Genomic DNA, 288358 nt, shown 5'->3' on the forward strand with positions numbered 1-288358 from the left:
AAATTCACTGTGGGCAGGGGAATGTGTCCGTTTATGGTTACGTTGTACTCTCCCAAGCGCTTAGTACAGTGCTCTGCACACAGAAAGTGCTCAATAAATGGGATTGGATGAATGAATGAGGTCTTCCCTGCCTAAAACCCTCCTCTCCCCTCCTTGCCCTCTCCTCTGCATGACCTGTGCACTTGGCTGTGTCCCCTGTGGGAACCTTTGATACTCCCCGCCCCCCCACCCAATCCCACAGTATTTATGGAAAGCGGTACTTATTTACAGTAAGTGCTCTGTAAATACTAATGGTCGATTGAGAAACCGCGAGGCCTGGTGGATAGAACACGGACCTGGGAGGCGGAGGATGTGGGTTCTAATCCCGGCTCCACTGCCTGTCTGCTGTGTGACCCTGGGCAAGTTATTTCACCTCTCCGGGCCTCAGTTCCCTCATCTGGAAAACGGGGATTGAGGCTGCCACGCGGGACGGGGACTGTGTTCAACCTAATTTGCCTGCATCTACCCCAGCGCTTAGTACAGTGCCTGGCACCCGCTAAACGCTTAACAAATGCCGGTTATCGTTATTATTACTGTTACCTGATTGATCATTCTCGTTCAACCCCCCTTCCTCTGCACAAGACTGCACTCAAACACTCCCTTTTGGTCAGTCAGTGGAGAGCCCGGGGCAAACGTCAAATAAATTGAGCGTGAAGAAAGGAGTTTTCTGAAGGAAACTCTAACTTCCTCCTTTCTCCAGTTAAAGTTGCTGCCGTAATTTCAACTCGACCCAAATCTGGATTAATATCCTAAGCTAGATTGAAGCCCTGCCCTTCTCGCTTAGTGGTTTTCATTTGCCCATCTTCTTCTGATTACCGTTTTTTGCCCTTCTCGGCGGACTTGGTAGTTTACAGGCCGCAATTTGGGTCCCTCCGCTCTAAAGACCTGTCCTCGTTCACACACACGTGCTCTCTCCCTCTTAAAATAGGTTCCCATTTCGTGCGTTTCCTTCTCTCGCGTTTGGAAAATATTATAGGGAGATTTCACCGGGCTCCAGAACATAAAACTCTGAAGGCTGGCTACGGTTCTCCCCAGTGCACCGTCTTTAAGTGTCTGAAGCGGCATTGTGATCGAAAAACTGTAGCCGCGGGACTCTCAGAAGCCGTGAATGTTCTGAAACCCACCGAAAGGACAGATGTTTCCCAATCCAATACCAACTACGTTGGCCAGTTTGGATCACGATGAATTTCCCTTCTGCAAGTGGTATGGAAAAAAAATTCGAATTCCTTTCCGAAGAGACGCAAGTCCACCTCTCCACGTCCCCCGCTTCTTATTCCCACTGACCCCTCTGGACTGTGAGCTCTTGGTGGGCAGGGAACGTGTCTACCGACCCTCCCAAGCGCTTAGTACAGTGCTCAGCACACAGTAGGCTCTCAATAATTGCGATTGACTGGTTGACTATTCTCTGACTTTTGCCTGCATCTCTGGTGCCTCTCCCAGCAAAGAAAATGCCCATTTTTAGCTATTATCATTATTATTGTGGTATTTGGTAAGCACCTACTAGGTGCCAGGCACAGTTCGATGTGGTAGGGTAGGTAAAAGCAGAGTGGCTCAGTGGAAAAAGCGGGGGCTTAGAAGTCAGAGGTCATGGGTTCTAATCCCGCTCTGCCACCTGTCAGCTGTGTGATTTTGGGCAAGTCACTTCACTTCTCGGTGCCTCACTGACCTCATCTGTAAAATGGGGATTAAGACTGTGAGCCTCATGTGGGACAACCTGATTACCCTGTATCTACCCCAGCGATTAGAACAGTGCTTGGCACAGAGTAAGCCCTTAACAGATAGCAACATTACTATTCTAATTAAAAGGTAATTGCGTTGGACACGGTACCAGTCCCACATAGGGCTCACAGTCTTCTTTCTCATTTTACAGATGAGGTAAGTGAGGCCCAGAGAAGTGAAGTGACTCGCCCCAAGTCACGCAGCTGACAAGCGGCAGAGCCGGGATTAGAACCCATGACCTCTGACTCCCAAGCCCGGCCTCTTTCCACTGAGCCACGCTGCTTCCATGCTGCTTTCACTTCTCTGAGCCTCAGTTACCTCATCTGTAACATAGGGATTGAGCCCGTGAGCCCCACGTGGGACAACCTGATTAGCTGGTATTTACCCCAGCTCTTAGTTCAGCGCTTGGCACATAGTAAGCGCTCAACAAATACCACCATTATTAATAATTATTATTGGCAATAATAATTATTAAGTCACTTCATTTCTCTGCACCTCAGTGCCTCTTCTGTAAAATGGGGTTTAAGACTGCGAGCCCCATATGGGACAGGGACTGTGTCCGACCTGATTAATAATAATAATAATAATAATAGTGTTGGTATTTGTTAAGCGCTTACTATGTGCAGAGCACTGTTCTAAGCGCTGGGGGAGATACAGGGTCATCAGGTTGTCCCACGTGAGGCTCACGGTCTTCATCCCCATTTTACAGATGAGGTAACCGAGGCACCGAGAAGCGAAGTGACTTGCCCACGGTCACACAGCTGACACCTACCCCAGTCGATCGCGAATACGGTGCTTGGCACGTAGTAAGAGTTTAACAAACACCATTAAAGAAAGGAGAGGAGGGCCAGACTCCATTTCCAAGGGCTCCTCACCCAAGGCCTTGCACCTCGATCCGGTGAGCGCGAAGAGGCGCCCGGCGGTGGGGGTGTCTTGGCCCGGGGGAAGTGGAAGCAGGGTCCCCCCGAAATCCTCACCTAAGCCCTGGAATTTGTGCCGGGAATTTCTGTAAGAGCGCGCTTGGCCCAAGCCATCAGTAGACCGTAAGCCCCTCAAAGGGCGGGGACTGTCTCTATCTGTTGCCGACTTGTCCATTCCAAGCGCTTAGTACAGTGCTCTGCACGTGGTGAGCGCTCAGTAAATACTCTTGAACGAACGACTCCTAAGGTGGTCCTCTCCCGCTCCCCCGCTTCAAAGCCCTACTGAAAGCTCACCTCCTCCAGGAGGCCTTCCCAGACTAAGCCCCTCTTTTCCTCTGCTCCTCCTTCCCTCCCTCTGCTCTACCCCCCCTCCCCGCTCCACAGCACTTGTGTGTATATGTGGATGTTTACTATTCTATTTATTTTATTAATGACGTGTATATATCTATAATTCTATTTATTTATATTGATGCTATATATGCTACCGATGCCCGTTAACCTGTTTCGCTTAGACTGTGAGCCCGCTGTGGGCAGGGATTGTCTCTATTTGGTGCTGAATTGTACTTTGCAAGTGCTTAGTACAGTGCCCCGCACACGGTAAGCGCTCAATAGATAGGATTGAATGAATGAATGAATGAATGGTGCCCCGCACGCGGAAAGGCCTCAGTAAATGCGACCGATCGACCGACTGAACCAGGGGTCCGGAGAAAGGGAGGGCCGGGATTGCTAAACGGAGGATGTCTGACGAGCAGGAGCGGGTCGTGAGTCCCGATCTGGGCAAGGCCAAAAGCAAAGAGGCTACTGTCGGCCCTGGGGTGCTATCTCGAGCCCGAGAGAAAGATGGGGGCTTGGAGGGGGCTGATCAGGGAATGATGGAGACCAGGAGGATGGAAGGAAGGGCAGGTGCTAGTAATAATAATGATAATGATGACGATAATTGTGGTATTTGTTATGTGCTTACTATGTGCCAGGTACTGTACTAAGAACTGGGGTGGTTACGAGTCCAACAGGTGGGACACAGTCCCAGTCCCACGTGGGACTCACAATCTCGATCCCCGTCTTACAGATGATGTAACTGAGGCACAGAGAAGCCAAGTGACTTCCCCAAGGTCTCGCAGCGGACGAGCGGCGGAGCCGGGATTAGAACCCACATCCTCTGACTCCCAAGCCCGGGCTCTTGCCACTGTGCCACACTGCTTCTCACTAAGCCATGTGGCTTCTCAGTAAGCCAGGCCGCTTCTCAAATGTGTATCTGTCAAATCTATCACTGCATAAATCGGGGCAATTCAGAATCAACCGATATTTTAAATGTCCCAAACCCCCTTCTGAACAATCGTTATTCCATTTTCTTATTTTTATTATGCCCAAATGGCCTCTATTAAAATTGGCACTTTTAACAGACGGCTTGGTCTCCCCGACCGCTGTGTGTTTTAGTCGCTTTATTGTGACTAAGAGCTCTTCTTAACCTCTTGGCCCCCTCTCGCAGACCATCAGTGGACAATTTGTACGGTGAGAGGTTGCTCGGCCTTTATCCTCTAACGGCTCATAAATAATGAGACCTACCCTTGATTAGCTGGAGAGTTGCTGGAGCCGATTTCAAAAGCCAGAATCAAGGTGGCCATAGGTGATATACGGCATTCGAGCTGTTTTCCTTTGGGTTTTCCTTCCCTTAAATATCACCCTTCTTGGTGGTCTTTAAAAAGTCCTAGTAGCCGCACATCCCCAGTTAAGAGTTTCTTTAATATCGGTAATTCCTGGGAATATTCATAATCGTGTTATTTATTGACTGCTTACTGTGTGTCAAGAACGGTATCGAGCACTGGGGTAGATACGAGACAAATTGAACGGGCCCATTCCCTTTCTTAAAAAAAAATTGTATTTGTTAAGCGCTTACTATGTGTTAAGCGGCAGGTGTGGCTCAGTGGAAAGACCTCGGGCTTGGGAGTCAGAGGTCATGGGTCCGAATCCCAGCTCTGCCACTTGTCAGCTGGGTGACTGCGGGCAAGTCACTTCACTTCTCTGTGCCTCAGTGACCTCATCTGGAAAATGAGGTTTAAGACTGTGAACCTCACCTGGGACAACCTGATGACCCTGTATCTCCCCTAGCGCTTAGAACAGTGCTCTGCACGTAGTAAGCGCTTAACAAATACCAACATTATTATTACCAACTCTTTCGTTTCGTATTTTTCATTCAATTCAGTCGTATTTATTGAGCACCTACTGTGTGCAGAGCACTTCGCTAAGCACTTGGGAGAGTACAATACAACAAGAAACGACGGTTCCCTGCCCACAACGAGCTTAGGGGGGGGGAGACGGACCTTAATAGAAATGAAGAAATGACAGATACGTGCACAAGTGCTGTGGGGCTGGAGCGGGGAAGAGCGAAGGGAGCAAGTCAGGGCGACGCGGAAGGGAACAGGAGTGCTCTGCACACAGTAAAGCTCTCAATAAATTGAATTGCTACGACATGAGAAGCAGCGTGGCGTAGTGGGCAGAGCACACGTCTGGGAGTCGGAAGGTCACGGGTTTGAATTCCACCTCCGTCACTTGTCTGCTGTGTGACCTCGGGCAAGTCACTTTACTTCTCTGGGCCTCAGTTCCCTCATCTGTAAAATGGCGTTTGAGACTGTGGGCCCCATGTGGGACGGGGACTGGGTCCAACCCGATTTGCTTGTATCCGACCCAGCCTTTAGTACGGTGCTCGGCACACAGTAAGCCCTTAACAAATACCTTTATTATTATTATTATTACATAGTGACCCCCCCCGGGCCCCTAGAGGGGTATGGGTAGACCCTTTCGGGGATATTCCCGTGGGTATTCCACACGCCGACAGCCGCTGCTCTCTAAAAACGAATGGATCGACAAAAAGATCCTGGGCTCATTGCCGGTTACCACTGCCAACCGTCCCGGATTGACCGCTCTTAACTGGAAACGAACTCCCGCCTTTTGGAGGAAAACCAAAGAGGTCGGAAATACTCGGAGGCTCCCTCTCCTCAGCTCTGGGATCCCAGAACGGAGAGCTGGCGGCTGCCCCGGGCGGCCGGGCAGACCGCGATCTCAGCACGTGTCACCGATAAACTCTGCGACGGGGATTTCGACGACAGTTTTGGAGAAAAGCTTCAGCCCCAGAAGAATGCTGCTTGGGCAGGGTTTCAAGCCTACCATATGTGAATTCCCTGAATGGGAAAATCAGTCACTCTTCTCAATCAGTCACTCTTCTTATCTCAAAGCATCCCACCGCTTTGAAATCCCCGGAACGATGAGCAGGTACCCTCCAAGGTGGCCTCCGAGAAACTTTCTGGACCGCCGTGTTCGGCTGGGGATGCATCTCCCTCCCTCTGTGAAAAAGACCAGTGGTCGGTCAGTCCTGTGGGTCCTGAGCCTTGAGGAAAAACGGGACTTTTCCCTGATCCAGCTAAAATTGAAAGTGTGTCACGGGGAAGCCAGCAGTCGAAAGAGCGCACAGCGTTACGCAGCTTCGATGATAGCAGCGAGGCCCAGTGGATAGAGCCCGGGCCTGGGGGCCAGAGGGCCTGGGTTCTAATCCCCGCTCTAATAATACTAACGAGGGTATTTGTTAAGCACTTACTCTGTGCCAAGCACTGTTCTAAACACAGGAGTAGATACAAGCTGATCAGGTTGTCTCACGTGGGACTCATGGACTGTGAGCCCCACGCGGGACAACCTGATTCCCCTGTGTCTACCCCAGCGCTTAGAACAGTGCTCGGCACATAGTAAGCGCTTAACAAATACCAACATTATTATTATTATTATTAATCCCCATTTGGCAGATGAGGTAACTGAGGCACAGAGAAGTGAAGTGACTCGCCCAAAGTCACATAGCTGACAGGTGATGGAGCTGCGATTAGAACCCACGACCTCTGACTCCCAAGCCCACGCTCTTCTCAATAGGCCACACTGCGCTCTGCCACTTGCCTGCTGTCTGACCTTGGGGAAGTCATTTCACTTCTCTGGGCTTCAGCTCCCTCGTCTGTACAATGGGGATGAAAACTATGAGCTACGTGGCTCAGTGGAAAGAGCCCGGGGGGCTTTGGAGTCAGAGTTCATGGGTTCGAATCCCGGCTCGGCCACTTGTCAGCTGTGTGACCGTGGGCGAGTCACTTCACTTCTCTGGGCCTCGGTGACCTCATCTGTAAAATGGGGATTAAGACTGCGAGCCCCACGTGGGACAACCCGATTCCCCTGTGTCCACCCCAGCGCTTAGAACAGTGCTCTGCACATAGTAAGCGCTTAACAAATAGCAACATTATCATTACGTGTGGGACGTGGATCGTGTCCGACTTGATCAGCTTTCAACTCCCCCGGCATTTAGCGCAGCATCCCACGCTTAGTAAGCTCGGAGGTGGACTGGGGGGTAGGGCCCACCCCGGCTGACCCTCGGGCCGGCGTGGACGGTCAGCCTGCCCCCGGGCAAAGCCACCCTCCGTGACGGACTCTGTCTCCCTCCGCGATGAGCCGCTGGGCTGAGGCCTTCCCTGACTAATCCCCCCTTTCCTCCTCCCCCACTCCCTTCCGCGTCCCCCTGACTTGCTCCTTTCGTTCTTCCCCCGTCCCAGCCCCACAGCACGTATGTACATAGCGGTCATTTATTTTTCATATATTATTGTCCGTCTCCCCCCACCTAGTCCCCGCCTAGACTGTAAGGTCAGTATGGGCAGGGGATGTGCCTGTTTATTGTCATATTGTACTCTCCCAAGTGCCTAGTACCGTGCTCTGCACACAGCAAGTGCTCAGTAAATACGATCGAACGAATGAACAAATATCATAAAATGAACCACCGCGGCTTCACTGTTGCCGAACTAATTCCGAGACTTCATGGCCTCTCGCCTTTCCTTGCCATTTGCTCCATCGGCCGATGGGTCGGTGGGATTTAGCGCTCTGCACACGGTAAGCGCTCAGTAAATACGATCGAATGAATTTATTGAACGCCTCTGGTTGCAGAGCACCGTACTGAGCGGTTGGGAGAGTAGAGCAGGGTGAGCGGTGACCTTTCTTACTCTCAAGGGGTTTGTAATCTAGCAAAGGAAACGGGCCCTGGACGAACAAGAGGACGGAGAGAAGAGGGAAAAGTGTAGACGGACGTGAGCGGCCTGGCCTCGCGGAAAGAGTACGGCCCTGGAAGTCAGAAGACGTGGGTTCTAATCCCAACTCCGCCCCACGTCTGCTGTGTGACCTCGGGCAAGTCACTTAACTTTTCTGTGTCTCTGTTACCTTATCTGTAAAGTGGGGATTAAGAGCGCCAGGCGCATGGGACAGGGACCGTGGCCCACCTGATTAGCTTGTATCTAAGCCAGCGCTGAGAACAGTCCTTGGCACCTAGTAAGCGCTTATCACCTACCACAATTATTATTATTTGAGATATGTATGTAAATGTTGCAGGTGGATGTGAGGAGACACACAGGCCCTGAGGTGATCCTGAGTGCTGACCTGGCAGCTGTGGGGGTAAAACGTGGAGGATTAGAGATCGATTGGGAAGGTCATTTGTAGATACGATTTCAGAAGGGCTTTGAAGAAGGGCAGAGCTCTGATCTGCCAGATGTGAAAGGGGGAAGAGTGAGAGCAAGAAGTTGGCTTAGATTGGAACCAAGTGTGTGAGCTGGTATTTAGTGGGAGAGGACAAGGGACGAGTAATGAGGAGAGTTAAAATAAAATAACGATAATAATAATGATGGTATTCGTTAAGCATTTACTATGAGCCAGGCACTGTTCTAAGCGCTAAGGTAGATGCAAGCTAATCGGGGTTGGACACGGTCCCTGGCCCGCATGGGGCTCACAGTCATAATCCCCATTTTACAGATGACTTCTAAGGCACACAGAAGTTCAGCGAACTGCCCAGGTTCACACTGCAGACAGGTGGCAGAGCCAGGATTGGAATTCAGGTCCTCTGACTCCCAGACCAGTGCTTCATCCATTAGGCCACGCTGCTTCCCCGGAGTCGGGAGTTTCTGCCTGATGTAGAGAAGAATAGGTAACTATTGGAGGTTTTTGAGGAATGCCAGGGGGAATGCAGAGGGTGGTTTTAGAAAAATGACCTCGGGAGCAGAGCAAAGTGTGGAATGGAGAAGGCAGAGCCCGGAGGTAGGGAGGTCAGTGAGGAGGCTGAGGGAGTACTTAAGATGGGGTACGATAAAAGATAGACCGGTGGGGCGGCTGCTTGTATGGAAGGGACGAGGCAAATCTGTGGCCTGGTGGCAAGAGTTAAGAAGCAGCGTGGCTCAGTGGAAACAGCACGGGCTTTGGCGTCAGAGGTCATGAGTTCGAATCCCGGCCCTGCCATTTGTCAGCTGTGTGACTGTGGGCGGGTCACTTCACTTCTCTGTGCCTCAGTTCCCTCATCTGTAAAATGGGGTTTAAGACTGCGAGCCCCACGTGGGACAACCTATTACCCTATTTATTTTGTTAATGAAACGTACATCGCCTCGATTCTATTGAGTCGCCACTGTTTTTACGAGATGTTCTTCCCCTCGACTCCATTTATCGCCATCGTTCTCGTCTGTCCGTCTCCCCCGATCAGACCGTGAGCCCGTCGAACGGCAGGGACCGTCTCTATCTGTTGCCGACTTGTTCATTCCAAGCGCTTAGTACAGTGCTCTGCACATAGTAAGCGCTCAATAAATACTATTGAATGAATGAATGAATGAACAACCTGATTCCCCTGTGTCTACCCCAGCGCTTAGAACAGCGTTCTGCACGTAGTAAGCGCTTAACAAATACCAACATTATTATTATTGCGAAGAGGAGCAGGATGGCACGGGGGCTAGAGCGTGGGCCTGGGAGTGAGAAGGTCATGGGTTACGGTGGTATTTGTTAAGCGCTTACTATGTGCAAAGCACTGTTCCGAGCCCTGGGGGGCTCACAGTTTTAAACCCCATTTTACAGATGAGGTATCCGAGGCCCAGAGAAGTTAAGTGACTTGCCCAAAGTCACACAGCTAGCAAGCGGCAGAGCCGGGATTAGAACCCATGACCTCTGACTCCCAAGCCCGGGCTCTTTCCACTGAGCCACGCTGCTTCTCAATCCCGGGTTTTAATCCCGGCTCCGCCACTTGTCTTCTGTGTGGCCTTGGGTAAGCCCCTTCACTTCTCTGGGCCTCAGTTACCTCGCTTGCAAAATGGGGTGGAAGACCGTGAGCCCCGTGTGGGACAGGGACTGTGTCCAACTCAATTTGCTTGTATTCATGCATTCATTGTCATATTTACTGAGCGCTAACTGTGCGCAGAACACTGTACTAAGTGCTTGGAAAGTACAGTTCAGCAACAAAGAGAGACAATCCCTGCCCACAACGGGCTCGCAGTCTAGAAGTGGGGAGAAAGACATCAGAACAAGTAAACGGACATCGATGTCAATATGAATAGAATTAGAGATCTATGAACACATGAGAACAAGTAAAACAGACATTGACATAAATAAATAGAATTATACATATGTACGTATATGCATTAGTAACTTCTCTGTGCCTCAGTTCTCCCTTCTACTTGGACTGTGAGACCTATACGGGACAGGGATTGGGTCCAACCTAATTAACTTGTATCCATCAGTGTCGGACATAATAAAAGTGCTTAACGAATACCGTTAAAAAAAAAAAAAAGGAGATCTATGACCCGGCCTTCCTTCCAGCACCTCATTTCCGACCATCGGTCTGTTCCTTGGGAATCATTTACTGAAGCTGAATTTCACAGAAAAAAACGACAGAGGCGGAGAAACAAAGGAGACCGAACGAAGTCCTAGTTGATGCCTGGTCTTGAAATCGGAGGATAAATGTGGTGTGGCAGTTATGTTCAGAAACCCTGTTTGGCCTGCAAAATCATTCCCAGCCCACCCAGTTTTCTCCAGCTGTGTCCACATTTTGTCATCCTGAGCCTGTTGCTGATGATGGCACCGGGGCTGGAGGTTGGTTTTTTTTTTTTTTTTTTCTGGAAACTTTTTGGAAACCACTGGCCCACGCTGCCAGAAGAGATTGGGAAATCTCTTTCTTGGAGGAGTGTCTGTGAGAAGGTTGTTGCTCAGGAGGCAGGGGGATGATCAGATGACCTTTCTGGAGCTCTTCCATCCAGAGGATTGAATTTTCTGTGGGTCAAGAGTCAAAAGCACAGTGGATTTTCCCACTTACGGTGTACTCACTGAGATGAATGTGAATCATCTCCCGACTCTCGACCCTCTGTCTGGAGCTCCGGTGGGGGTAACGAGGGACAGTATAATCTCTAAAAGACCCCTTCTAACTGCTCCAAAACTCATCCACCTGGGCAGTCTTTTCACCACTCTGCACACACATACCCTGTGCTTCACTCAGCATAACGATGATATTTGTTTCATTCATTCAGTTGTATTTACAGAGATCTTACTGTGCGCAGAGCTCTGTATTAAGCGCTTGGAAAGTGCTGTCCAGCAACAAATGGAGACAATCCCCGCCCAGCAACGGGCTCACGGTCTAAAAGGGGGGAGACAGACGTCAAACACGTAAACAGGCATGTTTCTAGCATTGTTCTAAGCACTGGGAGAGATGTAATGTTATCCGGTGGGGGTTCATAGTTTACGTAGGAGGGAGTAGGATTAAATCCCCATTGTACAGATGAGGAAACTGAAGTGCAGAGAAGTTATATAATTATGGTATTTATTAAGCGCTTACTATGTGCCAAGCACTGTTTGAAGCCCTTGACTTGTGCAAGGTCGCAAAGCAGTCATGTGGAAGAGCTAGGATTAAAACAAAGGTCCCAGCAGCCTGATGCAGTGGATAGGCCACAGACCCGGGAGTCAGAAGGTCATGGGTTCTTCTGTGTGACCTTAGGCAAGTCACTTCACTTCTCTGTGCCTCGGTTGCCTCGTCTGTTAAACAGGGGTTGAGACTGTGAGCCCCACGTGGGACGGGGACTGTGTCCAACCCGATTTGCTTGTATCCACCCCGGTGCTCAGGACGGTGCCTGGGACATAGTAAGTGCTTAATACATACCGTAATTATTATTATTAGGTTGTCTGACTCCCGGACCCGTGCTCCTTCCACTAGACCACACTGTTTCTCCTGTCTCTGCTCCTCGAGATATTCAGTGAGGTTGTCTGAAATGGCCTGGGGAAGAATTTCACTTTAAAGAGCCAGCAGATGATCGAGCTGGCCTACATGGAAGAGAGCTGAGCAAAGCTTTGCTAACACATTAGGTGCCAGGACTTTCTTTAGATTGCATCAAGACAAACCCTCGAGCTGAGAACAGTGAGCTGAAAGGATTCATTGTTTAAAGACTGAAGGTTTGGAGAACTGGTTAATTAACATGGGTTTACTGTTTTTGCATAATAATAATAATAACTATTATAATTATGGCAATAATAATAATGGTGGTATTTGTTAAGCGCTTACTATGTGCAGAGCACTGTTCTAAGCGCTGGGGGAGATAGAGGGTCATCAGGTTGTCCCACGAAAGGCTCACAGTCTTCATCCCCAATTTCCAGATGAGGTAACTGAGGCCCAGAGAAGTGAAGTGACTTGCCCACGGTCACACAGCTGACAAGTGGCAGAGCGGGATTCGAACCCATGACCTCTGACTCCCAAGCCCGGGCTCTTTCCACTGAGCCACGCTCTGTTAAGTACTCACTGTGTGCCAAGCACTGTTCTAAGCACTGCGGTAGATACAAAGCGAAGCAGCGTGGCTCAGTGGAAAAAGCCCGGGCTAGGGAGTCAGGGGTCGTGTGTTCTCATCCCGGCTCTGCCACTTATCAGATGGGTGACTTTGGGCAAGTCACTTCACTTCTCTGTGCCTCAGTTCTCTCATCTGCAAAATGGGGATTAAGACTGTGAGCCCCTTGTGGGACAACCTGATTACCTTCTATCTACCCAGCGCTTAGAACAGTCCTTGGCCCATAGTAAGCACTTAACAAATACCAACATTATTATTATTATCTATACAAATTAATCAGGTTGGACATAGTCTCTGTCCCCTCTTAATCCCCATTTTACAGATGAGGTAACTGAGGCTCAGAAAAGTGAAGTGATTTGCCCCAAGGTCAAACAGCAGACATAAGGCTGCAGGTTTAAGTAAATTACCCTATAGTTTTTTTTTATGGCATGTCAAGAGCTTACCGTATGCCATGAACCGTAATAAGTACTGAGGTAGCTATAAATGAGGTTGGACAGTCTCCGTCCCGCAAAGAGGTCACACTCTTAATCCCCATTTTACAGATGAGGTAACCGAGGCACAGAGTAGTGAATCATCATAATCATAATAGTAATAAAATAATAATTATGGTATTTGTTAAGCACTTACTATGTGCCAAACACCGTTCTAAGCACTGGGGTAGATACGAGATGAACAGGTTGTCCCACATGGGGCTACAGTCTCAATCCCCATTTAAAGATGAGGTAACTGAGGCACAGAGAAGTTAAGTGACTTGCCCGAGGTCACACAGAAGGCAAGCGGCAAGAGCCAGGATGAGAACTCAGGTCTCTGACTCCCGGGTCTGTGTTCTATCCACTAGGTCACACTGCTTCACAACTCTCCTTTGGGAGGTCAGATCAGCTGCCAGTGTCTTTCCACCCTGAAGCGGAGACTTTACTTGTCGATGGGATGCAAATCGATCGATCGATCAGTCGTCGACGAACACGCCATGCCAGCAAAGAGCCGAGCATAAGCCGTAGCCCAGATGGACGGCTGTCCATTCCAAAATGCCTCCGAGCTGCAGATCTCCTTGTGATCCAACGCCATCTAATGATGCTCATTCGGATCAAGGTTGGATGGGGAAGTAGAAGCTGGAATGTGGGAGATAAGCTCACTGTGGTCAGGGAATGAGTCTGTTTATTGTTGTATCGAACTCTCCCAAGCACTTAATTCAGTGCTCTGTACATAGTAAGTGCTCAATAAATACGATTGAATGAATTTATTACTTTTAATGATGTTGGTATTTGTTAAGAGCTTACTACGTGCAGAGCACCGTTCTAAGCCCTGGGGTAGACACAAGGGAATCAGATTGTCCCACGTGGGGCTCACAGTCTTAATCCCCATTTTACAGATGAGGTAACTGAGGCCCAGAGAAGTGAAGTGACTTGCCCACGGTCACACAGCTGACAAGTGGTGGAGCCGGGATTCGAACCCATGACCTCCGACTCCGAAGCCCGTGCCTCTTTCCACTGAGCCACTATTGCATGCCAAACACTGTACCGTCAGGGAGAATAGAAGGCAATCAGGGCAGACACATGGGGCTCACAGTCTAAGTAGGAGGGAGAATAGGTATCGAAACCCCATTTTACAGAGAAGTGAAGTGATTTGCCCAAGGCCGGACAACAGGCAAGTGGCAAGATCCAGGATTAGAATCCAGGTCCTCTTACTGCCAGGCCCGGGCTCATTCCACATGGGCCACGCCGACCACCTCAGAGGGGCCGTGCGGTTGGGGGTCCTCCGACCCCAAGATTGGCCATTCGATTGGAGTGGGTTTTCAGCGCGACGGCGAATTGCAGAGTCGCCGAGAACGGCGTGTCAGTTGGTCGAGGCTATTTATTGAGCACTTCATTTAATTTCATTCAATGAGCCCTTACTGCGTGCAGAGCGCCGTACCGAGAGCTCGGGGGAGTACGCTATATCATCGGACACGCTCCCTGCCCACAGCGAGCCCACAGTCTTGAGCACTGTACTAAGCGCTTGGGAGAGGACAATATAATGATAAACAGACACGTTCCCCGGCCACAGCGAGCTTACTGTTTAGACCACAAGTGCTGGCTCAAGTGGCACTGAGTGAGTTTGGGGGAGGGTGGCCTATGGTGCCTTCAACCTCCTCCCTGTTTATTTCAATTCCTTAGAGAAACCCAGCGTGGGAAGAGAATGAAAGTCTCGCCCCGTGGCATAGTTTAGGATTCTCTATGCGGCCATACGTTTATACATATTTATACATCTAGGTTGAATGTGGCCCAGTGCGGAGATATTTATTCAACTATATATCAATCGAACACATTTATGGGGCACTTCCTTTGCACAGAGCACTGTACTGGAGAGAGTACGATGTAACAGTCCAACTGAGTTGGTACAGGTGTTCCCTACGCACAACGAGCTTACGATCGGTCAGTCAGTCGGTCGTATTTGCTGAGGGTTTACTGTGCGCAGAGCCTTGTACTAAGCACTGGGGAGAGTACGATGGAACAGTGCAACAGGGTCGGTACAGGTGTTCCCTATCTACAACCATCTTACAACCAGTGAGTCAATCGTATTTGCTGAGAGCTGACTGTGTGCACAGCACTGTACTAAGCGTTTGGGAGAGTACAATATGACAATAACAGACCCATTCCCTGTCCACAATGAGTTTACATTCTAGAGGGGAAATAAATTATGGATATGTACACTGGTACCTGTCTTTATAGCACAGTGGGGCTTCATGCTTGCATTCCTACCTCCACCACTTTGAAGTGATGTGAACAGTAGATCAAGTACGAGTAATTCAAATAGAGATTGCTATTTGTATGGCAATCTTCCCATTCGCAGAACTGGATGTGGATAATCTTTAAGGCCCTCTAGGAAACTGTTATTATGAAGAAAAGCCGGGCCGTCCCCCCAGCATCGCAGTTCTTTGTTCCAGTCCCCTGCCGCGGTCACCACATTTCTTTTGGTCCGAGTCCAAACAGTTGTGAGGGAAGCCACCACGGCCACAGTGATTTCCTTCCTTGCCTCCCTGGGAGAGGGCGGATATTTGGGAGGACAGAAGAGTGGCTTTAGAAGCAGTAGAGACTCATTTTCTGCCCAGTGTGAGCGCCTGCCTGCTGAATGCGAAAAGCTAGTACACCACCCAAGAACAATTTTTTTTTTTAATGGCACTTCTTGAGCGCTTACGATGGGTCAAACACCGTTCTGAGCACTGAGGTAGATACAACTTCATTAGGTGGGTCCCTGTCCCTCAAAGTCTAAGTAGGAGGGAGAACAGTTATCCCATTTTATAGTTGAGGAAACTGAGGTACAAAGAAGAGAAGTGACTCGCCCGAGGTCACACAACAAGCGGTTGGCGGGGCCGGGATTAGAATTCAGGACATTCTGACTCCCAGACCCGTGCTCTTTCTACTTTGCCACACTGCTTCTAGGACTTTTAAGCGGAGGTGGAGTGGATGAGTTCCCCAGATTCTAACTTCTCTCCTGGTTACTGGGCTGGTCGGACCAGTTAAACGTTGGAAACCAAACCCAAGTCTTCCCTGGTCTCACCTTCTTTGGGTTTGAGGGTAGGTCACGAGGTTCTGGTAGGGAAGGAGCAAAACCCACCAAGTATTGGGTATTTCTCGATTCCTTTTCCACTGCGAGGCAGAACCGAATGGAGTACGGTGTCTGGCATGTAGTAAACGCTTAACCAATACCATAAAAGCAAAAAAACAACAACCAGGAATTGAATTCCCAATTTACAAATGAGGGAAGCAGGGTCCAGAGAAGCTAAGTGACTTGCGCAAGGACACACAGCAGGTAAATGGTAGAGCCAGGATTAGAACCTGGATCTGCTAGATGATTTCCGGCCAAGCGTCTCCTTCCAGGCTTGGGAAGTTTCCCTCAGCGGAAAGGAGTCTGGCCTTTTCAGATGAGTCTCAGTAATTTAATTTTACAGCTCCGCAACCGAGGCTGTGGTTGGTCTATTGTGTTCTTCAACATCCTGGCGGAAGCTCGTTAACTGGGCCTCGAGCTCGTCCCGCAATCAGCGGCTCTCGCTCTGAGGAAGACTCACGTTATCCAAGAGGGCGAATGAGTGCCAAGAGGGGATATTTAATTCCCCGGATGGGGAACTTTCAGAATTTCCCAAGGGCCCGTGTAGCTTTTGATGCCATTCAATCAATTTATTGAGTGCTTACTGAGAGCTGAGCACTGTACTAAACCCTTGGGAGAGCAGAGTTGGTAGACACATTCCCTGTCGACAATGAGCTTGCAGTCTAGAGGGGAAGACAGACATTACTATAAACGAATACATTATGGATGTGTACGTAAGTGCTGCGGGGCTGAGGGAGGGGTGAAGAATAATAATAATAATAATATCTATGGCATTTATTAAGCACGTACTATGTGCCAGGCACTGTAACTAAGCGCTGGGATGGATCTGTAAAATGGGGATTAACTGTGAGCCTCACGTGGGACAACCTGATTACTCTGTATCTACCCCAGCTCTTAGAACAGTGCTCTGCACATAGTAAGCGCTTAACAAATAGCAACATTATTATTACAAGCGAATCAGGTTGGACACAGTCCCTTGTCCCACGTGGGGTTCACAGTCTTAATCCCCATTTTCCAGATGAAGAAACTGAGGCCCCGAGAAGTGAAGTGACTTGCCCAAGGTCACGCAGCAGACAAGTGGCAGAGCCTGAATTAGAACTCATGAGCTTCTGCGCTCCTAGGCCTTGCTCTACACCATCCAAGTGAAAGTGTGACACAGACTCAATCCATCTGTGCTATTTATTGAGTGCTTATTGTGTGCAGAGCACTGTACTAAGTGCTTGGGAGAGTATAATAGGACAGAATTAGCAGACGTGTTCCCTATCCATAATGAGCTTACAGTCTAGAGGGAGTGAAACATTCACGTGAAACAGATGGGACACGGGTGGAGGCGGAAAGAGGCCAGGGCCGGTGTGGGTCCAGAGAGAAACAGATACGAGGAAGGGGACAGAAAAAACGGAAAGAGGGAGAAGTAACAAGGGGAAATGAAGCCAGGGAGAAAGGAGAGGAGCGAGGGAGAAGCAGCATGGCCTAGTGGATAGAGCGCGGGCCTGGGCATCAGAAGGACCTGGGTTCTAATCGTGGCTCTGTCACTTGTCTGCTGTGTGACCTTGGGCAAGTCACAGCAGAAGCAGCGTGGCACAGTGGAAAGAGCCCGGGCTTGGGAGTCAGAGGTCGTGGGCTCTAATCCTGGCTCTGCCCCTTGTCGGCTGGGTGACCTTGGGCAAGTTACTTCACTTCTCTGGGCCTCAGTGACCTCATCTGTAAAATGGGGATGAAGATTATGAGTCCCAAGGTGGACAACCTGATGACCTTGTATCTCTCCCAGCGCTTAGAACAGAGCTCGGCACATAGTAAGTGCTTAACAGATACCAACATTGTTGTTATTACTTCACTTCTCTGCATCTCAGTTGCCTCTTCTGTCAAATGGGGATTAAAACTGTGAGCCCCATGTGCGACAGGGCTCTAGCCAACCTAACTTCTATCTACCTTAGCGCTTAGAAAGAGCTAAACACTTAACAAATGCTATTTAAGAAAAAAAATGGGGGAGAAAGAGGAGAGGAAAGTCACCTTCTCAAACCAGCCGCTGCCATGGCCGTTGTAACCACCCAGACGGCCCCGCTGATCTGGGGCAGCTACCCCTCGGGTGGTGGGAGCGGCCGAGGCTTCTTCACATCGAGTTGGCCTGGGTCCCTGGCTCCTGATGCCACGGCGTGGCCACAAGTTGGGCACGGGGGGCAACTGCTTCCTACAGATAGTAACCCAATCACCTTGCCCCCTCCTACCTCACCTCGCTGCTCTCCTACTACAATCCAGCCTGCACATTTTGCACTTCTGGTGTCCTCAACTCCCGCTCCCTTCCGTCACCTTTGCTCTTCTCCCTCCCTCCATGCCCCGCAGCACTTACATATATATATATAATTCTATCTATATTGATGCCTGTTTACTTGTTTTGATGTCTATGTCCCCCGCCCCTCCCCAGACTGTAAGCCCGTTTGCGGGCAGGGTTGTCTTTCTTTATTGCTGTACCGTGATTTCCAAGCAGGATTAGTACGGTGCTCTGCACATTGTAAGCGCTCAATACGTTTGAATGAATGACTGCATTGCCTTCCCTTGGTACTCCTCCCGCCTTCCACTTTTTTAAAAAAAAGTGACAACTTCCCGGCAAGATTTAGTTTCTCAGGGGATAAACACATTGAAAAACGCAAAGCAGCAGAGGGGGAAGACCCTCAAATTTCAGGATCGAGCCACTGAATTTGGGATAACTGGTCTCCTTAGAAAATGTAGGCTGGCTCATGAGGAGATGGGAACAATTAAGGCGATACAAAGTGAGAATGAAGATAAGCTTAACCCCTTCCCACCCCAATTCTTCATATCTCCCCATTCCCCTTCCTATATCTTTTTTTAAATATTTCTTATGTGCAAGGCACTGTACTAAGTGCTGGGGTAGATATAAGCTGATCAGGTTGGACACAGTCCGTGTCCCCCAAGGGGCTCACAGTCTTAATCCCCACATTACAGATGAGGTAACCGAGGCACAGAGAAGTGAAGTGACTTGCCCAAGGTCACACAGCAGACAAGCGGCAGAGCCGGATTAGAACCCGGGTCGTCGTGACTTTCATTTTCTATCCACCAGGCCCTGCAGCTTCTCATTCTTGCTCTATTTCTCCCTCCCGCCACCACCTGTGGTCAGGGCTGTACCACGGCCCCGGGAAGCTCGTTTCCTTCCTGGCACTCTGCACCCAGGCTCTGGAGGAAAAGTTCATCCCACGGCCTGGGCTTGAGCCCCTGAGGTGCTTTTAAGTGGATGGGTGGGTGAGTGCAGCTGTTTTGCTCAGAGGATTCATATTCGCAGTTCACCAGCCGGCCATTTCCCGACGCATTCCTCACCTCCTCCATTACCGTCTCACCAGACAGCCCCTACTCCCAGACTGTCCTCATTGCTTGAATGTGGACGGTAGTTGGGCAGCCCCATGAAGAAAGGGGAAGCAGAAAACCAAACATTTAACACCGTGCTGATGACCACGGTGCCCCGATTTACCTTGAGGAGCTGGAAAAGGCACTATACATGTATCTGTCGACAATAATGGCAAATGAAAGTTTTAGACACTTGATATTCACCCCACCCTCAGCCCCCAGCACCGATGGGCTTGCCTGTAATTTATTTATTTATACTAATTTAATTATGGATGCTAATATATGTCTCCCCTTCTTCCTGTGAGCTCCCTGTGGGCAGGGAAGGGATGACCAACTCTCCCAAGTGTATAGTACAATGCTCTGTGCAGAGTTAGAGCTCAGTAAATACTACTGATTGATTGTCTGATTAAAAAGTAGAGTCCTCTGTCATTTCCAAGTCCCAGACAAGCTCAAATGAAGTAACCTCAAGTTATTCTGAGCGTTTTTTTCTTTTAAACCAGAGCATAGGCTCCTAATCTACCAGAAGTACAATCTCTTGATTGTGTGTGCTCTGTGCTCTGCACACAGTAAGTGCTCAATAAATATGATTGAATGAATTTCAACTTGACAGACTAGGATCATGCTGGAGAGCTAAAATGGATTTTTGACACCAGCACTTTCTCCATCAGGATAGATATCATTCAGATTTGAATGTTTAAAAACAACAGCTGTTCCATTTCCCTTCTCTCTCTCTCTTCCCCTCCCCTTTCACCTTCTTTCTCCCCTTCTTTTCTTTCTTCCCAGAAACCTTGATCATTCACAGTGACGTCTGGGAACTGGGACCTTCCTGTTCATCGGTGGTATTTATTGAGCACTTACTGTGTGCACGGCACTGAACTAAACGCTTGGAGGACTACAATACAACAGAGTTGGCAGGTACTTTCCCTGCCCACATATTAATCACAAATTAATATGGTTGTGAACTTACCAGGTAGGTGAATGGGTAACTTCCTTGCAGGCTTCATCCCTAGGTGCTATTTGTAAATGATCATGGGAGAAGGTTTCGGGAAATGTCCTTCGACTGGTGTGAACAGAAAAATCTGGCACTTAAAATTCAGTTTGTTAAATAGTTTTAATATCTAATGATTTTATGAAAGAGCAAATGGGAACTTCCCTCCCTCTTGGAGCAAATTATTGTTCCCCTAAAATAACATTCTGGAGTTCTATTGTCAATCGAGAAGAATTTATCCCGAGTGAGAGAATGTTTGCAGAAGTCAATAGTAAATCACTTCCGTATCTTTACCAAGAAAACTCTATGGCTACACATACCAGAATGACTTTATGGCAGAATAGAATATGGGACATGCTGGAGGAAGTGAGTCCATGGAGTCACTATGGATTGGAAATGATTCGATGGCATCTGAAGAAGAAGAAGAAGAAGGGATGCTTATTGGATTAATTTTATTACTTGTATATGTCTTGGGAGGCGAGAGGACCGTGATTTTTTTTTTAATGAATGCGTAAGGCTATACCGAAGCTCCGCTGTTTGTGTCTGTGGGCTCCTTCCCCAGTTCTCTCAGTTTGAAACATCACGTGTCATCTTTCATTCCAGAGACAGTTAAATCTGGAGCCGTTCCAGGCAGCCAACTGCATCCTGAACTATCACTTCTGCCTGGCTCTTCACCCTGCTCGGATCCAGGGCCGTGCTGATTGCAGTTTTGCCTTCGGGCCTGATCCCAAATTTAGGGCTGGGATCCTGGTAGGTCCTCCAACCTTCCCGGGCCCTAGACAAGACAGGATTCCACCACTTCCTTGCTGGGTGACGTTAGACAAATCATCTAAATTCCCTGTGCCTCAGTTTCCTCAACTGCAGAATGGGGATTCAATACATGTTCTCTCCTATTAAAGTCGTGAACCCCATGTGGGACAGGGACTGCATCCAGCCAGATTAACTTGTATTTACCCCAGCACTCTGAACAGTGCTTGACACGTAGTAAGTATCCCGGCTCTGCCACTTGTCAACCGTGTGACTGTGGGCAAGTCACTTCACTTCTCTGTGCCTCAGTTCCCTCATCTGTAAAATGGGGATGAAGACTGTGAGCCTCACGTGGGACAAGCTGATGATCTACCCCAGCGCTTAGAACAGTGTTCTGCACATAATAAGCACTTAACAAATATCAACATTATTATTACTATAGTAAGTGCTTAACAAATGTCATAAAAAAAATTTCCACTTACCATGTGCAGGAGCCCCAGGCGATGAACAAGTTGCAGCTGGGCAGACCCAGGAGGTGTGAGAGTGTGGAAATGCAGGACAGCTGGGTTTACAGGACTCTGGCATTTTACCTCAGTGAGGTGAGCTAAATTCATGATTAGGAAGCTCTTTGTAACCTGATTATATATTATTTATGGTGTTTATTTAGCACTTATGAACTGAGTGCTAGAATAATAATAAGTGTGGTATTTGTTAAGTGCTTACTATGTGCCAAGCGCTGGGGTGGATACAAGCAAATCAGGTTGGACACAGTCCCTGTCCCAGGCGGGGCTCACAGTTTCAATCCCCATTTTACAGATGAGGTAACTGAGTCTCAGAGAAGTCACTTGACTTTCCCAAGATCACAGAGCGGACAAGTGGCAGAGCTGGGATTAGGATCCATGACCTTCTGACTACAGGCCCGGGCTCTATCCACTACGCCATGCTGCTTCTCAAACACAATACATGCGGTGCAGGCACGTCCCTGTCTCACACAGGTCTCGAAATCGAAGAGGAAAGAAGAGCAGATATCTTATTCCCATTTTACAGATCGGGAAACAGAGACACGGAAAGCTTAAGGGACCTGCCCGAGGTCACACAACAGACCAGTGGCGAGACAGGGACTAGAACCCAGGTCTTCTGACTCCCAAGCCCACACTCTTTCCACTGGTCCCTGAGGTCATGACCTATACAATGGGGCTCAATGTGCCAAGATTAATGTTTGTATCTGTTAAGCGCTTATTATGTGCAGAGCACTGTTCTAAGCGGTAGGGTAGACACAGGGGAATCAGCTTGTCCCACGTGGGGCTCACAGTCTTCATCCCCATTTTACAGATGAGGTAACTGAGGCACAGAGAAGTGAAGTGACTCGCCCACAGTCACCCAGCTGACAAGTGGCAGAGCCGGGAGTCGAACCCATGACCTCTGACTCCGAAGCCCGGGCTCTTTCCACTGAGCCACGCTGCTTCCGCAGACAGTGACAAAAAGCCCGACAGGTAGCCGAGAGTCGGATTCATTCATTCATTCATTCATTCATTCAATCGTATTTATTGAGCGATTGCTGTGTGCAAAGTACCGTACTACGCGCTCGGGAGAGTACAAAGTAGGAATCTGGAAGGACAGGCCAAGGACAGTTCTCCATGACCGCCCACTCCAGGGAGGCCACGTTGAGCCGTTGGATTAGGAAATGAACCAACGATCCGCGTGGGTGGGTTTGAGAATGGAGCAACGAATCTGGCAGTCGTCTCTCACCGAGGCTGTTAAAGTCATCGGGGTGGTCTCCGTCTCACAGCCCCACTCACGTCTGATCAACACTGGGAGCCCGGAAGGAGGCGGGGGTCAGGGTCCTGGCTATAATTCGTGCGCAGACTTTGTCCGCCCACCTCGGCGGATGGCTTGAAAGTGAAAACCTTTCCCTCCGTTTGGTCCTGCTTAGCTGGCCGATGGAGGGAAATGGAGGGTCCTTTGATGTCTGTTTTCTTCCGCCTAAACTGATCTTTGTATAGAGCCAAAGAGGAGAGGGGAGGAAGAGGCAGAATGTTCTTTGGATGGCTGCGTTATGAATGATTTAATAAATACAGTGCCAGGGTATTAGGAAAATTTTTCTGGGAGCAAGAACGGTAATGTTGCACAATGCAAACAGCAACTTGAATAAAAAGACTTAGGGAAGTCAATTTGTACTTCTGAAGGGAGGGTGTTAAGTTTGCCTGTGGGGAAAGAAATGTCTCATTCTTCTGCCATTAGGTAAAGATTGCTGGCTTCCTCACCGGCCATGGAGTAACGGGTTTGTAAGGAGAATGGATCCGCTCCAACGAGTGAATTCAGTCTCTTTATTAGTTTCCTGCTTTTTCTCTGTTCTCCCCGGAAATTGTGACGCCCCCCTTCTTCCCCGCTGAGGTACAGGGTTCATGTCTAATTCCCACCTGAAAATCCGGTCCCAGTACGCAGAACAGTGGTGTGCACATAGTAAGCACTTACTAAATACTATTACAGTACTATACTACTACGAAATACTCACCAGCACGCTGCTCCTGGCAATGCAGCTTCTCCCACTTCCCCTGCTCCTCCTCTCTATCTCTTCTTTCCCCTCAGTGGGCACTTCCTGTCTGCCCTCTTCTTCCTGAACGCTCAACTTTTAAGCTCTTGTCGGCCAGCCTACACCAACCTCCTCCTCTCAGCCCTTCAAAATCCACTGCTTCCAGGGAGTCTTTCCTTACTCAATCAAATATATGGAGCGCTTCCTGTGTGCGTAGCGCTGTACTCCACTATCAAATGTCCCTTTTTAGATGACTATTGATGGCTATTTGGTTTTTTTTTGGTGGCCATTTGAGTTTTGCCAGAGTGACATCCCATCCTTTCTTGAGACAGCCCTCTCTTCAGCACCTGCCTGTCCATTGTACGCTGATGAGCACAATGGCCTTGGAAAACCATCTGCGATATCTCCGCTCTTCTAAGGTCTCTGGCACACAATTCGTGTTTCATCATTTTGAGTTATTCCAAATACTGCGTCACGTAGAAAGAATACTGGAGATGGAGAAGCCTTATGTGGACTCTTGTAGAACTTGGGACCAAAGCCCAATTTTTTACAGCTTGCTAAGTTTTTCTGCACAGGGGGCTACGATTATTCTTATCTATCTATACATATATATTTCTGTCACATATCACCTATATTTTTATTTAGTTCATTTGTCTTCCTCAAGATGCGCTTACTATGTGCAGAGCACTGTTCTAAGCGCTGGGGTTGATACAGGGTAATCAAGTTGTCCCACGTGAGGCTCAGAGTTAATCCCCATTTTACAGATGAGGTAACTGAGGCACAGAGAAGTTAAGCGACTTGCTCACAGTCCCACAGCTGACAAGTGGCAGAGCTGGGATTCGAACCCATGATCTCTGACTCCCAAGCCCTGGCTCTTTCCACTGAGCCCTGCTGCTGAATATCCTATTTCTTCTGCCAAGACTCCCCACAGGGCCTTTCTCTGTCCTCCCAGAGGAAGGGTATTTAGGGGAAAAGTTTTCTGATGGAGATGGAAGATCAGGCTAAGGAGCATGGAAATGAGGCCTGAGGAAATGGCCTAATGAGTGCTATAATTAGTGGGGGGAATTAAAGGCTTTTGATCAATTCAATTTGATTTCTAAACCCCCACCCACAGTAATAGAAGCAGCGTGGCTCAGTGGAAAGAGCCCGGGCTTGGGAGTCAGAGGTCATGGGTTTGAATCCCAGCTCTGCCACTTGTCAGCTGTGTGACTGTGGGCAAATCACTTAACTTCTCTGTGCCTCAATTACCTCATCTGTAAAATGGGGATTAACTGTGAGCCTCACGTGGGACGACCTGATTGCCCTAGATCTCCCCCAGCGCTTAGAACAGTGCTTTGCACATAGTAAGTGCTTAATAAATACCAACATTATTATTATTATTATTAATAATATGAAAAAATGTAATTTCAATACAAAATTTTGTTGGGTTTGCCTATCCAAATGGATTTGTCGATTTACAAATTCTTCCCGATTCAGCTTTAGTTGACAAGTTAATTTGGTGTTTTTGTTTGATGAATCATCATTAACTCCATAGTCATCAGTAGAATTGGCATGTATTTTGGAATGTAATCTATGGAAGGTTTGGTGATTTTTTAATACGTCTGACTTTCTTCTGGGGGATTTCCCTCCCCTTCTAAGAAACCTTCTAGGGTAACTGTCATCCATGTTTGCTTATCTCTTGTGTTTCATCATTTTTCTTGTTCCAATATATAGGCCTCACCTCAAATCCAAAATGAGGACTTTGTTCAGTTTGGGATAGTTGCCTTTGCCCAACCCCCCCAATCAAGGAAGATTGCCTTAACATTGCCTCAGTTTCCCAAGGTAGCTGCCATGGTCAATATCTGCTTAATCATACTCTGAATTCACAGCTACCAAATAGTGTAGCCATGGTATAGAGGAATCATAAAATTACAAACTCAGCCTCCAAATTCAACAGATTTCAACCTGAATTTTTAAAAAATGATTTGCCGAATGACCTACTTTTTATATCTAAAATCCATATGCCAAGAATAAGTAATAAAGACTTCCCTTTCCACAAAGACCCGCTGTGATTTATACATTCCTTGGTTTGCTCAGAAATTTCCGCCCTGAGGGAACAGCCACTGCTTGCTGCCTGTTTTAGCTTAAACTCCAACTGCTCCCAATGGAGAGGCTGGACAAGACCGAGGATCGCGGAGAAGACAGGGATGGTTTCAATAAAGCATGTTTCCATTCTTCCCTTCCGGACCGTAAGCTCGTTGTGGGCAGGGAATATGTCTGTATATTGTTATATGGTATTCTCCATTTACAGTGTTGTGCACACGGTAATCACTCAGTAAATATGATTGATTGACTGACTGATATTCTCTGAGGCACCCCCTCATGAAGCTCATTTCCTCTTCTCTCAGCAAGTGACAGGTCAGGAATCTAAAGATTTTTCTCATTTCTGCTCAAATTAACTCCACACGGTGTGCCTAAAACCCCGTTCATGCTGCCATTGGCTATTACGTGTCCAGTGACTTATTATCGTGTCCCAAACGATCTCTTTTCGTTCAAACACACGATTCAAATCATCCTTTGCTCCCAGAGTAAAACTGGAACATTTTCTGCTTTTAAGAAAAACAGTGCCTGAGAGATGGATAGTCTTCCTAACTGCTTTTCCTTTCTGATTTATGCATCACGAGTTCCATGGTTAGTTTTCCCTCCAATAACTTTACTAGACAAATCATAACTGCTGGAAAAAAAAATGAGGAAAAATGTTTGGAGGCAGGTGGAATTCAGCTTGGGAAGTTCTTGAGCTGAAAAGGTTTCAACTTTTAATAGGCTGCACTGCAGAGCAAAACACAGAGGAAAACTTGGAAAACCCAGGGCCGGGAGCTCTGCGTCCTCCAACCGAGCTGGGGTGGGAGAGTGGAATCTTCTCAGCTGGTCCGGGCTGGAATCGGATCCAGAAGACATCCAGTCGGGGCTGGCAGGTGTCAGAGATGAAGGAGGAGATGCCAAGGTGAACACAAACCACAAGTTTTCTGGGGGTTTTAAGTTGAATTATGAGTTTATTCTTTAAAAATTGTATAGACAGCAGCACACTGTCGAGCCAGCTCCTTGGGAGCAGGAGAGAAGGGGCTCTGGAAGTGGGGATTGCTTTCTTGAGCTCCACCCGATGCCAGTTTCGACACACATCATCCCTTAGGGATCCAGGAGTGGGGAGAGGATAGGGTGGGAAGGGATCAGGGCATTAGGGCAGTTCATCAATCAAGTAATCAATCAATTAGTCATTTGCAAGAAATGGTTTTAGTGGCCTTTGGTTTGGTCTGGTGTTCCGGAATACCCGGGTTCCGGTACCACATGTGGGGAATCCAGATACAAAATCTCTTTCTGGGAATCCTGGGTTTTATTTCCATCTCCCTAAGTGACACTTTGGTTTGAGTCAATCTCTCAGCTCCCCTCAGCGTTGTGGTCCTGGGAGACCAAACTTTTCCTGCCCTCGCAAATACCACCAGGGCATTCAGAGAGCCAGTGATTCAGGCCTAGTCTGTTTCCAGTCAACTTTCCCATCTCTCCCCCACCCGAAAATAGGAGAAAGGGAAAATGGCACATAGTTGCCACCTCTGAACCCAGTCCACGATGCACCCAGGTGTCCTCGGGCCCTGAGAGGCTATTTCAGGCCGAGTCTCCTCCTCCTCCTCCTCCTCTCCTTCCCGCTCTTTTTCCTCTCTCTCCTCCTCCGCTGCGTCTTCCTTCCTCTCCTGATCTTCCTTCTCCTCCTCTTCCTCCTTCTCCTTCCCAGCTTTTTCCTCTCAAACTCAGACCTGCACAAAATCCCAGAACCATCACTGACAAGATGAGCAAAGGTATTTCACTTGAGCAACTTCCTTGGAGAATGATATATATATATATATATATATGTATGTATATGTATACATACATATATATATATATACACGTGTACACATATACATATATACATATATGTATATATATATATTTAATTTGAAAAACATTTCCTACCTCTGGGTAGAGCTAAACCTGACAAGAAACTCTATGAGTTGTTGTTAGTATCATTACTGCTTTCTTTGGCTCCAAGTACTATATTGGTAAAATGACAACTACAAAAGAGAAAAAAAATCGTATAAAGCAAATATTTTGTACAAAAATATGAAGTTTTAAAAGCTCTTAAAAGTATATTCCATATTATCAGTAAGAGATGGACTATATATATATATTTATATACGTATATCTGAATAATCTTCCTACATTTGGGATTTTAGCAAACGAAGTGTACTGTTTAAACAGTAGGTGGATAAGCTTTTCCTAGAGCTGAGTGGCCAGCAGTCTAAACAAGACTGGAATATTCCATATTTCTGAAGTTAGAACTTGCATACTTGTGCAGTTACTCATAGAGAAAAGTGTATTTGGTCCAGTCCATCGGCACTCTCCAATCGCAGGCTCTGAGAACAGGAAAAGATCCCAAGTCTTTGACGACGGTGGAAGGACAGAGAGATTCGCTGTCGAATTTTCCTCGGAACCAGTGTTCAGTGCTTTCTTTCTCAATGTGAAGGGAAAGTGATCCAATCAGCAAAAAGTATCCTCTGCTTTGGGGAACCTCCAAGACTTGTGCTTGTCTGTATTTCACAGCTATTATGACACAGAAAACTGGGCTAAAGGAAAGCAAAAGAAAGACCCGTGTTTTCATTTGGAATGACGTTAATGGAAATAATTTGATTAGGGTTAGTTTCTGGGTCCAAGCGACACGCCGTCTGAATGACAGTGCTTGGGAAATCCCAGGCTAACAAGAAGTGTTCTTACATCTCGGGGAAAATTAATGTCAAATATTTGAGCCCTTTTCTAAGTAAACGCCTGATGCTCGTTTCCTTACAGCTCACCCTTCCTTTTCCAGTTGGCCAAACTTAGCCCACATCCACAACGAAGCTTAGGTTCTTTTAAGTGAGTTGTCACCAGCAAGAAAATCTCCAGGACACAAGGAACATGTTCAGTTGAGAGGAGAGTTTAAACTAAAGGTGTGTGCGGGGGTAAGTCAGGAGAGTCCATAAAGAAGTTTTAAGGGTCAGAGAGATCATCTGGCACTTGTCTTTTCCCCTAAGGGCACTAGGAAAACCCTAGGAGATGAGATCCCCTCTTCAGCTGGCCTGTCTCCGGTGCAGATATGACACTGGGCATCTTTATGTCCTTTACTTTTCAGTGTCCAACCAATCGTTTATATTTATTGTTCGCCTATTCAGTGCAGAGCGGTATACTAAGTGCTCTGGAGAGCACGACAGAGAAACAGTGTGGCCTAGTGGATAGAGCACAGGCCTGGGAGTCAGAAGGACCTGGGTTCTAGGCCCGGCTCTGCCACTTGTCTGTTTTGTGACCTTGAGCAAGTCATTTCACTTCTCCGTGTCTCGGCTCCCTCCTCTGTAAAACGGGGATTAAGACCGAGAGCCCCGTGTGGGACATGCTCTGTGTCCAAGCTGATTACCTCGTATCTAGCCCGGTGCTTAGTACGGAGTCTGGCACATAGTAGACACATACCGGATGCCATTCAAAATAATAGTAAATAGACACGATCCCTGCCCTCAAAAAGTTTACCTCCCTCTTCCTCTGCCCCGGCCACTGAGTTTCGCAGGCAGGAAGTGGATTCTTATTCCGGAGGGACCTGAGCTGGGAGGGGCAAAAGGCAAATGGGAGGTCGGGAGAAAAGCTCCTTATTCAGATGGGCTCTGACGAGCCTCTGCAAAATGATGCCTATGATGTCACTAAATCACACTGTGGCATAACACACGTGACGTATTCATATTAAGGTCGGTCTCCCCCCCCCCGGACCTAAGCTCGTTAAGGGGCAGGAACGGATCTGCTAATTCTGTTGAACTGTACCTTCCCAAGCACTCAGTACAGTGCTCTGCACGTAACAAGTGCTCCTTAAATGATGGATCGATCGATAGATTGACATCACGTGCCTGTACTAGACGTGGTAAGCTCGTTACGGGACCGGAACGGGTCTGTTTATTCCGTTGGACCGTTCTCTCCCAAGCATTTAGTACAGTGCTCTGCACATAGTATATGGTCAATACCCCCGATGGCTCGATTGATCGATAGACATCATGCACCTGGCCCGTAGCTGCACAGGCCACCGGTGGCCACCTTAGGCACTAGCCGCCTACACATTCCGCTGCTCAAACTGGAGTCTTTGCACAATTTTCTTCTGCCACACGACAAAAAACGATGGAAGTGACTGGGATAAATACGCGATCGTAATGTCAACGCTAAACAATGATAAAACATCTTAGCGTTACATCAAAACCACCGAACTCGACATCCAAAGCTTACCTGTCTCCCTATCTTTTTCGCAAATGAAGCTGTTAATGTCCTCACACTGGAAGTCATTCCAGAGGCCGGCGTAGATTAATCCTGCACAGTCTTCCCCGGGCCCATGGCCCCGGCCCCAGTTATCCGGCTGCCCGTTTTTCCAGTTCCTTTCAACAAAAGAAAGGTGGGGGTTACAGGCACAGATCTCCGAATTCAGGATTGGAGAAGAAAACCCGTCTGGAACGGAAAGAAAACTGGGCGCGTTCTTGACGTGGCATAGTGGAGAAAGCATGGGCCTGAGAGTCAGAGGGCCTGGGTTCTAATCCCAGTTCTGGGTGACCTTGGGCAAGTCACTTAACTTCTCTGTGCCTCTATTCCCTCATCTGTAAAATGGGGATTAAGACTGTGAGTCTCATGTGGGACGGGGACTGTGTCCAACCCGATTAGCTTGTATCTACCCCGGTCCTTAGTACAGTGCCCGGCAGATAGAAAGGGCTGCACAGATGCTTCAGAAACATACTGGCTAGAGGTGTGATGCGGAAGGTGAGTTAGACATATATCTGGGGTAGAATAAATTGCAGTCATAACCCGGTGGTCTTTACAGAAACTCTTATCTACACAGAGAGTAGCACAGTATCAGTGTTGTCTTCAAAACCAGAAACACAACACCTGTCGATGTAGGTAGATAAAACTACACAAAACACACACGAACACAAACACACACAGATACAAATCATTCCTTCGGAACCCCCAAAGTTATAACAGATACTCCCTCCCTCTTCATATCCATCAGACCGCTACTCGCCCCATTTTCAGAGCCTTTTGGAATCAATCTATTAATGGTATTTAATTACTGTGTGCCGAGCACTATACCAACCGCTTGGGAGGGTCCAATACAACAGTCGGTAGACATGTTTCCCACTCATGAGGAGCTTAGAGTCTAGCGGGGGGCAGAAGCTAAAATAAATTATTAATATAGAGAAGCAGCACGGCTTAGTGGAAAGAGCACGGATCAGGGAGTCAGAGGACGTGGGTTCTAACCCTGCTCTGCCCGTGTCTGCTGGGTGACCGTGGACAAGCCACTTCACTTCTCGGTGCTTCAGTTACCTCATCTGTAAAATGGGGATGGAGACTGGGAGCCCCATGTGGGGCAACCTGATTACCTTGTATCTACCCCGGCTCTTAGAATAGTGCTTGGCACACAGTAAGTGCTTAACAAATTCATAATTATTATTATTATTGTAAGTGCTGCGGCGCTGACGGTGGGATGAAAAGAAGCAAGGATAGATCATGGGTTCTAATCCCGGCTCCACCGCATGTCTGCTGTGTGGCCTTGGGCAAGTCGCTTAACAGCTACTATTGTTATTATTATTATTATTAAGTACAGATCCAAATGCATTTGGGGACGCAGAAGGGAAAGGAAGTAGGGGAATTAAAGTACATCTCCTCTCGGAAGCCTTCCTTAGCTGATTTCTCATGTCTCCAGCCTATTTCTCTCCCTCCTGCATCACCTATGCATTTGAATTCTCACCCTCTAAACTCTTAGAAATTCACCTCCGCCTTCTCCCCCAACAATAATTATGATAAATTTTGGTGTCTGTTAATCTCTGACTGTGTTATAATAATAACAGTGTTGGAATTTGTTAAGCGCTTACTATGTGCCGAACACTGTTCTAAACGCCGGGGTAGATACAGGGTAATCGGGTTGTCCCACGTGAGGCTCACAGTTAATCCCCATTTTACAGATGAGGTAACTGAGGCACGGAGAAGTTAAGTGACTTGCCCACAGTCACCCAACTGACATGTGGCACAGTCGGGATTCGAACCCATGACCTCTGACTCCCAAGCCCGGGCTCTTTTCCACTGAGCCACGCTGCTTCTCATCAGAGCTGTTCTAAGCCACGGATAAGAGTTAATCAGGACCGGCACAATCCCTGTCCCACACAGGGCTCAAGGTCAAAGCAAGAGAGAGAGCAGGTGTTGAACCCCATTTCATAGATGAGGACGATGAGGCACAAAGAAGTTAGGTGACTTGCCCAAGGTCACACAGCGGACGAGTGACAAAGCGGGGTTAGAACCCAGGTCCTCTGACTTCCAGGCTTGTACTTTTTCCACGAAGGCATGATTATGGACCCCTTTAAACTCAGTTGCGTTTAAGAAGCAGCATGGCTCAGTGGATAGAGGACGGGCCTGGGAGTCAGAAGGACCTGGGTTCTAATCCCAGCTCTGCCACCTGTCTGCTTTGTGACCTTGGGCAAGTCACTTCACTTCTCAGTGCTTCGGTCACCTCACCTGTAAAATAAGGATTAAGACTATGAGCCTCACGTGGGACATGGATTGGGTCTCCAAATGGATGAGTCTGGATCTACCCCAGCGCTTGATACAGTGCCTGGTACATAGTAAGTACCTAACAAATACCGTTGAAAAAAAGTTGCTTCCTCTATCTCTCATTTATTTAATGTCTGTCTCCTCCGCTAGACTGTAAGCTTCTTGAAGGCAGGGGTCACGTCTCTTAGCTCCAATGTGACTCTCCCTAGCTTTTAGTCCAGTGCTCTGCTCACAGTAAGTGCTCAATAAATACTACTAATTGATTGATTCCTGAGCTCCACTGACCATCTCTCCCTATCACCCAAACATGTCTTGGAGATTCCTCTCCGGTTTATATTATGCACATTTTTTCTACTCTACATCGGTGTGGAGAATGGAAAGTTGACTAAATTATTCACGTCTCCTGTCCGTTCCGAGTGTACGTCCATTAATAGTCATATTAATAATAATAATCGTGATTCTTGTTAAGTGCTTACTGTGTGCCAGGCACTGAACTAAGCGATGGGGTGGATACAAGCAAATTGGGTTGGACACAGTCCCCGTCCCATATGGGGCTCCTAGTCTCAATTCCCATTTTCCCAGTGAGGTAACTGAGCACAGAGAAGTGAAGTGACTTGCCCAAGGCCACACAGCAGACAAGTGGCAGAAGCGGAATTAGAATCCATGACTTTCTCACTTCCAGACCTCTTGCTCTATTCACTATGCAATGCTGCTTCTCTAGGTACATTAGAAGAAGCAGCGTGGCTCAGTGGAAAGAGCCTGGGCCTCGGAGTCAGAGGTCATGGGTTCGACTCCCGGCTCTGCCACTCGTCAGCTGTGTGACTGTGGGCAAGTCCCTTAACTTCTCTGTGCCTCAGTTCCCTCATCTGTAAAATGGGGGATTAACGGTGAGCCTCACGTGGGACAACCTGATGACCCCGTATCTCCCCCAGCGCTTAGAAAAGTGCTCGGCACATAGTAAGCGCTTTACAAATACCAACATTATTAATTATGATTTTTCCAGAGGAAGATACTATGAGGCAATTCCAGAATGTACACTGAGTTCTTAATTTTTTCTACAGGTTTAATGGAATTTGCCCTATTTTTATGGTATCTGTTAAACCCTTACTATGCGGCAAGCACTGTACTAAGCGCTGGGGTAGATACAAGAGAATTGGGTTGGGACAAATTCCCAGCCCACTTAGGGTTCACCGTCTCAAACCCCATTTTACAAGTGGGGTAGACTGAGACGTAGAGAAACTGAGTGACTCGCCCAAGGTGACAGAGCAGACAGGTGGCGGGGCCGGGATCAGATCCCGGAGCCTCCGACTCCCAGACCTGTACTCTTTCCACTAGGCCAGGCTGCTTCTCATTTTGTATCTCATATTCAGGGTTGCGACTGCCAAATTATATACTGTTAAATTGAGTTAGCTTTCCGCCATAGGGACTACACAGCTCATCTCTGTTACTATAATTCACAATTTGATCCCCAGGAGTTCCTCGTTTATCCCTTTTGTTGCAAAACGAGCGGCAGAATATGCGTCCCGTGGCTGGGACGCAAAGCAACGGCTCTCCGGAGAGCCCTAAACGGGGCTAAATGAGCCCTCCGTGTTAGGGGGGGGTCGAGTTCCTTCAAGTGAACTTGCCGTGGAAACAACTGCCCGCTGCCAGATGCCCCCCGTCATTCTCTCTTCCTAAATCACACCGTCTCCCTCGAGTCTGGAGGAGGGGAGAAAAGTTCTATCTCGGGGGAACTGGCTCGCTCGGACCTGTTCTCACTCAACACATTCCACCCGTGCCGGGAGCGCGCTTTCGTGGAAGAGGGGATTAGTATGCGATTTTCCGGGAGTCCAAAACCGCGGCGTTCTTCCATCTGGAGCAGTGGGTGGCGGGGTAGAAATGTGGCCTGGGCCATGCCTCTTCTTTGTAAAACCATCTTTCCGTCCATCGAGGGAGGACGCTTACTCTCCCTTTTCTCTTCTCATCTGAATCTGAGAAAGTCCATCTCTCTCTCAGCCCACAGGGGTCCTGAAAGAAGGCGGAACTGGGGGAGCTGAGGGAGCTTCAACTCTGCCCCTGAGGGTCCGGCTCTGCCCGACTCCCTCGGGATTGGGTCACGACTGGACTCGAAGCAGTCGGGCCTGGTGGAAAGAGCACGGGCCTGGGAGTCAGAAGGACCTGGGTTCTAATCCCGGCTCTCCTACTTGTCTGCTGCGTGACCTTGGGCAAAATCACTTCACTTCTCGGTATCTTAGTTCCCTCATCTGTAAAATGGAGATTACAGACTGTGAGCCCTAAATAGGCAGGGGCTGTGTCCGACCTGATTACCTTGTATCCACCCCAGTGCTGAGAACAGTGCGTGGCACGTAGTAAGCGTTTAAAAATACCACAGTTATTATTATCCTTCATCCATTCAATCGTACTTAATAATAATAATGATTACAGTATTTGTTAAGCATTTACTATGTGCCGAGCACTGTTCTAAGCACTGGGGTAGATACAAGGTCAACAGGCTGTCCCACGTGGGGCTCATGGTCTTAAAACCCATCTTACAGACGGGGTAACTGAGGGCACAGAGAGGTTAAGTGACTTGCCCAAGGTCACACAGCAGACAAAAGGTGGAGCCGGAATTAGAACCCACATCCGCTGACTCCCAAGCCTGCGCTCTTGCCACTAGGCCCTGATGCTTTTGAGTGCTTACTGTGTGCAAAGCCCAGTACTAAGCGCTCGAGACCGTAGAATATAACAATAAACAGACACATTCCTGGTCCACAGTGAGCTTACAGTCTATTATGATCGTCCAGATCTGGGCCCCGGGAGACGGGGAGCCATATTTCTGCGGGGCCTATGGGCTGCCTCACTTAGGGATGCTCAGGTCACGCTAGGCCCCAGATTGGGATGAGGGGCAATACTGGAAACTACCCCCAGACTACCCAAGGTTCAGGTCACGGTGAAAGTGGACTCCTCTCCCCTGCAGACCGGATCAGAGAAGCAGCGTGGCTCGGTGGAAAGAGCCCGGGCTTGGGAGTCAGAGGTCATGGGTTCGAATCCCGGCTCCGCCGCTCGCCAGCTGTGTGACCTTGGGTAAGTCACTTAACTTCTCTGTGCCTCAGTTACCCTCATCTGTGAAATGGGGATTAAAACTGGGAGCCCCACGTGGGACAACCTGATCACCTTGTATCCCCCGGTGCTTAGAACAGTGCTTTTGCACATAGTAAGCGCTTAATAAATACCACCGTTTTAATTTAACTACACTCGGTTCTCACCAAAGGACACGTTTTCACTAGACATTTTGGGTAGAACAGATGTCAAAATTAGGGAATATTCTTCCAACGAGTGTCTGTCTGGGTCTGGATGTAGACCAATGTGGCACTGTATGCGTCCATGTGCCATAAGATGTCAAGTGAGTACTGAAGTGAAAATATTTGCTCACAAGAGGTTCTGTCAGAGCACGGTCTCTGTGTTATGCAGCTGAAGCCGCACGGCCTAGAGGAAAGGGCATGGGCCTGGTAGTCAGGGGACCTGGATTCTAATCCCAGGTCTTCTACTTGCCTACTGCATTATTTAGGGCAAGTCACCTAACTTCTCTGGGCCTCGTTTCCTGAGACTGTACAGTGAGGCTGCAGTACCCGTTCTCCCCCATGATGGAATATAAATTCCACGGCTTAGTGCCAAGAGCTTGGTCTTGGGAGTCAGAAGTCATGGGTTCTAACCCTGGCTCCACTACTTGTCTCCTGTGTGACCTTGGGCAAGTCACTTCACTTCCTCTGTGCCTCAGTTCCCTCATCTATAAGATGGGGATGAAGACTGTGAGCCCCACCTGGGACAACCTGATCACCTTGTAACTCCCCCACTGCTTAGAACACTGCTCGGTACACAGTCAGCGCTTAACAGATACCTACATTATTAAACTCCATGTAGGACAGGAATTGCGTCTGACCTGACTGTCTTGAATCTAACCCAGCACTTGGTAGAGTGCTTGGCACATAGTAAGTGCTTAAAATGTACCACAAATATTATTACTGGGAGAGGTCATCAAACTTTTATCTGGGCATCACAGGCCCAATTAGCCTTCTTCTCTCCCTTCCAATTACTGCATTGCTCCTACTCTCCCCCTTTGGCCCATCTATCAGCAATATTGACTGAGCACTGACGGCGTGCAGAGCACTGTACTAACATTTGGAAGAGTACGACAGAAGCGGAAGGCCCAATCCTGCCTTCGAGGAGTTTACAATCTTCCACATATCTCCTCTAGCTTTCCTTGTCCCCCTAGTCCTCCGTACCCCACGGCAATTGACCTCGGTCTCTTATTCTTCACTACGCAGGGGCCCATTCTGTCGGAAAGTTCTGGGCTTTGCCGCTGCCTGCAAAATGCAGAGAATGTGCTGCCATCGGAACCTTCAAAGCCTAGAGGTTGGTGGTTCTAGCACCGCTGATAATGATAATAATTGTGGTATTAAGCGCTTACTATGCGCCAGGCATCGTACTAAACACAGAGGTGGATATAAGCAAATCGGGTTGCACACAGAGGGCTCAGATGCTTAATCCCTGTTTTCCAGATGAAGTTACTGAGGCACAGAGAAGTGAAGTGACTGGCCCAAGGTCATAAAGTAGGTAAGTGGTGGAGCTTGGACCTTCTGACTCCCAGGCCCGTGCTCTAGCCACTAGGACACACTGCCTGGAACAGGGGACCAGAGTCCTCGCTTCTAGGGTGGGGACCCAGGGCATGGAGCGTCTGGAGTCGGCAGGCGACAAGTGCCAGGTTGTTGGGAGGGGTCTATTAAGGTGCCGGGCTTCCGAGGGAGGGGGATAAGAAGGGATAACAGGGAAGGGCTAGCAGACCCTCTCAGCGAGCCCTTGGTCTCCTCCTGAGTTGACAGTAGTGGAGGCGACAGCCGGCAGCCCAACTGAGAGGCCTAAGAGGAGAGAGCCCGGGCCTGGGAGTCAGAGGACCCGGGTTCTAATCCCGGTTCTGCCACAGGCCTGTTGTGTGACCTTGGGCAAGTCACTTCACTTCTCCAGGCCTCAGTTACCTCATCTTTCAAATGGGGATTCAAAACCCGGTCTCCTTCCTATTTAGATTGTGAGCCCAGGGAGGTATAAGCGAGTGGGTCTGAGATATCTTCCCAGCGCTTAGAACAGTGCTTGACACATGATAAATGTTTCATAAATACCCCACTTATTATTATTAAGTGGGCAGTCAAATGTCTGCCTTTCTCCTCCTCTAGATTGTAAGCTCAGGGTGAGCAGAAAGAGAGTTACCAACTCTGTTGTTTAAAACTCTTCCAAGCATTTAGTACAGTGTCCTGCACTCCGTAAATGCTCAATAAATGTGATTGATTAATTGTATTGTACTCCCCCAAACACTCAGTATAGTGCTCTGCCCACAGTAAGTGCTCAATAAATACCAATATCAATAAATAGAATGATTGATTCTATCCACCCAGATTCAAAATGGAAAGACTGTCCTCAGTCCAGGAGCCATTTGGCTAAACCAGTGCTTGTCACATAGTAAGCACTTAACAAGGCTTAGAGGGATTAAAACTTCACTGGAGTAGCCTGATGCGATCCTACTTGCTTGGCCCCACAAAGCAGAGCCTCCATCACAATTTCTCCAGTGGAAATATCTATTCTAATAATAACAATAGTAATAATTATAAAAACTGTGGCATTCATTAAGTGCTTACTGAGTGCCAGGCACTGTAGCAAATCGGGATGGACACTGTCCCCGTCCCATGTGGGGCTCACGGTCTCATTTCCCATTTTACAGATGAAGTAACTGAGGCCCACAGAAGTGAAGCTCAAGGTCACACAGCAGACAAGTGGTGGAGCTGCGATTAGAACTCATGACCCTCTGACTCCCAGGCCCATGCTCTTTTCACTATGCCATGCTGCTTCTCAAGAGGACTGTGTCCCAGCCTACCATTTCTGCCTCTCTCTGCAGATCCTCTAGACTGAAAGCTCCTTGTGGATGTGTCTGCTAATTCTGTGGTACTGCACTCTCCCAAGCGCTTAGTACAGTGCTTTGCACATAGTAAGCATTCAACAAATACCATTGTTGACGATGATCATCTGCTATTTACCTACAAATCTGAACTAACTCCGTGAACTGTAACTTTCCCTTTTCATTCATTCTTTCATTCAATCACATTTATTGAGCACTCTCTTTCCCCTCTCTTTCCCATCTTCTGGGCGTGGGAATTCACTGACTGGATGCCATGAAATTTCATTCCTGTTTCTTCAGTGAATGCTGAGCACTGCACTTGCTGGCCAGAACACCTAGATTCTCCCCGGCTGGGTCTTCCCATCTCCACAGACCTTCATTTGTTCACGGACCGGTAAGCCCATCTGCCTCGGCCTCTACGGAGAGAGAGGTCCGTACTATGGACTTGTTCATTCCAAGCGCTTAGTACAGTGCTCTGCACATAGTAAGCGCTCAATAAATACTATTGAATGAATGAATGAAAGGTCAAAGGGCGAGAGGGGCGGGGGAAGCCCGCGGGGGCGAGGGAAGGGGGGGAATGGGGAGTAGCACGGCCCAGACTCACGTGAATTCCGGAGCGCTCCCGTCCAGCCACTTCCACTCTCCTTCTCGGTCTGAATCCGTGAGGCCTATCCAGAGGCTGTCTCTCCCAACCATTTGCTTTTTGATCCATTGCTGCAAAATAAATTAGGCTCCGGGGTATTAGGGCAGAATTCTCATCAGAAGAGAGGGTGAGGGAAGATGAAAATAAAGGACAAGGAAGTCAGTCAATCGATCGTATTTATTGAACGCTTTATAGTGTGCAGAGCACTGTACTGAGGGCTTGGGAGAGTATCCCACAGTGAGCTCATGGCTTTTAGGAATCTGACTTCAATCATTCAATCGTATTTATTGAACGCTTGCCGCATGCAGAGCACTCTACTAAGCGCTTGGGAGGGTCCAATATTAAAATAAACAGACACATTCCCCGTCCTCAACAGGCTTGGTTGCAAATCAGATAAGGCCAGCCCCACCTCTCCCTCTTTCCCCTTGTTAGTTGTCCATTCTGTTTTCCCAGTTTCAGAGCCAATCTTTCTTTTCTTGGGAGCAGGGATACGATTCATTAATTGATTGATTCCCTCACCCTCGCTTCGGAGGAGATCGACCTGGTGATTGGGGCGATGCCATAAATCCCGCCAGGTTGTACCCCTGGTAGCTCAGCCTTCCGGCCCTGCCCTTGTTCTGTGATCAACCCATGGCCAGCTGCTTTGGGAGGCTCAGGGACCGATACGTGTGAAACTCCCTGCACTTCTCCCAGGAAACGGCGTTTTCCATCTCCTTTTGACCCCGTATCCCACATCCCTTTCATGGCCTAGTGGATAGAGCACGGGCCTGGAAGTCAGAGGAGCTGGGGTCTAATCCAGGCTCTGCCATTTGTCTGCTTTGATGAGGTGCCTCAGGTACCTCATCTGTAAAATGGGGATTAAGACGGTGAGCCCCATGAGGGACTGGGTTCAGACTGATAAGTTTATATCTACCCTAGTTCAGTGCCTCACACAGAGTAAGTGCTTAACAATACCACAAAAAAACCCTAAACCGGTCCCTCCTTTCCTCATTCCCAAGGGGAACTAACAGAGAGAAAACTCTCAGTTGCCCAGCCTTCCTATGGCTTTCGTGGCCAAGGTTTACTCATGATCCTCCAGTCGCGATGCGTGATCCTCTCACATCCTTTGCCTCAGCATCCCCAAAACTCTAATTTGGGGCAACTGGAAAGGATTCTTGTGTTTTCCAGGTAATAAGGGCTTGGTGGACCCGAGCTCATCCCCTTTCCCAGAGAAGGAAAATCCCCGCAATCCCCTGACTGTCTTAGAGAGCGATATTGCAAATGTTCACTCCATTTCACTTCCCTCACAGGGCTGTTTCAACCTAAAGCAGAAGCCTGCAGTCGCAATTGTGCAGTGACCCCAGCTTTCTTAGATCTCTTCTGTTCCTTGGCTCGGCTCTTGTTTCCAACACTTCCACCCTGCAATTCCTCTCCTCATAAGCCCTCTCTAGATCTCATCTTTCTTCTCCAGTTATTGAGGAAGCAGATGGGTGATTTTATACCTTCCCCAAGGCCCGAAAAGACCCCAGTTCTCCAGACTCCTTTTCTGTCTCTAGGACTGGCCCCCCTTCCAAAACTTCAAGGGATATATTGAGTCCACCGCTGCCCCACTCAAGCTATTCACACCCAATTCAAGGGGAATAATAATAATAATGATATTAATAGTTATGGTACTTGTTGAGCACTTCCTAGGTGCCAAACGCTGTTCTAAACCTGGGGTAGATACAAGTTAATCAGGTCTCTGTCCCACATGGGGCTCACACGCTTAATCCCCATTTTACAGATGAGGTGACTGAGGCCCAGAGAAGTTAAATGATTTGCCCAAGGTCACAGAGCAGACATCTAGCCGAGCTGGGATTAGAACCCAGGTCCTTCTGACCTGCTCTATCCACCAAGCCATGCTGCTTCTCATTTAACTGTGCAATATTTATTTTCTTTCTTAGGTAGAGCTCTTGTTGGCGAAGGATTTTTAAAGATACTCTTTTCAGTTCCTCTAAGTTGATACTGACCAGAATTAAAATATCCTATTTACCGTCACCGAGAGAGCCAGCCTGTGGGTGTTTTTAAACAGGCAGGGAAGCAAATCAGCAGGTACCTTAGGGATATTGGCTGGAACTTTATTAGCTGCAGTCAGTCATCCACTACAGGCAGCTTGAAAGTCCAATGCATAATAAACAACCCACCCAACCCAGGGGACCGAGGGAAAAAGGGAGACTTCCCCATCATCGGCGAGTCAGAAGATGTGAAAGATTCAAAAAAGATTTGAGATTCATGAGAAACAGTGTGGCCTACTGGATAGAGCAGGGCCTCTGGAGTCAGAAGGACCTAGGTTCTAATCCCAGCTCTACCACTTATCTGTGGATTTACCTTGGGTAAGCCACTTAACTTTTCTGTGTCTCAGTTATCTCGACTGTAAAATGGGGATTAAGATTGTGAGACATGTGGGACATGGACCGTGTCTCATCTGATTAGCTTGTATCTACCTCAGTGCTTAGTACAGTGTCTGGCACATTGAAAGCTCTTAAAAAATACGAGAGAGAGAGCGAGCAGCAGGATGAGGAAGAGGGGGAAGCAGGAGGAGGAGGAAGAGGAGGGGAAGGAGATCCTTAAGGGAGAGTCTCCCATCATCGGTGAGTCAGAAGATGGGAAAGATTCAAAAGAGAAGTAGGAGGAAGAAGAGGGGAGGGGGAAGAAGTGGGAGAAAGGAGATCCTTAGGGAGCGAATTTATCAATTCTGTTGTACTGTACTCTCTTAAGTGCTTAGCAAAGTGCTCTGCGCACAGTAAGCATTCAATAAATACTACTGATTGATTTAGGAGGAGGAGGATGAGCAAGAGGAGGAGGAAGGAGAGGCGGAGGAGGAAAAGGAAAAAGAGGCGGAGGAGGAAAAGGAAAAAGAGGAGGAGGAGGAAAAGGAAAAAAGGAGGAGAAGGAAAAGGAAAAAGAGGAGAAGGAGGAGGAGATCACTGTGAGAACTAGAGAAACAGAGGAAGCCTGAGGCAGAGAACTTGGAGAAGACTGTTTTCCCAGAAGCCTTGAATCCAAAACCATAACCACAAATGTCTCTGGCTGGTTCCTCTCCTCCAAACCAATCATAAGCAGCTGCAGTTTTCTGCTTCATTATAGCATTACAGGGTTATATTATATCACGTGAGATTATATTAGCCTTGCAAATGTTTTTTTTAAAAAAATCATTAGTTTCCAGAATATTTAATTCTGTCTGCAAAATCTGCCCTGGCCCACTCCGTATTTACCAACGTTAAACCAGTAAGCATACTACAGTTTATCAAGGGTCAATTAGCCACGTTTGTTAGAAACCCTCTTCATTTAGCTGATACATTAATTTTGTCTACCTTTTTTGCCTCAGCAGTCTAGTCACTATCCCTTCACTCCCAACACCAGTGTTTTCCATTCTCCAATAATCAAGCCCTTTCCAGCTCCCAAATATCATTCAGTCATGACGTTTTCCCAATCAAGGATGAGATTCCATACCTGCTCCTCTCTTGTGTTTATGAAAACCAGATGTGAAGACCTCTCTTCACAGAATAGTTTTGCATCATCAAAAATCTCTTTTTCGGTTGCAAAATAATAGCATTTGTCTGTGAAATTCTTCCAGTGAGGAGGACACCCTGAAAGAAAGAACATTTTCTGTTAAGCACTAATTTGAAAATAAGCTGCAATGAACATTTCCTTTTATACCATCAACATTGTGTTTCGGAAGCGCAAAGCAGAGATTCATGGACTCTTCTGAGGCCCGAGTGGCCAAATCCATCGTGAAATACATAGTGCGGAATGTACTCGGGTTCTTAATGCAGGGCCAAAGCCCAGAGCGGGAGATATCTGTGGTTGGCTACATTGGACCCAAATGAAAATAATAACTGTGGGATTTAAGTGCTTATTATGTACCGGCTTCCATACTAAGAGCTGGGGTGGATACAAGCAAATCGGGTTGGGCATAGTCCCTGTCCCACATGGGGCTCACAATCTGATTTCCCATTTTACAGATGAGGTTCCTGAAGCCCAGAGAAGTGAAGTGATTTGCCGAAGGGGTCACCCAGCAGATGAGCGGCGGAGCGGGGATTAGAACCCAGGTCCTTCTGACTCCCAGGCCCTTGCTCTACTCACTAGGCCAAATCTACATCTGATGGAGTGTGGGGCCAGAACAACCAGGAAAGCCCAGATGTGACTCTGGGCCTGGTCTCCACATGAAGTCTGAACCCAACAGTATTGTACTCTCCCAAGCGCTTAGTACAGTGCTCTGCACACAGTAAGCGCAAAACAAATACGATTGAATGAATGAATGAATGTAAAGAACTAGGATTGTAAGTCGCCCGAAACGGCAAGAGTGAGAAGAACTCGGTGGTGGAACTGGGCTCGGGCAGAAGGCCCGGGTGCCAGCCCAACAGAGGCGCTCGGGGCAAGTTCTGCCGGAATTAACAGTGGGACCCCGACACGAGCCCGTGTCATCACGAGGTGAACTAAAGCCCCACTGAGGGACCAGAGGGTTCAGACTGAATGCTGCCGGAGGGATCTGAGGGAATTCTTCGACACCCGGAGCAAAGAGAACCAAATGACAGGGAGAATTACGCATCTGCCGGTTTCACCGTTTAACGACGGAAGCACAAGCCGTCGGAGGGCTGGACCCAGCTAAAAAAACAAAATCTAGGCCACCTCATCACATTTAGAGAGAGTAACACATGTGCCCGAGCGACACCGCGCCGTAGTGGGGTCCGTGGGAGCAGCAGGGGCCTCCTGTTTTCCCTGTGTGATGCTTTAGTTGCGGTTGGAGTGCGGGCAGCTGGAGCGATAGAGCTTTCTGTCCTAACCCCCGGAGGCAAAAGGTCACAAAATTCTTCATTCTCCATTTCTCCAAAATGGAGAAGCAGCCTGGCGCAGTGGAAAGAGCATGGGCTTTAGAGTCAGGGCTCATGAGTTCGAATCCCAGCTCTGCCACTTGGCGGCTGTGTGACTGTGGGCAAGTCACTTAACTTCTCTGGGCCTCAGTTCCCTCATCTGTAAAATGGGGATTAAGACTGTGAGCCCCACGTGGGACAACCTGATTCCCCTATGTCTACCCCAGCGCTTAGAACAGTGCTCGGCACATAGTAAGCGCTTAACAAATACCAACATTATTATTATTATTATTATTATGTCACGGGAGGCCAGGCACCAGAGCCCGGCAGTGGCCCGCTCATCGCCTCCCCGGGGCCCCGACTCACCATTGTCCTCCGGCGCCGCGGTCGGTTCTCTCTGCAAGGCTTGAGGGACTACGACTCCAGCCGGGCCAGGGGGACCGGGAGGGCCCTTGAGCCCAGGTAGGCCCGGTACCCCTGGCAGGCCGGGCAGGCCCCGGGGTCCAGGCACGCCGGGCTCTCCCACAGTTCCCTGCAGTCCTTGGAATCCCGGTGGGCCCTGAGGGCCGGGAGGACCATCCTTGCCGGCGGGGCCCGGTGGGCCGGGGTCTCCGCTGGGCCCCGGTAGGCCCGTCTTCCCGGTGGATCCTTTCTGGCCTTTGGAGCCCGGGGAGCCTCTGGAGCCCTTCCCGCCTTTTTCCCCGGGAGGCCCAATGGGCCCGACCGGGCCTTTCTCGCCGACGGGCCCCGGAGGCCCGGCCTCTCCCTTCTCTCCCTTCTGTCCTTTGTTTCCGGTGGGACCCAGCGGCCCTTGGGGGCCCCTGTCACCTTTGGGTCCCCGTGGACCGGGAGGGCCTGAAACGTTGCGAAAACAGAGAGAAACAAGAGACGACAGAGTTGGTTCAATCGCACTCAAGGGTAAACACATTGAACGACTGCCCTATACGGAAATGAATCATCACGGGGATCCCACCTTCTCGGAGAGTCAGAATACGGAAACGAGAATAAACCCAGGTCGAGAAGGCGGTTCACGGTACCTAGCGCTCTCTGCCCTCTCCTGCATTTTAGGCGGAGGCAGACTGCTCCACCCACTCGACCTCAAGGCCGCTCTAGACCGTAAGTTCACCGTGGGCAGGGAATGTGCCTGTTTATAGTTGTACTGTATGTTCCCAAGCGCTCAGTAGAGTCAACAAGTGCTCAATAAGTACGACTGAATGACTGCGATGAATGGAGCGGGGAACGAGGTGAATATTAGGCAGCCTTGCAGGTTGTCTTCTGCCAGGACTCATTCGATCGATCAATGGTATTCATTGAGTGTGTTCTGTGTGCCGAATACTATACTAAGCAATACGACAGAATTGGTGGACACGTTCCTTGCCCTTACCGAGTTTACAGTCTAGAGGGATTAGAGCCGTACCGCTTACTAAGAGGGGCCAGGAGCCTTTCCTTGGAGGGGTGGATGTTCTGTATTCATTCATTCAGTCGTATTTATTGAGCACTTACTGTGTGCAGAGCACTGTAATAATAATAATGATTATGATATTTATTAAATGCTTACTATGTGCCAAGCACAGTACTAAGCGCTTGGGAGAGAACAATACAACAATAATGAGACACATTCCCTGCCCACAATAAGGGGTACTCCTGGCTGGGAGGGGGTGACCCCATGTTCAGATGAAGCCAGGGTGACTGAGAACACTGGAATTACAGTGTGAATTGGAAGAGGTTGAGGGCCTTACCCAGAGCAGAAATGAAGATCTGGGGAAAAAAAGAGATTTCAATTTATGGCTAGCTTCCTCCAAATCCCTTCTTTTTCTTAACATCTCTGCTAACAGCTGTGACTCCAATCACTTCCTTGAACGGGTAGGCAGATTCTTCTGATGCCAAGTGGTAAAAAAACACAATCCGAGGCTTTAGCCTATTAGATATCAGATTTCGCAAAATGACCTTGAGACAAGGATGATGGCAGAAGTCTTAATTTTTAGGACAGGCTTTAAAGCTCGGGTTTCGATAATAGCTAAGGTAGCTTGTATAAAGTGACAAATGTCATCAGCAGTAAGGATTTAGTGAACACCTATCCGCAGGTGCATTGAAAAGCACAGCAATTGGTGCTGGATAGAAATATTTGTTTTATTAATGCATCGGGAAAAACAAAGATAAATTATTTCCCTCTTTCCACACTCTTTTTCCCTTCACTTGAGTTGCTTTCTTCTAGTTAAAATGGAGGGTTCAGTGCCTCGTTGAGGTGTCCCATAATATTTCTGTTGCTGCATTAAGCACTTTAAGAATTTATCAGCACTATCATCACGCAAAGCTTTAACGGGGTAGTTTCGTGAGCATTATATACTAATGATACGTATTAATACTAGCAATAATATAATACAATGACAGTAACAAATATAATAATGAACAACAGATAGCATTAATACCCACGGCACCCTTAAACATTTGATACCACACCCCATCCCCATGGCACTTAATGTACATATCCTTATTTTCGTCGATTTTAATGTCTGTCTTATCCACTAGACTGTTAGCTCCTTGTGGGAAGGGATCGTGCCTAATGATTTTACTGTAATGTACTCTCCCAAGCTCTCAGCACCGTGCTCTACACATAGTAAGAGCTTAATAAATACCATTAATCGATTGATTGATAATCATTCATCAGTAAATACAGTGACGGAGTGGTTAGCTCAATTGGTTTGGGTGTGATGCTAATAACCAACTCTCAAATTATGCTCTTCTCCCCTTTTCAGTTATTTAGGAATTCAATAATAGGAAGCCATTCTCCTTTTGGTTACATATTTCATATCCCTCCCGGGTCCCGCCCTCAGGAGACGTCCCCCACAGAGGGGGCAATGGGGGACGGAGTCTGTGCTACGTGGTTTCCTCTCCGGGATATGGGTGGAATGTAGGGGTGTGGGCAGTACCTGGCGGCGGGGGGGGAGGGAGGCGAGGGGCAACTTGGAGACCTTCATCAGGAGCTGACTGGGAAGTGGACTGGGGGGGTGGGGGAAGCCAGACCAGCATCAGATTAAGTCCAATCAATTAATCAATCAATGCTATTTATTGAGCACTTAAGTGCAGAATAATAATAATAATAATGGTACCTGCTAAGGGTATACTCCGTGCCAAGCTCTGTCCTAAGCGCTGGGGTTGATGCAGGGTAATCAGGTTGGACACAGTCTCTATCCCACAAGGGGCTCACACTCTTAATCCTCATTTTACAGATGAGGTAACTGAGGCCCAGAGAAGTTTAGTGACTTGCCCTAGGTCACACAGCAGACATGAGACGGAGCCAGGATTGGCACCCAGGTTCTTCTGATTCCCAGGCCCGTGCGCAGGCACTTGGAGAGTATAATGCAGCAGAATTAGTGGACCCGTTCCCTGGCCATACTGATCATGATTAGCAGATGTTAATTGTAGGGAATGCAGGGCCATTGGGTTGAGAGTCAATGCTTCTGCTATGGATTGGTAAATCTGACTGGAAGCCATGATGCAATCAAACATCTCTTATGCAAATCACACCCCCATCTGTCTGGCATACCCCCTTCTGCCTGCCTATCTAGCGATCTATCAATTTATTATCTATCTAGCTTGCTAGCTAATCTACCTACCTACCTGTATTATCAAAGTCCCAAAATACAGAAAGGACTTAAAAATTTCACTGCTTCAGGCCTCGAAACCCCTATTTCCACTGACATAGTGGAACTCAAAATGTAAGCCCGTCAAAGGGCAGGGACTGTCTCTGTCTGTTACCCATTTGCACATTCCAAGCGCTTAGTACAGTGCTCTGCACATAGTAAGCGCTCAATAAATACTATTGAATGAATTCTTCGGACTTAGATATCTGAATAATTTGTGAGTGCATACCACTGGGCCCTTATCCAGAATAGCACCTCGGTATCTATTTCTGTTTAGGAAAGGAAAGTTTCCTAAGATTTTCTTCTTAGCTGGGAGTGATTCCCAAACTTCTCTATCCAGGCCACATTTCAGAGTTAATTTACCCCCTCTACTGTACTATAACAGTAATAACTGTGGTATTCGTTAAGCGCTTACTATGTGCCAGGCAGTGTACTAAGTGCTAGGGTGGTTACAGTGAAATCAGGTTGGCCACAGTCCCTGTCCCAAGTGGGGCTCACGGTCTCAATCTCCATTTTACAGATGAGAAAACCGAGGCACAGAGAAGTGAAGTGACTTGCCCAAGGTCACGCAGCAGACAAGTGGCAGAGGTGGGGTTAGAACCCATGACCTTCTGAGTACCAGACCCGTGCTCTAGCCGTCCCGCCACTCACCCAGACATTACTGTACAGAGTAAATCCCCAGTAATTACCACTGATTGATTGATGTACAGATCAACATCAACCGCGGATTAATAATGTTGGTATTTGTTAAGCGCTTACTATGTGCAGAGCACTGTTCTAAGCGCTGGGGTAGATACAGGGTTATCAGGTTGTCCCACGTGAGGCTCACAGTTAATCCCCATTTTACAGATGAGGTAACTGAGGCCCAGAGAAGTGAAGTGACCTGCCCACAGTCACACAGCTGACAAGTGGCAGAGCCGGGATTCGAACCCATGACCTCGGACTCCCAAGCCCGGGCTCTTTCCACTGAGCCGCGCTGCTTCTCCTCAGCTGAACTTGGGAATAGAAACTGTTCTCTCGGCTTATTCCAAAAGTGGGGGAATAATGAGATACCCTCGTTAAAACACAATTATGCTCAGTTTAGGGAATGTCAGGAATAATTACATTTCTGGGCCACATCTATTGTTAGGGTCGATCCTTCACCTAACTTACAACCTGAGGTACATTTCAATCAATCAATCAATCAATCATATTTATTGGGCACCTACTGTATGCTCAGCACTCAGTGCTTGGGAAAGCACAATGGAATTAATAAACGTAACCTCTGTCCTCATAGAGTTTGCCATCTAGAAGCAGCACGGCGAAGCGGAAAGATCACGGGTCCCAGAGTCAAAAGGTCATGGGTTCTAATTCCAGCTCCGCCACTTGTCTGCTGTGTGACCTTGGGCAAGTCACTTTGCTTCTCTGGGCCTCAGTTACCTCACCTGTAAAATGGGGATTGAGACTGCGAGCCTCACAAGGGACAGAGACTGTATCCAGCTTGATTGGCTTTTATCTACCCCAGTGCTTAGTTCAGTGCCTGGTACACAGTAAGCGCTTAACAGGTACCATCGTTATTATCATCATTATACTAAAATAAACTAAAGATAGGAGGAATAAAGTATACGGCATATGTGCTTTATAAATACCGTGGGGTTTTGAGTACTTAAAACGCTTAGGTGGTGTGAAAGTGCTGACGTGGCAGAGATTAGAAATGAATTGAGGAAGGCCTTCTAGAGGAGATAGTATCTTAGAAGGGGTTTGAATCTGGGGAGATCCGTGGCCTGTCAGATGTACAGGGACCACAGAGGATATCTTAGTCTGGAGAGATAAGAATGAGGCCCAGCGAGTAAATTAGCTTGAGAGGAATGAAGGGAAGGGGAAGGGGAAGAGTTCCTGCCCTCTAGGACCAAGAAGGGATTAATAATGGAAGCTTTAAACCCACGCATGACCACAGACTTTTGCTGAGAAAGTAGATTCAGGGATCTTTCTTTATTGAGTCCCTTCACAATCCAAGCCTGACTCAGTGCTCCGCAGCGAATCCTTCGATTCCTTCAGTGCAGAAAACGCAGTGGGAAGACAAATTTCACATTATACTTCCTTTTTCATCTACAGCCTAATGAATTTGCTATTCTCTTCCCAACTTGAATCATAAGGAGAACATCTAAAAACTGGGGAAAGAGCATGGCCTAGTGGAGAGACCATGGGTCAGGGAGGCAGAAGGACCTCGGTTCTAATTCTCAGTTACCGTTTTGCTGCTGCGTGAACTTGGGGAAGTCACTTCACTTCCCGGGGCCTCAGTTAACTCATCTGTAAAATGGGGATTAAGACTGTGAGCCCCATGTAGGACGGGGACTGTGTCCAACCTGGTTAACCTGTATCTATCCCTGGCACGTAGTAAGCTATTAACAAATACCATAAAAAATATTTCTAAACTATCGGCACCGGTGCCTCGAAAAACAATAAGCGACGTCAGGCAGTGGATTTCTTCCCTGAGAAATAGTTTCGTTGGCATGATTTGTGTTAGCATGGGGTGCGACATTCAGCACTGACCGACATTGTCATGTCGACTCTTCTGCTGGCTAGCAAACAAAATAAAAGATGAAATAAATTAAGAGTAAACTAGAGAAAAGTCCATTAAATCCAAATAATTCTGGTAATTTTGCTTATTAGGGCATCATGAGAAGCAGAATGGCTCAGTGGAAAGAGCCCGGGCTTGGAAGTCAGAGGTCATGGGTTCTAATCCGCTTGTCAGCTGTGTGACCTTGGGCAAGTCACTTAACTTCTCTGTGCCTCAGTTACCTCATCTGTAAAATGGGGATGAAGACTGTAAGCCCTATTTGGGACAATGTGATTACCTTGCATCTACCCCAGCGCTTAGAACAGTGCTTGGCACATATTAAGCACTTAACAAATACCAACATTATTATTATTAATATAAGAAACGATAATGGTAACTGTGATATTTGTTTGGCCCTTACTACGTGCCAAGCGCTGTACTAAGCGCAAGGGTAAATACAAGATAACCAAGTCAGACACAGCCGTGTGGGCTCACAGTCTAAATAGAAGGGAGAGAGAACGGGTACTGAATCCGCATCGTACAAGGAGGAAACTGAGGCCCAGCAAAGTTAAGCGACTTGCCCAAGGTCACATGGGGGGAAAATGTCGGAACAGGGATTAGAACCCAGGTTCCCTGCCTTTTAATTCCTTCCTGCCACTGAAATATATTGACCCCACGTGTGGAGAGACCAGTGATGGTATAGACAGGGTTTGAGGCTCATCTCTAATCCAATCCCAAGTGGACTGAATGACTTATTCAATATCTAGGCCAGCGGGTGGTTCCTTGGCAGAGGGTGGTCCAGACGGTGGCAAAAGCAATCATGAGCTTCACGAAGGTCTTACCCAAACAATGACAGAACTGTAGGCAGCACTGGATTTGACTGCCGGAAAATTATCTTCTCCAGGTTCCCCGGTTTGAGCAATTCCAGAGTCCTAAAATTCCACATCCTCTGTTCAGTTCAAGGGAGAGGAAAGAACTACATCTTTTTGCCATTTTTGCTCTGGCAGTGTAAATTCAAGTCAGGAAGTGCCTAGACTCATGTCCAACGGCTGAGATAAGGTTTCAAAGTTTGCATTCCAGGGTGGCTACTGGAAATGCAGACATCTCTTTCATTATTCCAAATCCTCTACACAGCTCAAAAAATCGGAGGAACTACCAAACATAAGTGTCTAGATTTCCAAAGTGACTAGGGTTACTTAAAGAAGGCAGATGTGAGAAACACTATTTCAATCAAGTGTGTCCTCTACCCATCTTACACTATTGTTGTGAACAATTTGAGTTCTAATGCTTTTGTGAAAGTAGTTTTCATATGGACTTTCATTAAAAAACAAAACAGTGAGGCAATGATTGTAAGCTCCTCGTGAGCAGGGAATGAACTTTAATCAGCTCTTTCCTAAATATCTAGTACAGTGCTCTGCGCATAGTCGCTTAGAGAAGCAGCATGGCTCAGTGGAAAGAGCACGGGCTTTGGAGTCAGAGGTCATGGGTTCGAATCCCGGCTCGGCCACTTGTCAGCTGTGTGACTTTGGGCAAGTCACTTCACTTCTCGGGGCCTCAGTTGCCCCATCTGTAAAATGGGGATTAAGACTGTGAGCCCCACGTGGGACAACCTGATTCCCCTGTGTCTACCCCAGCGCTTAGAACAGTGCTCGGCACATAGCAAGCGCTTAACAAATGCCAACATTATTATTATTATTATTAGTCTCTACTGCTGCTAAATAGACTGAAATTGCTACTACAGAGACTGAAATTGACCCTTTTCTCCCCTTCTCGCTCTAGAAAACACCTCAACTCACTCTCCAGAACCAGGACTGAAAGAAAACCCTCTTACTTTCACACAGATTCAGTCAATCACATTTATTGAGCGCTTACTGTATGCAGAGCCCTGTCCTAAACGCCTGGGAGAGTACAATATAACTGACACTTTCCCTGCCCACAACGAGCTTACAGTCTAGATGGGGGGGGGGGGCAGCCATTAATAGAAATAAATATAAACATAATATAAATAAGATTCCAACAGCAATGAAGCTTTCCGGGCAGTGGTAGCTTCTGTGCCCCAGGCAGAATTCCTAGAAGCAGCGTGGCTCAGTGGAAAGAGCCCGGGCTTGGGAGTCAGAGGTCATGGGTTCGAATCCCGGCTCTGCCGCTTGTCAGCTGGGTGACCGTGGGCAAGTCACTTCACTTCTCTGTGCCTCAGTTACCTCATCTGTAAAATGGGGATTAAAACTGTGAGCCCCATGTGGGACAACCTAATCACCCTGTATCTACCCCAGCGCTTAGAACAGTGCTCTGCACATAGTAAGCACTTAACAAATACCAACATTAATTAATTAGGAGGGCTTGGCTGCCTTTCGCTCTGGATCGTAAACTCGCCGTAAGCGGAGAAGATGTCTTTTATATTGTCGCGTTATATTCCCGCAGGCATTTAGTATAATAATAACAATAATAATTGGGGGACTTGTTAAGCGCTTAGAGTGCACCAGCCACTGTACTAAGTGCTGGAGTGGAGACAAGCAAATTGGGTTGAACACGGTCCCTGTCCCACATGGGGCTCACATTCTCAATCCCCATTTTAAAGATGAGGTAACTGAGGCACCGAGAAGCAAGTGATTGCCCAAGGACACAGAGCAGGTACGTGGCAGAGTGCTCTGGATACAGTACGCGCTCGATAAATACAATTGATTGATTGATCCGCTCCAGTCTCTGGAGACACCCCGAAATGGCAGGTCCCAACAGTCCCGGGAAAACCTCCCGGCCATCCTACACAACGAAGCAGGAAGTCAGAGCCCGGCTAGTCTGTACCGACACCCTGGCTAAAATTCTGGGCCGTCATTTCTTCCCTTTAGACTGTAAGCTGTCTCTAAACCGTAAGCTTCCTGTGAGCTGGGAACGTGTCTACCAACTCCATTACACTGTACTCTTCCAAATGCTCAAATTTGGCGCTCTACATCCAGTAAGCCCTCAATAAATACCATTGATTGATTAATAGGATATGTAAGCCCGTCAGTGGGCAGGGATTGTCTCCATCTGTTGCCGAACTGTACATTCCAAGTGCTTAGTACAGTGCTCTGCACGTAGTAAGCGCTCAATAAATACTATTGAATGAATATGTGTTTTTACTCTGTTTTTTGGAAAAAAAAATGGCTACAGCAGAATAAGGGAAAGTCCTTTCGACAGTGTCGTCAGCCTGGATACAGATGGGGAAACGGAGTGAGGTGAAAAGTTTGTTTTAAGTGTTTGAGCATGTGATTGGACAACCTGAAAACAGAACTCACAACCTCCTGGTCTCCTCACTTCTAGCTTAGCTCGGAGTCAAACCTGCTGCAACCTGAAACTCTCCCGCTCCTGACTTAGGGATGACACTAGGCCCCACTGCTTCTCGAGATAAAAGATGTGAAAGATTTTTGACCATATTAATGACTTTGGTGCTATCAAAAATATACTCTAATATCTGAGGTTTTCATTTTACCCAGCAAGACTCTCTTTTGTATGGATTTGTATAATGGGCAGGGATCGTGAGTACTAACTCTGTTATATTGTAGTACTAACTCTATTATATTGTACTCTCTAAACAGCTCAGTATAGTGCTCTGCACACAATAAGTGCACAATAAATATGCTTGATTGGTTGATTGAATAATAGTAATAATAATAATGATATTTGTTATGTTCTTACTCTGTGTCAAGCACTCTTCTAAGAGCTGGGAAAGATGCAGGTTGATCAGGTCAGACACAGTCCCCTTCCCTCACAGGACTCACAGTCTAATTAGGAGGGTGAACAAGTATTGAATCCCCATTTCACAGATGAGATAGCTGAGGCCCAGAGAAGTGAAGTGACTTGCCCAAGGTAACACAGCAGGCTTGTGGAGGAACTGGAATTAGAACTCAGATCCTCTGACTCCCAGGTCTGTGCTCTTTCCACTAAACCTTGCTGCTCCTCCTAAACCACGCGGTTCCTCAGCCATGTTGCCCCTCAGAGCTTCTCTAAAAGATCTCGGCGAGTTCATTACTAATATTTGAAGACATATTTTTTTCCTCTCCATGTAGGTCCCTGATTTTATTTGCAGGAACCCTATGACTCACCCCTCCCCGCCCCCCGAAAATCTTCCTGCATTCATCTACCTCAGCGCTTAGAACAGCGCTTGGCACATGCTAAGCGTTTAACAAATACCATCATAATGATAGCTCTAATAATTCATTTGGTCTCTTGGGACAGGCCGGAGATCTGAGAGCAGAGCGTGGGGAACCTAGTCAGGCTACCATGTGTTTCAGCAGGGTGGTTTAGTGGAAAGAGCACAAACCTGGGGGTCGGAGGACCTGGGTTCTAGTCCTGCCTCTGCCACTTACCCACTGTGTGACGTTGGGTTAGCCACTTAACTTCTCAGTGCTTAACAAAAGCCAAGATTATTATTATTCAGCAACAGGAAGCTGATTATATACTAGTTCTCCAGAGGATCGATTATCAGAGCAGAACATTGAAATAATTTTTTTTTTGAGTGGTTTTTCAAAGAATAATTGTAGAATTCAGTTTACAGTAAAATAGGACTTTTTTCTGGTCATCGTTGCCGTAATTTAAAATGTAAGCTGTGTTGAAAAAGCAACCGCAAAAATATATTGTATGTTTTGCTGTAACGAACTGTATGATGTAAACCTAATAATTTTGCCATGGTTTTTCAATTTTGCATATTTGCTTTACATTTATGCTGCTGATCTTTTTTTACCGACTTCGTAAGATTGGTTTCATCAAAGCAATTATGTGGTGACTTGCCCCTATCGTGACTTACTGAAGATTTTTATAGGTTTTCTGATTCCAAAAAAATGGGGGCATGACTCATGCAGAGCAGAGATTCTCAAACCCAATTTGGTTCAGTTTTTCAGGATTTTCATGAACTGAGCCAGTCTCAGTGTCAGCGAGCTTTCGTCATCGATGTTTCTTGAATGTAGCTAGCACACCGAAGTGGCAATTTATTAAACTGTTCCCTAGTGGCCTCAAACAGGTAGGGTAGCTTTGCGAAAAGTGCCCGATTTACTACCGTATTAAGGAATAGCTTATTCCTTGGATGAAACTGAATTAACATGTTTATAAATCTTTCCTTTTCCCACCTTACCGTCTTGCACCGGGGCGGAGGTGCTAAGCTTCTTGATTCTGGATTCCAGTGTCCCAATTAGTACAAGAGATGCCACTTACCTTGCAGAATTGTAAAATTCTTGATGAGCTGACCGTGCTTGGAGTCCACCAGTTTCATCTCTTCCATGATCACCGAGAGATTGGCCACTTCGACGTCCAACCTCGACCTCATCACGTCCTGCTGCATCCTGAGAGAGGTGGAGTCCAAACGGATGTTGGCCAGCGAATTGTTCAGCACCGTGAGGTCGTCGGTGTGCTTCGTCAGGGTGTCCGTGCAAGTGGTCCTGACGTCATTCAGATTGCTGGTCAGTGTCCTCAGGTGGTGAGCGGTGTAGCTGATATTGCTAATGATGTTGACTATGTCGGACTCAAAGAACTGGAAGCGCTCCTCCAGTTGGTTGAACTTAGTGGCCGTCCTGTTCTCGGAATCCCGGTGGAAGTCCTGAAGGTCCTTCAGGTTCTGCTCGTTGGCCTGGGAGACGGTCGTGATGTTGTCCATCTGGCCGCCGAACGAGTTCAGCTGGCTGTTCATGTCCTCCAGGGTGTCGTTGTTGGCTTTGGCCAGGGCAGAGTTGTTGGCGGCCAGAGCCTGCAGGTTCTGCACCTTCTCCTTGAACCAGTCGGTGTCCTTCCTCGCTTGGAGGAAGACCTGCTGCAGGTTCTGAAAGTCGTTCTTGATTCGCTGGATGGCCTGGCTGGTGTCATCCACTGACCTCTGCAGGATGCCGATGAGGTTTCTCTGCTGCACCTGGGTCAGGTTCAGGTTGTTGAGATTCATGACGACCACGTTGTGAGAATGCATCTGGCTCTGCAGGTTGGCCTGGAGGTTGCTGGTGTCTTGCTGCAGGTTGTTGACGTAACCATTGTAGGCCTGGAGGGTCTTGTTGACCGTGGTGATCAGGAAGGAGTTGTTCTCCAGGGTTTCCTTCATTTGGCTCTGCCGGTCGTCCAGCGCGACCCCACTCTCCTGTAACTTCTCCAAGGTGTCTTTGTTCCTGGCGGTCTTCTCCGTCACCTCGCGGAGCTGCTGGCGCAGGTCCAGGATGTCGGACCTGAAGCCGGAGAGTTCCGAGTTGGTGCTCACGGCCTTCTGTCCGGTCTGGTCCCCTGGAGGAAGGAGACGACGTTTAGTTCGACTGGCGGCGGGGAAAACGATTCAACTGAAACTGGCGTGGCCTAGCGAAAAGAACACGAGTCTAGGAGTCCGAGGGCCTGAGCGCTAATCCCGGCTCCGCCGCTCGCCGTGCCACCTTGGGTAGGTCGCTTGACTGCTCTGGGCCTCGCTTTTCTCGTCTGCAAAATGGGATCGAAAGCCTGTTCTCCCTCCCTGTAGGATGTGAGCCCCACGTGGACCTGATCCAATTGTACTGTACCTATCCCGGTGCTTAGCATCGAGTAAGAGCTCAAAAAATACCACCTGGACTCCAGCCGTCTCCAGGGTGGTCTCTGGGGGATGAGGCAGGATGCCTGCAACCATCCAACTGGAGACCCAAAGAATCAGGAGAAAACATGCAGGGATTCATTCCTTCATTCAAATGTATTTATTGAGCGCTTACTGTGTGCAGCTCACTGTACTAAGAGCTTGGGAGAGTATCTGGGGGTCACCCCAGGGAGAACAAAATGCTCAGCAGCTGCCTCTGCCAATAACAATAATAACCACAGTGGCATTTGTTAAGTGATTACTATGTGCCAAGCACGGTACTAGAGGCCAGGGTAGATATCACACTGTCAGATCAGACACAGCCCAGCTCCCACATGGGCCTCAAAGTCTGAGTAAAAGGAAGAACAGGTACTGAATCCCCATTTTACAGGCGGGGTACCTGAAGCACAGTGAAGTTAAGTGACTCGACCAAGGTCACGCAGCACGTAAGTGGCAGAGCCAGGGCTAGGACCCAGCTCCTGTGACTCCCGGCCCCCGCTCGTTGCACCAAGCCCCGCTGTTGCTCTCTGGCCCACCCCTGAGGACCACCGACCCAGGCTACGCGTGCTCTGTCCTCATATTTTTCTGATATAATTTGAAATATCCTCGACCGTGAGCCCGCATGGCAGCGGGCTTGGAGCGCAGGGCATGAGGAGCCCTCTTACAACGGATGGTCTTTAGATTTTACTGTTCCTAGTAAAGTTTTATTGGGCTCCGCTCCCCGACCAGCCCGTAAATGTAAAACGCCCAACAGAAACACAAAATATTTCCCCTGCTATGGCTGAGTTTACCGAAATGATGCTGCTATAAAAAAAGCTTTTACTCATTTTAGCAAAGTAGAAGCAGGTGGGAAACCTGGAAGTTGCCCGTGCCGCCCCCGTCTTGAATTTTTCCCCATACCTAATTTCTTGAGGCCGCTCTCCACCTCTGTGAGTTTCTCGGTGTATCGCAGGTGTGACGTCTCCATGCCGCCTGTAACGCTGTCCATTTTCTCCACAACTGAAATGTGAAAAACAAGGAGGGGTTAGCAGGAAGCCACTCTGGCCATGGTTTGGGAAGAAAAAAGGGATTCGGTGACTGGAATCTGGAAAAGTCCGGGAAATAATTGGGGTCCATGGAGAAAAACCCCCGTTTTTTCTGGATGCAAATATTCTGCTTTCCTCCAAACCCAGGGGCGATGATTTGGTGGAACTTCAACTTGAGAAAGGAATGTTCTTTCCTGTACCCCCGACTTTGGACTGGGTATGAGAAGCAGCGTGGCTCAGTGGCAAGAGACCGGGCTTGGGACTCAGAGATCATGGGTTCGAATCCCGGCTCTGCCACTTGTCAGCTGTGTGACTGTGGGCAAGTCACTTCACTTCTCTGTGCCTCAGTTACCTCATCTGTAAAATGGGGATTAAGACTGGGAGCCTCATGTGGGACAACCTGTTTACCCTGTATCTACCCCGGCGCTTAGAACAGTGCTCTGCACATAGTAAGCGCTTAACAAATACCAACATTATTAGTATTATTTTGGATGGTTTGCAATTCCCCTACAGTTGACTTTTTTCTTCAGTCTATCAGGACAGACCTACATGGCACATCGCCATCTATAATAACCTGTGGTATTTGTTAAGTGCTTTCTCTGTGAGAGGACTGTACAAAATGCTGGGGTAGATACTAGATAAACAGGTCCCACATGGGGTTCCAAGTCTAAGTAGGAGGAAGAGCAGATATTGGATACCCGTTTGGTCGAGGAGGGAACTGAGACACAGAGAAGTGAAATGACTTGCCCAAGGTCACACAGCAGACGAGCGGTGGAACCGGGATTAGCACCCGGTCCTCTGACTCCCAGGCCCGTGCTCTACCCACTAGGTCGTGCCGCTTCTCTCTAGCTCACTCTGCTTCCATATCCTTAAGCCCCTTGCTAACTCTGTGTAGACAAACACATCGGAGAGGCAACGGGGGAGCTTCGAGCTAGAAGTTCCACATTGTTGGACGATCCTTGTTTTGGGGAGGCACATCCTTCCCAGAACTTACCTACGGCATGTAGGACTGTGCAGTCCTTACCCTGCGTTTCCCATGTGCCCCAGGGACCGGCTCTGATCTGATTGTATTGCATCTGCCCCAGTGTTCAGCACAGTGCTTGGTGTGGCTTAAAGGTTAGAGCCCGGGCCTGGAAGTCAGAAGGCCCTGGGTTCTAATACTGACTCTGTCACACGTCTGCTACTTAAAACTCACCTCCTCCAAGAGGCCTTCCCAGACTGAGCTCCTCTTCTCCCTCTACTCCCTCTGCCACCCCCCCTTCACCTCTCCGCAGCTAAACCCTCTTTTTCCCCTTTTCCCTCTGCTCCTCCACCTCTCCCTTCCCATCCCCACAGCACTGTACTCGTCCGCTCGACTGTATATATTTTCGTCACCCTATTTATTTTGTTAATGAATTGTACATCGCCTCGATTCTATTTAGTCGCCACTGTTTTTACGAGATGTTCTTCCCCTCGACTCTATTTATTGCCATTGTTCTCGTCTGTCCGTCTCCCCCGATTAGACCGTAAGCCCGTCAAACGGCAGGGACTGTATCTGTTGCCGACTTGTTCATCCCAAGCGCTTAGTACAGTGCTCTGCACATAGTAAGCGCTCAATAAATACTATTGAATGAATGAATGAACATTGGGCAAGTCACTTAACTTCTCTGTGCCTCGGTTACCTCATCTGTAAAATGAGGATTGAGAGTGTGAGCCCCACGTGGGACAGGGACTGTGTCCAACCTGATTAACTTGTATCTACCCCGGCACTTAGAAAAGTGCTTGGTACAGAGTAAGAGTTTAACAAGTACCATAAGATTATTATTATTATGGTATATTATTATTAACAGATTCCACAGTTATACTTATCATTTTTTTTCTCAGCATTGGAAACATTAATCAATCTCCCAAACGGCAGGTATCACTGGGTGTACGGCGGGCAATAATCGATGATGGGGTGATGGTAAAGGATGCTTATTATTTCTTTTATTTGAATTGAGGGCCAGATCCCCATCAGGCCTAAATGATCAAGACACGTTCAGACCAAAAAAACCTTTTCCTCATCATCGTCAAAGGTATTTATTGAGCGCTTACTCTGTGTGCTGAGCACTACAGTAAGCACTTGGGAGAGTACAATACATCATAGTGGGTAGACACGATCCCTGCCCACAATGAGCTTACAGTCTAGATGGGGAGACAGATGTTAATATAAATAATTTCTAATATATAAGTTAATTCTTTTCAATTGTTTTCAACGGAACCAGCCAGACAACTGCTGCCAAAATGTATCTGTCGGCCTTAGTTACTTGAAACACTTACTGGTTAGACATGGCCAGTGTTGGGAGAGGATAATAATAAGAACTGTGGTATTTGCTAAGCACTTACTAAGCACTGAACTAAGCACTGGGGTAGATATTATCAAGTTGGACACATTCTCTGTCCCACAAAGGGCTCACAGTCTTAATCTCCATTTTACAGATGAAGGAACTGAGGCACAGAGAAGTTAGGTGACTTGCCCAAGGTCACGTAGCAGACAAGTGGAGGAGCCGGGATTAGAACCCAAATCCTTCTGAATTCCAGGCCGGTGCTCTATTCTCTAGGCCACACTGCTTCTCCCCTGGGAAAACATTTTCAACTGTATGGAAAATTTTGTTGTGCTTATCTTTGGGTCTTTAATGATAAGCAGCTTCAGCGGTTTTGCTCTAGCTGAATAACCAGGGAACACACAGTAAATGGTGGTTTAAAAGGAGTTCGCTGTTATTTTGAAGATATTTTCGGCGGAACTCCAGCTGTTCTTCTACATCTTTCATTGAAAAACATTTTAAAAAACCCCACATTTCAAACAAACAAAAGCAAGGAGAGAAAGGGAAGGGGAAACAACGGAGGGGAAGGAATGAGGTCAGTGGATGGAATTTCCTAACTTCCTTCCGAATAGTTCTCTGAGATTCAAGATCCACTTCTCTCAGAACAAATAAACAGGGTATCAGAATGATTCTTTGAGCTATCCGGCTAAACAATTTTCCTGTGTGAACTGGTCTTTTCTCAGCGTGTTTTTGTTTTTCCAGTGAGAAGAGGCTCAACACGTGGGCTCGGAGGTGAGCAGAATCACCTGCTGAATCAAACAGGGAAGGAAATGAATCCAATCTAAATAAAAAACACGTGTTTGGGAACACATGGCAAAATGGAAAGTTGAAGGAGCTAGGGCAGTCGAAAGAAGGTGTTAAACAGGTGACAGAAGAAACAGGAATTCATAGGCAAGGCCAAAGGGAAATCCTCATCATTTCTTTCACACTCCAATACCATAATGTTGGCAAAATGGAAAGTTGAAGGAGCTAGGGCAGTCGAAAGAAGGTGTTAAACTGGTGATAGAAGAAACAGGAATTCATAGGCAAGGCCAAAGGGAAATCCTCATTTCTTTCACACTCCAATACCACAATGTTGGCAAAATGGAGCCTAAGGTTTTCAGAGATTTCTTTTTGGATATTCAATATCTACTGAAAGATTTTTCCTTAGAAAATCCTGAAAAGCCAGTGGTTAGTTAGATCTGGGCCACCCCAACTCACCTACTCACCAACCCGGACACACACTTGATCTCATTATCTCCAGCCATTGCACAATCTCTACCCTCAACCAACTCTGAAATCCCTTCATGGGATCACAACCTCCTCACTTGCCTTTATAATTAGTAATGGTAATTATGGTACTTGTTAAGCACTTATTACGCACCAGGCACTGTACTAAGCACTGGGGTGGATACGAGCAAATCGGGTCAGACACAGTTCCTCTTCCACATAGGGTTCACAGTCTTTTCCCCCATTTTACAGATGAGGTAAGTGAGGCACAGAGAAGTGAAGCGACTTGCCCAAGACCACAGAGCCTACAAGTGGCAGAGACGGGGTTAGAACTCGTGACCTTCTGACTCCCAGGCCCGTGCTCTATCCACTATGTCACGTTGTCTTCTCTCCCACACACCTCCTCCCCGTAAATCTGTACTCTTCCCCGACAGAGACCTCCAATTTTTTGACCCCTTCCAATTTTCTCAACTCATCATGCCCCACTTAGCCACCATACCCAAACTATGCTCTCAACACCACCCTCTCTACTGAACTCAACTCACTTGCTCCCTATCCCTTTGTTGATCACGTACCACTAATCCACAGCCCTGGATCACCTCCACATTTCTCCTCTTTCGCTCTTGTGAACAAACCACAGACAACTGCTGCTGGAAATCTAGGTATCAGGATGCACTTCATTCACTTCAAGTTTAACCTAACAGGCTTTAACTCTGTCCTCTCCTCTGCCTGGCAAAATGATTTCTCCCCCCTTATTGACCCTCATGCCCATCACCCTCACCAGTTGTTCCAGACATTTAACTCCCTCCTCAAACACCCTTTCCCCCTACCTCCCCCATCCCTTGCCCCCCAGTGACCTGGTCACCTACTTTATTAAGAAAATTGACGCTATCAGGCATGATCTCCCCCAAATCTCCCCTTCCCCTCCCCAGTCCCTCTCCCAACCTGCCCCTTCTTCAACTCTCCTCTCTCTCCCAGCAGTAACTCTAGAGGCGGTATCCTGCTTTCTCTCAAAATCCACCCCCTCCACCTGCACATTCACACCTTATCAAAACCCTTGCCCCCTCCCTTCTTCCTCCCTAACAGCCATCTTCAACAGTTTGCTCTACAATGGATTCTTCCCCACTGCTTTCAAACATGCCCATGTCTCCCTTATCCTAAAAAACCCCACCCCTTGACCCCATGGCTCCCTCCACTTATCGCCCCATCTCCGTCCTAACATTCCTCTCCGAACACCTTGAGCGAGTTGTCTGCATTCACTGTCTCCAATTCCTCCTCTCCAATGATCTCACTGACTCCCTCCAATCTGGCTTCTGGGCCCTTCAATCCAAAGAAACTGCCCTCTTCAGAAATCCCCAATAATCTCTTCCTTGCCAAATTTTACAGCCTCTACTCCATCCTAATCCTCCTCGACCTCTCAGCTGCCTTCGACCCTGTCAACCACACCCTTCTCCCGTAAACGTTATCCAATCTCGGCTTCACTGACACTGTCCTCTCCTGGTTCTTGTCTTACCTCTCTGGCTGCTCCTTCTCAGTCTCTTTTGTGGGTTCCTCCTCTGCCTCCCACTCCCTAACTGTGGGTGTCCCTCAAGGTTCATTTCTGGATCCTCTTCTATTCTCCACCTTCACCCACTCCCTTGGAGAACTCATTCACTCCCATGGCTTCAACTACCACCCCTATATGGATGACACCCAAATCTTCGGCCCTGATCTCTCTCCTTCTCTCCAGTCTCCCATTTCCTCCTAACTGTTGGCTTCAAAGCTCTCCGTCACCTTGTCCCTTCTTACCTCACCTCCCTTCTCTCCTTCTCCATCCCAGCCCACACACTCCACTCCTCTGGTGTTACCCTTCTCACTGTGCCTCATTCTCGCCTGTCCCACCGTCGACCCCAGGCCCACGTCCTACCTCTGGCCTGGAACACCCTCTCTCCTCAAATCCGCCAATCACATCTCCCCGCTTCAAAGCCCTACTGAAGGCCCACCTCCTCCAAGAGGCCTTCCCAGACCAAGCCCCCCTTTCCTCAACTCCCCCTCCCCTACGTGTCACCCCGACTTGCTCCCTTTGCTCTGCACCCTTCCCCGGCCCAACGGCACTTGTGTGTATATGTACATATCTATAATTCTATTTATTTATATTGATGCCTGTTTACTTGATGGGTCAGTTCTTGGCCCCCTTCTGTTCTCCATCTATACTCACTCCCTTGGTGAACTCATTCGCTCCCACGGCTTCACCTATCATCTCTAGACAGATGACACCCAAATCTACATCTCCTCCCCTGTTCTCTCTCTCTTCCTCCCTCCCTCCCACCCTCCAGGCTCCTATCTCCTCCTGCCTTCAGGAATCTCCACCTGACTGTCCTCCTGCCACCTAAAACTCAACATGTCTAAGACGGAGCTCCTTATCGTCCATCCCAAACCTTGCCCTCTCCCTGACTTCCCCATCACCGTGGACGGCACTACCATCCTTCCCGTCTCACATGCCCACAACCTTGGTGTCATCCTTGTCTCTACTCTCTCATTCACCCCACACAACCAATCTGTCACCAAAACCTCCCGGTCTCATCTTCACAACATTGCCAAGATCCACCCTTTCCTGTCCATCCAAACTGCTACCTTGCTGGTACCTTGCTGGTACAATCTCTCATAATATCCCGACTGGATTATTGTGTCAGCCTTCTCTCTGATCTCCCATACTCCTGTCTCTTCCCGCTTCAGTCTATACTTCACCCGCCGCCCGGCTCCTCTTTGTACAGATGCTCTGGGCATGTCACTCTCCTCCTCAAAAACCTCCAGTGGTTGCCTATCAACCTCTGAATCAAGCAAAAACTCCTCACTCTTGGCTTCAAAGCTGTCCATCTCCTTGCCCCCTCCTACCACACCTCCCTTCTCTCTTTCTTCAGCCCAGGACACTGCTCCTCTGCCACTGCTAGCCTCCTCCTTCTTCCTTCTTGCCGGTGCCGCCGTCGACCCCTGGCCTACATCCCACCACTGACTGGAATGCCCTCCCTCCTCACATCCACCAAACTAACTCTCTTCCCTTCTTCAAAGCCCTACTGAGAGCTCACCTCCTCCAGGAGCCTTCCCAGACTGATCCTTCCCTTTCCCTCTGCCCCTCCTTCCCTCCCCATTCTCCCTACTCCCTCCCTCTGCTCTACCCCCTTCCCCTCCTCACAGTACTTGTGTGTATACATTATATAATAATATATATAAATATATTATTTATTATAATGTTTATTTGATTAATGATACGTATATATCTATGATTCCATTTATCTATTTTGATGGTATTGATGCCTGACTACTTGCTTTATTTTGCTGTCTGTCTCCCCCTTTTAGACTGTGAGCCCATTGTTGGGCAGGGATTGTCTCTATCTGTTGCTGAATGGTACATTCCAGGCACTTAGTACAGTGCTCTGCACACAGTAGGCACTCAATAAATACCATCGAATGAAGGCATGAATGTGTATATATCTATAATTATATTTATATTGATGCCTGTTTACTTGTTTTGATGTCTGTCTACCTGCTTCTAGACCGTAAGCTCGGTGTGGGCAGGGATTATCTCTATTGCTGAATTGCACTTTCCAAGCGCTTAGTACAGTGCTCCGCACAGAGTAAGCGCTCAATAAATACCATTGAATGAATGAATGAATACTTTGACATCCTCCCATCACCTCAAGCTTAACATGTCCAAAACAGAACTTATCTTCCCACTCAAACCCTGTCCTCTCTGTGACTTTTCCATCACTTTTCCATCACCACCATCCTTCCTGTTGCACATGTCCATATTCCATATCTTTGACTTTATTCTTGACTTCTTTCTCTCCTTCAACCCGCATGTTCAACCCATCACTAAATCCTGTCGGTTCCACCTTCACAACATCGCTAAAATCCACCCTTTCCTCTCCATCCAAATTACTACCTCATTAATACAATCATTTTTCTTATCCTGCCTTGATTACTGCAGCCTGGCTCAGTGGAAAGAGCCCAGGCTTGGGAGTCAGAGGTCATGGGTTCGAATCCCAGCTCTGCCACTTGTCAGCGGTGTGACTGTGGGCAAGTCACTTAACTTCTCTGTGCCTCAGTTACCTCATCTGCAAAATGGGGATGAAGACGGTGAGCCTCACCTGGGACAACCTGATTTAGACCAGTGCTCTGCACATAGTAAGCGCTGAACAAATACTAACATTATTATTACTGTGTCAGCCTCCTTGCTGACCTCCCAACCTCTTGTTTCTCCCCACTCCAGTCCATACTTCACTCTGTTGCCCAGATCATTTTTCTACAAAAACGTTCAGGGCATGTTTCCCCACTCCTCAAGACACTCCAGTGGTTGCCCATCTACGTCTTCATCAAACAAAAACTCCTCACCATTGTCTTCAAAGCACTCAATCACCTTGTCCCCTCCTACCTCACCTGGCTAATCTCCTACTACTTCGCTCCTCTACTGCTAAGCTTCTCACTGTACCTTGATTTGGTCTATCTCGCCACCGACCCTTCACCCACATACTGCTTCTGGCCTGGAACACCCTCCCTCCTCAAATCCTAAAGACAACTTTTCTCCCCCTCCTCAAACCCTTACTGAAGGCACATCTCTAAGAGGTCTACCTTGACTAAGCCCCCCTTTCTTCTCCACTCCCTTCTGTGTCACCCTGATTTGCTCCTTTTACTCATTCCCTTTCCCAGCCCCCAACACTTATATATATATATCAGTAATTTATTTATTTATGTTAATGTCTGCTCCCCCTCTAGGCAGTAAAGTTGTTATGCGCAGGGAATGTCTCCTTTCATTGTTATATTGTAGTCTCCCAAGTGGTTAATACAGCGCTCTGCACAGTAATCACTCAATAAGTATGACTGAATGAACGAATGAATGAATGATCCCCACCTCTGCCACTTGTCTGGTTTGTGACCTCGGGCAAGTCACCTGACTTCTCTGTGCCTCAGTTACCTCATTTGTAAAATGGGGCTTAAGACTGTGAGCCCCGTGAGGGACAAAGGCTTACTATGTGTAAAACACTGTTCTAGGTCCTGGGCTAGATACAAGATAATAGGGTTGGACACAGTCCCTGTCCCTCATGGGGTTCAAAAATATTCATTTCTGTTTTACAGATGAGGGCACTAATGCCCAGAAAAGTGAAGTGACGTGTCCAAGGTCATACAGCAGACAATTGGCAGAGCTTCGTAGAACCCTGGTCCTTATGAATCCCAGGCCCTACCCCTGTGCTCAGTACAGTGTTTGGCACATAGTAAGTGCTTCACTAATTCCAGGAAAGCAAAATACAATACTAAACACTGTTCTAAGCACTGTGATAGAAGGTAATCAAGTCAACACAGTCCCTGTCCCAAACAGAGCTCGCAGACTAGGTAGGAGGAAGAATAGGAACGTAGAGTGCCTTTCAACTCCTGACTACCCCTACCTCTTGACTTCTGCAGGGCAACATATTAGCTACAGAAGGAGAGGATATTTGCTCCCCTGCAGTCACTGGAGACTACATTCATCTGATCCCAAGGGAAGATGGTAAGACAGGTCATGGTCAATCCAGGACCATCTTTCAAGCCTGGGTGCTGTGTTTAGTTACTGATTGTGGGGTTTTCCGGGGAGCTAATACTAGACCTCTACTAGACTTGGGATATTGAAAAAGCAAGAAAAATCGAGGGAAAGAAAGCTTAAATGGCATTCATTTAATATCTACCCTCCAAATCACTCTTTTTTTTAGAAAAACAACAACAACAACAAAAAACAGAAAATAAAATGAAAAGCCTAACTGTTTAGAGCTATGTTTGGTGAGAGAAACTTGTTTATTTCTCTTTCTTCACTTTTTTCAGGTCTCTAGCTAAGTGAAACACAAGACTATTTTATTTTAAATAGTGGGGTACATACAGACTGAGGTAAGGTTATGATGCTGTTCGACATTTGACCATTGAGACGGATTTGTTAAGAATAATCTCTGAATTTGAAAAGAAAGAGCCTTTTTTTGTGGCTAACTAGACTTCATTTCATAGATAACTAGACTTCTTATTTGAAAGGGAAATAGTTCCAATAAAATTGAACATACCTTTGTATCCCAGAATGGCCACCGTGATGGTTAGCAGGGCACACAGAATATAGAGTAATATGATCGAAAACTTCAGTGCCCAGTTATTTTTACATTTGGTACATTGGGTTCCTTCCTGAATACCTGAAAGAGAAATAAGATATGAAGAACAATGACACACGGTATATTTCATATCTTCTAGTTTCTGGGTTCAAACTGTAAAAAAGTAGGATTAAGAATTAAATAAGGACTACAAATCGTGGGTTGTATTCCTTAGGGTATGGTCGCTGCTAGAATAATCACTTTAGCAACACAGTTCTAATCAAATTGGATAAATTCAATTAGGTTAGCTTGGATTCCCTGTGACTGGGAAACACAGATGCAACTTTGCTACAGCCAGAATCCAAAACTTGAAGAAAGAGTCAAAATAGAAAATGTAGTTCACTTTGGGATCAGAAGGCTTAGCATACAACCATTACGCTTGCACAACCATATTGTGATGACTGAAATAAAGCTTATATTTTAATGAGTTGAAATGAGTTGAAATGAGTTGAAATTTGCGTCAATGAATCCATAACCTATAAGAAGGGCAAAATTTCATATTATAGATGCGAAACCCAGAAGAGCCTTGATCGTTTAATGTGAAAATCACACGGCAAGTTATGTGCCTATCAAGAATGCATTTCTCTGACCTGATCTGGCTTCTACGTTGGCTTCTACCAACAGGATCCCTTGAGAGCAATCTTTGCTTTAAGAAGTTGCATACAGATGACCGATCTAATTAAATCGAGCATCACAATTTTTTATGCCCCATCTGAATGTCATTTTCCTTCCAACTATGATTTACACGCAGCTCCATTCTTCGATGAGAAGACCACATCATTAGAAGCAGCATAGTGGATAGAGCATGGGCCTGGGAGACAGAAGGTCATAGGTTCTAATCCTGGTTCTGCCATTTGTCTGCTGTGTGGCTTTGGGCAAGTCACTTGTCTTTTCTGTGCTTCAGTTACCTCATCTGTAAAATGGGGATTGAGAATGTGAGCCCCACGTGGGACAGGTACTGTGTCCACCTCAATTTGCTTGTAACCACCCCAGCGCTTAGTAAAGTACCTGGCACATAGTAAACATTAAACAAATACCATTATTATTATTATTATTATTATTATTGTGAACTGATAATAGAAATGCTTTGTTAGATTGCCCTGAAAATTATCTGAAAGAGCTTCCATAACTCTTACAGCAATGAGCTCCAGAAGTCTACACCTGTCCCCTCAAAGTACCCATGATATGTTCTGCCTAGATGCTGAGGGAGGTGGGTGGATCAGAATCTCTTTTAGGGACCAACTAGAGTTGAGTGTAGACACACCCAAACGGAGCAGGATCTTTTGCTTGATGTAATCCTTTCACACACGGAGAACTTTTTCCCTAGGTTCAACTCAAGCCCCAGAGTGTGTAGGCACCCCGGGACAGTTGGGTTTCCACTCCAAAGAGGGGAGAGATGGGACGATGTATTTACACTTCATCGGGTCACTTTCTCATCTGGGATTCCGGGCCCTGATCGAGCCCTACCCGATTTGAGGAGCTGTGATCTCCATCAGAGAGAAAGCCGGAGCAGGTCCCTTAGGAAAATGCATGGAAATCTTAAGAAAGAGGAATTAGCTGGAGTTCGCTCTCCCGTGTTTGTTATTCTTCTGAGCCCAGCCTGCTCCACTGGGCATCGGGTGCATATGGTTTTAATGCAGATAAGCTACCAGACACATGTCACTTGTTTGCATTCCGATCCCGGGTCATTTCCTCCTGATGTGCACAGCTCGTTGGTGACTTTATCAGCATTTAATAAATGTCATATGGCACCATCCAGGCCATCCCACTCTACTTGACACCCCTTCTCTCCCTCCCCCTGCTTCTTTTCCTGTGGGTTATTTTTCATAGGAATTCTGTTTTCCCTTTCCCTCTCTCCCCTCTGCTGGGAGGCCATCTGGCCAAACACCCTGACTGCTGGTATAAAGATATCCTGCTGGCTCCCAAATCTGGGAGACCCCCTCCCCTCCGGCTGGAACCAAGATGGTCACAAGAAAACATGCGGGAGACATCCCCCGTTACCAGTCTCTATAGGGTTTATTTTCCTAGCACTGCTTTCCAGAGACTGGAGACTTTGTTCTGAGGTTGGGGGCGGCCATCTGCAGACCCCTCATTCAGATAAGGGGTTTTACCTCAGGAAGTGAAGTGTTTTTGTCCTTCGCCATTGAGAGGATGGCTTATTGGGGAGACTAGCCCAGACCAGGCATTCATTTTTAATTGCCTTGCAGATCAAACACCGTGATCTTCGGTGTCCCGGCCTTCTTTTTTACTTTTTTAGCTGGTATTTGTTAAGTGGTTACTATGGCTCAGGCCCTGCCCTAAGCACTGGGGTAGATACAAGCTAATGGGGTTGGACGCAGTCCATGTCCCACATGAGGTTCACAGTCTTAATCTCCATTTTACAGATGAGATAACTGAGGCACATAGATGTGAAGTGATTTGTCCGAGGTCTCACTTCAGACAAGTGGCGGAGCCAGGATTAGAACCCAGGTCTTTCTGACTCATTCATTCATTCAATCGTATTTACTGAGCGCTTACTGTGTGCAGAGCACTGTACTAAGCGCTAGGAAAGTACAATTCGGCAACATAGAGAGACAATCCCCGCCCACAACGGGCTCACAGTCTAGAATGGGGGAGACTCCCAAGATGGGACTCCATCCACAAAGCCACACTGCTTCTGCTATCAATTTCTTTTTTTAAAACCTTCTGCACTGAATTCATTTCACAGCGTTGGTTTAGGTGTCTCTGCAGACACGTTTCTGTTGTAAGGTAAAGTCTGGCAGCCAGATTTCACGTATGCATGGGATTTCGGTAACTCCCCGAATATCCTCCTGTGGAGCCATAAAGCCAAAAATATTGACCTGGTGTAACGCCTCAGAGATCCCTCCATGCCATGTTCCCGGTGACACATGCTTAAAAGAAAAGCTCTGTGGGATGGTTAATTGAAACTTTGGAGAAAAGACAGTATTTGAGCCAAAAGAATTCACCAGTGAAGAGAATTCCTTTCTGCTGTGGTTCTTCATAAAATGTTTGTGGTGCCGACTTTAATACAGTCTGTTATTCTTGTGAAAAACAGCCCCCGTTGACCAACATTTCCCTTCCTCGTGTTCTTCATCAAAGAAGTTTCTGTCAAGATGGAGGTATCCTGCCAATGACCTTTCTACCTTAAGGGCTGACACCACCAGGTCTAGCTTGGGTGTTATCAAAGTCCATTAGTATCTCGCTACCCAGCCTGGGTTTCCACAGACCAGCTTTGATAAAGCGGTGAGATGGCAGAAACTAGTAAACCACAAGGTCTGAACTGAGATTTGCAACTTGTTCTCATGTGGTTTACTATAAGTTATTAATCTACTGCCCGGAAATATGAATTCCCCTAAAGACCATCTGGCTCTAACGGTAAAACTGATGATTCACCCAAATTCCTATCATTAAGACAGCCTCAAATACAACAAAACATAAGATCCTTAAAATATCATTTGACTGCTCGAATGTTTAAACAATACCACTAGAACTAAATCTCAGTAAAAAGAATATTTTATTCCACTGACGAGAGGCTTATCCTTATTGCGTTGGTCTAATACATTAAAGTGATGGGAAATGCATTTGTATAAGCAAGATTTTTTTTAAATTGGTGAATAATTAAGTTTCTTCAATGTAAATCCTAGTTATAGACATTGATTCATCTGAGGATGCCAATTTTCCTGAGCCGTGTGGAAAATTATGAAAATGGTAACAGGACAGGGATTGGAAATAAAAGCCACTCTCTGTGCAAAATAAATACAGCAAGACAGTGTCTCTTTATTCATGAAAGAATTCAAACAGGAAAAATGTCAATAGGAGAGTTTTTATGAGGGACTGAAAACTTCAGTATTCATTACAAACTCAGAATTATTTACTTTGAACAGAGACAAGGAAAATAGGGGTAGGTGTGTGAAGGTTATGCATGAAATAAACCTACTTCTCCAGGAGAAGAAAATCCTGCAGATGTGAGCTCAAAGCAGAGTTCTCTATTAATGATTGCAAATGATGGGAGGTGGGGGGATGGGGAAGTGGTGGAAGGTGGGAGCTGGAGGAATAGTTGAAGGTGGGTGGGGCTGTTGGGAAAATGTGGGAAGAGAGGGTGGGGAGTTTCTCTACTTTAAGAGCTTGACAAGCAGGACAGCCTAGTGGAAAGAGCACAGGCCTGGGAGTCAAAGGACCTGGGTTCAATCTTGGCTCTGCCATATGTCTGCTCTGTGATCTTGGGGAAGTCATTTAACTTCTCTGGGCCTCAGTTTCCTCATCTGTAAAATGGAGACTAAGACTGTGAGCCCCATGTGGGACAGGAAATGTGTCCAACCTGATTACTTTGCATCTATCCCAGCACTTAGAACAGTTCTTGGCATACAGTAAGCGCTTAACAAATCCCACAGTTATTATTATTATTATTATTTAAAGATCAGTGGAGTCACAAGCAGCAGTCACTTTCAGACAAACATTATCTTGACCATGTAACGGAGCGAGAGAGGAATGCCATCATTTCGTCCGAGAGGTTTTCACAGTAAGAAATCCTCTATTACAGTCAACGGACTCAAACACTTTCATTGTTCACCCTGACCATCCCTTATTTTCCGTATTTATATAAGCTCGCCGGGGCCTTTCTTTTGCCTTTGTTCTTGCTCATTTATCCCCCAGAGAGAGAATGAGTCCACCATCATAATTATACGCTTCACTAACCCCAGTCATTTAATCGTACGGCGTTACCCAACAGTGCCCTATTGGGATCAAATACTAATTAAAAGGGCACAAGAATGCTTAATGGGAGCCAAAGTGCTCGGGATCGGCTCAGCAGTGACAGCTGAAGGTGCTCTAGGGAACGGAGTCGGATCTGTGGATTAGCTGCAGCAAAATGTGCAGAGTCAGTCAATTGATCAAGGATATTTGTTGAGTGCTTAGTGCGGGCAGAGAAGTGTACTAAGCTCTTGAAAGGCTACAAGAGTCGGTAGACACATCCCCTGCCTCTTGACGAGCTTGCGGTGTAGGGGAATTACTGGGCATAACTAGCTTTAATTAAGGTAGTACAGTCTCTAGTCTGTAGGTTCTCTGTGGGGAGGGGACTTGTCCACCGACTCTGTTGTATTGTACTCTCCCAAGAGCTTAGCATAGTGCTCTGCACATGGTAAGCGCTCAAATCAATCAATCGTATTTATCGAGTACTTACTGCTATCATGGATTGACTGACAGTTTGAGAGTAGTTATAATGGCATCGATCAGGCGGAATGCACCGTATGAAGAACTTTTCATAATAATAATAATAGTATTTGTCAAGTGCTTACTATATGCCAGGCACTGTACTAAGCACTGGAGGGGTAATACAAGCAAATAAATTGGACACAGTCCCTGTTGGAAAGAGCACGGGCTCGGGAGTCAGAGGTGGTGGGCTCTAATCCCGGCTCTGCCACTTGTCTGCCCTGTGACTTTGGGCAAGCCGCTTCACTTCTCTGTGCCTCAGTTACGTCATCTGTAAAATGGGGATTAAGATTGTGAGCCCCACATGGGACATCCTGATTACCTTGCATCTACCCTGGCGTTTAGAACAGTGCCTGGCGCATAGTAAGTGCTTAACAAATACCATTGTTATTATTATTGATCCCCATTTTTCAGACGAGGTAAATGAGGCACAGAGAAGTGAAGCAACATGCTCAAAGTCACACAGCAGACAAGTGCTGGAACTGGGATAAGAACCCATGACCTTCTGAATCCCAGACCTGTGCTTTATCCACTAGGCCATGCTGCTGCTTTTAGGGAAGAATATGGCGGGTGAAGATGGGGGCAGGGTAGGTTCCCTGCCCAGATTCTGGAAGCCCAATCTTGTCCCCTCAGGAAATTGGAGGGGGGGATTAGAGGAGCAGCAGGACCCAATGAAAAGAGTATGGGTCTGGAGTCAGAGGACCTGGTTCTAAACCCAGCTCTACCACGTGCCTGCTGTTTGACCTTGGGCAAGCCAATTCACTTCTCTGTGCCTTAGTTTCCTCAAATGTAAAAATGGGGATTCAGTACCTCCTGCTTAGACTGTGAGCCCCACACGGGACAAGGACTGTGTCCAACCCGATAAAACCTTGAATCTACCAGAGCTCAGAACAGTGCTTGGCACGTAGTAAACGCTTAACAAATACCACAGTTATTTATTCAAGTCAGTGAATCTAATTTTCCCGAAAGAGTTAAGGTTCCCTCTGAAGATCTGAGCGACCTGACTCCGTGAGCCGAAGCTTTGCCTAGCTCTTGCTGGAATGAAATTAACTACTTCTGACTGGTGACCTCTACTGAGTATGCTGATAAATCGAAGCGTGAGAAAACATTTTCCAAGCTCGACTAGCCCACCCGCCTGGCAGAACAGGCAGTCGGGTCTCTCTTTCAAAAGGTATCCCCGATTCTTTAGATTGTGAACCCTGAGAAGGACAGGGACCATGGCCAAATCCCACCTGGAAATTCTCTCTCAGAGGTTTGTACAGTGCTCTGCACAATGTAAGAGCTTAATAAAAACTATGATTAGTACAAAGCATGTGGATGTAACTCTTCCCCAAATATTTCACCCAAATACCCCTTAGTATAAAAAACATTTGGGGTCAGGTTTTATAGGAATCCCCAGCAAGCAGAATGAAGACTTTAAGACAGTGTCTACATACTCTGTTATACTTTACAATCCTAAGCACTTAGTACAGTGCTCTGTATGCATTAGGTGCTCAATAAATACGATTGATTAAGTTATTTCTTTGAACAGTGTCCCTCGTCCAAACCAAGTCCTTGGAATTCAGAAACATTGTCACCTCCAAGTATGGAGCTATTCTAAGTGTATTGTGTGTGGTTCATCAGGCACACGTAGTCAACCGCCTTCTCTTCACCGTCTCTGGTTTTTTTATGATGTTTGTTAAGTGCTTATTACACGCCAAGCACTGTTCTAAATTCTGGGATAAATATAAGATAATCAGGTTGGACACAGTCCTTGTACAACATGGGGCTCACAGTCTAAGTAAGAGGGAGAACAGGTACTAAATCTCCATTTTCGTTTGAGGAAACTGCGGCACGGAGAAGTAAAACGACTTATTCAAGGTCACAGTGTGGGCAACTGGTAGAGCCGGGATAATAATGTTGGCATTTATTAAGTGCTTACTAGGTGCAGAGCACTGTTCTAAGCACTGGAGAAGATACAGGGTAATCAGGTTGTCCCACATGAGGCTCACAGTTAATCCCCATTTTATAGATGAGGTAACTGAGGCCCAGAGAAGTTAAGTGACTCGCCCACAGTCACACAGCTGACAAGAGGCGGAGCCGGGATCAGAACCCACTTTCTCTGACTCCCAGGCCCCTGCTCTTTTCACTAGGCCTTGCTGCTTCCAGGTACTCCAGGACTGTACGCAAAGAAAAAATCCTAGACTTTCCTGCTCTGATAGTTGCGAGGCCTTGCTACCAGAGACACACTGTGGTCTTGAATGAGGCTCTCGGTGCAACAAAAAGGAAGATTATTTTCCTCCTTGGGGGGCTACAAAGTGGGGGACGAAGGTTTGCGTCAAATTCTCCTCTCCCTGAAAAGACAGAACATAATCCCCTGTCTCCCCTCATGCTCGCTGGCCCGATACCATGGACTGAAGCCCGCCTGGCCACCTTCTAGGTCAGTGGGCGAGCTGGCCCAGTTTATATCCAGTGACTGACAGTTTGTCTGGAGTGGTGAAGTACCTCACAGAACACTGCCCACTCCGAGGGCTATTGAATTGGCATTTTTCCTGCTGATATTTTTATTGTTGAATGTTATCTAGTATCCAGGGTGGTTTCCGTTGCACTGTTTCATGCCCGACCTCCTCTTTTCAGACAGTAAGCCTATTTTGGCCAATACTAAAAGCAGCGCGCTCAGTGGAAAGAGCATGAGTCAGAGCACCTGAGTTCTAATTCCAGTTCGGTCTTTTACCTAATATGTAACCTTGGGCAGATCACTTCACTTCTCTGTGCCCCTGTTTCAACTGTAAAATGGGGTTTCAAAACATGTTCTTCCTCCTACTTCTACTGTGAGCCCCATGTGGGACAGGGACTGTATCCAACCTGATTACCTTGCATCTAACCCAGTGCTTAGAACAGTGCTTAACACATAGTAAGTGCTGAACAAATAGCATTAGTGTCATTATTATTATCATTCAATCGTATTTCAATTGTATTTATTGAGCGCTTACTTTGTGCAAAGCACTGTGCTAAGTGTTTATTATCGTCGTTGTTATTTGTAACTTACTAGGAGGTCCCCAAATGCCGAGCACCATACTAAGTGCGGAGACAATTTCGAGAGAAACGATTCAGATACAGTCCTTATAATAATAATAAATCATTGTTAATAATAATGATTATACTAATGAAAAAGACTGTGTCTGAATTGTTTCCCTTGAAAGCGCTTCAGCGCTTTCCCTGGAAACCGTCATATAAAGCAGGAGAACCATGGCGAGTCAGAGTTAATGGCTGAGTATGAGCTCTTCATCTCCAAAACATCATTGGGGAAAATAGTTATTTGCACATCATTAAAAAGAGGGCCAAATCCCAGTCTTCACTCTGCCTATTTGTTTTTCTTGGTTAGACATCCGAGCACTGTGGGTAAAAAAGTGCGCTCGAGAAATAACGATATCATTTCACCCTTAGGTTTCCCTGATTCCTCTGAGGACGTGTGTCTGAAGAATAAATTGAGGACGCTTGCAAATGTGAGAGTGGGGCATATCCACGGGAGGCAATGCAGGCCTTAGTAGGAGTGTACATTCAGTGGGGAATAATGAGCTGCTTAACAGTCCCGGGGCGAATGAAGCCTGCGGGCTGAAATCTTGGTGGGCAATGAGCAATTAATTGGAAATGAGCCCAATGAGCTTGGAACTAATGAGGGCTCCGGAGAGATACAATGGGATGACAGAGGGTTGCCACTGGGACCAGCATACAAAGTCCACTGAAGTGAGCCCCATTCGTGAGTTACCAGAGTCACCGTGATAGTTGTGTAGCCAAGAGAGCAGGAAAGGAGGAGCCGACGCAGTTGAGGACTCTTTTTGGAGCAGAGATATACAAATTAAATAAAATAGAACACAAAACTGGCTGACCACCAGAGAAAGAGTCCCCAGATTCAATTATGATAACAGCTGGTAATTTTGGTGTTGTTTACTATGTGCCAAGCACCGTACTAAGCGCGGGGGTAGATACATGATAATCAGGTCCCACATGGGGCTCACAGACTAAGTAGGAGGGAGAACGGGGATTGAATCTCCACTTTGCAGGTGAGGGAACTGAGAAGTTAAGTGACTTGCCCAAGGTCACACAACAGGATTACTACCCGGGTCCTCTGAATTCTAGGCCTGTGCTCTTTCAATCGTATTTTTTGAGCTCTTACTATGTGCAGAGCACTGTACTAATCACTTGGGAGAGTGCAATACAAAAGAATTAGCAGATATGTTCCCTGCCTGTAACAAGCTTACGGTCTAGAAGGCGAGACAGAGGGGGAGACCACTAGGACACATTGCTTCTCAAGTCCTTGGACTTGAAATATCACTGGAAATAGCTCAGAAAATGCCAAATGAGCAGAGTTGCTATTTGTGACAACTATAATAATAATAATGATGGTATTTGTTAAGCGCTTACTATGTGCAAAGCACTGTTCTAAGCGCTGGGGAGGATACAAGGTTATCAGCTTGTCCCACGTGGGGCTCAGTCTTAATCCCCATTTTACAGATGAAGTAACTGAGGCCCAGAGAAGTTAAGTGACTTGCCCAAAATCACACAGCTGACAAGTGGCGGAACCCATGACCTCTGACTCCCAAGCCCGTGCTCTTTCCACTGAGCAACAATGCTTCCCCAGTAAAATTGCTGAATGATTTGAAATTGAGCAGGATGGTTCCTTCTACAGATCAGAGGAAACTATAGTTGGTGCTCAAAGTACAGGCTAGTGACATGCTAAGAGACAAATGTGTCGGAAAATGATCTCTCTACGGTGTGCCCAATCTCAATTCTCCACAAGTTACATGTCTTGAGATGAAGCCGTGCCTTCCTCGCATCACAACTTCCTTGAAAGTCCACCGCTCATTATTGGAGGTAGCGACTCAGGTCATTGACTGGGAAAGTCAGGTACAGAATTAAAAAACAAACGAGACCTCGACTTCCCGTTCACACTACGATTCACCCTTGAAGTAAGAACTTAAGAGCAACAGGGCGGTTTCAGAGACCTGCTCGCTAAACCCAGACCCACTGGTTTTCACGGTGAAAAAACGTGCTTCCTTATTCAGTTCTAAAAGAGGAAAAAATCCCCAACCAAATGACTACCAAATGGCTGCCAAAACCTGTAGACTGTAAACTCCTTGTGGTGAGGGATAGTACCAACCAACTCTCTGGTATTATACTTCCCCAAGCATTTAGTACAGTGTTATACACACAGTAAGCACTCAATAAATACCACCGACTGACTAATTGAAATGCCACCGAGTAAAGCCTCTCGCCCGCCGCTCTCATCTGTGCAAACATGGCCAGTGTAAATTGGTTTCTACCTAGTGGAACCATTTGTTTCGGTCTCCAGAGCAAATATTAAACACAGTCACAGAAGCAGGTAATATTTTGCCAAAGGAAAACACCCAGTTTTGATGTGGAAAACCTTTCCCCAAATTCAAAGAAGTTGAGAACAATTTTAAAGACGTGTTTCCTGGAAGTCATCTGGGATGGACCGGGGGGTTGGAAGGGGGACCTGAGGAGAGAGCATCCTTAGCCCCGGCATGTGGAAAAACAGCTGTCAAGACTGGAGGAAATTGTTTTCAGGAAAGGAGCAGAAATTTGGGGTTTCCTGTCCGGGATCAGGGGAAGAGTACAGGGTCATAGAGATGGGACTCTGACCCTATTGTTGATTGTCTTCTGGTCAGTCGTATTTCGGGGGGTTAAGGGGCAGCGAGGACTGTTAACCTGAATGCTGTCTGTTGGACTGTGGAGAGCAGCCCTGGGAAGAGTGTTGGCAGGGTCAGATAATTCTTTCTGCCTACTTCCTGGGGCACACTCCCAGGATGCCAAATGAACTGGTCGTTTCCAGGAAAGAAGGGAGGGGTCCTTATATATACTGGAACTATCACTTGTGTTCTTAGAGAAGCAGCATGGTTTAGTGGAGGGAGCTCGTGCCTAGGAGTCAGAGGACCTGGGTTCTAACCCCTGCTCTGTTCCTTTGCCTGCTGTGGGGCATTGGGCAAGTCGCTTAACTCCTCTGTGCCCCGGTTTCCTCATCTGTAAAATGGGGAGTAAATATCTGTCCTCCCTCCCCCTTAGTCCATAAGCCCCGTGCGGGTCAGGAACTGTTCAAACTGACAGCTAAGCAGCGTGGCTTAGAGAGAAGCAGTGTGGCTTAATGGATAGAGCATGGGCCTGGGAGTCAGAAGGACCTGGATTCTAATTCTGGCTCTGCCACATGTCTGCTGTGTGACCTTGGGCAAGTCACTTCACTTCTCTGAGCCTCGGTTACCTCATCTGTAAAACGGGGATTAAGAGTGTGAGCTCCTTGTGGGGCAGGGACCGTGTCCAACCTGATTAACTTGTATCTACCCTAGTGTTTAGAAAGGTGCTTGGCACACAGTAAGCACTGACCAAATAGCATTGTCATTATTATTATTATCATCTACCCCAAGGCTTAATACAGTGTTTGGCACACAGTAAGCTCTTGACAAGAACCACAGTTATTATCAGAGGATAGGTTGGGACTGAAAGGGGAAATTTTATAAGAGAGGCCCATTCTACCTGCATCTCTAGTGGGATAACTCTGCTTTAAATAAACAGCTGAAAATGAAGCATACTTTAAAGAGCCTGAGTTAGAAAGTGAGTTTGCAACTGCACTGCAGCTAGACGCCAGCACCGCCCTGGAAATAGCACATGGGCGGCATTCAGGCCACCAGACTCCGTCAAAGGACAAACTGTATTATAGCTGAGGAAGACTCCTCCTCCCCTTCCTCTTTCTCCCCCTCTCCCTCCCTCTCTTTCTCCTCTCCCCACTTTTCCTTCTACCTGGGCTGTCCCAAGGCAGGCCCAACTGAAGAAGCTGCCCCCAGCCCCTTGCTTTATCAGTCGGTGTTCACCGCTCCCTCTCTCTCTTGGGCCCAGCTTTCTTGCGCTTCCTCCTAGAGCTCCCAGCCCTCACCTCTGGCCTCACTCTGCCTTCTTCTCCTCAGCCTTGTTAGGTGCCCACCCCTCTAACTCTTCCTTTCCCGAGGGAACCATTTGCCGCTAAACTTTCTCCACAAATGAACAGATGGGCCGCCTCCCTTCTGGTGCCTCTGCCCGGGTCTCTTCTTACTGCCAGGGGCCGCTCAGGGCTTGAGGGAGGGTCTCCTGGATGAGTGCAGGGTGGCTTTGGGATGGGCCGTGTCTCAGAACTGCCCACACAATCAGTCACTGGTATTTACTGAGCACTGACTGGGTGTAGAACACTATACGCAATGCTGGAGATAGTATAGTATAACAGAGGTGGTAGACCCGTTCCCTGCCCAGAATAATAAGGATGATAATAGTAATGATGATTATGGTATTTGTTAAGCACTTATTATGTGCTAGGCACTCTACTAAGTGCTGGGGTGGATACAAGCAGGTCGGATTGAACACAGTCCCTGTCCCCTGTGGGGCTCACAGCCTCAATCCCCATTTTACAGATGAGGTAACTGAGGCACAGAGAAGTAAAGTGGTTTGCCCAAAGTCACACAGCAGACAGGTGGTAGAGACGGGATTAGAACCCATGATCTTCTGACTCTCAGACCTGTACTCTATTCACTATGCCATGCTGTAGTACAGTGCTCTGCACATAGTAAGCACTTGAATGAATGAATGAATGAATGAATGAATGCTAGAGTCTAGAGGAAGAGCTTACAGTCTTGAAGAGTAGGGGACTGTAAACACGCAGGTGGTCAAAGGGTCAAAGGGTTGCTCGGGGGGCAGAGAAGTGGCTCAGTGGAAAGAGCCCAGGCTTGGGAGTCGGAGGTCATGTGCTCGAATCCCAGCTCTGCCATTTGTCAGCTGTGTGACTGTGGGCCAATCACTTAACTTCTCTGTGCCTGAATTACCTCATCTGTAAAATGGGGATTAACTGTAAGCCTCACGTGGGACAACCCGATGACCCTGTATCTACCCCAGCGTTTAGAAGAGTGCTCTGCACATAGTAAGCACTTTACAGATACCAACATTATTATTATTACTCTTAAAGCGGCACTGGCGGGTGCCAGGCAGACGATAACTCTCTCCCTATTCATAGCCTTACTGGCCGCACATCTCCTCCAAGAGGCCTTCCCCGATGAAGCCCTCTTTTCCTTTTCTTCAACTCTCTTTGGTATCACCCTGACTTGCTCCCTTTAGTCATCCCCCCTCTCAGACCCACAGCTCATGTACATATCTGTCATTTATTTATTTAATGAATATCTGTCGCCCCGGCTAGACTGTAAGCTCGTGTGGGCAGGGAATGTGTCTGTTTATTGCTATATTGTACTCTCTCAAGAATTAGTACAGTGCTCTGCACACAGTAAGCGCTCAGTAAATATGATCGACTGGCTGGCAGGGACGGGTGGCCTTTGTTCTTGAGGATCATGAGAACCAGCTTCCCGGTGGCTGAGGTGCATTCTCCTGCCCGTATTTTCCTGCCCGCATCATCCAACCCTCCAGGGGCAAGAAGCAGTAGGGGAGGGAAGGGCTGGAATGGGCATCAGAGAGTACCACCGTACACTGGAGCTCATCACACTGACCCGTTCAATTAATAATAATTGTGATACTTGTTAAGCGCTTACCGCGTGCCAGCCACTGTACTAAGTGCTGGGGTGGGCACAAGCAAATCGCGGGAGACACAGTCCCTGTCCCGATGAGGGCTCACAGTCTTAATCTCCCTTTTACAGATGAGGTAACTTAGGCACAGAGAAGTGAAGTGACTTGCCCAAGGTCCCACAACAGACAAGTGGCGGAGTCGGGATTAGAACCCAAGACCTTCTGACTCCCAGGCCTGTGCTCTATCTACTAGGCCTTGTTGCTTCTCCTAGTAGTAATAATAATTGTGGTGTTTATTAAGTGCTTAATGATCATAATGAGGAGAAAAAGAAAATGATGATGGAATTTGTTAAGTGCTTACTAGGTATCAAGCAGTGTTCTAAGCACTGAGGTGGATACAAGCTAATCAGGTTGAACACAGTCCCTGTCCCACATGGGGCTCACAGTCTTAATCCAAATAGTTTTACAGATGAGGTAACTGAGGCACAGAGAAGTGAGTGTCTTGCTTGAGGTCACAGAGCGGACTAGTGGTGGGGACAGGATTAGAACCCAGGTCCTTCTGATTCCCAGGCCCATGTTCTATCCACTGGGCCATATTTGCTGTGTGCCAAGCAGTATACTAAACTCTGAAGTAGATACAAACTAATCAGGTTGGACATAGTCCCTGTCCCACCCAGAGCTCATGGTCGAAGAAGGAGGGCGACGGGTATTTAATTCCCATTTTACAGATGAGGAACCTGGGGCCCAGAGAAGTTAACTGACTTGTCCCAGGTCACACAGCAGGCAGACAGCAGAGCCAGGAAGGATCACAACCTAGAGTCTTTGACAGTCAGGCCCACGCTCTTTCCCCTAGATCATCTTGCTTTGCCAATCTGCACTTTCAATGACATCTTGAGGGAGGCAATAAAGCCTAATGGAAAGAGCACGGGAGTCAGGAATCCTGAGTTCGAGTCCCAGCTCAGCCAGTGACCTCATGTGTGATCGTGGGCGTGATAGACTCTGAGTGCTGAATGGAACAGGGATTGTTTGTGATCCCATAACTTTTTACCTACCACAGGCCTTAGTGTATAGTAAACACTTAATAAATACTACAATTACTACCTTGCCTTATTTTTTAATGTCACACAACCAGATCCTGTCGATTGAAAATATTATCAAGACCACAGACAAACAGGGAATTGGAGTCATTTACTGTAAAGTCATGCCACCACTGCAAGAAGAAAAGAAAAAGAAAGGGAGTTTATTTTAACAGCTGCTTTTATGGCCCAAAACATGGTTTGCCTAGCTTGGGCTGGTTCCACCGCATTAACGTTGGCAAGAGATTGACAGACACACTGTGCAAGTTTTTTTTAAATTTCCTTCTTTGGATAAATCTAGGCCTCACTCATTGTCAGCTTCTTGAGCTTTTTTTTTAAAAATGGCATTTATTAAGACTTACAGTGTGCCAGGTACTGTACTAAGCACTGGGGTAGAATTCATTCAGTAGTATTTACTGAGCGCTTACTATGTGCAGAGCACTGTACTAAGTGCTTGGGATGTACAATTCGGCCACAGATAGAGACAGTCCCTGCCCAATGATGGGCTCACAGTCTAATCTTGGGAGACAGACGGCAGAGCAAAACAAAATGAAACAAAAACAAGACAGCATTATCACGACAAACAGAATCAAGGGGATGTACAGCTCATTAATAAAATAAATAGAGTAATAAATAAGATATATAAATGAGCACAGTGCTGAGGGGAGGGGAAGGGGGAAGGGGGAGAAGCAGAGGATGGGGTGGGAAGGGGAGGGGAAGCAGAGGGAAAGGGGGCTCAGCTGAGGGGAGGTGAAGGGGGAAAGGGGAGGAGCAGAGGGTGGCGGGAGAGCAGAGGGAAAAGGGGGGAGCTCAGTCTGGGAAGGCCTCTTGGAGGAGAAGAGCTCTCAGTAGGGCTTTGAAGAGAGGAAGAGAGTTAGTTCGGCGAAGGTGAGGAGGGAGGGCGTTCCAGAATAGCGGGAGGATGTGGGCTAGGGGTCAATGGCGGGATAGGCGTGAACAGGGGACGGTGAGGAGGTGAGTGGCAGAGGAGTGGAGTGTACCGGGTGGGCAGTAGCAAGAGAGAAGGGAGGAGAGGTAGGAGGGGGCAAGGTGATGGAGAGCTTTGAGGCCAAGAGTGAGGAGCTTTTGTTTCGTACGGAGGTGGATAGGCAACCACTGGAGGTTTCTAAGGATGGGAGCGACATGCCCAGAGCGCTTCTGTAGTAAGATGATCCGGGCAGCAGAATAAAGAATAGACTGGAGTGGAGAGAGACAGGAGGGGAGATCAGAGAGAAGGCTGCCACAATAATCCAGTCCGGATATTATGAGAGCTTGTACCAGCACGATAGCCGTTTGGATGGGGGAGGAAAGGGTGGATCTTGGCGATATTGTAAAGGTGAGACCGGCAGGCGTTGGTGACGGATTGGATGTGTGGGATGAATGAGAGAGCTGAGTCAAGGATGACACCAAGGTTGCGGGCATGTGAGACGGGAAGGATGGTCGTGCCGGTCACAGTGACAGGGAAGTCAGGGAAAGGACAGGGATTGGGAGGGAAGATAAGGAGCTCAGTTTTGGACATGTTGAGTTTTAGGTGGCGGGCAGACATCCAGGTGGAGACAGCCTGGAGGCGGGAGGAGATACAAGCCTGAAGTGAGGGGGAGAGATCAGGGGAGGAGATGTAGATTTGGGTGTCATCTGCATGGAGATGATAGTTGAAGCTGTGGGAGCAAATGAGTTCATCAAGGGAGTGAGTATAGATGGGGAACAGAAGAGGGCCAAGAACTGAGCCTTGAGGAACCCGCTACAGTTAATGGATGGGAGGGGGAGGAGGAGCCCGTGCAGGAGACCGAGAATGAACGGCCAGAAAGATAAGAGGAGAACCAGGAGAGGACGGAGTCCGCGAAGTCAAGGTGAGATAAGGTGTGGAGGAGAAGGGGATGGTCGATAGTGTCCAAGTCAGCTGAGAGGTCCAATCGAGGTAATCAAGTTGGACACAGTCCATGTCCCATGTGGGACTCACAGGTTGAATCCCCATTTTACACATGAAGCAAATGAGACACAGAGAAGGTAAGTGACTTGCCCAAGGTCACACAGCAGCAAATGGCAGAGCTGGGATTAGAACGGAGGTCCTCTGACTCCCAGGCCCGTGATCGTTTCTCTGGGCTGTTCTGTTTCTCGAGACTTGAGACTTGTCTTCCCCTGATCCTAGCTGACCTGTGTTCTCTCACAGTGGAGAAGTTCAGGAAAGACAAATATTACTAACATGCATTGAGCCCCACAGAATCAGGCTTGCACCCAATAATTATTATTCTTATCCATGTGGTTTAAGGGAAACTGCCAGCCTCTGAATAACAGTACACAAGAAAATGTAATGTGCCTTCTTATCTATTAGATTTCAACAAAATTCTTGGCAATTCAATGGAATCTCCCCAGGCAGAGTGAGTCATCAGAGGTCCTATCTAAGGAAGGCAACATTTCCTTTAAGGCCCCCTTCAGGAAAAGAGACCGTCGGCGATCACCTCCAATCCACCCCACTGGATTTCCTCCTGCCTTTTGCTAACACGTCCCAGCTGCAAGCCCATCAGGGGTTACACGACCCAAAGCAGATTCATCTTCTGCTTCCTGGACAGAATTTGACATAAAAAGCAACAACTTTCCAGCCTTCAGGCCATCCTATGCCTCCTCGTCTCCTTCTCGGCCTCCCTTGTACTTTCATCTTGATGGGATTCAGAATTCGGTACAGGGCTCTGCGCATAGTAAGCGCTCAATAAATACCATCGATTGATTGGTTGGTTGATTCCGGGTGGATGGCCAGGATTAAACATGAGGGCCCTTGATATTTACTCAGTCAAATCTCTCCAGTCAAATGCATCCTAGCTTCTTCACAACCGAGTTCTTCCTTGGTGCGTAAGAAGAATGAATCCTGCTGTACGGTGGGGAGCCTTCCAAACTGCAACTATCCCTTCCCATACTGCAAGAAAGGGCTGTTGGGGGCAGAGTTCAGCGAGTTTCATGAGTTCTGGGTCAGGGAGGGGTCAGTCAAGGTGAGTAAAGAATGGGGCAGTAGAGAAGTTTGGGTTGGGCTGGTGGTGAGATGGCCAGCCCCGTAGTCTAGTGGAAAGAACTGGGTTCATATCACGGCTCTTCCCTCCTTTTGCTAGGTGACTTTGAGCAAGTTGCTTAACTTCTCCGTGCCTCAACTTCCTCATCTGTAATACCTGTTCTTCCTCCTGCTTATATTGGGAGCCCCTTGTGGGAAAGGACTGACCTGATTATTCATTCATTCATTCATTCAATTTGTCCAGAAACTTTTAACAATCCAACTCCAGTGGTTGAGGTCAAGTTCTCTGAACTTGGTCATTTGTGCTGGTTAGCAAAACAAGTCTTCATCTATTTGTCTGGAAGCAGTTCCTACATGCCGCCCTGCAGAGTTTAAAATGTCCGTGATCCCAACTTTTAGCATCAGTGTCGTTGAAGCCCCATAATTGTGGCTTATGGCCCCTGCATTACCAAACCAGCCCCCACCCCGGCCCCCTTCCCAACCCACCCCCGCGCTGCTCGTCAGAAACATTAAAAATGACTGCACAAGAAGCCAACAGACTCCCCGCTGCTGACGTTGGACCATCCCCAGAACTGTTCCCAGAACTGAGTTTGGGCTCGCTGTCAAGCAATCTTCAAGCGTAAAGACATTAAATCTTTGCTTCGTCCACCCCTGAAACCAACATCCCCGCTTGAGGCCCAGGATCCCAACGTCGATGGCAGGTCTGGATCCTTACTCTGCTCCCTGCACCTTCTGGGGTCACATCCTCCTTATCGCTCAAAGGAGAGGAGGGCAGAGACTTAGGCACGTTCCCAACTAACCCTCTGAGCACCTGGAACCCCAGGGCACTGAAACGAGACACCAGGTTCTGCAGGATCAATTTCTAAGTTCCAGAGAGGGCCAGCGTTCTGGAAACCTTACGAAGGGAGTTAGCATAGCCAGGGGGAAAGTGCAGAAGGCTGGGGGTCAAACAGATCTGAGTTCTAGTCCTGGCTCTGCCAATTAATCAATCAGCGGTACGACTTGTTCATTCCAAGCGCTTAGTACAGTGCTCTGCACATAGTAAGCGCTCAATAAATACTATTGAATGAATGAATTTAGCGGGTGCTTTCTTTGTGCAGACCACCGTATTAAGCTGCCGCTGGTCTGCTGGCTAATCTCAGGCAAGTCTCTTCACCTCTTTATGCTTCAAGGTTCCTCATCTGTAAAATGGGAATAAGGGACCTGTTCTTGCCTTCCTCTGAGACTGAGCGCCCCTTGGAGAATGGGGATTACATTGGATCTGATTAATCTCCTATCAACCCTGGGATTAGAACCCAGGGACTTCTGATGCCCAGGCCCGGGGTCTAACCCCTAGGCCATGCTCCTCTTCTTTCCTCAACTGTCCCCTTTCCTCCTGGATTCATCAATTTTCCTCCTTTTTCTCCCCACAGCACTGCAGCCTCAGCTTTTTTCCCTTCTCACAAGAACTCTCCAACCCTCTCAGCCCAACTGGCCAGATCAAACCCTGACATCTGGCTGCTCTCCTCAAATCCCATCCTGGAAATGGTCAAGGCAATGTCAGATCTCCACTAAGTAACCACCGCCAAGCAGCCAGTGTGGGAGCACTTCCCAGGAGCCCTTGCATGCACCCCACGCTACTTTACCCTGTGGTTCTCTGGGCAATGGGAAAGCAAGGAAGGTCGTCACAAAAAACAATGTCAGGTGGTGCAAACATTGAGCAGGACATCACAAGGGACAACTGCTTTGTGTGCCCCAGGTCGCCATGACTGTGGATTCCATATGTACCTCTTCCATGGGATTGTCAGCTCCTTGTGGACAGTGATCTTGTCTATCAGCTGCACTGTATCCTCCCAAGCGCTTAGAAAGGAGGTCAGTACCCAATAAACCCCTCCTCAGGGTCACATCTGGAGAGTTTCCAGTACTCTACCAGCCTCAACTATGGGAGGGAGAGTCAAGCAGAGGCATATCCATTCCATTCCTAGCTTGGGCAGTGGCTACCGAGTGGAAGGCGATCTGCTACAAGTCAAAACTCACCTGTGCTGGGCAGCAGCAGCACGGGAGAGAGTCGAGGGCGGAGCCTCAAGTTTACTGCGTGGAAGGAGGCCGTGGTAAACCACTTCTGTATTTTTACCAAGAAAACTCTATGGATACACTGCCAGAGCGATTGCTGATGGAGGCGGGGTGTTCTGGAAGAGATGCGTCCATGGAGTGGCTAAGGGTTGGAGATGACTTGACGGCATAAGACAAGACCCAGTAAACATTAAATACTACTGGTTGACTGACTGGTTTCAGTCCCACATGCACTCACTGGTGAATTTCACCATCACTGGTGTTTTCTAGGCAAGTCACTTAACTTCTCTGTGCCTCAGTTACCTCATCTGTAAAATGGGGATTAACTGTGAGCCTCACGTGGGATGACCTGATTACCCTGTATCTACCCCAGCGCTTAGAACAGTGCTCTGCATATAGTAAGCGCTTAACAAATACCAACATTATTATTATTATTATTCTAATTCTAAGGACAGCTTTCTCTGTCTCTCTCTGTATATATAGTGTATATCAATCAATCAGTGGTACTTACTAAGCATTTACTATGTGCTGGGAGAGTAAAATACAACAGAATTAGCAGACACGATCCCTTCCCTATATATGGATGAATGGCAATTCGTAATGTAGAAAACTGATTTTTTTTAAAACAGAGTTGCCAATCAGGATCATTCATTTCATAATATACATAAACATAATGAAATGATATGAAAATCATAATTATAAAGATATACTATAAAATTATATGAGAATTACAAGAAAATGAACCATAGTGTGTATATCTCTATTTATACATAGATATATGAGAAACTGGGCCTAGGCCATGTGACCATGTGAGACCAAAGGAATTGAAAAAGTTTTGGAGCTGGCATGGAGATCGCTAGTGGCTACGACTCATCCAGGTCAAAGAACAAAAATTCTCCTTAATGCTATACTAAGAAAAGGCTGTCACTTCCCCTGATACTTGATTATGGAAGAGTTCTCAAATCTTGGGTTGGGTTGGGATGTGTTCATGGTAGTTGAGAATGAGATTTGTATCCTTGTGGAGGGAACATGAGCCTGGGAATCAGAGGGAGTTAGAGTCTTACACTTGTCCACTGTGTGACCTCGGGTGAACCATTTAACTACCCTGAGCCTCAGTTTCCTCATCTGTAAAATGAGGATTCAATACCTCTTCTCTCTCCTACTTAGATGGTGAGGGCCCCTGGGATGGTGCCCAAGATGGCTGTCTTGTATCTACTCCAGTGTTCAGTACAGAGCTTGGGGCATAGTAAGCACATAATGAATACCACCATTACTGCGCCCGTGTATTCTCAGCCATGTATTCTTTCCCAGCATTTAGAACAGAACTCTGCCCACAGGAAGAATTTAATAAACACTATTATTATTACATGCTTAAGGACCTAAAACAACCTGGACAAGGGGGAGACATAAATGTCAAAAGCCTATAGGAGCAGGATGACTCCAGTCAGTTTCTTACAAAATAATAATAACAATAATGTTGGTATTTGTTAAGTGTTTACTATGTGCAGAGCACTGTTCTAAGTGCTGAGGGAGATACAGGGTGATCTGGTTGTCCCACGTGGGGGTCACAGTTTTAATCCCCATTTTACAGATGAGGTCACTGAGGCACAGAGAAGTTAAGTGACTTGCCCACAGTCACACAGCTGAGAAGTGGCGGAGCCAGGATTCGAACCCATGACCTCTGACTCTCAAGCCCGGGCTCTTTCCACTGAGCCACGCTGCTTCTCACTGAGCCACGCTGCTTTTCAAAACACAAAAGACCAAAGGCCATAGTCAGTGCACGTGACAAGTGCCAGCTGGAAACTCTGCTTGCATGATCAGGTTAAGAAAACATCATTAAGGGTCTATAAAGAAGATCAGGAACCAGTAACCAAGATAGAAAATCAGAACCAAATCAGAGGGCAAGGCTTAATCCCTTAAGAATCCCATTTTCCTTGAACTTTACCTCAGCTACAAACTAGGATTTATACACATTCATACATGTCTTTTCATAGTTGTTACTGGCTCTACAGTCAATCAGCCAATCAATGAAATTTACTGAGCATCTGCTGTGGGCCGAGTACCTGGAGCCAGGTGTCCATGGGAATTACAGCGATAGTAATGATAACTGTGGTGTTCATTACATGCTTACTATGTTCCAGGTCCTGTACTAAGCCCTGGAGGGGAGACAAGCAAGTCAGACTGGACACAGTTCCTGTGCCACGTGGGGCTCACAGTTTTAATTCCCTCTTTTCAGATGAGGGAACTAGGCATGGAAAAGTAAAATGACTTGCCCAAGGCAACAGAGCAGACAAGTGGCGGAGCAGGGATTAGAATCCTAGTCCTCCTGACTCGCAGTTTCATTCACTCCCAGTTTCATTCTCTATTCACTAGATCATGCTGCTTCTCTAGGCCATGTCATTATCCTGTATCTACCCCAGAGCTTGGCACGGTGTTTGGCTCACAGTTTGAGCTTAAGCAAGTTCTAAGTTAGAAGCAGCGAGGCTTAGTGGAAAGAGTGTGGGCCCGGGAGGCGTGGGACCTGGATTCCAATACCAGTTCCTATTACAACCGAGCCTGACCGTCCTCCCGCGGTCCTGGAACGCCCTCCCTCCTCACCTCCGCCAAACTGATTCTCTTTCCCTCTTCAAAACCTTACTTAAAAATCACCTCCTCCAAGAGGCCTTCCCAGACTGAGCTCCTCTTCCCCCTCTACTCCCTCTGCCATCCCCCCTTTACCTCTCCGCAGCTAAAGCCTCATTTTCCCCTTTTCCCTCTGCTCCTCCACCTCTCCCTTCCCATCCCCACGGCACTGTACTCGTCCGCTCGACTGTATATATTTTCGTTACCCTATTTATTTTGTTAATGAATTGTACATCGCCTCGATTCTATTTAGTTGCCATTGTTTTTACGAGATGTTCTTCCCCTTGACGCTGTTTAGTGCCATTGTTCTTGTCTGTCCGTCTCCCCCGATTAGACTGTAAGCCCGTCAAACGGCAGGGACTGTCTCTATCTGTTGCCGACCTGTTCATCCCAAGCGCTTAGTACAGTGCTCTGCACATAGTAAGCACTCAATAAATACTATTGAATGAATGAATGACAAGCTTGATTTGTGACCTTGGACAAGTCACTTCTCTGTGCCTCAGTTCTCTCTTCTATAAAATGGGGATTAAATCTTACTCCCTTCAATTTAGACTGTGAGCCCCATGTGGGATAGGAACCAGTCCAACCTGAAACACTTGCATCTATCATGGCACTTAAAACAGTATTTGACACATAGTAAGGGCTTAACAAATGTCATAAAAAAATCATTATTATTATTAGGAGACATCATTCCTGCCCACATGGACCTCAAAATCTATTTGGGGGCACTGAGGCATAACACTCTAACATGGGCAGGAAAACAAATGCTTAATAAAGTACCCATATTGAAATGCTCAAAGAGGATTCGGGAGCTCATGAGTTCAAAAGGACTGAAATGATAGCTGGGAGGGTGTCACATGGGAAAGTTGTGGAAAGCTTCCTGGAAGGGGTGGGATTTTAAAAGGCTCTGAAGACAGGGAGAGCTGAGATGTGGCCGATTTGAAGGAAGAGGGCATTTCGGGAAGGAGGAAGGATGTGAGTCAGGGGTTGGAGGTAGGAGAGTTGGGAAAAAGGATCAATAAGAAAGCGAGTTTGGAGGGATGGAGGAGTGAAATGATGGAGTGTCTTAGAGGAGTTTCAGTTTGATGAGAACATAAATGGATAACCACCGAAGGTTTCCCAGGAGAGGGGAGACAGCGGCCGAGTAATGTTTCAGACGGATGGTCCGAGCAATATAATAAAGTTGGACTGGAGTTGTCCTGATTATTTCGATAGTCAAATGACACAAAGCCTTTTCAATATAGCCGTGATATCTGCATCTCACAGAAGGTACATTTAATTTCCCAATATCATCTCCAAGGCTGGCTCAACATCAGGTGCCAAGACAGAATCCCCAACAACCAGGTTTTAGAGCCGTCAGTTAGCTAGCATCTAGGCAATTCTCAGCATCGAGGCAATTCTCATCTCAACAAGGTTTTGCTGTGTGGACAAGTGGGGAGAATAATGGGTGGCTGCAGGATACACTGGCAATTGAAAATACAGTCCTGAAGTAATGCAGAATTGGAACAGTAGGCAGGATAGGCAGAACAAATGCTACAAGATGGTCAAATGCAGTATCATCAATCAATTTTATTTAATGAGTGCTCACTGTGTGCAGGGAAATCAATCAATCAATGGTATTTGTTGAACTCCTATTTTGTGCAGAGCTCCGTACTAAGCACTTGAGAGAGTACAGTATAACAGAGTTGATAGACACGTTCCCCGCCACCATGAGTTTACAGAGGGGGATAACAGATATCAATATAAATACATTTCAGATATGTATATAAGTGCCGTGGGACTGAGGGACCGATGGAAAAAGGGTTCAAATCCAACCACAAAGGTGACGTAGAAGGGAATAGGAGAAGAGGTAATGGGGGTTGAGTCAAGGAAGGCCTCTTTTAGGAGATGTGCTTTTAATGAGGCTTTGAAGGTGGGGAGAGTGATAATCTATTGGATACAAAGAGGGAGAGTGTTCCAGGCCAGAGGTTGGTGGCGAGATCAAGGTACAGTGAGTAGGTTGGAGTTGGAGGAGCCAAGTGTGCAGGCTGGGTTGGAGGAGAAGTAGTAATAGTTTGCAATAGTCCTTTCATGTGGAAGAATAATGAAATGTTAAGCTCCGTGAGGAAAGCGATCATATCTACTAACGGATGACCTCTCCACGCACTTAATACAGTGTTCTGCATGAAGAAGAAACACGTTAAGGCATTCATTCAGCTCTCTGTCTCCTATCTAACCTCACTCCTCTCCCACCACAATCCAGTCCCCACATTTCACTTCTCTTAACGTGAACCTAGTCACTGTGCCTTGATCCAGTTGGTCTACCTCACCACTGATCCCCTTCTCATACCCTCTTTCTGGTCTGGAATTCCCTCCCCCTTCATATCTGACAGACCACCACTCTTCCCATCTTCAAAATCTTTTTAAAATCATATCTCCTCCAAGAAGTCATCGCTGACCAATCTCTCATCGCCACTACTTGCCTCTGCTTCTACATGACCTACATACTCAGATGTGTACCCTTTAAACACTTGACTTCACCCCACCTTATGTCCATTCCTTTATTCTCTCCCATTTTCTCTCTCTGATTTACTTTTTAATATCTGTCTCCCGATTTAGACTCTAAATTCCTGTGAGCGGGGATCATATCTACGAACACTACTTCATTGTATTCTCCCAGGTCTTTAATGCAATGCTCTGCATACATATGTTTTGCACATTTATGCTCTGGCTAAATACCATTGATTGACTGATTGATTGAAGGAGCTCAATAAATTCCATAGTAATAATTATGATATTAGTTAAGTGCTAACTATGTGCTGAGCACTGTTCTAAGCACTGGGGTAAGTATAAGGTAATCAGGTTGTCCCATGTGGGGCTCACAGTCTTAATCCCCATTTTACAGATGAGGGAACTGAGGCACAGAGAAGTTAAGGGATTTGCCCAAAGTCACAGAGCTGACAAGCAGTGCAGCCGGGATTAGAATCCATGACCTCTGACTCCCAAGCCAGTGTTTTTTCCACTAAACCAGGCTTAAGGGCTACGGACCCTCTCTTTCTCTCTCTCTTTTTCTCTCTCTCTTTCTTTCTCTCTCTCTCTTTTTCTTTCTTTCTTTCTCCACAGCTTGATGTTTCCAGGTCCCCCTGGGCATGCTGAGCTATTGGCTCCTCTGGGATCTTCCCAGTACTTTGTGGGCTGATCCCTTGTCCTTTTCATCCCTATTTTCTTAGAAAGTGACATGCTAGTTTTTGACAGCCTAATTGGTAAGGCTGTCAACACAACTGCCTTTTATAGCCAATAAAGTTGAATCCCAGTGAGCTGAAGGTTTAATTGTTTGCTATTCTCAATTTGGAGGGGCTAGCAGAAGGGGGAAGAAGTGGGCTGATTTTAGGTAAAGCATTTCCTTTTCAGAGATTCTGAAGCCTTCCCTTAGGGTTCTCTGCATAGTTCTCCTCTCCTCGACAGCCAGGGGTTTAGGAACGTTTGGCTCCCAATAAATTTTTGGAAACACCCATCTTTTTCCTCTCCCTTAAGCACTGATCATTTTCACGAGATCTCCCTGAGCCTGACATCTGAAACAGAAGCAGCAACGCCTAGTGGATAGAGCACGGGCCTGAGAGTCAGAAGGACTTGGGTTCTAATCCAAGCTCTGTCACTTATCTGTTGTGTGACCTTGGGCATGTCACTTCACTTCTCTATGCTTCAGTTCCCTCATCTGTAGAATGGCGATTAAGACTGTGAGCCCTAACTGGGACAGGGACTGTGTCCAACCTGATTATCTTGTAACGAACACAGTGCTTAGAACAGTGCCTACCACATAGTAAGCACTTCAAATATTATTATTATTAAGAAGGCAGAGAGAACTGTGGTTCTGAATTGCTTGACTGCACAGAGAATTCAATCTTACCACCCAAGCTGAGTGGGATTCTGTCCTGTGTACAAGCGGAGAACAATGCTGTATTCACTCCCCAAAGGGATGCCTGCCCAGAGTTAAGTGGGAGAAAAATGTTTCTCCAAACACGTGCCAGGTTAGCCGCCCATGTCTTTCCCTTGGGCATGATCCCTGACAGCACAAAGTCCAGTTTGGGGACAGACAGCAGGTGCCTCTCTCATGAAGTCTGCCATGAGGGTACTCAGTATCGCTCTACTCTTCTCTAACATCTCCTCACTGCAGTTCAGAGAGCAGAACTGGAGAGGGGGTGGGCAGCTCAGTCACATCTGTAATTTATGCACATATCTGTAATTTATTTATTTATATTCACATCTTTCTCCCCCTCTAGACTGCAAGCTTGTGGTGGGCAGGGAAAGTGTCTGTTATATTGTGATACTGTCTCTCCCAAGTGCTTAGTACAGTGCTCTGCACACAGTAAGTGCTCAATAAATACGCCTGGCTGACTGACTTACCCATGCACTGATTTTCCTCCAGCCTCTGCCGAATGGAGAAGTGATTGGAAGCAGGGGATGGGATTTTGGGAGCTGTGTGTGTGTCTATGTACCTACTCTGTTATATGGTACTCTCCCAAGTGCTTAGCAAAGTGATAATAATATATTATATTTGTTAAGCAATTACTATGTGCCAAGCACTGTTCTAAGCGCTGGGATAGATACAAGGTCATCAGGTTGGATACAGTCCCTGTCCCATATGAGGCTCACCTTCTCAATCCCCATTTGGTAACTGAGGCACAGACAAGTTAAGTGACTTGCCCAAGGACATACAAGAGACAAACGGCAGAGCCAGGATTAGCACCCACGACCTCTGACTGCCAAGCCTGTACTCTTGCCACTAGACCATGCTGTTTCTCTGTACTCTGCACATAGTAAGTGCTCAATAAATACCACTGACTGACTGAGTGATTTGTATGTTCCCGCAGTCACAAAGCCCGCACATGGTACTATCAGGCTCAATAGCAACCACAACTGCCAACCCTGGTCAAAGTTCCCTTAGAAACATCTGAATGGAACTTGGAATTCCAAAGAGGAAATGCAAGGATCGTGTTCTGAAAGGGTATCCATGCTAGCAGGCCCCTGGGTTTTGGATTGTTTTGATTGTTTTTCAGCTGTTTATGACTTTATTCATTACAAACAAGTGCTGCCATCAAAGCTATTTTCACTGAAGCCGATAGGAAAAAATCGCAAGCCCCCCTCCTTTAAGGGTTTGGGGAGGGACCTGATTGATTTGGAGGTGGTTTGCTCTAGTTTAACCTTTGCCTGTGGTTTGGGAACAGTTCTGGATTCGCCCGGTGATGGTTCTGGATTGATTTGGGGCAGCTCTAGATCAGCTAGGGAATGGTTCTCGGCTGTGCAGGATGGTTCTAGAAAATTTTTAAAGGCTGGTTCTGGAGTCGGTCAAGAATGGTTCTAGGTCAATTATAGGATGATTTCAATTTAATCTGGATTCCTTTCCAATCTCTAACAATTAGTCATAATTTTTGAGCACTTAATAAGGGTTAGGGTTGAGGGATCCCTTTGAAGGGAGGCGGTGCAGCCTAATGGCAAGTGCAGGAGGTTGAATCAGAGCAGCAGCCGGCAGATTTGGCTGACCAAATGTTTCAAAAAATTCAGAGGCTTGGGAACATTTAACTCTGACTTCAACCCTGGACTGGAGTTTCTGTCGGAAACACACAGAACAGCCTTCTCGCTTTCCTTCTCTTATGAGCAGAGTTTTGGAAAACCGTCTGAGACTTAGAATCTGAGGTCAGACAAGTCTAAGAATGTTTTATATGCTCTGACATTTTGCTTTGTCTAGCAAATTATGTTCAATCTATTGGGGGTATGCATTGAGAACTCTCTGTGGGCAGAGCACTGCATTAAATGCTTGGGAGTGTACAATACAGTAGTTGGTAGACACACTCCCTGCCCACAAGGAGCTTACAATCTAGAGGAGGAGACAGGCATTAAAATTCAGATCAGGAAAGCATCCGATTATAAAGATGTGGACTTGATGTGGGAGTTGTGAGTGGGGTGAGTATCAGAGCACTTAAGGGATGCAGAACAAAGCGTTTAGATGAAGCAGAAGGGCAGAAGGGAGGAAAACTAGGGTGGGGAGTTGAGAGGCTAGTCAGGGAAGGCTCTTGAGAGGTGATATGATTTTAATAAGGTTTTGAAGATGGGGATATTGATAGTCTGTCAGATATGGAGGCCAGCTGGAGTACATGAGGAAGGGGAAGATGGTGAAATAGAGGAGATTGAGGAGCAGTTTCTAGGCTCATGTGAGAGGAACAAAGTATGTGGGCTGGATTGGAGAGGGAGAGGAGTGAGGTTAGGTAGGAGGGGGCCAGCAGGTTAAGAACCTTCAAGCTGATGGTGAAATTTCTGTATGGAGACTGGCGGGTAACAACTGGAGGTTTTTGAGGAGTGAGAAAATATGCCCAGAACCATTTTTAAGAAAAACGATCTGGACAGCAGATTAAAGAATGGACTGGATGGAGGGAAGGCAGGAGGGAGGGAGGTTAGTGAGGAGACTGATGCAGTATTCAGGGCAGGATAGGACAAGTGCTTGGACCAGCACTGTAGCGGTTTGGATGAAGAGGATTGATTCTAGAGATGTTGTAAGGTAGAACCAACACAATCTGGTGACAGACTATGTGAGTTAAACGAGAGATGAGTGGAAGATGATGCCAAGGTTATGGGCTTGTGAGACAGGGAAAATGGTAGTGTTGTATACACTGATGTGAAAGTCAGTTGGGGGACAGGATTTGCAGGGGGACAGGATGTTAAGCTTGAGGTGTCGGCGGGACGAATATCTTCTTTGCACACTGTAGAGCGCTTAATAAATATGATTGAGTGAATATCCGACAGACGATCACTCTCCTCACCTTCAAAACATTATTAAAACCACATCTCCTCCAAGAGGGCTTTCTTGATTAAGCCCTCAATTCCTTTCTGCCACTCCCTTCTGCTTCATCTTGGATTTGCACCTTTTATTCACTCGTCATTCAGCCCTGCAGCACTTACATATATACCTGTAATTTATTTACATTAATTTATTTAATGCATTTATATTATTTATTTATATTATTTATTTATATGCCTCCCCATTTAGACTGTAAACTCACTGAGGGCAGGTGACATGTCTACCAACTCTGTTATACTGTACTCTCCCAAGCGCTTAGTAGAGTGCTCTGCACACATTAAGTGCTCAGTCAATACAACCGATTGATTGATTCACTGACGTCCAGGTAGTGATATCCTGAAGGCAGGAGGAAAAGTGAAGTTGCAGAGGAGAGAGGTAGAGACTGGAGAAGTAGATTTGGGAGTCAGCCACGTAGTGATGAAGTGGAAGCCGGGGGGGGGCAAATGAGTTTTTCAAGGGAGTGGGGGGTAAATGAAGAATTGACGGGGACCTAGAACTGAGCCTTGAGAGCACCCACCAACCCCAGTTAGGGTGTGGGAGGCAGAGGAGGAGCCAGCTAAAGAGACTGAGAAGGTGCAGCGAGAAAGATAGGAGGAGAATCAGGAGAGGACAGTATCTCGAACATTGACTTGTTCCCATCCTTTCTGGCGGCATAAATAATGAACAAGATGTACAGCTCCTTGTAATAGGGGTTGTACCATGTACCATGTTTATGCTATTTTAACTAATTCTTCAAAGAGGCCTTGCTTAAATGGGTTGCCTTGATGCTTTAATAAGAATTGTCTTTATAATCCCCAGGTGACCAAAATCCACATAATTCAGTTGTCTGCAGTGCATCTTTCTGACCCTGGTTCTAATTTACAAGGTTCCTTCATCTCTGTTTAGGCCAAAGATGGTTTATAATAGAAGTTAGTATCATCTGACATCCTTCCCTAGAGAATGTTAATTTGGTGGTCTGCAGCCCTACTGGAGGACTGAGTTCTGTTTCTGGATGCACATGGGTGTCTCCCAAAATGCCTATCCCAACTCGTTCCCAAGGCATTTGCAAACTGCAGAATTGTTTTACACAGAAATCACATAATCCTTGTGCCAGAGCACTGCCCCAACCGGTCTCCGTGGGAGATCTCAGAAATGGGCCAAACAGAGGCCTCATACGCTCGAATCACAGATATGGAAATGTCATCGTGGTCAGATTCACGCCCACAGATTAACCTCCAAGCACACATCAGTGTCCAGTGAGTGTCCAGTTGCTGCCTCGGTCTGCAGGAACACACACCTACGCATTCCCCGGGTTGACTTTCTTCCAAACAGAGGCTAGATTGAAGCCACTTAGAAGGAATGTGTGCCATTGAGGAGGGCTATTTCCTATCAAAATTACAGAATAAGTGAACCAGACCCTAGGATGGACCAAACCCCAGGAAAATGGACCCAGGTGCCAGATTCTTCTGCTGCTCAGATTCCTCCTTGAGACTCACAGAAGCAGTGTGGCCTAGGGAAAAGAGGACAGGCCTGAGAGTCAGAGAACCCGGGTTCTAATCCCTGCTCTGCCACTTGCCTGCTGTGTGATCTAGGGCAAGTCACTTAATTTCTTTGTGCCTTAGTTCCCTCATCTGTAAAGTGGGGATTCAATACCTGTTCTCCCTCCTATTTAGACGGTGAGCCCACATGGGACCTTGATTATCTTATATTCATTCATTCAATAGTATTTATTAAACGTTTACTATGTGCAGAGTACTGCACTAAGTGCTTGGAATGTACAATTCGACAACAGATAGAGACAATCCGTGACCAATGATGGGCTCGTCATCCATTCCAGCACTCCTGGACAGTGCTTGGCCCAGAGTAAGAGCTTAACAAATACCAACCCGCCTAACCCCCCAACCCCTCTCTCCACCAAAAAAAATTCTGAAAAGCACCTGGCCCCTCCTATAGAAGGCTCAGGCTCCATGGGGCTCCGGAAACAGCAGGATCTTCCTCAACTGTCCCACACGAGGCTCACAGTTAATCCCCATTTAACAGATGAGGAAACTTAGGCCCAGAGAAGTTAAGTGACTTGCCCAAAGTCACACAGCTGACAAGTGGCAGAGCCGAGATACGAACCCATGACCTCTGACTCCCAAGCTCAGGCTCTTTCCACTGAGCCACGCTGCTTCCCATGCTTCCCAGCATGAAAAGCAACATGGCCTAGTGAATAGAGCATGGGCCTGGGAGTCAGAAGGTCATGGATTCTAATCCCAGCTGGTCTGCTGTTTGCTCTCGGGCAAGTCGCTTCACTTCTCTGGGCCTCAGTTCCCTCATCTGTAAAATGGGGATCGAGACTGTGAGCCCCACGTAGGACAGGGACTGTATCCAACTCGATTTGCTTGTATCCACTCCAGCACTTAGTACAGTGCCCGGAACATACGAAGCACATAACAAATACCATAATTATTATCATTATTTATTATGATTATTGTTAATCCTCGCTGAACAGGAGAGGTCTCCTCCCTCCCTGGGAGAGCCAGTCTGTGCATCGAGTCAGATGAGTATGGGCCTGAGAGCCAGATTCTTCTGCTGCTCAGACTTCTCCTTAAGACTTGTAGATGGATTTGGAAGACTCACTGACATTCACATTGCTATCAAGCAAAAATACCTCACTCTTGGCTTCAAAACTCTCCATCACTCTGCTCCCTCCTACCTCACCTCCCTTCTCTCCTTCTACAGTCCACCTCGTATACTCCGCTCCTCTGCCGCCGCCAACCTCCTCACAGTGCCTCGTTCTCGCCTGTCCCACCGTCGACCCCTGGCCCACATCCTACCTGTGGCCTGGAATGCCCTCCCTCCTCACATCTGCCAAACTAGCACACTTCCCCCCTTCAAAGCCCTGCTGAAAGCTCACCTCCTCCAGGAGCCTTTCCGTATCGGAGAAGCAGCGTGGCTCAGTGGAAAGAGCATGGGCTTGGGAGTCAGAGGTCATGGGTTCGAATCCCAGCTCTGCCACTTGGCAGCTGTGTGACTGTGGGCAAGTCACTTAACTGTGCCTCAGTTACCTCATCTGTAAAATGGGGATGAAGACTGTGAGCCAAATGTGAGAGAACCTGATTACTCTGTATACCCCAGCACTTAGAACAGTGCTCTACACATAGTAAGCGCTTAACAAATACCAACATTATTATGTACATATTTATAATTCCATTTATTTATATTAATGATGTGAATATATCTACAATTCTGTGTATTTATTTTGATGCTACTGATGCCTGTTCACTTGTTTTGATGACTGTCTACCCCCTTCTAGACTGAGAGCCCATTGTGTGAAGGGACTGTCTCTATCTGTTGCTGAATTGTAGTTTCCAAGCTCTTAGTACAATGTTCTGCACACAGTAAGTGCTAAATAAATACAATTGATTGAATGAATGAATGAACGAACATTGACCTTGTACTGACTTGGTGATCCTTCAGGAAGTCACTTCTTCAGTGACCTCCCTGAGCTTCTGATTAAGACGGACCCAGGTTCCTTCTCAATAGCCAATTGGACCTTAACAGGGACCCAGCTAATTCTTTCAAGCTAATAACGGGCCAGGGACTGAGCTACCCACATACCTTGAGAGGAATTCTCGGAGTTGGAAAATTGCAGCCACTGCATTCTGGGAACTCTGTTTCCTCCTTGGCTGTTGTAGCTGCAGAAAACCGTCACACTGCCAATGTCTCTAGTGAGGACCAACTCAAGGAGAGCAATTCCAAATTCACATTGAGTGGGAGGCAGCAGCAATGGCACTCCTCTTCCCTCCATGTGGAGTTCCTCTTCCCCAACTAAGAGGAATCACTTGAGGTCACTGAGCTCTATTCTCCTCAGGCTGACTGGTCATCACTGAACCTCACTCTCCTCAGAAATGGTCCTCGTAAGCCCCGTTCTCCTCAGAACTAGTCCGTACCAAGGCCTGTTCTCCTCAGAACTAATCCTCACCAAGCTTGGCTCTCCTCAGAACTGGCCCTCTCCCAGCCCCACTCTCCTCAGGACTGGTCTCCAGGTATTGATAATAATTATAATAATAACTGTGGTATTTGTTAAGCACTTACTATATGCCAAGCACTGTACTAAGCGCTGGATACAAGCAAATCAGGTTGGACACAATTCCTCTCCCACATGGGGCTCGCAGATTCAATCCTCATTTTACAGATGAGGTAAATGAGGCACAGAGAAGTGAAGTGACTTGCCCAAGGTCACACAGCAGACAAGTGGCAGATCTGGGATTAGAACCCATTACCTTCGGACTCCCAGGCCCGTGCTCTATCCACTATGCCATACTGTCTTTCCCCTCCATAGCCATGTGGAGAGAAGACCCCACATTCTTGAATCAGATTTGCTCTTGTACCTGTCTGGGGATGACCTGGGGCCATATTGAAGGGGACTCCCTTTTTTTAGCCCATTCCAGAACACCTTCAAGCCTAGTCATCAAAGGGGTCAGTCTCGGGTGAGGAGGAAAGCTCCTTCAGGCAGGGCACTTGCCCAAGGCAGTAGGCATTTGATTGGACACCAGTACTTCTCCCTGGCAAGTCATTCATTCATTCATTCATTCAATAGTATTTATTGAGCGCTTACTATGTGCAGAGCACTGTACTAAGCACTTGGAATGAACAAGTCGGCAACAGATAGAGACAGTCCCTGCCGTTTGACGGGCTTACGGTCTAATCGGGGGAGACGGACAAAAACAAGAGGATGTACATCTCATTAACAAAATAAATAGGGTAATGAAAATATATACAGTTGAGCAGACGAGTACAGCGCTGAGGGGATGGGATGGGAGAGGGGGAGGAGCAGAGGGAGATGGGGGGAAAAGAGGGTTAAGCTGCGGAGAGGTGAAGGGGGGGCGGTAGAGGGAGTAGAGGGAGAAGGGGAGCTCAGTCAATGATCAATCAATCAATCGATCAATCTGTGGAGGGAACTGTACTAAAGTACTTGGGAGAGAATAACAGAGTTAGGAGACATGATCCCTGAACTCAAGGAGTTTACAATCTAACGGGTTAGACGGAAACGAAAATAAACAACAGGTAAGGGAAGCAACAGAGTTTAAAGATATATACAAAAGTGCTGAGGGATGGGGGAGGGTGATACTAAGTGTTTAAGGAGTTAGGAACAACAGGAATCCTGATAATATCTGGTTAATATGGGCAGTGAACACCACAGTGGTTACTGAAGTGGCTGCCTTGGCAACTGTCTGCGTGTTTATGGCACTACAAACCAGCATCAGCCGGTTGCCAATCCATGGGATTTGTGCTGGGAATTCCCGCCTGCCCTTCGCTCTATGCTTTGCCTCTTCCTGGTCTACTCGCTTCCCGCACCCCGTGCCCCAGCGGGAACACAACTGGCAAGGACGAGAAGTGGACACGTGGCACCGTGCAAACTACCGGCTCTAGAATCAGTTGCCCTGCGCAGGCCCTTGGGCCCTAAGTCTTCGTGAGTAGACCGAGGCTCATCCGTTATTTACGGCAGAAGATCCAGCCTCCTGCCAACCTCTCAAGGGGTCAAGCGATAGGCGGCGTGGCCTTCTGGAGAAAGCATGGGCTTTGGAGCCAGAGGACCTGGGTTCTAATCTGAGCTTTGCCACTCATGACCTTGAGCAACTCACTTCACTTCTCTGTGCCTCAGTTCCCTCGACTGTAAAATGGGGGTTCTATACTTATTGTCCCTCATACTCAGACTGCAAGCCCCTTGTGGCGACGGTGTCCGACCTGATGAACTAGTTTCTACCCCAGTGCTTAGATGCGTACTTGACACATAATGAGCGTTTGACAAATGCCATTTTAAAAACAGAATCCTGGCACGGTTTGGAGTGTCCGACTGCTTGCTGAGCAAGGAGAAAAAGACTCCATAGAACGAAGTCGCCAAGGAAGTACAAAGTAGAAAGTTTCCCTCAGAGTTTGAGTCTATGTGGATGCACGCTCCCTCATGTCCAAATCCATTCCGCAGCTCCGCTGCTCTGGAAACTTTACTCCTTCAAGCGCTCCCCCAGGCTGGGAGGCACCTAGAGGCAGGAGACCAACCGGACACGGGACGGGATTTACATTTCAGAACCGAAAGGGCGGACATTCCTCGTACAGAACAAAGACAGCTGGGGTTACAGAGAGGGTCTCAGCCTGTCATTCTGAGGAGCGAGGAAGATACCAGGACGCAATTCCCCTTCTCTAACTCCCTCACGAAAAGCTTATTCCACATCTGCTTGCTATCAGGGTTTATCTCACAGCGTGCGTCTGACTCATTTAGAAAACTCAAAGCACATGTTTACTCCTGCTGAGGAACCAGCCATTACCAGGCATTTTACAGGCCCTCGGTGACCTGGAACACACTACAGGCTGGAAGAAACTGCCAAAGATTTGGTCTCGGAGGCTTTTGCCGCTGTTATGTTTAATTACTTAGTGAAAATAGAGGTGACACCTTCCTCGGCTTTGAGTTGGACACTTACATCACTTTACCACAACGGGCTAATCCACCATCCATTCTCCAGTTCAGGGAGAGAGTATGGATAAGAGCAAGAGAGAGGTGGCTGACCATGACTGTGAAAGGGAAAGGATCCAGGTTCTAGTCCCATATCTGCTATTGACCCACTATGTGCCCTTGGGCAAGTAGGTTAACTTTCTGGGCCTTCATTTCCTCACCTGTAAAATGGGAGCAATATCCCTTCTCTCCCTAACTCCTGACTCTGTGTGTGGGATGGGGACCACGTCCAGCAGCAGCATAGTGTAGTAGGTAGATCACGGGCCTGGGAGTCAGAAGATCATGCGTTCTTATACCAGCTCCTCTAATAATAATAATAATGGTATTTGTTAAGCGCTTACTGTGTGCCAAGCACTGTTCTAAGCACTGGGGTAGATACAGGGTAATCAGGTTGTCCCATGTGGGGCTCACGGTTTTAATCCCCATTTTACAGAGGAGGGAACTGAGGCATAGAGAAGTGAAGTGACTTGCCCAAAGTCACACAGCTGAGAGCTAGTGGAGCTGGGATTAGAACCCATGACCTCTGACTCCCCAGCCCAGGCTCTTTCCACTGAGCCATGCTGCTTCTCTAACTGAGGCACAAGAAAAGTTAAGTGGCTTGTCCAAGGTCACACAGCAGACAAGTGGAGGAACCGGATTAGAACCCAAGCCCATGCTCTTTCCACTAAGCTACCCTGTTTCTCTATCCACCCCAGTGCTTATTACAGCATTTGGCCCATAGTAAATGCTAAACAAATACCACAATTATTATTGTTATTAGGATCTCACACTTACCCCGGTACATAGCGTCAAAGTAAGAACAACCCTGGGAAAGGAAGGTTTGTGAAGAGGCAGAGGAAGACATGCATGAGGTAGATATCAAAACTTTCCCTTTAATATTTAATATTAGCAGATGACACACCAGCATCCTTTCCCCAGATCTATGTGCCACCCGGCTGGCTCAGTGGCCGTATTTAGTCTAGAACTGATTCCAACGCCGACTCTGTGGCCCTGAAGCATTTACTTGACATCCATCTTTGCTGGCCACACCCTTAGATGCAAATCCTCCAGACTTGCCATGGAGCTTTCCATTTGACCTGCTTTTCACACACTGCTCTTCTTGTTCCTCTGTTTCTCCCTGTTGGCTCCAGTCCCGGCTCACAACATATGCTACTCCCCTACCAGGTTGCCAGCTTTCCCCATTTAGTACTAATTAACCCACTCTCGGCATTCCCCTTGCAACAGGGAAAGAGAAGAAATTGGTCCCTCTAATGCTGGGAATTTGGCTAGTGAGAAGAAGCGGGAAAGGAGGGGAGGAGAGAGGGAAAAGGAGGGGGAGAAAAAGGTGAGAAGAGAGTGCTTACTCTGTGCCAGGAACTGTATTAAGTGCTGGGGTAGGTACAGGATAATAAGGTTGGACACAGTTCGTATCCTACATGGGGCTCACAGTCTTAATCCCCATTTTTTACAGATGAGCTAACTGAGGCCCAGAAAAGTTAAATGACTTGCCTAAGGTCATACAGCAGAAAAGAGGAGGAGCTGGGATTAGAGCCCAAATCCTCTGACTCTCAGGACCATGCTCTGTCAACTAGGTTGGACACAGTCCATGTCCCACACGGGGCTCACAGTCTTAATCCCTACTGCTTACAGATTTATTCATTCATTCATTCATTCAAATGTAGTTATTGAATGTCGACTATGTGCAGAGCACTGTACTAAGCTCTTGGGAAAATACAACACAACAATCAACAATCACATTCCCTGCCCACAACAAGCTTAGAGTCTAGAGGGGGGGACACGGATATCAATACAAATAAATAAATGACAGATATGTACGTAAGTGTTGTGGGACTGGAGGGGGGAAGAACAGAGGAAGTCAGGGTGACACAGAAGGGAGTGAGAGAAGAGGAAAGGGGGGGCCTAGTCTGGGAAGGCCTCTTGAAGAGACGTGCCTTTAATAAGGTTTTGAAGGTGGGGAGAGTAATTGTCGGATTTAAGGAAGGAGGGCGTTCCAGGCCAGAGGCAGGATGTGGGCGGCGGGTCGGTGGTGAGACAGGCAAGAATGGGGCATAGTGAGAAGCTTAGCACTAGAGGAAGCAAGTATGCAGGCTGGGTTGTAGAAGGAGATTAGTGAGGTGAGGTAGGAGGGGCGAGGTGGTGGACTGCTTTAAAGCCAGTGGTGAGGAGGTTTTGTTTGATGGGGAGGTGGATGGGCAACCACTGGAGTTACGTTTTTGTGGAAAAATGATCTGGGCAACGGAGTGAAGTATGAAGTGGGGTAAGGAGAGATGGGAGGCTGAGAGGTCAGGAAGAAGGCTGATGCATTATTCCAGGTGGTATAGGATAAGTGATTGTAATAACTTGGTAGCGGTTTGGTTGGAGCCGAAAGGGCGGATTTGAGTGATGCTGTGAAGGTGGGACTGACAGCATATAGTGATGGATCGAATATGTGGGTTGAACGAGAGAGAGGAGTCAAGGATAACTCTGAGGTTACAGATGAGAAAACTGAGGCCCAGAGAAGTTAAATGACTTGCCCGAGGTCACACAGGAGACAAGTGGAGTGGCAGGGATTAGAACCCAAGATCTCAGACTTCCAGGACCAGCTCTGTTCACTAGGGTTGGACAAAGTCCCTGTCCCACATGGGGCTCACAGTCTTAATCCTCACTTTACAGATGAGGAACTAAGGCACAAAGAAGTGAAGTGACTTGCCTAAGATCATCCAGCAGACAAGTGGTGGAGCTGGGATTGGTAAATTTTCTACCTGAATCCTCACTCTGTGCCTCAGTTACCTCATCTGCAAAATGGGGATCGCTATTGTGAGCCAGACGTGGGACAGGGACTGTGTCCAACCCTATTTGCTTGTATCCACCCCAGCACTTAGTACAGTGCCTGGCACATAGTAAGCATGTAACATATACCATTATTATTGTTATTATTCATAACAATAACCCGGGCCCTTCTGGTTCCCAGGCCCGTGCTCTATCCACTATGCCACGCTGCTTCTCTGAAACCAAAAGCCTGGAAACCTGAAACCAAAGCCTAATGACTGCTTCCCCTTAAGATCACCAATCAAAAATGCAGGGAGGTTTGTTCTGCAAGCGATTTATATTTAGTCTTACAATTGGTTCCATTTTGAAATGATCTCTGGCTTGAAGTTTTCCAAGGATGGGAAAACTGCATAACTTCAACACATCCAACTGGCTTAAGTAGTTCTGGAAGAGGCAGGTAAAAGTGACATCAATCTTCCAGTAAGAAACAGATGGGTCCAGACCCTACAAACATCAAGCCAGCAGACACACCCACAGTACCGGGAAGACCCAGGAGCGGTAGAAGAAGTGGGAAGCAGCAAGGCCTAGTGGATAGAGCACAGGCCTGGGAGCCAGAAGGACCTGGGTTCTAATCCCGGCTCTGTCGCTCGCCTGCTGTGTGACCTCACATAAGTCACTTAACTTCTCTGTGTCTCAGTTACCTCATCTGTACAATGGGGATTGATTATGAGCCCCGTGTGGGACCTAGACTGTGTCCAACCTAATTGGTTTATATTCACAGTCAGGCCCAGAGTAAGCGCTTAAAAAAATACCATTCCAAACAAAAAATCAGGAGCTAATGATTTCAGTTGTAGCCCTTTTATAATGATTTGTAATCTTCACTAATCTCTGGGTTTAAAAAAACACAAAAACTAGTCGATTATTTTCCAGATTATAATAACAACAGTATTTGTTAAGTGCTTACTATGTGCAAAGTACTGTTCTAAGCACTAGGGGGGATACAAAGTGATCAGGTTGTCCCAGTGGGGCTCACAGTCTTAGTTCCCATTTTACAGATGAGGTAACTGAGGCCCAGAGAAGTAAAGTGACTTGCCTAAAGTCACACAGCTGACAAGTGGCGGAGCCGGCATTAGAACCCATGACCTCCGACTCCCAAGCCCGTGCTCTTTCCACTGAGCCATGCTGCTTCTCTTGACTTGATTATCCAAGTCAATAGTGAACACTTGGGTTCGGTGGTGTACACTGAAACACGTACCAGCAGATGAAAAGAATTGTCAGTGGATTCCCTTTGCCAGTTACTTTTCACGTTCAAAAATACAAAACCAGCCGTTCTTGCCCGGTGGCCAGTGAAATCTTGTGCTGAGGCTCCTCCCTGATGTCACTAAAAATGGAGGTAGGCCAGTTGGATTTAGGCTGGTCTGCCCAGGGCTCCCTCTGCAAGGAAGAGCCGATTCCGGAGTTGCAGCAGACACCCATGGGACGGGAAAGTGGAGCTTGGAAAGCCTGAGACTTTCAAAAACCACCGGGAGGAAAAAATGATCCCTTGTAAGAGAGCCGGCAGCTAATCGGACTCAGTGGAGTCTTTGAAGCTAATTTTCTTTTAATAAGAAAAATGGCAGGAGGAGACAAATATTGAAACCAACCAAAGGCTGCAGATTGAGAACATCTGATAGCTCGAAGTTTCTCTGTAGAAATGTGTGTAGCGGACAGCTTCTGACACCCAATCCTCACAGAGCCTCTTTTCACGCTACTTGGAGATGTTTACGTATTGATTTGCAAGTGCCGCGTACTTAAATACAAGACGAGGAGACGTACCGATTGAGAAAGAATGCATTTAAAGTATACATGTATATCCCACAAAGCCATATGTGTATGTTCTTCATAAAACCCAACAAAGAAATTCGTTGAAAATTGCCATTCTGGGATGCTCCATCTCTGCTTATGGATTTGTTTGTTTTAGCTCATTTGATGTCCTTCTAGCTTAGGCTTAGAATCAAGGGGCAGTCATTTTATCAGCTTGGAATTTTCCCTAGCCTCTGACAAGTACAGATCAGAAGGTATTTGTTGAAACTTATAAGCATATGCATATGTCCCAGCACGGTACTATGACTGGGGTGGATACAAGCAAATCGGGTTGGACACAGTCCCTGTCCCCAGTGGGGCTCACAGTCTCAACCCCCATTTTACAGATGAGGGAACTCAGGCCCAGAGAAGTGAAGTGACTGGCCCAAGGTCACACAGCATACCACTGGCGGAGTTGGGATTAGAACCCATGATCTTCTGACTCCCAGATCCAGGCTGTATCCAGTACACCACGCTGCTTCCATAGGTATGTATGTATGCATGGATATATGTCTCTCTTACATGCACATACACACACACATATATGTATACATATATACATATATATCCCCCAAATTCAGACCTAAAGCCTAGTCTAAACATTTCTATGCTCTTCTTATTTGGTTACCATTTGAATTCAACACTATAAATCAAAATCATTCAAAGCTTCTGACTTTCCTCTTAAAACCAGACTTCTTTATTTGCAACTAAAGGGCATGTGAAAAGCTGAAGCTAGCTCCTGGTAAATAAATGACAGTGTTGGAAACCGGGAAGGTTTTCTATTCATTCATTCAATAGTATTTGTTGAGCGCTTACTATGTGCAGAGCACTGTACTAAGCGCTTGGAATGGACAATTCAGCCACAGATGGAGACAATCCCTGCCCAATAACGGGCTCACAGTCTTAACGGGGCAGACAGCAAAGCAAAACAAAGCAAAACAAGGCAACATGATAAAGATAAATAGAATCGTGGAGGTATACACCTCATTAACAAAATAAATAGGGTAATAAAGAATATATACAAGTATGCACAGTGCTGAGGGGAGGGGAAGGGGGAAGAGCAGAGGGTGGGAGGGGGGGAATTGGGAGGGGAGGAGGAGCAGAGGGAAAGGGGGGCACCCTTTGTAGGCTGACAGGTCAGCAAAGGTTTATCAAGAGGGGAACATGATTCTTGTAGTAAACTCTGTGGAGAGCAGTAGAAGTAATACTAGTAGTAGTAATAATAATAATAATGGCATTTGTTAAGTGCTTACTATGTGCCAAGCATTGTTCTAAGCGCAGGGGTAGATACAAGATCATCAGGTTGTCCCATGTGGGGCTCACAATCTTAATCCCCATTTTACAGTTTACAATTTACAGATGAGGGAACTGAGGCCCAGAGAAGTGAAACCACTTGCCCAAAGTCACACAGCTGACAAATGTCCATTCCAAGTGCTTAATACAGTGCCCTGCACACAGTAAGCTCTCAATAAATATGATCGAATAACGAAAAGTGGCGGAACCGGGATTAGAACCCCCATCCTCTGACTCCCAGTCCCGTGCTCTATCCACTACGCCATCCTACTAATAATAATAATAATAATGGTATTTGTTAAGCGCTTACTATGTGCGAAGCACTGTTCTGTAGTAGTAGTACCAGTTAGACTGTGAGCCCATCATTGGGCAGGGATTGTCTCTATCTGCTGCTGAATTGTACATTCCAAGCGCTTAGTACAGTGCTGTGCACATAGTAAGCACTCAATAAATACTATTGAATGAATGAATAGTTGTGATAAGCAATAGTACTAACAGTCGTAATAGTCTCAGCAGCATTTATCAAGTGTCCATTTGTTGTGGCGCACTGTACTAGATGCTTAGGAAAAATCAAAGTTTGGAGTAATATGTAGCCTCCCCAGGAGGAGCTAAAAAAATGTACAACTAGTTATGTCAAAGATACAGTGGGTGTTTATACCTGGGAGCAAAGATATCTTGGTGGCAGAAAAAAGGGTGGAGGGAGTCAAAGGGGGGAAAGAGAGAGTTTGTGTGTACAGGTGTAAAAAGGCTGCATATGAGTTTGAAATAGCACAGACATAGGAGTGATAGAATTTTTAAAATGAGTACTGTGTGCCAAGCAGCGTACTAACTGCTGATTATTATTATCATTTGCCCCCCTAGACTGTAGGCATTTTTGCATCCAATGAGTGGGCATAAGTGGACACACTGAGCCCGGGCAAGGAGTAGGAGCTGGCTGACGAGATGCAAGTGGTGACTCATGTCTCCTCCCCACCACTGGCCCGTTTCCCAACTCTTCCTGTCCAAGACATTTCTCTTCAGATGCTGCTGTCCAGCTGGGCGTTGGCATCTCCAGTGGAGGGTTTGGGAAAGGGCCAGCTTCAGGGATCCATGTCTAATGCTTTGCTCACACTTTGGATCTCAGTGGTGAGTGGGCCCCACTGGCTGAAATCCATACGAGATCTAAAAAACGGCCCAGGGTCCCCCCAGCAAAATGTTCTAGATTTGTGTGGGTCTGGGTCTATTTCCGCAAAATGACACAAGACACCCCGTTCTACGTCCGGTGTTTTGGGGTGCTACCAATGGCCATGCTAATGGTACGACCTGAGGTACGGGAAGGGAGAAGGATAATTGGCAAAGGGAGTGAATAAACCTCACTTTTAGCCAGCCCTGAAGAACCGAGACGCCATCTACTTTACAAAGATACAGCTTTGGAGATCACTCAGCTCAACTTAAGGTTGTCTATCAGCTATAATGCTGAATTGATCCTCTCTAAGCCACTGTAAATCCACACTATTAAGATGCCTGCATTGTATAGTTAAGTACATCATAAACCACAAGGGGAAAATGGCATATATGATAGGGAAAGTGGGGCAAAATTTTCTTTTAATCCTCTGGCAATCAATTGGTCAATCAATAAATAGTAATTAATGAGCGTTTATTGTGTGCAGAACATCAGACTAAGTACTTGGGATAGGTAGAAAACATAAGAAGCATTGGAGACGGTCGTTTCTCCTACTTATTAGAGGATCCTCAGCAAGTAAGTTGGATTTTGAAGGGTATATTTCCTTTCTACTTCATAAGCTTTCCTAAAAGGCACTTCAAGCACACATACTGCACCTTTGTACATATCTATAAATTATTATTTTTTAATGTTTGACTCCCCATCTAGACGGCAAGCTCATCCTGGGCAGGGAATGTGTCTATCAATCTGATGTACTGTACCTTCCCGCAAGCTTAATAAAGATCTCTGCACATAGTAAGGGCTCAAATATTACAGCTGATGGATTGATTGATTGATTTCAGGTGGTTCCTTTTTTAATGCCATTTGTGAAGTGCTTACTAAGTGCCAGCCACTTTACTAAGTGCAGGGGTAGACAAAAGCTAATCAGGTTAGGCACTGTCTCTTGTTCCACATGGGGCTCACCATCTTAATCCTCCATTTACAGATGTGGTAACAGATCCAGAGAAACTAAATGACTGGCTCAAGGTCACTCAGCTGACAACTGGTGGAGCCAAGATTAGAAGCCAGGTCCTTCTGACTTTAAGGCCCTTGCTATATCCACTAGGCCATGCTGCGTCACTGTCTCTCTGCTTCCTTCAGACAGTCAGAAATGTGAGAATATTTTAGTGGGTTTGGTGTGTTTTAGTGGGTTTGGTATGTTCCCGAAAACCAAGAGCTGGGAGGTTGGAGCTCAGGAACCCCAGAAGCAAGAGCGCACCCCAGAACCGAAGCTGGTGCACACTCGTGCGTCTTGCTAAGTACAAATTTAGTGCCCGAGGACACAATTGCCACTTTCACATTGTGAATCGTGGCGGACTTCATTTTCTGAAAAATGGACACTTGTGCAATGCTTTATCTCTTCTGTAACATTTACTCTAATGGAGGGTTTGTTGTTCTGTTTAAAAACCAACAATTTGGGGATATGTTTTTTACAGAAGCAGCCCAAACCATGTTATTTGACCCTCTGGGAACATGTGTTCCCAGCTTCTTGACAAATAAACTGTTCTTCCTCATTTTGCTAGGGATCACTCATCTCCACCTTCACATACTCACAGGCAGCATCAGACCTCCCAGGACCACCAGGGCAGAGGCTTTAAGCCCAATGGGGAGTTCTACCGATCTGAAAAGAGACTTTCAATAATAATGTTAATAATAATGTTGGTATTTGTTAAGCGCTTACTATGTGCTGAGCACTGTTCTAAGCGCTGGGGTAGACATAGGGGAATCAGGTTGTCCCACGTGGGGCTCACAGTCTTAATCCCCATTTTACAGATGAGGGAACTGAGGCACAGAGAAGTTAAGTGACTTGCCCACAGTCACACAGCCGCCAAGTGGCAGAGCTGGGATTCGAACTCATGAGCCCTGACTCCAAAGCCCGTGCTCTTTCCACTGAGCCACGCTGCTTCTACGTTGGTTCAATCAACCAATCAATCGAACTATCTATCCATCGTATTTACTGAGTGCTTACTGTGTGCAGAGAACTGTTCTAAGTGCTTGGGAGAGTACAGTCTAACAGAGTTGGTAGACACATTTCCTGCCACAATGAGGGTATAGCCTAGAAGGAGTTTACAGTCCAGACTTGGATACTCAGCTCAGCCCCACAGTAGTTATGCAAATATTTTATGCTCTATTACTCCTATCTGTAATCTATTTTAATGTCCGTCATTCCCTGATGTCTATAAGCTCCTAGTGGGCAGGGATCACATCTAGGCAGGGGTCATATCTACCGACTCTCTTGTACTTTCCCAAGTGCTTAGTACAGTGTTCTGTACCCAGTAAGCACTCAATAAATAACACTGATAGATTAATTGATTGATTGACTCCATCTAAACCCTGAAAATCTTCACAACCCAACCACGAACTCCTTATATACCACTACTTTCTTCAACATCCAGGGACACAAATTTGACTTTTTGAGTATCTCTGACTCTCCATGATTCTTTCTGAGAGCAATTGAAAGGGGTTTAGTCAAACCCTTTCAGCTGTTGTTTTCTTACATCTCAAACTAATATTTGTAGTTGAGTAATTCCTTATCTAAAAACTCTGGTAAAACCTCATTAATAATAATAATGATGATGATAACCTATTGTTGGGTAGGGATGGTCTCTATCTGTTGCCGAATTGTACTTTCCAAGTGCTTAGTACAGTGCTTTGCACACAGTAAGTGCTCAATAAATATGACTGAATGAATGAATAACAACAACAATAGTATTCGTTAAGCTCTCATTATGTGCCAAGCACTGTAGTAAGTGCTGCGAGTAGATACAAAATCATCAGGTCCCCCATGGGGCTCAGAGTTTGAGTAGGAGGGAAAACAGGTATTGAATCTTCACTTCCCAGATGAGGGAACTGAGGTACAGAGAAGTTAAATGATTTGCTCAAAGTCACCCAGCAAGTATGTGGTGGAGCTAGGATTAGAACTCAGGGCCTCTGACTCCCAAGCCCATGCTCCTTCCACTAGGCTATGCTTCTCATAAAATATTTGATGCCTATTCCACAGCCTTACTCAGAAGCTTAACAGCTTGTAAATTCTATAGGAAGAGGGATTGAGCTTTTTACTTCTGTAGTACTCTCCCAAGTGAATAGTACAATGTTCTGCACAGGGACGAGTGCTTAATAACTACCACTTAATATAGGGCCACTAGTGAGACAGCAAAATCCTTGTAAAATATTCTAATCTAGATCAGTGAACATTTATTTTCATATCGGCAGGGGTCCATGCCATTACTCTTGGCTCTTTATGGACTGGGCCCTGATCTCAGAATCTCAAGGCATCTGCCTCCTGGTTCTTTGACAACTACTTGTCAACTTTGCTGTTCTTGACTCGGTGGCAATAATGATGGCTCGGCCATTTGCTTGCTGGGTGACCTTGAACTAGTCTTTTCACTTCCCTGTTCCTCACTTTCTTCATGTGTAAAAATGGAGGTTAAATACCTCCTAACTCAGACTGGGAGCCCTATGTGGGACAGGGACTGTATCCAGTAGTGAGTGCCTAACAAATACCACGATTATTATTATTAGGGCTCTAGAGTGGAAAAGTCCCTCTCACGGTTGCCCCTGGAGAGTTTCCAGTCCTCTACCAGTCTCTACTATGGAAGGGAGAATCGAGCAGAAGCCTACCCTTTCCATTCCTAACTTGGGCAGTGGCTAGCACGTGGAAGGCAATCTGCTACAAGTCAAAATCACCCATGATGGGCAGCAACAGCATGGGAGAGAGTCAAGGGCAGACACTCGAGTTTATTGCATGGAAGGCGTTCACATTTTTAGCAAGGAAACTCTATGGATCTACTACCAGAATGATTGCAGATGGAGAGCGGGGCATGATAGGAGAGATGTGTCCGTAGGGTCGCTATGGGTTGGAAACGACTCAACGGCATAAGACCAAGCAAGAAAGTGGATAAGCCTGGTCCTAATAAGAAAGTTTTAAGACATTTCTAAATTTCACATCTACTGAACTGCAAACTACTTGCGGTCCCAGGGTGGAATTATCTTTAGTATGGATTCTATGCTTCCATACTGGGGGCAATGAATTTTGACAGACAAATACCTAGGGATGAAAGTGATGGGGCTATTTAAATGCCGGTGATTGGAGAGAATAAGGTCCAGCTACTTGGACAGATTCCTGACAGAACACAGTACTTATATTCATACCATAACTTATTTATATTAATGTCTGCCTTCCCCTCTAGACTGTAAGCTCCTTGAGGGCAGAGAATGGGTCTACCGACTCTACTGAGTTGTACTCTCTCAAGTGAATTTTATTTATTCATGTATTCATTCAATTGGATTTATTGAGCATTTACTGTGTGCAAAGCACTGTACTAAGTGCTTGGGCAAGTACAATACAACAACAAAACAGACACATTCCCCATCGGCAATGAGCTTACAGTCTAGAGTGAATGGGTCTACCAAGTCCATTGTATTGTATTCTCCCAGAATAAGCATTGTGGCCTAATGGATAGAGCACAGGCCTGGGAGTCTGAAGGACCTGGGTTCTAATCCTGGCTCCGCCACTTGTCTTCTGGGTGACCTTGGGCAAATCACTTCACTGTGCCTCAGTTACCTCATCTGTAAAATGGGAATTAAGACTGGGTTCCCCATGTGGATAATGGACTGTGTCCAACCTAGTTAACTTATATCTACCCCAGCACTTAGAACAATGCCTGGAACATAGTAAGTGCTTACCAAATACACAAAAAAGTGCTTAGTACAGTGGTCTGCTGACAGTAAGTGCTCAATAAATACCATCGGTTGAATGATGAGGGTGGTTGGCCCACCTTCCGGAGTGTCTTCTGTAAGAATGGATTCCTACATAATGAATATATTAGCCACTCCTCTGTGGGTGGCACAGAACTCCCAACTGATTCACAGCAGAACACTGGAAGAAATTTCCAAGAGAAGACTTTTCTTTGCCTCTGAACATGTGCATGTGCAAACGCACGCACACACACAAAGTAAATAGAGTAAAAATAAGTTAGGCATTTTTTTGGCCTTTTTTGCCACCCACAGATCTTTCTCAAAAGAAAGTTGTAGGAACTATGTAAATCTGTCCTCCAGAAATGTTCATCTCTGCTGCAGAATACAACAATTAATCATCAGCAAAATGAAGTGGCAGAAACAGATATGCGACTGAGGAAAAATGCATCTCTTTGGATGGACAAAAAGAGAAACAGCGTGGCCTAGTGGATAGAGTATGGGCCTGGGAGTCAGAGGAGCTAGGTTCTCACTCTGGCTCTGCCAATTTTTTTAAGGTATTTGTTAAGCACTTATTATGTGCCAAGCACCACGTTAAGTCTTAATCCCCATTTTACACGTGAGGTAACTGAGGCGGATCGAAGTGTCTGCTCTATGATCTTAGGCAAGTCACTTAACTTCCCTTTGCCTCAGTTTCCTTAACTGTAAAATGGGAATTCAATTCTTTCCTCCTTAGACTGTGAGCCCCAAATGGGACATGGTCAGTTTTCAACCTGATTAACTTGTGTCTACCCCAGCACTTAGAACAGTGCTTGGCACATAATAAGTGCTCAAAGAATACCATAAAAAATGATTCTGTTCCTGCTAGCAGCATCTCCACCTCCAAGTGAAGCGGAGGATTAGGTTCATTGAAGACGGCCGGCTTAGTTATTTACGGCGAAAAGGTCTGCTTGGAGACTTGAATGATCTGGTTGGGGGGACCACTTGGAAGACATCAGCTGGATAATTTGCAGCCCTTGACTTCATTTGAGCTGTGCAGATCCAACTTAGGGTGGCTTATTTTACCTATGCAGGTAGTGCCATTATAAATCAAATATTAATGCATGAAGGAAGGGTACATCCATGCACTTTATGAACTTAGGTGACTTGCTTAGATCTGGTTGCAATCTGTTTATTCTCTGAAACTGCAATAATGCCCGCGGTGTTGTTCTGTTTGTAAGGAATTGTTCTTTAGAGTTTGGGAAATGATTGCGAAATAGTCAAAAGGCAAAACATGACAACCATTCCTTAGCCTACTATTTACAGGTCATGAAAGAAATTAAAATGTGCTCTAACATTACAAAACTCCCCAGTGCCTGTTCAAATATTTAAAGCTAGTATCATTCTGGTAGCAATTTAGATTGAATTGGCATTTAGTCTTCTAAATTATGGCATTTCTCACAAAATTTTGTTTCTTTCCACAAGAAGGCTATGCAAAGGGCATAATGAAGCCACCCTGGAATCTAGACAAGCCAGTCCTATCCATTCCTCATTCCTACCAACTGAAAGGGTTTGGACAGGTTGGTTAAAAAGAGAAAAACTGGGAATTGAAATATTTTCATGAATGAAAATACTTTGGTATATTTTCTCCAAAGCATGAGAGTTTCTTCCTCGAATCCACTTCAGTGTCTCTACCCTCTTTAGTTCAGTGAAATAAAATTTCTCTGCTTTCCTTGTTTTCAGTGTTCCTTTTTGGTACAAAGGCACTCTTACTTCCTTACGTTGCCCTGAGCCATAATAATAATGATAATAATAATTACGGTACTTGTTAAGCACTCGCTTTGTGCCTGGCACCATACTAAGCACTGGGGGAGATACGTGCTGATCAGGTTGGACACTGACTCTCTCCGATGTGAGGCTCACAGTCTCAATCCCCATTTTAGACATAACTGAGGCACAGAGAAATGAGGTGCATTGCCGAAGGTCACACAGCAGACATGTGCCAGAGACGGGATTAGAACCCAGGTCCTTCTGACTCCCAGGCCTGTGCTCTATCACTAGGCCAACCTGCAGAGGCCCCAAGGAAGCTTCTCCTTCTTCTACCTCAGTTTACTCCTCTCCTACTACAGCCTAGCCTGCATGCTTCACTCCTCTAATGCTAACCTTCGCACTGTACCTTGATCTTCTCTTTCCTCTCACCTCTCACCCATGTCCTGCCTCTGGCCTGGAACACCCTCCCTCCTCGTATCCGAGAGACAGTGACTCTCCCCCTCTTCAGAGCCTTATCGAAGGTATAACTCCTCCGAGAGGCCTTTCTTGACTAAGCCCTCCTTTCTTCTTCTCCCACTCCCTTCTGCCATCCTGACTTACTCCCTTCATTCATCCTCCTTCCCAGCCCCACAACACATCTCTACATATTTGTGATTTATTTATTTATATTAATGTCTGTCATCCCCTCTAGACTGCAAGCTTGTTGTGGGCAGGGAATGTGCTTGTTTATTGTTACATTGTACTCTCTCAAGCACTTAGTTCAGTGCTTTGCACACAGTAAGCACTCAATGAATACTATTGAATGAGTGAACGATGACTTCAGAGTGAGACTTCACTAATAAAAAGCAGTAGGTCTAAGATATCAAAAGGGGAAATCTCGGCTATCATCAGAACCAATTAGTCAATTTGAAGTTCATTTGACCAAAAGAAACAAGGGTGGATTAAGTTTTGGGCATTCTCCTTTTGTTTTCCCTCAAGTGAGACCCACCAGTCTATCTGAGAGAAATTCCAGTACATCTGCACATTATGAGATTTCTCCACAATATCTGAACCATTCTGAATGCCGCCCAGAGGAAGGCTTCTACCTGGATATGTATGTCAGAGGTCAAGGAGGTATATCGCTGGAGAAAAAGGAATTTGTTTCTGTGTAGCTGAGAGAAACAGGAAAGCGACTCAGCATTTCCAACTAATCATGTAATAACTTGGGAAGATTCCATTTAATTGCCTGTCATGGTGCCATATGAAACTGATTACATTGTAATTCTTTTCCTCTTCTCCCTGGAGCAGTCAGTGCACGATAAAAGAGCCTATATGTGCCTATGAATATAGACATGGCCATATATCAGTCATGTGAATTAGTCTCCCAGGACTCGAGATAAGTGTAACTGTGGAAAAATGTAACATTCGTAAAAAAAAACTAAAACTGATCCAAAGCACTAGCCTGTACTTTACACTGGGTGTTCACTGCCATTGCACGCATCATCCCTACTGAATGCGGGCAAAAAAACGTGGGCTGGAAAAGGACTTCTTAAAGCCCTTTGAGAGACAGAAGAATTTGTCCGCATCCACTTTCCTCTACCCCCAAAGGCGAAGGTGTTAGGTCAGACACAGAAAAACTCACAACTGACATTTCACAAGTATTAACGACGAGTATTGACTGTTTCTCATTACGCTTCTCAAATGATTCCAAACAGGAGAGACAAGCGATGAGCAGCTTTGGGTGAGATATTTATCATTCCCTGGTCATCCTAGGTGGTAGAAACATAAAACATGACTCTAACAGGACTTTCTGATGTGAAGGGGAGTAGGAAAATAAAGATGGGGCAGGTCAGAGGTCGGGAAAGGGATGTAATGGGAGAGTGGTTGCAGCGATTGCTATGAGTTATGGAGTTCTTTGAGGGCTCACTCAATCTTTCCGTTAATTGTCTTGTTATTATGTCCTGGAGGAATTCCCACGATTCATGGAAAGCAGCTTCTGTGCCTCCTCTGTAGCCGGTAATCTTTTCCATTTTGAGGATGGAGACAATTTGGGGTTTTCATTCAGAGGTTCAGTCTTTGGGGTTGTTCCAGTTCAAGTTAGCTTCCTCACTGCCAACACTGTCAAGATGCATCTCCTCAGAGGTTGTGGGGACGCTAGCTTGGTGTTATCGAACAGCGTGGCTTCGGGGATACGCCACGGGACTGGGAGTCAGAAGCACCTGGGTTCTAATGCCGCCTCCGCCACGAGCCTGCTGGGTGACTTTGGGCAAGTCACTTCACTTCTCTGTGCCTCTGTTTACTTGTCTGTAAAATGGGGATTAAGATTGTGAGCTCCATGTGGGAGAGGGATTACTTGTATCTACCCCAGTGCTTAGAACAGTGCTTGGCACACAGTAAGCCCTCAACAAATTCCTTTATTTATTATTATTATTACTAATGGTAATAACTGTGATATTTGTGAAGGAGATACTTTATACCAAACGCTGTGCTACCACTAGAGAATCTACAATCATCATCTACAATTCTGTCCAGCCCAGAAGAAGGGACTTCCAAAACCAACCTTTGGAGAAATTTAGTCGCCAGATTCAGAATTAGAGTGCCCAGAGGTCTCTGAATCCAGCTGTCTTTTCTTAGATCCTATCTCTTCTCTTACTCCCTTCTTGTTTCTCTCTCATTAGCTACACGGAATCTCAAACACACGCAAGGTTTCTGGATGTGCTTGACACACGTAGTACCTCTCAGAATTTCCTTCTCGAGAGTTTGGGTTTTGTGTGCTTCAGATTGCCAGATTCGCTAATTCCTCTTCCATAGAAACCATGCCGTCTAGTGGAGTTCAGCTTCCTCATGGTGATTCATTATTTCTTTGAAATGTTTCCCCGGCTCGCCCTCCCTGCGGTTGCCCCATTTCAGTTCAGCTAACAGGGCCAGCTTCAGATGGTGAAGGAGGAAAACAACCGCTCCCTGGCACCACGTGACAAGGGCCTCAGCGTGCTTCTGGACCTGCCCAAAATGGCTTCCGCTTTAGACATTCAGGTTGGAGTCCAAACCACACTTATCAAGATGGCCCAGACCATGGCATGGCGTCTAAACTGCCCCCTCTCCTTCTGCCACATGTGCAGAAGCCATTTAGAGTTTTGTTTCTACATGGCTCATCTGCTTCCCTGAGAAATAAAGGGTTCTTTGAAAATCATCTGAATTTGTCTTTCATTTAAGTGGCAGGGTGTGTTTCCTTCTTTTTTTAAATGATATTTGTTAAGCACTTACTATGTGCCAGACACTGTACCAAACACTGGAGTAGATACCAGGTGAAGTCCCGGACCCACATGGGGCACACAGTCTTTATCTCCATTTTACAGATGAGGTAACAGATGCACAGAGAAGTTTAGTGATTTACCCAAGGTCACACAGCAGGCAGTGGCAGAACCAGGATTAGAATCCAGAACCCGCTGCCCATGCTCAATCAGTTAGGCCATGCTGTGTCTCTTAGACCCTTCTCCCCTCCTATTTCTCTGGGTTCCGGTGGTGGCAGGGTACAACTTAATAATATCGATAATAATAATAATTGTGGCATTTAAGTGCTTACTCTGTACCAGGTACTGTACTAAGTGCTGGGGCGGGTATAGGAAATTGGGTTGGACACAGTCCCTGTCCCACGTGGGTCTCACAGTGTCAATCCCCATTTTACAGATGTGGGAACTGAGGTACAGAAGTGAAGTCACTTGCCCAAGGCCACACAGCCGTCAAGTGGCAGAGCCAGGATTGGAACCCATGATCCTCTGACTCCCAGGCCCATGCTCTATCCACTACACCATGGTGCTTCTAGGTGGAGCTTCCTCATTCGGGGCCGGGCTATCAGATGTTTGTGGAAGACAGCTAGGTGGCTCAGTATCAACTCTCCCCTCTCAGGGGGTCCAGAAGCCCACAGGGTGGGACCTTGGAGCCCGACAATCCTGAACTTCCTGCTTCTGCCTGGCACAGCAGCAGCAGAGCAAGACGGTTAAGGAGAGTGGGCGGCTTGTGAGTTGTTCATTTCCAGGGAGCAGGGGCTGGAAGAGTCCTGGGTCCCTCATATGGGGTGGACTGGGCAAACTGAGGCTGGGGAGAAAGTGGAGCTGCCTATAAGACCTTCTGATAGCATTTGGTACAAATATCTGCTTCACAAATATCATAATTACTACCATTAGTAATAATAATGATAATGGTACTTGTTGAGCGCTTACTGTGTGCCAAGCACTGTTATAAGAAATGGGGTAGGTACAAGTTATCCCTGTCCCACATGAGATGAGAAGCAGCTGTGGCTCAGTGGAAAGAGCCCGGACTTGGGAGTCAGAGGTCATGGGTCCTAATCCCGGCTCCGCCGCTTGTCAGCTATGTGACTGTGGGCAAGTCACTTCACTTCTCCGTGCCTCAGTTACCTCATCTGTAAAATGGGGATTAAGACTGTCAGCCCCACGTGGGACAACCTGATCACCCTGTATGCCCCCCGGCGCTTAGAACGGTGCTTTGCACACAGTAAGCACTTAACAAATGCCACATGGGGCTCACACTCTTAATCCCCATTTTACAGGTGCTGAAGTCACCCGTCCTGGCTCTTTAGTTATTATTATTACTACTACTACTAATGATTATGGTACTTGTTAAGTGGTTACTACGTGCCAAGCAGTGTTTTAAGTGCAGGGGTAGATACAAGTTAATCAGGTTAGAAACCGTCCTTGTCGCACATGTGGTTCACAGTCTAAGTTGGAGGGAGTAGGAACGAATCCCCGGTTCACAAATGAGGTAGCTGAGACACAGAGAAGTGAAGTGGTCCCATAGCAGACATGTGGCATAGTCAGGATTAGAATCCAGGTCCTCTGGTTCCCAGGCTGGTGCTTGTTCCACTAAGCCATGCTGTTTCTCTTTGCAGAGGGTCCCTGGGTGGGGAAGGGAAATTCTAGACAACAACCTCCACCACAAGTCATTGAGCCCCAAAGTCCACTGTCCCTGTGGCCTGGGTTCCCTTGAATCCCATTTGGGAGGAGAGGGAAAAGTAGGGTGAGGGAGGGACCAGTGAGCAGCAGGGAGCAGAGGGAAGAAGTGGAGCACGGCCTAGTGAACAGTGTATGAGCCTGGGAGTCAAAAGGTCCTGGGTTCTAATCCTGGATCTGCCACTTGTCTGCTGTGTGACCTAGGTCATATCACTTCACTTCTGTGTACTTCTGCGTTCCCTCATCTGTAAAATGGGGATTAAGACTGTGAGCCCCATATGGAAGAGGGACTATGTCCAAACCTGTGGCTAGAGAAGCAGTGTGGCTTCGTGGAAAGAGCCTGGGCTTGGGAGTCAGAGGTTGTGGGTTCTAATCCTGCCTCCGCCATTTGTCAGCTGTTTGACTTCGGGTAAATCACTTCATTTCTCTCTGCCTCAGTTACCTCATCTGTAAAATGGAGATCAAGACTGTGAGCCCTAATTGGGACAACCTGACAACCTGATAATCTATCCCAGTGCTTAGAACAGTGCGTGGCACATAGTAAGTGCTTAATGAATACCAACATTATTATATTATCTCACCCAGTGCTTAGTAAAGTGCCTAGCACATAGAAAGCGCTTAACAAATACTATAAAAAAAAACCCAGTGGAGAGGAGCAGGCTGCTGGCTTGAATCAGGACTTCAGTTTTCCTGCAGATTTGACATGTAACATCTAATGCAGGTATAGCCACAACCTGAAATGAATAGGCATTTGACTACAATTTATGAAATACCATTTCCAAAAATGAGATTACAGCCCATAAAAATTTCAGAACATGGAAAGAACTGCAGAAAATCCTGTTTTGCTGGCTAGAATCCACTAGGGATTACTGGAAATGACTGCTAACTCTGATTATTTCTCAGTACTGCCTGGACACTGAAAAGGATAATCCTATAAAAGAATGCAGTGGGGTTACAGGATCATGCAAGACACTGTTTCTCTTTGACTGAAAACTGAAGGATCTCTGATAACTTCAGAGAGAAGCCCCCAGTCTCGCAAGCCCTCAACCATGGCATTTTCCTTGATTCGACTCCTTCATTCAATGTATCTGCTCAGTCTATCACTAAATCCTGGCAGTTCTGCCTTCACGAGATCTCTAGAATCCCTCCTTTCTGCTCCATACAAACTTCTACCATGCTGATCCATGCACTTATATCCCACATCTTATACTGCCTCAGCCTCCTTACTGACCTCCCTGCCTCCTGTCTCTCCCCATTCCAGTCCATACTTCATTCTGCTGCCCAGATCCTTTTTCTAAAAAGAAAAAAAAACCTTTCAGTTCTCATCTCCCTACTCCTCAAAGACCTCCAGTGGCTGCCCGTCCTTCTCTGCATCAACAGAAGCTTCTTACCATTGGCTTTAAAGCACTCCATCACCACTCTCCCTTTGACTTTATCTTACTGATCTTCTAGTAGTACTAATAATTGTAGTATTTGTTAATTGTTTACTATGTGCCAGGCACTGTACTAAGCAAAGGGGTGGATAAAAGCAAATCAAGCTAGACCCAGTCTCTGTCTCTTGTGAGGCTCACAGTCCCAATCCCCATTTTACAGATGAGGTAACTGAGGTCTAGAGAAGTAATTTACTTGCCCAAGGTCACACAGCAGAGAAGTGACAGAGCCAAAATTAGAATCCACGACCTTCTGACTCCCAGGCCTGTGCTCTAGCCACTATGTCATACTGCTTAACTAACCCTAACTAACCCTCTAATGTCAACCTATTTTCTTACATTGATAAATAATATGAATAATAATAATGATGGTATTTGTTAAGTGCTTACTATGTTTCAAGCACTGTTTTAAGCACTGGGAGCGATACAAGCTAATCAGGTTGGACAGAGTCCCTGTCCCATTTTACAGATGAGTTAACTGAAGCATGAGAAGTGAAGTGACTTGCTCAAGGTCACACAGCAGACAAGTAGCGGAGCTGGGATTAGAACCCAGGTCCTTCTGATACCCAAGCCTGTGCTCTTTCCACTAGACCACACTGCTTCTCAATAAGGGGTTTCCTTATTGGCAGGGCCCGGATGAGGGCGGGTGGGAATAAGGGGAAATGGAAGGACCAACCTGGACACTGTCACTGGGAATACACATTGTCCTTTCATGGGAAAATCCCACCCCTGGTCAATGGAGTGATGGCTTGAGGAGGAAGACTCGCTCAAGGAGACTCTAAGCTCGATGTGGGTGGGGAACGTGACTGCCAACCCTGTCCAAGTGTACCCTCCCAATTGCTTAGTACATTGCTCTGCACACAGTAAATGCTTGAAAAATACCATTTATGATGATGAGGAGGAAATAAGAGTAGAAAACAGTATTAGAAACAAGGGCAGGAAAAACGGGCTTTGTCTTTTAACAAACAATTGAGACTTCTTGTGTGGAACTTGGCTTCTAGACAAACACACTTCCAAATTCTAAATATTCAAGGGATTTATGATTCATATGTGAATAATTCACATCAGGAGAAACCAAATGGTATAACGGTCATGAACAATGTAAGCATACATATCACTTTGTCTTGATGTGTTAGCATTTAGTGTTCTTAGCAAAAGTTGGATGATTTCATATTATTTTATTTTCCTAGGAGGGTGAGCTTGATTTTCTCCAAGAATTTGCACAGCCCTTGTTCAGATAAAAGCAGCATGGCCTAGTGGATAGAGAAGGGGTATGGGAATCAGAAGGACCTGGGTTCTAATCCCAGTTCTGCCACTGTCTGCTTTGTGACCCTGGGCAAGTCACTTTACTTCTTTGGGCCTCAGTTTCCTCATTTGTAAAATGGAGATTAAGACTGTGAGCCCCATGTGGGACAAGGACTGTGTCCAACACAATTTGTTTCTATCCACCCCAGGGCTTAGTACAGTGCCTGGCACCTAGTAAGCACTTAAATGCCTTAAAAAAAAAAGACTGGGAAGAGAAACAAAGTTAACCATTCCCTTTCTTATCCTCTTGCAGGCCGCCCATGTTCAATCTGGTTTATTCTCTCCTGGAGGAGCAGAAAGCAGACAAGAGCATTTCAAAAGAATGTAGGAGTGATAAGGTCATGTAATTGAAGAAATTACATGTCTGATTTTCTATGCCTTTAATTTAGGAAGTTAGTGGTTTTAATCACCTCCTTACACAACTTTAAGAAGTACCCAAAAGTCTGGGCATCAACCACATTTAAAAAGAACACTGCCACCCGCACTGTGGATAAGTGGCCCTTTATCTCACTTTGCAGAAGCACTTAAAGGTTCCGGCAGTAGATTTGCACCGACAGGGCTCTCATCTGGAAATTCTTTGGGATCCTGTGCGTTCAGACGGAATTCTTCCTGCGGTCAGTGAAATCAAGGGAACGACCCAATCGACTTTCCAGAAAATGCCCAAGGAGAAAGGCAGAGTGACTATGTTTCCTGTATCCATTGGCCTCCTTTCCTCTGGGCAAGCCGTTCTTGAGGACTTTGCTACTTCGCCTCTCTTCAAGAGTCCCTGACGCCATCAATTGTTAGAGTAAAAGTGGCCACTAAGAGATTTTAAAGGACACCAGAGACAGTCTGATAAGAAGAGCCTGAAGTTGGCCTGAAATTATCTTCCTCTTTGATCTCCCTTATTATCTTCTTTTCCTCTTAAATCTCCTCTTCCAGGAAGCTGCTCTTGTTTAACCCTTTCCACTTCAACATCCGACAGCACAGTTTCGGACCCACACTCCGCTCTCCTGAAATTGTTCTATCCATAAGGATTGTCCACCTTTCTAACTTGCCTCCCCATGACCTTGTGTAATCCGTGAAGGCAAGCTTGGTGTATTTAATACATCCACCCAGTGACTAATAAGTTTAGTGCTTCTTACAAGCATTCAAAAAATTTTCAGAGGCTGACAGACTGCAATAATAATAATAATGATGGCATTTGTTAAGCACCTACTATGTGCCAAGCACTGTTCTAAGTGCTGGGGGGATACAAGGTAATCAGGTTGTCCCACCTGGGGCTCACAGACTTATTTCCCTATTTTACAGATGAGGTACCTGAGGCACCGAGAAGTTAAGTGACTTGCCCAGAGTCACACAGCTGACAAGTGGAGGAGCCAAGAATAGAACCCACAGTCTCTGACTCCCAAGCCCATGCTCCTTCCACTGAGCCATGCTGCTTCTCAAGAAAATACTCTCTAGCCTGCCTGGTACCCTAAAAACTACCGTACCGGAATTCTGCAGAATTAGGGTATTCCCAGGTATGGGCTAAAATTAGTGACTCACACAACCTTGGTTTAAGCTATATATCTCTCATGGCTTTAGGGAATTCAGGAGCATCAGAGATGATGATCTTGGGGGTGATTTATTGAGAATTTTCCTGGAGTCATACAATGGTTGGGGCCCCTTTCCAATACTGCCTCCATTCATTAAAACCTGAAAGCACAAAATTTGTTCTTCTTGACCTCTCCTTTCCAACACCATCAATAACATAGTGTTAATTTATTAATTTGTTAACAACTAATTCATTCATCTCCCCCTTTAAGCACCACAACCCTTATGTACCTATCTGTAATTTATTTGTATGAATGTCTGTCTCCCCTGCTAGACTGCAAGCTCACTGTGGGCAGGGAGTCTGTCTATTTATTATTACACTGTGTTCTCCCAAGCATTTAGTTCAGTGCTCTGCACATAGTAAGCGCTCAATAAATATGGCTGAATGAAATTAACAGCATATATTGAGAGCTTTACTGCATACTGATCACTGTACTCTTCAACCGCTCTCATTTAAACACCTAGTTTTGCCAAAATGCTTTATTCCATGTTTGACTTTCTCTTCTCAAATGCAAGCACCTAAAGGTTAAATGCCACATCATTTTGGAATCATTTGGGTATAGCAATGTGGAAAGCAACATGACCTAGTGGAAAGAGCATGGGCCTGGGAGTCAGGGGACCTGGATTCTAATCCCGGCTCAGTCGGTCGCCTGCGGTCGGATTTTGGGCAAGTTGCCTAACTTCTCTGTGCTTCAGTTTCCTCAGCTGTAAAATGGGGATTCAAACTTGTTCTCCCTCCTTCTTGGATTGTGAACCCCATGTGGAACAGAGACTATGTCTACCATGATTAACTTGTATCTATTCCAGAGCTTAGAACAGTGTTTAACACATAAGTGCTTAACAAGTACCACAGATGTGTAATAAATAAATAATATAATGCCTAGTAGAGAGCCTGCATAATGAAGGTGGTCAGTGTACGGGTCAGAATACGGTTGGTCGATCGGGAAGGGGAAAAGAGTTTTTGAAAACCCATCATTCTGAATTTGTTTTGGCTCTTCTTCCGCTTTCATTCACCTCTGAGTCAGTTCTGCTTGGCAGTGGGGAAGTGATGTGGTGCACAGGCCTGAAGTGGGTGGAGTAGATGTTTGGTACCCCTGGGCCTACTGGGTAGGAGATAATTACCCAGGCTGAACATCTCCACAGCTAATCTGGGTGCAATTTTCCACCACATCACTTCCTCTTGGTCACTAGTGGCTAAAACCCCCACAAATTTGGGCTCCCCGTTTTTTGGCTTTCCCCCCACAATTTAGCGAGAACTGAAAGTAGCCTTGGTGTACTATCTGGAGTCCAGATGGGTATTTATAGCACTGCAACTAGGTTTGGCGATTCACTCTGGTTTTCTTCCTACCTGTTTTCTTTGGTGGTGAAAGGTTTCATTCCAAACTGCACATTACTGGGTGGGAAGCCAAAGCTCGCTTATAAATTACACTGATGGAGTAACTCAGTGACTTGACCTCAAAGTGACTTCCTTTGCCTTCCTCCCATCATCCCAATCCATCCAGGCTGCAGAAATTATTTTTGCGGACCTGTGCTTAGAATCTGCCACTCTATTTGCCTCCCTTGATTTAGAGGAGGAATACAGAGACTGTACCTAGGCTAAGTCCTCACCCACACTCCCGTACTCCTTTCAACATCCATCCTCATGTCAACGGTAAACAACGTTTAATTTAGGAATGGAGAAATGTGATCTTTGCTTTTTTGCCCCTCACTGCTATGAAATTCCAGGCTTTTATGCTCAGGAAGCACCGTGTTGACTTTGGCTTCTCCATGGGTTAAAAATCTTGTTTAAATGTTGCAGTCTCTGAATACTCTTTGAGGTTTCTCTGTGTTGTTTTATAGAAAGGCTTCTGCCTGATTATTTACAGATGCTGTCTCTGAGAAAGCCGAAAATAGTCCCTCTCCTAACTCGAAGATTTGGACTCCGTCCTCAATAATTTCTGGAGTAACAGGGGGACGAGGAGCTCAGGGCAAAGGCCTGCCTCGTGGTCCCAAGCCCCTCATGATTTCTGTTGGCCACCGCCAGTCCTGAGGGTCTGTTGCCCAATGCCAGCCAAGAAGGCGCCCGTATTTATGTATCTATAATTTATTTATATTGTCTGTTTATTTATATTAATGTCTGTCTCCCTGTCTAGACTGCAATCTCATTGTGGGCAGGGATTGTGTCTGTTTATTGTTGTATTGTACTCTCCCAAGCGCTTAGTACAGTGCTCTGCACACAGTAAGCACTCTATAAATACGACTGAACGAATGAATGAAGGCGGTTGGACTATGAGACCACTAGGTACCCTACGAGACCACTAGGTACCCTAGCATTTGGCTCCCCCCAACTTTGTAGCCCACAAAGCCTTTCCTTATGGCTAGAGCCCAGGGTGGCCATGCATCTGGTTTTATTCTGGATAGTCCAGTTTTCAGCAGGTTTATCAGATACAGGACTAGGTGTTTTTAAGACTGGAATTTTAATTTTAAGCTCCCATCCTCCCTCTGCCTCAACTCCTACTGCAAAGTCCAGGTGGTTAGGGTCCCTCTGTGTTCACAGGGACTTGCAAAGGGAACACAAAGACTACAGATCAAGGGTGTATGGGTGTGGTGTGGTGTGGTGTCGGGGGGCTGTTAGAAGTCAGAGAAGCAGCATGTCCCAGTGGAAAGAACACGGACCTGGGAGCTAGAGGAACAGGGTTCTAATCCTGGCTCTTGCCACCTGCCTTCTGAGTGACTTTGGGTAAGTCTCATAACCTCTGGTTTCCTCAATTTCCTCATCTGTAAAATGGGGATTCAATATCTGTTCTCCCTTCAGCTACCCCAACTCCCTCAGAGAAGTCATTCACATAGCTTCAACTATTATCTCGATGTGGATGATACCCAAATCTACATCTCCAGCCATGATTTCTCTCCCTCTCTGCAGTCTCACATTTTCCTCCTGCCTTCAAGATGTAGCTACTTGGATGTCCTGCTTTCACTTCAAAACTTAACATGTCCAAAAAGAACTCCTTATCTTCCTACCCAAACTCTGCCCTCGCCCTGACTTTCCCACTACTGTGGTCAGCACCACCATCCCTCCTGTCTCACAAACCCATAAGCCTGATATTATCCTTGACTCCTTGCTCTCATTCAACCCACATATTAAATCTTTCACTAGATCCTGTCAGTTCAATCTCCACAACATGGCAAAAATTTGTCCTTTCCTCTCCATCCAAACTGCTACTAAGTTAATCCAAGCATTTATCCTGTGACTCCCACTTTGATTACTGTATCAGTCTCCTTGCTGACCACCCAGCTTTCTGTCTCTCCCCACTCCAGTCTATACCTCTTCCTGCTGCCTGTATCATTTTTCTACAAAAATTTTCAGCCCATGTTTCCTCATTCCTCAAGAACCTCCAGTGGTTATCCATCCACCTCCACATCAAACAAAAACTCCTTATCTTTGGGTTTAAAGTATTCAATTACCTTGCTCCCCACAACTTCACATGACTACTCTCCTACTACAACCCAGCCCACACACTTCTTTCCTGTAATGCCAACTAATGTTTCTTCTTGATCTTTTCTATCTCTCTGCCAACCTCTCACCCACAACCTGCCTCTAGCCTGGAATGCCCTCCCTCTTCATATCCAACAGACGATGACTCTCCCCCACTTCAAAGCTTTATTGAAGGCACAACTCCTCCAAGAGGCCTTCCCTGATTAAACCCTCTTTTAGTTTTCTTCCACTCCCTTCTGTATCACCCTGATGTGTTTTGTTCCCTTTACTTATCCCCACAACCAGCCCCATAGCACTTATGTACTTATCTGAAATTTCTTTATGAATATTAATGTCTGTCTTCCCCTCTAGATGATAAGCTGTGACTATTATATTGTTATATTACACTCCCTCAAGTGCTTATTACAGTGCTGTACATATAATAAGCACTCAATAAATTCGACTGATTGATTGATGCTTAGACAGTGAGCCCAATCTTGCACCTATCCCAGTGTTTAGTAAAGTGCTTGGCACATAGAAAGCGTTTAACAAACATCAGCATTATTATTATTAGGTTAGCTAGGGAAATATTCTGGGTTCAAATAGACATCTGTAAAATGTTCCGTATGTCATCATAATGCACATCACACTGTGTGCACTTGGGTGACTGGAATCCACAAATTTCATTACTGGCCACCCTACTGGAGGACTTCTCTTTCTTTCTTGGATATAGCCAACTAATGATAATAAATAAATAATGATATGTGACAAGTACTCCACTAGTACTGGGATAGACACAAGATAATTATGTCCCACATGGGGCTCACAGTGTAAGTACAGGGGAGAGCATGTATTGCATCCTCATTTTGCAGATGAGGGAACTAAGGCACAGAGAAATAAGTGATTGCCCAAGGTCACATGGCAGATAAGTGGCTGAGCTGGGATTGGAACCCAGGTCCTCTGACTCCCAGGCCCATTCTCTTTCCACTAGGCTTATCTAAGGCTACTTAGGGCCCCTTAACCCTGCCCCTGTTCAGTCAATCAATCAATCATATTTATTGAGCGCTTACTGTGTGCAGAGCACTGTACAATAAATCAATGTTTGGGGACACATTCCCTGCCTACAAGGAGCTTATAGACTAAAGCTACAATCTACAATTTATTCCTTCAGTCTGTTTCAGGGAAGGTATCTATGTACAGCCACCTGCCTTGAGGCCTCTTCCTCTGAACTCTGCATGAGAGATGGATGATTAGAATAATATTAATGATAATAATCATGATTGATTAATTTATTGTTTGCTGCATGCCAAGCACTGTGCTAAGGGCTAGGGAGATATAAGACACAGTCCCTGCTCCACATGGGAATCACAGTCTAAAGGAGAAAGAGAACAGGTGTTTAGCCCCTATTTTAGATGAGAAAATTGAGGCCCAGAGAAGTTAAGTGACTTTCTCATGGTCACACAGAAAGCAAGTGGTGGAGCTGGGATTAGAATGCAGGTCTCTTGACTCCCATGGATAACTCTCCTGTTACTATCTCTAGCAGAAACTCTTCAGTCTTCCTCTTGGCTGAACAAATATATCCATTAGGAAGATCTTCCTCCTATTCAAACTAAATCTCCCATCCTGAAATTCAAGAAAAATTTGGAAAAACAGCTCTTCAAAACCTTTGATATACTAATTCTCTAGATCACAGAAGAAGGTTATTAGATCACTCCTTTGTCTTTGTGACTCCAGGTTAAACCCCATTCCTCTAATCTTCTAGTCCCAACTCAATCACTTGCCTGTTGTATGATCTTGGGCAAGTTACTTAGCTTCTCTAAATGTATCTAATATAGTAGGTCCAGGTTTTAGGGCCGAATATGAGATTGGACGCCATTACAACTTTATAAACTTTCAGTTTTATTTGGAACTTAATGCTCTGTTTTCGCCAAACTCTGTCAATCTTCCAAAAGTCATGCTTGGCATTTTTTATTCATTCCTTCGTTTTTTATCTAATCTTGTGTCCTTGGATGAAAGCAGAATTCATTACAAGCATTTATTTGGGGCGACCTAGTGAAAATCTTTGGTTGTGCAAGGGATTTCCCAAATGGTGGCTTAATATCAGTCAACAGCTCCGTGCCAACTCTGCGATGATTCACAATCATTTGTCATCTTGTGAATGTGGCAAAAGGAAAGTCAGCAGAATCTAGCAGTTCCTGGTTGATTGTACCAAGATGCTTGTGTCCCATTGAGTTGGAAGAGTTCCCTCGTGGCTTGGAAGCATATTCTAATTCTAGCTTCTGTATTTCTCTTTATATCAAGTATGATGGCAGCATGGCATAGTGGATAGAGCATGGACCTGGGAGTCAGAAGTACCTGGATTCTAATCCCGGATCTGCCACTTGCCTACTGCGTGACCTTGGGCAAGTCACTTCACTTCTCTATGCCTCAGTTACCTTATCTGTAAAATGGGGATTGAGACTGTGAGCTCCACATGGGACAGGGAATGAGTTCAACATGATTTGCTTGTATCCACCCTAGCACTTAGTACAGTGCCTGGAATATAGAAAGCACTCAACAATACCACAATTATTATTATCATTATACTATCATTATCATATAAGTTTAACAAAGACTGGACTTAATAATAATCATAATAATGGCATTTGTTAAGTGCTTACTATGTGCAAAGCACTATTCTAAGCACTGGGAAGGATACAAGGTAATCAAGTTGTCCCACGTGAGGCTCACAGTCTTAATCCCCATTTTACAGTTGGGGTAACTGAGGCCCAGAGAAATTAAGTGGCTTGCCCGAAGTCACACAGCTGAGAGGTGGCTGAGCTGGGATTTGAACCCATGACCTCTGACTCCCAAGCCTGGACTCTTTCCACTGACCTACACTGCTTCTCAGACTTATTTCACAATCTCATAAACCTCCATTATCTGTCCACCTCCCTCTTCAGCAAACTAAAATTTATTTCCACTGGACAAAGGTCTCTCCACCTCTCTCCATTTAGACCTTTCTTTACCTGCTCCTCTCCTGATAATTATTATTATAATTATTATTATAATAAGAATTGTGGTATTTGCTAAACACTTACTATGAGCCAAGCACTGTTCTAAACACTGGGGTAGATACAAGGTTATCAGGTTGGATACAGTCTCTTGTAACGCATGGGACTCATAGTCCAGGTAGGAGGGAGTAGGATATAATCCCTATTTTACAGAAGAGGGAACTGAGGCACAAAGAATAATAATGACAATAATAATGATGTTATTTGTCAAAAACTATGTGCCAAGCACTGTTCTAAGCGCTGGTTTAGATACAAGGTACTGAGGTTGTGACATGTGGGGCTCACAGTTTTCATCCTCATTTTACAGATGAGGTAATTGAGGCACAGAGAATAATAATGACAACAATAATGTTGGTATTTGTTAAATGTTTACTATGTGCCGAGCACTGTTCTAAGTGCTGGGGTAGATACAGTATAATCAGGTTGTCCCACGTGGGGCTCACAGTCTTATTCCCCATTTTACAGATGAGGTAACTGAGGCACTGAGAAGTGAGTTGCCCAAAGTCACACAGCTGATAGGTGGCGGAGCCGGGATTAGAATCCACAACTCTGACTCCCAAACCCGGTCTCTTTCCACTAAGCCATGCTAAGGTCATGCAACCAACACACATCAGAGCAGGGATTAGAACTGTACTCTCCCAAGTGCTCGCTATAGTATATTGCTATATATATTATATATATATATGGGCCTGGGAGTCCGAGGACCTGGGTTCCAATCCCAGCTCAGCCACTTATCTGTGTGACTTTGGGCAAGTCACTTATTTCTCTGTGCCTTAGTTCCCTCATCTACAAAATGAGGATTCAATACAGACTCTCCCCGGTTACTTACACTGTGAGCCCCATGTGGGACATATATGTGCATATATACATGTGTATATATATTATATATATACATACACCCACACATGTACGTATATATATATATAGTATATAGTATACTAATATATACATATTAGTATATTGCTGTACACACGGTAAACACGCAGTAAATATGATTGAATGAATGAATGACGGTCCCCTGACTCCCAGACCCGTGCTCTTTCCACTAGGCTACGCTGCTTCTCTCTCTTTCATTCTTTTTTCATCACAAGCTTACTTCCTAAAGGTACTCTTTTCTTGCCATGCCTGCTTCTAATCTCCTGTTCATCTTGTGCCTCTGGTCTGGAATTTCTCCCTCCCCTCATCCCCAATCTACCAGAGCTCAGTCTTCCTCTGCCATCTACATCAGATGCCCTCTTTGCTTTTTAGGAAACTGGTTCAACTGCATCCTCCAGAGGTGGCGTGGACCAAATCTTAGTCCATGACAGAATACGGGGGTGAATAAAACGCTGAATTAATAATAGCTCTGCAGCCTGTGGTTGGAGGTAAACTTAAAGCATAACCAAGCCCCCTTCTTCAAAGAGTTTACAGTCTTTCCAGTCGTATTGTTAGGGAACCTGATTGCCAACTCTGTTGAACTGTACTTTACAAATGAGGTGACTGAGGCCCATAGAGGTAAAATGATTTGCCCAAGGTCACACAACAGACACGGGGCAGAGCTGGGCTTAGAACCCCAGTCCTTCTGACTCCCAGCCAATGCTCTATCCATTAAGCCATGCTGTTCACTAATCAAAGGATGAATTTATGGGGAAGGTGTGAGGGATGAACTGCGTTGGCTTTGAAAACATTTATTTTTCATGTGTAGAAACAGCAGAATGGAGCTACCCTTCTAAGTCTCTATCTTTCGGTACCCCTAAACTGCAGGGCCACCGGGCTGACAAGCCTGGCATTTCTCATATCCTTTACCACTTCTCCCCAGGGAAGAACCTCATACGGGGCAGAAGTCAAAACTCCAAGCAAGAAGCTGAGATAGTCCCAGAGCTAGTGTGCTATTTATTTCAAAGTTCTGTCTCATCCTGGTAATCTTCCACTGCTCTGGCCAGATATTTTTATTTTTTTTTTCAGGCTGGGAGAGGCATTGGCTGTGCAGACCAAGTGACTCGGCCTCCCGACTAGATTGCATATCTACCGAGCCAGCCTGAGAAATCAGTTTCTGACAATGGAGTTATTCTTTTCTCCCCCCCGGTTGACGAAGTTATTGCAGAGTATGGAAATGGGAGAAAAAAGAGGATGTAGTTACCTTCTTTCTGGTTATCCTCTTCACTTTGTGTACCTATACCTGTACATATTTGTAATTTATTTATATTAATGACTTTCTCCCCCTCTAGACTGTAAGCTCACTGTGGGCAGGGAATGCATCTGTTTATTGTTACATTGAACTCTTCCAAGCTTGTAGTACAGAGATCTGCACACAGTAGGCACTCAATAAATACAACTGAATGAAGTACCTCTAAATCAGGGCCCCAACCTGGTTGTACTGAAGGCACATCTCCTCCAAGAGGTCTTTCCTGACTAAACACTCATTTCTTCTTTTCCCACTCCCTCCTGCATCACCCTGATTTGCTCCCTTCATTCACCCCTCCTGTAGCCCCAACAGCACTTACAAACATATCCATAATTTATTTATTTAATGTCTGTCTCCTCCTCTAGACTGTAATCTCATTGTGAGCAGGGAATCTGTCTACCAACTCTTATATTTTACTCTCCCAAGTGCTTAGTACAGTGCTCTGCACCCAGAAAGTACTCAATAAATACGATTGATTGACTGATCGACTAATTACTAGAGGTTGCCATAGCCAGTGTCTAAGCATTTGCCAACAGTGTTCTGACCATTTCATCCCTGTGTCATCTTATATTTCTGAAAACTATTTTTTAATGGTATTAAGTGCTTACTATGTGTCAGGCACTGTACAGAGTGCTGGAAGAGATACTAGCTAATCAAGTTGAACATAGTCCATGTCCCTCATAGAGCTCACAGTCTTAATCCCCATTTTACAGATGAGGTAACTGAGGCACAGAGAAGTTAAGTGACTTGCCCAAGGTCACACAGCAGACAAGTAGCGGAGAAGGGATTAGAACTTAGGTCAACAACAACAACAATTATGTTATTTGTTAAGCGCTTACTATATGCCAAGCACTGTTCTAAGCACTGGGTTAGATACAAGGTAATCAGGTTGTCCCAGATGGGGCTCACAGTCTTAATCCCTGTTTTACAGATGAGGTAACTGAGGCACAGAGAAGTGAAGTGACTTGCCCAAGGTCACACAGCAGTCAATTGGCGGAGCTGGGACTGGAACCCACGTCCTCTGACTCCCAAGCCCGTGCTCTTGTCACTAGGCCACAGTGCTTCTCTTACTCGCAGGCTCGTGCCCTATCCACTAGTCTACACTGCTTCTCTAGCATTTAATCTACCTGCATTTAATTTTGATGTTCGTCTCCTCTACTTCACTGCAAGATGCTCTAGGGCAGGGATCATACTGACTAATTCCAGTATACTCTCCCATATTTTTATTAAATGGTTCTGTACACTCTAGGTATCAATAAATTCCATCGATGGATTTGCTCAATCGATTTGGTAGGAATGTCTGCAGGGAACGTGTTTGCTGTTGTACTCTCTCAAGTGTGTAATACAGTGCTCTGCCCGCAGTGAGCGATCAATAAATACAATCAAATGAAGCGCTTACTATGTGTCAAACACTAGTCTAAGCACTCGGGTAGGTACAAGCTAATGAGGTCGGATAGTTCTTGTCCTGCAAGGGGTTTACACTCTTAGAAGGAGGGAGAATAGGGATTGTGTTCCCTTTTTACAGTTGAGGAAACTGAGACACAGAGAAGTGTAGTGACTTACCTAAGGTCACACAGCAAGCCATTGGAAGAGCTGGGATTAGAACCCAGGTCATCCATCTCCCAGACCAGGCTCTTTCCACTAGGTAACACTACCTCACAGGTGGCTCCCAGAACAATGGCTGCTGTTCTGCCTTGTGCTTCACAAACCAGATTTCGACTCTGAGCCAACAGTTTTCTCCCACACGCAAAGGAGCCCATTTTCTGGCTCTATCCATCTTAATTCATCTGGACCAGGGGACACCTCTGTCATCTTAAGACAGGTGAGGGGAAGCTGTGGGAGGGGGAAGCCCAGCATCGTTTTCCTTGGACTTCAGAGCCCTTGTTTTCTCCATCTACCTTCACTTCCTTGCAGAACTCATTCACTCCCACAGCTTCAACTCCCATCTCTTTTCAGATGATTCCCAAAAATACCTCTCCAGTCATGACCATTCTCCTTTTCTGCAATTTCATATTTGCTTCTGTCTCCAGGACATCTCTACAAGGATGTTCTATCAACAAGCGCTTAGTACAGTACTCTGCACATAGTAAGCGCTCAATAAATACTATTGAATGAATGAACACCTTGAACTTAACATATCCAAAGCAGAACTCATCTTCCCACCCAAATCCTGCCCACCCCTTGATATTCCCATCACTGTAGACACTACCACCACCCTTCCTGCCTCACAAGCCTGTAACCTAGGCATTATCCTCAAGTCATCTCTTTCATTCAACCCACATATTAAATGTCACCAAATCCTGCCAGGTCTTCCTTTACAAAATCTCTAGAATGCACCCTTCCCTTTCCATCCATACAGTTACCATGCTGAACTAAGCCTTTATACTACTATCCAGTCTTGACAACCACATTAGCCTCCTTGCTGAACTCTCTGCCTCCTGCCTCTCCCCACCCCAGTCCATACTTTACTCTGCTGCACGGATCATTTTTCTAAAGAAACGTTCAGTCCATATCTCTCCACTTCTCAAAAAGCTCCAGTGGTTGGCCATCCACCTCTGCATCAAAAAAACCTCCTTACCATTGGCCTTAAGGCCTGCAGTCAACTTGCCTCTTCCTACCTTACCTACTACAAGCCAACCTGCACGTTTGCTTCTCTAACGGACAATGACTCTCCCCTGTTCAAGGCCTTATTGAAGCCACATCTCCTCCAAGAGGCCTTCCCTTCCATTTTCCTCTTCCACTCCCTTCTGCATCACCCTGACTTACTCCCTTTATTCATTCCCCCTTCCCAGCCCCACAGCACTTATGTATATATCTGTAATTTATTTATTTATATTAATGTCTGTCCCCTCCCCTAGACCGTAAGCCCACTGTGGGCAGGGAATGTATCTGTTACACTGTTATATTGTACTCTCCCAGATCAGTGCTGTAAACACTCTAAGTGCTCAATAAATACGATCAAATTGAATGAATGAATAAATAACATGAAGCCACTCTCTGTTAGTCACATGATCAACCCTGGCACTCAAACAAAATGATCTTTTCTTGGAAACTAATGAAAGGATTCAAGGGTACAGTCACAGCCCATGTCGAACTCAGCCAAACACATAGGAATGGAGTAGCTTCCGCATTTTGTACTGCATTAGGGAAGTTATGATGGGGGAAAGATTTTAAAAGCAAACTCTGTTGTTAATCCCAATCTCAGAAACTGTATCTCATTGGAAAAAAAAAGTCAATCGGCAGTTTTTTAATATAGAACGGCAAGCCTGATCAGAAACACATGGACCCATTGGTGCAGGCCACAACTTTGATAGTCCCCACCTTCCCTGAGGAGAAAAGCCAGCTCTCCCCATTGGTGAGCTGTTTATGGGTTGGCAGATGTGCCTGACTGTAGCACACAGATGGAAGCCGCAGAAGGTGAGACACAAGGGCCAGAAAACATGTGGCAGGAAGATAACGTCAATGATCCTCACTAGAACAAAAGGAATTTCTCAAGGAATACAGAGGCAGTTGGGGTTGGGAAGGGATAAAAAGGATGAGGATTGAAAGTGGTTGAGGGAAGAGCAAGGTTTAAAACATGGCAAAACAGCACTCAATAAATACGATTAAATGAATATTTGTTTTCTTAGGCACCATGGGATAAAATTTCTGGGACTTTGTTCTCAAATTGTCCAAAGAGACCATTTTGATTTGTGACAATATTTTACAGTGTTAACTCTTTCCCGGAAAGCAGGGACTGGACCAGCAGTCTAAATGTAAGGAGATGATCCTCTGACTTGGCTTGTAGGACAGGGATTGTGTCTAACCTAAGTATCTTGTAGCTACCCCAGCGCTTAGTATAGTGCTTGGCACATAGTAAGGGCTTAACAAAAACCATAAAAAATGAAGGCGGCATCATTTCAGGAATGCCATCCATCCATTAATCAATCACTGTACTAAGCGTTTGGGAGAGTACAATACAATTGAGTTGGTAGACATGTTAAGTTCCAATATAAATGGCAGCAGAACAACACATACATTACAAAACTGGAAAAGGAGATGGAAAGTAAGAGGCAGACAAGGGGCAGCGACGGAGTCGGTCAGTCAGTCAATCATATTTACTGAGTGCTTACCATGTGCAGAGCACTGTACTAACCTCTTGGAAGAGTACTAAACAGACACGTTCCCTGTCCACAATGAGCTTACAGTCCAGGATATCCCAATCTAAGGTAATATGCAAAGCAACTAAAAAGAGAAACACTGTGACCTAGTGGGTAGAGCGTATGCCTGAGAGTCAGAAGGACCTGGGGTCTAATTCCAGTTCTGCCATTTTTCTGCTTTGTGACCTTGGGCGAATCACTTCACTTCTCTGTGCCTCAGCTACCTCGCCTGTAAAATGGAGATTTGAGACTGTGAGCCCAACGTGGGACAGGGACTGTGGTCCAACTTGATTACCTTGTATCTACCCCAGGCCTTAGTAAAGTGCCTGGCACAAAGTAATTGCTTAACATATACCACAGTTAGGATAGCCAAGGAATATAAGGCCATGTTTTCAAGGAACTTGGAGGAAATTATTTCCACTTCCCTAACTATCGATCATTGGAGTATTACACCCTTTGTCCAAAGCACTGTATTGAACACTTGGGAAAGTACACTATAGTCAGTAGAAACGATCCCTGCCCCTCAAAGGAGTTTATAGTCTAATAAACACTGCCCAAGTGCTCGTAGGTGACATCTATATAAGTGTGTAATTCCCACTATAAAAGTAACATCATTCTATAGTTAATCAATAAATCATTCAGTGGTATTTATTAAGGACATACTGTGTGCAGAGCACTGTACTAAGCCCTTGGGAGAGTACAATTTAACAGAGTTGCTCACCATGGTTCCTGACCATTGGAACATGTAACAGTGCTTATCTTTTGCAACCTAAAATTGACATTACTGAAATATAAACCAAGTATAAAGGGGAATCTTTTTTATTGTATTTGTTAAGTGATTACTATGTGCCAATCACTGTACTAAGCACCAGAGTAGATACCAGATAATTGGGTTGGACACAGTATCTTCATTTTTTGGTGGAATAAATAAGATACCATTTAAATGAAGAGCTGTTCAAGTATAGTGAGTGTCATTACAATCCAATTAAATATTTGTCCTGCTCTCTTTGGCCTCAATTATAGCTGCGAGTAACTTGTCCTGAAACAAATTATCTGTTGAATGAAGATTTAGTGGAAATCCAAACATGAACATTTTGAGTATTTTTAAACCAGATGGAAAGGATTTAGCTTAAAAAATGTAGAGGATCAGCAAAAGCGCCCTCTTTTAGGGTAATCAAAGTCCTTTAATGGGGAAACTGGATGTGCTTAAGATACAACTGAGGCATTTTCTTTCTTGAAAATACAGTGGGGAGCAATATCTTCTGAGCAATAAGTGGCTGAAGAAAGTCTCCTGATGATTCTGAAGTCTCGGGATTGAGATGAAGAATTTGGTAATGCAGAGAAACTTGCTACTCAGCCATCTGCTCAATGTTTTTTTATGTGTGAAAGCAGTTTTATTTTCACCACAGTTATGATGCAGATTTCATAGCGGAACGCCTTAACTTCTTTAGGCTTCTACTCTCTCATCATACCCAGTGTGCAGTGCCAATAAACATCTGTAGGAACTGATTTAGTTAATCAATCAGTCAATTGCTTGTATTTATTGAGTGCTTACTGTGTGCAGAGCACTGAAATAAGTGCTTGGGAGAGGATAATACAAGAAGGCGATTAGACAAGTTCCATGCCCAGAGCGAGCTGATTAATAAGCAAATTGGAATGCATTCCCTTGAAATCCAATTAACTTCGGTAGTTGGTGGTGAAATTCAACTAGACAAAATAAAGGGAAGAAAGGCTATATCTGGATGAGAGACAGAAGAGACACAGAGAGAGGTGAGGAGAAGGGGAGAGAAAGACAGAGAAAGGGGAGGAGAGAGAGAGAAGGTTTTGGGGAGTTAAGCCTTCTTTTTCTGGTTTTATATGTGTGAACTGCATGCAAGGAATGAATGAGTTCTGGTGACCACACTTATTACGTAACAGTAAGAATGAATTGACCCTTACTTAGGAAAGTAATATCTGTATTTTCAATGGTTTTTCCCCACTTTTGGATTGTCCCTTTTTCAATATAAATCTAAGAATTTTAACAGATTAAAAATTTATGAAGGGTCCATCTGTATAGAAGATATGATAAAATGGCAGTCAGTGTATTCAACCACCTAATCCAAGACCTCACAGAATAAAAATGATTTTTAAATCTCAATTTTAAAACCCAGAAAGCCACAACCAACAGAAGCCAGACTGAAGAAATAACTAGACTTTTGACATACCTATCTGAGAAAAGGAACATGTACAGTTTATGCTCTGAATCATTCATTCACACATTCATTCATTCGCAATTATTGAGTGCTCACTGACGTATTTATTGAGCACTTGAATCAACAGTCATGTAATAAGAAAACAACTAGAACTGATATTGTAAGAATATATTAAGTTTCCAAATTAGTTTTCTTTTTTAAGATTACTTTTGTTTGGTACCTACTGTACTAAAAGACTTGTAGTGAGTGAGTGCTTACTGTGTGTAGAGCACTGTAGTACACATTGGGAGAGAGAACACACATGTAGGAATTGTATACTGTCTTTGTTTCTCAGGGTACTCAAAATTTAAGTGTTGCAGAGTTTTGTAATCTGTCCACAATGTAATATATGGCTCCTTTCTTGATCTATGATCCATGTGGTGTAATATAAAACTCTGGTATGAAAACAGACTAAATTTTCTAAGGACAGAATGAAAAACAATACAAAAGTCTTTTAGTACTATATATATAATATATATATATAAAGCTAGATATACACAGCATATATATTGTACTAGAAGATTTTTGTGTGTGTGAGTGTGTACACTAGTATTCTATTTACATAATTTTAAATTCAAACCTGGGGCTGATTTCATGTTCTCATACTAAGGATCCATTAAACAAGTGGTTAATCAGGGCTTCTTGGTGAAATACTTCTCTACCAACATGGCAACCCCTAAATTACTGAGAAAATGGACTCCATAGCCACTTACACTAAATTCTAAAAGAGAAGACTCAAAAAGTCCCAATGCCTTACTTTCCTGCTTTCCAACTCTTTGCTAGACCCCACGTTCATATAAAAATTAATATCATTTTTCTTAATGACTTTATTAAGGTTTGCCTCTTGTGGTTCTTGAATGAGGGCATCATTAAGCTCAGGATGGAGCATTTCTTCTAAATTAAACAACTACGTTCTGGAATAATGATAATAACAATACAGTAAAACTTCACTCAAATCAGTTCTGCACACGCAGCCATGTGGCCACTCTGGATTGAAATTTGCAGTGGGTTTTCATTGGGTTGTTTGATCATGTGAACGGGTTACAAGAGGAAAACAGCTGGAACTCACCTCTCCAGCTGCAAATTGTGGTCTAAAGTGGAGACATAATTGCTTGAGCAGACTCCAACTCGGTCATTCCTAGATTTAATGCACAAATGTGAAAGTCCCAAAGCAGAGCTCTTACAGTGAGAAATTAAAATTAAGGAGTGTTCACAGGTTCTGAAATGTCTCTGGAGGTTAGCTAATGTGGGATTCATTCATTCAATAGTATTTATTGAGCGCTTACTATGTGCAGAGCACTGTACTAAGCGCTGGGAATGTACAAATCGGATCAAAACATAAATAAAGACATAAATATTATAATTTATTTTTTAGTCCAAAGATAAAAAAATCATTATTCTTTCTCCTTCCCTCACCCCATTTTAAATATTTGGACTTCAAAAACATGCTAATGACTCAAAAAAAAAAGGAAAGAAAAGCTATGATGCACTACAGATTCCTCTGAATTTTTCACCCATCTTTCTGACGGCATGTAGAAAAAAAAAGTCTCATGAAAGGAACCTGGACAGCTCACTCCACATTCCTATCAAATACTATGTTGCCTCAGTCTGGGAGCCAGATAATCTGAATAGCTAGCCACCCTTCCCCCCCACCTTCAGAGGTTGTTTTCCACCAGAGGGAACGTAAATCAAAAGCCATGACTAATGTGCCCAGGATGTGGGGCCTATGATGTTTGTGAAACTAGAAACCTCTACCTACCCTTTGTCATAGCGATGCCTTTTCCGACAAGGTCTGGGTGGTAGATTTCAGATTGCCACCTAGTGGGTTCTGATGACAGACAGTGATGAGGAGCCTAGTTGCAGGCCCATATTGCCAAATCTTTGGATTTTCTGGTTCACGTGGGCTATCCCATCAGCCATAGAGCCGACCTATGTGAATCAGAGGGGAAGGAGGGAGGACTCAGAAAGGGAAGGGGGAGTAAAGAGCAGTAGTTAGCCTTCCCCTCTTTATTTAAAGTGGGGGGGGGGTCTTACGGAGAAGCAGCGAGGCCTAGTGGATAGAGCGCGAGTCTGGGAGTGAGAAGGTCACAGGTTCTAATCCCGGCTCCACCACTTGTCTGCCTTGTGACCTTGGGCAAGTCGCTTCACTTCTCTGGACCTCAGTTCCCTCATCTATGAAATGGAGATTGAGACTGTGAACCCCAAATAGAACAGGGACTGTGTCCAACCCAATTTGCTTGTGTGCACCCCAGTGCTTAGTAAAGTGCTCGGCACGTAGTAAGTGCTTTACAAATAAAATCATTATTAATTAGCCAAAATACAATTCCACTGCTCTGTGAGTTCTACTTGTGAGGGGCGCCGAGACTCAAAGAACTCCCCCCTCTATATATGACAGATTATCACCCGCCTACAAAGCCTTACTGAGATCTCATCTCCAAGGGGTCTTTCCCGATTAAGGTCCCTTTTCCCCTGCTCCCTCTCATTCATTCAGTTGTATTTATTAGGCTCTTACTATGTGCAGAACATGGTACTAAGAGCTTGGGAAAGTACAGTACAACAATAAAGAGTGGCAATCCCTGCCCACAGCGAGCTCACAGTCTAGAAGGGGGAGACAGACATCAGTACGAATAAACAGACATCAATACAAATAAATAAAATGTACACAAGTGCTTTGGGGCCGGGGGAGGAGGAGAGAGCAAAGGGAGCAAGTCAGGGCGAGCCAGAAGGAAGTGATGGGAGATCCTTTCTGCGTTGTCTATGGCATTTAGATGTCTGACTTCTGGGCATCTGATATTCGCCTCACTCTCAACCCCACAGCACTTATGCACATATCTATAAATTCTATATTATAAATTATTTATTTACATTACTGTTTGTCTCCCCCACTAGATTGTATGCTCACGGTAGGCCGGGTACAACGGTTGTAGCGTACTCTCCTAAGCGCTTAGTACAGTCCCCTGTACACAGCAATGTTAATTTTCTGCCTCTTCTAACTGAATACTGGGACGGATGGAGGGGATAAAGAATAAACCATTAAAGGCTACAGGTGATTGCTGTTGAGCTCCAATGCCGGGTCGTTAAATTCTAACTTCCCTCACGTTCGCCTCATGATGAAAACCAACTCTGCAGCAATAAAGCGAGAAAGAGGAAGAAGCAGGCTAGACAAAAAATGCTGTTCACCGCAGAAACACGGGGCAGGTCAGCTCAGGGTAGGGGAAAGAATTCGAACTTTTGAAAATGCCGAGCAGGTGGCCGCCCTGGAGCCCGTTGACCTTATACCATCCATGATCTCTTCCAGCTGCAAGCATACATGCTATTAATAATAATAATAATAATAGTATTAAGCTCTTACTAGGTGCCAAGTACTGTTCTAAACACTGGGGTAAATACAATGTTGTCAGGTTGGATGCAGTCCCCATCTCACGTGGGGCTCATAGTCTTAACCCCAATTTTACAGATGAGGTAACTGAGGCACAGAGAAGTGAAATGACTTGCCCAAGGTTACACAGCAGACAAGTGACATAGCTTGGAATGTACAATTTGGCAACAGAGAGAGACAATCCCTGCCCAGTGACGGGCTCACAGTCTAAATGGGGGAGACAGACAGCAAAGCAATACAGAACAAAACAAAAATGAGACAACATCATCAAGATAAATAGAATCAAGGAGATATACACCTTATTAGCAAAATAAATAGGATAATAAATAATATATATGAATGAACACAGTGCTGAGGGTAAGGGGAAGGGGGAAGAGCAGAGGGTGGGGGGGGAGGGGAGAGGAGGGGAAGCAGAAGAAAAGGGGGGCTCAGTCTGGGAAGGCTTCCTGGAGGAGGTGAGCTCTCAGTAGGGCTTTGAAGAGGTGAAGAGAGCTAGTTTGGCGGAGGTGAGGAGGGAGGGCATTCCGGGACAGCGGGAGGAAGTGGGCCAGGACCGACAGTGGGATAGGCGTAAACGGGGGACGGTGAGGAGGTGAGCGGCAGAGGAGCAGAGTGTACGGGGTGGGCAGTAGAAAGAGAGAAGGGAGGTGAGGTAGGAGGGGGCAAGGTGATGGAGAGCTCTGAAGCCAACAGTGAGGAGTTTTTGTTTCGTGCGAAGGTTGATAGGCAACTCTTGGAGGTTTTTGAGAAGGGGAGTGACATGCCCAGAGCCTTTCTGTAGGAAGATGATCCGGGCAGCAGAATGAAGAATAGACTCGAGTGGGGAGAGATGGGAGGAAGGGAGATCCAAGAGGAAGCTGACACAGTAATCCAGTCGGGATATGATGAGAGCTTGTACCAGCACGATAGCAGTTTGGTTGGACAGGCAAGGGCGGATCTTGGCAACATTGTGAAGGTGAGACCGGCAGGTGTTGGTGACGGATTGGATGTGTGGGGTGAATGAGAGAGCTGAGTCAAGGGTGACACCAAGGTTGCGGGCCTGTGAGACGGGAAGGATGGTCATTCCATCCACAGTGACAGGGCAGTCAGGGGGAGGACAGGCTTTGGTAGGGAAGATAAGGAGCTCAGTTTTAGACATGCAAGTCACTTAACTTCTCTGTGCCTCAGTTTCCTCATCTGTACATTGGGGATTAAGACTGTGAGCCTCATGTGGGACAGGGACTGTGTCGAACCTGATTACTTTGTAACCTCCCCAACACTTAGAACAGTACTCTGCACATAGTAAGTGCTTAATAATTATTATTATTAATACAGCAGGCAAGTGGTGGAGTCAGGATTAGAACCCATAATAATAATAATAATGTTGGTATTTGTTAAGCGCTTACTATGTGCAGAGCACTGTTCTAAGCGCTGGGGTAAACACAGGGGAATCAGGTTGTCCCACGTGGGGCTCACAGTCTTAATCCCCATTTTACAGATGAGAGAACTGAGGCACAGAGAAGTTAAGTGACTCGCCCACAGTCACACAGCTGACAAGTGGCAGAGCTGGGATTCGAACTCATGAGCCCTGACTCCAAAGCCCGTGCTCTTTCCACTGCGCCAAGCTGCCTCCCATGTCTTCTGACTCCCAGTTCAACGGGTTCTTTCCACTAGGCCATGCTGTTCTCTTACTATGGGATAAAGGGGTGAGAGGCAGAAAGTATTGCAACCAAACTAGCATTTGTTAAAGGCAAAATAATGAAATTTCTCCAAGAAGCTATTTGTAGCTGAAACATAGTCTTTCATTTTGTTTACTAAATAATATAATTCTTCCTTTGCCTCTATTGTTAAATTATTCAACGGCTGATATATTTTTAATTTTATTTTATATTTTGTACTCTTGTGACATACAGGTAATACAAAATACAGAGTTGGTGGCTATAATGCATTTTTTGGGAAAGGTGCTCTGTTAGCCTAATTTAAAAATTTTTCAAAAGTACATATTCTACGAACAAATAAGTCAAAGGGAAAAATATTCCTATACCTAAGGTTCCCTCTCACTCTCTTGCATTTGCCGTCTTTTATCAAAGTCATCCTCCTACATATGTTTTAAACTCCAGAAAACATCTTGGGCTAGAACCCAAAAAGCTATGAAAATGCTAAGACAACCTATAAATACTAAATCTCTGGCCAAAGGCAATATTTTAAGGCAAACTGTAAAAGGGAATTGACTTGGTCATCAGAATACCTGTGTACACGAAGAGGCAGATGTGAGTGATTTCAGATGTTGCATTATACCCCTTCAAGCATCAGAGTCTGGGCAACTCAAATCTTGCCACCTGGACTAAAAGATGATTTACTGACTGTATTTCACTTTGGCTAAAAATCTTCTTTCACCAACTGATTAATATTCTCTAACCCAAGGCTTCATCATATATCAAAATTAGGTTTATATCTTTGCAAAAAGTATTGCATCACAACATCTGCTTGCCATTTTTATTATTTTATGATACAACTCATAAAACATGGGAAACATTTTGCCACTAAAAACTTAAAAACTCAAAAATGTAATTTAGGTGCTGCTCTTTCAATAGACGACATGGGTATTATCAATCAATCAATCCATCAGTGGTATTTTTTGAGTGTTTACTATGCATACCAAGTCCTCGGGGGAGCACAATAGAGTTAGCATATACAATCCTTGTCCTCAAGGAGCTTACAATCTCCAGCTCTTAGTACAGTGCCTGGCACATAGTAAGCACTTAATAAATACCATCATATTATTATATATTACTGGAGAAGACAGACATAAAGATAAATTACTGTCAAGGGAAACAACAGAATATAAGGGGGTAGGGCTGGGCTGTGTATCAAGCTTAGGGCACCTGCCAGAGTAGGGAGGGAGAATAGGGTGGGGGAGATGAAGGGTTAGTCAGGGAAGGCTTCTTGGGGGAGATTTTAGTAGGGCTCTGAAGAAGGGGAGAGTGATGGTCTGTCAGATAGGAGAGGGGACAGAGTTCCAGGCAGAAAGAGTCCAAGATGAAAGCATGGGGTTGCTGGTGAGAGAGGCGAGAGCGAGGCACGGTGAGTAGGTTGGTGGTAGAAGAGAGCAGTGCGTCAGCTGGGTCGTAGTAGGAAAGGAAATGATGAATTGTACTTCCCAAGTGCTTAGTACAGTGCTCTGCACACAGTAAGCGCTCAAAAAATACTACTGAATTGAATGAATGAATGAGCTTCTGTTTGATGCGGAGATAGACAAGCAACCCTTGGAGGTTTCTGAGGAGTGGGGAGTCATAACGGTATGATTTTTTAGAAAAATGATCTGGGCAGAAGAGTGAAGTGTAGACTGCAGCAGAGAGAGGCAGGAGGCAGGAAAGTCAGCAAGGAGGCTGATGCAGTAGTCGAAGTAGGATAACACTCAATCAATCATATTTATTGAATGCTAACTGTGTACAGAGCACTCTAAGAGCTTGGAAGAGTACAATATAACAATTATATTGTACTCTAATAATTAATCCCCTCACAGAGTCGCACCTGTAGAGTTTCCAGTACTCTATCAGTCTTGACTATGGGAGGGAGAGTCAAGCAGAAGCATATCAATTCCATTCCTAGCTTGGGCAGTGGCTAGCAAGTGGAAGGTCATCTGCTACAAGTCAAAACTCCCCAGTGCTGGGCATCAGCGTCATGGGAGAGAGTAATAGCAATAATGTTGGTATTTGTTAAGCACTTACTATGTGCAGAGCACTGTTCTAAGCGCTGGGGGAGATACAGGGTAATCAGGTTGTCCCACGTGAGGCTCACAGTCTTAATCCCCATTTTACAGATGAGGTCACTGAGGCACAGAGAAATTGAGTGACTTGCCCACAGTCACACAGCTGACAAGTGGCAGAGCCAGGATTCGAACCCATGACCTCTGACTCCCAACCCGGGCTCTTTCCACTGAGCCACGGCAGAGACTCGAGTTTACCGCGCTGAAGGAGGCAATGTAGACCACTTCCATATTTTTACCAGGAAAACTCTGTGAATACACTATCAGAACGATTGCAGATGGAGGTGGGAGGTTCCGGGAGAGATGTGTTCATGGCGTCGCTATGGGTCGGAGATGGCTCGATGGCATAAAACAAGACTAACAATCTACATACACATTCCCTGCCCACAGGGAGTTTACAGTCTAAAGGGATTAATGAAGACACAAATGAAGACAAAAGCAACAGGATTTGGTGACTGACTGAATATGTCTTATAGAAGATAGATAAGTCAAGGATAATGCCCAAAATACAAACTTGTGAGACTGGGTGGGAGGTGGTGTTGTGTAGGGTAATGGAAAAGACAGCAGTAGGAGTAGGTTTGGGTGGAAGAAATCACTACTGATTAGGTTGTATACACCCCAGCACTTAGTACAAAGCCTGACACATAACATGCACTTAATAAATACCAAAGAAACAAACAAACAAAAACAAAGATAAGATAATGGATACAACAAGAGAGCAGGATGGCAGAACTGCAGAACATTGAGAGGTTCACATAATAATTTAACTCACAAAAACCATTTTTGGCCGATGGTTTTGTGTGTGGTTTTTTTTCTTGGTGTTTTTTGATGTGTTTACCTATCTGCCAAGGACTGTACTGAGTTAGATACAAGACAGTCAGGTCAGACACAGTCCTCGTCCCACATGGGGCTCACAGTCTAAAAGGGAGGGAGTACAGGGATTTAATCCCTATTTTATGGATGAGGAAAATGAGGCACATGAAATTAATTGATGAGTCATCAATGGTGTTTATTGAGTACTTACTGCATATAGAGCATTAAATTATTTGCTTGGGAAAATACAATACAGTGGGTTTCGCGGACACAGTCTCTTCCTATAAGGAACTTACAGTTTTGAGGGGGAGACAAACATTAAAATATATTTCAGACAAGGGAAACGGCAGAGGGTAAGGATATATACAGAAGTGCTGTGAGACTAAGGCGGGGTGAATATCAAGTGCTTAAAGGGTGTAGATACAAGTGCATAATTAGCACAGAGGGGATAGTGGATAGAGGAAATGAGAACTTAGTTAAAGAAGGCTTTTGGGAGGAGTTGTGATTTTAGAGGGGAGTCGAAAGTGGGGAGAGTGGTGGTATGTCGGATATGAAGGGGGAGGGAGATCCGGGCCCGGGGGAGGACATGGGCAAGGGGTCAGTGGCAAAATAGATGGAATCAAGGTACAAAGTAGTAGGAGATCAGTGAGCCTTAAAAGTGATGGCAAAGAGTTTATTTTGATGGGTAAGTGGATGGGCAACTATTGGAAGTTTTTGAGGAGTGGGGAGATAGGGACTGAACATTTTTGGAAAAATGATCTGGGCAGCTGAGTGAACTGTGGACCGGAGAGAGGAGAGATGGGATATAGGAAGGTCAGCAAAGAGGCTGATGCGCTTAGAACAGCACGATTGCAGTTGGGAGGAAGAGGAAAGAGGAGATTCTAGAGATGTTGTGTAGGTAGAACCAATAGGATTTGGTGATAGATGGAATATGTGGGTTGAATGAGAGAGATGAGTCAAGGTTACAGACTTGGGAGACAGGGAAGGATGGTGGTGTTATCTACTGTGACAGAAAAGTCAGGGGGAGGGGAGGGCTCCGGTGGGAAGTGTCAGTGGGACATTCAAGAAGTGATGTTCTTAAGTGACTTATCTAAGGTCAGAGGAGTCAAGTGACAGTACCTGGATTAGAACCCAGGTCCTCTGTCTTTCAAGCTCATGCTCTTTCCACTAGGGTGTACTGTTTCATAGTGCCAATTTTCATTCATTCATTCGATCGTATTTATTGAGCACTTACTGTGTGCAAAGCACTGTTCTAAGACCTTGGGAGAGTATAATACTACAACATTCCCTGCCCACAACAAACTCACGGTCTACGGGGGAGACAGACATTAATACAAACAAATAAATAAATTACAGATATATACATATGTGCTGTGAGAGGGAGGATGAATAAAGAGAGCAAGTCAGAGTGATGCAGAAGGGAGTGGGAGTAGAGCACGTGAGGGTTTAGTCAGGGACGGCTTCTTGCAGGAGATGTGCCTGCAATAAGGCTTTGAAGTGGGAGAGAGCAATTATCTGTTTGATATGAGGAGGGAGGGTGGTCCAGACCAGAAGTAGGATATGGACGAGAGGTCAGCTGTGAGATAGATGAGATCGAGGTACAGTGAGGTTAGGTTTAGAGGAACCAAGTGTGTGGGCTGGGTTGTAGTAGGAGAGTGATGAGGTGAGGTAGGAGGGAGCAAGGTGATTGAGGTGAGGAGTTTTTGTTTGATGCGAAGGTGGATGGGCAACCAGTGGAGTTTCTTGAGGAGTGGGAAACATGGTCTGACCATTTTTGAGGAAAATGATCCAGGAAGCAGAGTGGAGTATGGACTGGATTGGGGAGAGACAGGAGGCAGGGACACCAGCAAGGAGACTGATGCAGGAATCAAGGTGGGATAGGATAAGTGCTTGCATTAATATGGAAGCAGTTTGGATGGAAAGGAAGGTGCAGATTTTAACAATGTTGTGAAGGTGGAACTGAAAGGATTTAGCGATGGGTAGAATATGTGGGTTGAATGAGAGAGAGGAGTCAAGGTTATGGGCTTGCGAGACAAGAAGGATGATGGTGCCGTCAACAGTAATGGGAAAGTGAGTGGGATGACAGGGTTTGGATGGGAAGATAAGTTCAGCTTTAGCCATATAAAGTTTGAGGTGTCAGGAGGATATCCAAGTAGAGATGTCTTGAGCGGAGGAGGAAATGTGAGACTGCAGAGAGGGAGAGATATTAAGGCTGGAGATGTAGATTTGGTGTCATCAGCAACGAGGTCGTAGTTGAAGCCATGTGAGGCGAATGATTTCTCTAAGGGAGGGGATGTAGATGGGTGTAGATGTGATTTGGTAGACCAGAAAGCGGCTCCCCCGGTTGTGTCCTTGGTAACCACTGATTTTCTTCATCAACCTTGCAAGTAAATTAGTCCTATCTAGTTCCATCTGAAGACGTCAAGATTAGTGTTCTGGCTGAAAGGAGAATTATAATCAGTTCCTTGAGGCTGAATAGAATGTGGCTTGGCCCATAGTAAGTGCTTAACATATACCATATTGATAATAATAATCTTCTGGGTAGGCCAGAGGTGAAACTAAATCATTGGGGAAGTGTTAATCCCTCACAGGGATTATAGGAAGAGAGAAGAGATGGGGAAGGATGTTTTGGGTAAGAATGCAGGAGTAGAAGAGTGCTAATAGAGAGATCAAAACTGAAAAGCGTTAGGGTACTGTGGAGAGCAGAAAGAATGCAAAAGCCTGCCTCCCCTTGTAGATCGTAAACTCCTTGTGGGTAGATATGACACCTACCAACTCTACTGTACTGTACTTTCCCAAGATCTTTGTACAGTTCTCTGTACACAGTAAGGGCTCAATAAACACCACTGATTGACTGATAGATTGAATGAAGAAAAGGTATCTCCAGTATGAACCAAATTTTCCCAGTCTTGGGCTCTTTTCAGCTTCAATCCTCATATTGAATCAGCTGTTGTGCCTATCATTCTCCTCCTTTCTAACCTTCAATTTGCTTTACTACTTCTGCTCTGACTGAAAAAGCTTCTGCTGGACTCTGAACAACCTAGACATTGGATGGACCAATGTTTTGAGAGGAAAAAGTGGAAAGTGGAAAGTGAACGGGGACTGTGTCCAACCTGAAAAGTTTGTATCTACCCCGGCGCTGTAGTACTAGTGTAGTACACTGCCTGACACAGAGCAAGCACTTAACAAACACCATAAAAATGCTTTTGGTCTCATTTCTCCTGGAGAAACAAGGAGGTGAGGCAGCTTACATTCAGGCCCAGATTTAATCTCTCTTAGGGGTTGGAAATACAATAGGCTCAGAAGGGTATCTGTTTCCACTAAAGTTTAAGCATCCTCTATGCCCATGAAACTGGTTTTTTCTTCCTTGTTTCTGCTTCTTTTAAGCCACCCTGCTGGCAATGAATGTGAGGCCAGGAAGAAGTTAGAATGGCAGGATACCCAAGTGAGAAAGACAAACTCAGTACACTCAGTGGGACTGAAATCAAAATCATGTCCCTAAAGGCAAGTTGACGTGGAGGAAATCTGGGAAAAAGAGAATAATCTCACATTTTTGCAGAATGGCAAATCGACTTAGTAGTTAAGCAGGATTAAAAATCAGGAGGTCCTGGATCCCTACTGATAATGCTGTAAGGCTCAGAGAGGATTTAAATCAGGCGGGGAGGTTACAGAATACTGGATCCGATCCTTGCATTTCTCCCCTCCTGCTCCCTATCTCCCTCCACTTCTGGGCCCAAGGGGAAAGCAGCCTGCAGTGATACTACAGACCATATGGGTGATTGAGATTATAGGTGATTATAGGTGGGGTGAAGAGGGAACACATGTCTCCTATATGTGAGATGACTCAGTTCCTGAATGCAGGGCCTGCCGCCGGACAGTGTTCAGAACCACTGGGCAAGGGTAGGAAAATGTACTGTCAGAATGGAGCCAAGGTTACCCAGGCATCCAATACCCAAAACCCACAGCCAGCACAGACTGGCATGGACTGTGCCATCTGGCCTGATCATTAGAGGGAGGCAGACAGATGCGGAGGAAATCAGGTGAAAAGAAAATAATCCCCTGGTTCTGCAGAAGGACAACATGAGTCGGTAGTTCGGCAAGGCAGAGTCCCTTTGCCAAAAACTGTGAACTCCCCCACACCCCGCAAAGGGACAGGACTGTGTCTAATTCCCACTTTGTATTCTTTCTCAGTCTTTAGTACAGTGTTCCTCACACAGTAAAATCTTACTATATACTAAGACTATTACCACAAGAATGCATTGCTATGCTCTGAGGAGCTGTCAGCTGGTGACCTGGGATAATTATCATTAGGTCCATTTTCTTCCCTGATGTCCGCTAGAAACTTTTTTATGGCACTTGTTAAGTACTTACTATGTGCCAGGCACTGTTCTAAGACCTGGGGTAGATATAAGATAATAATAATAATAATAATAGTATTTGCTAAATGCTTACTATTTGCCTGGCCCTGTACTAAGCACTTGGTTGGATACAAGCAAATCAGTTTAGACACAGTCCCTGTCCCACATTGGACCCACAGTCTTCATCCTCATTTCATAGATGAGGTAACTGAGGCACAGAGAAGTGAAGTGACTTGCCCAAGGTCACATAGCAGATACATGGCTAGAACACAGATCCTTGGACTCCCAGGCCTGGGCTCTATCCTCTAGACCATGCTGCTTCTCTAGTGCTGGGAAATTTAAAAAAAGGAAGATTTGCACCTGAATTAGTACCCTTTAAGCATTTGATATTCAACCCATCCTCAGCACCAAACCACTTACATACCTATCTGGAATTTATTTCAATGTCTGTCTCGCCCGCTAGACATTGAGCATTCCCTCCTTATGAGCAGGGAATATACCTACCAACTCTGTTATATTGAAATCTCCCAAGGGTTTTAAGCAATGTTCTCCACAAGGTAAGAAGAGCTCAATAAATACCACTGATTGATGGATTGAAAATAGGATTTGGATTTTACTGGGAAAATCCTGCATTCATCTGGGAAATGTAGTGGATCCCTAATATTTTAAAATCAGAAATGGCGTACATATTGGTCTAGGGTCGGTTCTGCCTTTGTTTACTGAATATCTATTGCCAGTACGGTGCTTTGAAGATAGACTAGCAATATACTCTGCACTGCGTGCCATTTTCACTAAATAACATTTGGAGGAAAGTCTTCCCAAAAGCTGTTTCTCTGGAATTATTTCAAGCTGAATGTTGCTACCCCTTGAAATCACACCCAACACAATTTTTGCAGGAGTTGAGATCACTGCAAAGCTTTCAGCTATCAATCAACTTAAAAAAAAGACAGAGAGCACATTCCATACATGCCACGCAAGCTTTAAATCCAGGAGTGCTCTGCACAAAATAAGCACTCAATAAATACCCCTGATTGGTGGATTGAATGAAACTGTTGCGGAGTTCTACTGTGGCAGTCGGAGGCTGTCAGAGGATCATCGTCATAATCAATGGAATTTATTGAGCATTTACTGTATGCAGAGCACCATATTTGCTTGGGCGAGTACATTGCAACTAGGTTGGTACACATTCCCTATTCGCATGTTCAAAATAGAAAAATAAGCTGAGAAAGTCAATGGGCAACTTGGCCTAGGGCAAAGCTAGTGGTGGACTGGACAGAGCATGGAAATGCAAACCTGAAGACCTGGGTTCTAGTTCTGGATCCATCAGCTTTTTCTTTTCATTATTAAGCCCTTACTATGTTCCAGGGACTGTACTAAGCACTGGGGGAGAATACAAGTTAATGAGGGTGGACTCAGTCCATGTCCCACATGGGGGTCACAGGCTCAATCTCCCTCAGGAAACTGAGGCAAAGAGAAGATACACGACCTGCCCAAGTTCATACAGCAATCAAGTGGCAGGGCTGGGATTAGAACCCAAGTCCTCTGACTCCCAAGCCTGTGCTTATTCCACTATGCCATGCTGCTTTTCTTGCCTGCTGTGTGACCTTGGGCCGATCACTTGACTTTGTGCCTCAGTTTTCTCATCAGAACCATGGGGATTCAATCCCTGCTCTGAGCACCAGATGGGACAGGTTCTGTGGCCAGCCTGATTATCTCGCATCTCCCCAGCACTTAGCACAATGCTTGGCACATAGTAAGTGCTGAACAAATACCAAATTAGTAGTAGTAGCGGTAATCGGAAAAAATCCGAAAATGACCCCTGTCCTTCATGACCCTAAGGCCACCCACCTCGATAGCCAACTAGCACTCAGGCAGGGGTGCAGATTACAATGAGCCAGCCCCCACAGCGCCGACGGGTGAGGAAAGAAGGTTCTGCCACTAGTTTTTTGCTTTCGTTTACACTTGCAGGCTCTGAATTCCTCATTCCACGCCCGGTGCTTACTTGAAAGGTCCAGCGGAATGGATGGAGAAGAGACTTGGCCACCGTTTGCCAAAATCGTGGCAGAAGGTCACATTTTTAGACTGAACTTTATCATTTTGAAAAAAAAATCGCCGATGGACTCCACAGACAGTACGTCCATCTAAGAAAATATAGTGCCTATGTGTCCTATCTGGAAGATGCTGGCTATGCAGGAGCTTCCCTTGCCATATCACTGGTTCTTGCTATTGATTGACGGTCATAGGTTCTAATCCCGGCTCTGCCACTTGTCTGCTGCGAGACCTTGGGCAAGACACTTCTCTGTGCCTCAGTTACCTCATCTGTAAAATAATGATGGTATTGTTAAGTGCTTAGTATGTACTCTGGCACTGTACTGAGCACTGGATACAAGCAAATTGGATTGGACACAGACCCTGTCCCACGCGGGGCTCACTGTCTCAATCCCCATTTTCCAGATGAGTTAACTGAGGCCCAGAGAGGTGAAGTGGCTTGGCCAGAGCAGAAAAGTGGTCAAACTGGGATTAGAATCAAAGACCTTCTCATACCCAGGCCCATGCTCTATCCACTACGGAGCCTCACGTGGGACAGGAGAACTATTTGCTTGTATACACCCCAGTGCTCAGAACAGTGCCTGGCACCTACTAAGCACTTAACAAATATGGGGATTTATTTATTTTTTTGTTGAGTTTCCACCACATACTGGCTACTGTATGTTCCCAGAAACCCTAACTAAAAAGACATGGTCCAAGACCTCTATGTTCGGGATCCCGAACAGTTGGGCTGAAACATACTGGGGTGACTTTGGGACCCTTTAGGTTGTTCTGGGTATTTTAAGGTGCCATCTTTGATTTCACAGTCCCACTGGAATACACACACAGGAGGATCCCTTATGCAAGCACCGGAAATCAAAGATGGCAGCAAACCCAAACTAGGAGCCTCACTACCCGTGTCACAGTAAGTCAGAGAGGTTACAGTCATCCTTGACTAGGTTTCGGGCAGAGGGGATATAATCTCATGTCCTTAATCCCGAGTCACATCACATCGGTTTGGCATTTATTAAGGTATTTCTTAAGCATTTATCATATGCCGGGCACTGTACTCAGCGCGGGGGTAGATACAAGCTAATCAGGTTGGACACAGTCCAGGTCCCACATGGGGTTCACAGTCTCAATCTCCATTGTACAGATGAGGTAACTGAGGCCCAGAGAAGTTAAGTCACTTGCTCACCGTCACAGAACAGACAGGTGGCTGAGCTAGGATTAGAACCCAGGACCTTCTGACTCCAGACCCATGCTCTTTCCATCAGGTCATGCTGCTTCTAAGGCAATCCCAGTCTTAGAAAAATAACACTACTGGAGGCTAATCTTGACTATGAAATTTGATCCATCAATCGATCAATCAATGCTATTCATCGATTGTCTACTATGTGCAGAGCACTATAATATGGATTTGGGAAAATATAATACAACAGAATTAGTGGACACGTTCCCTCCCGAAACTTGCTTACAGACTAAAGGGAGCTTAACACCTGGATATGGACCAATAACTGGAAAATCTTCAAATTTAACCCATGCCATTTGCTTGGAACCTTAAAAAATCATATGGTTTAAAATGTAGCAAGCTCTTCTTTTTCATTTCCATACTCTTTTAGTTGGGCATTCATGGGAATTCTAATACTGAGCCAAGAAGAGTGGGGAAGAGCTGAGGAAGGTGGAAATAGGGGAATTGTTGTGAGCGGGTGAGAATGAATCATCACTTTAAGAAGAGATTATGTTTTCAGGGGTGAACATTTTTTCAGATCTATAATCTTTGAAATTTCTCTACAAGGATGCACAGAGTAGCAATTTACATGAAAAAATATACTCGATTTTCCACTTGAACCCAAGATCTTAGCAGTAATTCTGTAAAAGTCATTTCCTTTGGAGAAACTATTCCATTTTAAAAAAAATTATTTGATCCTCATTCCTAAAATTTTAAGAGATAATTTTTCTACTTTTTTGGTTGGAAAGAAGATTATGGCTAAGTGGTGGGAGGAAGAGAGTCATCATTCCCCAATATGGTAAACCCAACACCAAACTAATCTGTGATGAAACAAAAGAGAAAAACAGTTGCACATAGAGTATTTTCAGTGTGTTCTAATGCATTAAATCCTATTGTTTTCTCAATTTTATGGCATCCAGGACCCTATTGTCCAGAGACCCAAGTCCCCCACTATCTAACAAGCCAGGCAGTATGTGCAGTGTTTTCCCATAGTTCAAAAACAATTTCACCTTTCTTTTTAAAGTGTAAGAATTCCTTAGTAAAAAACAAGTGGTATTATTTTCTGAATGTGATTTTTTTTCTCATTTTAAATACCATCATGTCTACTTATTGCTCTCTTCTCATATGACTCACAGTTCATTTACATTTACTACAAAGTATTTTCCCACATGAAGCTGGGCACTCAGAGGGGAGGATAATCAAACCTGACCAGTGCACTCATTTTCATGGGGAGAATAGAATGAGTTCAATGCCAAAATGCCCAGGCACACAATGCTTGTTCTTTCAATGAGGTAAAAATCATGCCTCAGCAAATTCCAGCATGGGGAGATTTCAGAGAGCCCTGCAAAAAATATTATCACTCATGTTCCTTTATTCCATTCTCTTCTACTTGGATGTGGAATCATTCCACATCTTACAAGGACTAGCTAGCTCATGTTTGGAAAGTTAGCTATTTGTCATTTTAGCTTCATAAAATTCAAAAAGCGCTAACTTGAACAGCGATAACTTGAACTGGTCTCAACTGGACATTTTTACTGAGTGTTTGCAGCTTCCCCAATTTGGAAGAGGGTGTAGTCCGTCAGTCAATAATATTTATGGAGTGCTTACTGTGTGGAGAGCACTGTACTGAGCGCTTGGGGGGTACAATATAACAGTAAACAGACACGTCCACGGCTCACAGTGATGTGTAGGAAATGTATCCTTCGCCTCACTTAAACTGGGGTCCCCAAAAGGCAACCGTCAGAAGGCCTTAACTGGATGATATTAACCAAGGCAAAGAGAAATCGACCAAATCAATCTCTCAATGGTATTTATTGAGTGCTTACTTTGTGCAGAGCACTGTACCAAGCACTTGGAGAACACAACTGAGTTGGTAGACAAGTTCCCTGCCCAAAATGAGTTTACAATCTGATAAAAGCTTCATGAATTTGCACCCAAATCCAAAAGAATAACAGCATGGCACTCCACATAAGTGAGAACAGCAGGAGCCCAAAAGGAGAACAACCCTTGTTTCATGTGAGCCCTCTAGACTGTAAACTTATTGCGGGCAGGGAATGTGTGGCTTAGTGAATAAAGCACAGGCCTGGGAATCCCGGCTCTGCCACACGTTTGCTGTGTGACCTTGGGCAAGTCACTCCATTGAGAAGCAACTTGTTTAGTGGAAAGAGCCCGGGCTTAGGAGTCAGAGGACATGGGTTCTCATCCCGGCTTCGCCACCTCTCAGCTGTGTGACTTCAGGCAAATCACTTAACTTCTCGGTGCCTCAGTTACCTCATCTGTAAAATGGGGATTAAGACTGTGAGCCTCATGTGGGACAACATAATTACCTTGTATCTACCCCAGCGCTTAGAACAGTGCTTGGTGCATAGTAAGCGCTTAACAAATACCAACATTAAGAGAAGCAGCGTGACTCAGTGGAAAGAGCCCGGGCTTGGGAGTCAGAGGTCATGGGTTTGAATCCCGGATCTGCCACTTGTCAGCTGTGTGACTATGGGCAAGTCACTTCACTTCTCTGTGCCTCAGTTACCTCATCTGTAAAATGGGGATTAAGACTGTGAGCTTCAAGTGGGACAACCTGATTACCCTGTATCTACCCCAGCACTTAGAACAGTGTTCTGCACATAGTAAGTGCTTAACAAATACCAACATTATTATTATTATTTCTCTGAGCTTCAGTTACCTCATTTGTAAAATGGGAATTAAGAGTGCGTGCTCCATTTGGAACAGGGACTGTGACCAACCTGATTAACTTGTATCTACCCCACTGTTTGGCACATAGTAAGTGCTTAAGGCCCGTTTCCTTCTGGAATGGAGGGAAATGGTCCTCCCTAACCCCCTGGGGCTCTGTCAGAGCAGCCTCTCTGTCCACTGGTCTAGCGGGGGAAACTGCGAATGTGCATCTCCTTTTACCCTCACAACCTGGTGCTGGTGATGGTCACACCAGCAGCTCTTCATGGGCTCCAGCTCCCTCTCCTCCCTCAGAGATTTCCACACTCCCGGTTGACCAGTAGGGAGATGGACCTTGGGCAGCACGAACCTTCCCGAGGAATTGGGAGAGCCCCGGCCCTGGTGGCCCAGACTAGGGTCTCCCTCCTGCAATGGGATCAGGTCCAAGTACACCCACACACACTTTGGTGGAAGAAGAAAGCAGGCGCGGTCAGCCTGCGGTCAGCCTGGGTTCCTTCCTCCTCAGCTTCACGGAAAATCCCACCTCCCTCTTCCCCAGCACCACCCCCTGCTCCTTAAGTTTGGCAAACTAGTAATTCAAAATATCAGATTGCTAGTAGTCATTAAAAAACGCCCACTTGTCACATCATCTTAAAGGATTTCACCAGAATAACGTTTTGTAGAGCAAAATGTCCCAAACTGCATGTTCATCTGGTCCACTGCTCTGCCTCCAGGCCATATCTATTCACTCATTCAATCGTATGTATCGAACGCTTACTGTGTGCAAAGCACTGTATCTATTCCTGTGTTTACTGTATTCAAAGAACTATACTGAGCACTTGGGAGAGGACGATATAACAATAAACAGACGCATTCCCCTCCCACAACAAGTTCCAGAATTTCTTTCTCAGGCCCTCCCAAAATAAAATCGTGGTCTAATGGAAAGAGTATGAGCCTGTCAGTCGGCTGTCCGGGGCTCTAAATGTTCTTGCTTTGTGACCTTGGGCAAGTTATCCGTCACTCAGTTCTCATCTGCAAAAGGGAGATTCAATACCTGTCCTCTCACCTACGTAGTCTGTGAACCCCAGGTAGGACCTGATTACCTTGCATCCACCCCACTGTTTAGTACAGTGCTTGACATACAGTAAGCACTTAATAAATACCACATTTATAATTATTTCAATCATTATTATGATTAAAATCTTTCTAACATACAAATTAAGCACATTTCCTCTTTGGTCTTTTTTGGGAGCCCTCCACAGAACTGGAAACAGTTCTTAATAATAATGATAATCATGGCATTTGTTAAGTGCTTACTGTATGCCAGGCACTAAGCACAGGGGTAGATATAAGCAAATCTGGTTGGACACAGTCCCTGTCCCACTTGGGGTTCACGGTCTCAATCCCCATATTCCAGCTGAGGTAACTGAGGCACAGAGAAGTGAAGTGACTTGCCCAAAGTCACAAAGCACACGAGTGGCAAGCTGGGAATAGAACCCATGACCTTCTGACTCCCAGGTTTATGCTCTAGCCATTACGCCGTGCTGCTTTTCTAATAAGGGGGCCAACTGTCAGAGAGTGCAAAGATGACTTCCTGACCCTTGCCTACTGGGTTCCTTATGCTATATCCCTATATCTTGTGGGCATTTTTAGTAAAGCTGACTCATTCGTGGTCTGGGAGAGTGGTAAGTGGAGAAAGTGGAGTTCTGGATTCCCCCTGGCCAGAAGTGACAGTCGCCCGGCAGGAACCACGGAGACGGAGAGGCAAATAACCTTGGAAGTGGCTGAGTGTCTGGGGACACCCAGGAGCTCATTCATTCAATGGTATTTATTGAGAGATTACAGTGCGTAGAGCACTGTACTAAGCACTTGGGAGAGTACAATATAATCACAGACATTCCCTGCCCCGAGTGAGCTTATAGCCTAGGGGAGCTCTGTGGACAGGGCAGCCGGCTCCCACTCCAGCTGAGAAAGCCTGAGAGTTAGCTCTAATAATGGACGGTTTCCTGTATAGTATGGTCAAAAGTGGGTAATTGCTATCTCTGCACAATAACTTAGATTTTTTGAACACGAGGAAGCAGCACGGCCTAGTGGTTAGAGAATGGGCCTGGGAGTCAGAAGGACTTGGGTTCTAAGTCCCTTGTCTACTTTGTGACCTGTGCCTCAGTTACTTCAGCTGGAAAATGGGGATTCAGTCTGTTCGCCCCAGGTGGACGAGTATTATTCATTCATTTATTCTGTCATATTTATTGAACGCTTATTGTTTGCTCTGTACTAAGCGCTTACTATGAACTTTGACCAGGGGATGCCCACAAAGCTGGGGAGGATGGGAAAAGTAGGAGCACTGGAGGATTCAAGCGGTCATGAGATTTTGATTTATGGGCTTGGATCTTTTCATATTTAGGGTCCTTTCATACTTTTTTTATGTTCCTTTTATTCACTTCTCCCTCAGCACCATAACACTTATGTATATAACCGTACTGTAAGCTCCTTGTGGGCAGGGAGCATGTCTACCAACTCCATTATATTGTTCTCTCCCAAGCGCTCAGTACAGTTCTTTGCACACAGAAAACAATAAATATGACTGATAGATTGATGTGCCGAACATTTGGCTAAGCTTTGAGGTTGATACAAGGTACCGAGACTGGAGACATTCCAGTCCCACATGAGGCTTACAATCTATCGGGAAGAGAAAACAGGTATTTGATCCCCTTCTTCGGAGGAGAAAACTGAGGTGAAGTGAAACGACTTGCCCAAGCTCATTCAGTAGGCAAATGTCAGAGGCAGGATTAGAACCCAGATCTCTTTAGATTGTAAACTTCTCCCTTTAGACTTTAAGTTGGAATGTGTCTATTAACTCTGTTACACTGTACTCACCCAAGTGCTTAGCACAGTGTTCTGCACACAGTAAGTGCTCAATAGATATGACCGATTGACTGAGTGACTAAATCCCCTGACTCCCAGGCTCTTATTCTTTCCACTAGGCTTCTCTGATGCCCATTCAGCATGGCTTAGTGGAAAGAGCAGGACTTGGGAGTCAGAGGTTGTGGATTCTAATACCGCTTCTGCCACTTGTAAGCTGTGACTTTGGGCAAGTCACTTAACTTCTCTGGGCCTCAGTTCCCTCATCTGTAAAATAGGGATGAAGCCTATGAGCCTTACATGGGACACCCTGATTATCTGGTATCTACCCCAGCACTTAGAACAGTGCTTTGCACATAGTAAGCACTTAAATGTCAACATTATTATCATTATTATTCATTTGTGTTAGCCAAATCATTCTCATATATCTCTAAGAGGCAGATTAAAAGCAGCTGAGCCCTAACTTTCATGAATGGAATCCACAGATGATGTGTTTGCCCACCCTATCTCACCTCTGAGGCACCATAGAAGAAGGAAAGAAACATAAAATGGTCTCAAGCACAAAGTTTCACTGTTCTTTTAAGGAAGAGGTGTCAAATTCTGCTCACACTTGTAAGAATGTGCACCTTTTCCTCTGACTTCAACGAAAGCCTAATGAGAGGTTGAGCAAAAATGTTGACCTTAGTTCTTGGAGGTTACTAACTCTGTTATATTGTACTCTCCCAAGTGCTTAGTACAGTGTCTTCACACAGTAAACCCTCAATAAATATGATTGATTCATTTTACTGAATACACATATGGACTGAGAATTCATGTCTTTTTTCTTGATAAAAAATAGTTTCCATTATTCAGGCTGAGAGCCAGGCTTCGCATGAGAATCGGTAAGCGTACAGGACGTCGATCCTGCTGTGACTTGTAGTCACCCGCTTTGGATGGCATCTTGCTCACGTGCAAAGTCTGAATGAGGAAGCAAGACATTTCACAAAAAGATACTGGAAAACTGCATTCTAGCAGAAAAAAAGAAATCTGCACTCCTCAGTGAAACGTTGGCTTGGCCCAAAACAGTAAAATCAAAAGAAAACTTTCAGATAACTGTAATGCTATTAGAACATCCCCAATTTCAACCAAAGGTATCTTTAGTTGTCATTTCCTCTAGGCCCTGAAATAATCAGGCAAAACCTTTAGCGTCTTATGGAATTGCTCAGTTCGAACTAAAAAACGTGTTTTCACTATTCGCTTTGGCTAGAACGTGATGGTGGAATCGGGGACTGTTTGTCCAACAGTACGTGTCTGGATAAAGCCAACTCAGAGTAGGAAGAAATAGTTGTGCTCGTGCCTGCAGTGTTGGCTATGAAAGGAGAACAGTGAGGCGAGTTTTCCAGGAGACAGAGTCCTGCGTGAACCCAAGTCCTGTGCTTAGGAAAACTGAACACATCATCTCAACCATAAATTGTAGGGAAGAAGGGCATCTTCTTAAACCAGTCCCTGGTCCCACAGTCACTTGCTACTTAGAGTAGCAGCATGGCGAAGTGGAGAGAGCAGGGGCCTGGGAGTCAGAAGGTCATGGGTTCTAATCCCAGCTCCACCGCTTGTCCACTATACGACCTTGGGCAAATCACTTCACTTCTCTGGGCCTCCATTATCTCAGTCTGTAAAATGGGATTGGTTCTGTGCACCCCATGAGGGACAAGGGACGGTCTTCAAGTCGATTTGCTTGTATCCACCCCAGTGCTTAGTAGAGTGCCTTTAAGCACCTAACAAATATCATAATTATTATTATTATTACTATTATTGTTGGAGAGCCAGAGAATCAATCTATCAATCAATCAACCACATTTACTGAGCGCTACTGTGTGCAGAGCATTATACTAAGGTGAGAGAGTCCGGTATAACAGAGTTGGTAGACATGTTTCCTACCCACAAAGCAACTACAGCCTAGAGGGGAGACTAGCTTCCATACCAATGACTTGATCGTCAAGAACTTCCAGAGTTGATCACAGAGGTTTAGTCGACAGAGCATGGGCCTGGGAGTCAGAAGGACCCGGGTTCATTCAATCATATTTATTGAGTGCTTACTGTGTGCAGAGCACTGTATTAAATGCTTTGAAAGTACAATTCAGCAACAGAGACAAGCCCTGCCCACAACAGGCTCACAGACTAGAAAGGGGGAGACGGGCATCAAAACAAGTAAACAGGCATCCGTAGCATCAATATAAATGGAATTATAGATATACACGTATCATTAATATAAATAAATGGAATTATAAATACGTACATATAAACAGAAGTGCCTTGCGATGGAGAGGAGTAGAGCAAAGGAAGCGAGTTAGGGTGATGGGGAAAAGAGAGGAGCAGAGGAAAAGGGGGGCTTAGTTTGGGAAGGCCTCCTGGAGGAGGTGAGCCTTCAGTAGAGCTTCTAATCCCAGCTCTGCCTCATATCTGCTGTGTGACCTTGGGCAAGTCACTTTACTTATCTGTGCCACAGTTACCTCATCTGTAAAATGGGGATAAGAGTGTGAGCCCTATGTAGGATAGGAACTGTTTCCAACCTGCTTAACTTCTATCTAACCTAGCGCTTAGAACAGTGCTTGACACATTGTATTGCTTAATAAGTACAATAATAAGGATAATAATGATCACCTCCAGCCCAACCCAAAGGAATTCTACAGCAACTGGCTAGTTGTTAAATGTTCTAAACTGTCAGGAGGGTTTAAGATTGAAGTTTTTGCACCAACTAACAGCAGTGGCATGGGAGAGAGTAGAGGGTACAGACTCGTTTACTGTGTGGAAGGAAGCAGTGATAAACCACTTCCATATTTTTACCAAGAAAATGCTATGGATCCACTACCAGAACGACTGCAGATGGAGGTGGGGCGTTCTGGGAGAGGTGTGTCCATGTCGTCGCTATGGGGGCGGACACTACTCGGCAGTATAACGACAACCTCATCTGGCCCTGTCTTTTTAAAGCTTTGTTCCTTTGAAGTAACCAGATACGTTAGATTCTGGACAATGATCCAATCGGTCTGCAGGTCCAAGGGTAATTCTGAGTCGGTCAACTGTATTTACTGAACACTTACTGTGTGCAGAGCACTGTACTAAGTGCTGGGGAGAGTACAGTATAACAATGAAACAGACACCTTCCAAGGCAAGTCCACCTTTAGCGGTGGTCATGCTGTTCAAAGGTCAGCAACAATGTCACTGCTTAGGCCTACAGCTCTAGGGACAGGACTCCTCTTTGGTTTCGTGTCACAGCTTTTTGCAATCCAAATCTGATTCTTTCCACCTACAGTCACAAAGCAGTAGTGGTGGTCTCGAAGAACTCCATTTGGTAGGAAAATTGCATTACAGAAACCACTGATTCAATGAGAATTAATGAGTTAAGGGTTGGTTAGTTTGACAATACCACCAGATCTGACTTTATGATACAGAGTCTCTTATTATATTATTATTTTAACATTAGCAGATTGCTTTATGCCCTTGCTGCTCGATGCTGGCTTTCCACATTAAATATCTTAAAGTTGCACAAACACAAAGAAACAGAAAAAGCTTTAAGATGCATTACAGTTAGACTGAGGCAGAAGCTGGGAAGTACAGCAGCAACATATTTCGATCACCACCATGTGCGTATACATGGACATTTCTTTCTACTCTGAATATACTTGTGCTAATGTGTAGATTTTGAAATAGGAGACAACAGATGTTGTGAGAAGAATGCTCCCTATTTCTCCCATTGTGTTATATCCACTGGAATGAAAGTACTTATTAGAACAGATCTGTGAGTACACATATCAATCCATAGTATTTATTGAACATTTCCTGTGTGCAGAGCACTAGTTTGAGGTCTTGGGAGAGAACGACAGAGTTAGTATACAGGATTCCTGCCTCCGAGGAGCTAGTTAGGGAGATAGACATTGAAATAATTTACAGATAGGAGGAAGGAAAAAATAGATATGTATAATGCACATTTTTATATAAACTTAATACATATTCACCTCCCTCTACAACCCAACCCACAGACTTCAATCCTCCAATGCCAACCAGCTCAGTGTACCTCACTCTTATCTGTCTTGCCACCAACCAGTTACACCCATCCTCCTTCGGCTCTGGAACTCCCTCCAATCTTCATGCATTCATTCATTCAATAGTATTTAATGAGCGCTTACTATGTGCAGAGCACTGTACTAAGCGCTTGGAATGTACAAATCAGCAACAGATAGAGACAGTCCCTGCCCATTGACGGGCTTACAGTCTAATCTTCATATCCCACAGACCACCTATCTCCCCATATTCAAAGCCCTCCTAAAATCACAGCTCCTCCAAGAGGCCTTCCTGATTTACTCATTTCCCCAACTATTCACCCTCCCTTCTGTGCCACCCAAGCACTTGGGTCTGGACCCTCTCTAAGGACTTTGATTCTCTCTCTCCCCCAACCCCCCACCTCCTTTAAGCACTTTAATACTCACTTCACCCAGATCTCCCTCTTTCTTAGACTGTGAGCCCCATGTAGGACAGGGACTGTGTCCAACCTGATTTGCTTGTATCCATCCCAGCGCTCAGTACAGGGCCTGGCACGTAGTAAATGCTTAACAAATACTATTATTATTGTTAATAATTATCTTCCCTAGCACTTGATACAATACTTCGCATCAGAAGAGGCTTAATCAATACTATTACTACTAATAGTAATGATGGTATTTGTTTAGCACTTACTATGTGCCAAGCACTGTTCTAAGCACTGGAGTTGATACAAGGTCACCAGGTTAGATGAAGTCCCTGCCCCAGGAAGGGCTCACAGTCCTAACCCCCATTTTACAGATGAGCTGAGGCACAGAGAAGTGAAGTGACTTGCCCAAGGTCCCACAGTGGTGGAGCTGGGATTGGAACCTGGGTCCTTCCGACTTCTAGGCCCGTGCGCTATCCACTATGACATGCTGCTGCTGCTTCTCCTCCTCCTCCTCCTCCTCTTACTACCTTATGAGATAAACACATAATAGCAAATGAGTGATCTGTCTATCTCTTTCTACATCTTTCTTGCCTCTAGCTCTGTTTTTCTATCTTTTCTAGCTTCTGTTTCTGACTTTTCGTCTTTCAGTTCGGGTGTCAGTCTCAATGGCGATCTTTTTGATCATATTTTTGTGTTCTCTCACTCTGTCTCTGTGCTTACTTGACTCTATCTCAGTCTCTTTTGGTGGCTCTGTTTCTACCTTTTTCTGTCTTTGCTCTTCGTGTCTGCCTCTGTGTAATTTGTGCGTGTGTGTGTGCTTTCGTGAACGTGTCTGTGAATGTGTCAGCTTATCAATCATCCCTGCTCTCAGCCAAATTCAGTCTCTTTCTCAGATTTGTCTTTTGGAATGAGTTGCATTTAACCCTTATTAAATGGAAAGAAACCTGAAAAAGTAATTTGTTTAGTAATTCTGCCTATAGTTTTAAAGTCTTTTTTCTAAATAAAGCAATTGAAAAGATAATCTGTAATGAATCCTGGATTTATAAAGGAGTTGGCCTTGGAAAATAATTTATGAGAACAGTCTTGCATATAAAATGTTGTTACTTTCAATATCATGAAGGAAAGAAGCTTTTGCCTGACTGCAAGTACCCAAGTTGAAAGCACAGAGGTTTTTCTTTCTATTTTGGAACTTCTACTACTTCACTGACATTGTGTCCCTTCTTAAAATTTCAGTGATCTCTCTTGGTTGTGGTGTTTTTAACCAGAACAAGGTCCTGAAATGGTTTGTGAGAGAATGACTGTGTTGATAGTACAAGGCTGCCTTTCACAAATAAACCAAAGCAGTGACTGAAAGCTCGATGATTTGTGCTCTTAACTGACTCAGCTTGGTGGGTCTGTGTTCAAAACGGGCACCTTTGACCCAAAGCTCAGAGTAAATGTCCCAGCTCCCCGAAGCGCTCACCAGAAGACAAACATCCCATGGAGCATCTGCCCGAGTAACTCAGGACGGAATTTGCTTAAAGAAAATTGAACTAAACGCATTCCCTTTTTTTAATTGCCCTGTACTTTGTGTTCTCATCTGTAAAACTTCCGCTCAGTTACCCCAACACCCACGCTCATTACGGCCTGAGAACAAAAGGAGAGGGGTCAGTTGCAATGTGTCTTCCCCTTGTGAAACTTAGATGCCTTGAGCAGTTCATGATTCAACCCAGGCGGCAAAGAAGCGGGAATGCCAAACCCTGACTGTGGAGAAACAAGTTGGTGGAAGAGTGGGTGAGGATATGCGGGTTGTTTCTAGGACTGAAACAGACAAGAAGTATCTTCCTAAATATTTTCCATTTTTGGAAAGGTGCACCTTGCCTCCAGTGCCTCATGAGCCATGAGTTAAAGTAGTATGTCAATTCATGTAGTTATTAAAGCGCTTACTCTGTGCAGAACACTGTACTAAGTGCTTGGGAAGGTTCAATAGACTAGGTAGGGATTTTGTCTCCTAATTCAGGCTATAATTTTATATATATTATAGTGGAGGCATTTACAAACTAGTACATGATATAAAGTTTGTGAAGAGCCACTAGCAATTTAGAGGAAAGGCACAAAATGAAGTCAACACCACTGACACTCTCTAGACTGTAAACTTCTCATGGGCAGGGAATGTGTCTGCCAATTCTCCTGTATTCTACTCTCCCAAGAGCGTAGTACAGAACTCAGCCCACAGTAAGTGCTCAATAAATACCACTGATTGACAAATTATAGGGCCAACTGCCCTCAGCTATTCTGCCCTCAATTACCTGTAATCTATATACGTGTAATTTACTCAGTGTCAGACTCTCTCACTAGGTAATAGCCTCCTCAATGACAAGGACTGTGTCTATTTTATTGTATTTACCCAAACACTTAATATAGTGTTCGGGCCACAGTAGGCACTCAATAAATACCACTGATTGATTAGTGAATCAATTGATATCATCTGCTTTTCTTCCCTTGTCTGGAACTGGGCCTCTTAACAGTACTTCCTTCTTTAAAGTGGGTTTGTTTTAGAGTGTGCTGAAATTCTGGCCCCTGGATCCAGAATATGCCTTCTTCAGAGTCTCCAAGATCTTTGCGGTGAGAAGAAAGGTGATGCATGAGAAGGGAAGGGTCAGCTTGACAGGGGGAGGGAGGAAGGAAGGATCAAGACCCCGAGCCTTCCAGCATCTCTCCTTCCCCTTTCTGCCTCCATCATTGTGTTGGTATTTTTTTGGTATTTGTTAAGCGCTTACTATGTGCCGAGCACTGTTCTAAGCGCTGGGGTAGACACAGGGGAATCAGGTTGTCCCACGTGGGGCTCACAGTCTTAATCCCCATTTTACAGATGAGGAAACTGAGGCACAGAGAAGTTAAGTGACTTGCCCACAGTCACACAGCCGACAAATGGCAGAGCTGGGATTCGAACTCATGAGCCCTGACTCCAAAGCCCGTGCTCTTTCCACTGAGCCACGCTGCTTCTCATTGTGCATCTGGAAGCCACCGGAGACAAGTATTAGCAAGAAGGTTCAACTTGCCTCCTTCTATCATTTCTCCCTCCTTCCTCCAGAGACTAGCTGGGGGAAGCCGGTTTTGACAGATGGCACAAAGAGAGTCAGGCACAGCCCTGGAATTCATTCTGGCCCTTCAATTTTGTCTGTTCTCCCTTTCATCCAAGACAATTTGAGACAAGTAGGTTTATCTTCTCTCCTTGCCTCTGTTCCTCCCACTATGTCAAATACTTGAGGGAAGCATCATGGCCTACTGGAAAGAGCACAGACCTGGGTTCTAATCCCAGCTCCGCCACTTGTCTGCTCCATGACCTCGGGCAACTTCTCTGTGCCTCAGTTCCCTCAGATGCAAAATGGGGATGCATTATCTCTTCTCCCTTCTATTTAGACTGTGAGCCCAAGTTGGATCTGATTATCTTTTTTTACCCTAACACTTAGTACAGTGCTTGGCACATAGTAAGTACTTAACAAATACCACAATTATTATTATTATTATTATTATTAAAAGAGCAAAAATCAGATCGCTGGGCTAGAACCAAAGGGCACGGATCACACTCATTGCCTTAAATCCTTGAACTAATGGCATCATGGAGCCAGCGAAGCCGGGGGTCTCAACCCAAGGAAATTGGAAATTAATACCCTACATGTTTAAAGAATGCAAATGAAAGACATCATCACAAAAAGCAGGAAATTGGAGTTATTTTTTCTTACAAAATGCCAAATCCTTCTTCTAATAAATAGTGGAATCTCTAAACAACAAAAAAGAGACCTCTAGGGCTTAGCGGTTTGTTTTCTAACTTTTCTCCCCTCCTTCTCTTTCTGTAACACTCTCCTCCCTTCCCCTCCTCCCCACCAACTTCCCCTTCTAAATAGCCATGGATTCAGTGAGGAAGAATTCTTAATTACTGTCATATGCTTAGTGTTTGCGATGTGCCTCAGCTCTGGGAGGAGAAAAGAGAAGAAAGTTCTAGGGTGTGAAACTTCGATCTTCCCTCATCAGAGTAGCTCCGAGTAATAACATTATAATAATGGTGGGATTAATAAAGGATGCCAATCCAAGTCTAATAGGAAATCAGAGGGGCAACATAGGAGGGGGGCAAGGTGATTGAATGCTTTAAAGCCGATGGTAAGGAGTTTCTATTTGATGTGGGGGTGGATGGGCAACCACTGGAAGTTCTTGAGGAGTGGGGCAACATTGACTAAACAGTTTTATAGAAAAATGATCTGGGCATCAGAGTGAAGTATGGACTGGAGTGGGGAGAGAAAGGAAGCTGGGAGATGAGTGAGGAGGCTGATATAGTTGTCGAGGTGGGATAGGATAAGTGCTTGGATCAGCATAGTAGCAGTTTGGATGGAGAAAAAAGGATGGATTTTCACTATTTTCTGAAGGTTGAGCCCACATGAGTTGGTGCCAAATTGAATCTCTGTGTCACACAGAAGGCAAGTGGCGGAGTCAGGATTAGAACCCAGGTCCTCTGACTCTCAGCCAGTGCTCTTTCCGTTAGGTCACATTGCTTCCACAAATATGTATCAGAGCTGAAAATATTACTTTTGCCTTTGCTCATGCTTGGTCCTATGGGACCCATCTGGTCATCTTTGGCTTTAACTGAAGCCGAGTGTGAGCAAGACCCAGGAGCTTGGGCCGATGATGTGAGTAAGTAGCTTGTACAGCTGAAACGTTACACCAGGCAAAGAGAGGTTGCCTAGATAGAGCTCCCACAAAAACAGTGAATCGGCCAAAACTTGCCTTCAGTTTGGGAAACAGTATGAGAACTTTGCGAGTCGTCGATTTGTTCACCATATTGCACTGGAGCCCGCCCCACTCCTTAGTTCGCGGAGTTCAGAAAACCCACGTTGGGTGAAGTAGACTACTAATTTACTGGAAACCTGTTGGCAACGGAGTTTTTGTTTTGCAAACCAGCCATGCAATAGCCAAAGAGCTCATTTTAAAAATGTAAAAGCCTGCTGACTGGAATTATAACTGCTTGGTCTCGGTCACCCTGTTGGGAGGTGGTGAATCCCACAAGAAAGAAAATCAAAGATTAGTCAGAAGGCATTATCAGCCTTCTAATCAGCAAGCAAGAAAGGAAAAAAAAAACAATCCCTTTGGCAGGTGAGTTTCCCTCCCAACCGCCAAAAAAAATAATAAAGGTTTGGAGGAGAAGCTCCTCTAAAATGCCCTTTTCAGTTGTAGAATGTTTCCTGAAGATCAGCTCCCAAATTCTCTCCTTCCAAATCTGAATTTTAAACACAAGACTGATTTTCTGCATGATTTTCTTGAGCAATATGTTAGAACCCACTAAATGCTACAAGTTCTGTTCACGGTATTCTCTAGGCAGGAATCAATGAGACTGAATAATTGCTCTTCTCCCCCGTCCACCCGCAATTAGTCTTAACGAGATTACGATTTAAGGCAGGGTACCACAGAAGACAGTATAGGCATGGGCCCACTGGCTTTCCAACCAGGAGTGGTTTAACCTGTAAACTGATAGGACCTGCTCTGGGATTATGGAAGCTCACAGGGTAAACGTGAACGCCGTCCTCTAAGCCAACACTCCTTGGCCTGCTGACACAGCTGTTCCAGGCTAACTCATTCACTTGAGCTCAGAGGGATATTGAGTTTCAGTGAAGAAATCATAACAAAGACAGGAAACAGATCAGCACACTCTGGATTTAACACCCTCCCTAGGGGCTCCCTGATTTCTAAACTGCAGATGTTTTTAACCCGGCCTCGAAGAATGTCCGAATCACATGCTCCACTCTGACGAAGTCAAGTACAGTACATAAACTGCACCAAGCCAGGGCTGAGCAGAGGCTGTTGTTCTGCAGCAATTTGTGTTTTGTGTTATGGAAGGTTATAAAGACACAAATGGTACTGATTTCTCTTTAAGATAATGGCTGGATAATAGTTAAAAGAATGAATAGCACTGGCTAGAGTTTGTTCAGTCTGTTGCAAATATATTTCCACCCTGGAAACAGTATTTTTCTCTTTTTTTAATGTGCAAATGAAGTCAACTGAGAACCTCCTACCAGAATCCCGGTATTTTCTAGAATTGCAGCATGTTTCTTTTGGGTGGCGGGGCTGTTTCCTATCTTTTGTGGCTCTCATCACTCTCCGCCTGGCTCCGCGGAGAGGAACAAAGTTGCCCTCATTTCCCATTATAAAACACCATTGCCGGCAACAACTGGATCCCTGAATATGTAGAGCTGGTGGTTAAGGAAATTGTGTATCTTGCAGGCAGGACACAGGCAGTCTTTCAAAAGCTACAGAAATTCTATAGAGCTACAAATTTAGAGTTTTTAAATTTTCTTTTGACTAAATTGAAGAAGCATGTGTAAAACTTTATGAAGCTGTGGTTTGCCAACAAATCCATATTTTCACAGTGGCAGCGTGTTTGCACTCTACTATTAGGATCTGGGGAAAAAAGAGGACTGGATGTGTTTGCTCATTGACGAACCCAGAGAACAGAAAGAGAGTAGGTCCTTACGAGCTTCTCCAAAAGCGTCTAGGAGTGCCCAGGATTTTGGATAGTGGGCAGAGAACATGTCTGCTAATTCTATTTTATTGTGCTCTCCAGAGCACTTAGTATGGTGACTTTACACATAGTAAGCTCTCAATAAATCCGACGGATTGATAGCGATCTGTACACTATGAGGGCTCAGCAAATATAGCCGACTGACTGATTTACTGGGGAGAGTCTTCAGCGTCAAGGACTAGCCTCCCCATTTGCTATGGAGAGTGGAAGATCTGTTCCTGATTTATCATGAGATGATTCACTGAAAACCTTCTGTTTCCCTACTTAGGTGGATTCTGACCTTCATTTTAATTGCTACTGCCTCAGAAGCTACTGACTCCAGCTACAGTCGAAATCGCTTGCATTATTCAGGCCAAGAAAAACCTAGCTTTTGCCTGAGTTATCCACACAATGAGGAAATTGGCCCGAGTGATCCGGGTTGATTATCTTTGCTGCCCAAATTCCTCAGATAATTGCCAATTCTCCACGCCGCTTTGTGAAAGACAAGCTAGAGGGAGGAATCCAAGCCCTCACCCCCAACCCCGGACAGGGACAGGGATTATCAGCATCTGTCAATCATTCAAATAAGCAGGCAATGGTATTTGGGGGATTCTTACTGTGTGTAGAGAACTGTATTAAGTGCTCAGGAGAGCACAATACAATAAAGTTGGTCCACATGACTTTTCCCACAAGGAACGTTCAGTCTAGAGGGGAGTTTTTGGCTCACATGGAAGATAGAGTCTGTGGGAAGATAAGAGTGTTGAGTGTGGATAATGACACTAGACATGTATTGGCAGCCTATGGTATGCAGAAAGCTGTCTGGAAAGCCTACTCTGTGCAAAACTGACCCATACAAGAGTGCTGTTCTGGGTTCGGCTGTGTGTAGAATTAATTATCAGGAAACACCTGGTTGCAGGGCTGATTCCCTGATACCAGCTGAGTCAAGTGCACACACAGTAGGTACTCAGGAAATACCACTGATTGGTCAATTGTCCTACTCACCTTTAAATTCCAGATCCCACCACTATACCTCTCAGAGGAAATTGTCTAAGGGCTCCTTTCTGCATTTAATCCTGCTGTATCGGCCCCATGAATCTATCCTTGAAGGACCTTCCTAGAGAAAGAGCATGGCCTTGTGGAAAGAGTGTGGACCTAGGAGTCAGAGGACCTGTTTTGTGACTTTGGGCAGGTAGCTTTATTTCCTGTGCCTCAGTTCCCTCATCTCTAAAATGGAGATTAAATCCTCCTTCCTTCGATTTAGATTATGAGTCCCACAGGGGACAGGGGCTGTGTCCAAACAGATAAACTTGTATGTACCCCAGCATTTCAAACAGTGCTTGCACGTAGGAAGTGCTTAACAAATACCAAAAAAATGGATTTGAGTATTCTCATCAGCTTTAAATTCACTGATCTTCTACTACAACTCAACCCACCCGCTTCACTCCTCCAAGGCCAGTGTACTTTCTATATCTCTAGCTCATTTATCCCACTGCCGACCCCTTGTCCACCATCTCTCCCGGTTCCAGATCTCTTAAGCACATTGATACTCACTCCAGCCCCACAATAATCTGTAATTTACTTATTTATATTGATGTCCATCTCTCCATCTAGACTGTAAGCTCACTGTGGGTAGGAAACATGTCTGTTTTTGTTGTGTTGTGCTCTCCCAAGCAATGAGGTCAGTGTTCTGCACACAGTAAGGACTCAATAAATATAATTCAATGAGTGAATTAATCAATCAGTCATATTTATTGAGCAACTGGTAGAGTACAACACAGCAATCTAACAGACATTCACATTCCTGCCCAAAATGAGTTTACAGTCTAGAGGGGAGACAGACATTAATATAAATTATATGTATATAGGTGCTATGAGGTTGGGGATGATGAATAAAGGGAGCAGGTCAGGGTGATGCAGAAGGGAGTAGGAAAAGAGGAAAGGAGGGCTTAGTTAGGGAAAGCTTCTTGGAGATGTGCCTTCGATTAGGCTTTGAAGGTGGGGAAAGTAATTGTCTGTCGGACATGGAGAGGGAAGGCATTCCAGGCCAGAGGCATGACATAAGCGAGAGGTCAGCAGTTAGATAAGATCCAGGTACAGTGAGAAGGTTGGCTTTAGAGGAGAGAAGTGTGCGGGCTGGGTTGTAATAGGAAAGTAGAGAGGTGAGATAGGAAGTGGCAAAGTGATTGAGTGCTTTAAGGCCAATAGTAAGGAGTTTCTGTTTGATGCAGAGGTGGATGGGTAACCCTAGAGGTTCTTGAGGAGTGGAGAAATGTGGCCTGAACATTTTTGCAGAAAAATGATATGGGCAGCAGAGTGAAGTATTGACTGGTGTGGGGAGACACAGGAGGCAGGGAGGTCAGCAAGGAGACAGATACGGTAAATAAGACAGGTTAGGATAAGTGACTGGATTAACATGGAAGCAGTTTAGGTGAAGACGAAAGGATGGATTTTAGCGATGTGAAGGTTGAACCGTTAGGATTTAGTGATAGATTAAATATGTGGGTTGAAAGGAAGAGAGGAGTCAAGGGTAATGCCAAGGTTATGGCCTTGTGAGACAGAAAGGATGGTGGTGTTATCCATAATTATGAGAAAGTCAGGGTGAGGACTTAGTTTGGGTGGGAAGATAAGGAGTTCTGTTTTGGACATGTTAAGTTTGAGGTGAGGGCAGCATGTCCAAGTAGAGATGTCTTGAAGGCAGGAGGAAATGCGAGACTGCAGAAAGGGAGAGAGATCAGGGCTGGAGATGCACATTTGGGTATCACCTGCATAGAGGTGGTAGTTGAAACCAGAAGAGCGAATGAGTATTCCAAGGAAGTGGGTGTAGATGGAGAATACAAAGGAACCCAAAACTGAACCCTGAGGGACCCCCAAAAGTTAGGGGGTGGAAGTCAGAGGAGAAGCCTACGAAAGACTGAGAATGAGCAGCTGGAGAGATAGGAGGAGAACCAGGAGAGGACAGTCTCAGTGAAGCCAAGATTGGATAATGTTTCCTGGAGAAGGGGGTTGTTAACAGTGTCAAAGGCAGCTGAGAGGTCAAGAAAAATTAAAATGGAGTAGAGGCCATTGAATTTGGCAAGAAGGAGATCATTTTTGACGTTGGAGAGGGTGGTTTCTGTGGAGTGAAGGGGATGGAAGCCAGATTAGATTTAGTTGCCATTGTTTTTACGAGATGTTCTTCCCCTTGACTCTATTTATTGCCATTGTTCTCGTCTGTCCGTCTCCCCCGATTAGACCGTAAGCCCGTCAGACGGCAGGGACTGTCTCTATCTGTTGCCGACTTGTTCATTCCAAGCGCTTAGTACAGTGCTCTGCACATAGTAAGCGCTCAATAAATACTATTGAATGAATGAAATGAATGAATGAGATTAGAGGAGGTCAAGGAGAGAGGAGAGGAGGAGAGGATCTTTCGACAGCAGGTGTAAACAATTCGCTCAAGGAGTTTGGAGAGGAATGGTAGGAGGGAGATGGGGCAACAAATGGAGGGAGCCAAGGGGTGAAAGAAGGATCAGAGGATGAGGGTTCTAATCCCAGCTCCACCACTTGTCTGCTGTGCGATCTTGAGCAAGCCACTTCACTTCTCTGGGCCTCAGTTACCTCATCTGTAAAATGGGGATTGAGATTGTGAGCCCCACGTACACAGGGACTGTGTCCAAATCAATTTCCTTGTATCCACCCCAGCGCTTAGTACAGCATCTTGGTACTTAGCAAGCACTTAACTACCACAATTATTATTATTAAAAAGAAGGGCCTCACTAGGGAACGTGATGATCCTTTTTCGAGGTTGTGGTTTTCTGTCACCCACCGAGAAGTTGATATTGGAATCAACTGTGTTTTGTCATCTGTTTGCAATTCTCCTTGAATTCAGCGGGACTTTCAAGAATATTTAGCATTTTCATTCCCTGTAGTAGCAGAAGCATGTAGTGAGCACCTATTGGAGGCAGGCACCTATTTTATTGTTGTATTGTTCTCTTCCAAGTACTTAGTACAGTGCTCTGCACACAGTAAGCACTCAATAATGTACTAGGCGCTTGGGAAGTTCATACTAGCAAAGTGACACATTCCTTGCCTACGAGGAGTTACAGTCTAACGGGGGAGACAAACTTAATAATGTTTCCCTTCAGTTGTGAAGGGAAGGAAATAGATAACAGTGAATGCTCCTGTACTTCGTTCCCCAACAACTGGCCACTATATAGGTAGAGGTTGGTGCAATTTCCCCAACATCCACAGTGAACGGTCATTTCTTGATTCCTTTTGGGGGGCCCTGAGGAAACCACGTGTTTGGCCTAAAGCAAGACCTCAAGGGTCACCTAAATATGATCATATTGGAGAATTTCATATCAGCAATGCCATACATTCAGGGCATTTATTTATATTAATGTCTGTCTCCCCCTTTAGACTGCCTGCTCCTTCTTGCCAGGGAACGTGTCTACCAACTCTTTTACACTGTACTCTCCCAAGCACTTAGTACAGTGTTTTGCACACAGTAAGTGCTAAATAAATGTTATTGACTGAATTGATTGATTGAAAGCCTGGGCTGTATATGCTTTCAAGTCTGTATATCCTCACATAGCTTCTATGCCTTGCACCCTTTTTGCCTTAATATTGGTTGAGCAGCAACAGATTATTCCTCAGGGCTTTGCTCAGTTTTGTTTTTTCTTAGGGATTGATAATCAGGCACTGAGACGTAAAGACGGTCCACCTTAGTACGACAGAACGTTTCTGTTCAAACTCCCTCCTACCTGTTCACTTCATACTCTCCCTCTGAAGAATAAAGCACTTTCTCTTTTGGTTTTGAGTCAAAACTTCAGTGCAGGTTGTTAGAGCAGTGAAAGCCATACTTGACCCAACCCAACTTGCACCTGCCAGTCAAAACCAAAGAATGGAAAGGACTTGAATTACTTAACATGTTGCCGGGAGGCCTCCTGAGTCAGCCCCCTTGCATGTGGTTAGGGTGGCCATTTTGTTTCCTGCTCTCCATTTCAAAAATGTCCCAGGAAAAGAGGAAAATCAGATTGAATTATGCTGGCATAAGCAGCCGCTTTGAGGAATCTGAAAAGTAATAGACTCAAAATGTTGTTTGGCTACATGCAGGCCAGCTCTGTTTCCATGTGGAAAGGAAGCCCAGGTTAGTTAATGCTTATTTTCCCTGACTGTGTACATTTCTCCCCAGCCAAGTACCTGAGAAGGCTGGTGAGACAGCCTGACTCATTCTATTTACACTGCTGGATTGGGAGCTGGAGAGAAAGAGTTGGATCACAGAAAACTTCATTTGGTTGAAGTCTCTCAGTAACACTGAGGAAAGCACAGATCGAGAAGCAGTGTGCACAGTAGATAGACCATGGGCCTGGGAGTCGGAAGGACCTGGGTTCTAATCCTGACTCCACCACTTGTCTGCTGCGGTGTGACCTCGGGGTAGTCACTTAACTTCTCTGGGCCTCAGTTACCTCGTCTTAAAATGGGGATGAAGACCTTGAGCCCGTTGTGGGACAAGGACTGTATCCAATCTGTTGAGCCCATATCTACCCCAGCTTTTAGTACAGTGCCTGGTGCATAGTAAGTGCTTAAAAATACCATTAAAAATAGATTTCTGAATTGTTTAGTAGTTTAGCTTATTCTTCAAGAAGTCATCAAGTAGTGAATGGAAGTCACGTAATCAGTAAATCAATCAATGGAATTTATTCGGGGCTTACTGTGTGCAGAACACAGTACTTGTAATTATGCCTTAAACCTACATCGGATCAAGGGAATTCCTCAAACCAGCCCTAGTGCCAGGTTCAAAGTTTACAGCGATGATTTCTGAACCAAAACATACATTTCAACAGTTTACAGTAGTGAGTTTTAGAGAAGTAGAAATGTGACTTTCATTCATTCAATAGTATTTATTGAGCGCTTACTATGTAATAATAATAATAATGTTGGTATTTGTTAAGCGCTTACTATGTGCCGAGCACTGTTCTAAGCGCTGGGGTAGACATAGGGGAATCAGGTTGTCCCACGTGGGGCTCACAGTCTTAATCCTCATTTTACAGATGAGGGAACTGAGGCACGGAGAAGTTAAGTGACTTGCCCACAGTCACACAGCCAACAAGTGGCAGAGCTGGGATTCGAACTCATGAGCCCTGACTCCAAAGCCCATGCTCTTTCCACTGAGCCACGCTGCTTCCCCATGTGCAGAGCACTGTACTAAGCGCTTGGAATGTACAGATCGGTAGCAGATAGAGACAGTCCCTGCCCTGTGACGGGCTTAAATGGTGGCATTTGTTAAGCGCTTACTATGTGCAAAGCACTTTTCTAAGTGCTGGTGGATACAAGGAGATCAGGTTGTCCCACGTGGGGCTCGCAGTTTTAATTCCCATTTTACAGATGAGGTAACTGAGGCACAGAGAAGTTAAGTGACTTGCCCAAAGTCACACAGCTGGCAAGCGGCAGAGCCGGGATTCGAACCCATGAACTCTGACTCCCAAGCCCGGGCTCTTTCCACTGTGCCACGCTGCTTCGCTAGCATACTTCTGATTCAGAAAATCATCGTACGGAATCACCTTACGATAATGTTCTCTCTTTTCTACCACCTTCCCCCTTTGCTATTAGGCGGTTTGTCGCAGTGCAGATTAGCTATAGAACAGGCAAAGTCTGAGAGTAAAGTACACCTCAGTTTGGGTTTCGAGCTTCTTTGTTCACTTCCTGTTCTCCTTATAAAACCGAGTTATAGCCTCATCACCGGACCAAGATTGAATTATGTGGCTCGGCCTATACCATCGTGCTTCTCATCGTCTTTTCTGTTACAGCTCGAACTCGCGATTTCTGAAAAGGTATACGTTTTTGGCAAGCGTCTTTTATGAAATACTCTTCGCATTTATTCTCTATGCGTGAGGTTACCACTAGTGGTTACATGATTCAATGCAGAGAAACAGAACCTTATTTTGGCAGCAGCTCCGATGTAACATAACTTGGCTTGCCTGGCGATCCAAAAGCAGTTAAAGGCCTAATTACATTTCCAATATGGGGAAGACCTTGTTCCCTAAGGCTTTCCCAAGTGTTTAGACTGAAACTCTTACAACTGTGTAGAAAAACCCACAAGCAGTGTATGAGCAGGCAAGTACCCAGTTGTCTGTCTCGGGGCTCACTTTACTTGTTTTTAACCCAGTTCTCTCAGAGCCAAGTTTCTCCTTGGTGGCAAGTTAAGGGAGAAACAGTGTGGCCTAATGGAGAGAGCCCAGGAGTCAGAAGGAGCTGGGTTCTAATCTTGCCTCCGCGGCTTGAATGCCGTGTGACCTTCAAGTCACTTCACTTCTCTGTGTCTGTTACCTCATCTGTAAAATGGGGATTGAGACTGTGAGCTCCTTGTGAGACAGGGATTGTGTCCAACCTGATTTACTTGTAATAACTATGGCATTTGTTCAGCACTTACTACGTGCTAAGCACTGTTCTAAGCATTGAGGTAGATACAAGGTAGGAGCCAATCCCTGTCCCCTATGGGGCTCACAGTCTTAAGCCCCATTTTACAGATGAGGTAACTGAGGCACGGAGAAATGAAGCGACTTGCCTAAGGTCATACAGCAGAAAAGCGGCAGAGCCGAGATAGGAACCCACGACCTCCTGACTTCAAGGCCTATGCTCTACTATCCACTATACCGGGCTACCTTTTCTGGGTTCTTCTACAAGGTCACAGACCCAAACTGGGATTTTTTCCTATAGACCAGAGCAGATTGAGAAAATGATTTTCTCTGATTGCCTGCCCAGTTTCAGAAAGGTTATTTACAAATGTAATCCTCCTTAGATGATAATCAGCCGGGCTCATGTTTTCATTCAGTGTATCTTTCATTACTAACATGAGAATCCCAAAGACAAATTTCATAATCCGATAAATACGACCAGATGATTGAATCCTTGGAAAGCAGCCAAATTTCAGGGGATTATTATTAGTGATGGGGTCATCGCGATTTTGATTAAATTTACAGAGATGTATATTTGAAGAATTTTCTACCTAATTATGTTGTTGTGTGGATTTTAAGTTAGCACAGCTGAAACTAAATGAAGTTTATTTATCTGAGACACTAGAACCCTCTCAGAAGATTTATAAAAACATGTTCGTGAAACATGGATGACATTTTGGCAGCTATTGTGCTTTGAATAGGGGGTCAGATTGAATAAATAATAAAAGGCTCCTTCCCACTCAGGGTGGGAGAGGGACTGTATCCCACCTGATTATCTTGCTTCTATCCCAGCGCTTACTATAATATTTGGCCCATAACAAGCACTGAATACCACAATTATTATTATTTGGGTTTATTTTTTCCCTCAGACCCCTTTCCCCAAAGAGATCCTTTCTCACTTAGAAGAAATTATTTTAAATTTTTTTTTGATGAGTGTTTTTGAGAAAAATTTCTTATTTTTTTTTTTCCAAGTAAGAGGGTACAAGTAACAGCGACTTGTGTTCAGGGAACTTTAATCACATTCAAGAATGGAATCCCTTGATGCCATCTGTATGGAGTATAAAGATGCACCATATCAGTTTTTAGAAAATTCCTTCATTTCCTTTCTTTGCCTTCCACCCATTTCCTTCTGCCCTCTATCTCCCCAGCTCCCCAAACTTAAGGCTTTCCTTCTCTGATCCAGGAGAAATTTACAGAGATGTATATTTGAAAGATTTTCTACCTAATTATGTTATGAGGACTTTAAGTGAGCACAGCTGAATCTAAATGTGTTTATCCAAGACACTAGAACCCTTTTAAAGTTTTATAAAATCATATTCATGGAGCAGAGATGACATTTTGGAAGCTATGATGCTTTGAATTGGGGTTAGATTGAGCAAGAAGAGAGGAGTGATTCATCTCTAAATTTTCTTATTAGTTGCTGTTCTTTCATTCTACGTTGGTGTAATCCAGAGACAAGCACCTGGAGAAGCAGCAGATAATCTTTTCTGATCAACCTCTGAGAAGCAGCATGACCTAGTAGATACAGCACGGGCTTGGGAGTGAGAAGGACTTGGGTTCTAATCCCAGCTCCACCACTTATCTGCTGCTGCGTGACCTTGGGGAAGTCTCTTCATTTCTCTCTTCCTCTGTTCACTCATCTATAAAATGGCGATTAAGACTGTGAGCCCCATGAACCCCAACCTGATTAGCTTGTATCTACCCAAGCATTTAGTATAGTTCCTGGCAGACGGTAAGCGCTTAATAAGTAGCATAAAAGAGCCCAGAGAATCACAGAGTTGAGAAGGTCATCAAGGAGTCCCAAATGCAAAGAAATCCATTAACCAAATGTGACTTGGACTGTAAGCCTGTCAATGGGCAGGGACTATGTTGCCGATTTGTACATTCCAAGCGCTTAGTACAGTGCTCTGCACATCGTAAGCGCTCAATAAATAGTATCGAATGAATTTGGATGTGGTGATTTTCCTCCTTACCCTCTCACTACCCCCCATCCCACACAGCCACACAGACACAGTGATTCACCCTTGATCTAGGAGGAGCGCTAAAAGCTGAAGGCTTAATCCGGGTTGTTGAAAGATGGCAGAATCCAAAGACCGATTTCATAACGCAGCTTAGTGACAGGAAGCACGTTTCAGGCTTTTAAGGTCCCCAGCTAGAATTTCTGTAGGATAAGAGGCTATGGCACTTTTTCAAGTCTTTGCCAACCCTATGATTCTGTGAATACACTAAATTACAAGCTTACAGTGCTTTCTTTCTCTTCCATCTTTAAGCCACAGTAAAATATACAGTGAGAAAATCTGGAAAAATGGGTTAAGAACTAGAATGGAATCTTGATTTTAGAAGAAAATTAAATCTATCCATGGTTTTTTTGTGAGCAAAGGGTGTTAAAAATATCAGCCATGTGTGTGAGTGATGAGGAATATTTCTCTGTATCCTCTTCATCCTTAGCCAGGGAGCCCTATGTAGATGTTATTTTGTATCTACTTCAGCGCTTAGCATAGTGGTTAACACATAGTCAGCACTTAAAAAACACCACAATTATTATCTTTAATGGTATTTATCAAGCACTTTTTATTTGTCAGGTGCTGTATTAAGTGCTGGGGTAGACACAAGATAATCAGACTGGACACATTCCATAACTCACGTGGGGCTCACACTCTTAAACTCCATTTTACAGGTGAGGTAACTGAGGCCCAGAGAATAATAATGTTGGTATTTGTTAAGCGCTTACTATGTGCAGAGCATTGTTCTAAGCGCTGGGGTAGATACAGGGTAATCAGGTTGTCCCACGTGAGGCTCACAATCTTAATCCCCATTTTACAAATGAGGTAACTGAGGCCCAGAGAAGTGTAGTGACTTGCCCAGCCACACAGCTGACAAGTGGGATTCGAACCCATGACCTCTGACTCCCAAGCCCGGGCTCTTTCCACTGAGCCATGCTGCTTTGACTTGTACAAGGTCACACAGCAGACAAGTGGAGGACCTGGAATTAGAACCCAGGCACTAACTCCTAGACCTTTGCTCCTTCCACTAGGACATGTTGCTTTTCTATGCCCTAAAATTCATGACCTTTGGACATTTGATATTCATCCTAGTCCCAACCCTTAGCACTTATGTACTTATCTTTAAATTGTACATTATAAATTACTTATTCATATTAATGCCTATCTTCCCTCTAGACTGTAAATTCGTTATGGGCAGGGAACGAATCTGATAATTTGAAGCAGCGTGGCTTAGCAGAGTGGGCCTGGGAGTCAGATGGACCTGGGTTCTAATCTTGGCTCCGCCACGTCTTCTGTATGACCCTGGCCAAGTCACAACTTCCCTGTGCCTCAGTTATCTCATCTGTAAAATGGGGCTAAGAGAGGGAGCCCCATGTGGAACAGGGACTACATCTATCCTGAATAACTTGTATCTACCCCAGCGTTTAGAACAGTGCTTGGCACATGGTAAGCACTTACCACGTATCATAATTATCATCTTCAACTATTATTACTACTTCTCTTGTATCAAACTCTCCCCAGTGCTTAGTACAGTGCTCTGCACATAGTAAAATACCACTGACTGATTCTCTATTATTTTGAGAGCAGGTCAAGAGGAGATGGGCTGAAAATTAAGGGATTTTACTAGACCTGTGGAAGGACTATGCAGAAGGAAAGAAATGCTAAATTGGATCAGAACCATGGTCGGTGCAGGCCAGTCTTGGGCTTCCAGTGGCATCTTCAAGAATACCCTTTACTCTCCATCTATCCTCACAGTTTGGAATGAATCACTCACATCCCTCATTTTTATCTCTAATAACCCATCATGGGCCGCTCAACCGTGAGTTTATCTAAACCTTTCATGAACCTATTGATATCATCTGCTGCAGTCACTGCAGTATGTTAAGAAAGGATGTTATGATGTCTCCTTCCCTGGAAGCTGCTAACTTACTATCTGGGTGCTGTGAACACAGATCTGCCCTGAAGTTATCTGTCAATCAGTCGTATTTACTGAGAGCTTACCGTACGCAGAGCACTGTACTAAGCGCTTGGGAGAGAACAATATAACAGAGGGTAGGCACATTCCCTGCCCACATGCATTTGGATCTGTACCTTTTGGGCATTTTGCACTTACCCCACCTTCAGCTCCACAGCACTCGCATACATATCTTTAGCTTATCAATTAATCATATTTATTGAACCTTACTGTATGCAGAGCACTGAATTACACTCTTTGGAGAGGACATTATAATAGAGTTGATAGCCATGTTCCCTACCCACAACCAGCTTACAGTCTAGAGTACAGTCTATCGATATTTTTACTAATATCTGTCTCCCCATCTAGACTGTAAGCTCACTGTGGGCTGGGAGAGTGTCTAACAACTCTGTTGCATTTTATTCTCACAAGCTCTTAGTACATAGTAAGCATGCAATAAATACAACTGATTGATTGACTGATCAAGTAAAAGAATGGCCTGGATGATCCCAACAAGTATTTCAGCCCAGTGAGTCTAAGAGGTACTTAAGTTAATTGTCCCTGAAGTTCATTCATTCATTTGTATTTATTGAGCACAGTACAATACAGCAATAAAGAAAGACAATCCCTGCCCACAACAGACCTGAAATTCCCTTTCTTCATGTTTTCTGGCAACTTCATTCCCATAGCATTACAAATCAGAATTAGACACTTCATTCTGGTTTGCAAAACAAAAATGTCAGAAGCCCAAACTTTCACTGGAGCTTTTAAAAACCTGGGGCTGGGAGAAGGGGGCCCTGGGAAGGGGACCAAATCAGTTGTGTTCCACTGCAATGGCAGTTCGCTTATCTCTCTTTTCACTATCACCATTCTGTCCTAGACTTCATCTTCCCTCCATGTGCAGACGTTTGGGAAGGTGCTGCTGAAAGGATGGCCCTGATATAGGGCTCATTTAATCATGCCCCACAGGAAACACGGAAATTCCTGTCACTCTTATCAGGGAATGGGGTTAACACAACCAATGTTGGTCATTTGAGGGTGCAGATTGGGTTGGGGGGAAGGGGAGGAAGAGGGAAAGAAAGGGCAGTGGGGTGTGGAGGGGGGAGGGTGACAGAGACCACTGGTTTGTTGTCTCAATGAGAGGACTTAAAACACTTCAAAGAGAAGCAGTGTAGATTCGGGGATAGAGCACAAGCATGGGAGTCAGAAGGAACTATATTTATTGCCGTTGTTCTCGTCTGTCCGTCTGCCCCGATCAGACCGTAAGCCCGTCAAACGGCAGGGACTGTCTCTATCCGTTGCCGACTTGTTCATTCCAAGCGCTTAGTACAGTGCTCTGCACATAGTAAGCGCTCAATAAATACTATTGAATGAATGAATGAACTGGGTTCTAGTCCCGGCTCCCTCACTTGTCTGCTGTGTGACCTTGGTCAAGTCACTTTACTTGTCTGTCCCTCAGTCACCTCAACTGCAAAATGGGGAGAAAGAATGTGAACCCCATGTGGGGCAAGGACTGAGTCCACCTGATTACCTTGTGTCTACCTCACTGCTTATAACAATGTCTGGAACATGATAAGAGCTTAAAAATATCATTTAAAAAAAAAAGTCAGGAAAGGGTGGTGGGAACCAAGCCCTGGAGAGTTTGCCCCCTCTCTGCAAAATCCAGGGAAGGGGAGCAGAAGAGGCCGGCTTCTTGACCTGAGCGACTTCCCAGTGACTGGCTTCTTGGAATCCACTGGGGAAACTGTTTTAGTCATCTCTCACCTGAAAGCTGACACTTTCCCCTCTCTCCAGAAGCAGCCTTCCCCTTGGCTACCAAGACAGTATTAAAATGTGAATGGTTTGGGTATTCCTGCATAGAGAGAAGGTGAAGCCTTCCTTCTTAGTCATTTAACACCCCAATAATTATCTGGCAGGCAGTGGTTCAAATAATTAGCCACTAATAATAATATTGCAGCATTTGTTAAGCACTTACTACATGCCAAGCACTGTACTAAGTGTTGAGGTAGATACAAGATAAGCCCCACAAGGGGCTCAGTTTAAGTAGGAATGGAGAACAGGGATTGAATCCACATTTTGCAGATGAGGGAACTGAGGCACAGAGCAGTGAAGTGATTTCCTCAAGGTCACAGAGCAGACAAGTGGTGGAGCCAGGATTAGAGCCCAGGTCCAGTGACTCCCAGGCCCATGCTCTTTCCACTAGGCCACACTGCTTCGCTGGTGCTAAACATGGAGTTTCAGATTTTCTGGCCTGGTTAAATGAACATCATTATACTCTATGTGAAATGGGTTTTCAAGGGAAGGAAGGAAGGAAACAGAAGCAAAGAAAATTCTGGTAAATTTGAGGGACAGGGATGCTTTTAATCATGCTCACCACTGGTTGAAGCAGCATGGTCTGGTGGGTAGAGCATGAGTCTGAGAGTCAGAAAGACCTGGGTTCAAAGCCCAGCTCCATCACTTGTCTGCTGTGTGACCTTGGGAACATCACTTCACTTCCTTTGTGACTCAGTTACCTCATCTGTAAAATGGGGATTGAGATTGTAAGCCCCATGTGGGACATGGACCCTGTCCAGCGTGATTTGCTTGTATCCACTACAGTGCTTAGTACAGTGTCTGGCACATAGTAAGCACTTAAATACCACAATTATTATTATTATATATGCCTATAGTGGTCACTTGTGTAGGGCTGGGTGGAAGCCCGTGTGCACATGTGTGCAGAGAAGGCCCTAGGTTCTAATCCTAGCTCCACCACATGTCTGCTGTGTGACCTTGGGCAAGTCACTTAACTTCTCTGGGCATCAGTTATCTCATCTGGGGGTTAAGAGTGTGAGCCCCATGTGCGACAGGGACTGTGTCCATCTTGATTACCTTGTCTCTACCCCAGTGCTTAAAACAGTGCTTGGCACATCATAAGCGCTAAACAAGTACCATAATTATCATTATTATTATTATTATTATTAAGTGTGCAGGGCCGGGTGCAAACAAATGTAACAAAAAGCCACAAAGAGTGATCTCCCTAAAAACTTTTCCCAGCTTTGCTCTAGGATATTGTCCCTTCACTCCCATCAAGCATCAGTGAGGTGAGTCACAACAGGCAATTTCTTTCTCTTGCCCTTGGTCATTGCTGTTTCTCAATTTGCAAATTTACAGATCTATTTCCCTCCTATGAGTTGATTAATGAAAACAAAAACACTCTAGCCATTAATAATCCCTACAGCTGAACCCCAAGGAAGCAATTTGGTCCAAGGTTTGTTTGCCAAACACAGGCCAACAAATGTTTCCAGCTGCCAACAATTACTCACTGAAAACCCTTAAATCTCCAGGATGCTTACCCACATTTTTCCAGGGATCGACAGTGCGTCTCCATCATTCAAACTCCAAGCATCCTACTATTAAACCAATCTGGGTTCCCCAAAACTACGAGATGGATAGCTCCTTCCAGCCTAACCCCAGCAAAGACAAATCCGAGTAAGGCCTCCACCCACTGGGCCGAGAGACGAAATCGGATCTCAGCGCTCAGGAGCCTGGATGATTCCACTCCGAGGCAGGGTTAAATTCGTTCAGTTCATTCAATCATATCTAAGGAGTACTTACTGAGTGTAAAGCACTGTACTAAACACGTGGGGGAATACGATATAACAATAAAAAGACACGTTCCCTGCCCACGAAAGTTATGTCCCATAAGAATGTTGGGGGAGGAAGGCAGAGAGAAGCAGCGTGGCCTAGTGGATAGAATACAGGGCTGGGAGACAGAAGGATGGGATTTCTAATCTCAGTTCTGCCTCCGTCTGCAGTGTAACCTTAGGCAAATCACTTATCTGTGCCTAAATTACTTCACCTGTAAAATGGAGATTAAGACTGTGAGCCCCATGTGGGACAAGGAGTGTCTCCTACATGATTTGCCTGTGTCCACCCCAGCGCTTAGTACAGTGCTGGTGCAAAGTAAGCAATTAAATACCTCAATTATTATCTGCATTGAGTCTCTAATTGTGACTTCAAAGAATGTAATCCCCACCCTTCATTCAGTCACTGAGTTGATTCAGCTGTAATAATAATAATAATGTTCATATTTGTTAAGCGCTTACTATGTGCCGAGCACTGTTCTAAGCGCTGGGGAGGATACAAGGTGATCAGGTTGTCCCGCGTGGGGCTCACAGTCTTAATCCCCATTTTCCAGATGAGGGAACTGAGGGCCAGAGAAGTTAAGTGACTTGCCCAAAGACACACAGCTGGCAAGAGGTGGAGCCGGGATTAGAACCCATGAGCTCTGACTCCCAAGCCCGGGCTCTTGCCACTGAGCCACGTTGCTTCTCTATTAGAGTGCTTACTGTGTGCAGAGCACTGGACTAACAGTTTGGGAGAGTACAATATAACATCAAACAGACAAATTCCCTGCCCACAACAAGCTCACGCCCCCGCCCTCCTCTCTGTTTATGGATTCAGAAAGCCTCCTCGGTTTCCCTGGCTTCAACAGGAAGAGGCATCAGGAAATAGACTGGGAGGGCACAAAGGCCCATTGGGAAGCAGCCTTAGTGTTAAACTTTAGGCTAAGCTTGAGGCGGAAGAATCAAGAAGGGCTAAAATTTACGCAGAAGATGTCTGCAAGAACTAGAGGACAAGGCTCATAAATACTAATGATGGTATTTGTTAAGCGCTTATTCTGTGCATAACAATAATAATAATAAATTATGGAACTTAAGCGCTTACTCCGGGCCAGGCACTGTACTAAGCACTGGGGTGGGTACAGGCAAATTGGGTTGGATACAGTCCCTGTCCCACATGTGAGCTTGTGAGCCTCAATCCCCATTTTACAGATGAGCTGAGGCACAGAGAAGTGAAGTGACTTGCGTAAGTCACAACAGCAGACAAGTGGCAGAACTGGGATTAGAATTGTGACTCCGAGGTCAGGGCTCTATCCACTCCGCCATGTTGCTTCTTACCTTCAAGTGGGTGGAGGAAGAGCAGATAGGGCCCCAAATCAAAGGCATTTTAGGAAATTAGTACCTCTGTACAACTATGAATACAATACAAAAAATGCAGAATACAATCGTAGAATAAAGAATTAATAATACAGAAATATCTTTGTGATTCCTAAATTTTATGGATCACCTAAACTTGCTTTCCCAAATCCACCTCCCTGCCCATCCTTTCTTTGATTAATTCCTCTTTTATTGGAATCGTTCAATCACTCCACCCCTTTCAGGATATGGGATTGACTTCGCTGCCTCCCAACTCCCTTTTTTCAAGCACAACTGAAAGAGCAAAGCCAAGATGAAGCCCCCTCCTTTTCATCCTGGAAATGAAATATCTTTCCTCTCACCCTTTCCCCATCTTTTCCAAAAGATCCTTTAAAAATTCTCATCTGTGTTTATGCTAATCTTACCTCTAACTCATGGGCCCAAAAAGACCATTTTTATCAGGTTAGGAAATAAATTTAAACATTACAAATGGGATCAGGGCCAGACTAGCCTGGAGGGAATTCCACATTATATTATATATGAAAAACACAATTTCCCACACCAAATTTCCACTTCATTTCATAGATTTCCTGATAACTATCTTAAACTGTTATATTACATTTAGGGAGTAATTTCTGCATAAAAAAAAATCAAAGAGATTTAGGATCATTCTCCTTGAAGGAAAATTACTGCTATACTCATCTACTTTCCCACTTTTTCTTCTGCTTGTCTCTCCCCCTCAATTTCCCTGCTCTGATGCACGTTCATCCTAAGCCACAGCAGAAGCGGCTAGATAAAAGAACACTGCAGTGGTTTCTTTCCCTTTAAAGAAAATCAAAAAGCAAAAAAAAAAAGAAAAAGATTTTAAACAGATCCTTTTTGGTATAGCCTTACTAGGGGCAGGAAAACATGTAGAACTAAAATCTGCAGGGCAGCCAATGTGTGGTAAAACGCTGATTAATTTGAGTTTTGCCTTCCATCTCTGTATATACCTACTCTCTGGTGAAGCAGCGTAGTCTAGTTGATAAAGCAAGGAACAGAGTCAGAGGACCTGAACTCTTATTTTAGCTCTGCCACTTGCCTGCTGTGTGACCTTAGACAAATCATTTAACTTCTCTGTGCCTCAAATTCCTCCACTGCAAAATGGGGATTCAATAACTGCCCTCCCTCTTACTTAGACTGTATCCAGCTGATTAACATGTATATATGTACTCCAGAGCTTAGAGCGGTGCTTGACAGATGGTAAACACTTAAATACCATAAAAAAAAAAGGTGCCAACCAGCAGGAAAAGCCCTAAAAACAGAAGTTAAAAGGAAGGAAAAAAAAATCATTGAACTTGGAAAATCTATAAGTTGGATAATAGGTCACTGAATAGCAAAGAGATGCTGAAGAGATTATAATTTACAACAAAAGCATCCATGACTCTTTCCAAACACAGTTGGCCATACCATGATTCCTGTCTCCGAAGCCCAGAACTTTAGCATTACACTTAATTCCTCCCTCTCCTTCAACTTCCCTATTCGGCCTGTCGCTAACGACTACTGGTTTTTCTTCCACAACATCTCCAGGATCTGCCCCTTCCTCTCCAACCAAATGGCCCCACTCCAACCCAGGCACTAGTCATTAATTTATTCATTCAATAGTATTTATTGAGCGCTCACTATGTGCAGAGCACTGTACTAAGCGCTTGGAACGTACAAATCGGCAACAGATAGAGACAGTCCCTGCCTTTGATGGGCTTACAGTCTAATCGGGGGAGACGGACAGACAAGAACAATGGCAATAAATAGAGTCGGGGGGAAGAACATCTCATAAAAACAATGGCAAATAAATAGAATCAGGGTGATGTACATCTCATTAAACAAAATAAATAGGGCGATGAAGATATATACAGTTGAGCGGTCGAGTACAGTGCTGAGGGGGTGGGACGGGAGAGGGGGAGGAGGAGAGGGAAAGGGGGGAGAAGAGGGTTTAGCTGCGGAGAGGTGAAGGAGGGGGTAGGGGGAGCAGAGGGAAAAAGAGGGAGCTCAGTCTGGGAAGGCCTCTTGGAGGAGGTGAGCTTTAAGTAGGGATTTGAAGAGAAGAGAATTAGATTGTCGGAGGTGAGGAGGGAGGGCATTCCAGGACCGCGGGAGGACGTGGCCCAGGGGTCGACGGCGGGATAGGCGAGACCGAGGGACGGGGAGGAGCTGGGCGGCAGAGGAGCGGAGCGTGCGGGGTGGGCGGTAGAAAGAGAGAAGGGAGGAGAGGTAGGAAGGGGCAAGGTGATGGACAGCCTTGAAGCCTAGAGTGAGGAGTTTTATCCTGGCTTGACTCCAGGCTCTCCCCTTTCCAGTTCATATTTCACTCTGCTGCCTGGAACACTTTTCCAGTATGCTTTGCACACACCTCCTCACACTTCAAAAACCTCCAGTGGTCAAGTATTTCTCTTCTGCATAAACAGAAGCTCTTGATCATTGCAATTAAGCCATTTAATCAGCTCTCTCCCCAGCTACTTACCCACTTTCTTTTCCCAGCTCAAACTCTTTGTTCTTCTCAAGCTAACCTACTCTCCTCTGGGCTTTGCTCTTACCTCTTCCACCTCTGACTCCCTGCATACACCCTTCCTTCCAACTGGAACTCCCTCCCACTTGATAGCCACCTAATTGTAGCTGGCTCCATTTTAAAAGTCTTCTGAAGTCTCTTCTCCTCCAGGAGGCCTACCCTGATTGACATCTCCTCTCCCCTAGCTTTATCCTCCTACAGGGATCACTACAGCCTTTTGCACCAACCGTTATGTATTCACAATCACCTTCAGCACTCTCCTACATGCTCTATTGCTTATGAACTCACTCATCTACAAAGCCATTTTCCTTTTTCCTGCTACCTGCAAATTATTTTAGCGTATGTTTCTCCCATTATACAGTGAGTCCCGTGAGGGCAGGGATAATGTCTACTAACTCTAAATACCTTCCCAAACACAGAGTACAATTCAATGAGAAGAATATTTTTATTGTTACTATCATTATTTTATTTGTTAAGCAGTTACTATATGTCAAACTGTTCTCGTGCTGGGGTAGATGAAAGATAATCAGATCAGACGGAGTTTCCGTCCCACATGGGACTCACAGTTTAAGCTGGAGGGACTAAGATTTAATACCCATTTTAGAGATAAAGAAATTGAGGCACAGAGAATTTAAGTGACTTGTCCAAGATCATACCTCAAGCAATTGGCAGAGTGGGGATTAGAATTTAAATCCTCTGTCTCCCAGGTCTGAGTCATTTTCACTAGATCATGCTGCTTCTCAATCTGGGGGCATTGGGCCTGCAAAATACTAGTGCTGTTCAGTGTAATCTTCCTACCTCCCCTCTCTCCCCTCATCAGCCTCCACCCCCAGCCAAAAAAGAAGATAACACACTTACAATATCAAGCAAATTGCTAACCCACATTGCCAGATTCAAGAGCTGAGACATCAAAAATATTTAGATAAAGCTATTCGTGAATAGAGGATACTCATATCCCTTTCCTTGCCTGTCAATGAGCAATATTATTTATTCTTTGAATGTTAGTAGCATATTATAATTGCAATCCCAAAATCATTGTAATTACATATGGGCTAATGTGGTAAGCCATCTCGTCTTATCATGATTAAGTAGAATTGGCCCTGGAGGGGTCTTTGATTGCTTTTCCCAGGTTAACTGAACATTTCTGAAGTCAAAAGTGTGTGGTTCTGCTGGTATTTGGAAGTGACCGTGTGGCCACATCAAAATGAGGGCGCACAATGAGTACCCGAGCTTTGGTGAGAGGACAGTCCCTGGGTGGGCACTGCCCTCATAATAATAATAATAATGATAGTGATGGCATTTGTTAAGCACTTACTATGTGCCAGGCACTGTTCTAAGCACTGGGGTAGATACAACATAAGTCCCTGCCCCATTTAGGCCTCACGGTCTTAATCCCCATTTTACAGGTGAGGGAACCGAGGCACACAGAAGTGAAGGGACTTGCCTAAGGCCACACAGCAGACAAGTGGCAGAGCCAGGATTAAAACCCATGACCTTTGGACTCCCAGGCCTGTGCTCTATCCACTAGGCCATGCTGCTTCTCTAATGTTGTGTGAGTAATGCCAGTGCTGTGTGAATGGCATGGATCCTTCTACACTTTATGGAGCCCACTCTAGATGTCCATGATGCTGAAGGTAGCATCAGGGAACCCCTCATAAGCCAGTTCTGGATTTCCTTATGGCCACAAGATCAATCAGTGGAATTCATTTACTTATTGACCCCTCTCAGGGTCACACCTGGAGAGTTTCCAGTACTCTACCAGTCTTGACTTTGGGAGGGAGAGTCAAGCAGAGGCATACTCATTCCATTCCTAGCTTGGGCAGTAGCTAGCAAGTGGAAGGCAATCTGCTACAAGTCATGACTCACCTGTGCCGGGCAGCAGCGGCATGGGAGAGAGTCAAGGGCAGAGAGTCAGTCATTTTACTGCGCGGAGGGCAGTAATGGTAAACCACGTCCGCATTTTTACTGAGAAAACTCTTTGGATCCACTACCAGAATGATTGCAGAGGGAGAGCGGAGCGTTCTGGGAGAGATGTATCCGAGGCGTCGCTATGGGTGGGAAACAACCGGACAGCATGAGACAAGTCAAGACATTGAGAAGCAGTGTGTCTTAATGGATAAAGTACAGGCCTGGGAGTCAGAGGACCCTGGGTTCAAAGACTGGCTCCACTACTTGTCTGTGACTTGGGTAAGTCACTTCACTTCTCTGCCTCAGTTCACTCATCTGTAGAATGGGGATTAAGAGTGTGAGCCCCATGTGTAACAGGGATTGTGTCCAACCCAATTAGCTTGTATCTACCCCAGCATTTAGTACAGTGTCTGACAATAAGCACTTAACAAATACAATTAAAAAATTGATTGAGTGTTCACAGTGTGCATACAATGTACTATGCACTTAGTAGAGTACAATACAGTAGAGCTGATAGAAATTATCTCTGCCCTCAAGGAGCTTTACAATCCAGTGAGACAAGAGATCAGGAAACTTTTTCTCAGCTCCTCGGTCACTGGGGAAGGCCTCCAGGCCACTCATTTTGGTCATTTCTACTAATAATAACGCTGGTATTTGTTTAGCGCTTACTATGTGCAGAGCACTGTTCTAAGCGCTGAGGTAGATACAGGGTAATCAAGTTGTCCCACGTGAGGCTCACGGTTAATCCCCATTTTACAGATGAGGGAACTTAGGCCCAGAGAAGTTAAGTGACTTGCCCACAGTCACAAAGCTGACAAGTGGCAGAGCTGGGATTCGAACCCATCACCTCTGACTCCCAAACTCAGGCTCTTTCAACTGAGCCATGCTGTTTTCATTCCATCAGAAATAATACTTAATAATTGTGGTATTTGTTAAGCACTTATTACTTACCAGGCACTGTACTAAGTGTGGGGGTGGATACAAACAAATCATGTTGGACACAGTCCCTGTCCATCTATAATTCTATTTATTTATATTGATGCTATTAATGCCCATTTACTTGTTTTGTTGTCTGTCTCCCCCCTTCTGGACTGTGAGCCCACAGTTGGGTAGGGATTGTCTCTATTTGTTGATGAACTGTACTTGCCAAGTGCTTAACACAGTGGTCTGCACAATGTAAGCGCTCAATAAATACAATTGAATGAGTGAATGAAGGGCTCCCAGTCTCAATCCTTATTTTACGGACAAGGTAACTGAGACCCAGAGAAGTGAACTGACTTACTTAAGATCACACAGCAGACGTTTGGCAGAGGCAGGATTAGAACCCATGAGCTTCTGACTCCCAAGCCAGTGCTCTATCCACTACACCATTAATCATACTTACTGAGCACTTACTGGGTGCAGAACACTGTACTAAGCACTTGGGAGCATGTAAGACACAGAGAAGCAGCGTGGCTCAGTGGAAAGAGCACGGGCTTGGGAGTCAGAGGTCATGGGTTCCGCCACTTGTCAGCTGTGTGACTTTGGGCAAGTCACTTAACTTCTCTGGGCCTCAGTTACCTCAACTGTAAAATGGGGATGAAGACTGTGAGCCCCATGAGGGACAACCTGATCACCTTGTATCCCCCCAGAGCTTAGAACAGTGCTTTGCACATAGTAAGTGCTTAACAAATACCAATTTTATTAAGACAAAAATGACGCATTCCCTGCACACAATGAGCTTACTACTTGAAGCTCATCTGTCTTGTTTCCCATATCCATAATTTATTCATTTATAGTCATGTCTCTCTCAAGCTTGAGTGCTTACTGTGTGCAGAGCACTGTACTAAGCACTTGGGAGAGTACAGTATCACAGAGTTGGTAGATAGGTTCCCTGCTTACAATGACCTTATAATGTAGAGGGAGATAGAGATATTAATATGAATAAATTACAGGTATGTACGTAAGTGCTGTGGGGCCGAGGGGTGAAGAAAGTTGTGGGCAGGGTACGAGTTGGTAGACACTCGTGTCTACCAACTCTGTTGAACTGTACTTTCCCAAGTCTTAGTACCGTGCTAAGCGGTAAGCGCTCAATAGATATCAGATTAAAGAGGATTATATGTCTTCTGCCACTCACCCCTGCAGATACTCAAAAATACTGTCCGATTCCTCAGCAGAACGCAGCTCAATATTTTACTGCAACTTCTGTACTGTATCAAAATGACTCCACTCTGGAGATTTCCACTACTTTCCCTGATAGCCAAATCCATCATCTTGGAGCCTTCAACACTAAGAGGTCTGTCCTTGTCTTCTGGCCAAGTTTTCCCCTTCTTCACCTCACTCCATTCTTCCCTGTTGTAACGTCTGGTATCAGTCCCCTCTCTCCGGCTGTTTACACTTCTCAAATATTTGCTGGCTCTTATCAGGTCTCCCCTTAGTCACCATGGTTTTGCACTCTCTACCCACAGATTTTGCTCTTAAACCAGTCATAAATTATTCCCCTCAACTACTTAGTTGTTTTTGTTGCTTTTCCTTGAACGCCCACTAATTTGTCTTCAATTTAGGGGTCCTTAACCTTTCCCTAGGAAGTGCTAAACACTTGCTTTTTTTCCCATCGCCATAGTTACCGGGAGTGTTTGTGCGTTTCAAGATGTTTGAAATGATATATCGCATAGGAAGGGTTTTAGTCCTCCCATTTCCCCGACTTTATATTTATCTCTCAGTTTCCCCATTCTCTATTCCCTTTTCCTGCATACTTCCTCTTCTAACCTCTGGTCTCTTCTCCCTCCTTTCCCCTCATACTTTGTGATCTCCCCCTTGGCAACCTCGATCACCTGGTGGCTTTGGGATTGTTTTGGGGTGTGTTTTTTTTCTTACAGTGGGGTTTGTCCAGCACTTTTTACGTGACAGTGTTTTAAGTACTGGGGGTAGATACAAGTTTATCAGGTTGGACACAATACCTGTCTCTCATGGGGCTCACAGTAAAAACTGGACAGAGGAGATTTAATCCCCATTTTACAGATGAGGGAACTGAGGTCCAGAGAAGTGAAGTGACATGCACAAGGTCACACTGTCAAGTGGCAGAGTCAGGATTAGAACCCAGGTCCTCTGACTGCCAGGCCCATGGTCTAACTACTAGGCTGTGTTGCTTCCTACTACAACCCATCATACTGGTCAACTAGCTGGGCTTCAGCAGCTCCATGTAAAAAGATCTATTTTCCCAGAAAGGCACCCAGCGGTACTTGGCCAAAAGGAGAAAGGTTACAGCAGCTGGGGAATCAGTGCAGCTGGGGAATCAGGGCAGCTGGGGATTGTTAACTTTCATCAGGGTCCAGCCAGGAAAAAAAAAAAAGAGAGAGAGAGCAGCAGGAAATAGGTGAAGTTTCTTTCTCTCCGGTTCTCCCTGGCCAAACCATGGAAACCATTTGGACAGAGAGAACTTTGTTCTCCTCAATCTCTCTTTTAATGCCCTGGAGTAGGAATCCTTGAACTTAGAAGTCAAAAGGAGAGGAACCACGAAAGGTATTCCCAGGACAGAAAGCAGCCTCTGTGGCTGCAGCCTGGGGACTGAGAACTCTCTTCCTTAGAAGTTCCTGGTTTGCCCTGAGCTTCGGAATCCTCAGTCACTTTAAAGTCCTGAAACCCAAGGCTCCTGATTGGAACAGCTCAGCTAGCTGCAAAAATGTCCCCAAGTGGCAACAAGCAAGAAGCAGCATGGACTAGTGGATAGAGTATGGGCCTGGGAACCAGAAGGACCTGGGTTCTAATCCCTGTTCCACCATTTTTCTGGTGTGTAATATTGGGAAAGTCACTTCATTTTTCTCTCAGTTGCCTCATCTGTAAAATGGGATTTAAGACTAAGCTCCATGTGGGACATGAGCTATGTCCATCCTGATTAGTTTTATCAACCCCTGCACTAAATACAGTGTCTGTTAAGCACTTAGTATGTGCCAAATACCATAAAAGTTACATCAGAGGGCAAAAGCATAAATGAAACTCATGAACACATGAATGTTTTACCTCCCTTCTCTCCTTCTACAGCCCACCCCAAAAACTCTGCACCTCTACCATTAACCTCTTCACGGTCCCTCATTCGTGCCTGTCCCGCCACTGACCCACCCACAACCTACCATTGACTTGGAATGCCCTCCCTCCTCCTATCTGCCAAACTAACTCTCTTCCCCTTTTCAAAGCCCTACTGAAATCTCACCTCCTCTAGGAGGCCTTCCCAGACTGAACTCTCCCTTTCCCTCTGCTCCTCCTCCCCTCCCCATTTCCCCTACTCCCTCCATCTGCTCTTCCCCCTTCCCCTCCACACAACACTTGTGCACATTTGTATCTATCATTTATTACTCTATTTTGTTAATAGTGTGTATATATCTATGATTCTATTTATCTTGATGATATTGACACCAGACCACTTGTTTTGTTGTTTGTCTCCCCCATTTAGATTGTGAGCCCGTTGTGGGGCAGGGATGGTCTCTATCTGTTGCCAAATTGTACATTCTAAGCACTTAGTACAGTGCTCTACACATAGTAATTGCTCAATAAATATGACTGAATGAATGAAATGCACTAGGATGATTTTATTTAGCAGTGAGCCCACTGGATTATTGTTTTTCCTTGCTACAATTTGAAGTTCCCTATCCTTTTCTAACTGACTGTTATATGCTACTTCGTCCCCTCTTAAGGCCCACAGCATCTAAGAGATGCAGCTACTTTTCACCCTAAAGCAGGACTGCCCAAGAGAATCCCCTTCCCTTTCACCTGTTAGAAATCCACTTGATCCTGATGGTAGGCTTCCCATGCAGAGGTTGCTTCAGTCACAAAGCCTCCGGTGTTCACTTCATGGTTGTGTCACTGGTAAGTTCCAGAGTTGCCAGTTATTGAGCTAAACTGAACCATGAACTGAGCTAGGCCGCCAGTGCCTGATACGACCCTGAACTCCTGGGTCTCATCCAGCTCCACTGACCCGACTCCCAAACCCTCCGACGTTTCAGGGAAGGCCCCCAGACAAATAGTTTGGCTCAAGAAGAAATCTTTATGAACAGGTTGAGAGATTTTTGTTATGACTTACCGAACCTCTTGTAACCGAAGGACTGCACCTCCTCTTCCTCTGCAAAATCGTCTATAAAACATAAAAGTTCCACAAGTCACACACGCTAGCATTGAAACAAGTAAGAAACTTGGTAAATTAAAGTATTTTCCTACATCACTAGCTGGGCATAGTAAGCCCCTACTTGATGGAAGGCTTTGAGACAAGCACTCAGAGGAAGGAAAAGTTAAGATCTCAGTTTTTAAAATGCCAGTTTTTAAAGGTACTTTTGAAAAATAGGCACCAATTCATTTTTCCATTTAAGTTTTCCTTTTCTACTTTTAACCTTGGCATGCATTTTCTCTCTCTCTCTCCAGCCACTGGATTCTATCTAGCACTGCCAGCAATTCATAAGCTAACTTTCATACTTTAAAAACCTTGACATGAACCCAGCAAGCAGAACCTCACAACCAACAATCCCCAAAGCGTTTGACAGCCCACATAGAAGAACCATGAACTGAGAAAGTCAGTGCAGTGTCTTGACTGGACAAACCATTCAAAAAGAATCCTGGCACATTCAGGAAGTCCCACCATAGCTCAGTCACCCTCTTCGCCTCTGAAAAGAAGAGTAGTGAACGACTATCCTGTCTGGTTTCCTTAGTTATAACACAACACAGGCTGCACCAGGGAAGAATGGCATTCAGCTGAGGGGAATTTAGAGCCTTTATGAATACATCTGAAGGGGGGAAAGTTAGGAAGGCAAAACTACTTGCTAAATTACAATAAAATGTCATTGTTAGTTTACCTTCCAGCTGAGGCAGAGGCAAAACTCTTGCCTCCTTGTCAAGGAAGGCAGAATCCTCAAGTTTATAAAATGTAAATTAAATGTTGTGCTGGGACACACCCTGTTTAGCCAACATATTTTCTGGCTCCCACAGGGAGAAGACACCAGGTTGAAAGTTAAAAGACTCTAATTTCCTGCAACTAGCTTTTTCTGTGGAATCTTGTTAAATACAAAGTGGCCTATGGTGGGGAAGTCAGTCACCATGATTCTGCCCCAAACATGGCTCCCCGAGAGATTGAATTGGTCTGCTTAGTTACCCTCTCTCCATAGTTTTTTGCTACACCTTCAATGTCAAGTGGTCTTGAAACTTCTTTAATCCATCCTTCAAACCCCAGCAGTCTGCAGTTAAGAGATGAGGGTATAAGCCAACCTCCTTTTCTCAAAATTATTTTTCTAGCATCCTCAGAGGAGTCTTCCCCAGCCTGCCAAGGTTCAGTGGTCTAGCCTGAACATCTCCTTTCTAGAAAACCTCTCCTGAGCACTACCCTTTGTTAATGTTTTCTCTGACACACCCACAGATACAAAAACCTTAAATTCTGCACTCCATAAGGATTTAGCATAAGTTGTTTTTTTTTTATTTTCATGTCATTTGTTAAATGCTTACTATGTGTCAAGCACTGTTCTAAATGATGGAGTAGACACAAGTTAATCAGGTGGGATGTCAGACACAATCCTTGCCTCACATGGGGCTCACAGTCTAAGTAGGAAGAACAGGTGTTGAATCTATATCTTGCAGTTGAGGAAATAGAGGCACAGAGAAGTTAAGTGACCTCCCCTAGGTCACACAGTATGCATGTGGCAGATCTGGAATTAGAACCCAAGTCCTCTGGCTCCCAGGCCCATGCTCACTCCACTAGGCCACACTGCTTGCTCTGAAATTTCAACCTCAGACTCTGAAATTTCCATAACTTGATTCCTGCCAGTAATAACACCCTGCTACAGGGAAAAGGCAATGTTAACAAAGAGCACTAAATGTGATTAATTCAAGATTTAGATCTGTCAATGTATTTTTTTTTTGGCTTTGACTGTTGTTTTTGAGAGTTTTCATGCCTTTGGGGTATAATATTTTGAAATCAGACTTTTTTTTTTCAGTCTGCCATGGTAATTGGCACCAAGTTGGCTAGATATCTTATGATACAGCATGTTGGATCAAATACTATTGCTAATTTACATTTTTGAATCTTGGAGCACAGTAATAAAAGTTCAAATAGAGCTCAGTTTACTTCAGATAAAGAATCCAGAGTCAGTCAATATTCAGGGAAAGTGTCCACCAAAAACTAAGCAAATCTTGGCAATTCACACTAGTCCCAAGAACGTTCCAGAAAGCAAGTGGGAACAGTTTACTCTCCAATTTAATGATGTCCCTAATGCCTCGCATCCTCTATGATGACGACGGTCATTATTTGTTAAGTGCTTACTATGTATCAGACACTGTACTAAGCACTGGGATGATTACGAGCAATCAAGTTGGACACAGTCCCTGTCCCAAGTGGGGCTCACAGTCTCAATCTCAATTTACAGATGAGGTAACTGAGGTACATGGAAGTGAAGTGACTTGCCCAGGGTCACACATCAGACAAGTGGCAGAGGAAGGATTAGCATTCCTCTAGACTGTAAGCTTGTTATGAGCAGGGAATGTGTCTGATATATTGTTCTATCATACTCTCCTAAGTCCTTAGTATAGTGGTCTGCACAGAATAAGTGTTCAATAAATACAACCGACTGATTGATTGAAAGCAACAATCAGGAATCTGTAAGCCTACAATCTTACTCCCAAAGTGACTCGTTGGAAATCGAAAACCCCTTCTATAGAGGTTGGTTAATAATGGCTCTTACCGATCCCACACACACAGAGGTATGTAACAGACATTGCATGCCTTACACAGGCCAGGAAGACAGTTACGTCAAATGGAAAACTTTGCAGTTGTCCGCCCCAACCTACAGCGTATCTCTGGGGGGATTCCCGACCGCCGACTTTGCTTCAGAGTCACTGCGCTCACCTTCCAGGCCCCGAGAACATTGGCCTCTTGCTTCCAAACCTTGGAGTTTGGCAGCCAGACCTTAAAATAAAAATACCAAACCGAAAGGCAATAGGGGCTGGATCCAAACTAGACAACAGAAAGTTCCCCAGAAAACCTGAATGCCCGGTATAAAACTCGATAAATATCCAACCATTTTCTTCCAGGCACCCAGGAATCCTATCAATATTTCTGTTTGTATATGTGGGTTGGCGGGTGGAAACCTTTATCACTCATTCATTCATTTAGTCATTCATTCATTCATTCGATAGTATTTATTGTGTGCCTACTGTGTATGGATTTTACCAGCATTGAAGACAAAAAAAAAAAATAGAGGAAAAATTAGATGAAGTCTCTACACTACCCAGGAGCCAGAAACTCAAATTCTCAAGGGCAGAGGGGAGGGGCAGAAGACAAAGGACAAAGAAAGATGGAAACATTAAAATCAGAAAACACCATATATATGTATGCATATGTTGGTGAGGTTAGCGCCATTATATTCAAACTTACCTTCAGTTTCTTAGCTCCACCTCCAGAAGAAGTGTTGGCAGTTCCTTTGGAGGCGGAGCAAAGGGATCCAAGGAAAGCTTGAATGTAACGGCAGCAACCTTTGGCCAACAATATGGATATGGAAACAGGAGTTCTTCAGTGTTAACTCCCTAATTATATCAATGACTTGAGTAATTCTAAACAAATTTTTGACTGAATCGTTTGTGTGATGTCCCTTTTTGGATGCATTTCCCATATCACACTCTGCAAACAAAGAAAACGTGTCTAATACAACATGATACAACTTAGTTTTACAGTGATGCAAACTGAAAAGGGTTAACTGGATTATGATTTTTACCCTGACAATCTCAGTTCTTACCCTAAACATTAGATGGACTGTATAGACAATTGAATTATTCATGGATTGCTAGATGATAGTCTTAGAGACATATTTAGATAACTCGAGTCACTTTCAGTCCTTTTGTGTTCTGTAACATGGGGCAGTTGATTTATTCAAGATTAGTTTTTCTTTCAAAAATATAAAGACTAAAATGACTCACTGTTGTACATCTGGTAATTATAATTCATTTAATAAGCATGAGTGCTTGCTTTTAGCATAAATAGAGCTTTCACAGTCTTGTTTCTTCCTGCAGATTTTAACATAAAGTTTAGAGAAACCTTCGCCATCATTAATTCTAAAGCTTGTTCTGGGAGGTAGAAGATTCCATAATAGGCCAGATTCCTCCAGCTGCCACTGTCTTCGAAAATCATCCAATGAAGTAACACTGCTGAGTACCCTCACACTGAGATGTGTTTTTTAGGAGATCTAAATTTGGTTCTGTGTGGAAACAGAAGGTCTTTCCCTGGGAAGCAGGGTGGACTAGTGGAAAGAGCACAGGCTTGGAAGTCGGAGGACCTAGGTTTTAATCCCAGCTCTACCTCTTGCCTGTTGTGTGACCTTGGCAAGCCTCAACTTCTCTGCACCTCATCGGCCAAATGGGGATTCAATACCCATTCTCTTTCCTATTTAGAATGTGAGCCCCATGAGGGACCTGATTACCTTGTATCTACCTCAGTGCTTAGTACAGTAAGTGTTTCACAACACGATATAGTAAGTGCTTTCAATACCACAATTATTAGATGTAGTAGCATGATGTAGTGGGTAGCTCACAGGCCTGGGAGTCAGAAGGTCATGGCTTCTAATCCCTGCGATGCCACATGCCTTCTGTGTGACCTTGGGCAAGTCACTTAACTTTTCTGGGCTTCGGATACCTCATTTGTAAAATGAGGATTAAGACTGTGAGCCTCCTATGGGACTGAGACTGTGTCCAACCCCATTTGCTTGTACCCACCCCAGTGTTTAGTACAGTGCCTGGCAGATGTAGATATATAGATATAGATGATATAGATATAGATAGATTTATTTTAGGGTATTTGTTAAGCACTTATTAAGTGCCAGGCACTTTAGTAAGTGCTGGTGTAGATAAAAACCAGTCAGATTGGACACAGTCTCTGTCACCCATGGAACTCACAGTCTTAATCTCCATTTTACAGATGTAGGAACTGAAGCGGAGAAGTGAAGTGACTGGCCCAAAGTCACACTACAGACTAGTGATGGAGCCGGGATTAGAAGCCAGGTTCTTCTGACTCCCAGGCCCATGCTCTAACCCCTAGACCATGCGGCTTCAGGTCGAGGACTTCTAGCCCAAGACAAATATTTCCTTGAGTAGTTATCCAGGATTGGACTGCCCTTGAAGTCAGGGAAAGCTCCAGGTATTTAGGACTACAGAGTAGTTGAGGAGAATATGACCCACTACATTTGTCAAGGGCACAAGTGCTAAGTGGTAAAGTGTTCTCTGGTGAAAAATTGATAAAATCCTTTGTCTGGAAATCACTTAATCTCATTTTTAACTTCTCTAAACATGTATGCTAAAAGCCAAAAGCCAGTTAAGAGCAAAGATGGGTCAGAATTTAGCTCCATGAACAGTTATCAAGAAAATTTGGAAATAAATATTTCTGTCCATTGCCTGTCAAATTCAGAGGTCACATATCAAAGGCCTGTTTGAGTTTCATTATCTGCCAGTGATTTTTTTTTGTCTGTCTCCCCTGCTCCACGGAAAGCTCCATGAGGGGCAGGGAATGTGGTTCTTGTACTCTTCCAAGTACTTAATAAGGAGCTCAGCAATCAGGAAAAGAGGAGTTGATTGACTCATTCATTGATCTCAACACGGTACTACTATTTTTATTCAAAGCAGAGTCTCAATCAATCAACTGATTACTTTTATTGAGTACTTACTGTATGCAAGACACCATTAAACATTTGGGAGAGTACAATATAACAACTGGTAGATATGATCATCCTTCAGTACCTTCTCTTTAATTATTTTAGATCTAGCATTAGTCATGCTAGAGTATGGGTAATGAGTTTTGGCATATAATGAGGTGTCAGATCATGCAACTTAGAGCCAAATGTAGAAGAGAGAGTTGGAAAATTATTGTTGTAAATGCACCTGGGTTCCTACTCCTGAAGCACTTTGATAGTCACCCCATCCCCACCACACATCAATAATAATAATAATGCTGGTATTTGTTAAGCACTTACTATGTGCCAAGCACAGTTCTAAGCACTGGGGTAGAAACAATTAACAGCCTAGTGGATAGAGCATGGGCCTGGGAGTCAGAAGGTCATGGGTTCATTCATTCAATCATATTTATTGAGCACTTACTGTGTGCAGAGCACTGTACTGAGCACCTGGAAAGGACAATTCAGCAACAGAGAGAGACAATCCCTACCCAACAATGGGCTCACAGTCTAGAAGGGGGAGACAGACAACAAAACAAGTAGACAGGCATCAATACCATCAAAATGGATAGAGTTATGGATATATACACATCATTAATAAAATAAATAGAATAATAAATATGCACAAATATACACAAGTGCTGTGGGGCGTGGAAGGGGGTAAAGCAGAGGGAGGGAGTAGGGTTCTAATCCCACCTCTGCCACTTGTCTGCTGTGTGACTTTGGGCAAGTCATTTAACTTCTCTGTGCCTTAGTTCCCTCATCTGTAAAATGGGGATTAAGACTATGAGCCCTATATGGGGCAGCGACTGTGTTCAACCCGATTATTTTGTATCTACCCCAGTGCTTAGAACAGTGCCTGGCAAATAGTAAGCACTTAACAAGTGCCATCATCATTACTATTATTAGAGAGACATCTAGAACATAAGCTCAATGTGGGCAGGAAACTCATCTATGAAACTATTGTACTGTACTCTCCCAGGTGTTTAGCACAGTGCTCTGCACAAAGTAAGCACTCAATAAATTCAATCAATTGATTCACTGAACACTTACTCTGTGTGGAACATTGTACTAAACACTTAGAAGTATACAATACAATTGGTAGACATGATCCCTGCTCTCAAGGACCTACATTCATGAACAACATATCCTTATATTTTGTTGCCTCTCCTTTCAATCAATCGGTGGCATTTATTGAGCACTTACTGTGTACAGAGCACTGTAGAAAGTGCCTGGGAAAGAGTTGATAGTCCACAATGAGCTTTCACTCTAGGGGGAGATGGACAATATTTATATTTATTTATACTATATGCTGTATTTTCATTTATTTATGAATAAAAATGGTGCAAGTCTATGTGTCAGGGTGACACAGAAGGGAGTGGGAGAAGAGGAAACGAGGGCTTAGTCTGGAAAGGCCTCTTGGACGAGATGGGTTTTAATAAGGTTTTGATGGTGGGGAGAATGACCATCTTCCAGATGAGAGGAGGGAGGGCATTCCAGGCCAGAAGCAGGACGGGGGCGAGAGGTCAGTGGGAAGATAGATTAGATCGAGATAGAGTGAGTAGATTGGCATTAGAGGAGCCAAGTGTGTGGGCTGGGTTTTAGTAGGAAATCTGAGAGGGAAGGTGATTGAGTGCTATAAAGCCAATGTAATTAAAGCATCACATAAATTAAATGGCTGCACTTTTAATGTTAGGTTTCTCTGGAGATAATATACATACTTTGGACTGACGATTTCTCTCCGTGGACCATCATTTGCCTTGTAAGCACTCACCACATTCTTGCAAAGCAGATGTTTTCCCTCCCTGTGGTTAGAGGAGAAAATTGAGAAGCAGAGAGGGTGGGGGGCTGCCCCAGGCCAGAGGGCAGGCCCTACCTGCTTCTTGTCCATTTAGCCTCATAGGGCTGGACATGTGAGGTTCAGGTTCAGAGTAAAGCTGTGGTAAGCCTGGGAGCTAGGGGAGTGGAAGGCTGGATGCTTCTCCCCCAGCCAGTCCTCAGCACCCCTCCAGAACAAACCTTCAGAGTTACCTGAGGTAGCCATCCTCCTCCCCGGAACTACCGCAGAGATTTCCTTAACACCTCAATGACACTGAAAGAGGCAAAGAGAACTCAGTGCTGGGATGGGACCCAGGCAGGATTATTGACACTGGGACAACACATCACACTGTTGTGAAGTCACACATCCACTGTGGGTGGGAGGGGGAAGAGTTGCCAGGTCCTTGCTGTCCCAGCTTGTCCAGACCCCCTTCAGAGGCTTATTGAAGGTACATCTCCTCCAAGAGGTCTTCCCTGCCTAAACCCTCCATTCCTCTTCTTCCACTCCCTTCAGCATCATCCTGACTTGCTCCCTTTATTCAATCCCCCCTCCCAGCCCCACAGCATTTAGGTACATATCTGTCATTGATTTATATCTGTCATTGATTTATTTCTATTAATGTCTGTCCCCTCCTACTTCTAGACTGCAAGCTCATTGTGAGCAGGAAATGTGTCTGTTATATTGTTGTACTGTACTCTCTCTAGGGCTTAGTAGAGTGCTCTTCACACAGTAAGCACTCAATAAATTTGATTGCCTGACTGACAGCCCTGCCCTGGGGCTGAGGCCATCCCATCAGTACCCTGGCAGATTGCCCTGGGGTTCACACCACTCCTTCTCACCTCCCTGATCTCCAAAAGGGATGGTAATAATAATGATAATTGTTGTATTTGTTAAGCACTTACTATGTTCCAGGCACTGTACTAAGCACTGGGGTGTATACAAGCAAATCGGGTTGGTTGGACACAATCCCTGTCCCAGATGAGGCTCCCTGTCCTCATTCCCATTTTACATATAAGGGAACTGAGGCCCAGAGAAGTTAATGACTTGCCCAAGGTCACACAGCAGACAAGTAGTGGAACCAGGATAGTGATTCAGAGCTGGGGGAGGGTCCCCAACTGCCGCACATCCATTGGTCATCGCCCCTCTTCTCTCATCCTCCCCTAGTGGCCATGGAATCCCCTGAGGATGGTGGGTTTGGAATGGTCCGTTAGAGCAACCATGTTAGAGTTTGAGCAGACATGGAGAGTTGTCATGAAATTGCTTCCTCCGGCATGGCTTCCGATTGGCTTGTAGCCACAGATGACTGGCAGGTGATCCTTGACAACAGATCCCGGCAGGCATTTATCATGATGGCAGGATACTTAAGACAGGTTCAGTCAATCAATCAATAGGACACATTTCCAGCCCACAGTAAGTTTAGCGTTTACAGGGGGAAACAGACACTGATATAAGTAAGTAATAGAAGCACTGTGGGGCTGGGAGGGGAGATGAATAAAGGCAGAGGGAGAAAAAGAAAAGGAGGGCTTGATCGGGGAAGGCCACTGGGAGGAGATATGCCTTCAATAAGGCTTTGAAGGAGGGGAGAGTAATTGTTCAGGGGCGGAGCTGCTTATAGGTGGCTTTGCCAACACGAATTTGGTCTGCACACCTGAAGCCCTGCTAACATTAACTAGGTGTTTTGCCCCATTCAGTCAGTGGAGCAACTCTGATTTCCAGAGCTCAAACCCTCCTCTTTTGCTTGACTAGAAAAACAGCCGCTATGTACAGTAGTAGCTTTTCAAACTTCAGTGACCGAGCCAGGGATATACTTGATTCAAATGTTCACTTCAGTGGAAGTTCCTTGAGGGCAGGGATTGTGTCTACCAATTCGATTGTATTGGACTCTTCCAAGTGCCTAGTATAGTAGTCTGAGCACAGTGAGGGCTTAATCAACTGATTGATTCAGAGAAATTGACCCGAAACACTCATTTGTGCAGGCACCAATACTAAAAATTTTAGAGAACATTTTTCAAATGCTTGAGGGAAATCCCATTCCCATGATTCTCTGTTCAAACATTTAAAAATAAACATACTGAAATAAGAACAAAAAATAACCCCCACCCAGAACCTTCTTTCTGCTGTAGAGGTCGGTGGTGAGCGGCCCATGGTGCTTCCAGCCTGCGTTTCTGAAATGGTGGAATCGTCATGTCTTTCTTGCCTTCCTTCTCTCACCCAAATTCAAAGCTCTGCCCACAAAGCCCTCCCTTTCCCCCTCTAGATTGTATGCTCCCTGTGGGCAAGGAATATGTCTGTTATTGTTGCACTGTACTCTCCCACACACTTAGTACAGCACTCTGCCCACAGTAAGTGTTCAAAAAAAAATCCAGTTGACTCACTTGCTTTGGCAGGAAGAGGACACTGAAGATCCCCGACTGACCAGGAACTTCCATCTTTCCTCCCATTACGGGAATTTTTTTTTTAAATGGTGTTCATTTTTGTTTTTATAATGGTATTTGTAAAGTACTATGTGCCAGGCATTGTATTAAGCACTGGGGCAGATGTAAACTAATCAGGTTGGATACAGTCCAGGTCCCACATGGGGCTCACAGTCTTTATCTCCATCTTCCATGTGAGGTAATAAGGAAAGACAAGTGAAGTGACTTGCCCAAGATCATCCAGCAGATAAGTGACAAAGCCAGAACTGGAACCCAGGCCCTTCTGACTTCCAGGCCTATGTTTTATCCATGAGGCCATACCGCTGACCTAACCGAGTACATAGCCCTGCTACCTTTACTGAGTCTGGAAGCTACCCCCAAAATGGGACTCTCAGGTGCAATTTGTTCTTCCTCCGAGCATCAGTGTGGCCTAGTAGAAAGGTCCTGGGCCTGGCAGTCAGAGGACCTAAATTCTAATCCCAGCTTCACCACTTACCTGCTGTGTGACCTTAGACAAGTCACTTCTTTTCAGTTCCCTCATCTGCAAATAGAGATTCAATACTTGTTTTCACTCCTACTTAAGTGAACTGTGAAGCACTAGGGGTCCCAATCATCTTGCACCTATCCCAAAGCTTAGTAGTGATAATTGGGGTATTTGTTAAGCACCTACTTTATGTCAAGCACTATTTTAAGTGATAGAGAAGATAAAAGTTGATCAGGTCAGACACAGCACCTGTGGGGCTCAGCTAAAGTCAGAAGAACAGGTACTGAATCCTCATTTTACAGATGAGATAAATGAAGAACCGAGAAGTTTAGTCACTTGCCCAAGGTTACATAACAGTACAGTGCTAGCTGCATAATAAATGCTTAACAAATTCCATAACTGTTATTATTATTATAATTATTCTGTCATTGCCTGTACTTACAGTATGGGATTTGGCTAGGATGCTACTAGAAGAATTGGGGAACATTTTACCTTGACACTGGTTTGCTTAGATACAGAGGAAGCCCCCTCCTTCCAATCCAAAGTGGGAGCTCTCACCTGTGAGTCATGAAGGCTTCCTCCTCCATCTCCAACCCAGCCAGCTGCCCCAGGGCTAAAAATGCAGCCTAAAGCAGGGGCACTGGCTACTCTCCCCAGCCAATCAAGGGGCACCAACTACTTTACCCAGCCCCTTTCTCTCTTCCGCTTCTCCTTCTCTCCCTTCTACCCCACCTGTTTTGTCAGATAATAGTAATTATAATGATATTTGTTAGGTGCTTACTACTTGCGGAGCACTCTTCTAAGCATCGGGGTAGATTCAAGGTAATTAGGTTGTCCCACGTGGGGATCACAGTCTTAATCCCCATTTTACAGATGAGGTAACTGAGGCACAGAGAAGTTGAGTGACTTGCCCAAGGTCCACAGCAGACAAGTGGCAGAACGGGGATTAAGACCCACGTCCTCTGACTCCCAAGCCCATGCTCTTGCTACTAGGCCGTGATTTCTGAAACTGGAAGTGTGATGCTAGACTCTGAAACGATCATTTCAATGAGTGTTCTCCCCTTTCTCCTCCTCTTTCTGTTGGGTTCCTAGGACTTTGTAAAAAGTTCCTTTTTGTATGGCTGAACAGATGATCAATGCTGATTCTGTTTAATTATGCTTACCATCCTGGATGATTGATAAAGCATTTGGTGCCAAACTCTTTTCCTCCAATCTAATTAAAACCAGTAGCCAGAATTGATTTCCACTTCTCTCCCTTAATAATAATAAAAATAGCTGGTATTTTTTAAGCACTTACTATGCATCCACTACTCTTCTCAGAGCTGGGATAGATACAAGGTAATCAGGTTGGACACAGTCCCTGTCCCATGTGGAGCTCACAGTCTCAATCCCCATTTTACAGATGAGGTCACTGAGGCCCAGAGAAGTGAAATGCCTTACCCAAGGTCACACAGCAGGCAAGCGGCGTAGCCAGGATTAAGATCCCTGACCTTGACTCCTAGGCCTGTGCTCTATCCACTACACCATGCTGCTTCGGTAGTTGCTTGTACCTTGTATCCTTGTACCTTGTAGTTGTACAACAAGGTAGTTGCTTTTGTTGTTGTCTTTGTGCCTTGATTTTGTCCCAAGGGATCCTAGTCAGGAGAAGGTGCATTTATCCTTTGGGAATTGAGAAGATTTTAAGGTTGTAACCTCGCTGAGGGCAGGAAACATGTCTACCAAATCTGTTATAGTGTACACCCCCAAGTGCTTAGTACAGGACTCTACACAACAAGCATTCAATAAATACGATTGATGGATTGATTGATAGACCATGATCCAGTGTTGGAAGACAGGGTTGTGAGCCTGTGGGGGGGGGGGGAGTCAATCCTGAATACAATACTACAGGTTCTCCTTAATGCCAGGTTCTTTAAGAACTGCCCCTCTCGCTGTTTGCTCTTCTCTCTCACTTACCCCTCAGCGAAGTCCTGTTCCCTGTAGGCCCTTGGGCATTCTGAGCCCCTAAGCTCTTCACAGCCCTCAGCCTTTACATCAGCAGGGAGCATCGGTGCTGCCCCTGGCTGAGAAATCCTCAGAAAGATCAGAGGCATTTCAGCAGCAGTGTTGTGTGTGTACATACACACTATGTGTGGGTACAAATATGCTTAGGGGTGGGTGAGTGTGCATATGTGTGTAAATGTCAACACAGGACATTCCTCTTTAGAACCAGCATGGTGTAGTGGATAGAGCACAGGCCTGGGAGTCAGAAGGACCTGGGTTCTAAACCTGTCTCCGCAGCTTCTCTGCTGTGTGACCTTGGGTTAGTCATTTCACGTCTCTGGGCCTCAGTACTTCATCTGTAAAATGGGGATTGAGAACTGTGAGAACCTTGTTGGACAGGGACTGTGTCCAGCCTGATTACCTTGTATCTACCCCAGCTCTTAGAACAGTGCTGGACAGTGCTTAACAAATACCATCATCATCATCATCATCATCACCGACCAACGGAATTGCTCGGATCCAGTCTCACGGGCTGTCGTATCATCTTCCAACCGAAGGCAACTCTACATATTGAACACCTACTTTGTGCAGAGCTATGGACTAGGTACCAGGAAACATGCAAGAAAAGTAGATGTGTCTATGTCTTCAAGAACATGGGGGAGCCAAATGGATATATATTGCCAAATTCACATTGGGAAATTAAAGCTGGGTAGAGATGCAAATGATGAGAACAAGAATTGACATTTAAATGACTAGATAATTAAACTATCAGCTATATACTTAAATATTAAGATAATAATGATAATAATAATAATAATAATAATGATGTTAAGTGCTTACTATTTGCCAAGCGCTGTTATGGGCACTGGGGTAGATACAAGGTAAAAGGTAATCAGGTTGTTCATTCATTCATTCATTCCAAAGTATTTATTCAGCGTTTACTATGTGCAGAACACTGTGCTAAGCACTTGGAATGTACAATTCGGCAACAGATAGAGACAATCCCTGCCCAATTACGGGCTCACAGTCTCAACGGGGGAGACAGACAGCAAAGCAAAACAGAACAAAACAAAACAATATCATCAAGATATATAGAATCAGAGAGATTTACACATCATTAACAAAATAAATAGGGTAATAACATATAAATTTATCCCAAGTGGGGCTCACAGTCTTAATCCCCATTTTACAGATGAGATAACGAAGGTCCAGAGAAGTTAAGTGACTTGCCCAAAGTCACACAGCTGACAAGTGGCAGAGCCGGGGGCTGATGGGGCGGCAGGATCAGGAAGGAGGGAGATTCATTGGCGAATGTCTCTTAGAGGAGATGACTTTTAAAGAGGGTTGTGAAAATGGGCAGGAATGTTTTCAGCATTAGAATTTTCAAAATAACAAATGAATTTCTGGAGTTCATCAGGATCGTTACTGAAACCAAAGCATACCCTCCCCTCCTCTCCAAAAGCCAATTTTATTTTTAAAAAAGATATTTACATTTTTAAGGCAAATTTAAGCAGCTAAGGTTTGTAGTAAATATGCTCCTAGAGCAAAATTGGACAATATTTACACTCGGTTCTGCCATAATTTTTTTCCCTACATGTTTTGGCTAGAACACAATGGCATAATTAAGGAATGTTCTAACATTCTCTCTCCCTCGCTCCAGTCTCACATCACCTCCTGCCTTTAAGATATCTCTACTTGGATGTCCTCCCGTCACCTCAAGCTTAACAAGTCCAAAATAGAGTTCCTTAACTTCCCACCCAAACCCTGTCCTTCCCCCTGACTTTTCCATTACTGTTGATGGTATCACAGTCCTTCCTGTCTCACAAACTCATCACCTTGGCGTTATCCATGACTCCGCTCTCTCATTCAACCCATTTATTCAGTCAATAACTAAATTCTCTCGATCCACCTTCACAATGTAGCTAAAATCCGCCCTTTTCTCTCCATCCCAACTGTTACCCCGATAATACAATCACTCATCCTATCCTGCCTGGATTACTGTATCAGCCTCCTTTGCTGACTTCCCAGCCGCCTCTCTCTCCCTACTCCAATCCATACTTCGCTCTGCTGCCTGAATCATTTTTCTACAAGATTGTTCAGGACGTCACGACCCGCCTTCTCAAGAAACTCTAGTGGTTGCCCATCCACTTCCATATCAAACAAAAACTCCTCACCATTGGCTTTAAAGGACTCCATCACCTTGTCCCCTCCTACCTCATCTCGCTTCTCTCCTCCAACCTAGCCCTCACACTTCACTCCTCTAATGCTAACTTCACTGTGCCTCGATTTCCGTTTTCACCACCAATCCCTAGCCCCCGTCCTGCCTCTGGCCTGGAACACCCGCCCTCCTCAAATGCAGCAATTATTCTCCCCCACTTCAAAGACTTTTGAAGGCACAACTCCTTCATGTGGCCTTCCCAGACTAAGCCCACTTTTCCTCATCTCTCACTCCCTTCTGTGTTGCCCTGACTTGCTCCCTTTGCTCTTCCCCTCTCGCAGCCCCACAGCACTTATGTGAGTGTATATATAGAAGCAGCATGGCTCAGTGGAAAGAGCACGGGCTTTGGAGTCAGAGTTCATGGGTTCGAATCCCAGCTCGGCCACTTGTCAGCTGTGTGACTTTGGGCAAGTCACTTAACTTCTCTGTGCCTCAGTTACCTCATCTGTAAAATGGGGATTAAGACTGTGAGCCCCACGTGGGACAACCTGATTCCCTGTGTCTACCCCAGCGCTTAGAACAGTGCTCGGCACATAGTAAGCGCTTAACAAATACCAACATTATTATATATATACGAATATATGTACTTTATTTGTACTGATGTCGGTCTCCCCATCTCTGGAATGTAAGCTCATTGTGGGCAGGGAATGTCACCGTTTATTGGTGTATTGTACTCTCCCAAGTGCTTTGTACTTTGATCTGCACACAGTAAGCGCTCAAAAAATTAGATTAAATGAATGAAAGAACATGAACCTGCCTGAAAACAGCACCTTGCTGTATCAAAAAAAAAATCATATTTACCTGCCTAATTGCCCCACTTCTTGTATAATTTTTGCAACCCACAAGCAGAGGAGAGGCTATTACGAGAATTATTATTATTATGAGAATTAAGTCTAGCAGTAAGGGGAGTAGGAGATAAAAAGAGAAGATAAAAAAGGAGGGGGAAGGAAGAGGTGAAAGGTAAGAAGGCACTTTGGACTGCATTGATACTGCATACATTGAGCACTCAATGGATTATGTTAACTTCTTCCCTCCCTTCCACCTTTCCTACCCCAGTTCACTCTCATTATAAAGAAGAAATTTCCTTCACCACACCAGCTTCACTGTTACCTTATTTTGACTTTTCCCCTTGATGTACCCGGACATGCTATTTACAATTACCTTTGTGTGGTCCAAGGAAATATATTTATACATTTATATATACACACATTTCCTCCTCAAAAATGGTGGGAGGTGGGAATTATGTGATGGACTCAATTATGCATATAAGTTCTGCAGTTATGTATATGGACATGGCATCAGACAGTGAATAATACTACAATAATTTTCCTAAATACAGAGTTCTACAAGAACACAACTCCCACATAATAGGAAAATTGGGTGAACTCATTTCCAGTTAGGATGACAGAGATTGCTGTATAAATGCAAACTTCAAAACTCATTTTTCCTTGAGTCTTATCAAGGCATTTTCCAGGTGCTTCACTGATTTTGACTCTTCAAGCTCTTCTGACTTAAAAGAAAACCACACAGCTTCCTAACTTGAACATGTTCTTTGCAGAAACTTTGATTATCTAGTGTGGTTTTCTATTATTTTAAAAGAGACTGGGTTGACACTAATGAAATGTTATCTCAAAAGAAAAAAAAAATTGACCCCCTCATGTTCCTGACCAACTTTATCATCACTTGTCTTTCTCTGATCACCCTGTGTACTTTGTTGTGTATTTCAACAAGTTGACCCTCTTTAAATTTCTCACACGAACACCTCAGATAATTTTAGCTTGGAGTTATTTAGGGCAGAGATGGGTTACAGTTAATTATCCACACCCATTCAAGCAGTCTCCCGGGAAAGAAACTACGTAAATGAATGGTTCAGCAGCAAGGTACCTTCTCTCCTCAAGGAGTGTGAATAGAAGACTCAGCCCCAGGTATGGGGGTTTATGCCTGCATTTTGTTTGGCTTTTAGTCCTCAATCTCCTGGAAGAGAAAACTACAGAGAACTAGGAAGTTCCGCCTACCCTGACAACTCTGTGCCAGGTTCTTAGTTCTTAGTGCTAAACAACAATTTGGCTATCTGTTGCTGAATTGCACATTCCAAGCGCTTAGTACAGTGCTCTGCACATAGTAAGCACTCAATAAATATGATTGAATGAATAAATGAACCAAGCACTTAAGCCCACTGCTCTGTCAACAGAAAGGGATCAATAAATATGATTTACTGATTGATCCACTACGTCATGCTGCTTCTCAAAATTCCAATGCCAGCATTTTCATCATCACCTTCATTCTATAACTGATTCATTGGAAAGGGTGGGAGGCTGAATGCAAAGTCTACTGGGAAACCAATGGTGTTGCATACTACTCTATCTTTAGGGTGTTGAGCAGTTAGAGTCTTCATAACTTGCTTGGCTTCCACCTATTTGGTAGAACCATTCTTTAAAAATGATCATTCTTTTGCCCACGTTAGGGCAGGTCCTCTGAAATGTTTGACTACTCGCCCTCCCCCCCCCCCCAAAAAAGAAGCACCCAGCCTTCCAATCAGAGGAATTATATTGCCAGATCAGAGACTTCTGTTTCAGAGAAGCAGCATGGCCTAGGGGATGGAGCACGGGCCTGGAAGGCAGAAGGACCTGGGTTCTAATCCCGGGTCCGCCACTTGTCAGCTGTGTGACTGTGGGCAAGTCACTTAACTTCTCAGTGCCTCAGTTACATCATCTGTAAAATGGGGATTAAGACTGTGAGCCCCATGTGGGACAACCTGATTACCCTGTATCTACCCCAGCTTTTAGAACAGTGCTCTGCACATAGTAACCGCTTAACAAATACTAACATTATCATTATTATTACTTGCCTGTCTAGTTGTTTTGTTTTGTTGTCTGTCTCCCCTTCTCAACTGTGAGCCCGTTGTTGACTCTATCTCTTGCCGAATTATACTTTCCAAGTGCTTAATACAGTGCCCTGCACACAGGAAGCACTCAAACACGATTGAATGAATGAATGCTGTGTGACCTTCGGCAAGTCACTTTACTTCTCTGTGCCTCAGTCACCTCAACTATAAAATGGAGATTAAGACTGTGCACTCCATGTGGGACAGAGACTGAGTCCAACCTGATTACCTTGTGTCTCCCCCAGTGCTTAGAACAGTGCCTGGCACACAGTAAGTGCTTAACAAATACCGTAAAAAACCCCTCTAGTTCTGTGTGCTTAGTTCCCAGATAACAGAAACCTGAAATCATCTGGAAATTCCTTGCCAAGTCGGCAGAATTCCTTCAGTCTTGTTTCTCAAACATAAGCCTTTCCATTCCCTGGAGCTCCTGGTGATTGATATAGCCCCGACATATTTTTCTACCAGAAATTTTATAATGTTCTAGTTTGAGAGGTGATATTTCCTGAGAAATTTCCACTGATTTCAGACTTGAATCAATTAATAGAATCGAAACATAATTTTAATAAGGACAGCAGAATGAACTGACATGAAGAACCAATTACCGTGTGCTTAATCGGAACATGGAAGTCACTGGTTGATCAGTTTTTCCTTCATTCCACAACCAGCAGATAGGATGCTAGGGCAAAAAGAACTTCAAGACATGGCGAAAAATGAAGGTTCCAGAGACCATTTCTAATTAGCAATCACTAAGCCTCAGATTAGGAATTTTAAGAATTCCGGGTCAGAGGAGAAGCCAGAATTTACCAAGCCCTCTGGCACAGGATAGCGGGCATGCTCTGACCTCAACCCCACCAATATGGGAGTTCAAACTCCATGTTTAGGCTGCCCTAATCTTCCTTTACTCCACAGCTACTCCTTGGTCCCATAAATAAGCAGTTTGTGCCAGCTGCATCTTGAACAAGCTCTAGGAAATAGGGAAGTGGTGAGCTAGTCCAGAACATAAAAGAAAGAAGAACACTGCTTACTAGTGCATTTAAAAATTATTAATACCAAACAACATTTTAGAACTGTTTATATACCAAAATATGTAACTGAACATCATGTTTTAATGGCCCTCCTCCCCCGTGCTAAATTAGACTTGGTGTCGTAATGTGTAGAAGTTGTTTTCAGCTGTCTCTTTGGCTACAAATACTGCATCATAACTCAAAAACAACTCAAACTTTCAAAACTAGGAAAAGCTATTTAGCAATGCCCATACCTTACTCTAGGACAGTCAGATCCCTGCAGAAAAATGTGAAAAATGATTAAAATGTCAAAAACAAAATGTATTAGCTCGGTTCAGTCTACTGGGAATGAAATAAAGACTACATTAAAATGCATTTCGTTTTTAATCAGTTTACAGGAATTAAAGAATTGTGGCCAGGGAAAATATAGTCCCCTCTGCCCCCTTTACAAGTATCTAGTGATGTAATTATTTTGTTGCTTGCTGCTCAAGGGATAGGAGAAATAGGAACAGAGTCAGCTGTTTGCTACACTCAATAGATGGATAACTTAACAGGAATATGTACAGTTCCTTAGTTAAAAAAGCAATAGGTCTATGCATAAACATCAAAAGTAGCAAGGTAAATAAGTTCAGTAAGAAGGCAATGAGTAATTGACTTTGGTGCTATAGATGAACTTCTGTAACTCTTGGGGCACCAGTCAACTTGCTCTTTTTGATTAAAGGGCATTTTAGCATTTGCACAAGACTCATTATTAGTTCCCTGATTCTGAAAGGCCAGGTATTTCTAAATTTTAGGGTTACTGAAACAGATGGGTTAATGACCATAAAAGGTCACGCAGTTTACAACTACTGCATTTTAAGCATTCTCCTTCAGTGCCTCTTGGAATTGCCTGTGTTGACAGTTTCACAGGGATGGCCCCAGGTTGAGAAAAAAATAATCCTGATGGTACCACATTTCCACTAATTACAACAATCCCGTCTTCCAAAGTCATCATCATCATTATCATTTTTCAAAACACCGCCTGTAAGCAGAGCACGGTGCTAGGAAGCTTGAGAGCAGCATGGCCTGGTGTAAACATCAGGGGCCCGGGAGGCCAAAGGCCCTGAGTTCTTATCCCACCTCTGCCACTTGTCTCCTGCGTGACCTTGGACAAGTCACTTATCTTTTCTGTGCCTCAGTTACCTCATCTGTAAAATGAGGATTAAGACTGTGAGCCCCATGTAGAAGACGGACTATGTCCAACCTCATTATCCTGTATCTACCCCAGCGCTTAGTACAATGTCTGGCACAGAGTAAGTGCTTAACAAATGAAGTTTTTGAGAAAAAAAATTGAAGTAGAAAACAAGGTCCCGACCTTGTGAAGCTCACATTCTAATGGGGAAGGCAAAGAGACTCGGACATTACGCATATAATGGGAACGTGAGGGAAACCATAGATGCAACAGGTGCCAATAAAATTAAACAGAAAGAGAATAAGTGGAATGCATAAACCTCTATGCACAAAATACCTCCAAAAATATTCATGAGGTACACACCCCATAGTGACCCACATAACCAGTCCCGTTTCACAGATGGATGAATTGAAGCATAGTGCAGGGTAAGGGGGCTAGTACCCTGGCCCTGAAAGGCTATGCTCTTGACCACATCTAGGAAAGTAATTTATCAAGCAAAAACTCCTCACTATTGGCTTCAAAGCTCTCCATCACCTTGCCCCTTCCTACTTCACCTCCCTTCTCTCCTTCTTCAGTTCAGCCCACACACTTCGCTCCTCTGCCACCAATCTCCTCACTGTGCCTCGTTTTCGCCTGTCCCGCCATCGACCCCTGGCCCACATCCTACCTCTGGCCTGAAATGCCCTCCCTCCTCACGGCCGCCAAACTAGCAAACTTCTCCCTTCCAAAACCCTACTGAATGCTCACCTCCTCCAGGAGGCCTTCCCAGACTAAGCCCCCCTTTTCATCTGTTCCCCCCCACCCTTCCTCTTTGCCCCGACTGGCACCCCTTTCTCTACCCCCTTCCCCACCCCATAGAACTTGTGTATATATGTACATATTTATAATTCTATTTATTTACACTAATGATGCGAATACATCTATAATTCTATTTATTCACATTGATGCTACTGATGCCTGTTTACTCATTTTGATGTCGGTCTCCCCCCTTCTAGACTGTGAGCCCATTGTGGGCAGGGATTGTCTCTCTGTTGCTGAACTGTACTTTCCAAGCACTCAGTACAGTGCTCTGCGCACAGTAAGCACTCAATAAATACAACTGAAAGAATGAATGGGTCCAAGATGAAAGAGTGGGAATTGAGCTTAAAGAAGCACAGAGAACTCCCCTGCAAAGGTGTTCATCAATTCCCTTACATTTCGGCCCCGACATCTAAGAAAAACAAACAGAAGGAATGGTTTAGCTACCCAGAACTGTTTTCAGATATTCATTTTGTTTCTTTTAAGAGACTGTCACCAAGATTATGGACTTTGTTGCAAACGGGCGAAGGAACTTCACAGCCCAGCGTAATTGAAGGTGCAGCTATCACCAAGAATGATGCATTGCAAGCTCTGTTTCAGGGGAGTCCCAAACCTTACTTCTATCTCGTGTGTGGGCTCACACGACTCCTCTCTTTAGACGGAGACTCTGGCAAGTGAATTGACAGATCACATCAGTTGGTCTTCAGAGTTGTGCAAATCAGGATCGGATTCGGAGGGGCATTTCACCATTCGGACACCTAATCTCAACGGCACTGGTGCCTGCCGGCTGGTTGAAATGAAATAGGTCATCTTAAGCAAAACACCCTCCCTCTGCTCTACCCCCTTCCCCTCCCCACAGCTCTACTGCTCTATTTATTGCTCTACTTATTTTATTAGTGATGTGCATTTATCTATGGTTCCATTAACCTATTTTGGTGGTAGTGATGCCTGCCTACTTGTTTTGTTTTGTCGTCTGTCTCCCCCTTCTAGACTGTGAGCCCGTTGTTGGATAGGGATTGCCTCTGTTGCTGAACTGTACTTTCCAAGCACTTAGTACGTACAGTGCTCTGCACTCAGTAAGCGCTCAACAAATACGACCGAACGAATGAATGAAAAAGAAAACCTCTAGCTCCAACATCTTCAATGAGGGCCAACCTCCAAAGAGTTTCTTTTTATGTCTCCCTTCTGATAAGGGGTTGCGGCGGGGCTCGGCGGAAAGAGCACAGGCTCGGGAGTCAGACGACACGAGTTCTAATCCCTGCTCTGCCAAGTCCGCGGTGTGACCTTGGGCGAGCCGCTTAACCTCTCTGTGCCTCAGTTCCCTCATCTATAAAATGGGGATCAAGACTGTGAGCCCCACCTGGGACGACCTGATTACCTTGTATCTACCTCAGTGCTTGGCACATAGTAAGCATTTAACGGATGCCATTATTATTATTCTTATCATGCATCTGAGATACGCTGCAAGGTTCCGCTGACCCAACCACATTCCCAATAAGAGAATGTTGCCTTGCACTGCCCTTTTCTCCTTGGACTATTGCAGATGTATATATATATATAGACATATATAAGTATTTGGGGTCGGCTCGTTTTTTCCTTACTGCAAAATATCATCCTTCCACTTCTTTAACCGGGGCTCCAGGGATGCCAGGCTGTTACGGTTTAAGTGGTCTAACGTACACGTGCATTCTCACCCCACCCACTCCCACACCACTCCACATTTTAACTTTAAGAGATGCACAGTGGAGAGCGGCTCTTTTCCAGGCAGCGAGACCTCCCGGAGAGAGATGCCAAATACATTTCACAAGCCAAGCTAAAGCCTCCGCTGGCACCTAATCACTGCCAGATGTTTCGAAGCCGCACCAAGACCATCAGAAAAATCCCGGAGAAAACACACGCAGAGAGAGAGAGAGAAGAAAGACTGTTTGGTAAAACAGCAAATGAAAAGGAAAGGAGAGAAGGCAGGGGAAAGTTTGAGAAAGTCCCAAATTGACTGCCAAGTGTTAAGATTGCTCCGCTCTCACCCCTCCCCGCATTTTTTGATTGTTTTTTTTTTTTTTAGGTGGAAAAAGTTACTCCGTCAACAAGGGTTTAGGGGTCGGAAGCGGTGCGGAGGGGTCCGGGGGTGGCCCCGGAAAGTTGGCAGAAGTTTTTGGATGGCAGTTTGGGGAAGCACGAGGGTCCGGGTCCCCGGGCCGCCCGGGGCCCGTCGATGCCCCGAGGCCGCCCGGGGCCCGTCGATGCCCCGAGGCCGCCCGGGGCCCGTCGATGCCCCGAGGCCGCCCACCCTCCTTCCCCTGGCCGGTCCTCACCTTTCATGGTGGCGGCGGCGGGGACCCTCCGCGAAGGGCTGCGCTCCGCTGGGCCGGGCCGGGCCGCTGGCCGCTCACTGCACTGCCATCCCCGGCGGGCACCGGGGGCACCGGGGGCACCAGCACGGCCGCTGCCCAGCCCACCGTCCTACGGGATGCCCGGCTGCAGCCAGGCGGAACTGCTCTAACTTCTCTTCCTCCTCCTCCTCCTTCTCCTCTTCTTCTTCTTCTCCACCTCCTCTTCTCCTTTTCTTCCTCCTCCTCCTCCTGCTCCTTTCCCTCCCTCCCTCCTCCTCCTCTCCTCCTCTCCTCCTCCTTTTTATTTTCCTCCTCCTCTTCTCCTTTTCCTCCTCCTCCTCTCCTTTTCCTCCTCCTCCTCTCCTTTTCCTCCTCCTCCTTTCCCTCCCTCCTCTTCTCCTCCTCTTCTCCCCCTCCTCTCTCCTCCTCTTCCCCCCTCTCTCCTCCTCTTCTTCTCCTTTTCCTCTTCCTCCTCTTCCTCTTTCACCTCTTCCTCTCCTCCTTCTCTTCTCCTTTTCCTCCTTCTCCTCCTCTCCTTCTCCTCCTCCTTTCCCTCCCTCCTCCTCTTCTCCTCCTCCGGCTAGGTCTTCGGTTGGAGATCCCGCCACTCCCCCGGGCCTGGCAGAAGGAGAGACAGATCACAGGCGCATCCCCTTCCTCTCCCCTTCCCTCTCCCCTTCCCCTCTCCCGGCCCCCAGTGAGACCCAAGCCGGGCGGGGGGGTTGGGGGCGACGTCGGCAGCCAAGGCTCCTTCCTTTCCTCCCCACCCTTCCCTCCCTCCATCTCTCCCCCTCCATCCCCCCGCCTGTGTCCATCACTGTCAAAGTCCTCCGGTTCCCTCTCCTCCTCCTCCTCCTCTGCCTCTCTCTGGCCACCTCTCCTATCTGTCCCTCCTATCCGCCCCCCGGCTCTCTTTCTCCCTTTCCAACCATCTTTCTCCTTCCCTCCCTCCCATTCCCATGACTATCATTTTAATAATAATAATAGTGGTATTTGTTAAATGCCTACTATTGAATACTATGTGCCAGGTGCTGTACTGAGCACTGGAGTGGATACAAGGAAATCAGGTTGGACAGAGTCTCTGTCCCTTAACGTCGGGGCTCGCGGTCTCAATCCCCATTTTACAGATGAGGGAACTGAGGCCCAGAGAAGTGAAGTGATTTGCCCAAGGTCACAGAGCAGACAAATGGCAGAGCAGGGATTAGAACTCATGATCTTCTGACTCTCAAGCCCGAACTCTATCCACTCTGCCATGCTGCAAGCTCCCTCTGGACTGTCGGCTCATTGTGGGCAGGGAACTTATCTGCCAGATCTGCTGTATTGCACCCTCCGAAGCGCTTAGTACAGTGCTCTACACACATAAGTACTCAATAAATACCACTGATTCATTCATTCGATTCATTTAATCATATTTGTAATAATAATAACAATAATGTTGGTATTTGTTAAGCACTTACTACTTGCCGAGCACTGTCCTAAGCACTGGGGTAGATACAGGGTAATCAGGTTGTCCCCCGTGAGGCTCACAGTCTGAATCCCCATTTTACAGATGAGGTAACTGAGTCACCGAAAAGTTAAGTGACTTGCCCAAAGTCACACAGCTGACAGGTGGCAGAGCCGGGATTAAAACTCATGACCGCTGACTCCTAAACCCAGGCTCTTTCCACTGAGCTCCGCTGCTTCTCTAAAGAAATGATAATGATGGTATCTGTTAAGTGCTTACAATGTGCAAAGCACTGTTCTAAGCGCTGGAGGGATACAAGGTGATCAGGTTGTCCCATGTGGGGCTCACAGTCTTAATCCCCATTTTACAGATGAGGTAATTGAGGCACCTAAAAGTTAAGTGACTTGCCCAAAGTCACACAGCTGACAAGTGGCAGAGCTGGGTTTCGGACCCATGACCTCTGACTCCTAAATCCGGCTCTTTCCACTGAGCCCCGCTGCTTCTCTAAAGAAATGATAATGGTGGTATTTGTTAAGCGCTTACTATGTGCAAAGCACCGTTCTAACGCTGGGGGGATACAAGGTGATCAGGTTGTCCCACGGGGGCTCACAGTCTTAATGCCCACTTCACAGATGAGGGAACTGAGGCACAGAAGTGAAGTGACTTGCCCAAAGTCACATGGCTGACAAGTGGCGGAGCTGGGATTAGAACCCACGACCTCTGACTCCCCAGCCTGGGCTCTTTCCACTGAGCCACGCTGAGCACTTACTGTGTGCAGAGCACTATGCTAAGCACTTGGGAGAGCACAATACAACAATAATGACCTGGATTCATTGCAAGGGAAAAACTAACCCCACAGTGTGACAAGGAAGGATTTCTGAGCAACTCATCACCATCTCGGCCACAGGCACCAGTGACCCGTCGCCCCGTCCCCCCATCCCCAGGGCCCCCATGGCAGTGTATTAAACGGGAGTGCCGGGCAGGGGGTGTTTTCACCTGCACCATCAAGGCTCAGATGAGTTTTGGAAGGTTTCCGTGACTGGTGGCCCCCAAGAGATGATGGTGAGCAAGTGAAGGAACTGAGGAATCTGCAAAATGCCTGAGGCCTCCTGCGGGATGATGCCAATGTGCTTCCGTGGCACGGACTTTTTCTCCCAAAAGCCCACCTTACAACCTGAGGGCTTTCAGGGTCAGCATCAACTTGCCCACGAGTATCCCTTCGAGCCTCCCAAAGTGGCCTGCACGACCAAGATCTACTATCCCATTGTAGCTGAGAACAATCAGGGTGGGCCTGCGCTTCAGCGGCACTGAAAACTGGAAACCATCGGTCCAGATCGGCCAAATCCTAGAGGCGCTGATCTCGCTGTTGAACAAACGACAGTGGGGTTGACCAGCTCACCGAGAACCTGGAGTCGTTCCAGAAGGTCAAGTTCACCCTCTCTTCTGGGGAGAAACGCCCTGCTTAGCCCCGATCTGGCCTCTCCCCTCTTTCCCACTGACTAGGGAACACTGTTTGCATTCCCCAAGTGTCAATCAGAGGCATTCAAACCACCTGGGGCCACTGGATAAATCGGGCTGCGTGGAGGGTTGTCTAATATTTAGCATAATAATAACAGTAATAATTGTGATATTTGTTGCCATGTGCCACTGTACTAAGCACTGGGGTGGATACAAGCTAATCGGGTTGCATACAGTGTCTGTCCCATGTGGGGCTCACGGTCTTTATCCCCATTTTGCAGATGAGGTAACTGAGGCCCAGAGAATTTAAGTGACTTGCCCAAGGTCACACAGCAGATAAGTGGACGATCCAGGATTAGAACCCATGACCTTCTGACTCTCAGGCACATGCTCTATCCACTATGACACAGACCAACAGAGTTGAGAGGGGAGGTGGGAGTGGGACAAACACAGGTGGGGATGGGAAAGGTTGGATGGGTTTTAGACTGTGGGCCCCATCTGAGACAGGGACTGTGGTCAACCTAATTTCCTGGTATCTGCCCCATAGCTTAGTACCATCCTTGGCACATAGTAAGCACTTTGCGAATGGGAAGCAGCGTTGCCTAGTGGGTAGAGCAAGGGCCTGGGAGTCAGAAGGACCTGGGTCCCACCCCTGACTCCACCACTTGTCTGCTGGGTGACCTCAGGCATGTCATTTCACTCCTCTGTGCCTCAGTTCCCTCATCTGGAAAATGGGAATTACTACTGTCAGCACCACGTGGACATGGACAGATGGACTGTGCCCAAACTGACTGGCTCCAATTTATCCCAGTTCTTGGTACCACGTCTGGCACATAGTAAACGCTTAACAAATGCCATAAAAAAACATATCATTATCGTCACCATGACCGCTACCATCTTCACTATCAAGGCGTATGAGCAGGGGCCTGGGAGTCAGAAGGTCATGAGTTCTAATTCTGGTTCCACCACTGGTCTGCTATGTGGCCTTGGGCAAGTCACTTAATTTCTCTCTGCCTCAGTTACCTCACCTGTAAAATGGGGATTAAGACTGTAAGCTCCAAGTGGGACAGGGACCGTGTCCAACCCGATGTTTAAGCGCTTAACAAATACCACAATTACTATTATTATTACCGGGTGGGGAGTCCTCTTCCCTCAGCCTTCCCTCTGCCAGCCAGGGTGGTCACTGAGGGCTGTGTGGGAGGAGGGACAGATCCCTGAAACCCACACCCACACTGCACCAACCACACCACTTCCATCACCTCAGGGAGGGAACCTGGTAGGGAATGGGGCACCAAGAGTAAACCTCTGGAAAACTGTTCTTTAAAATTTTTCTCATCGCAGTCAGCTTAAAAATTCCCCTTCAACTGGTGCAGTAGGCTTATTACAAAAATCTCCTAGAAGCTCGAAAGGAACACTCAGTCAAGAAGTTTGATGTCCCTCACTCTCTCCCCCAGAAACAGAAACTTCTTAGGCTACTTGTTTTCCTCCCAGAAAGAAAGAAAAACAAATGAAAAAAAACCTTTCCTTGAAATTTTTCCTTCTCTCTTTTTCCTCTCCAAGAGCAAGCACATTTTACCTCCTGCCTACTATTGGACTTGACTGCTGTTCACTATAAAAGGAGACTGAGCTGTTCAAGAGAGTTCACTGGAAGGTTGTTTGACTGTAATTTATCCTCTTGAAGCACTCTCCCTGAAAGCCCTTTTTCATATCTGACTGGAAACCCAAAACATAAGATCCCCATTCTAAGTCTATTAAAAATACATAAAAGTTGGAGTGATCATATGAGATTTTTTTTTGCACAATACCCTTAGTGATGCAAGGTGGAATAGCAGGCAGTAACACAAAAAATGAAAGTCCAAATACACAAATCCTGCCCCACGTGGGACAACCTGATTACCTTCTATCTACCCCAGTGCTTAGAACAGTGCTTGGCACATAGTAAGCGCTTAAATATCATTATTATTATTAGAAGAGATCCTCCCCCTCCCATCCTCTGACTGTAGGGGTTCCTCCAGGGTCAGTTCTTGGCCCTCTTCTATTCTCCATCTACACTCACTCCCTCGGTGAACTCATTTGCTCCCATGGCTTCTACTATCATCTCTACGCCGATGACACCCAAAACTACATCTCCTCTCCTGTTCCCTCCCCCTCCCTTCAGGCTCGCATCTCCTCCCGCCTCCGGGACGTCTCCATCTGGATGTCTGCCCGCCACCTAAAACTCAACATGTCCAAAATTGAGCTCCTTATCTTCCCTCCCAAACCATGTCCTCTTCCTGACTACCCTGTCACTGTGGATGGTAAGACCATCCTTCCCCTCTCTCAAGCCCGCAACCTTGGTGTCATCCTTGACTCCACTCTCTCATTCACCCCACACATCCAATCCATCTCGGTGACGGTCTCACCTTTACCTATCGCCAAGATCCGCCCTTTTCTCTCCATCCAAATGGCTATCGTACTGGTACAAGCTCTCATAATATTCCGGCTGGATTACTGTGTCAGCCTCCTCTCTGATCTCCCTTTCTCCTGTCTTTCCCCACTCCATTCTATTCTTCATTCCGCTTTCTGGATCATCTTCTTGCAGGAACGCTCTGGGCCTGTCACTCCCCTCCTTAAAAACCTCCAGTGGTTGCCCATCAACCGCCGCACTAAACAAAAACTTCTTACTCTGGGCTTCAAGGCTGCCCATCACCTTGCCCCCTCCTACCTCTCCTCCCTTCTCTCTTTCTACTGCCCACCCCACAAGCTCCGCTCCTCTGCGGCTCACCCCCTCACCATGCCCCATTCTCGCCTATCCCGCTGTCGACCTCTGGCCCACGTCCTACCTCTGTCCTGGAATGCCCTCCCTCCTCACCTCCGCCAAACTAACTCTCTTCCTCACTTCAAAGCCCTCCTGAAAGCTCACCTCCTCCAAGAGCCCTTCCCAGACTGAGCTTCCCCTTTTCCCTCTGCTCCTTCTGCTCCCTCTCTGCTCCCCCTCCGCCCTCTGTTCCCCCCCTTCCCCCCTTCACCTCCCCTCAGCTAAGCCCCCTTTCCCTCTGCTCCTCCCCTTCTCCCTTCCCCTCCCCTCAGCACTGTGCTCATTTGTATATTTTTAATACCCTATTTATTTTGTTAATGAGGTGTACATCCCCTGGATTCTATTTTCTTGTTTTTGTCGGAATGTCTCCCCCGATTAGACTGAGAGCCCGTCACTGGGCAGGGATTGTCTCTATCTGTTGCCGAACTGTATATTCCAAGCACTTAGTACAGAGCTCTGCACATAATAAGTGCTCAGTAAATACTATTGAATGAATGAATGCATGAATGAAAATGGGGAGAGATTTGGTCTTTCTAATTAGAGATGGAGACTGCTCTCTGTACTTTGATCTCATCTAACTCACCACTGACCCCTTGCCCACATTCTTCCTCAGGCCTCGAAATCTCTCTCCATTTATATACAACAGTCCACCACTCTCTCCTTCTTCAAAACCCTTCTAAAATCACATCTCCCTCAAGAGGCTTTCCCTAAGTCCTTTATGTCCCTTATCTGTCCTCCCCTGGGCACTTTGTTGCCGAATTGTATATTCCAAGCACTTAGTACAGTGCTCTGCACATAGTAAGCGTTCAATAAATACTATTGAATGAATGAATGAATTTACTACTCACCCTATCCTCACAATACTTAGGTTAATGTTCTTATGCTCTACTATTTCCCCTATCCTTAATCTATTTTAATGTCCACCTCCCCTGCTAGGCTTTAAGCTCCTTGTGAGCACGGATCTGATCGGATCTGATGTTTCTACCAACCCTGTCGCATTGTACTCTCCCAAGAACTTAGTACAGTGCTCTGCACACAGTAAGTGCTCGATAAATACCACTGATCATTTGACTGATTAAAGGGAGAGGGACTTTGGGGAGAGGGAAGGGCGTGGGAAAGAAGTTGGCAGGCAGCAGGAGAGGTGGGAACCAGGCACAAGGAGGAGATAAGAGTGAGAGGTGCAACGAGCGGAAGCTGTGAGGTAGGAGAAAAAGGTGGTGAAATAGAAGGGAGCGAGCAGATTGAGTGCCTTAAATATACTGGTCAAGAATTTCTGCCCGATGCAGAGAGGAATCCAGACTCCCCGCTCCAGTCTATTCTTCATTCCGCTGCCTGGCTCATCTTCCTGCAAAAACGCGCTGGTCATGTCACTCCCCTCCTTAAAAACCTTCAGTGGTTGCCCATCAACCTCTGCACGAAACAAAAACTTCTTACTCTGGGCTTCAAGGCTCTCCATCACCTTGCCCCCAATACCTCACCTCTCTTCTCTCTACTGCCCACCCCGCATGCTTCGCTCCTCTGCCACTCACCTCCTCACCGTCCCCTGTTCACTCCTATGCCGCTGTTGACCTCTGACCCACATCCTACCTCTGTCCTGGAACGCCTTCCCTCCTCACCTCCGCCAAACTAACTCTCTTCCCCACTTCCAAGCCCTACTGAGAGCTCACCTCCTCCAAGAGGCCTTCCCACACTGAGCTCCCCTTTTCCCTCTGCTCCCTCCACCCCCCCTCACCTCTCTGCAGCTAAACCCTTTTCTCCCCCCTTTCCCTCTGCTCCTCCCCCTCTCCCATCCCATCCCCTCAGCACTGTACTCATCCGCTCAACTGTATATATCTTCATTACCCTATTTATTTTGCTAATGAGATGTACATCACCTTGATTCTATTTATTTGCTATTGTTCTAACGAGATGTTCTTCCCCTTGATTCTATTTATTGCCATTGTTCTTGTCTGTCCGTCTCCCCCGATTAGACTATAAGCCCGTCAAAGGGCAGGGACCGTCTCTATCTGTTACTGATTTGTACATTCCAAGTGCTTAGTACCGTGCTCTGCACATAGTAAGCGCTCAATAAATACTGTTGAATGAATGAATGAATGAGCAGCCATTTAGGTTTTAATAATAATAATGTTGGTATTTGTTACTATGTGCAGAGCACTGTTCTAAGCGCTGGGGTAGATACAGGGTAATCAGGTTGTCCCACGTGAGGGTCACAGTTAATCCCCATTTTACAGATGAGGTAACTGAGGCACCGAGAAGTTAAGTGACTTGCCCACAGTCACACAGCTGACAAGTTGGCAGATCCGGGATTCGAACCCATTACCTCTGACTCCTAAGTCCGTGCTCTTTCCACTAAATGATAGCTTAGTACAGTGTTCTGCATACAGTGAGTCCTAATTAAATCAATACATTGAATGACTGATGATCTAGGCAGTGACTCAAATAGGGATGGAGATCCTGTTGAGAAAAATCAGACGTTAGCTCTGGTCTTGGCAGGACTGTTAGCCGGAACCCCTCAACCTCTTGCAATCTCTGTTACTCAGTCTCTCTGAATCTCCATCTCTCCACCTGCTGAAAGGAGATGATAATCCCTCTCCTTCTCTGAAGCAGTTTCATAACCATGTGATAATATTTGTTCTCCTTCCCTCCCACACTCTTGGTTCTGTGTGGGACAGGAACTGTGTTTGATCTGATGATCTTGCATCTACCTCCAGCACTGGGCACCGTGGTAAGCACTTCATTCAGACCATTATTTTAACCTTATGGGTTTTCTGGAGAAAGGGGCAACCAATCAATCAAGGTTGCTTTATCAAAGGCACATCTCCTCCAAGAGGCCCACCCAGACTAAGCCTCACTTTTCCTCATCTCTCATTCCCTTCTGCGTCACCCTGACTTGCTCCCCTTGCTCTTCCCCTCTCCCAGCCCCACAACACTTAAGTACATATCTGTAACTTTATTTATTTGAATCAATGTCTATCTCTGCCCCATCTAGACTGTGAGGTCGTTGTGGGCAAGGAAAGTCACTTTTTATCGTTATGTTGTACTCTACCAAGCACTTAGTAGAGTGCTCTGCACACAGTAAGCGTTCAGTAAATACGATTGAATGAATTAATGGTATTTGGGGGCCATATAAGACTCTACTTCCCTGCAGTCTAGGCTTGAACATGAGCTTTCAGTCTTACCCTCAGGTCTTTAGCTCCCTGATGCTAAAATAAGCCCAGGAAATGGCTGACCAAGGGAAGTGGAGGTGGTAGAAGGAATGCTTTGAAGTAGGGGTGAGCTAGGCCTCAAGTCTGTGAATGAGTGCCTTTAAAATAATGGTATTTTATATAGTAGTTAAACACTTACTATGTGCCGAGGCACCACTGAGTCCCGGGGGTAGATACAAGCCAATCAGGTGGGACACAATCTCTGTCCTACATGGGGCTATCTTAATTTCCATTTTAAAGATGAGGTAACTGAGGAAGGGCAAAATGAAGTGACTTGCCTAAGGTCACACAGCAGACAAGAGGCAGAGCCGGGATTGGAACACATGTTCTTCTAACTTCCAGGCCTGTGCTTTATCCACTAGGCCATGCTGCTTCTCTGCACTTTCATGCCATGTGGTGGGGATAAAGATAATTATTCAATAATATTTACTGAGCGCTTACTATGTGCAGAGCACTGTACTAAGCGCTTGGAATGTACAACTCAGTAACAGATAGAGACAGTCCCTGCCCTTTGACGGGCTTACAGATCAGACAAGGTCTCTGTCCCACACTGGGATCACAGTCGAGGAGGGAGGAAGGATAGGCATCTCTACCCATCTCTCTGGACCGCAGTATCTGCCATAGAAGCTTGCTGGACCAGAAGTTGTGAGATTAAAGCTGAGGTTGAAAGTTGATAGTTGTGCCTGGGCACTACCCTGAGGTCTGGTCAGTTTCACTAGAGCAAAATAACACTGGCCTTGGACTCCCAAGTCACCATCTTGGGATCCCAGGAATGGCCGATGTGGCCCCTCTAGCTATGTGGAGAAAGGAAAACGGATGGATAGATGAGTAACTGCTGAATATTCAAAATAATAACAATAATGGTAATTGTCTGGCACTGTATTAAGCTCTGGGGTGGATACAAGCAAATTGGCTTGGACACAGTCCCTGTCCCACGTGGGGCTCACAGTCTCGATCCTCCTTTTACAGATGAGGTACCTGAGGCAAAGAGAAATGAAGTGACTTGTCCAAGGTCACACAGCCGGCCAGTGGCAGAGCGGGGATTAGAACTCATGACCTTCTGACTCCCAGGCCTGTGCTCTATGGTAGGGGGTGTGCATTAATTTTTTTATGGTACATGTTGAGTGCTTACTGTGTACCACGCACTGTACTAAGCGCTGGGATAGATACAAGGTAATCAGGTTGTCCCACGAGGGGCTTACAGTTTTAATCCCCATTTTATAGATGAGGTAACTGAGGCACAGAGAAGTTAAGTGACTTGCCCAAAGTCACACAGCTGATAAGTGGCGGAGCCAGGATTAGAACCCACGACCTCTGACTCCCAAGCCCGGGCTCCTTCTGTGGGTTGGACACAGTCCCTGTCCCACACAGGGCTCAGACTTAAACCCCATTTTACCGATGAGGAAACTGAGGCACAAAGAAGTGAAGTGACTTGTCCAAAGTCTCACAGCAGGTAAGAGGCAGAGCTGGGCTTAGAATCTGGGTCTCCTGATGTTCTCGCCAGGAGGCCACACTGCCTCACATCTATCAGGCTCCAAGTCCCCGTAGAACTACAAATTGCTTTACTAATAAAGAGGTGTCCAATGGGGAGTTGTGGCACTGAGGTAGGAGAGTCACTGAGAGGGATAAAGGAGGATCCCATTCACCCATTCATTTATTCAACGGTATTTATTAAGCGCTTACTGTGTGCAGAGCACTGTACTGAGAGCTTGGGAAAGTACAATACAACAGAGAGGGAGTGGTAGGCAAAGGATCTACCTAGTACAGTGTGTTCCCAGCGTGGCTCAGTGGAAAGAGCCCGGGCTTGGGAGTCAGAGGTCATGAGTTCTAATCCCGACTCCGCCACTTGTCTGCTGTGTGACTTTGGACAAGTCACTTCACTTCTCTGTGCCTCAGTGACCTCATCTGGAAAATAAGGATGAAGACGGTGAGCCCCACGTGGGACAAACTGATCACCTTGTATCTCCCCCAGTGCTTAGAACAGTGCCGGGCACATAGTAAGTGCTTAACAAATACATCATTTATTTTTTTTTAATTTTCTCCCTCTAGATTGTAAGCTCGCTGTGGGCAGGGAATGTGTCTACTAATTCTGTTGTGTTGTACTCTCCCAAGAGCTCAGTACAGTGCCCTGCACATAGTAAGAGCTCAATAAATACCATTGATTAATTGACTGCACAATGAAGGGGCAAAATCTTCAAAGCTTTACTGAAATCATACTCCTCCAAGAAGGGCTTCTGCAGCTAATTTTTACAGAGTTGGTAGACGTGTTCCCTGCCCGAAATGAGGTTATAGTCTAGAAGGATGTTTTGACTGGGCGATGGATTGATTGATTGATTGATTGATTGATTGATGCACCCTGACTCTCAGCTGCTTTTCAATGCCTCTCTCTGGGACTAATTTGTAAGTCCAGGGGGCAGGGAATCTGTCTACTAATTCTGTTGTGTTGTACTCTCCCAAGTGCTCCGAACAATGCTCTGCACGCAGTAGGTGCTCAATAAATACCATCGATTGATTGATTGAAGTTTGTACTTGTACACCATGGCGTTCTGTAGCAACAGAATCTCCCAACCTATTGGGAGTGACAGGCTTGCATCTCCTCTTACCTTCAGGACATCTCTACTTGGGGGTCCTCCCGCCACCTCAAAACTCAACATGTCCAAGACAGAACTCCTTATCTTCCTTCTCAAACACTGTCTCTTCCCCTCTTCAAAACACTACTTAAAGCTCACCTCCTCCAAGAGGCCTTCCCAGACTGAGCTCCTCTTCTCCCTCTACTCCCTCTACCGCCCCCCCTTCACCTCTCCGCAGCTTAACCCTCTTTTCCCCCCATTTCCCTCTGCTCCTCCCCCTCTCCCATACCATCCCCTCAGCACTGTACTCGTCTGCTCAACTGTATATATTTTCATTACCCTATTTATTTTGTTAACGAAATGCACATCGCCTTAATTCTATTTATTTGCTATTGTTTTAATGAGATGTTCATCCCCTCGATTCTATTTATTGCTATTGTTCTTGTCTGTCCATCTCCCCCGATTAGACTGTAAGCCCGTCGAAGGGCAGAGACTGTCTCTATCTGTTACCGATCTGTACATTCCAAGTGCTTAGTACAGTGCTCTGCACATAGTAAGCGCTCAATAAATACTATTGAATGAACTGTCCTCTCCCAAACTTTCCCATCGCTGTAGACGGCACCGACATCCTTCCCATCTCGCAAGCCCACAACCTTGCTGCCATTCTTGACTCCTTGACTTCACCCTACATATCCAATCCATCGCAAAATCCTGCCTTTCTCACCTTCACAACATCGCCAAGATCTGCCCTTTTCTCTGCATCCAAAGCGTTACCACATCAGTACAGTCATTCATCCTAACCTGCCTGGATTACTGCATCAGCCTCCTTTCTGACCGCCCAACTTCCTGCCTCTCCCCATTTCAGTCCATTCTTCACTCTGCTGCCTGGATTATCTTTCTACAGAATCACTCAGGGCACGTCGCCCCCCTCCTCAAAAATCTCCAGTGGTTGTCTTTCTACCTCCATAACTAACAAAAATTCCTCACTTTTGGCCTTAAAGATCTCCATCACCTCACACCTTCCTACCTCACCTCCTTTTTCTCCTTCTACCTCCCAGCCCGCACACTCCGTTCCTCTGGTGCTAACCTTTTCACTGTGCCTAGATCTCACTTCCGACTCCTGGCCCAAGTCCTACCTCTGACCTAACACACCCTCCCTCTTCAAATCCGCCAAACAATCACTCTTCCCCCTTCAAAGACTTACTGAAGGCACACCTCCTCCAAGAGGCCTTCTCAGACTAAGCCCCACTTTTCCTCAGCTCCCTCTCCCTTCCTCGTCACCTTGACTGGCTCCCTTTGCTCTTCCCCCATCTCCCTACCCCATAGCACTTATTTATATATGTATATATCTATAATTCTATTCATTTGCATTGATGCCTGATTACTTGTCTTGATGTCTGTCTTCCCCCCTCTAGACTGAAAGCCCATAGTAGGCAGGGATTGCCTCTCTTTATTTCTGAACTGTACACTCCAAGAGCTTAGTACATTGCTCTGCACACAGTAAGTGCTCAATAATTATGACTGAATGAATGAATGAATGAGAGGAGGCCTTTACTCCATGATTGGTGAACTTTTATTCCCCTTTTTCTTGAGCACTGCCACTTCTTCTCCTTGGCTGGACCAAAAACTTTCAGATTCTAGAAACGTTATGAAATTTGACATTTGGATTTTCTCACTGGGGTTTTAAGCAAATGTAGTATTCAAAAAAAAAAGGACTTCGATTGACAGCTAGTTTTTTGTTGTTGTTGTTTATCCAGAAACCTGATATTTCAGGTCCTTTCCAGCAACTACTGGGTCAGGGTCTCCTGACTCTTTTCCACAATCAACTCTCCTTGACCTAACTGGGAATTACAGACAAATACGAAAGGCCAGGGCAAATGGTCATTTTATTTCATTAGCAGTGAAAGAAGTTAAGATTGACCCCAAATCCTGCCTTGTGATTCTTTACAAATTATGAAGGGGCCTCGTTTCAGCCTTCTGGAGAAATATGATCACTAGAAATGGGTTTGAAACCCCTTGGCAGTCAGTTCATGTTTAGAAGGTGCTGACAGGAGCTTCCTTTTAAATGTGTTTATTTTGGGAAGACTTACAAAAGTGAGAGACAGAGAGACTCTCCCCTGCAATTGCCAGATTTGACAATGAAAATTGTGCTCTTGGTTGAAGATGAAAAATATTCCTAGAACAGTACAGTAATTGAGGGCAGGGAAAATGGGCTGGCTATTATCACATGTTGAAAATAAATTCTTCTTTTGTAGAAAAAGAAATCCAGCTTATAGTTAACTACCCTCTTGGGTCTGTGCCAGACACAAAAACATTCTCCTTAGATTTGCTGCATGCGTTTGAAGTGATCCTATGTAAATGGTGGTGTTACCTCTTAATTATTTCATAAGGCCTATAGATGAGCTTTGGGTTGATTTTCTTTTTTTCTCATTAGATCCTGAATACTTAATTCTTATAATTACAATTTTTCTTTCACTTTATCTTTGTTTTTAAGACAAATTGAAGGCTGAATTAATTAAAAGTCCATTTCTCTGTCATCTTTTTCCAATTCTAAGTTTTCAGTTGATGCGCATCCTGTTTATATTTGGGCAGAATTTCATGAGTGGGAGAAACGGCTTAGCCTAGCAAAAGCGGTGTGGCTTAGTGGAAAGAGAAATGGCCTGGGAGTCATAGGACCTGAGTTCTAATACCAGCTCTGCCAGTTGGCTGTGGTTATGACCTTGGACAAGTTGCTTCTTTTCCCTGGGCTTTGGCACATAGCAAGTGTTCAATAAGTACCACAGTGATTTTCTTACTTCCTATTTTATAAAATTGATGAGACAGTTTGTGTCAGGGCTGGTAGCAGGTGAAGCATTTTGGGTTGTGAATTACCTCGATCAGGCCACTGGAAGGCCCGTTAGGGATGGCTACCTTTAGGGCATCCACCATTTGTGGCCCTTGGAGAAAAGGAGACAGTGCAGTGACCCCTACACTGACGTCCCCCTCCTGATGGAAAAAAAAGTCAAGGACGGGGCCGAGGCTTCATATTTTGGTAAAAAGGAAGCAGTTTGGTGATTTTCTCCATGGATATTTTCCAAGAAGATAGCTCCCTGGGGAAAACCAGGGAAGCAGCGGGGTCAAGTGGAAAGAGCATAGGCCTGGGAGTCAGAGGACATGGGTTCTAATCCCGGCTCTGCCAAGTGTCTGCTGCTGCCCACAACGAGTTTGCCGTGTCTTAGTAACTTTATCCTTAAAATGGGAGCCCCATGTGGGACATGGACTGTGCCCAATCTGACTTGGCCAAGTCACTTCATGTCTCTGTGCCTCAGTTAGCTTATCTGGAAAGTGGGGATTGAGACTGTAATCCCCACGGGTGACAGGCACTGTGTCCAACCTGACTGATTTGTATCTACCCCAGTGCTTAGTGCAGTACTTGGCACATCATAAGTTCTTAACAAATACCATAATTATTATTATTAATAACCTGTGAAAGCGACTTAATTTTACAAAAAAAACCCCAAAAATCACACTGGTAAAATCAAGATCTTCCTACCTTCAATTTGACAGCTTCCTGGGGGTTGCTATTTCCAAGGCAAAATGTCAGGGATTCCAAACCAAATAGGGCTAATGCAGTCTTGAGCACTAAAAGCCCTGTTGGTGATTTGAAAGAATTAAATCTCTTCTTAAAGTGTCTTATCTACTCTCAAGGTGCAACTTTAGGAACGGGAGAATTGGAATTATTAAGAGCATTCGAAATCTACATTATGCTTAATTGACATTGACTGCTGTAATTAAACTTCACTGAAGCCAAGTGAATTTAGTTGGTTAGGAGTATACAGTAGTTCCAGATCATACATGATGAAAATATTTTGTATTCCAGTGAAGGAAGGCTAAGCCCTTATTTTCCCTCCCAAATCCTCTCCTCCATATGTCCCATTTCTCAAGCCCATTTCTCAATTATTTGTCATTATCCTGGACTCCTCTCTCACTTTCAACCCCTATATTGAGTCTGTCACCAAATCCTGTCAGTTCTCCCTTCACAACGTCCCCAGAATCCACCTCTTCCTCTCCAATCAAATTGCCACCGTGCTGGTCCAAGCACTTGTTATAGGCCAATTAGACTACGGTTTCCATCTTCTTGCTGACCTCCCTGCCTCCAGCTTCTCCCCCATCAGTCCATACATCACTCTGCTGCCCAGATCATTTTTCTAAAACGTGATTTCATACACATCTCCTCAAAAACCATCAGTGGTTGCTCATTCCTCTCTGCACCACACAGAAACCACTGACTTCAGGCATGTAATCAGCTCTTTGTGCCTGGATCTCACTCCCCTTTCACTTCTTTTTTTAATGGTATTTATCAAGCTTTTACTATGTGCCAGGCTCTCTACTAAGTGCTGGGGTAGATACAAGATAATCAGATTGGGCACAGTCCATGTCCCACATGGGGCTCACATCTTAAGGATAAAGTTACTAAGACACAGTAAGCTCGTTGTGGGCAGGGAATGTGTCTGTTTACTGTGTACTCTGTAATTTACTGTGTAATGTGTACTGTACTCTCCCAAGCACTGTATAAAGTACGCACTGAATAAATATGATTGAATGAATGAAAAAATGAAGTGACTGGCCCAAAGCCACACAGTTGACAAGTGGCAGAGCCGGGATTATAACCCAGGTCCTCCTGATTCCCAGGCCCGTGCTCCATCCACTAGACCACACTTACCACTGCTTGCCCCATCATCAAGGCCCTTCTTCTGAAAACACAACTCCAAAGAGGCCTTCTCTGTTGAATTCTTCATCTCCCCAGCTTATTTCAACTCCCCACCACTTCTCCTCTCTCAGGGTCACACCTGGAAAGTTTCCAGTCCTCTACCAGTCTCGGCTACTGGAGGGAGAGTCAAGCAGAGGCCTACCCATTCCATTGCTAGCTTGGCCAGTGGCTAGTGAGTGGAAGGCAATCTGCTACAAGTCAAAACTCATCTGTGCTGGGCAGCAGCAGCCCAGGAGAGTGTCAAGCGGGGAAACTCAAGTTTACTGCTCAGAGGGCGGCAATGGTAAATCACGTTCTTATTTTTACCAAGAAAACTCTGTGGATATGCTACCAGATTGCTGGTGGAGGTGGGGCAATCTGGGTGAGATGTGTCCATGGAGTCGCTATGGGTCGGAAGTGGCTCGACAGTATATTACAAGACAAGGCTACCATATCAGCCTTTCTGAATCACCGACACATTTGGTTACTTCCTCCTCTCCATCCCATGGCGATCAAGGGCAGGGACTGTCTCTATGTGTTACTGATTTGTACATTCCAAGCGCTTAGCACAGTGCTCTGCACATAGTAAGCGCTCAATAAATACTATTGAATGAATGAATCAATCACCAATCCTATTTATTGAGTGCTTACTGTGTGTAGAGCACCCTTCTAAATGCTCAGCCCTTATGCACCTATCTTTATCCTCTGTTTTTTCCCCCTACCTGCAATTTATTTTAGTGTCTGTCTCCTCTGCTAGATTGTAAGATCCATTAGAGAAGGGATCATGTCTAATAACTCTTTAGTACTCTCCCAAGCGCTTAGGGTGAGCACACAATAAACACCGCTGATTGATTCTCCTAAGGCCGACAGAAAATCAGGGTGGGTTAGAAGACGAGACTAAATCATGCCCAAAATAAATCAAATTCCGATCGAGCGAATGAGACTTTCTCTTGGTAGGGCTTTGCTGTACTGATGAAGCTGAATGTAAAATACATAATTTTGTTGGCAAGTTAAATAAATCGCTTATAACTATTCATGGGATGCTATCGTAAATATGACCGTAAGCTCCTTAGAGGCAAAAATTGCGTCTCATACCTCTATTATGCACTCCTGAGCACTTAATACAGTGCTCTGCAATCAATAGGAGCTCAATAAATACCATTTATTAATTTGAGCAATTTTCAGGAGATCTTTTATATATTCAATTAAAATGCTCTTTGGGTCAAAAAGCATGGCATGAAGAATATAACGTAATTTTTTATTACTCTTTTATTTGATGGGACTCATTTTTGTTCTTCTATCAGTCCAAACCTGTGGCCCCGCTCTTACTCCATTTCGAGCTTACTGCATCCAGTTTTAACCTAAAATCCCAAAATACAACCCCACCTTCACTTTGCTTTTGAAAGCATTTTGCCTTTTTTGGTCTGCACGTTTTCCGATTTCTTCCTTTGCAATCAATCAATCAATCAATCAATCAATCGTATTTATTATGCACTAGGCTCTTGGGAAAGTACAGTATAGCAGAGCTGGTTCCCTGCCCACATAGAGCTTAGAGTCTAGAGTGGGAGGCGGACATTAATATAAATAAATTAAGGATGCGGTGATGATGATGATGGCATCTGTTACGTGCTAAGTATGTGTCAAGCTCTGTTCTAAGTGCTGGGGTAGCTAATCGGGTTGGACTGTGTCCCACATGGCATTCACAGCGTGAATCCCCACTTTACAGATGAGGAAAGTGTGACACAGAGAAGCTAAGTGACTTGCCGAAGGTCACGCAGGCAACATACGGCAGAGCCGGGATTAGAACCCATGGCCCTCTGACCCCCAGGCCCGTGCTCTAACCAGTAGGCCATGCTGCTTCAGTGCTATAGGGCTGAGGGAGGTGTGAATAAAGGGTGCAAATCTTAGTGTAAGGGAGACAGAAAGGAAGTGGGAGAAGAGGAAATGAGGGCTTAGTCGGGGAAGACCTTTTGAAAAAGATACCCCTAGCTCTCTCCTCTTCCTCAGTGCTACTCACGGCATATAGATCCTTTTGATATCACGAAAACCGATCCTGACTGCTTTCCTCCAGTTGAATTCATCATCCAGTGGATTGGTTTTTGTTTTTTTCCTGGCCGAGATAACTGTAGCTTTTCACATTTTCAATTCCTCTGACGTTTCCATGACAAGATCATTCTGGCCAGTATTCACCGTTCATCCATTTGGTCTTAGAGGGATTCATCCTTGTCTAGCTTCAGCAGCCATCTCTGCAGGTCTTGACGATGATGCGCCAAACACTGTGCTAAGCACTGAGGTAGATGCAAGATAATTAGATCGGACATTGTCCTCCTCTAGTCTGTAAGCTCGCTGTAAGCTTGACCCTTCAGACTGTTAACTAGAAAACTGTAAACTAGACTGTAAACTCAAATTATCAGGGAATATGTCTGTTTATTGTTGCACTGTACTCTCCCAAGCGCTTAGTACAGTGCTCTGCACACAGTAAGTACCCAATAAATACGACTGACTGACTCTCACATGGGGCTCAGGGTTTAAGTAAGGAGGGAGGGGAGAGAATCTTATTCCCATTTTACAGATGAGGAAATTAATGTTGGTATTTGTTAAGCGCTTACTAAGTGCTGAGCACTGTTCTAAGCGCTGAGGTAGATACAGGGTAATCAGGTTGTCCCACGTGGGGCTCACAATCTTAATCCCCATTTTATAGATGAGGTAACAGAGGCCCGGAGAAGTTAAGCGACTTGCCCAAAGTCACACAGCTGACAAGTGGCAGAGGTGGGATTAGAACCCAGGACCTCTGACTCCCAAGCCCGCGCTCTTGCCACTAAGCCATGCTGCCTCTCAGTTAGGGCACAGAGAAAGTAAGTGACTTGTCCAGGATCACAGAGCAGGCAAGGGGGTTGTGGGCAGAGCTAGAACCCGCAATAGGACCTGCCATTGCATTTTCCTTTCTGATTCTGCTGTACCATCTATAAATGTAGCCAGTCATCAGGGAAGAGCGTCAATAGCTCTTCATCAACACCAGTTCTCTTTCCAGTTGACTTCATTAAATAGCGATTCTCGGGTGGCTGTAAGAAGCCCCAGTGAGATCATCTCTTGCTGACTGATGCCTCTACATAGGTTTATCCAGCATGAGACATTAAACATCATGATTTCCATTACGCAATCGCAGCTCAAATCCTTCAGGAGGTCTATCTATATGTGCCAGGTCAAATCCAGGTTTGTAGCATGCATGGAAAACAGCCTTGAATTCCATTGAGCTGAATATCTGCCTGCTGTCAGTAAATGCAAAACAAACTGGGATTTAGTCATTTTCGCATTTTTCTGTTAGCTGGGGGAGGGAGTAGATGCATTCAATGCTGGAATCTTCTGAATAAAATTCTCCGTGTGGGACGGGAACTGTGTCTGACCTGATTATCTTGCATCTATCCCAGAGTTTACTATGGTGCTGGACACATAGTAGGTGCTTTACAAATATCACAGCTATTATTATTATGATATGCCATTGGAAGTCCTTCTCTAGACTGTAAATTCACTGTAGGCAGGTAATGTGTCTACCAACTTTGTTATAATGTAATCTCCTGTTTGGTACAATGCTCTGCACAGCGTAAGTGCTTGATAAATACCTTTGATTGATTGAGGTGGCTTAGTATAATTAATATAAAGACTTTAAGCTCATTGAGGGCAGGGAATGTATCTATTATTGCATTGTACTCTCCCAAGCGCTTAGTACAGTGCTCCACACATACTAAGCACTCAATAAATAAGACAGAATGAATAAATTAATGTATATGTGTGAGGGGAGAGTTATTGGATGGCAAATTTGAAGTTCTTTAATGCGTCTCTTTTTCTTTATTTTTAAAATGGCATTTAAACACTTTCTATGTGCCAGGTACTGTACTGAGCGCTGGGGTAGATACAAGCTAATAAGGTTAGACACAGTTCATGTCCCACATGGGCTCACAGTCTTGGTCCCCATTTTAGAGGTGAGGTAACCGAAGCTCAGAGAATTTAAGGTCACACAACAGACAAGATGCAGAGCCAAGATTAGAATCCAGGTCCCTCCCTCTTCCAGTCCTTCTGACTCTGCCAACTACTTGCTGAGTGTCCTTGGGCAGCTCACTTTACTTCTCGGTGCCTCAGTTACCTCATCTGTAAAATGGGGTTTGAATCCTCCTCCCTCTTACTTAGAATTGGAGCCCCAGCCCCAGAAATAACTGTGATAGTTGTGATTATCTTGTATCTACCCCAGTGGTTAGAACAGTGCTTGATATATAGTAAGTGCTTAACAAATCCATTAAAACTAAAAAATAACAAACAAAAGCAATATAATAATAATAATGGTAATTGTTAGGCACTTACTATGTGAAAAAGGAAGGACAAAGCTAAAGAGAATAGGGCATTAAGTTTCTCTGGCTAAAGGAGCAGAATTTCAGGCTTCTCACGGATCAATGTTGTCTTGTTTTTGTTTCTTTTGCTCTGCCATCTGTCTCCCCGGATTAGACTGTGATCCCATCACTGGGCAGAGATTGTCTCTATCTGTTGCCAAATTGTACATTCCAAGCGCTTAGTACAGTTCTCTGCACATAGTAAGCACTCAATAAATACTATTGTATGAATGAATGAATGAATGAAAAGTTGCAGCCAAAGCCAGAGCTTCAGCTACAGCAAAGGGTGGGAGTGGGGATGGCAGGCGGGGCGGGGTGTGAACATGGCTGAGTCCTGGGTCCTGTAGAATCTGAGTTTTTAGGCCAAGTCCTGGGAGCATGATCTAGTGGATAGCTCACAGGCCTGGGAGTCAGAAGTCCTGTGCTCTAATCCCAGTTCCGCCACTTGTGTGACCTTGGGCTGGTCACTTCACTTCTCTGTACCTCAGTTACCTCATCTGAAAATGGGGAGTAACACCGCAAGCCCAATGTGGGACAGGGACTGTGTTGGACCTAAACACCTTATATCTATCACAGTGTACAGTACAGAGCCAGAGACACAGTAAGTGCTTAATAAATACCACAATCGTCATTATTATCAACTTTAGGTAGATAGTCATGGTGAGGAGGAGATACCTTGAGGGCTTCAGCTCCAGATATGAAATGTGTTATCAATCATAAGTAGTTACTGAGTGCAAACTTCGTGTAGGGCAAACTATGTGGATTAGTTGATACTATCAGGACCCTCAAGAGAATTATAAACTAGTGGGGGAGACAGACATCCCAAAATTACAGATTGGAATTGAAAGAATGGAAGATGGAAGAGTTATGTAAATGCTTATGCACTATTCATTCATTCATTCAATCGTATTTATTGAGTGCATACTATGTGCGGCACACTGTACTAAGCACTTGGGAGAGTACAATACAACAATAAACAGATACATTCTCTGCCCACAACAAGCTTGCTTGTTCAAACAGAAAATACCAACACATTCAAGAAAATTTGGATAATGAATGGACACGAGAATGTGTCACGAGAGGTAGTTTGGGGAGGTTTGGGGATGTAAAAGGGAGAAGATAAGGAGGTTGGGTGACTCATCCCTAACTCATTAATTAATTGATTTTGGTATTTGTTAAGCGCTTACTATGTGCCAGGCACTGTACTAAGGGTGGATATAAGCAAATTGGGTTGGACACAGTCCCTGTCCCATGTGGGGCTCACAGACTCAATCCCCATTTTATAGATGAGGTAACTGAAGACCAGAGAAATGCAGTGACTTGCACAAGGTCAAACATGAGAAGCAGCAGGGCCTAGTGCATAGAGCATGGGCCTGGGAGTCAGAAGGACCTGGGTTCTAATCCCAGGTTCACCACTCGTCTGCTGTGTAAGCTTGGGCCAGTTATTTTACAGATGAGGCAACTGAGGCACAGAGAAGTTGACTTCTCTGTGCCTCAATTACCTCATCTGTAAAATGAGGGTTAAGACTGTGAGCCTTGTGTGGGTCATGGACTGGGTCCAACCTAATCAGCTTGTATCTACCCCAGTGCTTAGTACACTGCTTGGCACATAGTGCTACTGAGAGCTCACCTCCTCCAGGAGACCTTCCCAGACTGAGCCCCCCTTTCCTTCTGCTCCTCATCCCCTCTCCTTCTCCCCTCTCCCGCCTTCTGCTCTTCCCCCTTCCCCTCCCCTTAGCACTGTGCTTATTTATATATATTATTACCCTATTTATTTTGTTTATGAGGTGCATATCTCCAAGATTCTACTTATCTTGATGATGTTGTCCTGTTTTGTTTTGCTCTGTTTTGTTTAGCTGTCTGTCTCCCCCATTTAGACTGTGAGCCCATTACTGGGCAGGAATTGTCTCTATCTGTTGCCAAATTGTACATTCCAAGCGCTTAGTACAGTTCTCTGCATAAAGTAAGCGCTCAATAAAACTATTGAATGAATGAATAGTAAGCACTGAACAAAATACCATTAAAAAAAATCCTGTGTTGGGTTTAAACTGGGGCCTCCCCTCAGAAGACTAGGGTTACCTAGAAAGTTAGGGAATGTGATGACAGAGAATCCATTTTACGTTTCATTCACCTTTAAAGGGTCAAACATCGCGTCTTCATATTTTTTCCAATACTGACCTGAATCCTGTGAAGTTTGTTACGTGGAGCCATCTTCCAGGTATTTGTTTTCAGTCAGTCACTCAATCAGTCATACCTATTGAGCACTTACTGTGTGCAGAGCACTGTACTAAGCATTTGGGAGAGTACAATATAACAATAAACAGACACATTCTCTGTCCATAACGAACTTCAGTTGGTTTGATCTCCCAGCAACTTCATGATAGGATGTTTCCTACTGCAGCTGGCTTTCATTGACACTCTGTCATCCCACAGTAAAATAAAACTGACCATCTGACCACTCTTCTCTCTAGTTCCAAGCACAGCTGCATGTGCTTATGAGTGTGTATGCAACTGTCTGTGTACATATCTGTACATGTTATGTTTTGTGTGTGGTCTTTTCTTCATCAACCGAAGAGCAATAATAAGCTGTGAAACCAGGAGACACCCCGGTGGAAGGTACATGACCTTTATATGGTCTTCTCTTCAAAAGAGGACAGTGATTTTTCTTCACACTGCAGGCAGGTTCAAACAAAAGTTTAAGAGGAAATGACTTGTCCAGAAGAATGATAGTTCTTACATTGATTTAAATATTCATCAAAGACCTGAAAACCTATTTTGTCTGTGAATCTTATTGATAACTAAAATACCTACATCAAGAAGTGGGGAGACAGCACCGAGGCTTACCACTATTTCAAATCAATGCTTGAAGATTTTTTTTTCATTTAGCCACTGCACCAGAATTTTCAAATCCTAGTTGCAAACCAAAATACCGATTCCTGATTTCATTGACCTTTCTGGGACTTGTGGTTCACGATGACCTTTGACTGAGAATTGCACTTATGAAATAAAAAAAACATAATTAACAAGGACAGGTACAACAAATGTGTAGAAGCTCTTAATACCGTTTCCACCTTTTATTCAATAAATGGGGTTTGCTTGATGATAGTTCCATGATGCATCAATCAGCGGTATTTATTGAACGCTTACTTTGTGCAGAGCAATGGGGATGAAGACTGTGAGCCCCACGTGGGACAACCTGATTCCCCTATGTCTACCCCAGCGCTTAGAACAGTGCTCGGCACATAGTAAGCGCTTAACAAATACCAACATTATTATTATTAACTAACTACAGCTCGTTGTAGACAGGGAATGTGTCTATTAACAGCTACCAAGTTAAGCCAATCACTTATCCTATACTACTTTGATTACAGTATCAGCCTCCTTGCTGACCTCCCTGCCTCCCGTCTCTCCCCACTCCAGTCCAGACTTCACCCTGCGGACGGGATCATTTTTCTACAAAAACGTTCAGTCCATGTTTCCTCAGGAAACTCCAGTGGTTGCCCATCCACCACCACATCAAACTCCTCACCCTGGCCTTTACAGCACTCCATCATCTTGCCCCCTCCTACCTCACCTCTCTACCCTCCTACAACACCCAAACTGCACGCTTTGCTCCTCTAATGCCAACCTTCTAACTTTACCTTGATCTCGTCTATCTCCCCTCCGACTTCTCCCGCCCTGCCTTTGGCCCGGAAGCCCTGTCTCACATGCCCACAACCTTGAGCTTTTCCCTATCTCATCTGGAAAGAGCCCGGGTTTGGAAATCAGAGGATGTGGGTTCTAATCCCGGTTCCGCCCCTTATCTGCTGTGTGACCTTGGGCAAGCCACTTAACTTCTCTGGGCCTCATCTGTAAAATGGGGATTATGACTGTGAGCCCCACATGGGACAACCTAATTACCTTGTCTCTACCCCAGCGCTTAGAACAGTGCTTGGTACACAGCAAGCACTTAACAGATACCATCATCATCATCATTCAACCTGCATATTCAGTTTGCCTCCAGATCTTCTTCCATCTAACTTCACAACATCTCTAAAACCCACCCCTTCTCCAACCAAACTGCTGCCCCTGCTCTTATCATATCCCGCCTTGACCAATGTATCAACCTCCGCCATGAACTCCCTGCCTCCAGCCTTCCCCTATCCAGTCCAGGCTTCACTCTGCTGCCTGGGTCATTTTTCTAAAAAAATCATTCTTTGCATCATCCCCACTCCTCACAAATCTCCAAGGTTGTGCATCCATGCCTGCATCGAGAAGGAACTCCTCAGAGTTGGCTTTCAGACACTCAATCAGCTCTGTCCCTCCTATCTTACTTCACTCTTCTCCCATTACAACCCAGCCCACACACTTTACTCTTTTAACAACAACTACTTACTCTTCCTCGAACTTGTCTCCACCTCGTGTCTGGAACTCTCCCCTTTCTCATTAAACAGATAATTAAAAAAAAAATTTTTAATGGATTTAAGCGCTTACTATGTTCTGGGCACTATACTAAACCCTGGGGTAGATACTAGATAATCAGGTTGGTCACGGTCCATGTCCCACACGGGGCTCACAATCTTAATCCCCATTTTTACAGATGAGGTAACTGAGGCACAGAAAAGTGAAGCGACTTGCCCAAGGTCTCACCGAGACAAGGGATAGAGCCAGGTTTAGAACCCAGGTCCTTCGCACTCTCAGGCCCATGTTCTATCCACTAGACCCTGCTACTTGCTCTTCTGATCTTCAAAGCCCTATTAAAAATCACATCTCCTCCAGGAAGCCTTCCCTGACTATTGCATCATCTATGTACCTAGGTCCATAATAATCATATTTATTGAGCACATACTATGTGCAGAGCACTGTACTAAGCTCTTGGGAGAGTACGATACAATAGACACATTCCCTGCCCACAGTGAGCTTACAGTCTTGAAGGGAGGACAGACGTTGATATGAATAAATAAATGACAGATATGTACATAAGTGATTTGGGGCTGGGAGGGGAAATAAATAAAGGGAGCAAGTCAGGGCGACGCAGAAGAGAGTGGGAGAAGAGGAAAAGAGGGCTTAGACTAGTCACCCCGCCCTCAGCCCCACGATATTTACGCGGATATCTCTGCTCCCACTCTTGACTGCAAGCTTCTTGTGGGCAAGGAATGTGTCCCTCAACTCTACTGTATTGTAACCTCTCACTTAATTCAGTGCTCTGCACACGGAAAGTGCTCAATAAATATGAACGATTGATTGATAAATTGCAAGGAAATGGCTTCTTGCTGCCTCCTGGTGGTGTCCCACTTCTCTTCATCCTCCCTGGACTACTACTGTTTACGGTATTTGTTAAGTACTTACTACGTGCCAGGCACTGTACTAAGCGCTGGGGTGGATACAGGCCAGTTGGGTTGGACACAGCCCGTGTCCCACGTGGGGCTCACAGTCTCGATCCCCATTTTACAGAGAGACAACTGAGACGCAGAGAAGTTAAGTGACTTGTCCAAGGTCACACAGCAGACAAGTGGCAGAGTTTCTGTGCTAAAAGGCAGAGCTAGACAGTCCACTACTTCTAGACTGTCATACCTTTACGGGCAGGGAACGTGTCTGCTAACTCCGCTGCATTGTACCCTCTCAAGTGATTAGTACAGTGCTCTGCGCACAGTAATCGCTCTATTTCACTGATTGATTTTTTTATGGTTTTTTTTTAACATTTACAACGTGCCAGACACTATTCCAAGCGCTGGGGAAGACACAGGGTAATCAGATTGGACACAATCACTATCCTAAATGGGGCTCACAGTCTTAATCCCTATTTTACATATGGGGTAACTGAGGCACAGAGAAGAGAAGTGACTCACCCAAGGTCACACAGCAGGCAAGAGGTGGAGCTAGGATTAGAACCAGGTCCTTCCGACTCCCAGGCCCGTGCTCTAGCCACTAGGCAACACTGCTTCTCATTGATAGGCTTGAGCCCAGTGACTTGCTTTTCATCTTCCAGCTCAGCCAGATCAATCTGGAAGATGGAGAATCCGAGTGTAAAGGTGAACCGGCCCAACCTTCCGTCGTGCAGTCCTGAGCCCATCCGGGCCAGCCTTGCCCCCAAGGCAGCAGCTGGGTGAGGGGCCAGATGATTTTCTTGTTCTGGAGAACTCAGGAATGGACAGGCCTAGAACCCCGCCCACAAGGCACAGCGCCCGTCCGCCAGGCTCTAAGCCTCCCGGGCGGTGACTAGCCCGGCTGCTAGCTCAAAACCTGGCCGAGGGCTAATCGGGAAGGAGCAAATCACTGATTGATGATGATTGGTAGATTGATATTAGCAGCATGATAGAGCACAAGCCCGGAAGTCAGAAGGACCTGGGTTCTAATCCTAGCTCCACCACTTGTCTGTTGTGGGACAGGGACTATGACCAACCTGACTTGCTTATACCCACCCCGGTGCTTAGTACAGCACCTGGCACATGGTAACTGCTTAACAAATATCATAATTATTATTATCATTATTTGACTGACTGACCTGTTCTCCCTCCCTCTTAGACCGTGAACCCCATGCGAGATGGAGACTGAGTCTGATCCTATTGCAGCGGCTCCACCGCATGTCTGCTGCGTGACCTTCGGCAAGTCATTTCACTTCTCTGTGCCTCAGTGACCTCATCTGTAAAATGGGGATTGAGACTGTAAGCCCCATGTGGGACATGGACTGTGTCCAATCCGATTTTTATATCCACCCCAGCGCTCAGTACAGTGCTTGGCACATACTAAGCCCTTATCAAATACTATTATTATTACTATTATCACAGTTATTATTAATATCATTATTAACTACCCCACCACTAATACAGTACTTGGCAAGCAGTATGTGCTTCATGAATATCACGATGATTATTATTAACACAATGATGGAATCTCCCCTGGAGAATGACGGATGAGCCTTGGGGCTGCGACTTCAGGCCCCAGAATCTGGGCAAAGGAATGGCTTCTCGGGCTACCAGTTTGCCCCACGCTCCTCTCACTCATGTTCCTGCCACAGCCCGGAATGCAGCGGGTGACGAGTGGCACGGGTGCAGCCCGTGGCGAAGAGCCCGTGTCGTCCCCATCCACGTTAGCCGGCTAAGGACGGAACCAGGAGTAGAATCCAGTTCTTCTGGTTCCCACTGCAGTGTTCTTTCCACTGGAACAACAGCGCAGCTTAAAATACAGAAGCAAAATGGCCTTTGGAAAGAGCACGGGCCCGGGAGTCAGAGAATCTGGATTCTTACACCGGTTCTGCCAAATGCTAACTCTGTGACCTTGGGCAAGTCACTTTGCTTATCTGTGCCTCAATCCTCCTGTTCTCTCTCCTACTTATATTGTGAGCTGCGTGTAAGATGGGGACTGTGTCCCACTTAATTCAACTGTATCTAACCCAGCATTTAAAACAGTGCTTGACACATAGTAAGCACTTGACACATCTGTAGAAAATTCCAGATAAACACAGAATAACAGTAACAGAGCAAGATTTTTGTGCCAATATCCCAAACCTCTCCATCTGAAATCCTCCCGATGCCACCCAACTCTCAACTGTGACTCTGAGGGCTGGGCTCCCAGTGTGCCCTTCACACAGTAAGCACTTAATAAATATTATTATTTCTGAAGTGCTTTCTGTTTACTTACCTCATTTTACCCTCACAACCTTCCGGAGAGACAGAGGCGGACTTTATTACCCTCATATGGCAAATGGGAAAGCTGAGGCTCAGAGAGGGTGAATGACTGACTCGAGCTTTCCAAAATGCATAGTTCAGGGTGCTCAACTCGCAGTAAGCGTTCAATAAATACCGTGGCTATTACTACACTGGCAGCCCAGAAGAAATACATGAGTTTGGTAATATTTCAGATTTTCCTTATCGCTCATCTATTTTAATGTCTGTCTTTCCCTCTAGATTGAAGCTCTTTGTCGGCGAGAACACATCAACCAGCTCTGTTGTAGTGTACTTCCCCAAGTGTTTAATACAGTGCTCTGCACACAGGAAGTGCCCAATAAATAGCTTTGGTTGATTGGGTGACCAGCGCTGAGTGTAATTCAGTCCCTACTAGTGAAATACCGGAGCAGGAAAGACTGAAGGAAGTGCAATTCAACAAATGAAATATGACTGAATGAATGAATGAATGAATGCTGGAATCCTACAGGGGTTGAAAACATTTTTTTGATTTTTTTTTTGGTCATGAATCACATACAGGCAACAGAGACTAAATATAATAATTATGGTATCTGTTAAGCACTTACTATGTGCCAGGCACTGTTCTAAGCACCGGGGTGGATACAAGCAAATTGGGTTGGACATAGTCCCCGTCCCATCTCTCAATCCCTATTTTACAGATGATCAACTGAGGCCCAGAGAAGTGAAGTGAGTCGCCCAAGGTCACACAGCAGATAAGTGGCAGATCGGATGACCTTCTGACTCCCAGGCCTGTGCCCTATCCACTACGCCATGCTGCTTCTCAATAAATATCCTAAGACTAATCTCTTTTGACCCCTCCTGGGGCTATTGTTGTGACTTGTTATAGACCAGACCAGTGTCGGGATTAAACAGCAGGTTTTCTGACTCCTAGCTACAGCTTTTTCCCTCAGGCAAGAGCTGCCCCCAGCTGCATATGGAAAATTCCATCACGTTACCGGACTGAGTTTTTAAATCCTACAATTGCCCACCTTATTTTCAGGGTATTGTCAATTCAGTCAGTCAGTGGCATTTATTGAGCGCTTACGGTGTGCAGAGCACTGGACTAAACTGTTGGGAAAGTGCAAAATAAGAGACACATACCCTGCCCACAAAGGGCTCACAGCCTAGAGGGAGGCAACAGATTATAAATTTATGAGACTGTAAAATACTTGGGATCCACGGTTGGTGGTTCTTCCTCTCTTTTCCTTTTCCATGTGCTTAGTATGGGGCTCTGCAAACAGTTGGTGCTCAATAAATATCATTGATTGCTTGATTGCTTTGTGAAAATCAGCCATGGTTTCTCTAGTTGAAAGGTGCAAATAAAAAAGCTTTCTTAAAGAGAAAGTTAACATTCGTTTGCGGGAGAATAAGAAATCCAGTGTTCTTTAAAATACTCTATAAAGTACACACCTACCCCTTTTAACTATATGTATAGGAATCTGCTCATCATTCATGCAAATTACAGAAAGAGCACGGGCTTGGGAGTCAGGGGTCATGGGTTCGAATCCCTGCTCTGCCACTTGTCAGCTGTGTGACTGTGGGCAAGTCACTTAACTTCTCTGAGCCTCAGTTACCTCATCTGGAAAATGGGGATGAAGACTGTGAGCCTCACGTGGGACAACCTCATCACCCTGTATCTACCCCAGCACTTAGAACAGTGCTCTGCCCATAGTAAGCGCTTGACAAATACCGACATCATTATTATTGTAAAACAAAGCATTTGCAAAATTTTATGTCTTGCCAAGCTTTTAACCCAAACACCAGGCAAATGAAGACAGCTATTATGCCATTCAGTCAATCATGTTTATTGAGAGTTTATCGTGTGTAGAGCACTGTACTAAACACTTCGGAGCGTACAGTACAACAATAAACCGACACATTCCCTGCCCACAGTGAGTTTATAGATCACATTGGACAGAGTCCCTGTCTCACGCCTGGGTTTTACTGACCATAAGCGTTTCTTCTTTCTTAAGAATAACTACGCTTTACTTATTTTGTTTGTATTTTTATTATTAACGTCAGAAACTCTATCTGTGCATCAAGTTGACCACAGGCAGGAGGAGGATGAGGAGGACGGAAAGAAGGGAAAGGAGTAGAGGGAGGAGGAGGAGGAGGAAAAAAGGAGGGGGAAGAGGAGAAGGAGAAAGAGAAGGCAGGGCAGTAGCAGGCAGCTTCTTTAAACAGAAGTGTGGCTCCAGGGGCTGCCTTGGGCTAAGCAGGTTTTGGTCACAGACCCCGGGGATATGATTGCCAGATGAGCAGATTATAATTCCTTGATTTAAACCTTCTCTTCCTTTTCTTCAACTCCCTTCTGCGTCACCCTGACTTGCTCCCTTTATTCATCCCCCTCCCAGCCCCACAGCATTCACATAGAGATCTATAATTTATTTATTTAATATTAACGTCTATCTCTCCCTCTAGACTGTAAGCTCACTGTGGGCAGGGAAAGTATCTGCTCTATTGCGCTCTCCCAAGCCTTTAGTACAGTGCTCTGAAGGACTTAATAAATAGAACCTACTGACAGATTGAATTCCGGCCTTGGGTCTGTCTCCCTCCACATGGTTTGTGCATCTAAAAGAGCAAGCTCGTTGTGGCTACGGAAAGTGTCCATTAGTTCTGTTATATTTTACTCTCCCAAGCCCATAGTATAGTGCTCTGCCCATAGTAAGCGCTCAATAAGTACCATCGTTTGATTGATGGCTACTAAGTACCTCGCTTTCCTCATCAATCAGTAAATCAATTCATGGTATTTGTCGAGAGCTTATTATGTGCAGAGCACTGTCCCTAGCACTTGGGAGAATCCAGCAGAACAAAGTTGGTAGCCACATTTCCTGTCCACAAGGAGCTTATGGTCCAGAGGGGAGTTTACGGTCTACATTATAGTTTACAGCCCCTGGTAAGAAATGGGGGCTACCATGAAACTTCTTCCCCAAAACTTCACTCAGTTCGCCAGGACCTTACTCTTTTCAATCTGTGATCTTCTCTGGGATTGATCTGACCTATCACAAACCACAAACCATGCATGTTTCATAGGTCCTATTTTTTCTCGTGATTCACTTTAGAATACAGAGAAGTAGCGTGACCTAGTAGAAAGAGCACAGACCTGGGAGTCAAAGGACCTGAGTTCTAATCCTGGTCGTGTCACTTGTCTGCTATTTGACATTTAACTTCTCTGTGCCTCAGTTCTCTCATCTGTAAAATGGGGCTTAAATCCTCCTCCCTCCAACAGAGAAGGTGAGCCCCATGTGGGACTTGATGATCTTGTATTACTCCAGAGCTTAAGACAACAGTGCTTGACACATGATAAGGGTTAATCTTGATTCTATTTATCGTTATTGTTCTTGTCGTGCTTGACACATGATAAGGGTTAATCTTGATTCTATTTATTGTTATTGTTCTTGTCTGTCCGTCTCCCCCAGTTAGACTGTAAGCCCGTCAAAGGGCAGGGACTGTCTCTCTCTGTTACCGATTTGTACATTCCAAGCACTTAGTACAGTGCTCTGCACATAGTAAGCGCTCAATAAATACTATTGAATGAATGAATGAATGATCTCACTAGAGAAGCAGTGTGGCTTACAGAAGCAGCGTGGCTTAGTGGGAAGAGCCCAGGCTTGGGAGTCAGAGGTCGTGGGTTCTAATCCCGGCTCTGCCACTTGTCTGCTGTGTGACCTTGGGCAAGTCACTTAACTTCTCTGTGCCTCAAGTTCCCTCATCTGTAAAAATGGGGATTAAAAAAAATGTGAGCCCCACGAGGGACAATCTGATTACCCTGTATCTACCCCAGCGCTTAGACCAGTGCTCTGCACATAGTAAGCACTTAACAAATACCAACATTATTATTATTAATAGATACCATAATTATTATTATTAAATAAATACCACAATTATTATTACTAGTAGTACAGTACAGTGCTCTGCACAGAGGAAACACTCAATAAATTGAGTGATTGATTGATTGATGGACTTTATGCAAATTGAGAAAATGGTAAAAAAAGAACATTCTGAATATTTTAATCCATTGTTTGTTCATGGCAGAGTGGATAGCGCATGGGCCTGGGAGTCAGAAGGACATGACTTCTTATTCTGCACTTGCACACCTTGGGCAAATCACTTCACTTCTCTGAGTTTCAGTTATCTCAACTGTAAAATGAGAATTGAGACTGTGAGCCCCACATGGGACAGGGACTGCGTCCAACTCAATTCGCTTGTATCCACCCCACTGCTCAGTATGGGGCCTGGCACATAGTAACTGCTTAACAAAAGCCATTATTATTACTATTATTATTAACCATGGATTTTCACTTTGGGGCAGAGGGTTTATTGTCTTGAGTGGTTGTCCTCAGCTGGTGGAAAGAAGTGGGGACATAAAGCAACCGTCTGCTGTCAGTGAGTTGGAAAGCACTTCAGGGGCTGTCGTCGTTGGTCAGACTAGTCGCTGGATCACAACTCGACTCTTCCCTTAGTATCGGTGGTATTTGTTAAGCACTTACTATCTGCCGGTAAGCAGCAGAAACCGAGAAGCAGCGTGGCTCAGTGGAAAGAGCCCGGGCTTGGGAGTCAGAGGTCATGGGTTCGAATCCCTGCTCTGCCACTTGTCAGCTGTGTGACTGTGGGCAAGTCACTTAACCTCTCTGTGCCTCAGTTCCCTCATCTGTAAAATAGGAATGAAGACTGTGAGCCCCACGTGGGACAACCCGATGACCCGATGACTATGTGCTCTGCACGTAGTAAGCGCTTAACAAATACCAACAATATTATTATAATATATCCCTTACTCTGTCCCTTCTAGACTGTGAGCCCATTGTTGGGTAGGGATTGTCTCTGTCTATTGCCCAATTGTACGTTCCAAGCGCTTAGGACAGTGCTCTGCACACAAGAAGCATTCAATAAGTACAATTGAATGAATGAATGAATGCCAGGCACTGTACTAAGCAGTGGGGTGGATACAAGCAAATCAGGTTGGACACAGTCCCGGTCTCACATGGGTTCACAGTTTTAATCCCGTTTTACAGATGAGGTGACAGAGGCATTGAAAAGTCAAGCCCAAGGTCACACGGGGGACAAAAGGCAGCGCCGGGATTAGAACTCAGGTCCTGCTGACTCCCAGGCCCGTGCTCTATCCACTAGCCCAGGCTGCTTCTCACGGATTCCCTTCACCTTGTGTATGGAGACTTTGGCAGCAGACACTGACAGTGGATGTCTGCGTTGTTTTCCAACCCAGCACCCACTGTGACGAGGTGCTGTTGCGAGGAACAGAAGCCAAAGGCTTTGAAAATCCATCCCAAGAGGCAGGATTGTTAATGAGAACAGTTGAAATAAATCTATCCTATCGCGGAAAAGACATGTGGCCTAATTTGGCTCTAACTGTCATCATCTTTCTTGAGAATCTTCTCCAGTTACAGGCTGGGTGAAACTAAGTGCTCTCTGAAGCGAGAAAGCGAGAATGAACCAAGAGAAAGCCAGAGGCCCCAACAAGCACTGTTGCCAGAGTTAGGAAGGGGGGGGTCACGGCCCAAAGTAGAGTGGCTCAGTGGAAAGAGCACGGGCTTGGAAGTCAGAGGTCATGAGTTCGAATCCCGGCTCTGCCACTTGTCACCTGTGTGACTGTGGGCAAGTCACTTCACTTCTCTGTGCCTCGGTTACCTCATCTGGAAAATGGGGATTAACTGTGAGCCTCACGTGGGACAACCTGATTACCCTGTATCTACCCCAGCGCTTAGAACAGTGCCCTGCACATAGTAAGCGCTTAACAAATACCAACATTATTATTAAAGCAGCACATAGGTCAACAAGAAGCAGCGTGGCCTAGTGGATAGGGCACGGGCCTGGGAGTGAGTCAGGAGGATTTGGGTTCTAATCCCACGTCCGACACTTCTCTGCTGTGTCATCTTGAGCAAGTCACTTCACTTCTCTCTGCCTCTGTTACCTCATCTGTAAAATGAACGCGAGCGCCATGTGGGGTATGGACCATTTCCAACCTGGTTCTCTCGTATCCTGCCCAGCGTTCAGCGTGGTGCCCGGCACATAGTGAGCACTTAACAAATAAAAAAAAAAAAAGGAGCAGTCGAGAACACAAAGGCCTATCTTGAGGGATCGTTTTAACAGATGGAGAACAGAATCCACCCCAGGGGAAAGTTTTCCACCAGACCAGAGGCTATCAGGGGCATGGCTTGGGAAGAAGTGGTCGTGTTTTTTTAAGACTTTTGCTAAAAAAGAGAGGAATGGTGATAGACAAGTAGGATGGGGAAGGAGTGTTCTTTTGACATGAGGTGACAGGGGTAATCTCGAGGATAAGGCAAGAATGCAGGCTGACCAAAGGGTGATAGGCAGGAAGGAAATCTGTGGCAGGAGGAAGGATGTCAAGGCCCCAAAGAAGTGGAGTGGGAGGGGGAGGTGCTGAGGAAGGCATCAGAAACGACTGACTGGGTTGTGATGGTGTAGTTTCCGCCTCTCCCGGGGAATGGCTGCTGCACTTTTCCAAGAGGATACTTTTGAAATGAGGCCCCGAATCTCTTCCATCCATGTCTCCCCATTCCTCAAGAACTTCCAGTCGTTGCCCATCCACATCCACTTTTCCCTGGGGCAGGTTCTGTTCGCCTTTGTGTTCTCAAGTGCTCCTTTTTTTTTTTATTTGTTAAATGCTTACTATGTGCCAGGCACCACACTAAATGCTGGGCAGGATACGAGATAACCAGGTTGGAAACAGTCCATATCCCACTATGGGGCTCACGTGCTCCTTTTACAGATGAGGTAACAGAGGCAGAGAGAAGTGAAATGACTCGTTCAAGATGACAAAAACTCCTCACCATTGACTTTAAAGCAATCACCTTGCCTCCTCCTACCTCATCTCCCTGATTTCCTACTACAATCAAGGCCACACACTTCACTCCTCTTACACCAACATACTCCCTGTAGTTCGATCTCATCTATCCCGCCACCAACTCCTTGCTCACATCCTGCCTGGAGGGCCTGGAACGTCCTCGCTCTTCATATCCGACAGACGATCACTCTCCCCCACCTTAAAAGCTTTATTGAAGGCCCATCTCCTCCAAGAGGCCTTCCTAGACTAAGCCCTCATTTGCTCTTTTCCCACTCCCTTCTGCATTGCCCTGATTTGGTCCCCTTAGTTGCCCCTCCCTCAGCCCCTCAACACTTAGGTATGGATCCATTATTTATTTATTACATTAATATCTGTCTCCCCTTCAAGACTGTAAGGTCGTTGTGGGCAGGGAATGTGACCACTAACTCTGTTATATTGTATTCTCCTAAGTGCTTAATACCCCTCTCAGAGTCACACGTGGAGAGTTTCCAGTCCTCTACCAGTCCCGACTACAGGAGGGAGAGTCAAGCGGAGGCATATCTATTCCATTCCTAGCTTGGCCAGTGGCTAGCGAGCGGAAGGCAATCTGCTACAAGTTAAAACTCACTCGTGCTGGGCAGCAGCGGCATGGGAGAGAGGCGAGGGTGGAGACTCAAGTTTCCCACACGGAAGGCGGCAGTGGTAAACCACTTTTGTATTTTGACCAAGAAAACTCTCTGGATCCACTACCAGAACGATCGCAGATGGAGGTGGGGCGTTCTGGGAGGGATGTGTCCATGGCGTCGCTATGGGTCGTGCACAACTCGACAGCATAAGACAACAACATCAAGTGCTTAATAAAGTACTGTCCACATGGTAAGCGGCCACTAAATACCACTGACTGACTGAGCTGTTGTCTGAGCACTCGGCCCAAATTGTCCTCTCTAGTCTTCCCCAAAGAGAATGCGGACGGGCATGGCTTCTTACATACCACCACCAGTGCTCTCTTCACAATCTCTCTTCTCCACCTCCCCAACTCATCATCTCTCCCAGCATTAGGATCTGGGTTCTAATCCCTACTCTGCCACTTGGTGGCTGTGTGGCCTTGGGCAAGTCACTTCTCTGTGCCTCAGTTACCTCAGCTGTAAAATAGGGATTAAGACTTTGAGCCCCACGTGGGACAGGGACTGTGTCCAATCTGATTACCATGTATCTACCCCAGTGCTTAGAACAGTGCCTGGCACGTCGTAAGCACTTAACAAATACCATTAAAAAAAACTTAGCTGAGCCTCAGTTTCCTCAGCTAAATAATGGGGAGTCAATACCTGTTCTCCCTTCTACCGCGAGCCCCATGCAGGACCGGGACTGTGTCCAACCTAATCAACTTGTACCTACCTCAGCACTTAGAACAGTGCTTGACACCTAGTAAGCGCTTAACAGATACCATAAAAAAGAAGTATTACTGATTGATATTCTGACGACAATGGGATTCTCCCCTACTCTATTCTGAACAAAAGTCCTCCTGAAGAAAGCAACTCAGGATGTTGACAAATGATCCCTGAAGAGCCTCCTCAATGTGGATGACAATCTTGGGGTTTGACTGGCCATATTAAAGAACATCCTGCTCAGCTCAAATGGAAAGAAGACCTAGAAGAGCTGCTCTAAAGGTAGGCCACCTTATTTATTAATCATAAAAATAATAAGTCAAGCAGTGTTCTGAGAGCTGGGGTAGTTACAAGATTATCGAGTTGGACACATTCCCTGTCCTGTATGGAGCTCGCAGTCTAATCAGTCGATCAATCGGTGGTGGTATTTACTGAACGCTTACTCTGTGCAGAGCACTGTACTAAATGCTTGGGAGAGTACGATCCAACCGTCTAAGCAGACATGTTCCCTCCTTATAATTAATTTACGGTCTAGACGGGAAGACAGACATTAATATGAATAAATAATTTATAATATATAATTTAAAGATACGTACTAAGTGCTGTGTGGTTGGGGGTGGGGTGAATATCAGCGTGGCCTAGTGGAAAGAGCACGGGCTTGGGAGTCGGAGGGCACGGGTTCTAATCCCGGCTCCACCACTTATCAACTGTGTGACTTTGGGCAAGTCACTTGACTTCTCTGTTACCTCATCTGTAAAAAGGAGTTTAAAACTGCGAGCCCCACGTGGGATAACCTGATTACCTTGTATCTACCCCAGCGCTTAGAACCGTGCTTGGTACATAGTAAGCGCTTAACAAATACTCTCATTATTTTTATCATCATCATCTAATGTCCAAAGGTCCCAGATCCGAGTGTCTAGACAATGCAGAAGGGAGGGGAAGCCGGAGAAGAGAGATCTTAAATGGGGAAGATCTCTTGGAGAAGAAGTGACCTTAGAAATGCTTAGAAGGTGGAGAGAAAGTGCTGGTCTGGCATATGTGGAGAGGAAGGGACTTCCAGGCTAGGGGGACGATGTGGGAAAGGGGTTGACAGCGAGATAGATAAAAGCAGGGCACAGGGAGTAAACTAGTGCTAGAGGAGCAGAGTGTGAGAGCTGGGCTGTAGTAGGAGATCAGTGAGGTGAATTAGGAGAGAGTACGATTTAATCCCCATTTTACAGATGAGAAAACTGAGACAAAGATAAGTTAAGGGACTTGCTCAAGGCCACACAGCAGACAAGTGGCAGAGCAGGGACTAGAACCCAGGACCACTGACTGCCAGGCCCATGCTCCTTCCAATAGGCCATACTGCTTCTATACATGTCCAGCCCCTCTACAGGACCAAAAGTGGATTGGAAGCGCCTTATGGACAGGAATTTTGTCTACCAACTGTTTTGTACTCTCTCGGGTGCATAGTACAGTGCTCTGCACCCAGTAAGCAAATAATAATACTTAATATTAAATAGTTGCATATTATATATAATACGTAATGTTATCAGCTCACCTCCTCCAGGAAGCCTTCCCAGTTCGAGCCCTCCTTTTCCCTCTGCTCCTCTTCCCCTCCCCATTCGCCCTTCTCCTTCCCACTGCTCCTCTTCCCCTCCCCATTCGCCCTTCTCCTTCCCACTGCTCTTCCCCCTTCCCCTCCCCACCGCACTAGTGCACATTTGTATATATTATTTATTACTCTATTTATTTTGTTAATGATGTGTATATATCTATGATTCTATTTATCTTGATGATATTGACGCCAGACTGCTTCTCTTGTTTTGTTTTGCTGTCTGTCTCCCCCATTTAGACTGTGAGCCCGTTGTTGGGCAGGGATTGTCTCTCTCTGTTGCCGAATTGTGCATTCCAAGCACTCAATACAAGGCTCTGCACATAGTAAGCGCTCAATAAATACGATTGAATGAATGATCAGTTTATTGACTGACTTACCGATTGTTTGGAGCAGTAGCTACAAATCAGGTTATTTCTGTCTCATCCACCTCCATCCCACAGTCTCACCTTTGACAGCATCGTCTTTGAAAAGCGAAACAGCTTTGTTTCAAAATGTAGAGAGTTTGATAAACTCTTTTCTAGATAGAAAGATTATTTTAACTTTCGCCAGGCTAGTGTAACTCTTTGTACCATTAATTCAAAGTGAAGTAGAAGATTTTTGTTATATTTTTTGTTGTTGTTGTTTTGTTTTTAGTGGTATTTGTTAAGCACATACTCTATCAAGCACTGTTCTAAGTTACTGAATGCTTAGTACAGTGCTCTGCACACAGTAAGCACTCAATAAATACGAATGAACATAGAACAGGTTGGGGTAGATACAAGTTAATCAGGCCAGTTGCAGTCCTGTCCCACATAGGGTTCACAGTCTGAGTAGGAGGGAGAAGTATCAGATCCCCATTTTGCAGCTGGGGGAACTGAGGCACAGACAAGTTAAGTGACTTACCCAAGGTCACACAGCAGGCACGTGGCAGAGCTGGGACTAGAAGTCAGATCCTCTGGCTCGCAGCCCCATGCTTTGTCCACTAAGCCACACTTCTCCCCAGGCGGATCTGTAGATAGATCTTCCTCGGTTAGCAGCGGCAGTTGTAGCATTTATCGAACATCCACTTGGTGCTGTGCTCTGTACTGGACACTGGGACATAGAAAATGAAACAGTGACTAATTCCCTGCCCACAAGCAGCTTAAACTCTAGAGCGGGAGTCAAACGTAAAAAACATTTACCACTATCTATACATTGTAATTGGTCTTCCTCTCCGAAGACTCCTGCGGCACGGCCTAGTGGAAAGAGCACAGGTTCGGGAGCCAGAGGACCTGAGTTCTAATCCCAGCTCTGCCACTTGTCTGCTGTATAACCTTGGGCAAATCACTTAACTTCTCTGCGGCTCAGTTACCTCATCTGCAAAATGGGGATTAAGACGGGAACCCCACTTGGGACATGGACTGTGTCCGACCTGTAGCTACCCCAGGACTTGGTACAGTGTCTGGCACACAGTAAGCGCTTAACAAATACCATTAAAAAAAAAAAGTCTCCACTGACAATGAACACTGACAATCAGCATGGTGAAAAGAAAGAAATTGAGCAGACATGTATATGTGAGTGCTAAGTGTAAATAAATGGATCCATCCTAAATTTGGCTGTAGGAACTGATACATAGTATACGTAACATTATATATTTGGCTGGGGGGATTCCTTCATTCATCTATTCAGTCAGTCGTATGAATTAAGTGCCTACTGTGTTCAGAACACTGTACTAAGCGCTTGGGAAAGTACAACGCAACAATAGCCAGTGACATTCCTGGATGATTAATAGCCTATGGATTAACCCTCATCATCTCAAGGTCTAGCAATCAGGCTCTGGGACCAACAGAAGTGATGCCAAATCACCTAAATTTGACGGAAAAATGCAGGGTGAGAGAGAGAGAGTATTGGAAAAAAGCCAACAGCCATTCTTCATGTTGAAAAGCACTGTTAAAATGAATGAAAAACCCATAGAAATAATTAAGGTTTATTTCTGAAAGTTGGACTACTCATTAACATCGGTATAAAAGTGCAAGTCCAGATGGCTTATTTTTTCTGTTTGTTTTTTGTTAATGGTACTTAAGTGCTTACCGTGTGCCAGGAACTGTACTAAGCGCTGGGGTAGATAGAAATTATTCAGGTTGGCCAGAATCCATGTCCCACATGGGGCTCACAGTCTTAATCCCCATTTTATAGTTGAGGTAACTGAGGCATAGAGAAGTTAAGTGACTTTCCCAAGTGGTGGAAGAGCATGAGAATCACAGGAAGCCTAATGGCCTAATGGCTACAGCACAGGCCTTGGAGTCAGAAGGCCTTGATTCTAATCCTGCCCACCACTTGTCTGCTGTGTGACCTTGGGCAAGTCATTTAACTTCTCGGTCCTCAGTTCCCTCATCTGTAAAATGGTGATTAAGACTGTGAGCTCTAGGTGGGACATGGACTCGGTCCAAACTGATTACTTTCTATCTACCCCAGCTCTTAATACAGTGCCTGGCACATAGTCAGCGCTTAACAAATACCAAAAAAAAAGTGGTGGAGCTGGAATTAGAACTCAGGTCCTTCTGACTTCCTGGTCCGTGCTCTATCCATTAGGCCATACCGCTTCTCCATTTGGAATTGTTTTAAATCTTTCCTTTCCCACAGTGACTAATATAATGTATTTATGAGACAAAAGAAAAGCTGCCCATCATAACTCTGTTCTGATGGAAAAGGAAAACTATTTACTGTTCTCTGACAACATCCTTCAGCTATTGAATAAGTTACAGTGTTTGAAGCTGACATTTCTTAATCAACTGCTATTCCAATTTGATTTTAGTAGTGGGTGTTGGGTAGCCAGATAGCCTGGCTCCGCTGGATTGTCCTTTATTTATCGGTCTGGTCCGGTTCTCCTGGAGAGGTCGGTTGGGAGGGGCCTCGTAATCGGCCCTCATCGCAGCGACATAAACCCTGCCTTTCTGCCGGAGCAGGGGCAGAGCTGGAGCTGAGCAGGGCAGATCAGGGGGAAGACCAAGGGACAGAGCAAGGGGAAGAACAAGGGGCACAGCATGGGGCAGAGCAGGGACAGACGACAATAAGTGCCGTGAGTGTCTGAAATCTTGCCACCGCAAAGCCTAGGGCAGTGATATGTGGGGAATGTGTTTACGACGGAATGGAAGCCAGCTGTATTTGCTTTACTACAAGATGCTTTCTTGCTCTTCTGCATTGTTTAACTCCAACATTGTTTTCATGATTCATAGCCCTGGTGTCTCTGGAGAATAACAAACTGGAGTGGAAGCCTTTTAGGTCAGAAAATCCTGTCAGGTTTTGAGACACCCTAGCAGCAGCTTTGGCCCAAACGGGGTCCCTGAATTTCCCAGTGACAGACCAGGTTTTTCCAGATGATGCTCTACTTTACACTCTACCTCAGTCCCCTCTCTTTGCTGGCCTCCGGCTGAAGCCGTTTTTTTCTTTAAGTGACATTTCTTAAGCGCTTACCGTGTGCTAATCGATCTATCCTACTTACTGAGCACTTACTATATGCAGAGCACTCTACTAAATGTTAGGGAGAGTTACAATCCAACAGAATTAGCAGACACGTTCCCTGCCCATGATGAGTTTCCACTCTAGAGGGGGAGGCAGATGTGAACACAAATAAATAATTCATCAGCTATACTTTAAAGATGTGTATATCTATGTGTATATAGATGTGCTGCTTTAGAGAAGCAGCATGGCTCAGTGGAAAGAGCGCGGGCTTTGGAGTCAGAGGTCATGAGTTCGAATCCCAGCTCTGCCACTTGTCAGCTGTGTGACTGTGGGCAAGTCACTTAACTTCTCTGTGCCTCAGTTACCTCATCTGTAAAATGGGGATTAAGACTGTGAGCCCCACGTGGGACTACCTGATTCCCCTGTGTCTACCCCAGCGCTTAGAACAGTGCTCGGCACATAGTAAGCGCTTAACAAATACCAACATTATTATATAAGTGCCGTAGGGTCGGGATGAATATCAAGTGTTCAGAGGCCACAGACTAATCAATCAATGCCAGGCACTGTACTAAGTGTTGGAGTAGATACGAGCTAATCAGGTTGGACACAGTCTATGTCCCACATTCATTCATTCAATCGTATTTATTGAGCGCTTAGTATGTGCAGAGCATTGTACTAAGCACTTGGAATGTACAATTGGGCAACAGAGACAATCCCTGCCCAACAACGGGCTCACAGACTAAACAGGGGAGACAGACAACAAAACAAGTAGTCTGGCGTCAATATCATCAAGATAAATAGAATCATAGATATATACACATCATTAACAAAATAAATAGAGTAATAAATAATATATACAAATACACACAAGTGCTGTGGAGAGGAGAAGGTGGAAGAGCAGAGGGAGGGAGTAGGGGGAATGGGGGATGGGGAGGGGAGGAGAAGCAGAGGGAAAGGCCTCCTGGAGGAGGTGAGCTCTCAATGGGGCTTTGAAGAGAGGAAGAGAGTTAGTTTGGCAGATGTGAAGAGGGAGGGCATTCCAGGGGTCAGGGGTAGGACGTGGGCCAGGGATCGACAGAGGAACAGGAGAGAACGAGGGACCGTGAGGAGGTTAGCGGCAGAGGAGCAGAGTGTACGGGTTGGGCTGTAGGAGGAGAGAAGGGAGGTGAGGTAGGAGGGGGCAAGGTGCACATGGGGCGCACACTCTTAATGCCCATTTTTGCAGATGAGGGAACCAATACACGGAGAAGTTATTGCCCAAGCAGATAAGTGGGGGAGCTGGGATTAGAACCCAGGTCCTTCTGACTCCCAGTCACGTGCTGCTATATACTAGGCCATGCTGCTTCTCTACTGTCTCTTGGCTAATATGTCCCTTGGGTGCACCTGCTGTTGTGGGGGCAGGGAGTGGAGGGTCCATCCTGGAGGCGGAGTGATCAGAGTGTGAGGTCGTGGGAAGGGAAAGGGAGCAGAAGGCGTGGAAGAAGGCACCAGTTGCCTAAGCACATCAGCAGGCTTGCACTAGCCAATTGGCCATTTCTGGGTGCCCTTCAGGAGCCAATCAGTCCATCAGCAGTTGTATTTATTGAGCGCTTCCTGTGTTCAGAGCACTGTACTAAGCTCTTGGAAGAGTACAATGTAACAGAGTTGGTAGAGAGGTTCCCTGAGCACAAGGAACTTTAGAGTCTAGTGTTATTTAAAGAAGCAGCATAGTTTAGTGGAAAGAGCCCGGGCTTGGGAGTCAGAGGGCGTGGGTTCTTATAACGGCTCCGTCACTTGTCAGCCGTGTGACTTTGGGCAAGCCGCTTAACTTCTCTGTGCCCCAGTTACCTCATCTGTAAAAAATGGGGATTAAGACCGTGAGACCAATCAATGGACAGGACTGTGTCCTACCCGATTAACTTGTATCCCTTTCAGTGCTTAGAATAGTGCTTGGCACATAGAAAGGACTTAACAAGTACCATTATTATCATCAAGGACAACTGCCAGAACATAGCTCTTCCCATCTTCAAAGTCTTTCTGAAAACCCCACCTCCTCCAGAGGCATTCCCTGAATAATTTATCTTCTCCCCCACATCAGAGCCTCCCAACTATCCTCACTTGTCTGCTGTGTGACTTTAGATAAATCACTTAACTTCTCTGTACCTCAGTTACCTCATCTGCGAAATAGGAATTCATTCAATAGTATTTATTGAGCGCTTAGTATGTGCAGAGCACTGTACTAAGCGCTTGGAATGCACAAATTGGCAATTAAGACTGTGAGCCCCATATGGGACATGGACTGTGTCCAAACTGATTATCTCATATCTACACCAGCACCTAGTACAGTGCCTGGCACATAGTAAGTACTTAAAAATGCCACTAACTTAAAAGAAAAATCCACCAGCACTTAGGCACTTAGAATCACCCATACCATTTGGGAAAGTGTGGCTCAGCAGAAAGGCCACCGGCCAGAGAGTCAGAAGACCCAGGACCTAATCCCTATTCTACCATTTGTCTGCCGTGTGACCTTGGGCAAGTCACTTAACTTGTCTGTGCTTCAGTTTCCTCATCTGCAAAATGGAGATTGAATGAATGAAATAGCTGTTCCTCTTCCCCTAGGACTGTGAGGCTCATGTTGAGCAGAGTCTGGGCCTGATTGGATTGTTGAGGTGTCTGGCTTAGAGCTTGGCACTTAGTAAGTTCTTAACCAATTCCATTATTTTAATTAGCACTTCTGCACATATAGGTGTACAAACACATGCTCCCCCCACACAATTTTAGCAATTATTCACAACTCCATTTTTCCATGCTCTTTTTTCCTTCTATCTGTATTTATTTTTTTATGCCTTTACCCCACTAAATCATAAGATCCTTGAGGGCAGGGATGGCACTCTCACAAGCACTTAGTATGCACACAGTAGGTGCTTGGCAATTATAATTATTACTATTATTAAGAGTAATAATAATAATAATGACACTTGTTAAGCACTTACTATGTGCTAGGCACTGTACTAAGCAGTGGGGTGGATGCAAGCAAATCAGGTTGGACATAGTCCCTGTCCCACATGGGGCTCACAGTCTCAATCCCCATTTTACAGATGAGGTAAGTGAGGCACAGAGACGTGATCTGCCCATGGTCAACCACAGATGAGTGGCTGAGTCAGGATTAGAACCCAGGTCCTCTAACTCCCAGGCCTGTGGTCTATCCACTAGGCCACACGGCAAAGTGCTCCACACCCCATAAAGACATAAAGCAAATTACATTATTTTCCAAGATCGCAAGTGCGTGATAATTAGGTAGTTAGGTAATAATAATAAAGATGGTATTTGTTAAGCGCTTACTTTGTGCCAAGCACTGTCCTAAGCTCTGGAAAAAAAAACTCTCAAAACTATGGATTGATAGAACTTTGGCAGCAGGAGTAGAGAGAGGAAGGGAAGGATAAGCAAAATGTTGCTATTGACTTTTGGCAGACTGACATAAACTACCTTTTTAGCCCAGCCCTGGCATTAGGACTAGTAATGAAGAGCTGAATCACTTTCTCTGTTGCCTGGAATGAAAAAAAATATATTTAATAGAAAATATTTAATAAATGCCAAATTCCCTTTTAAGAATTGGATATTTTATTACGCTATTATTACCACTAGTAATAATAGCAGTATGTTTGAAAGAAGGCTTACTCAAAGGAAGCTTTCAGCATTAGCAGCCAAAAAAATAATTCCCTTCCTCTTTCTCCTCTCATCTTGCAAACAAACGCTTCAAGTCCCAAAATCATGACCCAGAAAGAACCCTACCGCACATTTTATTTTCATTTGTATCACATCATGACCTTCTCATTAACTCTTTCTGAAAACAATTCAAAGACTTTCCATAAACAACAGTAGCGGGATTCACTACCATCAGGGCACGAAAGAAAAAGCCTGAGCTATTTGTAGGCATTTGTTTCCGAATTTGGAAACCAGAGTAGGGAGAAGATAAGGGTAAGCCTCAAAATTCAGGGGTGCAACTCTCTAGACTGTAATCTCGTTGTGGGCAAGGGACGTCTTTGCCAACTCTCTTGTATCGTACTCTCCCAAGCACCTCCCAAGCCCAACGGCCCTTATGTTCCTATCCATAATTTATTTATATTAATGTCTGTCTCTCCTTCTAGACCGTAAGCTCAATGTGGGCAGGGAATTTGTCCATTTATTGTTGTATTGTGCTCTTCCGAGCCTTAGTACAGTGCTCTGTACATAGTGAGTGCTCAATAAATATGATGGACTGACTGCTCTGCGTACAGTGAGCGCTTAATAAATTCCACTGATTGATTGACTGTTCGATATGGGAAGAAAACAGTTGTGTTCCTAACCGTATTAATAAGAGGTAGCTGAGAGACAGTGTCAGGGAAGTCTGTTGTCTCTCCTTGTGCCTGTCTTTTGGGTGTCTGGTCTGCAGTGTCCAATGAAGCACTTAACGTTGACAGTAGACATCTTTGGGAAGCAGCATGGCATAGTGCATAGAGCACGGGCCTGGGAGTCAGGTCACGGGTTCCAATCCCGACTCGACCACTTGTCTGCTGTGTGGCCTTCGGCGAATCACTTCACTTATCTGTGCCTCTGTTACCTCATCTGTGAAATGGGGATTAAGAGTGTGAGCCCTATGCGGGACAGGGACTGTGTCCAACCCAATTTGCTTGTATCCATCCCAGTGTTTAGTGCAGTGACTGGCACATAGTAAGCGCTCAACAAATACTACCATAATTATTATTATTATTATAATAGCAGCTCTATTTCCCAGCTCCCCTTTCTTCTCCTGACACTTAGAGTCCAAATGTTTAGGCTCCAGCTTGCCCCATCGTGGCTTCACATCATTTGGGGATGAAGCCACAAACTTTCTTTGCTGCAGGATATTAAAGAGGGTGACAAAAACCATGAATCATCGCCTCAGATTTCAAGAAACTCAAAGAATGTGCTACCTTCTTCACATTGCTGGAAACTAATTCCCAGGGAAATTCAGGTAGATGCTCCTGATCATTTAGCGAATCAGTGGCAGAGCTGGAGTGAAACTCAGTTCTCTAATAATTGTGCTATGCATTAAGCACTTACTACGTGCCAGGCACCATACTAAGCCCTGGGGTAGATACAAACTAATCAGCTTGGACACAGTTCCTGTCCCACATAGGGCTTATAATCTATGTAGGATGGAGAACAGGTATCGAATCCCCATTTATAGATGAGGAAAAAGAGGCACAGAGCAGTTCAGTGACTTGATCAAGGTCACGCAGTAGGCAAGTGGCAAAGCTCGGATTAGAACATGGGTCCTCTGACTCCCAGGCCCGTGTTGAAGAATGAACAAGACAAGTGGGAGTCCCTTGGACGCATGGACTGTGGGCTGAAATCTGACCAGTGAGAATAGTCAGTACTTTGAGACTGTGAGCCTGTTCTTGGGCGGGGATTGCCTCTATCTGTTGCCAAATTGTACATTCCAAGCGCTTAGTACAGTGCTCTGCACACAGTAAGCGCTCAATAAATACGATTGAATGAATGAAGGATAGCTGGAGAGGGTTTGATAGAGATGGAGTTGCCACCGTAAGAGGAGAAAGCAGCATAGCCTACTTGATAGTGCTTGGGCCTGGTTCCAACCCTGTTCCATCTGTTGTAAGACCTTGGGCAAGTGACTGAACTTCTCTGGGTCTCACTTTCCTCCTCAGTAAAATGATGATTCGATACTCGCTAGCCCCACGTGGGACAGGGATTGTGTCCAATCTGAATATACTGTATCAACAAGGCACTTAATATATTGCCTGGCACAGAGTAAGTGCTTAACAAATATCTGAATTTTGCCTTGACAGAGTTAAGGGATGAAAGAACCTGACTTGCTTAAGTCCAAGGAGAGAGACAGGACAGAAAGTTGTACAATACAGGGGATATCAATCAAAGGTATTGATCCAAGTTTTTTGAGTACGGAGCATTCTATGAAGCACTTGAGAAAGTTTAATAGAAGAAACACATTCTATGCTTCCAAAGAATTTATCATCAATTAAGCAATCACATTTATTGAGCGCTTACTTGGGCAGAACACTGTCCTAAATGCTTGGGACAGTACAACACAATATACTCATACTCTATACTCATATACTCATGCCCACATTGAGCTTACAGTTGAGAGAGGAAGACAGACATTAATATAAATAAATAAATGACAGGTATGTACATAAGTACTCAAGTAATGAAGACAGAGACAAAAATTATTTATGAATAGAGGGAGGAGAAGAAGGAAGAAAAACAAGGATAAAACTTGAAGAACTGCAAATACAGTAGGACAAAAATTTAATGTGAAAATAAATATGCACACTGTCCAAAGAAACAATGATAACAGTAAAATACAAAGGGCTATGAGTGGCTTTTGGGCTGGCACAACTAGGATGTTGTCAATGAATCAGGGAAGGCTTCCTGGAGGAGGTTTTTGTGTCTTTTAAAGAAGGCTTTGAAGACGGGGGAAAACTGTGGTCTAGTGGATTTCGGCGAGGTCGGTCCCGGGCCAGTGAAACAGTGAGGGAGTGGTCAGAGGTGGGAGAGTCACGAGCAGCAAGGTAGAGTTAGATGGAGGGTTTGGAAAGTTTGAAGAGTTTGAGCTAGGGAGCAGTGGATGAAGAGAGTGGAGGGGTAAGATGAGGAAAGTTGGGTTTGAGCCTGGAAGTCAACTGTGAGGAGGGAACAGGAAAGCGAGAACCAGTGTCCTGAAGAGACTTGGTAGGAGAAGCCAAGCAGCACAGGTCAAGGTGGTTCTCGACACTAGGATTAGGCCAAAATCTGGAGGGACAATGCAAGGGAGGGCAGACGGTCAGTGTAGGTGGAGCTAGGTGGCCTAAAGAATAGATCATGGGCCTGGGAGTCAGAAGGACCTGGGTTCTAATCCCGCCCCTGCGACTTGTTTGCTGAGTCACTTGGGGCGAGTCACTTAAATCCTCTGGGCCTCAGATCCCACATCTGTCAAATGGGGATGAAGACTGTGAACCCCATGTGGGACATGGCCTGTGTTCAACCTGGTTACCTTGGCTCTACCTCAGTGCTTAGAACAGTGCTTGACACATAGTAAGCGCTTAACAGACACCACCATCAGCAACAGCAGCAACAGCAATCAGCTCTAGAGAGGAAATCAAATACCTGCCCGAGCCCTCAGTGAGGCTGTAATCCAAGGAAAGCCATAAGGAAAGAAAGTCAGAAATTCAAAGGGTTTCGTTTTAAGCATTGGGGCAATAAACTAAAACATCTCAGAGTGATAATTGAGCAGGGTTCAAGGATTACTAAAGGGTCATCTAATCCAGCCCCCTGCCTCCAGGAAGGACCACAGTTCCCAGGTGGTCAACGGCAGCAGGCGACTAAGGTGATCTTCGTGTACACAAGCATGGAGCGCCAAGTGAGCCCCTTCCCCTGGCTGTGAATTGACGTGAGCGTTAAAGCCCTGATGTTGGAAACTGGAATCTGAACCCAAAAATAATTTAACGTGCCATAGTTTGCCTACTCTCCAAGTCCTGGCCAGGCCCTGACTACTTAACCTTCTGTAATCCGATGACATCAGACTCATTCAATGATGGGGAGGAAATTGAAAGGTTTCTAACAAAACAGATGGCTTTGGGCCATGGAAGAAAACCGACTGGATTGGAAACAGGTTTCAATTTCCAATTTCGAAGAGGCTTATCATAAATAGTTGTGATAAATGATAGTTTTAAAAGCTAGTTAATCTAAATGTTCGTCGGGGGGCTGTGGCCCGTAATTCCTATAAATACCATTTCTATTTTCTGAAGTGAAAGGGTAATGGGAAAAGGCAAAGAAGGAAGGAAGAGCAGAGGGGGAAACCGGAAAATGAAGACAATGGCTGGCGAGATTTGGAAAATGAACCCCTCTTCCTCTGGGCTACAGCCCTAATCCAAGGGGTGCCCCCCAAAATCTGATCACCTTATTCCCAGAGATTGGGATTCTGGCAAAACAACTCTTCGTTAGAATACATACTTCTTCCCAATGTTTTTGCGTCATGAATATGCTGTTTTACAATTCACAATGAGACTCTCAGCTAGAGTGTGCAGGCAGCACAGTCTAGTGGATAGAACCCAGGCCCTGGAGCCAGAAGGACCTGGGTTCTCATCCCAGTTCTACCACCTGTCTGCTGTGTGACTTTGGGCAAGTCACTTAACGTCCCTGTGCCTCAGTTTCCTGATTTGTAAAATTGGGATCCAATTCCTGGTCTCTCTCCTACTTGGGATGTGAGTCCCATATGGGCCAGGGACTGTGACCCAACTATCTCATACTCATTCATTCAGTTGTATTTATTGAGCGCTTACTGTACTAAGTGCTTGGAAGTACCATTCGGCAACAAATAGAAATAATCCCTACTCAACAACGGGCTCACAGTCTAGAAGGGGGGAGACAGACAACAAAACCAAGAAGTAGACATGCATCAATAGCATCAATATAAATAAATATAATTATAGATATATACACATCATTAATAAAATAAATAGAATAATAAATATGTACCTATATACACAAGTGCCGTGGGGTGGAGGGGGATAGAACAGAGGGAGGGAGTTGGGGCGATGGGGAGGAGAGGAGGAAAAGGGGGACTCAGTCTGGGAAGGCCTCCTGGAGGAGGTGAGCACCCCAGCGTTTAGTACTGTGCTTGGCACAGAGTAAGCACTTAAATGTCACCTCTGTATTTAGCAGACATAAGACCAAACTGCAGACCTCAACAGCTACAGTGCAGCCTAATTTTCTCCACGGGCAGTCAAGTCTCACAACCACAAACACCACATCTAACTCCCTTGATCAAGGCCTTGTCCAGCACTGATGTAAAATCATCATAATCATCATCATCATCATCAATGGTATTTATTGAGCATTTACTGTGTGCAGAGTACCGTACTATTTATTTTGAACTTATTTATTCATTTTATGATATTTGGTAAGCACTTACTAGGTGCCAAGCACAGTACTAAGCGCTGGGGTAATCGCAAGATTGTCAGGTTGGACACAATCCCTGTCCCACATGGAGGTCACCGTCTCAATCTCCATTTTCCAGATGAGGTAACTGAGCCACAGGGAAGTTAAGTGACTTGCCCAAGGTCACACAGCAGCAGACAAGCGGTGGAGTCGGGATTAGAACCCGGGTCCTTCTGACTCCCAGGCCTGGGCTCGGTCAACTAGGCAATGCTGCTTTGCTGCATCACAATCTAGACGAGTGTCTCAGAATGTGAATTATAAAAGAGCATTATTCAAAAACATTGCAAAAACAGTGGGAAGAGGGATGTACTCTAATGAAGAGCTGTTTTTCCAGAATCTCTGGGAATAAGGTGATTGGAATTTTTCTGGCACCTCTTGGATTAGGGCTAGATCCCAGGGGAAGAGAGATTCATGTTCCAAATCTCATTGTTCATCGTCTTCTTTTTCCTGTTTCCTCCACTGTTCTTCCTTCCCTTCTTTGCCTTTCCCATTACCATTTCATTTCAGAAAATGGAAATGGTATTTATGGGAAATACAGGCCCCTGCCAACCGATGGACACTTAGATTAAGAAGCTTTTAAAACTATCTTTTATCACAATTATTTATAATAAAACCTCTTCAAAATTGCAAAGCCCTTGGGAGAGTATAAAACAACAGAGTTGGTAGATATGTTCCCTGACCAAAATGAGCATGTTGTATTTCCCCAAACAGTGCCGTGCTCTGCACACAGTAAGCGCTCAAAAATACAATTGATTAAGACAGAATCATAAACAAAGAAGTCCTGGAATGAACTCTGTCTTCTTACCACTGAAGCTCTGCTCACTCAACACAGCGTAGCCGGGAGGTGCACAGGAGGAGAGCAGATAGCAAACATAACAATAGGATGTCCTTACAGCTCCGGAATGGTCAGCCTGAAAACAGGGGCCAAAAACAAGGGGGAACAGAGAAAACTTTTGAGGAATATAGTAAAAAGAAGCTTCAGGCATCTCCAGCTGAAAATGGGGAGTTAAAGGCAGCAGAGAGATTAGGTTGCCATATGGAATTGATAAAGGAGGGGCTTTAACAGAAGCAACAAGATGATTGAGGGACAAAATGGCCAAGAGGAAAATAGCACTAGGAGCTGCAAAGAACAAACATGACAGTCCTTATTTTCTGTCACTTTCCCCCAACCCCCATCCCATCCGTATGCACAGCTGGCTCACACATGCTCCTGTGCCATTTTGGGGCCGGGGTGACCTGCCCCTTGTGGGAAATCCTGCATCAGGGATGAACGAGGGAAGCGGCTCTTTGGCACCATTTTGGAATTTTTATTTGATTTTGTGGCATTTGTTGAGCACTTATTATGTGCCAGGCACGGTACTAAGTACTGAGGTAGGTAGATACAAGCTAATCAGGTCAGAGACAGTCCCTGACCCACACAGGGCTCACAGTCTCAATCCCCGTTTTAGAGATGAGGTAACTGAGGCACAGAGAAGTGAAGTGATTTGTCCAAGGTCACACGACAGACTTGTGGCAGAGCCAGGATTAGATTCCAGATGTTCTACCCATTAAACCACGTCGCTTCTCAGCTTCGTAGAAACAGTTCTGGAGTCTATAGTGCCTGTCTCAGGGAGGCAAAAATTCCACTTGGCCACGAAGCAGCATGGCCTAACGGAAAAAGCACGGCCCGGGAGTCAATGGACCTGGGTTCCACCACATGTCTACTGTGTGACCTGGGGCAAAACGCTTACCTGCTCTGTAGCTCAGTTAACTCCTCTGTAAAATGAGAATGAAGTCTGTGAGCCCTCTGTGGGATAGAGATGGCATCCAACCCCATCATTGTTTCTTTGTGTTATTTCTTTATGAGATCTGGTTGTAAAATGGGGTGAAATGCTTGTTCCCTCTCCGTCTTAGATTATAGTTTTACTTGGGCCATGGGCAATTTCTGACATGAATCACTTGTATTTACCTCAGAACTTAGTGCAGTGCCTGGCACAGAGTAAGTTCCAAACACTTAGGAGCGGCTACAGCCTTGTGGAAAGAGCATTGGCCTGTGAGTCAGAGGACCTTAATTCTAATCCCTGCTCTGCCTCTTGCCTGCTGTATGACCTTGGGCAAATCACTTAACTTCTCTGGACCTCAGTTTCCACAACTGTAAAATGGGGATTCAATACCTGTTCTCCCTCCTAATTAGACTGTGAGCCCCTCGTGGGGCAGGGACTGTGTCTGAGCTGATTAACTCGTAACTTAGAAGAGTGCTTGACGTACATTAAGTGCTTAACAAATACCACTTTTTTTTTTTAACAACTTCCATAAACAAACTAAAATAAAAGCCAAAGATTCTCCCATCCAGCTGGAGCCCCAGGGGGATCTGACCCACTGTAAGTCTGTTTGCCTGTTTCAAGGAGCGTTTAGAGGAACGGGGTCAGTCCTGGGGTTATCGTTCCGACAAAGTTTGGGCCCTTGCTCTTTCCATTAGGCCACGCTGCTTCGAGGCCAAGCGGATTTTTCGCCTCCATGAGGTTGGCACTCTAGACCCCAACATTGTTTCTAAGAGGTTGGGAAGCAGCGTGACCTAGTGGAAAGAGCACGGGCCTGGGAGTCAGAAGGACCAGGGTTCTAATTCCGGCTGGGCCACTTGTCTGCCGGGCGACCTTGGTCAAGTCACTTCAATTCGTAGTCCACCGTAGCCCTGCCAGGGTCCCTCCAAAAAAGAAAGGCCTACCTGGACCAGAGCCCCTGGGGGCTCCAGCGTTCTTTCCCAGGGAGTTTGTTGTTTCAACTCCTATTGTATTCTCCCAAGTGCTTAGTACAGTGCTCCGCACACAATAAGCACTTAATAAATACAACTGACTCACTGACTGACTCTAGCAGGAGCAGCATGGTGTAGTGGATAGAGCACAGACCTAGGAACCCTAGGTCATGGGTTCTAATCTTAGTTTCTCCACTTGTCTGCTGGTGACCTTAGGCAAGTCACTTCACTTCTCTGTGCCTCAGTTACCTCATCTGTAAAATGGTGCAGGGACTGCGTCCAATCTTATTGGCTTGTATCCACCTCAGCGCTTAGTAGAGTGCCTGGCACACAGGAAGCACTTAACAAAAATACCACAGTTATTATTATTAGCAGCAGAACAGACTTAGCACTGTCCTGCTCCAGACAAGACGCACATTCCCCTCCTCACACAGATCCAAAAATGAAGGTCGTTTTTTTGGCCTACTCTGGCCACTGCTTTGGGGACAGGATGTCTCCCTCAGGACTGTGCAGCTGGGCCTTCCCAAAGAACCTGGCTCTGTCTCAGGAATCCATCTCATTTTAGACTCTTCCATCAGTTGCACTTTCGGAAGCTCTCCTTGAGGGAGAAATGGTCAGGCTCAGCCTCGCCCCTAAGTTAATTTGGGGATTCCATTTGAAGAACAGTCCTCCGACTGTCCTCAAGCTCTGCCGACGGGGAGAAAACTACTTCTGGTGCTTAAAGGCGAATCTAAACACCTTTGCCTTTGGGTATCAGAGTCTTCTCAACCCACAAACTAAAATGACTAGCCTGGTTCACAGTGCTTAGCAGGTTTCTCTACATTTTAGAGCCTGGCAATTTGTTGGATTCATTCCCAGCCAGGAATGAGGTAAAATCCCTCAGCAAATCCTGCCGGGGGGCCACCGGTACCTCCACGTCCCTGACCCAGTGACGTGATTCCTCCTACTTTGGCTCCACATTCCTGCAGGGACCCTGAGTGAGTGTGAAATCTGTTCCAGGATGTCTCCCCACGCTGACTTTCTGGGGAGCAGATCTGGCCCTTCTACGCCAAACAGAACTACAAACAGCCTCTGATAGGAAATATCATTACAGCCTAAAACCCCACAGGCTTTGGAACAAGAATGCAGACAGCCCCTAATACTATAATGATTAATATTCTTTTCCTTAAGATTTGTACCTTTTCCAAAGAGTGGTCAGAACTGCCCACGGTGACTCCTTTTTTAATGTGTTAGTTTTGCTCTCTCACTAAAACAAGAAGGATACAAGTAGTGCCTGAGTAACAACATCAGAACAAGTTTGCCATCTGATAGCGCTAAGCTCATTGTGAACAGGGAATGTGCTTACCAACTTTGTTATAACATACTCTTCCAAGTGCTTAGTACAGTGCTCTGTACACGGTAAATGACCAATAAATACAATTGATTGACTGTAATCATGTAGGAACTGATTATTGGCAATACTGAGGCCCCAGGTTAGGTGACTGCAGAACTGGGATAGAGGCTCGGATTGCTTTCTTATTCTCCTCAGTGAGGGGTGAGGAATGTGTGTGTTGTGGGGAAGGGGGAGGAGGTGTAAGTGTGTTTAAAAGGGAGATAGGTACATAACCACAAAATTTAGCCCAATCTTGATCTCACCTCCAAATCGACCCAGTGCGACCCAAGGATTTAACTGTCTCCAGTCATTCTTCTAAAGAAGATCAATAAGAATCAGTGGTATTTATTGAGCTCTTACTTTGTGCAGAGTGATATTCTAGGCATTTTTACAGTATCTGTTAAGGGCTTACTACGTCCCAGGGACCGTATTAAGAGCTGGGTTGGATACAAGGTAATCAGGTCGGACAGAGTCCGTGTCCCACATGGGGCTTGTGGTCTTAATCCCCCTTTTATAAATGAGGTAACTGAGGTACGGAGAAGTTAAATGACTTGCCCAAAGTCACACAACAGACAAGTGTTGGAGCCGGGATTAGAACCCAGGTCCTCCTGACTCCCAGGTCCATGCTCTATTCACTAGACTACACTTCTGTGCTAAGCACCGTGCTAAGCTCTGATAATCAGAACAGACACAGTCCACCCCAAATAGGGCTTACGGTCTAAGAAGGAGGGAGAACAGGTATTGATTCATCCCCATTTTAGAGATGGCAGATCTCTGAGGCAGAGGGACGTTAAGTGACTTGCCCAAAATTATGCAGCATGCAAGTGGTGGAGGCAGAATTAGAACCCTGGTCGCAGGCCCACGCTCTTTCCACTAGACCACACTGCTTTTCCAGGTTGGTTTCTCCTGTCGGGGCATGGGGCTGGGACCTTGGTCAACACACAGAAAGCACTCAGTAAATACCATGGATTGATAGAATGGTTCTCAGGCTCCTTCTGGCCTGGGCCACAGTTCAGATTGGGTGGGCATGGTGGACAGAGACAGCATTCACAGATGGTAAGTGCTTAACAGGTGAGAAGCAGCATGGCCTAGTGGCTAGAGCACAGCCCCGGGAGTCAGGAGGACCAGGGTTCTAATTCCAGCTCCGCCATTTGTCTGCTGTGTGATGCTGAGCACGTCATTCCGCTTCTCTGTGCCTCAGTTATCTGTAAAACGAGGATTAAAATTGTGAACCCCATAAGGGACAGGGACTATGTCCAACCCAATTACCTTGTATCAACCCCAGCGCTTAACAAATGCTACAGTTATTATTATTATCTGATACCACAATGCACACATTGGTGAGGGTGACCCAGAGGGCTCTCTGTGGTGCCAGGCGACGAGCTCGCACAGAACACTGGGCGGAAATCCACCCGAACCAAGAGAGTTTCTCCAGGGACACGCCTGAGCCTCCACCATGTTCTGGTGGGGGGTCATGTTGTTTCCTCACCAGGTCCCCGTGAACACGGGGGACACTCCTGAGCCAGGAACAGTCAGCAGGAGCTGAGGCGGAAGGAGGCTCAAGCTCAAATTCAAAAATGTTGGACGTAAAGGGGGTTTGGTACCGGAAAGCCTCCCTCCTCATATCAGACAGGTAATTCCTCTTCTCCCCTTCAAAGCCTTATTGAAGGCACATCTCCTCCAAGAAGCCTTCCTCTTCTCCACTCCCTTCTGCATCACCCTGACTTAGTTCCTTCATTCATCCTCCCTCCCAGCCCCACAGCACATATGTATTTAGCTGTAATTTAGTCAATTATTTATGTATATTAATGCCCGCCTCCCCCTCTAGATCGTGAGTTTGTTGTGGGCAGGGAATGTGTCTGTTGTTGTAATGTACACTCCCAAGTGCTTAGTACAGTGCTTTGCTCTCAGCGCTCAATAAATACCAATGAATGAACAAATGAAGATCCACATCAGTCAGGGGACAGGCCAGACTACTCAGAATGAGACCTCTGCCTTCCCGGCAGAGGGTATCTACAGAGTAGGGTTGTGGGGGGCAGGGGAGTGCAAAAAGGAGGGGAAGTCAAGATAAAGATCCACAGTACCATACTTTTAGGGTGGAAATGGACTCACTTCCAGGGGTCACTACCAGACATATATGATGACCTCTGGGAAGACCCACGGGCTCAGGAAACAATTCCAGTTGCATGGTATGATCATCCTGACCCAAGAGAGATGTTGCAGTCTCTCTGCATCGCCCAACCTGAATCCCCATGAACAAACTAATAATAATTGTACAATAATAATTGTTACAATAATAACTGTAACAATGGTGAGGGGTTTTTTTGTTTGTTTCATTGGTTTTTGTTTCATTTTTTGGCATTTGTTAAGCACTTACTATGTGCCGGGTACTGTACTAAGCACTGGGGTAGATAAAAGCTAATCACGTTGAACACAGTCCATGGCCCACATGAGACGCACAGTCTTAATCCTCCATTTTACAGGTGAGGTAACTGAGGCTTGGAAAAGTCAAGGTCACACAAGTAGACAAATGGCAGAGCTGGGATTAGAAGCCAGGTCCTTCTGAATCCCAAGCCTGTGCTCTATCCACTAGGCCATGCTGCTTCTCAATTGTTAAGCACTTACTACGTACTAAGCAGCATACTAAATTCCGGGGTAGATACAAGATAATCAGATTGGAACAGTCCCTGTCCCAAATGGGGCTCACAGTCTCAGAGGGAGGGAGAACAGGTATTTTCTCCTGAGGTTCCTGAGATCCAGGGACATTAAATGGCTTGCCCAGCGTCACACGGCGGGCGGTGGAACTGGGATTAGAACCCAGCTCCCTTGACTCCCAGGCCCCTTCACTCCTTCACTATGCTGTGAGCTTCACTGGGCCCCTCTAGATTATAAATTCATTATGGGCCGCGAATGTGTCTGCTAATTCTGTTGTATCAATCGCATAATACAGTGTTGTACGCTTAGTAAGCTCCATAAATACCATTGATTGATTGATTGAGACTGAAGGAGGAGGGGGACCATCCAAGAAACCCAAAACTCCCAGGTTTGACTCAGGAACAGCTCGACTCCACCTCATAGGAACTCGGAACTGGGTCGGTCCATCTGGATTTCCACTCCTCATCCCCCATCTGTCCCCGCTACCCTTCATTCATTCACTTGGTTGTATTTATTGAGCGCTTACTGTGTGGGGGGCACTGTACTAAGTGCTTGGGAGAGGACAATACAACAATAAGCAGACACATTTCCTTCCCACAATGAGCTTACAGTCTGAACTGCAGCAGTGCTCTCTCTCCTTTATGCTCCCAAACCCAATCCTTCCCCCGCAAGAGGGAAACATGGAACCAAAGTTCTTTTTCTTCCCTTCCCCTTGCTCCACTTTCAAGTCTGGCCTACTTAATTCCTCTCAGCTCCCCTGCCCCTCTGGCTCCTCCAGTCCCTTCCATGGCTGTTTTCATTAAAAAGCAATTATACATTGCTTATAATATAGTCTAGTTTCTAACAGGTTCATGATTCCTGAGTATGAAGAATTTTCTTTTCCTTCCTCAGAATTATTTGCCTAATAATCATACCCTGAAAGAACCCCTCTTCTCTTTGATTTGAGGCATATAATTTTAGAGCATTTTTTCTTTGATAGGTTTAAAAAACCCCTAAAGATTTTAGTGTGGTCCCCCAAATCCACTGTAAAAGAAAAATAACCCAAACAAAAGTCCAACAAAAGCAGCGGGGCCTAGTGGGTAGAACAAAGGACTGAGAGGCAGAAGGACCTGGGTTATAATCCTGGTTCCGCCACTTGCCTGCTGTGTTACCTCGAGCAAGTCACAACTTCTCGGTGCCTCAGTTATCTCATCTGAAAATAGGGATTAAGGCTGTGAGCCCCATGTGAGCCCCATGTCCAACTTGATGATCTCATATCTTCCCCAGTGCTTAATACAGTGCCTGGCACATAGTAAGTGCTTAACCAATACCATGAAACAAAGAAAAGTAACTTCTTTAAGGCATAAAAAAGTATAGTCTTTTGAACCCAGCTCATTAATATAAATACTAAATGCACATTCATAAAATATTAACACTACACGATAACCAACCGAGAAGCCTGTAAGATTCACCTTGGTAGAACTAAGTTTGCAATGGGAATGTTCAAGTGATACAAGTTGGATGAACTTGGTCTTCCCCTCCACATGTTCCAGTCCAAATATAAGTTTATTGATCCTAGGAGAACGACTAAGCTCACCGGACCTGAACTTGGCAATCTAAACAGAGCGGTCATATCTATGGTATCTGTTTTTATTTAGTGACATTCTTTATTTTTATCCAGCCCTGGTCTTTTTCTACCGTGAAATGTTTTGGATCATATACACTGCATAAAGGTCAATCCCTTTAATTTATGGAGGGTCCCCCTTGCTTCTCCCCTAAACAGCAATGGAATTTTTCAATATCCTCAAAATAAATTCCCTTTCCAGAGCAGTAAACATAAGTATGCTAGAATGTCAGGCATGGATTTGTTTCCAGATTATTTACTTACAATTAAACAACACTCCTGGCTCCTGAAGTGCATTATCAGCAAAAACAACATTACTTAGAGCGTCAGGGGGAACAGCAAGAGGTTTAGAATCCAAAGAATGTAGTTTCCTCAAATACCTCAGGATTATGAGATGCTATAGAACCAATAAATATGTTCCTTAAAATAGGCCAGAAAGAATGTTTAGCTCGGTTTACAAGTTTGAAATATTATTGATGAAGAGAGAAAAGGCATATTTCCTTTATTTGGCTCTCTTCGAAAAACGGCTCACAGAGACCATTTTTTGCTTTTTAGGGCTTCCTCTTTCTGGCTTTCGAAAGGGAAAAATTCCCAAGTTAGACTCTCAACTGGGCTCTCCTTTGGACAAGTAAGAGGGAAAGAATGAAAAGCAAAAAAAGGTTTAAGCAGAATTAATATTAAAATGCTTATCCCCTTTGGTAATATTTATGGAATTTGTTAAGCCCTTACTATGTGCCAAGCACTGTACTAACCACTGGGGTGGATACAAGTGAATTGGGTTGGACACTGCCCCTGTCCCACCTGGAGCTCACAGTGTCAATCCCCATTTTACAGATGAGGTAATGGAGGCCAAGGGATGTTAAGTGACTTACCTAACGTCACATAGCAGACAAGTGGTGGAGCCAAGATTAGAAACCATGTCCTCCTGACTCTCAGGCCCAAGCTCTATCCACTACTCCATGCTACTTCCCACTTTGCCATATGGTGCTAGCGTTTGGTTGGGGCTGGTTTTTGCTGTTCCTATATCTTTTAATTTTTTTATGGCATTTGTTAAGCGCTTAATATGTGGGAGGCACTGTACTAAGTGTCGGGGTAGGCACAAGGTAGTCAGGTTGGACATAGTCTATGTCCCACCTGGAGCTCGTAATTTTAATCCCCGTTTTACAGATGAGGTAACTGAGGCCCAGAGAAGTTAAGTGACTTGACCAAGGTCCGGGATTAAAACCCAGCTGCTCTAATTCCCAGGCTCGAGCTCTTGAGGCAAAATATTTGAACCGTGGTCACGGAGGATGTCTATGAATCATGAATCGCAAAATGGCAAATAGGAGAAGTTGGTTTTGATGAAAAAAGTATGTAATCCTTTACATTCATTTGTGTATCTACAAGGAGGAAGGAATACAGGTTACATCGTGCAGAGAAGAATTGAAACATAAATCTACGCATGCATAGGACTGCAACAGCCAAGCTATTAGAATGCCCTACCAAACAGCCTGCCTCTGGTAAAGCCAAAATCTAATAGTTTGACTAATTTAAAAGATACTTCATTCAATCATATTTATTGAGCGCTTACCGTGTGCAGAGCACTGTACTAAGTGCCTGAAAAGTACAACTCAGAAATAAAAAGAGACAATCCCTGCTCACACCGGGCTTGAGAGTTGTGGGAAGGGAATGTGTCCATTCACTCTTATACTGTACTTTCCCAAGTGCTTAGTACGGTGCTCTGCACACAATAAGCGCTCCATAAATTCGATTGAATTGCAGAATTTCCTTTCTTGTTGCTTTGGCTTATGCTTAGTGAAATGTCAGTCAGGTGCTATCGATTTACCTTTTAACCTTGTGCTTACTGTTATGTTTTTTTTAAAATGAATTAGCGAGAGCTAAACAATACCCTTGGCACTGCACCAGAAGTATCAGAAGAAATGCAGTGTTTATCCTAAGACCTGAAGACCTTTCTCTAGATAGAAAATACAATATCAGATATAAAACTCAGATGATTATAGAGAAGCTCTATAAAAATCAGAAGATAACATTACAAGTGAGCTAACCATTTTCAATAGTAGACATTTCAGATACACTATCCACTTCAGCAACTTCTGTTCTATCTTCAATTGCCTTCACGTTGGCCAAAAGAAAAAAAAAGTCTTTGATGCATGTTAAATTTACTCCTGCCTTGGCCTTAAAACAAATTCCCTAGTTTTGTTTATTATGACAGGGTGGAGAGATATAACTGACATGCTTAGGGTGATCAGAGTATAAAAATGGAAGAAGGCACAGTGGCCCAAGTCTTTCTAAGCTCCCTCATCAATCAGTCAATTAATCAATGGTATTTATTGAGCGCTTACTACATACAGAGTACTGTACTAAGTGTTTGGGAGAGTACAACAGAATTAGCAGACACTTTCCCTGCCCTGTAATTGTCATCGTATAAATTTATATTAATGTCTGTCTCCCCCTCTAGACTCTAAGCTTGTTGTGGAGAGGGAATGCTTGTTATAGTGTTATACTGTCCTCTCCCAAGTGCTTAGTACAGTGCTCTGCACACAGTAAGTCCTCAAGAAATACAATCGACTGACTGCCCGTAATGAGCTTCCGGTCTAGATCAATCACTCTTGAAGTGGCAGGATTACCACTGGGGTAGCTGGAACTACTGTTTAGGGTCCAAATCAATCAGCCAAGCAATCAATCAGTGGTATTTACTGAGTCCCCACTTTAAGTAGGACACTGTACTAAACACTTCATTCATTCATTCAATAGTATTTATTTAGCGCTTACTATGTGCAGAGCCCTGTACTAAGTGCTTGGAATATAAAATTCGGCAACAGATAGAAACAATCCCTGCCCAATGACGGGCTCACAGTCTAATTGGGGGAGACAGACAAAAACAAGAGAACATAATCACAATAAATAGAATTAAGGGGATGTATACCTTATTAATAAAATAAATAGGGTAATAAAAATATATATAATAATAATAATGTTGTTATTTGTTAAGTGTTTACTATGTACAGAGCACTGTTCTAAGTGTTGGAGTAGATACAGGGTAATCAGCTTGTCCTACATGAGGCTCACAGTCTTAATCCCCATTTTACAGATGAGGTAACTGAGGCATAGAGAAGTTAAGTGACTTCCCCTCAGTCACACAGCTGACAAGTGGTGGAGCTGGGATTCGAACCCATGACCTCTGGCTCCCAAGTCCATGCTGCTTCAATACAAATGAGCACAGTGCTGAGGGGAGGGCTAAGAGCGGAGGGAAAGGGGGCTTAGCTGAGGGGAGGTGAAGGAGGTAAGGGGGAGGGAGCAGAGGGCAGAGGGGGAGCAGAGAGGGAGCAGAGGGAAAAGGGGAAGCTCAGTGTGGGAAGGCCTCTTGGAGGAGGTGCGCTCTCAGTAGGGCTTTGAAGAGAAGAGAGTTAGTTTGGTGGAGGTGAGGAGGGAGGGCGTTCCGGGACAACGGGAGGATGTAGACCAGAGGTTGACAGTGGGATAGGCGTGAATGGGGTATGGTGAGGAGGTCAGCAGCAGAGGAGCGGAGCGTGCGGGGTGGGCAGTAGAAAGAGAGAAGGGAGGTGAGGTAGGAGGGGGCAAGGTTTACACTTGGGAGAGTATAATGCAATAAAGTTATTAGACCCAATCCCGGCCTACAGAAACTTACAGTCTAACAAGGGAAACAAATTTAAAGATAAATTGTAGGTAAGGGAAGCAATTCTTCCAATGGAGCTTCCACACGGAAACTCCATTAGATGAGAAATGCAAATGGAACCATTCGCTGAACCCTTCCAGCAACATCAAAGTGCCTGGAAGCATTTGTTTTAAATGGTATTTAAGCGCTTTCCATTACAAATTACAGCATGCTATAGTGGATAGAGTACAGGCCCGGGACTCTGCTCTGTGACCTTGGGCAAGAAACTTTACTTCTTTGGGCCTCGGTTCTCTCATCTGTAACATGAGGATTAAGACTGTGAGCCCCATAGGGGCCAGGAACTGCGTCCAGCCCAATTTGTTTGTCCCCAGAGCTTAGTACAGTGCCTGGCACGGAGTAAGTGCTTAACAAATCCCACAATTTATTTTTATTTTTTATTTTGTCAGTTCTAAGCGCTGGAGTAGACAGAAGGTTGGTCACAGTCCCTCTCCCACATGGGGTTCACAGTCTAAATTGGAGGGAGTAGAATTCAATCCTCATCCTACAGATGAGGCAACTGAGGCACAGAGTATTGAAGGACTTGACCAAGGTCATACAGCAAGAAATTGGTGAAGCCGGGATTAGAACCCAGGTCATGCTCAGCCAGATGAAACAGCAGGCAACCATCATGGGAGGAGGGGGTGGTGCTATGGCAATCCTTCACAACGCTCACCAACAAAATAGGAGAAGAGAGAAGCCTCCAGAAGTAATGCCACACAGATGGGTTCCACCACTGAACTCTCCCCTTCTATTCCCGTCTCACTACCCCATCCCATTAGCAGAGCGGGGCTGGTGGTCAGAGCTCTAATCCCAGCCCTGCCAAGTACCTACTGAGTGACCTTGGGCAAGTCACTTCACTCTTCTGGGCCTCAGTTCCCTCATCTGAAAAATGGGGATTCAAAACCTGTTCGCTCTCTTACTTAGACTGCGAGCCTTAGGTAGGACCCGATTATCTTATATCTCCCCCAGTGCTTAGTACATTGTTAGCACATAGTGACCACTTAACACAATTAGGTCCCTCAATTCTGTTTTTTTTTTAAATGGTATTTGTTAAGAATTTACTACGTGCCAGGCGCTATACTCAGCACTGGGGTAGATACAAGCTAATCAGGTTGGAAACGGTCCACGTCCCACATGGGGCTCACAGTCTTAATCGCCATTTTACAGATGAGGGAACTGAGTTAAGTGACAAGTGAGTTAAGGGACAAGTTAAGTGACTTGTCCAAGGTCACACAGCAGACAAGTGGCAGAGCAAGAATTAGAACCCAGGTCCTTTGACTTCCAGCTCCTGGTTCTTTCAGTTAGGCCATGCTGGCTCCCCAGTTCACACCAGATGGATCCCTGGGATGACACGCCAGCCAACATATGAGCCAAAAAGGGTGACTTTACCTTTATGTGCTTGCTCAACTGGTCCACCAAACCTTATTTCCCACAGAGGTTGCCTGTCCCAGAGGACTGTGGGGGGGTTAGAGGGGTCTTGGTCACTCACCCCTGTGGCCTGAAGCTATAAAACCTGGAATCCACTCCCCCTGGTCTTCTCTGGGGTTAGGGGAAAGAAACAATGTGGCCTAGTGGATAGAGCACCAGCCTGCGAGTCAGAAGGTCCTGGGTTCTAATCTCAGCTTCATCCATTGTCTGCTATGTGACCTTGGACAAGTCACTTCACTTATCTGTGCCTCAGTTACCTCATCTGTAAAGTGGGGATTAAGACTGTGAGCCCCATGTGGGACAAGAACTGTGTCCAACCTGATTAGCCTGTATCTACCTCAGCGCTTACTACGGTGCCTGGAACATAGTAAGCACTTAAATACCATACAAAGGGAGTGTCATTCATTCATTCAAACATTTATTGAGTGCTTGCAGAGCACTGTGTTAAGCGCTTGGGAGAGTATAATATAACAATAAACAAAAACATTCTCTGCCCACAAAGACCTTACAATCTAGCAGGACAACTTATGTAAAGAATCCATGCTCCAGAATGAGCCGTGAGCTCGTCGTAGAATAAAGCACAGCAACAACCTCTACTAGGCTGACCAGAAAAACCAAGAAATACAGACCTGAGATGAGAAGGGCCAGAGAAAGGAGGAATTTTGAAAAAAAGAATTCTTTAACTTTTAACAGAAGATGATAGGGAGGAAACCGTTCTGGTTAGCATTAGCAGTGGCTTGGGTATTTAGTTTTGAGAGACAGCTAGCTGACATTGGAATGAAAAACCCGCAGAGAAGGTCAGTTGTCAACTCAAAAGAGAAGAGGGAGGGTGGTGAGAGTCCTCATCTCTTCCAATCCTAATTGTCCTTCTTTTTCTACTTAGCAACTCAGGGAGGGGTTTTGTGATAAGGAGACTTGTTGGGGGAGGAATTGGCAATTTTTGCTTTGAGAAGAGGCTAAACCGATCTGTTGGTTCCCTTTGATGTTTTTCTTCCCGGGCAGCGGCAGGACTTTGAAAGGCAGGAGAAGTGGGTGTTGCTCAGGAGGAGTGTTTTGATCCTGCCTCACAGGACAGCAGCTATTTCTTAGGTTCATTTTCCTCTCAAAGCTTCTTAACTTCACAGAATTACAGCAGCACTCTGTTGATGACCTCAGTCTGCTCCAAAAAGCTCATTATTTCAGGCCCTTCTCTAAAAACCTAAGCAATGACAAATTCCTATCTTACAGATCTGCCCCTTCAGGGGTAGAATGCCTGTAAGGAACTTTCATTGAACGGAAAGGGTCTGAACTGAATTTAATAATGTTGGTATTTGTTAAGTGCTTACTATGTGCCGAGCACTGTTCTAAGCGTTAGGGTAGATACAGGGTAATCAGGTTGTCCCACTTGAGGCTCACAGTCTTAATCCCCATTTTACAGATGAGGTAACTGAGGCACCGAGAAGTTTAGTGACTTGCCCAAAGTCACACAGCTGACATGTGGCGGAGCTGGGATTCGAACCCACGACCTCTGACTCCTAAGCCCCTGCTCTTTCCACTTAGCCACGCTGCTTCACAATTTGTAGTATAGACGTCAGGCCTGAGAGCCAGAAGGTCACGTGTTCTAATCCCTGGTCCATCACTCGTCCGCGGTGTGGCTTTGAGCAAGTCACTTCACTACTCTGTGCCTCACTTACCTCGTCTGTAAAAGGGGGATTAAGACCGTGAGCCACATGTGGGACAGGGACTGTGTCCAGCCAGATTTGCTTGTATCTTCCCCCGCTTTTAGTACAGAGCCTGGCACATAGAAAGTGCTTAACCAATATCATAATTAATTTTTATTTGTGTGTGTGTGTGTGTGTGTGTGTGTGTTCTAGGAAGAAGGGGTCCAAATAAATACTTGATTAGACATACCTCCAAGAGTCCTGGGAATGGGCATAAATTCTTAAGGGCTAGACTTGGTTAATGGGTTTGTATGGCTTAGGGTGCAGGGAAATTAATCAGTCAGTCAGTGGTATTTAATGAGTGTTCACCAGGTGCAGAACACTGAACTAGCACACCTGGCTTGTGGGAAGAGGAGGTGGAATTTTAGGAGGCCTTTGAATGTGGGGAGATCTGTTTGAATTGATTTGAAGCAGCGTGGCTCAGTGGAAAGAGCCCAGGCTTGGTTCAAATCCCAGCTCTGCCACTTGGCAGCTGTGTGACTGTGGGCAAGTCACTTAACTTCTCTGTGCCTCAGTTACCTCATCTGTAAAATGGGGATTAAGACTGCAAGCCTCACGTGCGACAACCTGATTACCTTGTATCTACCCCAATGCTTAGAACAGTGCTCTGAACATAGTAAGCGCTTAACAAATACCAAAATTATTATCTGTGAGTTATTGGTTTAGGGGAGGGATCTGTAGCTGTAAGCTTGTTGTGAGAGGGGAATGTGCCTGTTATATTGTCCGTACTCTCCCGAGCACTTAATACAATGCCCTGCGTAGAGCAGGTGCTCGATAAATGATGGATTGATTGACTCCCAACTTTTAGCTGGGTAGCATCTTGCGAGGTTTCGATTTGTCATCTTATGCTGCTGAGTCGTGTCTGACGCATAGCGACGCCATGGACACATTTCTCCCAGAACGATTGCAGATGGAGGTGGGGCGTTCTGGTAGTGTATCCAAAGAGTTTCCTTGGTAAAAACACAGAAGTGGTTTACCAGTGCCTCCTTCCGCGCAGTAAACTCGAGTCTACGTCCTCAACTCTCTCCCATGCCGCTGCTGCCTAGCACAGGGGAGTTTTGACTTATAGCAGATTGCTTTCCACTCGCTAGCCACTGCCCAAGCTAGGAATGGAATGGGTAGGCCTCTGTTTGACTCTCCCATCCATAGTGAAGACTGGTAGAGTACTGAAAACTCTCCAGGTGCTACCTTGAAAGAGGCTCCTCAATATATTGACTTCTAAATTCCACTATTTAAGCACTTACTAATCCCCATATATCCATCTTTTCATTTTCTCCCTTCTCCTATCAGCTATTTATTTTGTGTCTGCCTCCTGCTTGATTGTAATCTCCTTACTCTACCAATCAGTGGTATTGTTTAAAGCAGTGTTTACCCACAAAGAGCTTACAGCCCAGTGGAGGAGACGGGCATACAAAATATTTGCAACTAAATAATCAAAATACATAAGTGAATGGACAACTGAATTAACATATATACAAAAGTGCTGAAGAGGGGAGGCAAATAATTACAGAAATGTTAGAAATGGCTGACAGATTGGTTCAGGTTG

The 288358-nt window shown here is 45.5% G+C and overlaps 1 protein-coding gene and 4 non-coding genes across 6 annotated transcripts; 4 read left to right on the forward strand and 1 right to left on the reverse strand.

Annotated features, from left to right (window-relative positions):
- Positions 1-26538: 26538 nt before the first annotated feature.
- On the reverse strand, positions 26539-221467 carry COLEC12 (collectin subfamily member 12). 2 transcript variants are annotated; one of them, XM_039912125.1, is made up of 11 exons: positions 221221-221467; positions 206168-206228; positions 198526-198576; positions 66909-67031; positions 57174-57272; positions 54914-55960; positions 43910-44398; positions 42183-42319; positions 38673-38782; positions 29839-29984; positions 26539-28169 (listed from the first exon to the last, which is right to left on the reverse strand). In XM_039912125.1, the coding sequence occupies exons 2-11, from the start codon at positions 206178-206180 to the stop codon at positions 28150-28152; spliced, it is 2235 nt and encodes a 744-aa protein (XP_039768059.1). In that variant the 5' UTR covers positions 206181-206228; positions 221221-221467; the 3' UTR covers positions 26539-28149. The 2 variants fall into 2 exon arrangements, with proteins under 2 accessions (XP_039768059.1, XP_028922341.1); XM_029066508.2 differs by lacking the exon at positions 206168-206228.
- On the forward strand, positions 86671-86809 carry LOC114812538. Its single transcript, XR_003760189.1, has one exon. It is a non-coding gene; the product is annotated as a small nucleolar RNA SNORA7 (small nucleolar RNA).
- Positions 147484-147621, forward strand: LOC114812646. The gene has a single exon (XR_003760297.1). It is a non-coding gene; the product is annotated as a small nucleolar RNA SNORA7 (small nucleolar RNA).
- Positions 193280-193417, forward strand: LOC114812724. The gene has a single exon (XR_003760375.1). It is a non-coding gene; the product is annotated as a small nucleolar RNA SNORA7 (small nucleolar RNA).
- Positions 221468-237524: 16057 nt separating the features above from the next.
- LOC114812512 lies at positions 237525-237662 on the forward strand. Its single transcript, XR_003760164.1, has one exon. It is a non-coding gene; the product is annotated as a small nucleolar RNA SNORA7 (small nucleolar RNA).
- Positions 237663-288358: the final 50696 nt, after the last annotated feature.

The sequence above is a fragment of the Ornithorhynchus anatinus genome, chromosome 5 (genome assembly GCF_004115215.2).
Source record: "Ornithorhynchus anatinus isolate Pmale09 chromosome 5, mOrnAna1.pri.v4, whole genome shotgun sequence".
In the NCBI taxonomy this organism is placed as follows: domain Eukaryota; kingdom Metazoa; phylum Chordata; class Mammalia; order Monotremata; family Ornithorhynchidae; genus Ornithorhynchus; species Ornithorhynchus anatinus.

Coding starts and splice junctions, on each gene's coding strand:
- COLEC12 (XM_039912125.1), bottom strand. Junction 44,399..54,913: donor GAATTTTACAATTCTGCAAG/GTAAGTGGCATC, acceptor GCAACGTTTCAG/GCCCTCCCGGTCCACGGGGA. Junction 28,170..29,838: donor CGAAAAAGATAGGGAGACAG/GTAAGCTTTGGA, acceptor GCTTTCCTTTAG/CCCAGTTTTCTGTGTCATAA.